The sequence below is a fragment of the Macrotis lagotis genome, chromosome 1 (genome assembly GCF_037893015.1).
Source record: "Macrotis lagotis isolate mMagLag1 chromosome 1, bilby.v1.9.chrom.fasta, whole genome shotgun sequence".
Taxonomy (NCBI): Eukaryota; Metazoa; Chordata; class Mammalia; order Peramelemorphia; family Peramelidae; genus Macrotis; species Macrotis lagotis.
The window spans coordinates 580,742,488-580,961,823 of record NC_133658.1 but is presented as its reverse complement, the minus strand read 5'-3'; the positions used below and the strand labels follow the sequence as shown (position 1 = coordinate 580,961,823).

The following is a 219,336-nucleotide window of genomic DNA, read 5'->3' as shown; positions in this document are numbered from 1 at the left end:
ATTCATAATCCACTCAGGTGAAAATTGCTTTGCAATGAAATTTATCAAATTGAAACATTTGAAAAGTAAGAATGTGTGATGTTTTATTGGGGAAAAAAACGAAACATTTCTATAGTTAGTAGACTTGAAAACTGAAATTTGATGACAAATAGATCTATTTTTAAAGATCATGTTTTCCCCTCCAAACAGGATTGTTTTTGAACAATTTGGAGGTGCAATTTCTGTTCCAATTTATTTGACTTATTGTAAAAATGAAGATCTTTGCTTGACCCAATATTATGCCATGAACAAATGGATTGCTAAGCCTTTACAATACAATGGAAGCTTGCTTCATGCATAGTCATGAACATGTATTCTTTGAACTGATTTATTCATTAAGTGGCTTAATGGGTTTCACAGCTTCTGGCATTATTGTTTTCATATGGTTAACTTAGCCATTTGGATTTTATAATACCATTTTCTGTATTGTGATACTAAGGGAAGTTGTGTTTTGCTTTATTTTTAATTGAATTATTAGTCTGATAATTTATATTTGCAAATTATGCATTTTAAATGTGGACACTGGCTGTTTGAAAAAATAAAAAATACAGAATACAGTTTTATGAATAATTTCCTAGCAGTATTTTTCATGATGTAACCAATTAAAAACGTTTTTTAAAAACACAGAATTTATGATAAATGTGCAAAAGTTATGGCTAATAACATTTATGAAGCAAAAAGGTAACTGTATAGAATGCAATCTTTTTTTCCCCTGAATTGGGACTTAGCAGGATTTTTGACAATAGCTATGTATTGAATGTTAACTAAATGATGAAATTTCACTTAACTAGACAACTGCAATGTAAAAATTGAATAATAGTATCACTGATTGTTTTTTAATTAAAATATATACACGCTTAATAATATTGCATACTGCATTATCGATCTGCCATTGCTAAAATATATGCCTTATTTTCTTTCCAATAATGAGGATAGATTTATTACTCCATTGAATATCACTTAGTTTTCTGTCTTTTCATCAGACATTTTTGCACTTTGGTTGCCTAGCTAGAACTAGACTAAGTGAATTAACCCATAAAGGGATCAAGCCTATTCCCCTGTAGTCCTTCTTTTTTGTTTTATGCAGTTGCATAGAAGAATATAATAGTGTTTCCTAGAATCCAGTTGGTTTTTTTTGGGGGGGGAGGGTTAAGATGACAGAAAATCTAGAAAAGAATTCACTTCTGAAAAGAATCTACTGAAATGTTTATTCAAATAAAAGTTAGGTGACATAAGATAAAATTGAAATTACTTAAAACGATCAGTTATTGTTGAAATTTCTATGTTAATCTTCCACTCAAAGCAAGGAAAAATTGAAATTGCACACCATTTTAATAGTCCTGACTATTTTCATGAGAAATCTGTTAGGTGTTAACATCATTTGACAGATATAGAGAGATTACCCCCCCCCCCCACACATCTAGTGCCACAAAACTTGTTATTAACACAGCAAGTGCTTCAGTGGAACCTTAGGCTTCTTTCTGCATTCTGTGATAGGAATTGGTCCCCCCCACTATCATTAATATTTATACAAATTTAGTGATGAATTTAATATTTTTCTAAACTGAATTGGGGCCAACATCCTGTTAGACTTAATGCTGCCACAGTGCAAGAGGTTGTATTTTTCGTTGAATTAAATTCTTGACTGTATTGCATTATCGATCTGCAATTGCTAAAATATATGCCTTATTTTCCTTCCAAAGTGAGAATAGATTTATACTCCATTGAGTATCACTCAGTTTTCTCCCGTTTCATCAGAAACCCAAAGTGCCAGAGGTTTTATTTTTCCATTGAATTAAATTCTTGTTTGACTATACACTTGTTCTTTGAGGTCCTGGACTTATGGTTCTTGATAAATTTTAATTAGCACAGACTATTAAACCTAATAATTAGATAAATTAGTAATTAAAACCAGAAAGATTTATTTAGACCTATGTTCAGCAAGTTTCTTCATTTTTAGAGCTATGGAAGCTAAGGCTCAGATAAGTAAAGTGATTTTAACCCAGGATCCCACAGCTAGTTACTAATTATTGAGGACTTAAGATTTTATTAGACCTAAATAGTTGCGTAAATCAAACATACATTTAACTGATAAAAGTACCAGAAAAATCTGTTAGCTGTTATGGAATTACAAATGATAAAGTTTAATCATCTTTCATGGTCTGATTTATAAAATAACATTCTGAGCTAGATTAATAATTGCTTAGACTACTCTAAAACTCTAAAGGTTTTGAATAGAAACTGAAAATGAAAAAGATGCTGTGTTTTCTTTGAATAAAGCACCTGAGTGTGTGCAATGACTGCTGCCTAGGTGTGGCTGAGGGCCTAAAACCACTGGATGTTGCTTTTCATTCTGTCTGCTGCTGGTTCAGATTCAGTCCTATTCACACTAACTATTGTCCTATAGTTTTTCAGAAGATTCACCATTTTTACGACTGTTTAACAGTATAATCTCACAGATTTTTCCATGCCCTCACCATTCCCCTAGCTCACGATATTTGTGACAAGGATGGCAGAAAGTAGAATTCCTATATTAACAAAGGTAAGTGAATCCCAACCCTTCTTCATTCCTTTAGTCTTTGAAATTGATATAGCAAGTGAATTTACAAAGTTTTTCATTTCTTCGTTTGCTTTTTAGGCAACTCTTCATTTTCTTTTTTTAAAAATCCGAACTTAAATATAGCAAAAAAGAACCTTTCCACTTATACACCATGAAGGCAAGAGGATTTTAACTAAAACCACTAATCTCTACTTAATAGCACTTAATTTTTTAAGTATACAGTTATACACATTGCTTTCAAAACTGTCTTGCTGTGCTTTTTGAACTGTACATATTTTTAAAAATATTTTTTCTTGGAAATATATTTATAAAGGATAATCTTTCAAATTGTGAATGAACTTCATTTTTTTTTTAACCAATCTTTTTTTGCAAGGCTTTTACAATTTTTCTCCCTTTCTCTGTTCCCTCCCCTGCATCCAACAGAAAGCAATCTGATAGACTTTTAAATTTGTAACTATATTCTGTACATTATAAAGACAAAAGATGTTAAAATTCTTAAGGTCCAGCAAGCATTATTAGCCATGGTTTTTCCTTCTCTTTCTATTTATTTATTTATTGATTGATTGATTTGTTTATTTTTGCAAGGCAATGGGGTTAAGTGGCTTGCCCAAGGCCACACAGCTAGGCAGTTATTAAGTGTCTGAGACCAGATCTGAACTCAGATACTCCTGACTACAGGACCGGTGCTCCATCCACTGCGCCACCTAGCCACCCCTTTCATTTTTTAAAATGAATTTGAGTTCTAAATTCTCTGCTTTCCTCCTCCTTTCCTACCCCTTGAAATAGAAAACAGCATGATTTTGATTATGAAGTTATATAAAAGATTTCCATCTTAGCCCTATTATGCAAGAAAACACCTATCAACAAATCCATATTCTTTAGTGGATGTTCAGTGCCTGTTCTGAGTATTCTGGAGCACTTCTAATATAGGAAGTACCTCTGTCACCCTCTCTTTACCATAGAATTTTTTGTTGTGGTGGAGTGAAGAGAGTGTTAATACTGGTGTCAGAAGAGATTTGGGTTCAAATCCTATATTTGTTAGCCACATGACTATAGTCAAATAGATTTACCTCTGTGCCTACATTTCTCATTTTTAAAATAATTATTAGGGGGACTACCTCATAGTGTTGCTTTAGGGTTCCAGTGAGATAATGTAGGATAGAGTCCTTTATAGACCTATAGAAAATGGGTGCTTTATAAATAGCTGTTTTGGCGATGACTTCATCATAGACTTTTTTTTTTTTTGCAAGGCAATGGGGTTAAGTGGCTTGCCCAAGACCACACAACTAGGTATTAAGTGTCTGAGGCTGGATTTGAACTCAGGTATTCCTGACTTCAGGGCCAGTGCTCTATCTACTGCGCCACCTAGCCTCCCCCATCATAGACTTTTAATTACAACCTTATGACCTGCATACTTGGGTGCTCTTCTAATCATGTCCCAGTTCTGAAATATTTCTTTAAAAGGTTTTGCTCACTGGTTGTAGAACCTATAAGGGAATTTCCTTTTATATGCTTAGAGTGGTTTCCAAGGCAGAGAAATAAAAATATTCTATCATATGGCTTATCATATGAATGTTTGGGGAGTGGGAGGAACTTGTTTCAGCAAAGCTTTTTCTTCTCTCCTTTGTTTTCTAGTGATCCTTGGCCACCTGATTTCTTGAGATACCATCAAGCAACAAGCATTTATTTACCAGCTAAATTTGCTAAGTAGTGGGATAAGGTACTAGGATATAAAAAGAAAAATAAATGAAAGAAGCTCTCTTAATCTTTTAACTGTGCTACCTGTGCATGAAAAAAAAAACATTTCTCCCATATAATTGTTGGCAGAGTCAAGATTCAAAAGTTTTCTCACTCTGTATTAGATACTCTTTACATCATGCTTCTTCCTGAATCCTCTAAACACTGCTTTTTTACCTCTGCTCTTTTTTTTCCTTCGCCTTCCTGGATGACCCTTCTCTCCCATATGCAATAATCAAAACCCTGTTCAGTTCAAATAGTCTTCCATGAAATCTCTTACAACCCCATAACAGTCATTTCTTTCTTCTTTGAATTTATAGCATTTGAATTTGATTAATTTTAATTTAATTTCATATACCACTAAGGAGAATTTTTCATATTCTTCTATTTCTTGTTAACCTGTTACATTATTTCTGTCTTGTCTTGACCCATAGTTTCTACCTCTGCTATAGTATCTTCCATGTAGTATGTGCACCATCAATGTTTGTTGATTTGTTTGATTCCTATTAGGTGACTGGCATGGTGGCAGTCAGGATGCAGTCTGATAAGGAAGGCCAAATTAAATTGTCAAGGAAGGAACAAGTTAGATGCCAGGGTCATGTAACCAGGCTGGAATCCAAAACAAAGAGATCAGGATCTAGGGGAAAGCACACAGTGAACAGGTCAAACAGGGATAGTAATGAGAACAAAAGCAACAGAATTCTGTCCTGTGAGACAAAAAAGGTAGATGAAGGTTCTAGGCAGACTAAGAACTTCGCTCCACCTGTTTCTGTCTTCTCTCTGCTTGCCAAGCTAACACCATCACTCTTGTACTCCCCACAGCCATCTCTCTGTCACCCCCTATATTGCCTTGGCTTGCTTCAAAAGTGCTGATTTCAGGTAAAGTAAGAAGGAAATGAGAACAGTGGCAAACTGCCTACAGAATAAGTTTAAACAGCACTTTAAAGTATGCAAAACACTTTACAAGTATTTTAAATGATCATTATTACAAGTCCCCTAATATGTGCTATTATTATTGCATTTTACAGATAAGGAAACTGAGACAGAAGTGAGTTGCCCAGGATCCGTGGCCATATCCGCGGCAGATCTTTTTGACTTCAGTATCAGCCCTCTGTCCACTGTCCCACCCCAACAAGACCTGGACTATTAAACATGAATTATAGTCTCAGTATTATCATCTACCTATTCTTTGACCTGGGCTAGTCATTTAATCTCTCAGTTTTTATTTCCTTCTGTGGTATCATCTGCTGCCTTTGTTACCCTTTGGCAATTAAATCCAGTAATATTTCTAAATGCTTAAGAAAGGTCAAATTTTAGATGGTAGTTCATCTGCTGCTGAAGCTTTCTTTCTACCAAATTCCTCTTTGATTTAATCTTATTCCTTGCTCCACATTTCAGTGACACTTTTTTCTGTAAGGTCATTGGTGACCTGAGCCAAACCAAATGGAAGATCCTTTTCTTAAGTGCCATATCCTTTTATGAAGTTTTTGACATTATTAGTACACTTTTTCTAGGAACTTATCCTTTTGATTTCAGGAACTGGTGAAGGGTTAGGAGTCACATCTCCTTCTCAGACACTTAATTAGACAAATTAGCTAACTTCTTTGTCCTTCAATTTCTTCATCTGTGTAATGGGGAAAAATATAACCCCTATATTACTGATTGAACATGAACCTAAATGAGAAAACACATATCAGTTTGCAGCCTTTCAAGAACAGTATGAATGTGAGCTTTATTGGTTTTTTCCCCTCAACATTCCAACTTTATGTGATTTCTCCAAGACTTAGTCTTCAAGAGTTCAGCTCTAATTGTTCCACACATCCCTGTCAGAAAAACTATTGATTATTCAAAAAAAAAAATTTTAATACCCTGACTCTATTCCCTAGGGGAAAGAAAAATAAAACATTAATAATAAACAGTCAAGAAAAGCAAATCCCATATTGACCATATCTAAAAATTGTATAATAGTCTGTCACCTCTCTTTCCAGGGGTGATAATAATAACTTAAATTGTATTTGGGGTAGCTGGATGGTTTAGTGAAACTCTTCCTGAGTTCAAATTTGACTTCAGATACATATTAGCTGAGTGATCCTGGGTAAGTCATTTCACCCTGCTTGCCTCAGTTTCCTCATCTATAAAATGAGCTATAGAAGGAAATGGCAAAGCACTCCAATTTCTGCCAAGAAAACTCCATGTTAGGGTCACAGGCAGAGATGGATGAAAACTTACTAGGTGCCACTGTCCTAAGTACTTTACAATTATCTGATATGATTTCTCACAGTAATCCTAGGAGAGAGGTGCTATTATTATCCAGTTTATAGCTGAGAAAACTGAGGCTGACAGGTTGTGACTTGCTCAGGGTCATGCAACTAGTTAGTGTTAAGGCAGTAGTCTTATTACCCCCCCCCCCACACACAGAAAATGCTATGCAAAGATGACTTTGCACAGCCCTTAGATCTAATTCACTTAGAAGTTATATCATCACCTTCCTGATGTCATTGGTCCTCTTACTGAAGAAAGGACAAAGAACAACCTGCGAGTACTAATAGCCCCACTAGGGATGATGGAAAATGGTTTTCTTTAGATAACCTCAACATAAAAGGAAAGAGGATTCAAACACATTCAGATATGTCTCGGGGGAAGAAGAATTTATATAAATTCCAGAGAAAGCTGATTATTTATTTGGAAAATGATTTGCTGAGGTAAGGGTTAAGGAAGTGGGGTGAAGAATAGATCTGTTTTTCTCAGGCAGATCTATCAATTGTGCTTTACACAAAATATAGTGGGAAGATGTAAAGACAGCTAATGATGACAAGTTTATCTGAAACTTCCTCCAATAGATAACAGAAAAGGTATCACACACAGGTCCAGTTGGGCAAAGCAGTTCCTTTCTTCCTTGATCCAAAATGAAGTATGTTTTTTCCTTCCCTTCCTGTTTTCCTTGTTTCCCTTGGTCATTTTTTGGGCCCTGATTGGTTCAGAGTGAATTTTGCATTGTTTTAGATGTTTTGATCAGAAAGCCTGAGGGTCTTTCCCTCCTACATTGATATTTTAAAATATTTTTGACTAGGTAAAAGAAGCCATTCTTTGTTTCATTTACCAGGGTTATTTCCTGTCCTGATCTATATTCTAAACAAATGACTCCATCGGAGAAAGTGAGACTACTAACATAGCATAGCATCCCCTCATTCCAATCCAATTCATGTGCATGTCATGGCATCACCTCTTTCCCAGAACAAAGGACAAAAACACCAACCCCTCCTTCCCTAATCTCACCCCACCACACACACACACACACTTCCCCCGTACTCTGTTTCAGGGACTCCTTACTATTCCTTGAATAGATACCCTACTCCCTAATTCTGTGTATTTTCTCTATTCCCTAGTCCTGGAATGCTTTCCTTCCTCATCTTCCTTCTGACTTCCTTCTAGTCCTAGATAATATTCCCTATTCTTCTTAATTATTATGCCTTCATTCATTATCTCTATTTTATTGTTTTATGTAGCTTGTTTGTACAAAGAAATTTTCATATGGTTTTCCCCATTAGATTGTGAGCTCCATGAGGGCAGGGTCTCTCATTTTCCTTTCTTTGTATTCCTAAATTAAGCCCAGAGGGTTGCTTAACAAATGTTTATTGTCCAATTGATTTTTGTCATTTGGGGAATGCATAACTAGTGCTCTTTCCACTGTACCTTGAAAATCTGATGGAATTGATGAATCTAAAGCTGGAGGTTTCTTTTTCATTTTTCTCCCTAGTTTGTGGGACTTATTTAGGAAATAGAGTGGGGGTTTGCCCACTAGAAAAGTGAAAGCTTCTGGGATGTATGGTTTGCCAACATGCTTGCTTTACTATGTCTTATCATTTTTAGAGATAGGACCCTAGTCCATACAATTCCTTCCATCATTTCAAAGAAAAAGAAACTAAGACCTAGAGAAAGAAGATGCATGAATTAGCCAGGCTCATATAGAAAGGGGTAAAGCCAGAGCCAAAAAGCATGCTTTTTAATTCTCAGTCCAATTTCACTAATGTCTTCCACATCTTCCCTTTCCAAACACAAACACATTCATTTTCTTGTTTTCACTTCTTAAAAAGGTTTGAAAGTAGGGTTAACTTTTTAAGAATCTTATTCCAGTCTTTGGGGGGTGGGGGAAGCCATGTTTATTTTCATCTGCTCTCCCAATTGCAAAGGAATGAAAGTTAGACTTAGCTATCTATAAGCCCTTCTCCATCCAAGTTTCTTTGGTTAGTTCTTATGAAATAGAGGGAGTATATTAGAGCTACAAATCATGTTATAGAGAAAGGAATAGCATCAGGGGAAAGGAATTAACTTGTTCAAGGTCACACAAGTGAGGCTAGTGATGAAAGTTGGACCTTGAGGTCCGCATTCAATGCTTTCATTTTATTTATCTTGATGGTGGCAATCCAATCCAGTCTTACCTCTTCTCACATGATCCCCAAATTTCAGGGAAAGGTAATCTTCAGTTCTGTATCAATAACTTTATAGATCTATAGAGTTGGAAGGGGTTTTTTTTGTTTTGAATTATAAAGATTTTATTTTGAGTTTTATAAATTTTTCCCCTAATCTTACTCCCCCCCCCCACAGAAGGCAATTTGCCAGCCTTTACATTGTTTCCATGTTGTACATTGATCCAAATTTAATGTGATGAGAGAGAAATCATATCCTTAAGGAAGAAATATAAAGTATAAGAGATAACAAGATCAGACAATAAGGTATCAGTTTTTTTCCTAAATTAAAGATAATATAGTCCTTGGGTGTTTGCTCAAACTCCACGGTTCTTTCTCTGGATACAGATGGTATTCTCTATTGCAGACAGCCCCAAATTGTCCCTGATTGTTGCACTGATGGAATGAGCAAGTACATCAAGGTTGATCATCGCCCCCATGTTGCTGTTAGGGTGTACAATGCTTTTCTGGTTCTGCTCATCTCGCTAAGCATCAGTTCATGCAAATCCCTCCAGGCTTCCCTGAATTCCCATCCCTCCTGGTTTCTAATAGAACAATAGTGTTCCATGACATACATATACCACAGTTTGCTAAACCATTACCCAATTGAAGGACATTTACTTGATTTCCAATTCTTTGCCACCACAAACAGGGCTGCTATGAATATTTTTGTACAAGTGATGTTTTTACCCTTTTTCATCATCTCTTCAGGGTATAGACCCAGTAGTGGTATTGCTGGATCAAAGGGTATGCACATTTTTGTTGCCTTTTGGGCACAGTTCCAAATTTCTCTCCAGAAAGGTTGGGTGAGTTCACAGTTCCATCATCATTGTATTAGTGTCCCAGATTTCCCACAACCCTTGGAAGGGGCTTTAGAGATTGTCTAGTCTAGTGCCTTTATTATAAAGTTCTTATTGTGAATTTAATCATTAGCAAATACAAATACTCCAATATATAGTAGATAAAGTGTTGAAACCATAGTAGAGGTATTGTAACTTCTAGAACAGGTAATTTTTATGTGCATATTAAATTTAATATGGTAGTAGAAAAAGTGCCCTGATTGGGTCTTCTTCACTCCTTTATTCTCAATAGTTTTTTTATTCCAAAATCATTTTTCTTTGTATCTTTTCATTTAGCTCCCCTCCCCCAAGATAAGCCCTCCCTTATAATAAATAGGTATAGTTAATTTTGGTGAACAATCAGTGCTTTTTTAAAAAATAGCTCTGAAGTCTTGCAAAAATGTTTCCCTTTACTAATTATTGTGGCCATACTTGTATATCTATTCTTGTTTTGCTCATTTTACTTTTCATCAGTTCATACAAGTCTTTCCAAGGTTCTCTGAATTCTTTATATTCATCATTTCTTGTGACTTGAGTGCATTCCATTACATTCATTTGCTACAGTTTGTTCACCTGTTCCCCACTTGGACACCAACTTTGTTTCCAATTTTTGGCTACATTTGAAAAAATGTCTCCATAAGTAATTTTATACATAGAATTTTCCACTCTCCAAGTAAGCTCTGTAGGTCAAGGCTAGCTCCCTTATTTTTCATAAATGAGGCAAATGTTATAGTCTTACTCAAGGTAATAACTACTCCCCTTCCTGAATTCTGGCCATAATTGTGACCCGGCACTGATTTAATAGAATTAACTCCAAGGCTTTCCTCAGTATTATCTTTATTCACTCAAAACAAAACAAAACAAAACTCAGCAGGTTTTAATTTCCCCCAGAATCAAGTGTTTTGTAATTATACAACTATATAACTAACAGAGTTTAGAAATTCAAATTTATTTAAAAAGCTGACAAAGTCCAATTTAAACAACCTTGTGAGTTGTTAAATCTGCCCTTTGTAATAATCATAGTAGTAGTAGCAATTGTTGTGGTAACTAGCATGACTATAGTACTTTAAGGTTTGCAAAGACCTTTACCAATACTATCTCATTTGATCCTCAGAAAAGTACGGACTGTCATCCCCATTTTACAGCCAAAGAAATTTAGGCGGAGATTAGGTGATTTATCCAGATCACACAGTTAACAAACTTTCCTTGACTCCAGATCAGCACTCTTTTCTAACTGCCTTTTGGATCAACATTCCTTTTATTATGCCTTAATAACTTTACAGTATGAAAAAGTTTTTAGAAGAAAAGGACTGGGGGCTTCTGAGAAAATGACAGGAGAGGATGTTATATCTGATGTCTAATGGTGACAGGAAGGCAAGTCCAAGATGAGAGTCTCTCAGGTATAAAAGTAATGTAATGATAAAATGAAATATGTTAAATCTGATTGTATAGGTACAACCTATATCAACTTATTCACTGCCATGGGGGGGGGGGGAGGGAAGGGAGGGTGGTAGAAAAATGTGGAACTCAAAAGCTTTCAAAAAGGTGAATATTGAAAACTATCTTTGCATGTAATTGGAAAAAATAAAGCCAACATAAGAAGAAGAAAAGAGGAATTCTGAGGTGTGAATGGTATATTAGGGTATCAAAAGGAGATTTCCAAAGTAGGAAGATAGAGAGATGGTAATTGAGATGTCAGAGAAATAAGTGTATGGGTTTGGAATATGTTGGAATTGGAAGGATGGAGGTATATGTTAAATGTGGCTCCAAAGAAGTAAGTCTATACAGTGTCAGTACAGGCATACCTCAAAGATACTTTTTATTTCGTTATCTCTGAATATGAATCTTTCCATGTTCCTCTATTTTGTTCATCTTCATGATTTTTCACAGTACAATGACATTCCATTACATTCTTTTAAGAGTTTGTTTAGTTATTTCCCAGTTGATGGGCAACTGTTTTGTTTCTAGGTTTTGCTACTACAAAAAGTGCTACTGCTATAGTTAATGACTGACTAGCATTTATATAGCAAAGAACAAAACACTTTATCGATATTCATTTGATTCTTACAACACCTTTGGGAGATAGGTGCTTATTTGTCCCATTTTTCAGATGAGCAAACAGACAAGGAGATTTGCCCAGGTTCATGAAGCCAGTAAGTAGCTGAAGCCCAATTTGGACTCGTCTTTCTGATACCAGGTCCAATGACTCTCCATTGTGCCTCCTTACCTAAGGGCAGAGGGGAGAAGGTCTACTAGCAATTATTGGAGAGAGCTATTTAAGCAGACCTGACCTGAAAACCAGTGGTGGTGTTCAGTCATTTTACAGTCAAGTCTAACTCTTTGTAACCCCATTTGGGGGTTTCTTGGTAAAGATACTGGAGTGGTTTGCCATTTCCTTATCCAGCTCATTTTACAGATGAGGAACCTGAGCCAAACAGGCTTAAGTGACTTGCAGGGTCACACAGCCAGTAATTGTCTGAGATCAAAGTTCAACTCAGTTCCTGCTGACTCCAGGTCCACTACTCTATCTGCTATACCACCTAGCTGCTATAAAAACCAATACAATCATCAAAAAAAAGATTAATTTGGGCTGGCAATTATTGCCATTAAAATTTTCCCCAGGATTCCTTTCCTGTGCTCCTTTTGAGCCTTTAAGATGCATTTATGTTTTCAGAAGTCTGGTTTAGAGGTCACATTCTAATCTAGAAGAGGCCTTGGAAATCATTTAGCTTTTTATATTTTTAAGATGAAAGTTTATGCATAACATTTTTAGGGAATACTCAGAATGAGATATAATGCTGTCTTGTTGTAAGTTAGTGCTGTGCATGGGGGCCACACTGAAGTAGAATATCTTCCAGAAGAAATATCAAAAAATATTCCTGTTTCACACCTGGACACAACTTGGTCCTTCCATCCCTTGGTTTTCTTGAAGACCATTATCCCTCCACTTCACCGACAGCCATCTCTTCCCTATAGTTAAACCTGTTCAACTACATTTCTCTCTTATGCTGATCCTCTTGCTACTCATTGTGTCTTGCTGAACTCTCCAACTATGGGTTATTTCCATCCTCTGTCTCTATATTGTTCATAAGCTGCTAAATGGTGCAGAAAAACCATTATCTAAAACATACTAATTTGTTATCTAACTTCAATGAATGGGCAGCAAAGTGGTATAGGGTATAGTCCTGGAGTCAGGAAGACCCATCTTCATGAGTTTTAATCAAGTCACCTAATCATGTTTGCTTTGGTTTCTTCATCTGACAAATGAGCTGGGAGAAGGAAATAGCAAACCACTCCATTATCTTTGCCAAGAAAACCCCAAACAGGGTCACAAATGACATGACTGAAAGAACTGAAAAACAGGTTCTCTGCTGTTCTTCCCTAGTTAACTCTCTCTCATATTCTTAATGGTCTGAGTTTTTTGATAGTTCTCTCAGACACTTTGTTGCTGTGTAACACTGGGCAAGTCATTCCTGTTTGCCTCAGGTTCAACTGTAAAGTAGGAAGCACAGAAGAACCTGCTTTCTAGGAATATTGTCAGTTCCTCCTGACTCCAGGTCCAGTACTCTATCTGCTATACTAACTAACTGATATAAAAACCAATACAACCACCAAAAAAGATAAATTTGGGCTAGAAATTATTGCCAAAAATAAGATAATATTGTAAAACTGCTTAATATAACTAATTCAGAACTATATTAAGCACAATTCTATATGTAGAATCTATCAGCTTGGTCACTGCCATGGAGAAGGGGGAGGGAAATGTAAGGCTGGTAGAAAAATGTGAAACTCAAAAACTTATAGGATAGATGTTGAAAACTATCTTTGCATGAAATTTTAGGGGAAAATGCTTAGCATGGTGCCTTACACATAATGAGCACTTATTTACCTTCCCTCTTCCTTCTTGATGCTCTTGTCTCTGGCTTCTCTGCAGTCTCCTTTGTAGACTCATCATTCATGCCTTTGTGTTCATTCCCAAGACTATTCTGGATTCTCTTTTTTTCTCTCTATACCTTCTCATAATTTATCACCTCTAATTAGGCAGCTCCCAGATGTATTTATTCAACCCAAGCATCAGTGAGCTCCAGTTCTGTACTATCAGATGTCTATTGAATATTTCCAGTGGGATATTTGATAAATACATAACTTTATAAAATCCAAAACAGCCTGTGCTTTCTTACAGACCTACCTGAGGGAAGCATGAACTTTCTAATCACTCATCTTCTCAATCTCATGGTTATCTTTAAATCCTTACCTTACCCCACTCCTCATGTTCAATCCATGGATAAATCTTATTATTTAACATCTCTCATATAAACTCTGTCCTTTTTTACACAGCCAGCATTCTAACTCAGACCTTTATCCCCTCTCTTGTATAATAATACAGTAATATAATAATAAAATAATGCCATATTCTCCTAATTGGTTTTCCTGCCTTGAGTCTCTTTCCTCAATCCAATCAATCAGTCAATCAGTATTTATTAAATGTCTCTATGGGTCAGTCACACATACTAAAAATGGTCAAGGATACAAAAAAGGTGCAAAAGTTTGGCTTTATGTTGCTAATTAATCCTTCACCCAGTTGCCAAAGTGATTATATTTCCTACAGTCTTGGCAATGAAACCTAGCTGCCCCTAAACCTCCAATGACTCCACTAGTGTCAAATATACACTCCACTATTTTACATTTCAAACCCTTTGCCCTCTGGACCTGATATATCTTTATAATTGAAAACACATTCTTCCCCTTCATCAACATTATAGTGAAAGCCAAATTATACTTGCTTCTTCCTTATATGTGACACTCTTTCTCCTTTGACCATGCTTTTGTATATCTCCCTTTCTCACCTTTATCTCTTAAAATCTTTTAATGTGCTTTCCTTCAAACTCAGTTTAAGCACTCCTTCTATGAACCTTTGCAGATCTCTCAACTACTAGTATACTTTGAAACCCCCAATTGTATGAGTTTTCTACTTGGCCTTTTACTTACATTTTGTTTACCTTGATAAAAGTAACCCCTTGTCCCTTGAGGATAAGAGACAGATTTGTCTATAACAACTAGAATTTATATGAAACTTTTTAAGTTTTACAAAGCACTTTCTTTATAGGTATAACAACCTTGAGAAGTAGGTGCAATTATCCTCATTTTACAGATGAGGAAATTAAGACAAGCAGGTTAAGTGACTTGCACAGGATCACATACTAAATATGAATGGATTTTTATTTTTCTGACTCCAAACTCCAGCATACTCCGCATTGCACCACCTACCAGCCTAAAGAGATGTCTGCCAATCACAGTTTTTGGCAAATAGATATCCAAGAAAATACTTACTGATTGATTCCTAGAATAAACTAACATAGAAAGCTGTTAATATAATGTATTGTATACATATTGAGACTAAGTGTATTCATGGACAAGTGAGTCATAAGGACCTAGAAATCAGTCATTGTGATGAATTAGAATAAAAATAAGGAAGCCTTGGTCTTTGTGACAATAATACCCCTAATTAGCTGTATCATTGCACTTCTCTATCTCAGTTTCCTCCTATAAGAAATTGAATAAGATAATTTCTAAGACCCCTTAGAGTTCTCAAGGTCTGTGATTTTCAAACCCCATGTCCATCTATAATAGGCTGGTGGGAAAGCTTTTGCCTTCTCCTTCAACCTATATGGAAAAGAGTGGTGCTAGGGAGATTCCCTTTCTAGATCTCTATTGATGGGTTATTTTGTAACCCTATAGTCTTAATTAGGAATGTTTTAAAGCAGTTGTTCAATTTTCCACTCAAGTATTTACACCTTGGAAAACAGTCAAAAGAAACCCCAGAAACTAGAGACTTGACTTTTTGTTGTGATGAAGGGTAATGGTAATAATAAAGTGTGTCAATGTATATATTTCTTCCCCCACCCCACCCCCCTTCTGAAAGCCGGTTGTTAAATCATTTAGCCCTGGTCTTAGCCATACAAGATCATTCTTTTCCTCTGATAATGGGAAACTGTTCTGGCTAGGGTCTAGTGAAAGGGTAGCAAGTGTATATGACTTGACCATGGGCTAAACATTGGCCTGAGGCAGAAGATCACAAGTGTTATTTGGCAAGAGAGGCTAAAATTCTAGTCCTGCCCTGGGAATGGCTTTGAAGTCCTGTCAGAGCTAGCTATCCATCAGGTGCTGGCAGATGTCAAGTGGAAGACAGTCTCGTGCTCCCAGAGGGCAGCCTCCCAGTGTCAACAGTCAGCTAGGATCCTGAGGGAGAAACCTGTCTAACAGGAGCTGGGTTTGCATGACAGCTGTGGACAACACCCTTTCCACACAGCCCTCATGGGGCTCCCAATCCTGGCATTCCCTCCTGACTGCAGGATGGTTGTAGCCAGGGATGTTGTTTCAGGGAGTCTTCTGAATTAGTGAAACCAGAGGATCCCAGATTTAGAGGTTGAAGGGAACCTTTATGGCCATTGGATCTAACTCCTGCATTTCACAGAGAAGTCACTGGGAACCAGGGTGTCGAGCATCTTCAAGGTCAGCTTTTCAACCCTGGTCCTTGTCTCCAAATCCAGAGTGCTCTTTTCTATGGGGTGGGCAGAAACCTTTTGAGACTTCCTTGGTTGCTACTTTACTTGGGGGTCTCAAGTACATTTTTTTTTGTGGAAAATGGAAAGAAATTGTACTCCTTTATATCTCCAATGAATAAAAGTAACAGTTTTTCTGAGTGGTCCATTGTACCATATGTGAAATCCCTCAGAAAAGGCATGACTATTATGTATTAGAAAGAACTCTGGATTTAGCAGAGAAACCCTGAGTATAGTCCCAGTTCTGCCACTTTCTACATGTGCAACTTGGAGCAAGTCATATAATTTCTCTGAACCAGAATTTCTGAAAATGAGATGGAATAAATTAGATGGTCTTTAAGACCTCATTTAACTCTAAATCTTATGATCATAAATTCTCTTCACCAAAATAAAAACCTCCCAGCCTTTAGTCTACTCATGTGGATGCCTTTGTGTGTGTGTGTGTGTGTGTGTGTGTGTGTGTGTGTGTGTGTGTGTGTGTTTTAAGACCAAATACAGAAATCTCCTTTCTATGAAGGAAAGTTTGAAGGAAACAAATAACAGAAAACAAACTCATCAGGAAGTAACTCATCCCAAAGATGTTTATGAAATCTCAATTATAGGCAGTCATAATTTAGGTTGGGGGCCTCTGCACCCTTAAAATCTAAAAAACTCCCCTTCCCCAACTATTTTTCAGTTTGCTATTTCCCATAGTGGGGACAGGGTTGAGGGAAGGTAGAAAATCTGTTTTCTACCAAGGACAATTGAAGAGTTGAATAGTTTTCCTGAATAGAGTCTTTTAATGGAATATGCCCACAATTACTTAGTTTAAAAAAATTGTGAAAAAAAAGTTTCAATTTTGAAATTTTATTCCTTTATTGAATTAATAGTGAATTAAGAGTGAAAATATTGTTTGGAAAATAAGATCTTCTATGACCTTGATTTTGAACTTACTGTTTTTTAATACACGATTTTCTAAAATAGTTTCACCACTTTTCAACCTTGAATCATATTATTCTTTAAATTTAGGCAGGCCCTACTTGCTAGTTTGCAAATGGTGGCAGTTTTCTGCAGCTGGCCTCAACATACACAGATGTGTCCCTGGGGTAGAAGATTTTTATAAACTCCAGAGAAAACTGATTATTTATTTGGAAAATGATTTGCTGAGGTAAGGGTTAGGGAATGGGGTGGAGAACAGATCTCTTTTACTACTCTTGCTTTTCTCGGGCAACTAGATATGAAATGTACTTTACGCAAAACAGTGAGAAGAAGGGAATGTCAGCTAGTGATGACAAGTTTGTTTCAAATGCCACCTCCTTTAATAGGTAACAGTAAAGCAGATTTTTGATTGGTTAGAAGAATTTTATTGTTATTCAGAGTTTTCCAAACATTGAATAGATTGTCCCGGATCACTGTTGGTCTTCAAGCAGAAAATAGTTGACCTGTTGCCAAGTATACATTCCTGTTCAGGTGTAGATGGTATGGGTTGAATTTCAGAACTTCTAAATCTTTGATTCAGAATTCACAGTTAATTGCTAATTTAGTAATACTGACTTGGTGGGAAGGTACAGTAGAAGGAATCTTGAGTTGAAAGTCAAGGACTTGGTTGATCTAATCCCAACCTATTGCTTGCTACTTATCTGTGGAACATTAATGTAAAATGGGAAAGATGAACTCAGTAGCCACCAAAGCACCTTTCATCTCCAAAAATCTATGATTCTTTGATTTACGATATGTAAAAACACTTTTCCTGTTACTTTGTCATTACCAGTAGGTGATAACCATTTTTTTTTTAGTCTCCAAGATTGGCTAGAATCAAGCTATAACCCATTGGATTATTTTTTGGATTATTTAAATTGATTTCTTCTAAAGAGTTATTTTTTTTTTTAAAAATCACTCCTTTTGCAGAAAAGAATTTTGGGCAGGAAGTTTGGGCTTCACTTTCCTTTCACAAAAAGGAATCTGTTCCCAAGAGATATAAGGAAATTATTCAGATTTATAAATAAAGCAATTCCCTGATTGATTAATGATCAAAGAACATGAACAGAGAAGTTACAATGTAGTAAGACATGCAAACAAACTAGCAAATACTAGCAAATATTCTCAATCATTAATAATTCTAGAAATATAAATTAATTTTGAGGTCTCTCCTTGTATTCATCCAAATGACAACGTTGATAAAAGAGAAAACTGATAAATGTTGGAGGGAGTTCAGAAAACACATTATCTAGTAGTCTGGCTGTTATAGAAAGCACTTTGAAACTGCACAAAAAGCTGTTAAACTGGGCATACCCTTTGACTCAGTGATAGTACCACTAGCTCTATCCTTAGTGAGATTAAAGAAAGGAAAAGAACTCATGTATTTAGAATTATTTATAGCAGCTCTTTTTGTAGTGGGAGTTCCCCATCAACTGGAAAAATGGTTGAACAAGTTATGGTATAGGAATGATGGAGAACTACTGTACTACAGGAAATGATGAGGGAGGTGGTTTCAGAGGAACCTAGGAAAGAATAAAGTGAGCAGAACAAGGTGTGCATTTTATGCAATGACAATATTATGTCAAGCAACTGAAGGATTTAAGAACTTTAATCAATGCAGTGATCACTCACGATTCCAGAGCTTTGATGATGAAACCTGCAACCATAATTCCCAACTTAGAGGTAATGAATTGAGGGTGCAAGCATATACTTTTTGGACTTGGCCAGTGAATGAATTTTTTTTTTTACTTGATTATGCATAGTAGTTACAAGGGTTTTTTTTTTTTTTCTCTTCTAGTGGAGGAAATAGAGAAATAGGTTCTTAGTTGAAAAAGTTTTTTAAAATTTAAGGGGCAGTTAGGTATTACAGTGGATAGTGCACTGGCCCTGGAGTCAGGAGTACCTGAGTGCAAATGTGGCCTCAGACACTCAATAATTACCTAGCTGTGTGACCTTGGGCAAGCCACTTAACCCCATTGCCTTGCTAAAAACCTAAAAAAAATTTTTTTAAAGCAATTACCTAAATTGTATTCTCTACCCAAAGTGTCTAGGAGTGGAACAGAAAGATTGCCTCCATGTTTTAATTTTGCCCTTACACTGAAAACCAGTGTTTTTCAATTTACTTATTTATTATTGAGATTTATAGATATGTTAATTTTTCATTATGTTCTTATGATTAGGAACCTTAGAAACATTAAGACCTGAAATTTATATAACATTTTAAATGTGATTTTTAAAATTTGCTTAAATTGACAAAAATCAATTTTTTCTCCTCAGCCCACCCCTTTTCCAGTGAAGGCAGGTGCATAGGGAATGATTCATCAGAAAAATAGTTTTAAGGTCTTAGTGGATTGCAAACTCCTTCTGAGTCAATATGAAAATATGGCCAACCCCCCCCCAAAAAATCTTCATGTGACTTAGGTTGTCATTGAGAAACATATTATTCAGGTCAAGGAAGGTGGTAATACTTGTGCTTAGGCATAGACAGACCATATCAAGTACTATCTTCAAGCCTGGGTACCACATTTTAAGGGAGGGCATTGCTAAGCTAAGGGAAGACCACTGGGGTCATGGCATATTAAGGAGGATGCTCTTTCTGCTCTCCTATCTGAATAGAGAACAGAAGTTAGGTGATATAGTGGATTGAACTGGAGTCAGAAAGACTGAGTTGGAATCTGCCCTTGAACAATTACTAGCTATGTGACCCTGAGCAAGTCACTTCCCCTCTCTGGGCCTCAGTTCTTCATTTGAAAAATTGGGAATAATAGCAACCATTTCCCAGGGTCTTTGTGAGAATAAAAGGAGATATTTGTAAAGCACTTGTGCTGTGTGTATGCTAGCTTTTATTTACAAGACACAAATTGAGACCATCAGTGTCAGAATTCCTACCAATTAGAGTGAATTAGAGCTAATTCCCAGTGTAAGGAGGTAGAATGGACTGCAAGGAGCAGGTTCCTCCTCATTAGACAGATGTCTTAAAGCAAAGGCTGTGTATTGTGGAATGGAATCCTGTTCTTGAGAAGATTGACTTTGGTGGCTGCTGAGTTCCTTAGATATCTGAGCCTGTGATTAAGCCTCACCTCCTGCCTCATGCAGGTATCCTTCTAAAGTATACCTGCCAGAGGACTGCTTAGTCTGTATGGGAGAGGCAGTATGGACTAGAGGTAAGAGCATTGAAATTGTAGCTAGAGGATCAAATCCCAGCTTTTTTTAAACTTACCATCTACATGATCTTGGACAAGTCACTTTAACAATACTTATGTGACAGCTCTCCCCCTCCCCTCTTTAACCCTCTGGGACTCGATTTCTTCATATATCAATTGAGAAACTTGGAAGTTCCTTCTATCTTTAAATCTTTCATCCTCGGTATTCTCTTAAGGAAAAATTGAGAAGAATACTTGTACTCAGGGTAGTTTTGGGAAAAGCTCTCAGCAAAACATAAAGTCCTAACAGAGTCACTGCTCTTGTTTGGTGTGTTGGACTCTAGTCAGGAGTCCTGATCTTGAGTCCTCCCGCAGACTTGTGACCTTGGAGAAGTCACTTAACCTTTCCCAGCCTCAGTTTCCTCCTCTGTAGAACGGGGACAATGGCACCTGTCTCCCTGGATGATCCCATGTAAACCCTAAATATATGTGTGTATGTATGTATTTATGTATGTATGCATGTATCTATCTATAAATGGCAGCGCACTCCTACAGCGCCCCGGGTGGGGCGAGCTGGAGGCGGGCAGGGCCACGTGGCCGGGGCTGGGCAAGCCCAGGAGTGGAGACCCGGACAGGTGAGGGCACCAGTGGGTCGGGGTGCGCCGGGCGGGGGCCTCCGAGGGGCGACAGCGCCCTCGCTGCTCCCCCACTCTGGGAAAGTCACAGCGGAGCTTTAGGGAGGGGGCGCGCATCCTGTTTGCTAGCGGCTCCGCGCCCTTCCTCGCCCCCCGCACACCCCCCGTGGCTCTCATGGGGGAGGGCAGACCCCGGCAGGTGGGGGAGCTGCGGGCTGTGGGGAGGGGATGTGGGGAGGGGGCTGAGGGGAGGGGATGTGGGAAGGGGTTGTGGGGAGGGCTGAGGGGAGGGGTTGTGGGGAGGGCTGAGGGGAGGGGGCTGAGGGGAGGGGATGTGGGGAGGGTCTGAGGGGGGGGCTGTGGGGAGTGAGGGGATGGCCGAGGGCTCCTGTGCAGTGAGTCCTGGAGTTTCAGGCAGCAGTGGGAAGGAGCATATGGCTTGGAGAAAGGCTCCTCCGGGGGCAGGGTTAGACCAGGGAGGCGTCCTTCCCGGGGCCGCCCCCTGCCCAGGGCCGCCCCCTGCCCAGGGCTCCCCTCCCCAGGGCTCCCCTCCCCAGGGCTCCCCTGCCCAGGGCCGCCCCCTGCCCAGGCGCGCTCTATCAGGGCCGCCCCCTGCCCAGGGCCGCCCCCTGCCCAGGGCTCCCCTCCCCAGGGCTCCCCTGCCCAGGGCCGCCCCCTGCCCAGGCGCGCTCTCTCTGGGCCAGCCTCTGGGCTCGGCCCGGCTCCCGGAGGTGCGGGCTCCCTGGCAGGGTTCTTATCGCGCAGACCCTCGGGCCCTCACGCAGGCGCTCCGGGTCCCCAGGTCCCTGCCCAGGCTGCGGCTTGTGCACCCCTAAGACGCGGCCCCCGCGCCCGCTGCCTTTGCAGGGCTCTGCGCCCCCTTTCGCGGCTGGGGAGCGGAGGGCGCCCCGAGCTCCGGGAAGGCTTCCTGGGGCGCTGGGGCCCGGCGCAGCCTCCTCGCTGAGCCACCCGGCACGGCTCTTGTGGACGCGGCTGAGGCGCCCTGTCCAGTGCTCGTGGAGTCATCAGAGGACACACGAGACCGAGCAGAGTTCGGGAGCCGGACTATCTATCCTTATATTTATTGGGCGCAGTGCCGAGCACTGTGCTAGGGAGTGGGCATAAAACACAAAAAACAAGACAATCCTCACTTGCTAGTGAGATTACATTCTATTGGGAAAGAGAACACCTGCAGACATACCTGGACGCACATCTGCGCGCCCGTGTGCGTGTGTGTGTATTTCATAAAGGGGGAGGAAGGGTGGTCAGAGAGGGATTCAGGGAGAAGGTGAAATGATCATAGGACTATAGATTTGTACCTGGAAGAGACCTGAGAAGTGATCTAATCCAACCCTCTTATTTTGCAGAGGAGGAAACTGAGTCCTAGAGGGGTTAAATGATTTGCCCAAGATGAAGCAATAAGGAACAGAACTGGGATTTAAACCCAGGTGTTTGGACTCCACATCTAATACTCTCTTTATTGCACCACTTTACCTCCTGAGCTGGATTTAAAAGAAAAGGTATTTGGGAAAGGGTTAAGAATCTGGGGAGGGGAGAAGGCATTAAGCTTGAGCAAGGGTATAATGGGATAAATCAACACAGTGTGTATGAGATATGGGGGCAGAGACAATGAGGACACTAGCCTGACCCGGGACATTTACTCTTCAGATTGGCCTCATTGCCCACCACTGGACATTTTGACTTCCAGACACTTATTCAGTAGAGGATGCCGCAGGCTGCTCATGTTCAGGAGCTCTTCCACGAGGAAGCCCATCAGGTACAGAGGGAACTTGAGGGGAAATGGAGGAAATGACATCCGAGGATTTAGCCCTTCGCTGGTTTTGTGGTCTAGTAGGTCACCATGCAAAGGTGCAAAAAGGGAAATATTTGTAGTCCACTAAACTATTCACATACAGATAATCCATTTGTATTTATAATCAATTTTTGGTTCTAAACCGACTTAAATTTTTTGAGGGTTTTTTTTTGCTTTTATATGACCTTCATTTCTCAGTATTTTTCTATCTTCCATCCAAAAAATCATTCATGATAACAAATAATTTAAAAAAAAGGGAAAAACAGAGTAGGTTTCAATCAGGTTTGACAGTATATGTAGTGTTTCACATCCATGGTCCCCTTACCTCTGTGAAGAAGAGAGGGAATGTGCATTCTCATGTTTTTTTTCCCTTTGTTTCTTTGGTTGGTTGGTTGGTTTTTTTGAGGCTTGATTCCATTATTATTGAGCAGCTAGTGGATGTAGTGGATAGAGCACCGGACCTGGAGTCAGGAAGACCTGGAGTCAGGAAGACCTGAGTGCAAATTTGACCTCAGATATTTACTAACTGTTCAATCCTGGGCAAGTCACTTAACCCCATGGCTACCAAAAGAGCTCATCTGTTCTCTCTCTGGATATAAATTAGCCACTTTCTTCATCCTTTTGGAAATGTCCTGAATTATTGCTTTGATCAGAGCAGACTACTGAGCATATTATAATTATAATTACACTATTACTCTTACTATGTACAATGTTCTCTTGGTTCTTTGCATTAATTTGTATAAGTCTTTCCAGGTTTTCCTGAAATCAACCTACTTGTCATTTCTTACAGCACAATAGAATTCTATCTCAGTCATATACCACAGCTTGCTCAATCATTCCCTGATTTATGGGTATTCCTTTAAGAGCTGCTAGAAATGTTTTTGTACATATATGTCCTATTCCTTTTCCTTTGGTCCCTTTGAGATATAGACCTAGTAGTAGAATGTTGGATCAAATCTAATACACTACCTAAATTGTTCTCCATATTGGTTGGATCATTCAAAACTCTACCAACAGTTGGGGTGGCTAGGTGGCACAGTGGATAGAGCACCAGCCCTGGAGTCAGGAGTGCCTGAGTTCAAATCCAACCCCAGACTCTTAATAATTACCTAGCTGTGTGGCCTTGGACAAGCCACTTAACCCCATTGCCTTGCAAAAAACCCCAAAAACAAAAAAAACCCTCTACCAACAGAACATGCCCCATTTTTCCATATCCCTTCTAGTATTCACCATTGTTCTTTTCTATCTTATTAGCTAATATGATAGATAGGTAGTGGCACCTTAGAGTTGTTTTCATTTTTTCATTTTTCTAATCAGTAATGATTTAGAGCATTTGTCATACAGCTATGGATAGCTCTGATTTCTTCTGAAAATTTTCTAGTCATGTCTGTTAACCATTTATCTATTGGAAAATGGATCATATTCATCATTTTTTATGTAGCAAGTAATATTTCCTTGGTCAGCTCTTCTCCAAAACTTCTGGGCCTCAGTTCATTAACTCTTCTTTAATTTTCTGATATCAAAAATAAGGAATATACCTTCAAATTCCAAATACTTTTATTGAAGATTTGGAAAAGGCATATATATATATATATATATATATGTATATATATATATATAAATAGATACATACATACATACACACATATATTTACATACATACCTATATATTTTACACCTACATATCACACACACATATATGTACACATACATGCACATATATGTGTGTATGTATACACACTGACAGACAACGTCTCTTTGGAGAATCTGGTGTTCTCCAAAGATAGGACCTGCCTGGTGTTGAGAGGCAAACAGTGAGGAAGTTAGAATTCTTTCAGGGACATGATTGAATATTTGAATCCTAAGCTCCCATGCCAGTTTGGGTAAGTATGTGATACAACATGATGAGTATGAGCATATGATAAATATGATTGTATGTGTACAATCTATATCAGATTGTTTACTGCCATGGGGTCATGAGAGGGAAGGGAGGGTGGTAGAAAAATGTGGAACTCAAACACTTACAAAAGGATGAATGTTGATTTGCATGTAATTGGAAATTTTTTTTTTTAAAAAGTATGTGATAAGCATTGAGCATGGGCATAAACCCCATTCTTAGGACAGCTGCCTTCCCTCAACCAATGTGTGCTCAGGGAATGGAATCTCATTTAGATGTCAGCTTAAGTTAAGATAGTAAATCTGTTTCCACATAAGAACGAAAAAAATCATATGATTCTTCAAAGGCTGATAGATTTCTGGATTATACACTGACTTGTATTATCATCTTCATCTCTCCTTTGTTCCCTCTCCATTCAACATCTGGTGCAAAGTTGGCAATCAGAAAATTGCTAACTGAATTGACTAGTAGTACCTCTATCCCATTGATACAGGAACAGACTATTGATACATTGGAAATAAATTAAATTTCCTAATTATAATCACAGTCAGAGAATTTTAGAGCATATAAGGAAACTCAAAGATGATTCAGTTAAAAAGCCCTGTTTTTCAGATAAGGAAACAAAGGATCCGAGAGGTAGGGTGGGCTTAAGCCCAGTCACACAGATGGTCAGAAATAGAGGTGGGACTATGTTTGTGTTTATAGTTACATCTTAGAATTTCTGAGGACTTGTGTCAAAATGTCACTGGGGAGGTGGGGGTGGCTAGGTGGTGCAGTGGATAGAGCACTGGCCCTGGAGTCAGGAGTACCTGAGTTCAAATCCGGCCTCAGACACTTAATTACCTAGCTGTGTGGTCTTGGGCAAGCCACTTAACCCCATTTTTCTTGCAAAAAAAAAAAATCCTAAAAAAAAAAGTCACTGGATTTCAGCTTAATCCAATCTAGACCTGAAAAAAGAATCCCTTTTATAATGACCCCCAACAAATGGTCATCCAGACTCCATTTGAATGCTTTCATTTAATGAATAAATTCATGAAAATATACTAGTTAAGCACTTAATTTATGCATTGGGGTTACACACTGAAAACCTAGACAGTTCTTACCCTTCAGGTGCTTATATCCTAATTGAGCCAGCCTCTGGGGAGAAGTAAGGATAGATGGGTGGGAGTGTTGAATATGATGTGGTAAGATAGCTGGCAAACACAGCCCTTTGCTTAACAGGAGCCTACTACTGCTCAGCTCCTCATTGTGAAAGAGAGTGGCAAAACTTTCTTTTGCCGTGGACCAGTGTTGTGCCAGTCATTCAAGTCTTGCCATGTCAATGTCCTTGTGCCAACCTGGCTGTCTCAGCCACCAAGATTAGTCCTTCTCCCCCATTCACTAAGAGGGAGTCTCCTATTTCTTAATGGTTGCACTTATGGACATCTCTGCTAATAGAAAGTTTGTCCTTACATCAAATCCAAATCTGTGTCTTTACCAACATTTCTCCTGGTTCTGCCTTTTAGAAACAAGAATCATTCTCTACTATCTCCTCTTTCACTCCATTCTCAGATGGTGAGGTGGCCCTTATGCTTTTTAAAGTCTACATAAGTCCTTGATCCCATTTACTCCTGTCTTACCTAACAAAGTATCTACTATCACCTCTACCATCCTTTAATCTTTAATCTCCCCTTAGCTACTAACTCTTTACTGACTGCCCACAGACACACAAACATGTCTTCCCATCCTTAAAAAAATCCTCATTTGATCTTATACCCTTTTTAGCTAATTTTTGAAGTCACATACATGTGGTATCTTTTCCTTTCTCACTTTTTAAAACTAACTTCTAACCACTATTAAGTCTAACTTCCAACCACATTATTCAACTCAAACCACTCTCTCTAAAGTTACCAATGCTCCCCCATTTTGATTTGGTTGTGTTTTCAGTTAACAAGCATTATTTTCTCTCCCTTACACCCCACTTCAATTTAAAAGAGAAAAATTCATAATGAATATTAGTCAAGGACAACTAATTCTCATATAACTCATGCACAAAAAGTTTTTGTTTCACTCATTTGTTTCTGTCAGGAGATAGATACTATGCTGCCAACATTGTATATCATCAAACCTCTAGAATCATAATCATTAATTAGAGTACTGAAGTGTGTCAAAGCTGTTTGTCTTTATAACGTTATTTTATAGATATTCTGATTCTGATTGTATCACTCTGCATCATCCCATGCTAATCTTCCCAAATTTCTCTGAACTCTCTTCAGTGATCTCTTAATTGCCAAATCTAATATACTCTTCTCTGTTCTCATCCTTTTTGACTTTTTCCAACATTTGATACTCTTGATCACCTTATTGATTACTCTCTCCTTTCTAGGTCTCCTTGATATTCTTCTTAGTGTTTTTGTTTTTATCTACAAGATGATTTCCTTAGTCTTCTCTACTGTCTATATTATATCCATCTTAAACTCACTGAGACTCTACCCTTGGTTCTTTATCTTTATACTATTTCACTTGGTGATCCCATTAGCTCCCAGAGGTCCAATTATCTTCTCTATGCAAGTAATTCTCAGATGTATAATCCTCCCTTGATCCCTCTCCTGAGATCTATACCTGTATCACCAACTGCCTATTGGACATTTCAAACTACACATAAATATCTCAAATTCAATAGATCTAAAACAGAACTCATTATCTTTCCCCTTTTTTGAAGTTTCCTTTGACTTTTGGGGAATCAATATACTGGCAAAGTATAGTGTTACACTAGAACAAATTGGAGATCCTTTTTTTTTTCTTAGCAAAAAAAAGACCACCCAGTCTGTGTGTCTTCCTCAGTTCTTTACTCTCTCTCTCTCTCTCTCTCTCTCTCTCTCTCTCTCTCTCTCTCTCTCTCTCTTTCTCTCTCTGTGCTTAGCACACAGTAGCTCATAGTAGCTTATTTTCTTCTCTTACTCTTCTCTTCACTTACCCCACAAATCCAGTCAGTTGTTCAACTTTATCATCTATTCATCTATTCCTTAACAGCATGTCTCACATCTATTACCTTCTCTCTATCCCCATAGACATTACCCTTGATCAGGTCCATAATCATCTCTTATCTGGACAATTGCAATTGCCTTCTCATTGGTCTGTAAGCAAAACCTCTCATCACTCCAATTCCTCCTTCATATAGCTGCCAAAGTGTCTAAACCCTAGATCTGACCAAAGAAGACAATTAGTAGAAGGGATAAAAGGGCACTCTCAAGGTTCCACTGAAGAATTCTGAGAATCAATTGTGTGACATGGGAGACACTAAGAAAGGATCACCTAGCCTGGCATGTCTGTCAGATCATCAAAGAAGACACTGTGTTCTATGAGTAAAGCAGAATTGCAATTGCTCAAAAGAAATGTGAGATGTGCAAGTTTAGAGCCATCTCCACTCCAAATATTCATGTAGACAATAAATTTGTGCCTTACCTATGGTAGAGTCTTTCTAAGCTCATACTGGTTTGAGCAATTACAGTAAATTTTTTCAGGGTTTTCTAAGAAGAAATATAATGATAATATATGTAAAGTTCTACACTGGGTTAAAAATAGATTTTACAAACACATGATACAAATATCAACAACTAATCAAACAAAATATAATGTCCTTCTTTGGCAATGACATTTTTCGTACTCTGACCTCACACTACCTTCCCAGCTTTCTTACACACTGCTCCCCTCCACGTACTTTATGACTCAGCCACATTTGGTACTCCTTCCACACAGCACTTTTATCTCCCACCTGTGAGCCTTTGCCTTTGTCCACCTGGATTGCCTTCCCTCCTCGCTGCCACCTCTTAGAATCCCTGGCCTCATTCAGGAGTCAGTTCCAAAGTCACCTTCTACAAAAGACTTTTCTTGGTTATGTTCCAGCTCTTTACTTCAACTGTCAACATTCACCTCCAAGATTACATTCTGTCTACTCTGAATATATCTACTATGTACCTGATGACTTACATGATGTCTGTCCCAATAGAATGTGAACTCCTTGAGGCTGGAGACTGTTTTTGCCTCTCTTTGTATCCTTAGCACTTACTAATACATAGCAGTAAGTGCTTCATAAATGCTTGTTAGTTGAAACAGAACAAATTGAACTAATATATATATATATATGTATATATATATATATATATGTATATGTATATATTGATGACTCTTCAAGTGCAATGAGGTCAAATATTCCATCTTAATTATATCTTATTTTTGAGAACAACAGTGGTTTCATACTAAGTGTTTTTATCTGTCAACCAGTTCTATGTGGCATGGTTTCCAGTCCCCTCACCACTATGATTTTCCTTTGAGTTTGCTTCAACTTATCAATATTTTTTTCTAAAATGCAGTTCCCAGAATATAACAGAAGACTCTAAACTTCTGATTATTGAAGAGTAGAGGTACCCTCACTTCTCAACTCATGGACATCATGCCTCCAGTGTGTTCCAGTACAGTATTGTACTTTGCCATCCACGGAATACTGTTGAGTCATTTCAAGCTTACAATTCACCAAAATCTTCAGATCTTTCTGATGGAACTAATTTCTAGTCAACCCTCTCTTATCTTTTACTTGTAAAATTATTTTTTTAACCCAGTGTAGAACTTTTTAGATAACCCAGATCAGTCTTCTAAATCTAACAGTATTTGTTTTATTGCTGTTGTTGTAGTGGTGGTTCAATAGTTTTCAGTCATGTCTAACTCTTCATGACCCCATTTGAAATATTCTTGGCAAAGATACAGTAGTGGCTTGCCATTTCCTTCTCCAACTCATTTTACAGATGAGGAAACTGAGGCAAACAGGATTAAGTGTCTTGCTCATGGTCACTCTGCTTGTAAATGTCTGAGGTCAAATTTGAACTCAGGAAGATGAGTATTCCTAACTCCAGGACCAGCACTCTACTTGCTGCACCAGGTAGCTACCCATGACATTTATCCTTTCTAAATGCTCATACACCAATCTTATAATAATATGTTGTTGCAATTTGTCAGGAACAATATTTGAGTTTATTGGTTCATACCTTGTAGACTTCTCTCACTCCCTTTTCTATTTTGAAAGTTGGGAAAATATTTATTTTTCTCTGGTCCTGTGGTACATTTTCCATTTTCTATTGTCATTCAAGGACTGTTGGCAACAGATTGGCAATTACATTTGCCAGGTTTTACAAGAGTTTGGCCAGGCCTAGTGATTCAGAACTCACTTATTTGTCATTTCAGGTTCTTCCTATGCATTTTTGCTTGTTTTTTTTTTTTAATAGATCATTCTCCATTTTTGAGACAACAAAAGCAGCAAGGATCTGTCATCCATTACTATTGTCCCATTCACCTAGAACAGTGATCTTTTCTCTTACCACAAACATAGCTCAAAATGTCCTTTTTTTTGGTAGTCCTTAGAGTACAACAGTACAACACCAGCCTTGACTCACATTCTGACATTATTTTATGGACAATGTCACACTTTTGTATTTGTCTTGTGACTTGCCCTTGCTTCCATCTTATTTTTATACTTGTCGTTTTTCTGAGTTGGTCATTGAGTTCTTTGTGCATTGATAATGCTCTCTTTAGACAACTACCCATGCTCTTCTTAAATCAGACTATTCATCTTTGTGCCTTCAGAATTTCTTTCTTATGAACTTCTTATATTTCCCAAGTTTGTTTACTCTGAGAATTTTAGGCCATGGAATCCTACTTCACCTTTCTCTGAATCTTTTAAAATATACTCTTCTAAAATTGTCCTTGCCTTTTCTGCAACAAATTCTAAGGGTGCATGGTCACTTCCCCATAATATTCTAATCATTTATCCTTTCAGCAACTATTCTCACCTTCACTATCAGATTCATGTCTATGATAACAGTTCCAACTTGTGACTTTCTCTGCCTTTTGAAAAAATAAAATGATCATAAATTCAAGTCAGGAATGTATCAGTTATTCTGCTTTTGGCAATGAGGTCTCCAGATGTTCAGATAATTGAAAGAATTTATTGTTACTATATCATCCCACTATGCCATATTTATGATCTGTTTTCTGAAATTCTTGTTGATATCCTCTTTCTGTCCTCTCTGCTCTGCAGTTGGATTGTAAATAATGCCAACTTCTGTTTCACCTTCTATGAGCCTCACCCACATAGCTCTCTAGCAGGTTTTTTCCAGCATAGATCTTTTCAGCATTCAGTGCTACTCCACAGTTCTTTTTGTCTTTTTTTGTTCTTCTTGAAGATCTTCCATGGTCTTATTGCAGAGATGAATTTCATCCCACTGAGTTTCATTCATTAAATTGAATTTTCCTCCTTGCTTTAGGCAAAGAGTGAATTATCTAAATTTTATGTATTTATTTATAGATACTGGAGGTCATGAGTTTTATTGCTGGCTTTCTTAGCTAGCCTTCTAGACTTTACAGAATATTCTTTCCCTCTTTTGCTATTCTTTATATGTTGTACCTGCTACTGTTAATGGTATCTAGACATGTCATTTCTGGAGAATTTTCTCCCTTCCCCTCTATGTTCAGTTTAAAACTCCTTTGGTAACATTCACAAGATTCTGGACAAACATATTTTTACCAGTCCCTATTCTGAGTGTTATTTTCCTGGTCAGCAAATCATTGTTTCTATATTTTAGCTCAGAAGTTCATATCCCATTCTCGAATACTATCTTCTTAGTTAGTTGTTCACTTCTCCCAAATGCCATTTCTCTTTGGATCAAGGCTAAGAATGCACTGTCTCTTAGAACAGAAGATAAAAGAATATTTCTCTTCTCTCAAGGTTGTGTACACACACACACACACACACACACACACACACACACACACACACAGACGAACTTCAATGTGAAAACAAATACTATTGATCAACCTACTGATTAATCTATCTTCCTAAGTTCAAATCTGGCCTCAAACACTTACTAGCTAGGTGACCCTGGGCAAATCACTTAACCCGGCTTGTCTTTGTTTCTTTGTTTATAAAATTATTGAGAGTAGGAAATGGCAAACCACTCTAGTATCTTTGCCAAAAAAAGCTCCAAACTCTAACCCTAACCCTACACCAAGGTTGTGAAGGGTTTTTAGAGATAAACAGAGGAGTTTATATAAAATCCATGAGGCAATAGGGAGCCACTGGAGATTACTGAGCAAGGGAGTAACATGGTTAGACCCAAACTTTAGGAAAAATCACTCCATCAGCTGACAAGAAAAGGATCTGAAATGGCAGGGAAGAAATCCTGATCTATCTCAAGAGTTTGTCAGGTAGAAGAAACTCACACACAGGAGAAAGGGGAGAAGGGCCACTGAACATTTGCAACAAGAAACAAATATAAAGCTCTTTCCAAAGTTAAAAGATTTGGACATTCTGAAGAGGAAACTGTTATTCATCCTCCAAGCAATAATAGATAATATGGATCTACTGATGCTCAGGTGTTATCTGCTATGTCAAGATCATCCAAGAAAGGTCAGGAGAAGCAAAGACAAGAAGTGGTTGGTGACTTTCTACTGAGAGTACTGAGATAATATTTTTTTCACATAATAATAATGTTTCCTTTCTTAGATAAATAAAATATCTATCAAGAGCTCATTATATACTGTGCTAAGCTCTGGAAATGCAAATACAAGCAATAAGAAAAAGTCTTTCCATGTGCATTTCTAATGGGGGAAGACAACTGAATGGTAGCTGAAAAAATGGGAGAGAAGTAGAAAAGACACCTATACTGAATCATGGTAGAGGAGTATGGAGAATGGGGATAGAATCAGATGAGGTATAAAAAGTGAGCATGACTGGCTTGGACACTTCTTCAAATGGAGGTTTCAGGGGAAGAAGTCACCATCAGAGGAGGGGAATGTAGGGTCAGAGAGATCTTTCAGTATGAGATGGCTTCAGAAGTAGAGGCAGCTTCAGGGTGAGAAGGCATACATCCAGAATATTGCCTCCCAAGATTAGTCAGGATGCTAGAAGGCATTGCTGAAGATTAAAGTCACGGGCAAGAAACTGAACACCTTGAGAGGTACAGCTGCCATTGTGGTCCTTGTTGCCTTTCTAAAGTTGGGATCCAGAAGAAGGAAAAGGATTTTGGAGATAGATTTCTGGTTAAGAAGATGGTGTATGCAGTGTATGCAAAATGTATTTGGAGTTCTGGATGACAATTCTTGACCAGGGTTGAATTACTCCTATAAAGGCTGGTCTCTTGCTGAATGAATCAAAAGGACTTTGAATTGAAAGGGAAGAAGGAAGAAAGCTACTTCTAATGTATCCATTATATCCTATCGACAGTACACTATGGGGGAGAAGAATAGCAAAAGAGACACCCAGCAGGTACTACTACAACTTGTCCTATGGTATTGAAGAGGACCAACCAAATAAGTGATTGGTAGAATGAGTTACACAATTATGTTTAGTACAGTGAAGGATATACTGAAGATGTTCCCTACTATATTGACACATAATATTTTTTGTATTGACCTTTAAGTCCCCCCAAAACTCCTACCAAGACAAGTCTTTCACTTATATTTATATAGTTGATATCTTAAAAACTAAATAAAGGATTTCATAGTTAACTAGATTTCATTTGATTGTGTCTGGGTTCATTGTTCCAGCCTTTCAAGATCTTTTTGAATCCTAATTCTGTCATCCGATGTAATAGTTATTCATTCCACTTTCGTGCCACTTATGATAAGCATGCTTTCTATGCCTTGATCCAAGTCATAATATTGAAAGAAGAGAGAGGGGTCAAACATATTACTCCCATTAGATAAGGGTTACCAGTTTGGCACAAATCCACCAGGACACTTGATACCACAGACTGGAGTAGGAATAGAAATTGGCTCAAGAGAAGCATCTGGATAACCAGCTGCTCCCAGAATTAGTCTTCAAAGATAGAAGAGCCTAAAAAAACAGAAAGTCCTTTCTCCACCCTCCCCCAAGCTGACATATGCAGGACCCTGTAAAGTATGTGCCCAATATGTCCACAGTTTGGGTTAAGGATAGAAGGAGACTAGCGCTGGATAGGACTTGAAAAACAGGTCTTAGTAGTTCCTCTAAACACCCAACCATTCATTTCAGATCAACTTAAATGATGAAAAGTCTTGGAATAAATGATCAGCAAAAAAAAGTTTCTGTTTCTATATACAACAGACATATAAAAATATATATTTTGCCTGTATATATCTAATCCAAATCTAATCAATATATATATTTTATAATATATTAGTTGATCCATCTCTAATATTTATATATATGTACATATAAACATATTTTGGTTCATTCATTCTAAGAATTCATATATATGTTCATATGCATACATTCAAACATATTTTTATACATTTATGGGTATATACATACTTATACATATATAGCTGTGTTTTAGTCATCGAGTCATTGGGGACAGTACTTTGTTCAAGGTCCACATTTAGGAGAGTATGCAAAAAAGTGGAGTTATAGAAGATACTAGTACAAATATAACAAAAGCTTAGTGCCTACTGTATGCAGAGTAGTGTTCCAAGTGCAGAGGAAGTATAAATTTAGATAAAGAATGGAACCTACCATTAAAAGCTTATAATCTAATTGATAGTGGAAGGAGAACAAAGATAGCAAAATGTCATGGAAACCAAAGGAGAAAAGACAGTTTTAGAAAGGAGGGGGTGTTAAAGAATGTCAAAAGCTATGGAGAATTCAAAAAGAGGGAGGTTTAAGAAAAAAATGTAGATGAATTTGTAAATTAGGAAGCGATCAATGAATAATCTTTGTGACTTCAGTTTCAGGATAGAGATGGTGTAAGCCAGCTTCCCAGGAATTAAGGAGTAAGTGGCAACTGAAAAAATGGAGTTATAAGATGTTGATCATTCAAAAAGCTGGAAAGTAAGAGGAAGGATAGAAATAGAACAAGAGCTTAAAAAGGACAGTTGAATCAAGAGAAGATATTTCTTTTTTTTTTTGCAAGGCAGTGCCCAAGGCCACACAGCTAGGTAATTATTAAGTATCTGAGGCTGGATTTGAACTCAGGGCTGGTGCTCTATCCACTGCACCACCTAGCAGCCCATAAGATATTTCTAATGTAAGGAGAAATTGTATTTATAGGCAGAAGAGAAGGAACAGGTGGAGAGTAAAAGACTGAAGATGCTAAGGAGAGAGGGCATAAGTAAAGGAGCAGAGAAGATAATGCAGAAAGGAAAAAAGTCACAATATGGAGAACAAAGATAAAAGCATTAGTTATGTAAAGATGGGTAGACACATTCCCCCTCTGAGACTGGAGGGAAGGAAAACATGGTAAATATAGAGATAAATTTTTTTGGTTGAAGATTAAACATGGGAATTCATGATATATAGTGTTCATCTTTTCAGTAAAATATTTTGCAAGATCAATTCAATTACTAATAATAGCTAACATTTACATACCATTTTAATGTTTGCAAAGTACTTTTTAGATACCTCATTTTTTTATCCTCTCAACAACTCTTACCCTCCTTTCATAGATGAAGAAATAGACTGACAGATTGAATGGCTTGCCTAGGGTCCCACAGTAGTAAGTGTCTGAGGCTGGATTTGACCTCAGGTCTTCCTAACTTTAGGCAATTGCACACCCAGCTGCCTCCCTTAGACATTAGCTCCCTGAAGTCTGGATTCTGCAATCTGCTGATGATGGGAAAAGAAGTGGTATTGAGGGTTTGAGAAAAATGAAAATTTGGAATATTGGTTCTAAGGAGTACCCTAGAGGATCAGCAATAACAACAATAATGATATTATGAGTTAATTGACTTCTGAGCTATAGGAGAAGCCCAGTTGGAACTAGGTAGCAATGGAGTGAGTCAGAAAAGCAAGGGCATGACCATTCAGTATAGATTGTAGACTGAAAGGTTCTCTGGATTTTAGGATTAAGACAGAGAAGCCTTCTAGAAGAAAGTAATGAACAGGAGTTAGCAGACAAAAGGTTTGTTTGAGAACAGAGAACAGAGAAGAAAAGATGAAGGAATCAAAGGATCAGAGCTGTATCATATATAACAAGCCCTTGGGAGATTGGGCATCTGGCTTTTATATCTCTAATACTTAGGTTGGTGTCTGATGCATAGTAAGTAGGTGCTTCACAAATGTTTTTTCACCTAGAGGTCATCAACTTCCTCATTTTACATATGCAAGAAATGAAGTTAAAAGACTTGTCTCAGGTCACAAAGGCAATAAAGGGGATTTAAACCCAGAACCAGAGCTCTTCCCATTCTACCACCCTGTAGTCTGAAGTATACTGCTAGTGGTTTGGGGGTTAGCTCTAAAATCTTCCCTACCCTGCTCTAATGTGTGTTAAGTCATTATAATAGTTTGTTTATTCAGGGGAAGTAGGGGTAGACATGACCTGGGAGTCCACTAAAGCAAAGGCTATGGTGAACACATGAATACTTTGTGCTTTTCCTGGATTATTCCTCTGTGGAGAGGAGTAAATCTAGAACTTTTGGCAGATGAAATTTTCAATGCAACACCTAAATGTTGGATGAGTGGGGTCCTGGTGCAGTAGCTAGGGCCTTAGAGTTAAGAAGATCTAGATTCAAATTCTATTTAAGAATCCTTGCTAACTAGGCAAATCACTTCCCTATTCTGGACCTTAGTTTCCTCATATACAAATGAAGGGATTACACTTAATGATCTTCAGGGCCCATTCCAATGCCCCATGCTTCAGTTTCCTCAACTATAAAATGGGCTGCAGATTAGTTTTGATTGACTCTAAGATCTCCAGCTCCAATTTTGTGATCCTTTGTTCCCAGATACTTGGCAAATATAATCATACTCAAGTCTCAATCATACTTAAGTCTCAAATACTTAAGCAATGAGATGGATGTACCATTTATTAAGCACTTATAACATTCTAAGAGGTAAATACAAGCCAGTAAAATAGTTTTGATCCCAAAGCATTTCTATTCTAATGGGGAAGACACCAGATAAAGGAGTGTTGAAAGGGGCAAGCATCTAGAATAGGGAGGTGACATAATGTGAGGATGGTCTGGAAAAGGTATGAAGGTCTGATTCTGGACGAGACAACAGACCAAAGCAAAAACTTGACCATTCAAGCAGGACCTAAGGATAGTACCTAAGCTCTCTCAAGAGTAGAGGCACCATAGTGTGGAGATTGCTGAGCAGGGATGGGGTGGGGCTTGATTCCATCCTTCCCTATTTATTTTCTTTTCCATATGCTTTTTCTGCCTCCCCTCTTCTTCCTTTTGTATCCTTGACATTCTATGACCCAGATCACAAGAATGTTCTCTAAGGTTTATGCAAAAGAAAAAAGAGTGTTCTACAAAAATACAACCCCCAAAGAGTTGCAAGTCATTGAGAATACCACCTGCCTATGGTGTTTGTGCCCAAACTTCATGAACTTTTATCTAGCCAAAGTTCCCGGGGAGTCTGGCCCAGCTCTGATTAGGCTGTTTAGCTGGTTCTGGCTCTTCCAAAAAATCGAGACACGATGAGTTTTGACAAATGCTGAAAAAGGAAGTTGGAAAAGTGAGGTAAGGTGGGTGGTGGAAGGGCCATGAATGCCAGACTGAGAAAGTTAGAGGTTTGGCCCCATTCAACATCTTAAACAGGCATGTGAAGGACAGGGACATAAAGAAAGTAATCATATGAGAAGATTCATCAGACAGTGACATTCAGAGAGAACAGGAATCAGAAGAGACTGGAAATAGGAACTATGGATGCTATTAGAATTTAAATTCCCAGGACTTCAAAAGAATGAAATGCCTACAGTTTTTGAATTAGAATGACCTACTGGATTCTTTTCCAGTTGGACTCATCAGACCTGGTCAATTTTCACATTTGTAAAATAGAATAGGGAGTTGGAGGAGATAGCCTTCAGATTCTCCTCCAGTTTCTATGATCCTATATTCCCAGGATCCTAAAGGAAAAAAAAGGAGCCCAGCAATTTCTTCTCCTTCCCCCCAGGATACAAAGAAGCCAATTAGAAAGTGCTGCAGCCAGCAGCCAAATGAAGCTCAAGGCACTGAGACTGGAAAATAATATAGCCTACTAGAGAGCTGGATATAACCAGCCTCACTGGGATTTCACAGCTGGATATTTGCCGTCCCAGTAGCTTTGTGGGTGGGTGGCCTTTTGCCTTTGATCAGCACAGCTGATACCAGGCATTTCCTGGAGCCTGATGGGGGCCCTCATGGTTTGGGCACATCTCTCAGCCACCCATTCCAACTGTGCCATCTGTTAACATGGCAGGGATGGATTACAGGGTCAAGAGGAATGCAAGCATGGTTGAGGATGGTCCCAAGGATTTTTACTTTATGGAAAGAGCATTTAAGATGGAAAAACACTGAAAATGACATTGATGTACTTATATGTCAACTAGCCTCTCAACTGGGGTTTGAGGTTGTTTAGCAGCAAAGGTCAGAAGAAGATTAAGCAAGCAAAATAGCCCTAGTGTTTGGAAGAGCTTGGGCATTGCCCTTTTGTTTCTATATTCCTGTTTGTAAAGGCTATCTGGGGGGATCCTTCTGGGATGTGAATGGGGATGTGGTCCATGGAAAAAAGCACTGGTTCTAAAGTCAGAGGACCTAGGTTCCAATCCTGCCTCTGATGCTCCTTGTATAACCTTGGGCAATTCTTGTAACTTCCCTGGGTCTCAGGTTCCTCATGTGTAGAATGAAGAGGTAGGGGAAACTAGAAGACTTTAGAGGTCCCTTTCATCTCTCAATCTGGGATCCTATGATCACATGCTGCTGTTGTGTGTGTGTGTGTGTGTGTGTGTGTGTGTGTGTGTGTGTGTTCCCTAAGATGCATTTACTCTTATACTACTCCATAGACCAGCCATAGGAGGACAGCTGAATGATAACACAGACCTTGCTCCAGCTAGGACTTTGCATCTGATTATTTCAGATAAGCTGATTATCCAGTCCTTGGAGGGGTGAATGTGCCACTGGTATTACTGGGACAGGATTCCCTTGTCTGTGAAATGCCCAGGTTAAAGCAGTAGATAAAGAATCATCTTCTTGATCATCATTCAGTGTTGCTGTTAATGTATCCAGTATTCTTCTGGTTCTGCTCATTTCTTTCAGCATCAGTTCTTGCAAGTCTTTCTATGCTTTCCTGGATTCAGTCATGCATGATTTTTTTTTGGTTGTTCTTCCTTGAGGAAGTTTCTATTTTTATATTTAAATTTTATTTTATTTTTCCAATGCAAAGTTAGTTTTCATCATTCATCCATTTACAAATTTATGAATCCACATTTTTCCAACACCCTCCTACCTTTCTTCTCCCCATAGCATCAAACAATCTGGTGAAAGTTGTATATGTACAATCGTGTTTAACATATTTTCATTTTAATCATGTAAAAGAGGAATTAGAACTGAGAGGGAAAAAATCATAAGAAAGAAAGAAAAACCATAAGAGAAATTTTAAAAAGTGAACATAGTATGCTTTGTTCTGCATTCTGACTCCAAAGTTTTTCTCTGGATATGGATAACATTGTCCATAGCCAGTCTAATACAGTTGTCCTAGCTCCCTGACCTGCTGAAAGGAGCTGCATTCATCAAGGTTGATCATCTCACAGTGTTGTTGATGTGTACATTTTTCTCTTGGTTCTACTCCCTTCACTCAGCATCAATTCATGCAAGTCTTTCCATACTTCTCTGAATTCTGTCTGCTCATGATGTCTTACAGAGCAATGGTTCTCCATAGCATTCATATACCATAACTTGTTCAATCATTTCCCCAATTGATGGGCATTCCCTCAAATTCCAATTCTTTTCCTACCACAGAAAGAACTGCACTGAATATTCTTGTAGTATGGGTTTTCATCCTTTTTGTGATCTCTTTGGGATGCAATTTTATTGCTCTTTGGGCATACTTCTAAAATGTTCTCCAGAATGGTTGGATCAGTTATCAACTCCACCAACAATTCATAGGTGTTCCAGTTTTCCCACATCCCCTCTGACATTGATCTCTTTTAGTTATATTGGCCTATCTGATAGGTGCAAGATGTTTTAATTTGTTATTTTATGTGGACTCAAATGTGGATTCATAAATTTGTAAATGGATGAATGATGAAAACTAACTTTGCATTGGGAAAATAAAATAAATTAGAGTTGTTTTAATTTGCATTTCTTTAATCAGTAATAATTTCATGCTGTTTATCTTGTTTGTATGAAGTTGTTTTTCTGTGGTCTCCCCGCATTAGACTGCAAATTCCCTGAGGAGAGAGAGATTTACGTTTTGCCTCTCTGTATCCTGGCACATGGCAGGCAGTAAGGACTTCACTTTCTTCTTTCTGACTTTATCCATGGGAACTTGTGAGCCATTAGCCTCACTGACAAGTGGTAGGGATACTGCTTTTGAGTTAACACTGTGAACTCATCCTATGTGGGGCCATTCTCTCCCAGTGCTTATCGAAGACTCTCCATGTCTTATTCTTATTCTGTGGGATTTCTTTTTTTGTCTTTTCTAGAACTCTTTAATGACTAAGTCAGGAGTGGGTGGGGGCATGGTGTTGACCAAGCCCCACAACCCATTTCTGCTTCTTTTTCTCAACCAGTAATCATCATTCTGTCCATTCCTTAGTTTTGATTATACTACAAGCCCAGGACACCTTCTTTTCCAAATATCTACTTGTCTAGATAGTGACTTTTATGTTTCTTCTCTCATCCACTAACATTGGCAACATGTTACTTATGTAGACTAGTTTCCATTGCCCAGCAGGAAGACTGATGAGGTTACCATTAGATCAGTGCCCTACCTTACTTTGTGTTGGGTTGACCCTGGCTCATAGAACTTGCAGAATAATCCAAAAGATGGATGCTACCCCAAAAGCCAGACTTTGGAAGAAGTCAGTCATTATTGACTTTCTTAGCTGAGGGCAAGGGTTGTTTGATGAAGGTGTTGGTTATTGGATGGGGAAAAAGAACCTCTCTTTTTTTCCTCCCCATCCTGATCCCTAGTTACCAAACTATAGAAATCTGAGTCATTGACCACTCTGTCAGTTCCACCTGCTTCTTCTGAGCTCTGGTCTATCATCCAGTCTCCAGAATTAGAATCCTTAAGCAGGATTTTCAGAATTGTCCTTACTCAACAAACATTTAGTAAGTGTCTACAATGGAGCAGCTATAGTGGATAGAGGGCTAGGCCTGGAGTCAGAATGACCTGAGTTCAAATTTGGCTTCAGACACTCACTAGTTGTGTGACTTACTAGCCAAGTGATTGGGTGACATTTATTCCTGTGTTTCTAAGTTTCCTCACCTATAAAATGAACTGGAGAAGGAAATGACAAACCACTTTAGTATTTTTGCCTAGAAAGTACCAAATGGGAAGACGAAGAGTTGAACATGAAGTAAAATGACTGAACTACAACAGTAACATGTTCCCGGCACTACATTAAGAACTGTGAATATAAATGCAAAAAAGAAAGACCGTCCCTGCTCTCAAGGGTCTTACAATCTAAGGAGAAGACTATATATAAGAGAAAACTGAAAAGGAGGTGAGTGTGAGTATAGGGAAAGTTGGTGGTCTAGAGGAGTTCAGCTAGGTGGGACATGAAGAGATGATTAGTTTGGGTTCCTCCCTTAAGTGGAAGTTCTGGAGGTGCTCTCTGCCCTCCAATCAGAGGATCCCTAAGGGCAGAAGTGTGAATTCCAGGGCTGATGTGATCCTACTGAGGGAAGTGCTTGTATAAAGAGGAGCCCATGTTCAGGCTGGTGCTGTCCTTCCTCATGACTGGCAGCTTCTCCACTCTGCCCTGAGCAAAAAAAACCACATTTATTTAGTGGGAATATTTTATAAATTAAGAAAACAAATTTTCTAGTCAGTGATGGAAAATGCACAGGAAGCAAGAACCTTTCTCCTCTAGCAGCCTAAACATGATCAGTGGATAGAACACTGTACCTGGAGTCAGTAAGAACCAAGACTTCAGACCCTTCTATCTGTGTGAACCTGGGAAAGTCACTTCACCTCAGTTTCCTTGTAAAATAGGATAATAATAACACCTGCCTTGCACATAGGCTCACAGAGTTGCTGTGAGAATCAAATGAGTTATTTGTAAAGTGCTTTGCAGAGTGCCTAATAAATAGCATAAGAAACTCTTGTTTCCTTCCTCTTCACTTTTTTGCTTATCCTCCTTTGCCCTTTCCATCCCCATGAAGATATCACTGTATCTACTTTAAGTCTCTCAGTTAGACTTAACTTCATGTTGTATGTAACCCATGGCCATGTTGAACAGTAAACACGGTTTTCAGTTTAAGCAGCAGAGTTGAGATATCTGGGTTCCCCAGGTTGACCTGTTGGATCTCAATTTAGTAGTGAAAGGAACAACTTTGGAATTCTCTTTCCAAGTCTTATTAATAATTAATTTATTAACTTTGAGAAAGCCAGTCGAATGCTTCTGTTTGCATACTCTTAAGTATAAGAAGTTTTCCTGTGTGTACTTTGGCTGGAAGGGAGGGGCCTTCCTCTGCTTTGGACACCCCTGACCTCAGTCCAAGCTATTTGTTCTCACCAGTTTCTTCCTTGTCAGCCAGAGAGCCAGGGTAGGAATTTCCCAGTGCTGAGAGAGGAATTCCAGATGGTGGCGGGCTGCACCGCTGTCAGAGTGGCAAGAGAGGTTATGGAAGATTTGATCCACCTTTTGGCTGCTGGCGGCAGAAATTTAAAATTCGTTACACATTTCTTTCATGCCTGCCATGTACAGAGGACTACACTGGGTGTTGAAGTGTAGAGATAATCCCTGAATGGTTTGTCTGCCCAACTTTCTTTGTGTGAGGAGTAGAGGTATTAACTAGGAATTTCCAACAAAGATATCTATGAATCTATGAAGGCAGAAAAAGAAGATAGGTCAGGCATGGTGAGAGGGAGATATGATGGCTAGACAACCAGTATTGTATTTGCTTTGAGGAAGATGGTCTCCTTCAGGGGTTTGATTAGATCTCTAAGAGGAGCTAAAGAGGGACTATCTATTTACAAGCATTTTTTTTTTTTTGCAAGGCAATGGGGTTAAGTGGCTTGCCCAAGGCCACACAGCTAAGTAATTATTAAGTGTCTGAGACTGGATTTGAACTCAAGTACTCCTGACTCCAGGGTTGGTGCTCTATCCACCGTGCCCCATATTTAAAAGCATTTTTAAAAGCTAGGTACTATACTAAACTAAGGACCTCAAAGACCATATTCTGATAGGGAAAATAACATGTATCGTAGAAGATACATACAGAACATAACCTTAGAGGGGAGTCACACATTATGAAAAGGATTGCTGTAACATCCTCCCTCTTCCCCCTTCCCCCTAAGTTAGACTAATTTTTCCTTGAAAGGTAATTGAACCATTCTTGAGACTTACTGACTTGCAGCTTTCATGGCTCTGGCTGTTGGCATCAGGGCTTCTTCCCCTGGTTGCCTGAGAATGCTTGGTCAGGGGACCATGATGGGCAACCCAGAAGTAGAGGCATTTCACACTGCTGAATCAGCTTGGGATGTCCTCAACGCATGTCTTTGTTGAGTTTTTCCTTTTATTAACTGTTGAGTGACCCAGGAGTGTCTAGCTTCATTTCAATATCAAATATAAACTATCAAGAGTCTGGTGTAAGTCCAGAACAATTGCTATCTGTAGTAGAGAACATACTCACCCCAATGAGACAATGAATTCCTTGCAGTATCAAAATATAAGTATAAATTCCAAGAATTGTTTGCTCATCTTGCAATGTCCTTTTGCAGAGCATAGGCACATCATGGAAAATAGTTTCTATAATGAATACAGAGAGATTCAAAATCAGAAGGTATCAATCAAACAATGAACAAACATTTATAAATATTACTTACTGTGTTTCAAGCACCATACCAAGTGCTGAGGATTAAAAAAAATGAGAACAACTCACACAGTCTCTGCCCTCTGGGAACTTAGATTCTCATGGGAGAGACATCATATATAAGTGGAATATGCAAAATAAAGATTGGAAACTAGCCTTTGAGAGGAAGGCATTTTCACTGTAGGAAACAGCATATTAGCTCTTGGCCCTGGAAAAGTCACTTCATTTCCTTAAGTCTCAGTTTCTTTAGATGTAAAGAGATGGGGTTGGACTAGATCACGGATTCTTAACCTGTTTTGTCTCATGAAACTTTTTGGCAGTCTGGTGTATGGACTCAAGAATTTTTAAATGCAAAAAAGAAATGGATTATTAATAACAACAATTCTGTAGTGCTTTAGCACTATTTTTCTTGGCAAAGATAAAGGAATGGCTTGCTGTTTTTTACAGATGAAGAAATGGAGGCAAACAAGGTAAAATGACTTTCCCAGGGTCACAGAGCTCCTAGGTGTCTGAGACCAGATTTTGAACTCAGGAAGGTATCTTCTTAGTTCCAAGTCCAATACTCTGTTCTCTATACTACCTAGTTGTATATAAAGCTTTAAGGTTTTAAAATCTCTCTACAAATATGATCTTATTTTATTTTCACAATAACCCTGGGATATAGGTGCTATTATTATCTTCATTTTTACAGATTAGGAAACTGAGGCAGACAGAATTTCAAAGAAAACCAATTATATAACTATATTGAAATTTAGCTCTCATTCACTCTCTCATTCTCTCTCTCTCTCTCTCTCTCTCTCTCTCTCTCTCTCTCTCTCTCCCCCCCCCTCTCTCTCCCTCACTCTCTTCCCTTCCCTCTCTCTCCCCCCCCCCCTTTCCTATCTCTTCTCTGTCTCTCAAAAACCAAGTTCACAAACTCTGAGTTAAGGATCCCTGAACCAGGTCTTGAACCCTAAATTCAGAACTCTAACCATTATATCATACTGGCAGCTAGATGGGGCAGTGGGTTGAATATAGACCCTGAATGAAGTCAGCAGGACCTGAGTTCAAATCCAACTCTGAACTCTGGTCAGAAAATCATTTCTCTTCTTTAAGCCTCAGTTTCCTCTTCTGTAATGCGAGAAGGAAGGTTGACCGAGATGGTCTCCAAATCTCACTTCCAGCTCTAAAATAAATGATTATACAAGGTTTTCCAAAAATCTTGCCATAGTATTCATCTTTCATAACTTCAGAAATAGAAATTCTACAAACTTATAAAAAGCAACATTTGAAAGGTTGATCAATTAAGATTTTAAAATATTGAGATATTTCTTATTAAAATTCAGCAGAAGCACTGTTTTATTCTACATATCATTCTAGTTGATTTTTTAACTTTGTAAAAATTTTCAACAGCTGTGACTCAGTGACTGAAAAGACTGAATTTATAACCCTTGTATTAAGATATACAAAGAATGAAGTTTTGATGCATACATTAATTTTTTAATGTGATCCACAAAAAAAATCTAGTAGAGATAGATCAGGTGACTGAGGGGCAAAAGGATCCAAGCCATCTGAGAAAGTGTCATCCAGAAATTGTTGTACATGTAATGCATAATAACTGGTCTTGTTAATATCAAATTTAAAATGTATTATTCAAAATTAAAAAAACTCAGGCAGGTAGTAAATGTAAAATATGCAAATAATTAAACTTTCAGTTTTTTAAAGTTTGTGGCATTTATACTTTTGAAGTTATTGAAACTTTAAAACTGCTAGAACTTTTGGACAAAATGAGATGAAAATGACAGTCTATAAAAGGTTAAGATTCTTTAATTTGGAAAAATGACTGCTTAAACACACGCATATACATACAAAAGCTATGTGTGTTTGTGTTTATATATATATATATATATGTTATATGTATGTGACTTTATTAGTGTCAGTTAAAACTAACCTGAAGTTTGAAAGAGCTAGATTTAGTATAAATAAAAGAATTAGTTGTAGAGGATTAAAAGAACCCTATAGTGTGATTCTGTTGTAGAACAACTGGATACAGTTTTCTATATTGCTTATAAAATAGTACTGGCAATGAAAGGAGATAATGTTGATCTGATTAGGTAGGAAATGAGAAGGCCAAACTATCTCATTTCAAGTTATTTTTTCCCTTCCTAAATGATCTTTTACAATCCTAAACTCCAGAACATAATTACCCTAAGATCATTTTCAATAGTTCTAAAATTACATAGGGTAGAATAACAGCTGGCCAATACAAAGGCTTTACTAATATTCAGGAGCTAGTAGGAGAACCAGATATGGTTCCAATATATTGGATGGAACCCCTTTTTGGAGGAACTGAAAAGATATGAACACAAATTATAAAATATAAGCTAGTCTGGTCAGGTAGTGTCAGAGTTGTTCTGGAGTCAGCATGAATTGGCTCCTGAAAACTAGTAGTTAAATTTTTCTTTTTCAATTTTTTTTTTTTTTTGGATTGGGAGGCAATGGGGGTTAAGTGACAGAATCACACAACTAGATTAAACCCAGGTCCTCCTTACCCCAGACTGTGCCACTTAGCTGCCCCCAGATTAAATTTTAAAGTGTGCCCTGTGCACATTTTTTTTTTGGTAGGACTGTTTGTTAAACATCAGCATACCCCTGGGGAAAGTACTGACAACAATTAGGTACCAAGTCCATCAAAGTACATAAATTTGCAGTTTTGAATAGTCACTGCTCAAAATCTTTTATTCAATTCTTTTGTTGCTTTCCACAATTCAAGTTTCTTCTTTCTTCAAGCCATCCTACACAACACAAGGTTGAACGCTGCCACCCCTCTACTCATTATTGGCTCTCTTTTGACCTCTATGATCAAATACAAACTCATCTGTCGTAATGAAACCCCTCCCATCCTGACTCCAGCTCAGTTTTCTGGGTGATTAGACAGTAGTACCACCCCCTCCACCCCCTACACTCTGTAATCTTGCCACATTGGACTCCTTAGGATTCCTCACATGCGGTCTTCTATCTTTATGCCTTTGCACAAGTCGTCCCGTGACTGGACTACTCTCCATCCTCAATGCTACCTCTTAGAATCCCAAGTTCCCCTCAAAGCTCAACTCAGACTTTACCTTCTCTAACCCTTCTCTGATCTACCCAGTTACTAGTGTCTTTATTTTCTATGTATATATTTAGTATATATACTTTTATTTCTCCTGAAATTGGGTATTGTTTCATTTTTGTCTATGTGGTCCCTGACCCTTAGTATAGTGCCTGGTACTCATGCTATATATTTTACCAGCCCCAGACCATGCTGCCCATCTCATCCAGTCATCTTTCAGGAAACTTAACACCAAGAGTGGGCATCTTCACAATTGCCCTACCTGTGCAATAACCTGTACAATCCCTGAGACTCTTTAGACTGAAATTCCCTTTCCTGGATTCCATTCTCTTCCCATATTAGAATTAATATTATTAGAGTTGTCATCTTAGGGCAAGATAGGCTTATTTTTGTTTTTTGTATTCTCAGCATCTTAGCCCATGGTAGGCATTTAAATGCTTTTCTTCATTCTTTCCTAGATAGCTTGTCCTTGCTCAGTCATTTTCAGTTGTGTCTGACCCTTTGTGACCCCATTTAGGGTTTTCTTGGCAAAGATAGTAGAATGATTTGCCATTTTCTTCTTCATTTTATTTTACAGATGAGGAAACTGAGTCAAAAACAGCTAATTAAGTATCTGAGGCTAGATTTGAACTCCAGAAGATGATTCTTCCTTACTTCAGGCTCAGCACTCATGTAGATAGATAGCAGGCACTTCATAAATACTTTTTTTTTTTTTTTGGTGGGAGGATGAGGGAATTGGGGTTGTGTGACTTGCCCAGAGTCACACAGATAGTAAGTGTCTAAGGTCAGATTTGAATTCAGGTTCTCCTGACTCCAGAGCTGCTGTTCTATCCACCATATAGATTAATTCTCCTTGTCTCCTTCCTCTTCTTCTTTCTCTTTCTCTCCTTCCTCCTCGTTTCTTTTCTTCTCAGTTGTTTCCTGCTGTTTTAATGAATTGATATATATATATATATATATATATATATATATATATATATATATATATATATATATATATATATATATATATATATACATTTGTTTTGCTCTTCAGGATTCCTTGGCCCAGCCCCAGCCCTGGTGGAGGATCCAACTGTTTGTTTGGGAGCCGGTGCTTTTTGGGACATGGGATGGTGTATTCACATCCTGTATGATCAACATCTTTGGTGTTGTCCTTTTCCTCAGAACTGGCTGGCTGGTGGTAAGTCCTGGGTGAGGTCAGGGGGTCTCTCTGGGCCTGGTTGCCCCCAGCCCCAAGCCTGGATTCTGCCTGGGACTAGTTCTCTATGTTTTGGTGTTGGGGCAGCAGAAAGGCAATGACGTGGACCTGGAACCTGTTCTCAGGGAGCTCTCCATTCAAGACAGTTCTTCCTGGTACAGAGAGATTAGAGAGAAACAGGCACTCTATCAATAAATACTGAGTTTGGAACAAGCACATGAAACCAGCTCTGCTGGAATTAACTACTTCTTGGATTTGAATAAATTCATTGCTCTTCCCTTTGCATTAGGCAGGTCAAACACAAGACCTGCCAGAAGCATTTAGGTTCCGGTGCATTCTAAACTAGATTAAAATGCAATTGGGAAATATTTAGCAAAATAAAATAAAATACAGTAGAACATAGATAATGCTAAAATGTAGTTTTCTGATATGCAGACTGCTTTTTTGATTGGTTGTGTACCACTCTTTGTGGTTCCCCTTTGGCAGAGATAATGGAGTGTTTTATGATTTCCTTCTCCAGCTCATTTTACAGATGAGGAAACTGAGGCAACCTGGATTAAATGATCTTTTAATAGATGAGGCAAATTAAGTGACTTATTCAGAGTCACACAGTTAGTAATGTCTGTGGTTGGATTTGAACTCAGTTCTTCCTGACTCTAAGTTCGGTGCTCTATCCATTGTACCACCTAGTTGGCCCTAGGGATCCTTATATATGAGTTTGACACCTTTACTTTAGCTATACCATAAATCTGTGTGGTGTTGGGTAATGGAAAGAGATTTAAAAATAAAGGGTCCGAGTTTATATCCTGTCTGCCACTGAGTAGCTTGGTGTATTTTGAGCAACAACTGAGCCTCAGTTGCCTCATCTGAAACAGGAGCATAATAATAATAATAATAATAATAATAATAATAATAATAATAATAATGATGATGATGATGATAATGATAATGATAATGATAATAATGATAATAACTGACTCACTCCAGAGAGTTGTGAAAGTCAAATGAGAGGATTTCCACAAAGTGTTTTATAAACTGTAGAGCATAGAACACTAGTGATCTGCATTGTTGTCCACATTAATGGAAGGAAACAGAGGCAGAAGCTGCAGAGGAATAGTTCGGATAGGGAAAAGGTTGAGACCATTGTCCTGCTAACCTTGAACTTGGGCAAGAAGCCCAGCAGGAAGTCGTTTGAATTGAATGTATATATAAGCTAGAGCAAATCCATATTGTGTGTGGGAGTGTGGTCAGTGGTGAGGAGGGGGAACCCCCAGGAGGTGATTTGTCAGTTTACAGACAGGGTCAAGGGTATCCAGTTAATAACCTCTGAGGGACCCTGGTATCTGGATTAAACTTTCTTCTTTTCTGCCTCTTTCCCAGCTCATTCTTTCTTTTTTTTACCTTCTCTTCTCTCTACTTCCAGTCCAGGTCTTTGACTGATGGATAGGGAGCCCTGAGGGCAAAACTGACTGGACTGGAGCCAAGGGAGAGAACAAAGGGACCTCTTTTTGTATTAAATGAGAGGATGGGGTTGTGTGGGATTGTGGGTGTTGTCTGAGGAAACCTAGGAACTGAAGCTCAAGATTTCCTGTCCTTTCCTCTCTCTGCCTCCCACCTCCTTCCCACCTCCCTACCTCCACCCCACCAAAGTTCCTTCTCTGCTGGCATTTCACTTCTCAACAGACAAGTCAGTTGGTTAGTCTGGGAGAACATAAGATCATAGTGGGAGCAGGAGGAAACCATGGCTGGGGTTTGGGGGGATTTTGGGGGAGGGAATGGTCATCCAGTTAGGACACATTATGTGCTGTGCTTGGACTGAGTCCTGGACTGAGTCACGAAGACTGGAATTCTGATCTTGCCTCAGATTCTTATTCCCCATGCATTGATGGAGGACAAATCACCCAGCATCTGGTTGTATTTCGTGATTTTCAATGAGGGGACTGGACACTCAATGACTTTTAAAGTTACCTTCAGCTCTAAACCTATGATCCATTTTTCCTTCTTTTTTAAAATGTTATTTTATTTTTTCCAATTACATGTAAAGATAGTTTTCAGTTCATCGTTTTGTAAGCTTTTGAGTTCCATATTTTTCCTACTTCCCTTTCCTTCATGCTCCCCATAGCAGTGAATAATTTGATATAGATTGTATATGTACCATTATATTTAATATATTAGTGAATTCCATTTTTACAGATGAAGCTAAATAAAAGAAACTACAGAGGTTAAGAAGCTTACCTGAGGTCACAGAGATGGCAAGCATTATTATCCCCATCTTACAGAAGAGAAAAACTGAGATACAAAGAGATTCCTCGGTAGATGTAGGGTCACCAAAACATGTGAAACCATTTTCCTGATGTCTGATCCTCTTTCCACTCTGTGACTTTGAGCTACAAACGAGGAGCCTGCAAATGAGGAGCATCAAAGCCCCTGCTAGCTAAAATGGTTCTCAGGAATCATTTCATCCACTCACCTCTGGAGAGATGATTCCCAAGGTCCTGTAGATAGAAAGTCATGGAGGCAGAATTCCAAGCCAGATCTTCTGACTCCCAGCCCAGTGCTCTCTCCTTTGCCAGTTAGCAATCTGGGACAGTTTATTGGGTGTGATAGATACTATTTGAGGTGAGGTGGGGTAGGATTTGAGAGGAGATTTATTACATTGTTGAGCTACCTATGAGCACACTGGGGGGGTCTAAGAAGTGTCCTGCACTGTCTGTTCCATTGAGTAGGAAAGGTGGTTGGTGACTGGTAGACTGGCACCCACAGAGATAGGAAGAGCTAGCTCTAGCTTTGCCATTCCTAACTCCTATCTTGTTGCTCCATTGTAGGGGAACACCGGGGTGCTCATGGGCATGATCTTAGTTTCCTTCGTCATCCTTGTTGCCCTGGTAACTGTCCTGTCTGGCATCGGTGTGGCAGAGCGGTGCAGCATTGGGAATGGGGGTGTCTACTCTATGATCTCTTCTGTCCTTGGTGGGAAGCTCGGAGGCACTTTTGGTCTGCTATACGTGTTTGGTCAGGTGAGCACCTGTTGCCCTCATTTTCTTGGGCTCATCAGGGACAATGGTTCCTTTTTATAACCAGGGTTCTGAGGATAATGCTTCCAGGGCCTTGGGGACACATATACAACATAGCCCTGGCTATATAGTAGATTTCTAGTACATGCTGTTTTGTTTTGACTTGACTTGGGCCAGGGGAGGTGGGGGTGGGAGGGTCACTTGCAAAGTGCATTGTACAATGGAAAAAGAATTGACCTTCAAGTCAGAGGACCTACCTTTGAATTTCTGCTAGATCACTGGCACTTCAGTGAACTTCAAGTTATTTCACTTTTTTTGGACACATTTTTCTTTTTTAAAATTCAATTTAATTTAATTTTCATTATAGAATTCTCTCTCACCCTTTTCTTGAGAAGACAATAAAAACAAAATTGCTGCAAACATGAATAGTCAAGCAAAAAAAAATTCCCACATTAGCCATATGCAAAAAGGAAAGAAAGAAAGTGAAGGAAATACATTTCAGTCTATAGTCTGAGCCCATCATTTCTCTGTCTGGAGATGGATTGTGTTCCATTGTGTTCCATTTCATCCTGAATCCCTTTGGAACTGTCATCATGTTCATAGAGTTTCTAAGTGTTTCAAAATTGTTTGTCTTTATAATACTGTTATCATTGTACATATTGTTCTCCTGGTTCTGCTCATTTCACTTTCTATTGGTTCATACAAATCTTTTCATGTTCTCTGAAACCATTCCTATCATCATTTCTTACAGCACAATTTTATTCCATCACCTTCATTTATCACTATGTGTTCAGCCATTTTGCAATTGATGGGCATTTTTGTTTCCAATTCTTTGCCTCCACAAAAAAAAATCTGCTTTAAATATTTTTGTACAAATGAATTTGGACTCCTTTCTTCACTTTTAAAATAAGGAGTTTGTATTAGATCACTTCTTAGGTCCCATTCAAATGACTTTCCATTTTATATATTTATATCTAATATATATGTCTACATATATACACAGAACACACACACACACACACACACACACACACACACACACACACACAACTGTGGGTGGTGATCTAGTGTAATGAATAGCCTCAGGGTCAGGAAGACCTGATGTCAAATGCTGCCTTTAGCACATTCTATCTGTGTGACCCTGGGCAAATCAAACTCTCAGTGTCCCCGGCAACTCTAAGATAATAAGTTTCTGAGAAGGTGCTGACCTATACTGGTAGAGGAAGTGGGGGAGGAGGACTAGACAGGGTAGGAGGGGGGAGATTTCCCTCCTTTGAGAAAGCCACAGGTCTGGCAAAAAAAAAATCCCCCAAAACTATAGATCATAACTATATAATATTGGCCCATGCACCTTTATTTCCAAACAACATCATTAAATCCAATCCCCAACCAAAATTGAAATATGTATATATAACCTTATTTAGCTTATTGTCCATTTATGGCATTGATTATCTTCTTTGGTTCTGCCAGCAATCAGCAACAACTGGCAATGTCATCTAGCCTGGCAACTAATTTTTTTTTAAAAAGGTTTATTGACATTTGTTTTTACATCATCTCTCCAGATCTACCTTCTCATCTTCCCTTAGTCACCCAGTATGAAGTCAACAAGTCAGGTCAATTATTATAATCCCATTATATTCTGGGGGCAGCTAGTACTGTCCTGAAATCTGGAGGACCTGAATTAAAATCTGGCCTCAGAAACTTTGTGACCTTGGGCAAGTCACTTAACCTCAACTGCCTCACATCCAGGGCCCTCTCCAGTTGTCCTGATCTGTATCTGGCCATTGGACCAGATGACTCTGAAGGAGAATGTGAGGCTGATGATTTAGCACAGCACCCCCCCCCCCATTCAAATTCAGTTCATGTTCAAGTAATGGCATCACCTCTCTGAGGTCATGGTCTTCTTGTTTTTTTATTGATATTTTATTTTTCCAATTACACATTATGGAAGTTTTTCAACATTCATCCGCTTGCATATTTATGTTACACATTTTTCTACCACCTTCCTTCCTTCAGCAGCAAACTGTCTGGTAAAAATTGTATGTGGACATTTGTGTTTAACCTGTTTACATATTAGTTATTTTGTATAAGAGGAATTAGGACCAAGAGAAAAGAAAGAAAACCATGGGATAGAAAGGAAAAACATGAGAGAAATTTTAAAAAAAGTAAACATAGTATTCATTCAGATTCTGTGAGTTGTTTTTTTCCCCCTCTGGATGTGGATGGCATTATCCATAACAGGTCTCCCATGGTTGTTCTAGTTCTCTGAACTGCTGAGAGGAGCTGCATCCATCATAGTTGATCATATCAGATTGTTGTTGTTGTTAATGTGTACAATATTCTTTTAGCTTCCTTTACTCCACATCAGTATGCACAATTGTTTCCTTGCTTCTCTGGAGTCTAACCATTCAAGGTTTTTTAATGGAACAATAGTATTCTATAACATTCAAATACCATAACTTGTCTAACCATTCTTCAGCTGATGGGCATCCCCTCAATTTCCAATTTTTTGCCACTATGTGAGATTTTCCCCATTTTTTTATGATTTCTTCTGGATATAGACCTAGTATTGGTATTGCTGGATCAAAGGGTATAAGCACTTTTATTGCTTTCCAGAATAGTTGCATTAGTTCACAACTCCAGCAACAATGCATTAGTGTCCTAATGTCTCCAACATCGATCATTTTTCCTTTTTGTCATCTTATCCAATCTGATAGGTGTGAGGGGGTAACTCATAGTTGTTTTAATTTGCATTTCTCTAATCAGTAATGATTTGGAGCATTTTTATACAATTATACATACATACATATATATATATATATCTTTAAATACTTTGAAAATTGCCTTTGACTGTTTATCAATTGGGGGATGATTTGTAATCCTTATAAGTTGAGTCAATTCTCTATATATTTTAGAAATGAGACATTTATCAGAATCCCTAGCTGTGAAAATGGTTTCCTAGATTTCTGTTTTCCTTGGCTGGATTGGTTTTATTAGTGCAAAACCTTTTTGCAGTTTATAATGTACTCTATTTCTAAATTCTCCCCTTCCCATAGATTCAACAGATAGAGAATTTCTTGATTCCTTAATTGATCTATCACCCTTAATGTCTAAATCCTGTATCCATTTTTACCTTATCTTGGTATAGGGAGTAAGATGTAGGTCTATGCCTAGTTTCTGCCATTCTGTTTTCCAGTTTTCCCAGCAGTTTTCATGGAATAGTGAGTTCTTATCCCAGAAGCTAAAGTCTTTGGATTTGTCAAACAATAGAATACTCTAATCATGTACTGGCCCATTACTCTATTTTTTAAATAGTACCAAGCAGTTTTGCTGGCTTTATAAAATATAAAGTAAATAAGTATAGATAGACAGCTAGGTCACCTTCCTCTACATTTTTTTTTCATCAGTTATCTTGATATCATGGTCTTCTTAAAGAACAAAAGATAAACATCATCACTGTGTACTAGACACTGTGCTAAACCTTCAGAATACAAAGAAAGGCATGAGACATTCCCTGCTCTCTGGGAGTTCAGTCTAATAGGAAAGATAATAAGTAAATACTTATTTACAAACATGTTATATTCATGACAAATTGGAGCTAATTCTAGAGGGAAGTTCCTAGCATTAAGGGATTGTAGAGTAAGTGAGAATAAAGTATCGGAAACCTGGAAAGATAAGGAGGTACAAGTCATGAAGAGCATTGAATTTCAATTGGAGAACTTTCTATTTGATCTAAGAGGTAATAATGACCACTGAGTTTATTGAGGAGGTGAATGACAATGACAGACGTGTGACTTAAGAAGACCAATTTGATAGCTGAGGGGAGGATGACTTGGAGTGGGGAAGATAATAAGGCAAATGAGCAAGAAAATTCTAGAAGTAATCCTGGTGAGATGTGAGGAAAGCCTTCATCAAGGTATGGGCTGTGTGAGTGGAGAGCAAATCAAGTTAGCAAAACTAAATAATACAACAAACCTATTTGATTATGTATATGCAACTTTTTTTTTTTTTTAGGTTTTTGCAAGGCAAACAGGGTTAAGTGGCTTGCCCAAGGCCACACAGCTAGATAATTGTTAAGTGTCTGAGGCTGGATTTGAACTCAGGTACTCCTGACTCCAAGGCCAGTGCTCTATCCACTGTGCCACCTAGCCACCCCACACTGAGCCACCTAGCCATCCCGTGTATATGCAACTTTACTCATCCATAGTCTCCCATCCCTCCAAGGAACAATGGGTAGTGTGTTTTTTTTTCTGTTTGTTTCTTATTAGTCATTGCAGTTATGGAGCATTTATAACATCACCATCATTGTGTATATTATTTTCCTTATTTGTTTTCTTTAATCAGTATAAGACTAGTTAATTCTTCCTGTACTTCTCTGAATTCATATATTTGACATTTTTTTATGGTGCAATAATATCCTACCACATTAATTCGGTTGCCCATTCCCCAATATTGATCGATGGGCATCTACACTGTAGCCATTTTTCTCCTAACATGTCATTTTCTTTTTTTTAACTTTATTTTCTTCTGAAATTAAGATCTGGAACAAACATTTCCATAAAATATATACTAAAAATAAGATGATTCCATATGAAACTGCAAATCTATTATGTATAACTGGCTATTCTTTTAAAATATATAATAAAATTATTATGTAACTTTTTCCTTGCCCCAAGACGACTGCCTTTAGATACAAATATATATATATATATATATATATATATATATATATATATATATATAGTATGTATGCATTTACATGTATTAAAAAAACCATTCGTTACAACTTGAAGAAAGCATTGATTGGCCCTCTGATATACACTGATGTCCCAGAAGGAGAGCATCCTCAGCCTGAAGACAGGCTCTCAGCTGTCAAGTGAGTGAGAAGTGGGAGTCCTATCTAGCTGAAACACAAAGACATTACCTGACCACCAAAGAGCCCTAGTAGGGCCATAAAGGAGGAACCAGCACCTGGAAACATTCTTTAATTGAAAACTACTTTCTATGACAATGTGTAGGGAGATAAGACTGAGAAAGCAATTTAAAGACCAGAGCAAAAGGGCAAACTGAACTGCCTTCTAAGGCAGTTTTTTACTCTACTTAATTCTACTTACTCACTTACTCTACTTTTTTTTATTCATTTATTTAAAGGAAAAGATTTCGGTGTAAACACATCTAATCCTCTTTGCATTGGGAGAGAACTTTAAAGGGGGTAATTTTGTGTGTGTGTGTGTGTGTGTGTGTATGTGTGTGATATGTGTATGTGTGTATATTTTGTGTGTGGGGGGGTATGTGAGAAATACAGACAGAGAGAGAAAAAGAGAGGAAGAAGGAAAGAGAGACAAGGAGAGAAAGAGAGAATTGCTACTGTTTTTTTTTTCAAATTGTTTTTTCCCAGAGAAAGAGCTTTTGGGTTTAGCATGTTTGAGATGGCAGTAATCATGGGGACTGCTTTATTGCCAGACTGGGGATTTGTAGAGTGATTTTATATTTCACAGCTGTTCCAAAACTAAACAGGCTGTGAGATGGGCATAAAAAGTCATCATTTTTCCATTCTCTTCCCAAAGGAGGAAACAATCCAACCCTTCAAAATAAGTATTATTGGCAGGAGCCCAAGGATGGTTTCATTCCTTAGTGGAACATCCCAGTTCAACAGAGCCTTCTCTAGAGTATAGCAAGTCCCAAGGGCAAAGAGAGGAAACTACACAGCAAAAATACCCCTATGGGAAGAAAAAATTCCCAAACAACCAAAAAATTGAGAGATTGGTGGTGCATGTTGAAGTGGTTATGCTTCCACATGCATCATAAGAATAAAGTTAAAAGAACATTTTCTTTTTAAAATTTAAATTTTCAGTTAATAAGCATTTTCCTCTCCCTCCTGAACCTCAAAATTAAAAAGGGAAAAGAGAAATGTTCTAGCAAAAAAAAATTACAATATTGATCGTATTAAAAAATACTATGTCACATTCACCTCATGTCTCATTCTTCATCTTAAGACCATAATCTCTCTGTCAGGAAATAGGCAGCATATTTCATCAAGGTCCTTTGGAATAAGAATCAATTTTATTTTCTTGGGGTATATTTTACCTCCTCCAAGAATGAGCAGTACCAATAAATGCATTAATAATAACTAGCCTTAATAGAACACTTTCATGTTTGCAAAGCACTTTACATAAATTAACACTTTTCATCTTTATAGCAACCCTGAGAGGTATTATCTCCATTTCCTGTTATTATTATTATCCCCATTTTACAAAAGAGGAAACTGAAGCACAGAAAGGTTAAGTAACTTCCCCCGAGTCACACACTCAGTGAGTATCTGAGGCAGGATTCAAACTGGCATCTTCCAGACTCTCAAATCAGTTGCTTGCATCCACTAAAGCCACCCAATGCCAATTAGCTTCTCTTAGATCTTTGCCTCTTTGGGTTTTGACAAAAGTGGAGGCTTTATTTTTCTAGTTATAATAGTTGTCCTTTGATTTGAAGAAGACCACACCAACCAAGTTAATAATGACATGTCTTGCCAATTATGTTTATTGTAGTGAGGGGAGTGTGGTGCAAAGACATTCTTCCCACTTGCCTTTTCCAGAACCAATGCATCCCCATGGTCTGATGATAGGAAGCAGGACTTCTGGTCCTGGTCTAGATGCTACAGTAGTCCTTGGACTTTGAGAAAGAATTCTCCTATAACTATATATTTGAAGGTCTTTCTTTAATTTTCTTCAAGTCCCTTGAAATAAAAATTGCAGTCAACATTAGGTACTTACTTTAAAATGCCAAGGTAAAGGTTTTTTGTTTGTTTGTTTATTTATGATATAGTACCTGCACTCAAGGACCTTACATTCTGAGGGGGAGGGGAAAGATTTGATTATGACACATTTGTTCTTCATTTCTTGTTCTTTCATTTCACTTGTGTTCCACTCTGGATGTCCCCATTTGGGTTTTTTTTTTTTTACAGAGATACTAAAGTGATTTGCCATTTCCTTCTCCAGCTCCTTTTACAAGTGAGGAGACTGAGTCAAACAGGTTTAAGTGATATGTACCAGATCATACACCTAGTAATGTCTGAGGCCAAAATTGAACTCAGGAAAATGAGTCTTCCTGACACCGTAATCAACACACTGCACCAATCAGCTCCCCATGACAACATTTATCCTTTTTAAATACTCAATCTTTTAATAATATATTTTTTCAGTTTATCAGGAACAAAAGTCAAACTTACTGGTTCATACCTTATGGCTCATACCTTATATGTTATTTCACTTAGATGCTATAATCAATGGGGAAACAGACTGACAAGTTGAATGATTTCCCTAGGTTCGCATGGCTATTAAGTCTGAGATAGGATTTGTTTTCTGAAATTAAATTTTATTTTTTTAATTAGCAAGCAATTATTTTCTCTCCTTCCCTCTTCCTCTTCCTTTCCCTTTCTCTCTCAAAAAACAGTGCTGTATTTTTTTGTAATGGCAAAGAATTGGAAATTGAGGGGATACCTATTGATTGGGGAATGGCTAAACAAGTTGTGGTATATGAACATAATGGAAAATTATTGTTCTATAAGAAATGAGCAGGCAGAGCCAAGATGGCGACAGGAATGGATTGTGTCTTAGGCGCTCTCTGATAAAACTTATAAGCTAAGGACTCTAACTAAATTTTCAAGAGACCGAACCCACAGAAGGTCCCAGTGAGGCAGTATTCCTAATCAAGGTAACCTGGAAAAGAGCAGAAAGGCTCTGCTCCCGGGGTTGGAGGGGCTGCCTGCCAGAGGGGTGGCCCCCCCAGAGCGACAGAACTTCAGCCTCCCGGAGGCAGCCCCAGGGCGCTGGGAGCCCCAGCTCACAGCAGTGGGGGAGTCTCCTGAGCTACACCCTGGGGAGCACCGGCCACAAAGTGGGGGAACAGCGGGGGACCTCTGCCAGAACGAGCACGTGGAGCCCAGCCCTCGGGGCACACAGCAAACAACATGGTCTTTTGGAAGCCCTGAGGAGGGGAGTGAAGAGAGAGAGAGAGAGAGAGAGAGAGAGAGAGAGAGAGAGAGACTGCAGAGCTCTGTCCTCTGCCCCTGGAACAGGACTCTGGTGCTCTGACACCATTCAGATCCTGATCGCAGTCTAGGCCCCCCCACAGAACAGCAGGGCCCCCCCCATTTCTGCCCCGTAGCAGAGGGGGGCGCATATGGTCATTCTCAGACCAGGAGGAAGGACAGGGCCTCTTACACTGAGATCCTTGTGGGAGTGTCCCAAATGCTCAGGAAGCACCCCAAAACCAGGCCCAGGCTGGGAAAATGAGCAAGCAGAGAAATAAGAGGAACACCATCGAGAAATATTTTGCAAATGAGCCCAAGAAGGATCAAAATACTCAGTCTGAACATGAGGAAACACAAGCTCCTGCATCTAAAGGCTCCAAGAAAAACAGAAATTGGGCTCAGGCTATGACAGAGCTCAAAAAAGACTTTGAAAATCAAATGAGTCAGTTAGAAAAAAAACTGGGAAAAGAAATGAGAGAGATGCAGGAAAAACATGAAAATGAAGTCAGCAGCTGAGTCAAGGAAATCCAAAAAAAAAAATGCTGAAGAAAATAGCATGCTAAAAACCAGCTTAGGTCAAATGGATAAAACAGTTCAAAAAGTTATTGAGGAGAAGAATGTTTTAAAAAGCAAAATTGGCCAGATGGAAAAAGAGGTAAGAAAACTCTGAGGTGAACAAATCCTTCAGACAAAGAATAGAATTCAGGGAAATTGATGAATTTACCAGAAATCAGGAATCAATACTTCAAAACCAAAACAATGAAGAATTAGAAGAAAATGTGAAATATGTCATTGAAAAAACAACTGATATGGAAAACAGACTTAGAAAAGATAATTTAAAAATTATTGGAATACCTGAAAGTCATGATCAGGAAAAGAGCCTTGACATCATTTTCAAAGAATTACTACAGGAAAATTGCCCTGATATTCTAGAAGCAGAGGGCAAAATAGAAATGGAGAGAATCCACTGATCTCCCCGAGAAAGAGATCCCAAAAAACCAACCCCCAGGAATATAGCCAAGTTCCAGAACTCCCAAGTCAAAGAGAAAATATTACAAGCATCCAGAAGGACACAGTTCAAATATCATGGAGCTGCAGTCAGGATCACACAGGACTTAGCAGCAACTACATTGGAAGCTCGTAGGGCTTGGAATACAATATACCAGAAGGCAAAAGAGCTTAGAATGCAGCCAAGAATGAACTACCCAGCAAGGCTGAATGTCCTCTTCCAGGGGAAAAAGATGGATTTTCAATGAACCAGGGGAATTTCAAAGGTTCCTGTTGGAATGGCCAGAGCTGAACAGAAGGTTTGATCTTCAGATACAGGACTCAGGTGAAGCATAGAGACTGGAGGAGAGGGGGGAAATATGAGGGACTTAATGAGGATGAACTGCATGTATTCCTGCATAGAAAAATGACACTGATAATACTCATATGAAACTTCTCAGTTAACAGAGCAGGTAGAGGGAGCTTTTATAGTTGAAGCACAGGAGAAAGCTGAATTTGAAGATAAAATGTGATGTGAAAATGGAGTCAATAGAAAAAAAAGGGAAATGGAATGGGAGAAAGAAAAAGGAGAGGGGGAATAGGCCAAGATATTTCATATAATAAGATTTTTCTTCATTACAATGAGCTATTGCAATGATATGGAAGGGGGGAGGCAAGGGAGAATGAGGGAACCTTTACTCTCATCAGAGATGGCTAGGAGAGGAAACAGCAAATATACTCAATGGGGTATAGACAACTCGAGTAAGAAGGAGGGGGGAGCAGGGGGAAGGGGGTGATGTGAGTGATGGAGGAGAGGATGGACCATGGGGGGGAGAGTGGTCAGATATAACACATTTTCCTTTTTACTTCTAGCAAGGGGCTGGGATTGGAAGGCCTGTCTGAGACCATAGGGCCAGTTGGATTCTGGGCCTTAGGGCTGGTATGGGGGCTCAGGGCCTCTTGGCCCCAGGACCAGGGATCTGTCTGCTGCGCCACTCAGCGACCCTACAGCAGAGTCAGAGTGAAAGGAGAGAGAAAATATAGTACATGATAGTAGAGAAATAAGAAAGGAGAAAGTTGCAATCAGCAATGGCAATGGTGGAAAAATATGGAAGTAACTTTTGTGATGGACTTACCATAAAGAATGTGATCCACTGGTGACAGAGTTGTTGGTGTTGGAACAAAGACTGAAGCACATTTTTTATTATTATTATTTGGGGGGGGGGGTGCAGGGCAAATGGGGCTGGGTGGCCTGCCTGGAGCTGCATAGCAGGGTGATCTTTGGGTGTCTGAGGTTGGATTGGGTCCCTCGTGCTCCTGGCTCAAGGGCCAGTGCTCTGTCTGCCACCCAACCACCCCTACTATTATTACTATTTTATTTTATTTTGGGTCTTTTTTTTTCCTTTTTTTGGTTTTTGCAGGGCATTGGGATTGGGGTGGCTTGCATGTCACACAGCTGGGTGATTGTTGGGTGTATGGGGCTGGATATGGGCTTGGGTGCTCCTGGATCCAGGGCTGGGGCTCCGTACATTGTGCCACCTGGTCATACCTACAATTATTACTATTATTTTTTTATTTTAATTTTTTCTCTCCCTTTTACTTTATCGCTGAAGCAAGTCTATATTTTGTGGGGGGAGGGGGTATTCTGTTTCCTCTTAAACAAGAATATTTTTTTAATGTATAAAAAATTATTTGTACAAAAAGAGAATAAATAAATATATTTAAAAAAAGAAATGAGCAGAGAAACGTGGACTTATGTGAACGGATGCTGAGTGAAGTGAGCATTACCATTAACTATCTCCATGGTACAATGATCAAAGACAATTCTAAAGGACTTGTGATGGAAGATACCATCCACAAACAGAGAAAGAACTATGGTGTCTGAATGCATACCAAACATACCATTTTTAATTTTTAAAATTTGTTTTAGGTTTTGGGTTTTTCTCTCATAGTTTTCCCCCCTTTTGCTCTGATTCTTCTTTCACAACATGACTAACATGGAAATATATTTAATATTGTTGTACATGTATAATCTTTATCAGATTACTTGCTGTCAAGGGAAGGAGGAGGAAAGGAAGGAAGGGAGAAAAATGTGGAACTCAAAATCTCACCAAAAAATGAATATTGAAAACTATCTTTGGATGTAGTTGGAAAAAAAATTGGGGGAAAATAAAATACATTCTTTTATTTTTATTTTTGCAAGGTAATGGGGTTAAGTGACTTGCCCAAGGTCACACAGCTAAGCAAGTATTAAGTGTCTGAGGTCAAATTTGAATTCAGGTTTTCCTGACTCCAGGGCTGGTGCTCTATCTACTGAGCCATCTATGTGCCCCAGTAAAATTCTTAAAAAGGAAAAAAAAATCCAATGCACCTGGAAAAACAAAATAAAAAGTCTTGCAAATATTTATAACTGGGCAAAGCAAATTTTCATTTTAATTATGTACAAAAATGTGTATTATATTCTGCATATTTGCTATATCACCTTACTGATGGGCGTAGTTAGCATACTTATCAGATCTTTTGGAATCATAATTGATCATGTCACAGATCAGCATTCTTGATTCTTTCTTTTTTAAAATTTTATTTATTTAAGGCAGTGAGGTTAAGTGAATTACCCAAAGTCATCCAGCTAGGCAATTAAGTATCTGAGGCTAGATTTGAATTCAGGTTCTCCTGACTCTAGGTCCCCCTGAGCTCTATCCACTATTCTTGATTCTTTCAAAACTATTTTTTATAATGTTGTTATTATAATATCATTTCTTTATTCGGTTCTGCTCACTTCACACTGAAGTTTTCCTCAGTTTTTCTGATACCATCCCCTTCATCATTTCTAAAGGTACAATAGTATTAATATTTATTACATTTAATAAATTTATTTTATATATGTATATTTAGATATATACACACATTTTTATATACATTATTTGTCATGCATTTGTTAAGACATTTCTTAATTGATAGGCATCCCCTTGGTTTTCTCTTCATTGCTCACAAAAAGAGACGACATAAATAGTTTTATATAAATGTATCCTTTCCCTCTTTCTTTGTTCTGAGATGAGATTTGAACCCTGGTCTTCCTTACTCCAAGTTCACTCCTTTCTCCACTATACCAACCAGCAACTTTTTTTCTTTCTTTTCTTTTCTTTTTTTTTTTTTAGGTCTTTTGCAAGGCAATGGGGTTAAGTGACTTGCCCAAGGCCACACAGCTAGGTAATCATTAAATGTCTGAGGCTGGACAGCAACTTTCTTGAGAATAGAAATAGACTTTTCTGAACTTGGTACCCTTGGTACCCTTACCTCCCCCACCCCCCAGAAGGTTCCTAATAAATGTTTGTTGAATTGAGTCAAAGATGGCTTTCTCTTCTCGACCTGCCTACTAACTCCTCTTCCTCTTCAGTGTGTTGCAGGGGCCATGTACATTGCTGGCTTTGCTGAATCCATCTCTGATTTGCTGGGCCTCCGAACTATCTGGGCAGTGAGAGGCATTTCCCTTGCAGTACTTTTGGGTTTGCTGGGCATTAACCTTGCTGGTGTTAAGTGGATAGTCCGCCTTCAGCTGCTGCTCCTCTTCTTGTTGGCTGTCTCCACTCTAGATTTTGTAGTTGGCTCTTTCACACACCTGGATCCAGGTAAGCTTCTCCCAGTTTTTGCTGAGACATGCTTGGCAGGGACCCTAATCTTCACCTTTTTGGAGTCAAGTGACGTCAATTGGCATTATTGAGGCCAAGTTGGCTCTGATGTTTACTGTTGCTCCATAGATTCAGGTGAGTAATGAAGGGCAGTCAGGAGGCTCTTGAGTACTTCATATGTAAGAATTTAGTCTCTGCAAGGTGAGCAGTGGTATTTTGGATATGATCTCATGGTCTGAACATCCAGTCCAGACTCTGCATCAGCATGATTTGAGACTGGGATTAGCACACTTTTCTACTCAATCACTGTGTGTGTGTGTGTGTGTGTGTGTGTGTGTGTGTTTAAAACAATCATCTATTAACATAGCTAAATTTAAATCTTAAAGAATAAAGTAGGAAGCTCTCAAAAGCATTACTTAAATAAAAGAAATACCCAGGCATAATTTCATACCCTTAACACTATGACTGGCTAGGACTGATGACTTTTTAATTTAGCATTGATTTTCTTTCTAGATCTCTTTTCACCTTGAATCTTTATTTGTTGTTGCTCACTTGTTTTTCCATCACATCTGACTCTTCTTGACCCCTTTGGGAGTTTTCTTGGCAAAGGTACTGAAGTGGTTTGGCCATTTTCTTCCTTAGCTCATTTTACAGGTGAGAAAACGGAGGCAAACAGAGTTAAGTGACTTGCCCAGGGACACACAGCTAACTAGTGTCTGAGGCTGGATTTGAACTCAGGTCTTCCTAACTGTTCACTTCACCACCTAACTGCTCTTGAATGTACTTCATGTTATAAACTTTTTTTTGAGGTGGGGAGGGACTATTTTTAGCTCTTATGCTTCAGGCCCTAAGACTAGCTTGGGATTAAAAAATTCTTGTCTTCCTTCTTTTCTGATGGGCAGAGTAACCTTTAGGGTGGAAAAGATTAGGGTGTTTACCCTGGTCTCATACTTTAGGAATCCAGTGAAGTGGACTTGACTACTTGATAGTAACACTGCCTTTAATCTACATGTTGTATTTCTCTGAACTTTTCTCATTCCCCTCATAAAACTATTCTTAGTGTTTCTTTTCATCAGACTTCATACATATTCAAATGTGGATTTATTCAGAGGTCTACACTTTCCCTTGGGAAAATGGGATGGGGGGCTGCTAGTTTAACTTTTCTAAATCCCATTCTCTTCTTTTTTTTTTTAGTTTTTTTTTTTTTTAATAAGGCAACTGGGGTTAAGTGGCTTTCCCAAGGCCACACAGCTAGGTAATTATTAAGTGTCTGAGATCACCTGACTCCAAGGCCGGTGCTTTATCCACTATGCCACCTAGCCACCCTAATCCCATTCTCTTCTAATAATAATTATATTAACTAATGTTTATATAGTACTTTTAGTGTTATTATCTCATTTGATTTGATCCTAAAAACACCTGTTAAGGGCATAATTATTACTTCCATTTTTACAGATTAGGAAACTGATACCAAGACAGTATCTTACAGTTAATAAGTAGCTGAGGAAGGATTTGAACTCAAAGTTCTTTCTGATTCCAAAGACAACACATTATCCATCATGCCTCTTATCTTTCTCAAACTATTTTATACTGCTATTAGAAAGAAACTGTCAGGAAAAGAGGGAAAGATAATATCAAATCTCATCTCCCTATTTTTAGATTTTTTTTTTTTTTTGCCTCTCTATCCCCATGGCTGCCAAAAGAAATCCCCACCATCAGGATATTTCTAGGTTGCTTTACTCCAAGTTGCCAAAATAATCTTTCTAAGATCTGACCATGTCATCATTCAATAACCTTCAATGGATCCCTGTCCTATCCAGGATAAAATGAAATCTACACAGTCCAGCATCTAAGGCCATTTACAGTCTTCTCTTATCTAATTTTTTAGTTTCATTCCTTATTTTTAAATAATAATTTTTCTCAATTTTATGTAAAGACATTTTTAATATTCATTAAAAAAATTTTTGAGGTCTGAATTTTTTCCCCTCCCTCCCTCACCTCCCCAAGTCTCATTTTATATCGTTCCCCTTGTCAGCTTCAGTACTATGTTGAAACTGAACTACTACCAATTTCTTGAACTGAATATGTGATTTCCCACCTCCATGTATTTGCACAAGCCACTTCCCCATAACTTATGTGACTGGAATATACTCCTTCCTCCTCCTCCTCCCTTTTCAGAATCCTTATCTTACTTCAAGGTTCAGTTGAGACATTGTCTTTTCTGTTCTGGATAACTTTCTTACATTCCCTTAGCTGAAAATGTTCTCTTATTTTCTAAAGTTCATTTGATGATTCTTTCCTTTGTCCCTCCCTAATCTGTATTATTTTTAACTCTGTATAAATAAATCTGCCTCCCCACTCTCCTAAAAGAATGTAAACTCCCAGAACCTGTCACAGTGATTTGCATAGAGTAAATGATTAATAAATATTTATTGAATTGTCAAATTGTTGAATTTAAAGGAAAGTGAATATCATATTGTTTAAGCTAACATAACTGACTGGCATGGAATAAACAGCCAAATGAGTCAATAATTGTCAAATGCTTAGCACTTTGCCTGCTCCCTTCATAGTAAGCATTTTATAAATGTTAGCTATCATCATTATAACTATAAGTTCCCCATCCCTGTAAACATTTAAGAATCACAAGCAATTCTCTAGAATCTGTTCTGTAGTGGGGACACTGTCAGATATTCCTAGATCTATTTTCCTGGATTATTTCAAGTAAACTCCCTTATCTCCATATTTATTTCTATCTTTATCCTCCCAATAATCATGTATCCAATTCTGCAGCATTTGAATTATTCTATCTTGGAGCCTGCATGGACCTACATTTACATCCCTACTTGCCTAGGATGGGACAGTCCTTCATTTCTCTGACCCTCAGTTTTCCTATCTATGAAATGAGAGGGCTGCAGCAGTGATCTCCAAAGTTCCTTTTAGCTCTAGATCATGGAAGGAATGCCATGGCTCTTGTTTGCTGGCTCTAGGTCTCTTTATCCTTAGTGTTATTTAGAAGCTTCTGGAAAACAGATAGAGCTTATTTATAATTATGAATATTAATTTTAGAGGGGACCTTCTAATTCAACCTCCTACCCAATATAATATGGGAAAAATAGAAAGAGTTCATCCATTCAATCCAAGGAGTATTTATTAAGTGCCTCCTATATACCTCCACGTTTTGCGAGGCTCTGAAATGGATTGGTTTTTAATACCTTATGGACCCATTGTCACCTTTGAGCCTTCACCTGACCCTTTGAGTTAGGGCTTCTCACTATCACTGCTGCCATTTTGCAGAGAAGGAAGTTGGGGCTGTGGGAGGGAAAGTTACTTGCCCATGGTCATTCACTAGAAGTGCCAAATACCCATCCTGACTTCCTCACACCAGTGACTCTTGGGATGGGCATTAGAAAAGTTGCTAGAGGAGCCCAGGTATGTTAACTTCTTTCTTTTGAACTGAACCCCTACTCAACCCTTCACCTGGGCTTCATTCAAAAGACATTAAACAGAAGGAAAATACTCCCTAGCTAAAATGTGAACAGACATTCATCAGACTAGAACTTGACCAGCATATGGATATCTGGGACTGAGGCTTCAAGCTAATCATGGACTGGAAGACTTGGAAGAAATCACAGAGAAATCACAAATACTGATCCCAAACTCCTATGGCAGCAATATGAACATTATACTAGTGTTGTTCTATCAAGCCAAGTCAATCCAGCAAGCTTTTATCAAGCTCCTACTATGTGCTAGATAGTGTACTAAGAATTGGGAATATGAAGAAAGGCAAAACTGAAGAAGTGAAGAAGAGGGCAGTGGAGAGGCATATGGTGGGTACTGCAACATGTAACCAAGGAGAATCTTCAAAGAAGAAGAATGGGAAGTAAAGGCTGTCATCAAGGAAGTGTAGAATAAGAAGAAAATATGACTAGTTACCTGGCATGACATTCAATAAGATTTCTAGCAAGTTGGATAAGTCCAAGACCATGGATGAGTTGTACTTCATGAGCAGAGATGGATGGGCTGTCACCATATACACTGTTCGTGAGAACTCTTAAATCAATGAGATCATGGAGCCATTTCAGCATTGTTGACTGGGAGGTGGCACAGCATTGTGCATAGACTTCCTCCTATTAGGAAGACCTGAGTTCAGATCCCACCTCTGACAAATATTGGCTGTTTGACCCTGGACAAGATACAGCTTCTCAATGCTCCAGTAATACAGTTGTTGACCTGCACTGGCAAAAGGAGCTTCCTCACCCCAAGTTCTCCACGCCAATGAAATCATTGTTATTTCAGTCATGTCTGATGTTTGTGACCCCGTTAGGGGTTTTCTTGGAACAGACACTGGAGTGCTTTGCCAATTCCTTCTCCAAGTTATTTTACACATGAGAAAACTGAGGCAAATAGGTTTTATGATACAAAATGATATGCCTAGGATCCCACTGCTAGTAAGTGTCTGAGGCCAGATTTAAACTTAGGAAGATGAGTCTTCCTGACTTGAGACCAGATGCTCAGTCCACTGCAACACATAGTTGCCCTCATGAAATACCAAACTAAATAGAAATTTGGTGAAGGTACATAGCAAACCTCTCCAGCTTAGTGTATACTCTTAAGGATGCAGCACACTCTGGGTCTGCATCAATGCCCCCCCAACTCACAGTTATTTGCAAGTGTGAGCTTTATGTTGGTGCTAATGGTTAGAAAAGTCTATATATCGGTCAAAATTCTTAAAATATATTTCAAGGGATTTACTTTTACTAGGTTTTTGTCCCTTGCACTAGAATCCTCCTGTTGTTTTAGATTTTGTTTTTCCATTTGTTCTTTTCATTCAGTAGTTTGAGTGTATTTCCCACCTAGGGAATGAGAGAGATATACAAAAATGAATAAAACTGAGTCATTAGCTAGGACCTGGAAATCTTTAAACAGTCATTTCAGTCCTATTGGATTCTTTGAGACCCCTTTTGGGGTTTTCTTGTCAGATACTGGAGTGGTTTGCCATCTCCTTCAATTCATTTTACAGATTAGCAAACTGAGACAAACAGGGTTAAATGAGTTTCCCAAGGTCACACAACTAGTAAAGGTCTGAGACCACTTTTGAACTCAGACCTGACACTTTATCCCCTCTTGTCTTCCTGCCTGAGAATTTGTTATAAGGCTGTTAAAAATTAAAAAATAATTCATTTTAAGCATTAAACTCTCTCCAGATTCTCTTCTGATCATTTCTAATATACACATGTGTGCCCCTTTCTTAGTACACCCTCTATGCTGGGTGGGTTCTTACATATATATATATATATATATATATATATATATATATATATATATACATACATATACACATATATATGTATATATATGCAATATTACATATATATATATATATATATATATATATATATATATATGCAATATTATATACTAGCATTGGAATAGTACAGAGAAGGTCAGTATTGTCCCAGCCCAAGGATGGCACCCAAATCTGGGAAGTGTTTCATATTTCTTTGGTTGTGGTCTGGAAGGATTGCTGAGGAATGTGTAAAATAAAGAATTCAGTCTAAAAAATAAAACCCTCAAACAAACTAAAGTGATTGGATTTATGCATTTTTTAAAACATAGCCTCAAATTCTTCAGTTCTTCAAAAATGCTCCATGGTTTTCATAACTTCACAATGAGATTTAATGCTAATCACTCTCATTTCTTTTACATTTCACTCTCCTTACACCAGCCCTGTGAGACAATTATTGCAAACATTATTAACCTTATTTTGCAGATTAGAGAACAAAGACCCAGAGAGCATAAAATGCTTTGCACCTGTATTTAGGTCTATAGGTATCGAGAAATGAGCAGAACTCAGGTTTCCTGTTCTTGGGTCAAGTATTCCTTTTGCTACACTGCTTTGCTGTAAGACCCTCTAGGAGGGATGATGTTCCTCCATAGGGGCATTCTCTGTTTTTAGGAAAACACAGTGTAAAACAATTTTGATCAAGAGTTCTTTACATGAGGGCTAACTTCAAGAAGGGAAACTCGATTGTGCAGTGGCTAGAATATCAAGTCGGGAGTCAGGAGTTTGAATCTGGCCTCAGACACTCATTAGCTATGTGACCCTGGGCAAGTCACCTAACCCTGTTTACCTCAGGTTCCTCATCAGTAAAATGAACTGGAGAAGGAAATGGTGAACCATTCCAGTATTTTTGCCAAATAAACCCCCAAATGGGGGAAGATTGCATAAGACTTTAGGGACTCTAATGAACTTGAATGGGAAAATTTTTAAAAGTTCCATTTTTGTTTTCACTGATTTTTAATTTTATGCATTTCAAAGTGTTTTCTCAGAAAGGGTGCTTAGGTTTCACCAGACTGTCACTGAGTTTGGACACAAAAAAGATTTTTATAGATCATGGTCTTATAGCAGAAAAGGACTTTAGATTAGTCTGAACACCTCTTCCTCCTAATGAAAAGACTGAGATTGAGAGAGGTTTAAAAACTGACCAAGGTCACAAAAGTAGGAGATAGAAGGTAGATTTGAATCCAGGCCCCCCCCCCGATTTCTAGTAGAAGCTCTTTCTATTCTTCATATAGTCTGTAATCGTATGTGTGTGTGTATTTATATTACAAGATGATCCTGCTCTTTAAAAAAAACCAGAACTTCTTTTAAGTTGAAAGTTCTTTATGAACTCAACATAGGCCTTTGCTTCCAAAAGATACTTCAAAAGCCCATTGGTTGTACAACATGAGGGATACCTATTTCAAAAGGCCCCAGATGACTCACTTGGAGACCTTGAAGAAGGTACATCATTATGTGAGAGATAGCAAAGCCAAACTTGGTTAACACTTGGCTGCAAGCGTAGAGCCTGCCCCATCAGCCCTGGGAACCAAGGACGGAGGCCAGCCTGTCTCTTACTGCTTTGTTAAGTCTCAGCTGCCACAATCCCCTCTTCCCTACCTGGATCCCATCTGCTTCCCCTCTGGTCCACCTGCCCAGACTTGATTTCCCTTCTTTAACAATCTTCTCTATCACCAGTTTTAAAGAAAATCATAGACTATAGCTTCTTTGCAGTAGAGATCCTTCCAATCTGAAACCCAATTTTTTAAAAAAATCTTAACTTTGTTTAGACATTCCTGGTAGTTTCCCCATTGCAAGGTTGTTTGTTTGTTTTTTTTTGAGGGGGCAGTTAATTTCTTTGTTTAGACTGACCCTCTTCAAAAGGTCCCTGCAGTGCTGGGGTTGGCCTCTGTGTGGAGTCTCAGCTCTGACTTTTTGAACCAGTTTTTATGACATGCAGGGAGTCTTAGCAGAGCTTGCTTAATTCTTTAAAGGAAGAGTATCCATTGGAAGGGACTGGCCTTACCCATAGATAGAATAGGTGGAGGGGCTCTATTTTTTGTGGGTAGGCTCAGTAAGGTGTATCCTACCCACATGGAGGACAAAATAGAAAATTTCTTCACTAAGTGTATGATATATTATTATTGTCTAAGATTCTTTCTTTTTCCTTTTTCTTTTCTCTTTTTTTCTCTCTCTCTTTTGCTTTGTCTTCCTTTTTCTCTCTTTTTTTTAAATGCACTTATTCCTGGGAGCCTAAAACTTTGAAGTGGTAATATCCTAATAACAAGCCCTTTATCAGATCCCCCCCCCCCCCTTAGAAACTGGAGGAGCCAGGGATGTTAACCTTTGAAGGACATCTAGATCAACTATATTATTTTACAAATAAGAAAACTAAGGCCCATTCATGGAAAGTGCCTTGTGCCTTTGCAGGTGGTAGAGTCAAGATTTGATTCTCCATCCAAATCCAGTGCCCTTTTCATTGTACGTCATGGCCTCCCTTAGCTGTTCTTGGAACAAGGGCCCAGCAAGCCTGGAACACAGGAGTTACGTAAACAAGCCATCTGACACTTGGATTCAACCATAAAATAAGGCCAGGGCTTGCTCATAGTGGGCGTGCTCTGAAGTTGAATGTGCTGTCAGATGGCTCAGCTGGAGAGAAGACTCTTGATGCCTCATAAAACAGCAGACTTACCAACAGGTCTGTGGTTAGTGGTAATTTTGGATTTTCTGACTCGTCCCTTTTTCTAAGCACGACTATCTCGGTTTTAGAAATTATCTATTGCATATGTTGCTGTGTAAAAAGAGTGTTGTAGGAAAAGGAAGGCTGGGACAGGAAAACTGAGTTACAGGGAAGGGAATAATGATTTATTAAGCTCTTTCTATGAATTGGACATTGTTCTAATTGCTTCACAAATATCATCTTATTTGATTCTCACAGCAAGTCTGGGAGATAGATATTGTTGTTATTCCCATTTACAAAGAAACTGAGGAAAATCAGAGGTTAAGGGACTTTCTCAGGGCCATATGTAATAAGCATCTAAAAAAAACAAATTAAAAATAAGTAAAAATATAAGTAACTGAAGTTAATCTTCAATTCAGATCTTCTGAACTCCAGGCTTGATTCTCTATCCAATGTATCACCTAAGTATCTCTTCCTTTGTCACTAACTACCTGGGAACCAAGGCCTGCAGTTACTGCTTTGCTAAGTCCCAGAGGCCACAATCCCCTCTTCCCTACCTGGGGTTCCTTCCCCTAGATGCACTTCAGTTTCCTTATCTATAATATTAGAGGACTGGACAAAATGATTTCTAAGGTTTCTTCCAAATTTAAAACCCCCCTGAGTCTTTAAGCATTCTGAAAATATTGGACAACTAAGGTGGGGGTGTGGGAAAGTGATGGAGATGGCCCACATTTTTTGATTTTTGTAGTTTGCAAAGCATTCTCTCCTATTCACTTAGTGAGGAAGGTAATATTATCAGATGAAGTCATTGAGACCCTGAAAAAATAAGGGAGAAGGAAGAAGCCAGGATGAATTAGATTATTTATGTGGTGACTGGAAGGATGGTGGTGTCCTTGACATCAACAAAAGACTAGAGGAGGGGTAAACTCAGAATGGAAAATTTTAAGGTCTTTTTTGGACAGGTTGAATTTGAGTTATCAAGAGGACATCTAAGTGGAAGAAGATACCCAGCAGGCAACTTGGTGATGTGAGATCATAGCATAGGAGAGACATAAGGGCTAGATATGTGCATCTGGGAATTATTTGTGTAGAGATGTTAATAGAATGCATGCAAGTGAATGAGATCATGAAGAAAAAGCATAGGGAAGAGAAAAGGGGTAAGAACATAGCCTTTATGAGCATCCATTGCTGAATGGGAAGAGGAGGGTGAGAGAGGGAGAGGGTTGTCAGGGGTGCAGTATTTTCTTGGGGGAAGCTATACTTTCATGAGTAAAAGAAGATGAGAAAACTTGGGAAGAAGAGATCTAAGATAAGGGAAGTTTTGTTAACAATAGAATGAGAGGGGTGGCTAGGCACTGGCCTTGGAGTCAGGAGTACCTGGCTAAAGCACCGGCCTTGGAGTCAGGAGTACCAGGGTTCAAATCCGGTCTCAGACACTTAATAATTACCTAGCTGTGTGGCCTTGGGCAAGCCACTTAACCCCGTTTGCCTTGCAAAAACCTCAAAAAAAAAAAAAAAAGAAACAATAGAATGAGAGTTTCAGAGGCCACCAAGGAAGGGCAGGACAGTCCAGGATACCAGGAAATCTAAAGTGTAAGGGACAGAGATGGATGGGGATGAGAGAGCAGAGTGGCAGGAAGCTATAGGAATTAGTAAAGGATGAAGCATAATTTTGTTAATCATTGGTCAGAATAGTTAAAGGGGGATTCTAACTCAACAATCCTGTGATATCCTCTATAATGCTGGAAAATGGTTGAGTTGAGCATCTTGACTTAGGGAATACCTGGTGATTAGTCTCCCAGCATCTGACTGAACTCACATTACCATGAAATCTTTTGCCTTATACCAAAATGACAAGGGAGGCTAAAAGCACAGTCACAAGATGCCCCTTGTGTGGATGAGGTATGTGGCCTGGTTCAGGGAACAAGGGACCTAGAGTCTTCATACTTGACTGATTTATGGAGAACTGAGTCAATTACTTTTCTCTTCACACATAGTAGGTGCTTCATAAAGGTTGATTGATTGATTGGGGTTGGGGGGTAGATAATGTCTGGCAGTTGGTTTTGCTCCCAAATTCAGTCCTTGATATGAAAGATGTAACAGAAAGATGTAAATTGTTGGCTCCAGGGTAGTAGGTTCCAAATGAAAACATATTTGTGAAACTCTGCCCCCTTAAATTCTACCCTTATGGAGGTGGCAGGGGGATAACATCTCTCTTTTTTTTTCTAGGTTTTTGTAAGGCAAACGGGGTTAAGTGGCTTGCCCAAGGCCACACAGCTAGGTAATTATTAAGTGTCTGAGACTGGATTTGAACCCAGGTACTCCTGACTCCAGGGCTGGTGCTTTATCCACTACACCACCTAGCCACCCCAGATAAAATCTCTTTAAAGACACATAGACATCACCAGGCCTTAGCAGCTAGAACAGAATGAAGATTGGGAGAAGAATTCTAGAAACCTTGTATCCAATTAAGTATTTTCCTCTCTCATATAGACTATGACAGGGGTGAGCCTTGAGAATCATATCCAATAATGTTCAGAACCCTTCATAATCTGTCCCTTCCCCAACTTCCAAGTCTTTCCTCCCTGTCTACCTCAACATATTCTTCCATTCAGTGATACTGGTCTCCTGATTATTCCTCAACAAGACCCTCCATCTCCCAACTCTGGGAATTTTCGCTAGCTGTCTCCCCATGCATAAAATGCTCACCTTCTCCTCCAGACTTCCTTCAAAGTCTAACTGAAATTTTACATTCTTCAGGAAGCCTTTCCTGAACCCTCTTAATTCTAATGACCTCTCTCTGTTGATCATGTCTCATTTATCTTGTGTATGCTTTCTTAGTTCATACTTGTTGGCATATTTCTCCATTAGATTGTTAACTCTCTGAAAACTGTCTTCTGTTTCTCTTTGTGTCTTCAATATTTAGCAAAGATGTTGTGCCTAGGTGCTTATAGAAGATTAATAAATGTCTATTGGCTGATTGTTGAATAAGTGATTTTAGAGCACTAAAACCATGGCTAAGACTTGGAAATAGGAACTCAGACAAACTAGAATCAGAATTCAGAATAAGGGTCACAGGCCAGAAGACGTCATCAAAGCAGATCGGAATTATCACATGATCAATTGCCTCTTAGAATTGCTAGCTTCCTTCAAGGTTCAAGTAAAGGACCACCTCTCATTTAGGTCTCTTCTAGTTAATGATTTTTCTCTTCCCAGCCTTAAACATTTTATTATTTAAATCACCTATAGGTTATGGCATCATCTCCATGATGTCATGGTCCTCTTTAAGAAGGAAGGACAAGCAACAACAATCTTATTATATTTACTTATCTACAATGTATTTTTCTATTGAATATAAGCTCTTTGAGAGCAGGGGCTGTTGCACACATTACTTTTGTTTGTATATTCTCAAGACCAAGGACAGTTAGGAGGTACAGGAGATATAGCACAGGGCCTGAAATCAGGAAGACTCATCTTCCTGAGTTCAAAGCTGGCCTCTGACTTTTATTAGTTGCGTAACCCTGGGCAAGTCATTTCGTCCTCTTGCCTTTGTTTCCTCATCTATAAAATTAGCTGGAGAAGGAAATGAAAAACCTCTCCAGCATCTTTGCCAAGAAAAACTCCAAATGGTGTCATGAAGAGTCAGGCATGACTGGACACAACTGATCAACAATAAAAAATTCTCAGCACCTGGCAGATAGATAATAGATATTCATTCTCTTTGAATGAATAAATGAATTGAAGAGGCCCTCGGGCTTTCTTGTCTCTGTTGTAGAAAGATTTGACCAGTGACCTGGGAACTAGGGAAAGAGGTCAGTCTGGAAGGGAAGGAGGAGTCAGCAGGTGCTTTCATTAATGAAGGGTTGTGGCCTGGCAGATGGGCCCTACTATAGATGAACATTTTAGCCATTTTATTACCCAGTGCTTTGGAAGGTTGTTATTAATCAGTACATTAAATAGAATGACTTGGGATGGGTGGGGAGGAGGGGGTGCTATAGGTACCATTGGTCTTCCTGTGATTTGTCACTATGAAGGCTGAAAAATGAGAAAAGGCACATTAAAAGAGTTCTTTTTTGGCCTCTCCTTGTTTTCTTTTCAACATCTCTCAAATATACAGCCTTCTTGTCTCTGACACTATCCCTTCTCTGGTACAGCACCTTACTCCCAGATTATCACAGTAGTCTGCCTGCCTCAAATTTCCTCCCACTGAATCACTCAAGTCATTTTCCTAAAGCTCAGGTCTGATCATATCCCCACTTTTCAATCACTCCAGTGGCTCCCTCTTGCCTCCAGATCAAATATAAAATGCTCTTTTTTTGGCATTTGAAGTCCTTCATAACTGAGCCCTCATCTATCTTTGGTCTTCTTCATTTTATTCCTCTTCTTCCCTCCCCCTCCCCATTCTTTAATCCAGTGACACTAACCTCCTGGCTATTTCTCAAACAAAACATTCTGTTTCTAAGTACCAGACCTTTTCTCTGGCTGTCCATTCTCCATTCCAAAGTTCCAACAGACATCCCATCTTTTACTGGAAGCCTTCTTAATTCTAGTACCTTTTCTCTTTTAATTCTTTCCTATCTATCCTTTATAGAACTTGTTTTGTTTAGATATGTTTGTATGTTGACTCCTCCACATTTATTGATTGCTTATTGATGGATGGTGATAATAGTTGTTTGAATTGATGCTAGAATTGGATTCAGGAGGACACTTTTTTTTGCCTCAGACACTTACTGTATGACCCTGGGCAATGTCCTAGCCTCAGTTTCCTCATTGTAAAAATGGCGACAATAATGGAACTTTCTGTAGTACTGTTGTGAGAATAAAATGAGATAAATAATTTTGAGGCACCTTGCAAACCTTAAAGCACTATGTAAATATTAGCTGTTATTATTATGTAACTTTTAAGGTGCTCACTGACTGGAAGGGACCTCGGATACTAGATAGTTTAACCCTCTCATTTTACAGAAAAGGAAACTGAGATCTAGAGCAGTTAATGTGCCCAGGATCAGCTAGTTACTAAGTGAATAAGTCCTCATATACCATATCCAGCATACTTTTGATTGAACCATGATACTTTCCTATAATTTCTCATTTGATCCTAATAATGATTAATTGAGGTAGTTTATTATTATTATTATTATTATTATTATTATTATTAGTCTCATTTTACAGATGAGGAAATCAAGGCTCAGAAAGATTGAGTGATTTATTCAAGATCACATAGCTAAGATTTAACCTGGATCCAGTCCTCCATTCCCTAGACCACAATACTATGCCTAATCTACCACTCTTCCTTTCCCATTTTTCCAAATTACTTGGGATGATTTGGGAGACCCAAGAATATGTGCATTGGACATCCTGACCCCTGGTCATTAAGGACATTGGGAGCATCCTCTGATCAGAAGGCTTTTGAGGCAGAGTGGGATCTGATGGAATTACAGAATTACAGTTTTCTTCACTGGTGTCAGGTCACAATGTTGTAAGTGGGCTCCCGGATCGACTGTCTACATTCATATCTTGTTGTGGAACCCCCAGTAGGCTGTCCTGATTCTCTTGATCTATCTCTGGTCTCCAGAGGGACAGACACTCCCTAGGCCTCCTTTCAGAGAGGCGCCACAGCCTTCCTGTTTGGGCAACAGCTTTCAGGTATTTTCTCCACCCAACTGACAGCTGGCAAGCATCTCCTATCCCCAGGATGGCCTGGGTGGAGGACTGGATGCTTGGGTGGGAGTGGAGCTGGGTGTGGGTTCATTCAGATCTTATTGGAAGGAAGGAAGGGTTATATTTGGGAATTATAATTGTGACTTTGGGAATTTACATTCTCTTGGGTTTTTTTTTTGCTTCCTCTTTTTTTTTTGGTGGGGGGGGGCTTAAGAATTCTTTGGCCAATGGTCTGGCAAAATCAGGAGTGATCATGAGACTTGACCCACTGACTCTGGAGCCAAAGGACCTGTGTTCAAATTCTGCCTCTGATACAACTACTTACAATTACTTAATCCCTCTGGGTTGGTTAGATGGACTCCTAAGATGATATATAAGTCCCTTCTGGCTCTAGATTTTGATTCTTTTATCCCCCATGGGTCACTTTTTTAAATTTGCAGAGATGACTAGATTGCACCTTTCATTTCTATTAGTTGTCATCCCCCCCCCCCCCCACTTTCCAGCCCACATCACAAATCACAAATGTATACTATTGATGTAGTAGAAAACCTCTTGGATTAGGAATCAGGACCTGGGTTCAAATCCCAGCATGTGTGTTGGACTTGCTCATCCATGTTTTGCTTATCTTATTCCTGGACTCTTTCCAGCTCCTTCTCTTTCTCTTTACCTATCAGCTTGCCACTTGGATATTTCCTTGATATTTTCCTTCCCATCCCCTTTTAGGCTATCTTCTCCCATTATAATATAAACTTCTTGAAAATAGGAACTATCTTCCTTATATTTGTATTCTAGGGCTTGACACAGTATCTATATAGTATACTTTTTTTTTGCAAGGCAATGGGATTAAGTGACTTGCCCAAGGTCACACAGCTAGGTAATTATTAAGTGTCTGAAGCTGTATTTGAACTCAGGTCTTCCTGACTCCAGGGTTGCTGCTCTATTTGCTGTACCACCTAGGTGCTCCCATAGTATACTTTTAATAAATATTATTTCTATCTATTATTTATCATGTTTGTCTATCTATATCCATATCTATTTATGTATCAACTATCTACCACATCTATTATCTCTCTGCATTTATCTAATATGTTTCTCAATGTCTTCTATCATCTATTTTTTCTATCAATCATCTATAATTTCCATCTATCTATATCCATATCTACTTATTTATCATGTATCTATCCTGTATCTCTCAATCATGTATTTTCTATCATCCATTCATCCATCCATCCATCTATCCATCCATCTAGCTATCTATCATCTATCTATCTATCTATCTAGCTATCTATCTATCTATCTATCTATCTATCATCTATCTATCTATCTATCTATCTATCATCTATCTATCTATGATCTATATATCTCTATTTGTTATTGTCTGTCTCTGTTTATGTATCAAGGAAAATACTGCCTATGTGACATAATTCACTTTTCCCCTATGGTGGGTGTGCGTTCATTCAGATCTTATTGGAAGGAAGGAAGGGTTATATTTGGGAAGTAATTGTGACTTTGGGAATTTACATTCTCTTGGGTTGTTTTTTTTTTGGTGGGGGGGCATTAAAAATTCTATAGGAATTTAGATTAGATGATTTGTTAGTTCTAAGTCTTATAGAAAAGGTTCTTCAGTTACAAAGAGAAAGATTGTGTCTGGGTCAATATTCTAGGATCACCACTGCTGGAAAAATAACTAAGGGTACACCTTCTACCACAAGGGATTGTCAATAGCACTTTTGAATGCTAAAGGGAGCACATTTATATAAATTCAGTCTCTGGTAATGATGGATAATTCCAAATTCTTTAGTATCAGCTTTGGAAAGGAGCACTCTTCCTCTTAAATTCCCCAGGACCTGATGAGCCAGGGGAAATGCATGTGAAAACAACCTACAGTCAGAATTCAGCTATTATTAAAAAAAGTCATTTTCAGAAAACTGTGGGGTTTTCTTGAGTTTCATAATTGTCCCCAGGCATATCTCAGTAAAAGTTTAACAACTGTTTCCCTAGAGAAAATATGTAGCTCTGACACACTTTTAACATTTAATCTACATTACTAATATCTTCTTTATAACTTTAAGTGTAGACATTCAAAAAACAATAAATCAAACCCTGATTTGTAGCTTTTGTTAATTCTCTCTCTCTCTCTCTCTCTCTCTCTCTCTCTCTCTCTCTCTCTCTCTCTCTTTGCAAGGCAATGGGGTTAAGTGACTTGCCCAAAGTCACACAGTCAGGTAATTATTGTCTGAGACTGGATTTGAACTCAGATCCTCCTAACTCCAGGGTTCGTGCTTTATCTACTGTGCCACCTAGCTGCCCCAGCTTTTGTTAATTTTCAAGGTATAAATGCTTTTACTGAAAATTTAACAATTGGTTCTGAGAACTGCTATGAGCTGGCTCCAGCATGTCCCTGGTTGAGAAGGAGACATTGGGGAATCCAGGTGGAGGTTGATGATGCTGGGTGGAAATCTTTCAGCTTGGACTTCGGTCTGATTCTGGTATAGTGAGGCAAATCATTTAGGGATGCATGTCTGTTTGAGGAAATGGATACTTGAATATTTAATAGAAGTGGCAGAACCTTCTGGCCATTAGGTATCTTCCTCTATTACTAAGGACACTGGGTGAAGCAAATTCAGCATTACCTGAATATTTATAAAAAAGTAGATGACCATTCTTCCTCAGGTTTTTCCAATTAGAGCACAGAGACTTTTGATGATCTCACTTTTGACCAATGGCCAATGCATTCAATAGTCTGGTGAAGAAATCTATTCACTGGGTACCTGCCAATGGTCTGGAATAGGAACCAGGCTACCTATGTGTGTTTAAATAAGTGATAACATTGTAAAGGGCTCTTGCATAGATATTAGAATGGGAAATTAGGGGGAAGTAGAGGGTCTGCTGAAGTCTGTACTTAATATTTGCTCATGTTTTTCTAGGATTGACGGAATGATGACTTTCCCCCTCCTTGGGTTTGTGCTGTTCTTTGAGCCCTGGTGTTAGCAGTATTCTGGGGCTTGACAGTTTAGGGGGAAAAAATGTCTTACCCTGAGCATAGAAAAATACTAATGGCTTCTCTTAATACCTTCTGTTTTGCCCAGGCTAGCCTCACTATATGACTGCTCCCGAAGGGGGAGTTCCCTTTGTGATGTAAAAATGCAAAGATAAAAATTGTTTTTGTGTTAAAGGAATACAAGATAGCAAAACTAGCATCTGCACCTCACTTAGCCCAGTGCATTTTGCACAGGGGACATCGACTGGATCTAGGATTTAATTGGCATAGGGAATTCCTATCTTAGGAAACTCCCTCTACCAGTGCAGGTGGATGTTTTCTTTGCAGCTTAGAGACTTAGAGAAGAGGTGTCAGATGTGCTGCTTACTGGCCCATAACACTATCAAGTGCAATCTGAACCTGATTAAAATGTAATTGGGAAATATTTAGAAACATAAATACAATAAAACATAAATAATATTAACATGTAATTTTCTCTTGGGGTAGCTAGATGAAATGGTGTTAGAGCACCGGCCCTGGAGTCAAGAAGTACTGAGTTCACACTTACCAAGGCAAGTCACCTAACCCTGATTATCTAAAAAAAAAAAGTTCATCTTTTCAGGCACTGGCAGCTGGCAGGGATCCTTATATATGGTTTGGTGAGCCCCATTTCTATCTGAGTTTGATGAAAGTAGTCTAGAACCCTGAGAGGTTAAGCTTCTTGCCCAGGATCACAGAGCTAGTTTGTGTCAAAGTCAACACTTGAGCCTGTGTCTTCTTGGCTTTGTATTTATCACTCTTGTCCCCACACTAAACTGCCTTGAAGCAGAGGGTCTTGTTTAAGTTTTTGTTGTTATTCAATTGTGTCCCTCTCTTCATGACCACATTTGAGACTTTCTCAGTAAAGAAACTGGAGTGGTTTGTTTTCCAGTTCTTTTTACAGATGAGGAAGCTGAGTGAAGGAATCAAAGTTAAAGGATTTGCCTAAGGTCACATAGCCAGCAAGGACAATTCAAGGGAAGTGATCCAAGAGGGATCTGCACTTGACCATGTGCTGTTTAATGTTTTTATTAATGGTTGAATAAAAACATAGATGGTTTGCTTATCAAATCTGCAGATGACTCAGATCTAGGAGGGACAGTTGAAAGATAAGAAGTGCTGCCACAAATATTTTAGTATATTTGGGCAAGGCAAGTCTGGCATCTCATTCTACTTTTGGACTGCTCCAATTTATAGGGAGTTTTTCCATAAATCAAACCTCAGTCCACCTCTCTTTCATCCATTGCTTTTAGATTTATCCTTTGCACCTAGGTGGAACAAGTCTAATTAATATCTTTCTTTCCCATGGCAGTCCTTGAAATATTTGAAGAAGTCATGCCCTCCCCAAATCTCTTCTCCAACTTGAAAATCCATGGTTCTTTGAGCTGATTCTCATTTGGCACAGTCTAAAGTAATTTCAGAGTTCTGGTTGACTTCTCCTAGTTTACTCTAGTTTGCCAATGTCCTTCCTAAAGGCTGGTATTCAGAAATGAACATAACACTATTCCACTCCCCTATTCCAGGGAGATTGCCAAGAAATGATCATTTCCCTCATTCTATTTCCCATGACCTGTGGTGCAGCTTTAGGTGGCAATAGCTTTTATGTGTATTATATTGTTGACTTCTATTTTGGTGGTGGTCCACTAAAAACCCTGAATCTTTTTCATAAGAGGTATTATCTCATCACACCTACGTTGTCCTATAATTGGAAAATTGGCATTTTGAGTGTAGAATTTTACATTTAACCCCAGTAACCCCATTTAATTAGATCCAGTCAATTGTTCCATGGTTCATTATTTTTTTGGAAACTCATTCTGCCATTAGCTAGAAGAGAAAATGTGATACAGTTGGAAAGAGCTCTTGCTTTGGAGTAAAAGGACCTTGGGCCATCATTTGAGCTTTTGGGGCCTTAGTTTCCTCATCAGTACAGTTTAGATTAGATCCCTGAGATCCTTTTCAATTCTAAGTTTATAATCCTAAAAAAATCCAAAACATACTATTGTTTATTAATATTAGTTATTAAAAGAAACATGGGGAAAATTTGTATGAGATGTATGAGATGATACAGAGTGAAATAAACAGAACCAAGAAGCAGTATGGTATGAAAGATAGAGAGTTGGTCTTAAAATCAAGAAGACATTTGTTCTGATTCTGCCTGTCACACATTCTACTAATCCTGGGGAAATTCCTTATTTTCTCAATACCCCCAGAAAGCTTCCCAAGGTCAGGAATAACAGAATGCATACCTTTCCTTATTGGCAGAGGAAGTTTCCTCAGCAGGAGTATGTTACACCAAAGAAATCAGTTCTGGTCCAAAACCAAAAAGAAAAAGGAGTGAAGACAAGAGAAGAGAGGGGAAAGAGCAGAGATAAAGAGAGGAGAGAAGAAATAAAAAGAGGAGAGAAGAGGAGGTAAGAGAGGGAGAAAAGAGAAAATGAAATGAAAAGAGGGAGAAGAGGAAAGGAAAAGAGGGAGAAGAGATGAGTAGAGAAGAAAAAAAGTAAATCAGCAGAACTATCACTGAAGCCAAGGGAGTCAATTAAAAATTCAGGAGAGAAGAGAAGGACAAGGATAGATCAATAAGGAACCTTTGGGTAGGAAAAACCAAGGAGACAACAAAAAAGATGGCGCAGGAGTGTTTCAAGAGGAAGAAGTAGCAGGAGAATTTTGAAGCTCTGAGGAGAGAAAACGTTCAACATGTCAACAGTGTCAACAACTAAATAAGTCAAAGATAATAATAATGTTTGTCCTTCATTCAGGTGATGCAATGACATTACACATGAATTGGATTGGGGGGGGGGCTGTGTAAAGTCACCAGCCTCACTTTCTCCTCCAGAGTCATCTGGGTCCAGTGGCCAGATATAGATCAGGACAACTGGAGATGACCTTGAATTTGAGGCAGTCAGGGTTAGATGACTTGTCCAAGGTCATACTGCTAGTGTTTGAGGCTGGATTTGAACTCCTATCCTCCTGATTCCAATGTAGTGTTCTATCCACTGTGCCACCTAGCATGAATTGGGGGAGCAAGGAAGGCCCCCAGATTCAACCATCAGAAGGAATCTCTAAAACTGAAGTTTTCAATAGAGGTGGAAGCAGAAACCTGAGTTGTAAGGGAGGTAGTGGGAAGTGAGGAAATGGCAGTGTTGGGTGTAGATTATTTTTTTCCATAAAAAAGGTTAAATAGCAACAGTGTACCTAAAGTACAATTTTAAGCATTTCTTTTAATTAACTGAAAAAATTTTATACTTTCTGTACTTAATGTTAAAAGTAGATAAACTGAATATTTTTTATTTCTCTAGGCAGAACAACTCTAAATTGAGAGTTGGGATGGAGGTTTCTTTGCATGTGATCTTAAATGCTTGTCTGCTTTCCCCCTCCCCCAAGTGGTTCTGTGGCCTTTTGAAAGTAAACCAGTTCTCCTAATCTAGAAGATCAGCCTTTAGGCTTCAGTGTGTTCTGGGGCTTGATTCTGATTAAGGAGGGTCCTGAGATCTCCTGGCTCTGAGGTCTCACTTTTCTTTTTTGAGCTGTTGTTATTCTGCATTCTCCTCTGGTGGTCTGGAGAAGATGACCAGACTGCCTAAAGCACCCCTAAAGCACTGTAGAAAAACTACAGTAAGGGTCTTTGCCTGGGCTGGGAGCTCCTCCTTCCAGCTCCCTTTCCACAGAGGAAGCTTGGACGAGATGCTGTTCTTTGGCTGGTGGAGTTAGGAATGCTTGAAGCATGAAGTCACCGAGGCTGGGGAGGGTCCTTTTACGCTTGGATGCTTCTCAGCTGGGACATTTTGTGGTGTTGTCAGATCTCAAGATAAATAACAAGTGGAGACCGATGACACGAGGAGAAGAAGCAGAGATCAAACTGGAAGGGACTGTATAGAAGCCATGTAATTCAACCCTTTCATGTGATGGAAAAAGAATTGAGGATCAGGGAGGATCATAGATTTAAAGCAGGAAGGGGTCTTAAAGATCATCTTTAGGTACAATCCCTTACATTTATAGATAGGGAAGCTAAGGCACAGAGAAGGCATGTGTTGCGCCCGGGATCATAGTTAGTGTGAGGCAGTCAGGATTCACATCCAAGTTCTCTGGGTTCCAATCCCAGCAAGGTGAAATAGCTTTCCCAAAGATAAAACAACTAGGCAGAATCAGAATAAGGACCAAGACTCCCCATTCCCAGTCTACTTTTCTTCTCACTATAGGTTCATAAATTGAGGGCTTGAAGGGACCTTAGGGTCACTTTAGTCTGACCTCTTCATTTTATAGATGAAGAAACTGAGACCCAGGGAAATGGTGAAAGATCTTTGTCTTCTCATCAGTTAAGCCCTAAATTCCTGGTCCATTTTCCAGCCTCCAAACCTCCCCTAATTCACCCTTTATTCTCTATTTAGCTGGAAGTAGTGGGAGAGGATGAGAGCTGGGGGGAGTTAGATTCTCTGGAAGCTCTTAGAACTGAATCAGATTGAAAATCATCTAAGCCTTCAGTAAGAGTGGCCTCCTCCCACTTCTCCACATTTAGCCCCAATCCTGATAAATTGGCTTCTCTCTCAGGGGTGGAGGCATTTTAAACTATTTTCAGTTAAGTAGTGGAAAGAGCAAAAAGAAATCCTCCTGTACACTTCTGAAACTTTCTGACCCAGAGTTAAACCTCTCCACCCCTCTTGGTCATAAGCAAGCCCAGGGTCCTTCCCGCACGGGCCTCCAGACTGAGCACGGCCAGGTTTGAACCCTGCTTATGAAACAGTGAGGCAGCCTCTCTCATTCATCGGTGCTTACTTGTGCATTTCTGGACTTTAACAGTGAGTTGGTCGGTGGCCAGACATAATGAGGCTGTTGGAGAAACTGAAAAGCATGTGTAGCCTTCTCATCATTTCCAGCCTCATTGTAGGAGAGTGAACACCTAACACTAGCTGGTCTCTATCCTGGGCTATCCCAGGGATACTGCAGCCAGACCATTAACCTAGGGCAATGTCTTTCTTCTCCTTGGTCTTTGCTCAGCGTCTCTCCCCCCCCCCCCTCCCCATTCAAGTCAACATCCTGGTGGAGGTAGAGTTAAGCAATAGCTCACCTAAAAAAGTTCTAGGAATTTTAATGAGCTGCAAGTTCAATATAAGTCAGAAGGGTGACTAATATTAGGAATGCCCCCCAAAATAATGCATTCTTGGGGTTGCATTATAAGAGGTATAATTTCCAAGAGGGGTGTCATCCAGTTGTAATCAGCCTTGGTCAGACACTGTCTGGAGTACTGTGTTTAGTTCAAGGTGCCACATTTTTAAAAATAAAATTTATTGCTATATTTTGTTTTTATATCATCTTTATTGCCCAATACATTCTTTCCTTCTCCCTCCCATAGAGCCACCTTTTATAACAAGGAATATTTTCTTTATTTTAGGTTTTTGCAAGGCAAGAGTTAAGTGACCTGGTCAGGGTCACAGAGCTAGGTAATTATTAAGTTTCTGAGGTTGGATTTGATTTCAGGTCCTCCCCATTTCAGGGCTGGTGCCAGTTCTCTATCCACTGCTCTACTTAGCTGCTCCAAACAGGAATCTTTTTTAAATTTTTATTTAAGGCAAGTTAAGAGTGACTTGGCCAAGGTCACACAGCTAGGTAATTATTAACTGTCTGAGGTAAAATTTGAACTCAGGTCCTCCTGGTTCTAGGGCTGGTACTCTATCCCCTGCACCACCTGGCAGCCCCCAACAAGGAATATTTTTTTTTAGGTTTTTGCAAGGCAAATGGGGTTAAGTGGCTTGCCCAAGGCCACACAGCTAGGTCATTATTAAGTGTCTGAGGTAGGATTTGAACTCAGGTACTCCTGACTCCAAGGCTGGTGTTTTATTCACTATGCCACCTAGCTGCCCCAAGGAATATTTTTAAAAGGAAATCAAAGCTAATCAATACATTAATAAAGTCCAACAGTGTATGCTGGGTTCTATACTCCTTTTCCCCCACTTTGACGAAGAAGAAGCAGAAAGAGAAGACATTGATAAAGTCTTCAGAACAGGCAACTAGACTGATGATGGGATCACATATCCACAATAGTAATATTAGAAGATATATTGCACTCCAAGCGAAGCAAACTGATATGTGTGTGTATATGATTCATATGCATACATACACATGCATATACAATGAATCCAAGATCCAAGGGATCTTTAGGGTAGAGAAGACAAGATTTAGGTAAGGAGGGAGAGAGGTATAACATGATAGTTTAATTCAATTACTTGAGAAAGGGAAGAAGATTAGAATTGTTCTTGCTTCCAGGAGGCAGAACTAAGAGTAATGGGTGGAAATTTCAAAGGGTCAGATTTTGATTTAATGTAAGGAAAAACTTTCTTGAAATTATTTCTTGAAATTGTTTCATCATGAAACAACTTTTTTTTTATTTAAGTAGCTAGCCTTTTGTTTATTTTAACATATTTTTTAAAAAACTTTGAGTTCCAAATTCTCTCCTTTCTTCTGACTCCTCCTTTACCCACCGAGAAAGCAAACAATATATCAATTTTACATGTAAAGTCATGCAAAATCTATTTTCATATTACTCCTAACATGGGAACAAGTTGACCAGCAAAAGCTGGATGACCACTAAAGTGTATTATAGAAGGCATTCTTTTGAGGGTATGGGTTGGAATAAATAGCTACTGAGGTCCTTTCCAACTCAAAATTTTGTGATTTTTAAAAAAATTTGATCTCTTCTCTGTATCTCTTGATGTGAGAACTGGGTAGGATTTGGAATGTGGAGGAAGATTGAGAGAAAAAGAGAGGAAATTCCCAGTCCTTGACAAACTCCCAGTCTGATGGGAGACTCAATCTTTACTCTTACCAACCTCCAAGGCTGATGGAGAAAATTTGACTTCTGTACTTGGAAACTGTTATAATTATATATATTACCTGTTTTCCCATTGTCCCTCAGCTTCATGTATTTGTTGTTGTTTTATGTTTTTGTGGAGCCTGGTTGTTTAGTAAGTGAGGTCCATAAGGAATTTGTTGTATAGATCCAGCTACCAATCAAAGCACATTTCCATTTGGGTGTATTGTTTTCTCAAACCTGGCTGAGTCTCTCTGTCCACTCAATTCTTACTAATTTCATCTTAGACCTGTGAACAAGACAAATCTTTCAAAAACTGGCCCCTCAAAGCCTGCTGATTCCCCTGGAAGTCCTAGGCCAGCACACAGAAGTTACTGATCTATCCAAAATGGTGCCCAAGCCCCATGGATCCAATGGATGTCAAGATTCATCCTGTGAAATTCAATCAGTCTTGGCACTCACACCTCATTACTACCCTCTGCCTTGGCAGCTAAATGACACAGTGGCTGGAACACTGGCCTTGGAGTCAGGAGGATGGGAGTTCATTTTTTAATTAAAGATTTTATTTGAGTTTTACAATTTTTACCCCAATTTTACTTCCCTCCCCCCCACCCCCCACCCACCATGGAAAGCAATCTGTCTGTCTTTACTTTGTTTCCATGTTGTACATTGATCCAAATTGAGTGTGATGAGAGAGAAATCATATCCTTAAGGAAGTATAAGAGATAACAAGATCAGACAATAAGATATCTGGTTTTTTTTTTTTTCTAAATTAAAGGGAATAGTCCTTGAACTCTGTTCAAAGTCCACGGCTCTTTATCTGGATACAGATTGTATTCTCCACCACAGACAGCCCCAAATTGTCCCTGATTGTTGCACTGATGAAATAAGCGTGTCCATCAAGGTTGATCATCGCCCCCATGTTGCTGTTAGGGTGTACAGTGATTCTGCAGGTTCTGCTCATCTCACTCAGCATCAGTTCATGCAAATCCCTCCAGGCTTCCTTGAGTTCCCATCCCAAGGATGGGAGTTCTCTAGGCACCCCTTGCTTTATTATGCATCATTTCATATAAGCCTAACCATATTTCTGTGAATTCTTCATATTCTCTGTGTCTTACAGTGGAATAATATTCCATTACATTTATGTACCAACATTGGCAAAGTTATTCCTCACTAGATAGGAACCTACTTTGTTTTCAATATTTAAAGTACAGCTATGAATATTTGGTTTAATATGGGACCTTTCTTTCTGTCTTTGAATACTTTGGAATATAAGCCCAGTAGTAGACTAGAGATCCTACTGAGAAATCTAAGGGAATAGATATTTTAGTTACTTTAAAAACATAATTGCAAATTATTTCTCAGTTTAAAACTCTGCTACTAAATTATTAGTGCATCTATCTTCCTGAAGCCCTTCTAACATTGGCTACTTCATTTTTTTATCATCATTGCCAATATACTTGGTATAAGGAGAAATCAATAATTAATCAGTGGACATTGTTTATAAGGCACCTACTATCATCCAGGCAAGAAGTTAAGTGATGTGGAAACAAAAAAAAAAGGGCAAAAGATAGTCCCTGCTTTCATATAAGATAAATAGGTAATAGAGGGAAGGCACTACAATTAAGAGGATTGTGGAAGGCTTCCAGTAAGACTTAAAAGGAAGCCAGGGAAGTCAGTAATCAAAGGAGAAAGAGCATCCCAGGCATGAGGGACAACTAGAGGAAATTCCCAGAGATGAGAGATGGCGTGAAACTTCAATGAAAGTTCTCTTATTATGATTTGGGACAGTCTTTCATATGATTGTTAAGAGTTTGCAATTCTCTTATGAACTGTTCATTCATATCCTCTTTATGCAATCTTAGTCTTAAGAGACTACAGAGGTCTCCTCTGTGGAAGAGGTGGCTTTATCATTCCATTAGCCAGCTGCTTGTAAGATGGGAAGTCCTTTGACGATCTGCTTGGGTATCTTCTTCTCCCAGGGTTGGCTCACCCCCGCCCTTTGCCCCTTCCCCTTTCCTCCTGAATGGGATAGATTGTCCAAATCTCAAAGGTCTCACAGTTCTGGCTGAAGTGGAAGGGCTGTGTTGCGGAGAGAGGAAGTTGCATTGTTTAATGATTATAGCCCTAGGCTCTGTGGCTTCACTTCTTGGGGTCAACAAAGGCTCTTTTTTATTTCTATGGAGATAATTTAAGACAACCTTACCCAAATGTAGTGCTTCTTACAGACTTTGGGACCCTGGACAAATCTCTTAACCTCTTTGGGTCTCAGACTCTTGATCTGTAAAATGAGAGGGCTAAGGTCACTTCTAACTCTTAAATCTGTACTGGTATATTTTGAGCACTAAAGTTAATCAGTTTAAATCTGGGTTGCATAAAATGAGACCTCTTTTAGTGTATACCCAGGACTAGACTTCTTAATAATCAAAAAAATTTCTGAAAAATGAATTGTGTTTGTATGTGCGTGTGTGTGTGTTGCTTAGCATGGGGAAATGATAGTTTATTTATTTATTTTTGCTAAGTTATTACAAAGTAGTGGAAATAACTTGGTATGGAAAGCCTGCATTCTGTGGTTCTGGGCAGCTTGATTATAGAACTCAAGTCACACCCATTTGACCAAAATCTCACTGGTTTTAGATGTCACTGAACAACACTTTTAAACACTTCACTTCTCTCCTCCCAATACCCAATACAGATAACATACTTTCTACAAAGACCTAAGATCAGAAAATTATCAAATTAATTAAATAGTGCTATTGTTTGAAGAAGACATGACATCAGGGAGGTGATGTCATGACATTCATATGAATTGGAATTGAGTGAGGGGGTTGATGTGCTAAGTTACCAATCAAACTTTTTCCTCCAGAACCATCTGGGTCCGATGATCAGATATAAATCAGGACAACTGGAGAGAGCCCTGAAAGGGAGGCAATCAGGATTAAAGGACTTGCCCTAGGTCACACAGCTAGTATGTGTCCCAGGCAGATTTGAACTCATGTTCTCCTGTCTCCAGGGCTGGTGTTCTATCCACTGCCCCACTTATCAGCACTATATCAAAAGCAGCTATGGGTCACTGGATCTGTTGAATAAAGCCAAAATTATTTTACCACGGGTTAGAGCTTTTGAAACAACTAAGATCCAAGAGTGGAATCAAAAAGTTCAGTTTTTTGGAGATATCCTTGTGAATTTAGCTGACGAAATGTTGAAGGAAGAGCTAAAAAAAAAAAAAGATCAAATCATGCAGATTTATTTCCAGAAATAGATTTGTGGTAGAAATTCAACATAAGATCATTGCCACCAGAAATCAGAGAAAGCTTCACCTTAAGGAGCCAAGCACTTAAAACAACAAATTACATTTCTAAATTTAAGTGCAGAGCAGTTGGTGATCTGGTAGAAGTGGTTTCCTCTCTGGAGTTCCTTATACTTAGAGAATTGCAAATCTGGATAAAGACAAAATAATGGTAATCTTCATTAGAGGTAGGGAGGGAGTCCTGAACCTAGAGACAGGGGGACCTGAGTTCAAATATGATCTCAGACACTTACCAGCTGTGTGACCTTGGGCAAGTCATTAACTGCCATCTGCCTCAGTTTCTTCAACTGTTAAACAATGGGTTGCGAGGTTCAAATGAAATAATTGCAGAGTGCTTGGCCTAGCACAAAATAGGCTGTTTGCTAGTTATTATCCTTATTACTCTGATGCTTCTTTGTAGTCCACAGGGAATCTTGGGCTCTCTAGACATGAGCCACTTACGCCTATAAATCTATTGCCAGCCTAGTTATCTTACAGAGGCTTATTACTAGAAGACTGACCATTTTGTTCCACAGCTTCCGAGGAGATCATCTATTAAGCTGTGGAAAATTTATGATCTACATTGAAGAAGGGGCATATTTCATATATATATATATTTATATATAAACACACAAGTGAATTTATAGATTCAGGGATGAATGAATTATAAGATTTATTAATTCACAAATAATTATAGATATTTTATCTATCAAATAATTATTAATTTATTGATAATATCATAGATTTAGAGTGGAAAGGAACCTTATAGACTGAGTCTTATATCCTCATTTTACAGATGAGCAAACTGAGGTTAGGAGAGGGTAAGTAAGTTGCTCAAAGTCACAAAGTAATGACTATGAGGTAGGATTTGAATCCAGGCCTTCCTTCCTGACTCTAGGTCCATTGCATTATCTTTGTCTTCATGAATTCTTAGTAGCAGTAGAGGTCTTACAGACCAATCTATAGCTATTTTAGTTTTCTCATAGCTCTTCCTGGACTGTGGCTTAGAGGGATGAGGATAACTGTTTATGAATGCCAGGGTAATGTGGGTTATGAATCCTTTCTGTGGAAGTTTGGAGTGGGGCAGGGGAAGCAGAGGACCAGTCAGGTGGGTTAATCCTGCTCATTTATTGTATATGCAACTGATAAACTGCCACCTGGGCAGACTGGCCCCTGATCTTCTGTTTGGCTGAATTGCCGGCCTGGAGAATTGTCAGTCACTGTGCATGGTCAAGTCGCCTTTCTCTGCAACCTGATGGATGACAGGGGTATAATGAAGCACTGACCTCATGGAGCTGAAGCCCTCTAGGTGTAGCTAATTTTAGGGCTAGCAAAGAGGTTAAATTGGGAACATGGGGGCATAGGAGTGGCATGGAAAAAAAAAAAGAAAAGAAAAGAAAAAAAGGCTCTTCGGCCGGATGGGAATCGGCATTGTATGTTGACTTTAAGTAGGCAGAAACCTTCCAAAAGGAGTGAGTTAGTGTCTGGGAGGAACAAGCAGCAAGGGTGGGGACTTCCTGTGAAAACAGCCACTTATCCTGGGGAGCCCGTTCCTTCCTACTCGATGATAAGAAAGCCAGATTTTCCTTTCTCAATCTCATGTGAGCTTCAAACACCAATAGCCCCCCGGGGCGGGGGGGACTTTTCAGCAGGGCTGTTGTGATATGTCGAGGGACAGAGACACAGAGAGACAGAGACACAGCCACAGCCACAGAGTCAGAGAGAGAGAGAGAGAGAGAGAGAGAGAGAGAGAGAGAGAGAGAGAGAGAGAGAGAAAGTGTGAGTGTGTGCCTGTGTCTGTGTGACTATGTGAGTGATTTCTTATAAGGGTTTCCAACCCATTTGACAAACTCTATGGTGCAGATTGCATACCACAGGCAGGAGACAAGACTTGTTCCTAAGAAAGGTGGCAGTTTGTGACCTTCTCAGATTGGGGAGAGTCAAGATGCCCTTTTCTAGAGGAGAGGAAGAGAGTTAACCAATTGATCCTCTCTTGTTTTTGTTCATCTTGCTCTTCCTCCATCCTCTCTCTCTCTCTCTCTCTCTCTCTCTCTCTCTCTCTCTCTCTCTCTCTCTCTCTTAGATTTTTCAAGGCAATGGGGTTAAGTGGCTTGCCCAAAGCCACATGGCTAGGTAATTATTAAGTGTCTGAGGTCGGATTTGAACCCAGGTACTCCTGACTCACTGTGCCACCTAGCTGCCCCTCCATCCTCTCTTATTCTATCTCTTCCTTTTCTCCCCCTCTCCATCTTCCCCCTCATCCTCCCCTTTTTCTTCCTCTCTTCTTCCATTTCTCTCCCTTTTACTTCCTGCTCCCACTCTTCTTCCATTTCCCTCCCCTCGTTACTTTGTCTCCTCCACATCTATCTCTCATATCCTCTTGTCTTTCCCTTCTTCCATTTCATTCTCTTCCTGTTTCATCTCTTTCTCTCTTGTTCTCCATCTTCCTCTCCTTTATTCCATTTCATCCCCCCATACTAACACATCCCCTTACTCCCTCTCTCCCCCACTCCATCTTCCTCTTCTTCCCATTATCTAACCTCTATCTCTTCCTTCCTCTATTTTCTCCTTCCTACTAGAGAGCAACATGAAACTCTTCTAATGTTATGGAACTGGAAGAACAGTGGGAAGGGATGTCTAAAATGGAAGCAGGTCAAAACTACATACAAGACAAAGGTCTCTCATTAATGGTATGTTTCACTGGGAATTTTTGTTGTAAGAGCTTTTGTTAGAGCATGCTTCTTGTTCATTAGAAGTGATTCCTCCTCTTTAATAAGATCAATAATTCTATCTTATAAAGAATCATCTAGCTAGAAGGAACTCCACAACCCCTACTCTCCGGTCTCCCCTCACTAGTGACCTCCTGCTGCCCCATCCCCCATCCCTTTGCATCACAGCTAAACTGTCCTTGACATTTAAGCATTTCTTCTGTTTCCAGGGAGGTTTAGAGGAAGAAGCTTTGGATGTAGAATTAGAGGACCCAGATTCACATCTTGGCCCTGCCATTGATTATCTTTGTGACCTTGGTCAGATTATTTTACTTCCTTAGCCCTCAATTTCCTCAATCAGTAAAATGAAGTTCATTGGGCATTATGGAATAGAGGATAGAGTTCTAGATTTGGAGTCAGAAAGATCGAATTCAAACTCTACTGTAAATTTTTCCTACTAGGTATGTGGCCCTGGGCAACTCACTTAACTTCTCTGTACCTCAGTTTCCTCATCAGTAAAATGAGAGGGCTGGACTCAATCATTTCTAAGGTCCCTCCTAGCTCTAAATATATGATTTTATGATCTTTTCTTCCTTTGGAGAGGGGACAAGGGACCATTCTTCCTATGTCATATTTTCTGATTCTCTTTCACATTTCCAACCCTTCTTTTCTCAATAGACATGACTTTTTTTTTAAACCTCTTCTTATGCTAGACAAAGGTACTCATATGAATGGTGGAGCAATCATTAGTGCTATATCCTTCAGGATAAGTATTTCTTTCTTCTTTTGTCTCTCTTCCACTCCTCTTTTATCCCCTCCTCAAGTCTCCATATCCAGAACCATCTCCAGTTGTCCTTATTCATATTTAGTCACTGGAACAGTTGACTCTGGAGGAGAAAATGAACTGGTGCATATCATAGTGTCACCTCCCTGAAGTGATGAGCCTCTTCAAGAATGAAGGACACACATTATAATTCCCCACTGCACAATGGGATTCCATGGAATATTTGGTTCCTATTTAAATTTTCTATTCATCCTAACTTTTAGACAAGTAGTTTTATCATTCTGAACCTGTTTTTTCACTTGAAGAAATGGCTTAAAAATATTACCCACAAAATGCCCTACTTATCTCTTTTCTTCTTCTTTCTCCATCTCCCTTCTTTCTCCCCTCATCTTCCATTTTTCTTCCTCTATCTTTGCTTTCTCTCTCTCCTGCCCTCTTCCTTTCTCTTCTACCCTCTTCCTCTTTTCTTTTCCTTTCCTTTTTCCATTTTCTCTATCTCTTCTTCTCATCTCCTTTCTCTTTTTCTTTCTTCCTTCCCTACATTTGGCTATCTGCAAAAAAGCCATAGATCATTTATTAAAACAATTATTTATTAAGTACCTCTTACAGTTTGGACATTGTAGTTAGTGATGGGGCTATAAAAACAAGAGTAGGACAACTTCTATCCTAAAGGAGCTGGTATCCTACTGAGGCATTGCAACAAGGATGCACAAGTAAATAAATACAGAGTATACCCAAAGTAATTTTAAAGGAGAGAAGGCTTTCACAATTGGGAGAATTAGGGAAGGTGCTCAATGAGTAGAGAGAGCTTGTCCTGGAGTCAGAAAGACCTGACTTCTAATGTGCCTTCAGATAATTACTAGCTGTGTGACCCTGGGCAAGGCACTTAACTTCAGTTTACCTTAACTTGTTCAGCTGGATCTTCATGACCCCATTTAGGGTTTTCTTGGCAAAGATACTGGTTGGCCATGTTCTTCTCCAGCTCATTTTTACAGATGAGGAAACTGAGGTAAACAGGGTGAAATGATTTATCAGGTCACATAGCTAGTGTCTGAAGCTGAATTTGAGCTCAGTTTTTTTTTCTCTATTCATTGTATCACTTAGCTGCCTTCCTTTATTCAACTGCAAAATAAGAATAATTACAACATCTACCTCCCTGGGGTTATTAGAAGATCAAATGAAATATGTGCCTGGCACACAGTGAGTACTTAAGAAATGCTTTCTCCTTCCTTCCTTCCTTCCTTCCTTCCTTCCTTCCTTCCTTCTTGCAACAGGTTGCTTTGAAGGAAATTAGGAATTCTAAGAGAGTAGTAATGTGGTAGGGTGGCAGGAGAGCCTTGTAGGCGTGGAAGTCAGTTTTTCCAAAGTCACAGAGATAGGGAATGGCATGCATAAGGAAGAGATAGCAAGCTATTTGACTGGGATCTGGAATAACTAAAGAAACACAATATACAACAAACCTGGAAAGGTAGATGGGAGCCAGACTGTGAAGAGCCAAATTGTAGTTGAGCAGAGGAGTGACGTGGTCAAACTTGTGCTTTAGGCACATCAGTTTTGTAGTTGTGTAGGTGATAGAGAGAGACCAGAAGCTGGGAGCCCAATTAAGAGATTTGTAGTCATCCAGAGAAGTGACAGGGCCTGAACTAGAGAGAGTGACCATGCAAGTAGAGAGAAAGCATGGATGTGAAGAATGTTGGGAGAGTGAATTTGAAAGGATTGATCAGTGGATACAGTGGTCAGTCAAAGAATAACCCCAAGGCTTTGAACTTGGATGAATGACAAGCACTGTTATACCCTCACCCGAAAGAGGGAAGTCAGAAAGAGGAAAGGGTTTGGGTGAAAAGAGAGTAAGTCCTGTTTTTGACTTGGTGAATATGAAATGTCAAATATCCAATAGGTACTTGGTGACATGGAACTAAACAGATTATTCCAACTGAATTCTAGTTGTCTTGAATTTTCTTTTAGCATTTGCTGAGCCTACATTGAACAAACGGCATTATTATGGGAATGGGGTGGAAATAAACCATATATCATGAATAATCCACAAAGTGAGAGTTGACTTTTCTTCTTGCTCCTCAGACTGGAGTTGCCATTTTTGTGAGATAGGGGAAGCATAGCAGGTATCTATTTCTGTGATTTAAACCCTTTAGATATTATAACCCAACCCTGATTGCCCTGTACCATGTTGTATCCCAGACTCTCATAGCTTGCCTTCAGGAATCATTTAGCCTGATTTTCCCTTTCTTTTCTGCAACCAGTATATTCCTTACTAGTATCATTATGTATGGAGACTATGCTTGGGGCATATCTCAAGACTTTTTTTGGTATCAGTCTAGAAGAACTTTCCTTGTTTCTTGATCCACAATACTATTGGTAAATGTCAAACAATCAGACTTTCTGGAGAAAAGAACACACTTTTAAATTTAATTTGCATTATTAATACTTTCTTAAGTCCAGACAAGCAACAAAACCATAAGTCAAATCCTAATTTGGAGCCATTGCCTATTGGAGCTGACACTACCAAAAGTAGACTGCTTTGATTCTACTTTTTCTGTCTCCTTTTCTGCTTCCTCCATCCCATATTTATAATCTTGAAAAATTGTCCTTTCAAAAAGTGGTGAGGATATGATTTCTCTCCCATGACATTCAACTAAGATCAGTCTATACCATGGAAACATTGTAAAGAATAATAAATTGCCTTCTGTCGGGGGGCATGAAGATGGGGGAAAATTGTAAAACTCAAAATAAATATAAAATAAAATAAAAAAAGGTGGTGAGGGCTTGCTTCTGTGTAGGAGAAGCTTGCATAGGACCCCAGAATCAAGTTGGAAGGGGTTTTAGCTTGTTTTACAGTTGATCAAGTTCATTCTTCCAAGCCCACTCAGATAGGTAAAAAAAAGAGGAAGAACTAGAGTTCTGGTCTTTTTTCTCTTTCCACTGAACTTTGCTAATAACAATCAGGTCCCTAGAGGAGAAAAATGCTCCTCTTTCCACAATATTGAAACCATTTTTTCGAGAGAGAATTTGAAGATCTGAGTTTAAAATGAGGTAGTTTCTACTTCATGAAGATTCATAGGTCTTGATGAGCTTACGAACTAAATGGCCAGGAGGGCAGGGAAAAAGGGGCTGGCAGAGATCAAGAGCTTGTAGAGAAATCAGAACAGCATGGGATGGTGGAAAGAATACTAGGTTAGGAATCAAGAGTCCTACTTCTAAAATTATTGTGTCACCTTGAGCAAATGATTTAGCTTCTCTAGTTTTCAGTTTTCTCCTGTAAAATGATATAATCATACTTGTTTTATTTATCTAATTTATCTCTGTTGAGAGGATAGATCCCTGCAATTTGTAACTTATAAGTCCTTTTTAAATGTCCATTGTTATCATTACCAAGAGCCCTGGGTTGTTAAGCCTATCTCTTTCCCAGATGACAGCATGATTTTGGATGGACATCTATCCAAATTGGTGTAGACAGAACAGATCCACAATGAATTGGGATCAGAGTTAAATTAGAACTTGGAGAGTTTACTAGATTGCTTCTGGGAAATTTCATAGTTCCCTTTTATGACTCCAAACTTCAGGACACATTCTTTTAAGACCAGAATTCAATCTGTGTTGTCTTATAGCTAGCTACAAGGCATGGAATGTAACATTCTGAGAAAAAGGCAATAGCTAAGAGCATGGTGGGTGTGGGCTAGCTGTAACATCTTACCAAAAAGGAAAAATAAGAGTAAAAAGTACCAAAAAGGAACTGTATGATAGGAGAAGATGAGTTAGTCATATGGTCAGGGGGAAATATGCTAAGTAAATAGCCTACATCTTCCACTGAAACCCTTTCAAGATCAAGAGGAATAGAAGGCCTTCAGAGTCTTGGGGCAAATAGGGGAGGACTTGGACCTGAGTCTCCCAAGGTGGGCAGCCATGCCTGGGTGGAAATTTACATCACTCGAGGGAATTTTCAAATCAATGAGACCTATCCATATGTGTATTAGAGTAGAAGGAACCTTGAACTCCATCTATAGAGTTAGATTTGTATCCTGGCTCTGACACCAACATTGTGGTTCTGGGAAGTCATTTAGCTCTTATTTATAAAATAGAAATAAATATTTATTCATCTCATAGGGTGAATGTGGAAAAAAAGCATTTTCTAGGTCTTGCCATTTAGCCATTTCAATCTTCTTTCCATTTTAGCCATTTTTGAAAAATATCACTTTAGCAGTTGAGGTTATCAAACATGACTAATATGTATATTTACAGTGGCTTAAGATTTTGTAAATTGTTTTTCACAATGTCTTTGTGAGATAAGTCACTGTTATTGTTCAGTCATATTTAGTTATGTTCCACTCTATGTGATCCTTTTTGAATTTTTCTTGGCAAAGATTTTGGAGTGATTTGCCATTTCCTCCTACAGCTTATTTTACAGATGAGGAAACTGAGGTAAACAGGGTTAAGTGACTTGCCCAGGCTCACACAGCTAATAAATGTCTGAGACTGGATTTGATATCAGTTCTTGATTCTAAGCTTGGCATTCCATCCACTGTTCTATCTCATTGCCCTTTGTAAATCTTAAAATGCCAAAAAATGTGATCAATTTTTTTGATTATTAGTTCAAAATATATGAACTGAATGAGGTCCATGAGCTAGTGAACAAATTGGGGAGAGAGGGGTCAGAAAGAAAGAGGATTGTTTTAGAACAAATGATTGAGATTCATTTTACATTATTATTATTTTTAGGTTTTTTGCAAGGCAATGGGGTTAAGTGGCTTGCCCAAGGCCACAAAGCTAGGTAATTATTAAGTGTTTGAGGTCGGATTTGAACTCAGGTACTCCTGACTCCAGGGCCAGTGCTCTATCCACTGTGCCACCTAGCTGCCCCTATATTGTTTCTTAATCAAAATGAAAATTCATATTTGATTAGGTATTTTTAAAATTCAATTTTATTTTATTTTCAGATTGGAATTCTCTCCCTCTTCCCCCATGTCAAACCAAGAAAAACAAAAGTCTGTCAGAAACAGGTATTGTCAAGCAAAACAAAATTCCTACATTGATCATGTCTCCCCCCAAAATCTCTTTATCTGTACTTTAAGTTCATCATCTCTCAATCAGGAGGAGGTGGGCTGTATATTTCATCATGAGGTTTCTGAAATTTTGGCAGGTCATTGTGTTTATCAGAGTTCCTATGTCATTCAAAATTGTCTTTTTAATACTGCTGTCCTATAAATTGTACTTTCAGTTCTGCTCATTTTACTCTTATCAGTTTATACAAGTCTTTCCAGGTTTCTCTGAAACCATCTCCTTTATCATTTATTATGGTTATAGTAGTAGTCCATCACATTCATATACCATAATTTGTTCAACCATTTCCTAGTTGATGGGCATCCTCTCAATTTCCAGCTGCCACCATAAAAGGAGCTGATATACGTATTTTTGTACAAAGGAGTCTCTTTACTTTTTTGATCTCACTGGGAGAGTAGGCATATTACTGGCTCAATAGACATGTCAGATTAATAGTTTTTTGAACATAGGTCCAAATTGTTTTCTAAAAGGGTTGGACCACTTCATAACCCCACCAACAATGCACTAGTGTACCTATTTTCTACAGTCCCTCAACATTTGTTGTTTTTCTTTTTTGTCATATTAACCAATCTGATGGATATGAGTTGGTACCTTGGAGATGTTTTAATGTTCATTTTTCTAATTACGAGTAATTTAGAATATTTTAAAAATACAGTCACTGATAGTTTAGGGTAGCTAAGTGAATAGAATACTGAATCTGAAATCAAGTCTTCCTGAGTCCAAATCTGACTCAGACACTTTTATCCATGTGACCCTGGGCAAGTCACAACTCTGTTTGTCTCAGTTTCTTCATCTGTAAATTGGTGCCATTAATATTTTCCTTCTTCCTAGGGTTGTGAGAATCTAGTGGGAAATTAGATGTAAATCACTTTGCAAACATTAAAGTACCATATAAATGTGAGCTGATTATTATCAATTTGAGCATCATAAGGTTAAATCCAAGCAAAACACTCAGAAACTGCCTGAAGGTCAACCAAAGCAGGAGGTCTTGGCCAGCATCTGCTAGCATTGTGGTGTCAGTGTTTAATACCATGGAGCATGGTAAGCATTTGGTTAAATTTGCTAGAGCATGTTGATAACCTCCTGGAATGCCAGGTATCCATCATGGTACATTAGAAAGAACATTGAATGTAGGAGTCACAAGATCTCATTTTGAATCTTAGCTGTCCCTTTTTTAAAAATTGAATTTATTTTTGTTCATTTTGAAAGTTCCAAATTCCAAAGTCCCATCCTTCACTAGTGAGGGGCACTATTTAAATCACACATACACACACACACACACACATACACACGCATGTAAAACCATACTGTGCCTACTTCTATTTATCAGTTCTTTCTCTGGAAATGAATAGCATCTTCCTTCATAGGTCCTTTGTAGTTTGAGTATTTGTAATACGCAGAATAATTTAGTCATTCATAGTTGTTCAAATAATACTGCTGTTAAACAATGTTCTTTCTGCTCATTTCTCTCTTCATTATTTCATACAAGTCTTTTCTTCTTTTTCTAAAATCAACCTGATTGAGGTAACTAGGAAGTGCAGTGGACAGAGCACTGGTTCTGGAGTCAGTAAGACCTGAGTTCAAATGTGACCTCATATACTTAATATTGGTGTGACCGTGAGCGAGTCATTAATTGCAAAATTACCCAAGACCCCCCCCCCCACATTATCCTGCTCATCATTTCTTATAGTGCACTAGTATGCCATGAGTTACTCTTGTGGATGGGACCTTGGGTAAATTGCTTGACCAGGCTGCGCCTCAGTTTCCTCATGTGTAAAATGAGGCAGTTGGATGAGTTGATGTCAAATCCTCCTTTAGTCTCTGGTCTATAATGCTACAATAGAATCTGCTGTTGGTTTGGGAGCCTATGATTCTTCCCTGCGTGGCTCTGACCCTCTCTTATCATCGCCACCTCCTCCTCCTTCATCCCCTGCTTCCATCCTCTTCTCTTCCACTTTTTCTTATGGTTCCCCTGGATAGTATAGAGTGTTAGAGCTGGGAGGGAGCTTCTCTCTCTAATCCAACCAACCCCCTAGCTCCCACTTTACAGAGATGGGAAGTGACTTGGTCAAGGTCACACAGCTGCTGCTTTGGCAGAACATTGTGCCCCCCCCCCCCAACTCGGGGACTTCCAACTCTCTCCTAAGTCCTTTACAGGAATCCCTTGTCTCTTGACAATGCCCTTTCACTTTCTTACATGGCCTCTTAATGTGAAGTCCATTCCTTTTCAAACGTGTGTTTGTGTGTGTGTGTGTGTGTGTGTGTGTGTGTGTCTGTGGCTTCCCAGAATTACTTTGCTCCCAGCCTCTCCTTTCCTCTTCCTTCCATAGTCACCCTTCCTGTGATCTCTCAAGCCCCACCCTTTTGGGGTCCAGGCAGCCTTGTCTCCTCCTCTCCCTGCCTCCCTTCCTCCCCTCTTTCTATTCCTGGAGGGGCCAGCCTCTCCCATTGTCCGTCCTTCAGTTCCCGGGAAAGGGCAGGCTCTCTAACTTAAGAAGGGAGGAGGGTGTCCCCGAAGGGGGACGTGTTGGAAGTGTGTGAAGGGAGTGGGGGGCAGGAAGGTTGAGGAAGAGACAGCTGTGGCTCAGTCACACCAACTCCTCCCCAGCTCTGGGGGGCTGGGCTGAAAGAACAGGGCTGTATTGAGCAAACCTACATTACTCCACAAAGGCAATTGCACGTCTACTTTGTATAGGCTTTGAGGGGCTTTCCAGCCCAGAAGTCTTCCAGGGGAAGAGTCCCTGCTGCCAAGCCTGGAGCTTCCTTGCCTGACCTTCCTTTGTTGTTGATTCTCTGGATGTTGCTGGGGATTAGTTTTGAAGGGCCTTTGTAGAGATGGTTTTATTCTTCTGCAAGATGGTCTTGGCTTTGGTTGGAGCACAGACCCTGTTGCATTTGGCTAAAGTCAAGGGAGGGTGGGGTTCGGCTTTCCAGCCCTTAAAAATGACCCCGTGTAACCACAGTGTACTGGCAGCATCTCCAAGGCACAGACAGCTGGGAGTTCATGAAGTCCTGGGGGGGAGGAACCCCAAAGACAGTCAGGCTTCAACGTTTTCTCTCATTCTCTGCCTGGCTTTATAATTCCTCATTCTTATCTCTCTTGGTCTTTTTTGTATATCGAATATTTCTGAACCTCAAAATCCTAAAGCTCCAATAGTACAAAAGGGGTTTATTTGTTTTGGATTTTTGGATTTTTTTGTTGCAAAAACATATGACCAACTTAAATAGAAATTCTGTTGATTCTGGAAATGATTTTAATTTTATAGGACCACAGGTTTAGGGCAGGAAGGGACTAGCTAACTCCATTTTTACAGTTATTAAAATGGAGGCTCAGAGAATGAAGATTGAATTTCCCAAGATCACACAGTAAGGATCTGAAGTACGATTTGAATCTGTTTCCTCTCTCCTAGGGGAAGACCCCAGGAGACAGGAAATTCCATTTGTTACAGTCAGTCAGCCAAGCAAGTGAGGTCTCCTGGTTTTTGTCAATGAAATCCAATATGGCAAACATGTATTGAACATTTTGAAAGCACTGACTAGCTGTGTGACCTAGGGCAGGTCACTTAACCCTAGGACCATCACCAGTCATCCTGATTCATATCTGCCCACTGGACCCAGATGGCTCTGGTTACATAGCACAGCACCCTCCACTCAGATCCGATTCATGTGCTTGTCATGTCATCACCTCCCTGATGCCATGATCTTCTTCAAGAAGGAGGAACAATCATCATTGAGCATCTACTATAATTACAACAGATCAGATAGAATGCGAAGCCCAAAGTCAGGAAAACTGATCTTCCCAAATTCAAATCTGGTGTCAGACACTTACAGGCTGTATGACCATAGGTAAATCACCCTGCTTGCTTCAGTTTCCTCCTCTGTAAAATGATCTGGAGAGGGAAATGGAAGACCATTGTGGCATCTTTGCCAAGAAAAGTCAGACAATTGTCTGAGACAATTGAAGTAATCATAACATCTAGCATTAAATTTTGCAAAGTACTTCACCTTTATTATCCGATTTGATTCTCAAAAACAATCTTATGAAGTAGGTGCTATTATTAGTCTCATTTTAGGAGACTGAGGGAAGTTCACTTGCCCACAGTCACATAGCTAGTATCTGAAGGAGGATTTAAATACTATTCTTCCTGATTCTAAGACCAATCCATTATATGATCTAGTTACCTATAGCTCATCTATAGAGCACTGTTCTATGAAGTGTGAGATCAAGCTTAAATAAGACCTAGGATCCTCCTTCCTAGGAGTTTACAATCCAGTATGGTTAAAAATGATAGCAAATAGCTATTAATCGACAGACGTCACAAAATGAGGACCAAAATGTCATCTGAGTCAGAAACGAAGGCATTGGACCTGACAGTCTGTTTCCTTCCATCTCTAATGTTCTGTGGTAGATTATTTACTGAATTCTGACTAGGATGGCTAGTAAAGTACAGTAGGGTTCTTAGAGAAGGAAAACAGAAATGTTTTAGAATGATTCCCAGTCCTGTTGAGTCACAGGAGACAAAATAACCAAGCCAAAAAAAAAAACAAACTCTTGTGACTTTCTTGATGGAGTTGTGAAGATGGCAAAGAGCTTTATCCATCAAAACAAAACAAAAACAATTTTGTGAAATAGGATGTGAAACCTGATGCTCTTAATTTTATAGGTAGACAAAGTTGGATCTCTGAGAAGTGAAGAGATTTGCCCTAGAGCAAAACAGAAGGGGGCTCAAGGTCAGACTGCCTCTGGTTTTCAAGTTCAAGGGCTCTTTCCACTGTGTTACCCAGCCTCTAATAGGTGTGTCATGTCCACGGGTTGCTCAACTGACTCTGGCAAATATGATCCTCCCTGACCAACAGTGGCAAAAGGGCCTCCTATCCTTGACCTCCCAATAACTCTGAAAGGTACCCAATGAAGATATTAGCACCATACCACAAAAAAGGTGAAGATACGGAAGTTCAAAAAGGTGACTTGTCCCTAGTCACCGGTGGACTTCAAGCCAACCACTGAATCACTGGAATAATGGGAAAATTTAAATGGTCTCTTCCCCCAGAGCTCAGAGAGCCAGAGTTCACTTAGCAACCAGAAAGTAAATACTTGTTGACTGGATATCAAGGTCAGTAACCTGCACCGGGTCCAGTTCTGCCTGCTGCCTGTTTTTGTACAGGCTCTCAAGAGCTAAGATTAAAATAAGAGTTTTATTGTACTTGAAAAATGTGTGTGTGTGGGGAAGCCCAACAATATTCTTACATCTTTCAGCTTATATAAAAACAGACTTGGGGGTGGAATTAGCCCTGGAGTCATAGGTTGTCAGATCCTTGACTGGCTGATTCTTTCTCAGAGGAAACTGGGAGGAAAGAAGGGAAGAAGGAACTCAGCCAGTGGCCTGCTCTGTGGGAAAGAATTCCAAAGATATCTGTGTTCTACAGAGAGCAACCTGCCCCAGCTGATTTGAGGGAACTTAAGCCACTGGTAGTGCCATGACCCTCGGTCCACTTGTTTAGGAGGAGAAAGACTTAAGAGTCAGGATGGATATAACCATCTTTTCACATTAGCAGCTAAGAAGTGAAGTAGGTAGAACAGGCCTAGAGTCAGGAAGACCTGAGTTCAAATTCAGTCACTTCCTAGCTGTGAGACCCTGGGCAAGTCACTTCATCTTGTCTCAGTTTCCTCATCTGTAAAATGAGCGGGAGAAGGAAATGGCCAACTTCTTCAGTCTTGTTGCCAAGAAAACCCCAAATGGGATCATTGGTAACATCTGAAGAAAAACTTCATGTTGTTTGCAGGCTGCCTCTGGGGGTTATATGTCCCGCCATCCCTGCCCCCAGTTCTCACCTCTCTTTGAGGTCTTCAGCAAGAGTTGCACTGTTGGCAATGGTATGGAAGGAATTCTTGGCCAGGTATGGTTTGAATCATATGACCTCTGAGGCGCCTTCCAACTTCTGAGGTCCTGCAGTTCTCATTGTGTGACTCATGAGCTGAACTCATGAACACCCAAGATGGGAAAGGGTGGGGAAAGAGACCATTTAAATTTTCCCATTATTCCAGTGATTCAGTGGTTGGCTTGAAGTATTTTTTGTTCAGTCACAGAGGCACAGTGTCCTCCATACAGACAGTACTTAAGTTTGGAACTCCTTAGCCAGTTTCTTTTGTTTGTTTTGGTGAGGCAATGGGGTTAAGTGACTTGTTCAAGGTCATTCAGCTAGTAAGTGTCAAGTGTCTGAGGCCGGATTTGAACTAAGATCCTCCTGACTCCAGGGCCCTTGTATCTTGCACCCTCTAGCTGCCCACTTTTTTCCCTTCTTAAAGAAGACCATGGGGGGTGGCTAGGTGGTGCAGTAGATAGAGCACCGGCCCTGGAGTCAGGAGTACCTGAGTTCAAATCTGGCCTCAGACACTTAATAATTACCTAGCTGTGTGGCCTTGGGCAAGCCACTTAACCCCATTTGCCTTGAAAAATCCCCCCCCCCCCAAAAAAGACCGTGACATCAGGGGATGATACCATGACAAGCACAAGAATTGGATTTTAATGAGGTAGTGCTGTGGAGGCACCTGCCTCACTTTCTCCTCCAGAGCCATCTGGTCCAGTAACCAGATATGGATCAAGATGACTGGAGATGGCCCTGGAAGCACTGAGAGATCTTGACCTTTTAAAGCTAAGGTTTTTTCACACATCTCAGTTATCTGCAGCAATACCCATTCATTGATCAAGGCTATTTAAGCAATAAGACAAAGAAAGGCTTCTTTTATCTAGTCCAAAAAGAAAAAAAAAGAACCAGTCTGAAAGAGGAAGACTTTCAGAGTGAGTACAAAGGACATTGTCAAGGAAGGTCAAGGGAGCATGACAATCAGTTCTAGAAGAGCCATGATGAAACCTGCTATTCGGAGAAATGATGGACTCAGTGTGCATGGTGAAGCATGTTTTCTTCCATTTCTTTTTGCCTTTTTTTCTTGAAACATGGCTAATGTGGAAATTTGTTTTACATGTCTATGCATATTTGTAATGAGTTTTATTTTTCTTGCGGTGGGGGAGGCAAGGAATGGGAAAGAGACAATTTGGAACTGAAAATAAAAAGTCACAACAATCTTTGTGTTGCTCATCAGACTGATGGCTAGGCTTCTCCTGGGTTAGGGGTCCAAGTCCATTCTCCAGCTTCCCTTTCCCTGTCTTCCTCATCCCTCACCAGTTTTGTCATCATTATTCAGAATGGAAAGAGTCTTGGGTCAGGAAACCTGAGTTCAAATCCAAGTTCTGACACTTACTAGCTTGTGGGGTTGTTATGAAAAAGCATTTTGTAAATCCTAAAGCATTCTATAAATGTAAATTTGGGTGGGAGCTGAGATCAGGGGGTGAGTCAGTCTGGCTTGGTTGAGCTCATGTCCAGGGTGGTAATAAAAGCTGGCTAGAGTGGTTTTTCTCCTCTGTAATATTGGTCAGCGAGGTCAGCCATCGGAGAAATTAGAATCAACTTGTTTATGTGTGGGGCTGGGTTCCACCCTCCCCCACAAATTTTATTGAGGGAAAGATGATCTCTGCAGGAAAAAAAAGTCAATTAACTTGTTAGCACTGTGTTTGAGATTTAACTGCACCTAGGAAAAAAGTTAAAGCCAAAGAGTGATATCCACAGTGATTCCAAATCCCATTCTGTGCTTGGGGAAGGTTAGACCTCTCCCTTACTCCATTGCCTTTTGTTAATTTTTCCTTTGAAACAAAAATTACTGAGAAGTCACAAATACAGGAAGGGAAAGAGAAAGAAGGGAATAAGCATATATATGTATATGTATATATGAAAGAAGGGGAAGAAGGAAATATATATTATATATATGAAAGACGTGAATAAACACATACACATATATATGAAAGGCAATAAGCATAAATATATTTGAAAGAAGGGAATAAGCATATATCTATATATGAAAGGGAATAAACAAATATCTAGGTAATATCTATGTGAAAAAAGGCAATAAGCATATCTATATATAAATATATGAAGGAAAAGAATAAACACATAAATGAAAGGGAATAAAGATATATGAGAAAGGCAATAATCATATATATGAAAGAAGGGAATAAGCATATATCTATATATGAAAGGGAATAAACACATATGTAGGTAACATATATGTGAAAAAAGGCAATAAGCATATCTATATATAAATATATGAAAGAAAAGAATAAACACATAAATGAAAGGGAATAAACATATATGAGAAAGGCAATAAGCATATATATATATGAAAGAAGGGAATAAGCATATATCTCTATATATGAAAGGGAATAAACATACATATATGAAAGAAGGTAGTAAAAAAATATATATCTATATAAATGAAAGGGCATACATGCATATATGTGAAAAGCAATAAGCATAAAAATGTTTATTCCCTTCTTTCATATGTAATGTGGAAAGGGAATAAGCGTATATAGGAACGAATGGAATTATCATATACACATGAAAGGGAATGAGCATATATATGAACGAATGGAATTAGCATATACACATGAAAGGGAATGAGCGTATATAGGAACGAATGGAATTAGCATATACACATGAAAGGGAACGAGCACACACGCCAGGGCCTTTGTGACTTGCGCCCCGTGGGGCCTCCCCGCGGCCTCCCCGCGGCCCCGCCGGCCCAGGCCCCCCTCGCCGCCCGCTGCGGCGCCCCCTGGCTGCAGGCCGGCCGGGGGCGGCGGGGGCGGCGCCGCTTGGCCCCCTCGGACCCGGCCCGGCCCGGCTCTGCTCCCCGCGGCCCCGCCCCGGGCCCTGCGGTGGGGGGGAAGAGAAAGGCAGGAAGGGGCGGCGGGGCCCGGCCCGGGGCTGCCCGTTCCGAGGCCTCTCGGGCTGCTCCTCGGTGCCAGGCCGGGGCGAGGCTGCCGCCCTCGCTGGGCAGCGCGGGGCGGGGCGGAGCTCCGGAGCCCACGGCCCCTCGGAGCGGGACCGGAGCCGGGGAGGCCTCGGACCCGCGGGGCCGGGGAGCCGCGGCCCGGGGAGTGGGCGCCGTGAAGGCGGCCTGCCGGGCACGTCCGGGGGCCGCTCCCTAGAGCACCGGGGGGCGGGAGGGGGCAGGGCTGCCCGAGGCTCCGGGGGAGCAGCCCCATGTGCCCGGGCGTCCGGCTGCAGAATAAGAATCTCGAAGGCAGAACCAGAACCGGGAGCCCAAGCCACAAAATCATGCATTTACCCCAGAAAGCCCTAACTATGCGACAGGAGCTTCTGTCTGGCAAAAGCCAGGCTTGCCCCCACACATCCTCAGCCTTCTTTCCCGTCAGTTTAAAAATCCCCAAATCAGAGAAGGTGGAAGAGAAGCAGATCATCAAGAGCTAAGATAAGAGAGCCAGTAAAAGATAAAAGAGGTCATTTGGAGGGATGGGACTAAAAACTGCCCAATGGATGCTTTTAGGTTTAGGAAGGGGAAGCAAGGCAAATGGGAAGGAAATCTTTTATCAGACTTTTCACATAAGGATTTGGCATCCTATACACATGTATGTTTTAAATATCCCACACACACTCAACCAAAAAAAATTCCCCAACAGATATAAATTTGCATTAACTTAAAAGAATCTGCAAACTCTTAAAGCCTTACAAGAGTGCCTCTAGTCATTCCTAACAAGGGAAATAGTCATCAAAGCAGCCCTGAGGTGAATTGGCAAAATGAGTAAGGATGGCTGCAGTCAGTGTTGGGGAATTTGTGGGAAGTTAGGGGACGAGTACACCGTTGATGGAGCTATAAGTCAATACAGCCATTTTGAAAAAAGGAACTTAAAGCACCCATACCCTTTGTTTGCCTCAGAAATTCTATTTCTAGCCATTTGTCCCAAGGAGATCATTGACCCTTATACACCAAATACACCAAAGTCCTCATAAACACAAAAACTTTGATAGCAGAACTTTTTGTAATAGCTTAGAACTGGAAACAAAGTAGATACCTGCTGTTTGGGGAATGGCTAAATAAATTGTGGTACTTGTTTTCTTCTAATATTATAGTCAGTTTTATTAGGTAAGTTACTCTTGGTTGTAAACTTAGATCTTTTGTCTTCTATTTTATATTCTAAACTCTCTTTATAGTGGTGGCAACTACATCTTGTGTGATCCTGACTGTTGCTCCTTGGTATTTCAGTTCTTTTTGATTGCTTGCAATATTTTTTCTTTGAACTAGAAGCTGTGGATCTTAGTTATAATATTCTTGGGAGTTTCATTTTGGGTTGTTTTTTTTCCCCAGAAGATAACTGCTATAGTCTTTCTATTTCTCCATATTTTTTTTCTAATTTTTTTCAACCTTGTTACTTTGATTTGACATTCTTGTCTCATTAAGTCATTGATTTCTGTTTGGTCCATTCTAATTTTGGAGTTTATTGCTTGGGCAAGGTTTTTTACCTCTTGTGCCAAGTTATTAATTTCCTTTCCAATTATTTTTGTGTGTGTCTTTTCCATTTTTTCCCTCTAGAGTTTTCACTTGGTTTTTAAAATCATGTTTTAGCTCTTGAAAAGATACTTACATTGTCTCTTCTAGGAATTCAGATTGGATTTGTGTCCAAACTATGTTTTACTTTGAGGCTATTTATTGAAGGTGTTTTGGAGCCATTCTCCTATTATGAATTTGTGTCTTCTGCCTCTCCTGGGGCTTCTATAATAGTTCTTTATGGTGGGATTTTTTTTTTTTTTGTTTGAACATTCTGCCAGTCCACTTTTTGGCTTTGAACTTTGTATTAGGGATGGACTCTAGATACTTCTGGAGGAATGTCAAAGTAAAGTTTTTTTTTTCCCTTTGGGTTCTCCTTTCTTGGGATAGTGAATATTTTGCTATTAGAGGGATCTTAGAAATAACTTAGACTGGGGACCTGTAAGCTTTCAGTGCTCCCAAAGCAATGTGATCTGGGGCAAATTCTTATTGCTCTGATATGAGTTTGAGACTGGGCTATAATACTCCAATAAATTTGTCCCTGGTTGCCTGTTCCAGGAAACTACTGCTAGAATCCAGTACTATCAGCTAGCTCAGATGCCCTGAATGTTCTGAAAGGTTTCCCTTTAGTCTTGCATTCCCACCCTGGTTATTACACTGAAGGCTTCAGACTAGTCTAGAGGCTGGAGCTAGGAAGGAGCTCACAGTTCACTTCTGAGCTTGTTCTTGTTCAGTACACAGCCTAGGTCTCACTCCTGCTCCTCATCCCTGAACATCACCCCTGGGTACAGGTCCCCATCCCACTGTACTCTGGATCTGTGAGTAGTGAGTGACAAGGTACCACCTGGCACTTGTTCATACACTCTACACAGTTTTCAGTGCCTTGATATAGTTGTTATTCCTCTTCCTGCCCTTAGGCACAGCCTCGTACCTCTTTCATTCCCTTGGCACTAGAAGATTACATAAAGTATACTCCTGGCCAAGAGCAATGTTCACAGTGATGCTCACATTCATCTCAGATATCCACAAACTTCTCTGTCTCCCTATGCCAACCTGAACTGGAAAATGATTACTGTGATTTTTTCCCCCTTGGATTTCCTCCCAGGACTTGGTTTAGTATATTTTCTAATTGGTTAGGTTGAGGGAGCTAGGCTTCTTCTTGAATCTGCTACTCCAAATGTGACTTTGATGAATATAAGAGAGACACAGAAAGGTTTAGAGAAATTGATGCAGAGTAAAGTAAGTGGAACTAAGAAAATCTTATAGTCAATTCCTATAGTTCATTAAAATGTAAAGAATGCAAAGAACAACAACAGCAACAACAGCAACAACACACAAACACACACACAAGAAAGTGAACACTGCAGCATTACAAATAGAAAATATGATTCCAAAGAGGAAGAATGAATATATTCCTCCCTCACTCATTTGCAGAGGACAGAAAAGTCCAGGAATATGGAACAATGTAGATATTTTCAGACTTTTGATGTACTGATTGATATTGATGATTTTTCTTCTCTTTAAAGTTTTATGATATATAGGATGTTTCTCTAGGAGAGGAGAAAGAGATACTAAGAGAAATTTAATATGAAACTAAAAGATATCAGTAAAAATTTATTTAAAGATTCTTCAGTATCAAATAACCAAAAAACCCATTTGTCTAGTTCATTCTGATAAGATCAGATTTGGATTAATTTATAATTAACAACATTTAAGGATTAATTAGGACAGCTAGGTGGTAAAGTGGATAGAGTGCCAGACCTGGAGTCAGGAAGACCCGAGTTCAAATTCAACCCTTAGACACTAGCTAAGGGACCCTGGGTATGTCACTTTACCCTGTTTGTCTCAGTTTCCTCATCTGTAAGTTGAACTGGAGAAGGAAATGGCAAACCACTTTAGTATCTCTGCAGAGAAAAACCCTAAATAGGGTCATGAAGACTTGGACATGACTAAATAAAAACAAGGATTAATGAGAGAATTCCCAAGTGTCCACTGAAGGAGAACCTAAAAATAGAAGATAGAACAGGTGGTAGCTCTCTTCCCAGAGGCCCAACAATTTGTTCCCAAGATTGAACTCCAATTCTAAATTGTGGATATTTAAATATGTGCTGCTAGAACTGTAATTATTAGGGTTGTTGGCTCCAGACTTGCTCTTCATTGGATCTTTAACAAAAGATTTAAAGTCAGTTAAGGTGCTGTGAAAGAGTTCTCTACTGTTATTTTTCTTGTTTTTTTTCTTTGAAAACTTGCTATGTAGGTACCTGAGTTAAATTTAATTATATTAATTATAACTGAAGAGAATGAAAGAATATTCAGAAGAGGACATAGGCAATCATGGTAGTGTTACTACTAGTAATATATTTAATATATACTTAAAAAATAACCTGTAATGATAGACACATGGCTTCATTTATGATCCTCCTTTTCTGTTTTTTTGTATGTTTGTTAGTCAAATTCATAATAATGTTTTAAAAAGTATAATTTTAATAATTCAGTAGTTCAGCTATTTTATTGTTGTTCAGTCATATTTTAGTTGTATGATTCTTCATAAACACTGTAGTATCTCTTCCAAGAAAACCCTGAATGGGGCCTTTTCAATCATGTCTAACTCTTCATGACCCTTTTTGTGATTTTCTTGGCAAATTCACTGGAGTGATTTGCCATTTCCTTCTCCAGTTCATTTTATAGATGAGGAAACTGAGGCCAACAGGGGTAAGTGATTTGCCCAAGGACATGCAACCAGTAAATATCTGAGGTCAGATTTGAACATTAGATCTTCCTGACTCTAGACCTGGTACTCTACCCACTGTGTCATCTAGCTGCCCTCATATTCTTTCTTTATTTATTTATTTATCTATTTATTTATTTATTCATTTATTTATTCATCTATTTATTTATTCAGCTGTTTATTTATTTATTCATTCATTTATTTTAGGTTTTTGCAAGGCAATGGGGTTAAGTGGTGCCCTCATATATTTTAATAGAATTCTATTTATTTTAAGAGTAAATGTTTACTCATCTAAATATTCAGTGATCCATGCTTACGTTATAATCATTCCCATGTAGAACATGGCACTGTGACTTAAACACCAGTATTACTTGGTGATGGCTCATTCTAAATGCAGGAAAATGAATAAATGACCTCAATCAAATGGGTTAACATTTGTAAAGCTCTTTACAAACCTTAAAGTATCATTTATACCTAGGTGGCTGAAAAAGGTAAAAATGCTAGCACTTGGTGTCAGGAAGACATGAATTCAAATCTTATTAACTGCTTAATTAACTACATGATCCTAGGCAAGTCACTTGATCTTTGTCTTCCTCAGTTTCCCTATCTGTAGGGTGGAGATAATAATAATAACTACATTGAAGGGTTGTTATGAAATTAAAAATGAGATAATATTTATAATGCCTTTCATAAACCATAAAGAGCTATGGAAATACCAGCTATTATTAATTATTATTATTCGATTGAATTTCTATCACTAAAGTTCATAGGATCATAGGGTAATAGGTTTAGACAGCTCTTAAAAACCATAAAGCCCAACCCCATCATTTGACAAATGAAGAAACTAAAGCCTAGAAAGGTCAAACAACAAAAGAGGTTTTCACTGGAACCATCTGACTCATTTTCTCTTGCCCTTTCCCTGTTGCAGATCATGGCTTTGTGGGATATACCCCAGAACTGCTACAAAACAACACTCTGCCAGACTACAGCCCTGGGGAGTCCTTCTTCACTGTATTTGGGGTTTTCTTTCCCGCAGCCACAGGTATGGTCATGTGAAGAGAACTGCCTGGGTTACAAGACCTTTCTCCCTCTCAATGCTGCAAACTCTCCCAGATTTCACTGGTGTGGGACCTCTCCTCCTACCGCCGTTCACACCATAGTGGACAATCAGTCTTCATGAAGTCACAGGGACTAAAAATGAGATCATCTGGTGACCAAGTCTCAAGTGATGGAATTCTAGAGATGTACTTCTCCACGGAGAATGGGGAGAAGAGATTGATGAGGTGGAGGCCTTGTGAATTTAAATAAGAAAGAATGCCATAAATAATTGAATTTCCTTTGTAGGCCTATATGTTTTATTTTATGCTTGGAAAAACATATTTCTGAGAAGGGGTCCTTAAGTATTACCAGACTACCACTGGCATCCTAGACATATAAAGTTTCTGGATGGTTGGGCCTCAGGTGACTGACAGAGTCCTTTCCTTGGTTCATACTCAAAGCTTCTCTAGCTTGGTAAATCTATTAGTGAATAGATCTAGATGGCACAGTGGAAAGAGGACAGGATTTTGAATCAGGAAGATCTGAGTTCAGAGTCACTTCTAGCACTTACTAGTTGTATGACCCTGCACAAGTCACCTTTCAGCATCAATTTGTAAATTGAGGGAAATTATAGGTAAAAATAAGATAGTATTTGTAAAGCATTTTATAAAACATTAAATGCTATGTAAATGATAATAATAATAATATTTTATATACCATATTGAATATTATATGGTATAATAAAAGTTTTATAAATTATAATAATTATTAGTTGGGTTTGAATCTAACCTCAGACACTTAGTAGCCATATGACCTAGATAAGTCACTTAACCTTTAATGGATCTCAGTTTCCTCATTTGAAAAATGAGATTGGATTTTGTGTCTTCTGAGGTCCATCTCTAAATCTATTATTCTATGATCTCATGATAGAACTCATCAGAGTTTATAAGCTCCTTGGGGGGTAGGGACTGTATTTTTTGGTATCTCAGAGATTAGAATAATGCCAGACACAGTTAATAAATTGATTGATTTATTATGTTCCATAAATGCAGCCTCTGAGAACCAGGCTCAACTTTTTCCCACCATGATAAGGGACTAGCCAAGGATTTTATGGAAGATCTGTAAGGTATTTTACAGAAATTTGTATTCTCACTTCTGCTTTCGGAAGGGAAGTATGGAAAGGGTTGTAAATTTGAATGGAGATGTTGAGTTCCAAGATTCAGCATAATCTTTTATCATATTATACCTTTAGAATTTATTTACATTTATATGGACGTTAGTATGTCAACATGATTTTTGTGGGTGTGGGAACTGCCCCCCCCAACATATTTTAACCAGTCTATAATTTAGAGATTTTTAGAACAACTAAAGTTTCAGAGAGGTAAGAGGACTTAGCTATGAGTGCCCAAGTAGTAAGTGGTAGGGCAACATGTGAACCACCTATAATATTCACCCTCCATTCACTAGGCCATACCACCTTATGTGTTATAATGTACATGATTACATTCATGTATGAAGGTAACTTGGTAAAGTAGGAAGATTTAAATTTGAATCCTGCCTTATACATTTGCTAGCCGTGTAACCCTAGACAAATCACTTAACATCTCTGTACCTCTGTTCCTTATCTGAAAAATGGAGATAATGGCTCCCACCTGTTATATGGATCAAATGAAATTATATATCAACTGTTTTATAAATCATAATTTTATTAAACACCTACTTTATTTATATTGATTAGTGATTATGCTAATGGTAATAGTAATTATGCTAATTACTTATTCATTGATGATATGAGGGACTGCAAATCCCTAAATGGTCTTCTGATCTCAGAATAAGTTAATTAAACTGTAATTTTTGTACGGCTATTTAGTCTCTGATATAATAGAAAGAAATATTTTTTTGTAATGTAGAATGGGAATCTGGGGACCTGGGGTCTAATCTAGATTCTTCAATATATTCGTTGTATGACCTTGGGCAGGTCACTTAAATTCCCTAGAATTCAATTTCCTCATTTATAAGTAGGAGAAGGAGGGAAAAGTAGAGCAAATGATCTCTCCAGTCCTTTCTAGATCTATCATTCTGTTCTCCTTGGGTGAAGTAACATTTCTACCTTGGGGCCAGACTGACCCGTCCCAAAACCACAATACACGCTCTAATTCAGAAACCCCATATCCTGTGACTCTATAGCTTGCCAATTCTCACAGGGTTCATGGAAATGTTTGTTTGATTTGGGTCAAAGAGAACCCTGGGGGGACAATGATTGACATTCTTAACATAGTCTTATTTCCCCTCTTGGACTTACTTCTCCTTCACCCTATAATGACTCAGTGGAGAGCCCCACTCCTAAGTCTTTCTAGGCACAAAAGAGAGTTTCCCTCCATGGAAAGTCATGCCCACTGGATAATAAAGCAACAAGGGATGCTGGCAATATCAAGGAAAAGAATAGCAGCACATGAAAAGATAATAGCTTCCCTCAATTTTTTTCCCTCACCTCTCCCTCTAAGAAGACCTTTTAAAAACTTTAAAAGAAAAACTTTTCTTTAAAATAAACCTTTAGAGGTGGCTAAGTGGTGCAGTGGATAGAGCACTGGCCCTGGAGTCAGGAGTACTTGGGTTCAAACCCAACCTCAGACACTTAATAATTATCTAACTGTGTGGCCTTGGGCAAGCCACTTAACCCCATTGCTTGGCAAAAAAACCTAAAAACTGAAAAATAAAAAATAAAATAAACCTTTAAAATTTTTCTTTTAACTAGGGATTCTTAACCTGGTGTCCAATAGTTTTCACACAGAGTTGGACAAGAAAAAAAAAATCTTTATTTCAGTACAAATGGTTTTACCATCTTATGAATTTTCTTTTATACATTTGAAAGCATGATTCTTAGAAGGGATCATAGGCTTCACTAACTGCCAAAGGAGCCCAAGATACACCAAAAAAGGTTTGGAACCCCTGCTGTAGGCATTCCCCAGCTACTAGTTCTTCCTCCCTCCCAGTATAGTTTTTATTTTGTGTATATATATATATATATATATATATATATATATATATATATGTATGTATATATACACACATATATATGCATATATATACACACACATGTTATCTTCTCTTATAGAATGTAAGCTTCTTTTTGGGAAACTATTTTTTCTAAATACATGTAAAGACAATTTTTAATATTTAACATTCATTTTTTTATCAAATTTTGAATGATGAATTTTCTTCCTACTTTTCTCTCTTCTACCTCTCTAAGACAGGAAGCAATTTGATATATAGATGATATATGTGTAATCATGTAAAACATATTTTCATATTAGTCATGCTGTAAAAAGAACTATAACAAAAGGAAAACATATAAAGAAAAAATAAAGTGAAAATAGTGTGTTTCAGACTCCATCACATCTTTCTCTGGATGTGGATAATATTTTCCATCATGTATTGCTGAGAATAGAGACATGAACCTTCCATTCCATTTCACAAATGAGGAAACAGGCCCTGGAAAGTTAAGTTAATTGCCCAAAGTGACATGTTACTATTGTTGACTCATTTTTCAGTCATTCCAACTTTTTGTGACCCCATTTGAGATTTTCTTGGTGAAGATACTGGAGTAACTTGCCATTTCTTTCTCTAACTCATTTTACAGATGAGGAAATTGAGTCAGATGGGTGACTTGCCCAGGGTCACATAGCTGATGTCTGAGGCCAGATTTGAAATCAGGAAGATGGAGGCTTCCTGACTTCAGGCTCAGCACTCTGTCTGCTTCACCACCCTAGCTGGTGAGGTTACACAGATTCTAAATTTTAGAAGGAGGGTTTTTAGAAGGAGCCTAAGTTCTCAGACTCTAAAACCAGGGTTCTTTCCACTGTACCACACTGCCTCTCATCTGTTTTCATCTCTGGAGGAAAGGGTGGAAGCTAGGGATCAAGTGGAGAGAGAGTCAATAATGTTTGCACATTTTGGGAGTAGGACATCTATTTTTGAAACTTCTCCAGTGGAACTATGGAAAACACCTATCTGGGAAGCAAACTACAGTGTCTTCCTTAAGCAACCTGTTGACCCCAGATGACCGTGGGACCCAGTTTTCATAAAGTACATTTCACTTTTGACTACCCAAGAGCTAATGAACCAGAGTTTGGATCATTTACCATTTAAAGTCCTTCTACCTCTTACTTCTCATAAGGGGGCTGTTTTATCTCATTAACCATCTAACTGACAATTTAGGGACAAATAAGGCAGAAAAAAATTGAACTAGTCATTTTTGCTTCATGAAAATAGTGTTAGGAAAAGGGTTAATTGGAGTATTGGCTAAAATTCTTGACTCAAAAAAGATTTTCAAGATATTTGTGAATTTATATTAACCAACTAGTGTCTGCTCTTAGATAATTGAAAGTTAGTTGTACTCAGTTGTTCTATGTCTAAATATTTTTATTCTTGTTAATAACTTTGAATCACAGAAGGTTGGAGGTGTCAACAAGGTGTAAATCAGTTCATGGGAAATGGGATTTCCACCAAATAGAGTCATCCAGGATATCCTTTTAAAGGTATTTGCTTGCACTGATAACAACTAATGGGACATCAGTGTGATAGAGTGGAAAGAAGACTGGATTTGAGGGTCAAACGACTTAGATTCGAATCCTAGTTCTTCTAATGACTGGCTATCTGTATGTGGTCTGTGGAGAATAGGTTAATAGAATTATGAATTTTGAACTGAAACGGATGCTAGAAGTCATCTTGTCTAACCTTCTCATCTCATGGAAGAGGAAACTGAAGCCTAAGAAAGCTATGACTTGCCCAAACTCACACAGGTAGTAAATACCAGAGGGAAAATTTGAACTTAGGTCCTCCTCTTCCAGAGGTGTAGTGGTGTAAGTTTTAACAACCAACTCTCCCTGCCAAAAAAGTCTAATCTGCATTTTTCTCTATTACTTTCTTAAGCCTAGACAATCAACAAAACAACAAATCAAGTCCTAATTTGTAACTGTTGCCAGTTTCTGAGGTTTAAATGCTCAAAATTTAACCATGGGCTCTATTGAGCTAGTTTGAACTGACTCCAGTACACCCCCTGCTCTTTCTTCATTGACATGATGCTTCCTATTCCACTGGTGTAGGCCTATTAGTCTGAATTTGTCTCGAGGGAAGAAGGAGGAATCTGGGAGTCAGACAGATAAAAGGCAAGATTGTATTAAAATTATGCAACCTTGAATAAACCATCACCTCTTCTCATTATCCTCATCTGTAAAACAGTGGGGTTGGATTTTTGTTGCTTGGTCATTTCAGTCATGTTGGACTCTTTTCTTGGTAGATATACTGGAATGGTTTGCCATTTCCTTCTTAGATCATTTTGTAAATGAGGAAGCTGAGACATATAGGGTTAAATAACTTTCCCAGAGTCACACAGCTCGTGTCTGAGGCAGGATTTGAATTCAGATCTTTCTGACTCCTAACTCTATATCATCTAGCTGGAATAAGTAACAGCAAGGTTTCTTCAGCTCTCAATATGTTATTATTTATGATCCTAAGACAGAAATAGACTATTACTAAGAGTAAAAAGATGTACAGAGAATGTACTACAAGAGAATCAAAAGTGATGTTTTCAAGTCTTGTCAATTCTCTTTCTATGGCATCTCTCATCTACTTCCTCCTTTCTACTCACAGGCCACCCTCTGATTTAGATTCCTATCACTTATCCCCTATACTATAGCAACAGTTTCCTAATTTATCTCCTACTGTTAAGTTTCTCTCCTCTCCAATCCATCTTCCGTAGTTCTACCAAATGGATGATATTCATAAAATAGGGTTACTCCCCTGTTCCAAGATCTCCAGTGGCTCCCTGTGTCCAGGATAACAAATGAATTTCTCTGACATATATAGTCCTTCACAATTGACTCCAACCTATTTTTCCAAACTTAATTCACATCTTGCAGATTACAGAAGGTTTAGAAAAAAGTGAGAGGAGAAGAGTTGAAGGTATTAAATTTAAACAGCTTTTTCAAGAAGTTTAGATAAGAAAGGGACTAGATGAGATGATAGAATCAGGTGAGGATTTTTTTTAAGAGTGAGGGAGACAAGGACCTGCTTGAAGACATTGTGGGGGGGAAAAGAAAATAGTTAGGGGGAAAGTGAAGAATAGAATGTGGAGGATGATAGTATACAATCTGGAAATACTGGGGGGGCATGGGATTAAGTATACCTTATAGAGAGGTTGGCCTTGAGAAAGAGAAGTGCAACCTCTCCATCAGAAAACTGCAGAAAGGAGATAAGGGATGATGCCTGATGAATGTAAGATGAGGAGGAAGGAAGAAAAAGGAGTTCTTTCAGCAAATTTGTTGTTCAGTCATTCAGGTGTTTTCTATTCTTCATGACCCCATGGACCATAGCATACCAAAGCTGTCCATAGTTTTTCCTGGCATAGTTTGCAATTTTCTTCTCCAATGGATTAAGGCAAACAGGGGTTAAATGACTTGTCCATGGTCATATAGCTAGTAAGTGTCTGAGGCTAGATCTGAATTCAGGTCTTCCCAGTGCTCTATCCACTGAACCACTTAGCTGCCTCCTAGGCAAACAGGGTAACATGTATATGTGCAGGTATGTCTGTATCGGTGTATAGACAGAGATGATCTGTATTGTGGGTATTCCCCCAATAAGACAGGGAATAACCATGGCTTGATCATTGATCAATGGTAGGCTTTGGAGTTAAAACACCTGTGTTTGGATTCTGCCTCTGATTCTACTTATGTGACCATGGCAAGTCAGTCACTCAACTTTCCAAGACCTGTTTCCTTGTCTGTAAAATTGGGTCGGATTAGATTTTTCTTACCAAGAGTAAAATGAATTTTCAAAATAGAGAGAAGAAAAGCCTAATGTGCAAACTGAATAATATTTTATTTATTAGTATAAAAATTTATGCTTTTTCACATATTAAAATTAGTCATTAAGTTAATAGGAATTAAGAAGAAAAATTTAATGCCTACTATTTGTCTGCCTTGAGAGCAGATAGATGGCTCAATGGACAGAAGGTTGAACTTGGAGTCAGGAAAACCTGACTTCAAATTTGGCATCAGACATTCTCTAGCTATGTGACCCTGGGCAAGTTACTTAACCCTGTTTGCCTTAGTTTCCTCATCTGTCTAATGATCTGGAAAAGGAAATAGCAAACCATTCCAGTATCTTTGCCAAGAAAACCTCATGGACAACTTTGGGGTGCTCTGGTCCACAAGGTCACAAAAAGTTGGATGTCACTTAACTGCTCTCAGCCTCAATTTTCTCATCATAAAATGGAGCTAATAGTATCTCCTTCACAAATTTATCAGGATCATATGTATAGTGTTTTGCAAACATTAAAGTGTCAAATATCATCATTGTCATCATCATCTGACCTCTGAGGGGCCCTTATCTATGATACTGGGATCTTAATTTAAAGGAACTCATTTACTTTAACTTTCTCTTTTTATAGGTAAGAAAACTGAAGACCTAAGAAGGGAAGTCAGAGGGATGTAAGACCAGGAGAAGGAGAGAAGAAGGGACTTTGGGTGAACTGGTCTCCATTTTTTCAATGAAGTATAAGGAGGAGAGGGTGGAGGTAGGGGGCACCGTGGAAGTCTTAAGGAGAGAGAAGGTTTGCGGCAGCTGCTGGGAGAGTTGAATAACAAATCAAGGAGTAGGATTACTTTGCTGCAGGTAGGGCCCAGTTGAGATTAAATACCATAAATTTGTAGTGGACCCAATCTGCACAGTTTTGAAACCTATTCACTTTTATTCAGCAGTATGTAAGAAAAAAAAAGGTGGTGGGAGTAAACCAGGATTGAGAGTTGGCAAGGTTTGATCAGCAAAGGTCTAAGTAAAGTGACTTTCCCTAGGTCATACAGCTAGTTGTCAACTGCTCCGGGACTTCGATGTAGGCTTAGGCTCTTTGGGGGAGGGTACTTGCTCTTTATGTTGACTGCTTTTCTGAAATTTCCTTCTTTTTTTTAACCTCTGCCCAAAATGTTTACTCATTGGGTGAGATGTACCCCTTAGGGTCATATCCCTCTTGGGACAAACATTCTCTTAGGCCACCCCAGTTGATAAAAAGCAGTAGTGATTGGCAGTTTCTGTGGTGATAGATCTGCAAAGGATTAGACTTCCTTGGATTTTCCTTTAATATGTTTCACTTCTGGAGCTGATGCAGCCCCTGGCAATGAACAAGGGAGACGACTTTTGGATAACAAACATTTTTGTCCCTCCATCATTCTTTTTCCCTCCTTCTCCCTCCTACTTCTGAGCTGAGATATATTATTTCAGCCTTTTGCATCCCTAGGGCTGTAGGCAGTTTGCTAGAAAGACCAGCTAAAGAATTGGATTTTAATGGCTCTTCTGACCTAACACCACGTCCCTTTCTGCCTCTCTCTCCATCCCACCACACCCTGGACATTCAGCAAGTGTTTATTTTATTTTTGTTTTTATTGGGGGGTGTGTGTATCTGTATTTTAAGCCATGTTATCTGATACTCTTGTCTCTCCATTTTAGTGAATCTCTTCCTCTTTAGGAGCAGGGCTGATGAATTTGAAAATAGTCACAAGTTAAAACTAAGAGACCTGACTAATCCACATCTTGGATTCTTTTAGGTCTCAGGACCCTTTTATACTCTTAACAATTGTTGAGAACCTCAAAGAGTTTTTGTTTATATCTATACCATATTTGAAATGAAAAAGGATAAAATTTTGAAGTATTCATTAATTCATTAAAATAACTGTAAGAAATCCATTACAAGTTAACATAAATTAAATATTCTTATGAAAATAAATACTTTTTCAGATATGACTTTAAAATTAGTGAAGTGGCATTATTTTACAGATTTTTTTGAAAATCTCTTTAAAGTCCAGTTTAATAGAAGACAGCTGTATCTTTAGATGTTTCTGCATTTAATTTGTTGCAGAATATGTTTTTTGAAAATCTGGTTTTACACAGATGTATATAATATTAATGTGAAAATTAGTTTTGACTTGGACATCTCCTGAAAGGAACTTAGAGATCTCCGGAGGTCCTTAGACCACATGCTGAGAACTTCCACTTTAGAAAAAAAGAATAGGAAAGAAAGAAGCACAAAGTAATAGTAATTTAATTGACTTATAGTCCTGGCTACTACTAACAAGATTGGTGGATAGAACTCACTTTTTTCCTACTCCAACTTGAGCTTAAATTCACAGGTTGAATTCTCAGAAGTGACTGGGCTACTCCTTAATGACTGTAGCATCTGAGTCCCCATTCATGCTTCCTGTTAACAATCAACTTGCAGATTTATATAATCTTTTAGTAAAGGCATTTATTAAGATGTCATAATAAGAATATTTGGTACAAAATAATCCTTTCCAAAAGACTGGGGCACGCTCTTCCATCCATAAACACAGAATCCATGGGACAAATTGGTTCAAATTTACAACAGTGTTGTGCACATGGAATATATACATATATCCCCATACATGACCTGGAAATACTCTCTTTTTGTAAAGTCCTGATGAAGTTCCCCTTTCAGCAGGGTCTTTGTGGGGCAGACAGCTCAGTTGAGCTCCTAGGGTCTGCTCCTTTCTTGACTCTATTTCTATGAGTCAACCCCCTTGAAATCCTTTTCTCTCAGGTGGCTGTTTCATTTTATCTGCATCTGTTCTTGAGTGTTTGTCTCTACAGGGTGCAAGTCTCCTATTTTTCCAGTAATTCTGGTGACAGAGTTGGAGAAGAGAGAATGTCCCCTTCCCTCCCCATAAGATTATCCTGCACAAAGCACTCCAGGGCTTTTGATCATCAGTCATTAAATGGTTTGCTGTTTTTATATGTCATCCAGGGGACATGACATTCTATCACTGTATCACATGCTCTTTCCTGTGAGACATTAATTGCCTTCATCCATGGCTAAGGTCCTTTAATCCTCTCAAGTTGGACTTAGTCACATATTCTTGTGGGATAGCACTTCCATAATACCTTGTGATTTTAGCTTGGATCTTCTGGAACTATATCAAGTAAGGGTGTGTGTGTGTGAATTGCCTCCCTTACATGTGTCAAAATCACTTCAGTTCTCTGGTAAAGTATAAAATGAAGGTATTGATATATTATTCAAGATTTTTTTAGCTTATTGTGGCATAATAAGAGGAAAGATCAGGATGACCTGAAGTCAGAACAGATTTTTAAATCCTACCTTTGATATATGCTAGTTGTGTGATCTTGAGAAAGTCACAACCCCTCTGAGGCAGTTTCCATATTTGTAAAACAAGGCTAATACTATTAGCATTACCCATTTCATAAGACTGTTCTAAGGAAAGCTTTTATGAAGTAATGACATAAATTTTTAATGATATAAGTAAAAATGTGATTTGCAGTCATATTTAGTATCATTTGGTGGTTATAGTTGGTTCTGTGGAACACTTAAAGCTTGATAAGGCATTGAAGATGCCAAGGTCATCCACTGCATCCCAGTCCATCCATAGTCAGTCATCTTGACTTTTGTCCTGCCTCTGGACTTTGATGACTCATGAAGAGAGAGTGAGGTTAAGACTGTGTAACTCTGCCTCTCATAAATCCAAATCACATGATGTCCTTGTTCTTTGAAAAATGATGGATGAATTACATTTGAAAGTAAATGTGCCTTTATTAATTTTTTTTAAAGTCACAACACGATTTTTAAACTTTAAGTTGGAGGAAAACTAGTGGGATAAAAATTTCTAAGACTTAGTTTTTCAAGGGAAAAGTCCCACTAGAATAGTCAGAATAAAAGAATGATAATGTCCTCCTCTGTCTGTAATGGGCTGTGCCTCAAGAGGGGTCCATGGTACAGATTGGATCCTCATTGGTTAGGAAATGAAAAGAAGGTGAGTGCAACAAATTAAATGCAGAAGGTGAGTGAAGGAATAGGGTGAACAGGACATCATTAAGAATGGGACAAATGAGACATGGAAAAAGGGAGGGTCAGGTAATAGTTTAGTATTAGAAAGTGGGAATTGTTTGATTCTTTGCACTTGTTTCTCCAGCACCTAGCTCAGTGCTATGCACTTTATTGTTGAGTTGTTTCAGTAGCATCTGACTCTCTGTGACCTCATTTTGAGTTTTCTTGGCAAAAGACATGGAGTAGTTTTCCATTCCCTTCTCCAGCTCATTTGACATATGAGAAAACTGAGGAAAACAGGGTGAAGTAACTTGCCCAGAGTCACAAAGCTAGTGAGTGTCTGAGGTCAGATTTGAACTTAGGAAGATGAGTTTTCCTGACTCCAGGCTTTCTGACTCTACCTATTGTACCAAATAAAGACATTTCAATATACTGCACACAGTAGATGTGTGTTTCTGATGCTGGCTCCTTTTGAAATTCCTTCAGTGGACAAACTATTCATGTTGCCTCCTTTGCTGATGATGGCCATTACCAAACTGCATTAGACAAAATAAACTCCCCACTTAACAGACATCTGGTAGATAATGGAAGTGACAGAAAAATCAAGCAAAAAGCTGCACATTCTGTTAGAACTTTAATGTGCTGTATGAGAAAATTCAAAGAATGCAAAGAAGCAAGGGAAGACATATGAACTGATGCCAAGGGAAGTAAGCAGGAGAAGACTATACACAGTGACTACAATGATATAAGAAGTAGAAATAACAACAACAAAGTAAAAATGAATACTATATAAATCAGGTTTTGCCCTGAAGAAGACAAAAGAAAATAGACCTCCAGACGTTGAAAAAGTAGATGATATAGGTGGAGAATATTGTACATACTATAAAATTTAGTTGATGTTAGTGTTCCCCTTCCCTCCATTTCCTTATTTTTGATTTTTGGATACAAAGGATGGCTCTCTGGGGAGCAGGGAATAAATTTGGAATTGAAGGTGATATAGAAACAAAAGAAATCAATACATTTTTTAAAGCTATACATTTCTCCTAATATTCCCCTCTAAGCTAAAAAGGAGGAAATTTGAGATATTTATAATAATTGTATTATATATGTAGCATCTAATAGACTGGGATATGGTTCTTGCAAGCTAAAAATTCTATATGAAGAATAGGAATGAGGATGGGGAATATAGCTTTGTGTATGATAAGTGACAAAAAATGATAATACTGTAACAATCTTGCTGTGCCGGAGAACTATTACAAATACTTCTGTGGGTTTATGAAGGTATTCAACTTTGTTGTATTTTCTTTCACATTTCTGAAAACAGAGGCTCTGAAAGAAAAGCATGCCATTTTGTGAAACCAGACTGTGAGTTAGAAGCCCATTACTGTAATAAAAAGGAAACACTTAAGTAATTTTGTGCAATTTAACTTTTATATTAGCTTTGGGTTTTAATGGAAAGGGAACTAGGGAAGAACAGCAGGGAGAGGAGAAGGCCTCTTATGGTTGAGAAAAAAAGAGAATTCGTGTAGAAATGTATTGTATACAGAGTCATGACCTTTTTCTATCTTTGTTTTAACTATGGAAAGGAAAGGAAGTAGAAGCAAAGAAGGAAGGCACTTTCTCCCTTGTGGAAAGGAAGACTCAGGGAAGAATGAGTAAGGGGTGTTCTGAGAGCCAATTAAATCATTCTAAGGTGGTAACTTGGAGCCTACTCTCTTACAAGCACTAAGTAGTAATTAAAAAATCCTAAAAGGTTGGAACTAGCTGCTTTCAGGGATTTTTGAAACCAAAGATGATTGGAACCCTCAAAACACCATTCAGTTATATTATCTGGAATCCTTTGAGTGACAAAAAATAAATATTACACTGACTACCATGGCCCTGCTGCTCATATGTAGGGCAAGGCCATCCTCTGCCAGAGTTCTCTGCCACCATTAAAGGGTGTCCTATCCTAGGCGTTTTGCAAATGGTAAATAGTGTTCTACCAAATGTAGTGGGGCTCCCCAGCACCCCAGTTCTATTTAGCCACCAATAGATTAGTTTTTACTTCAAAAGATACCATTACAAATATGCAAATGTAATCCCCAAACTTGTGGGAGGCATAATCCTCAGTCTCTAGGGAGCATTAGAGGATTAGCTTCATGCTCGCACAGTCTCAGTTCCAATTCCAAAACCCATCTTGGGCTTGAGTCCCAGGCACCCTGGCTTCTCCAGCCTCCCTATTGGGTTGGTTAGCTGGCTGCAGAATCCTGCCTGGAATCTTGACCCACAAGGTCATCATGGCTCAAATTTCCAGGGGCATGGGGCTCACCATTGTCACTCAAAACTGAGGAGGACAAATGAAATAGAACAGAACAAACATCCAAGCTCATTTCTCCAAATTGGGGTAACAGCGAGGGATAGCAGGAGAGGAATTTCTTCCCTCTCCCATCAGTTCAGTTCATGGCACCTATGCTATGGGTGAACTGGCATATTCGCCCTCTTCTGCAAGAAAGAACATGTGGCAGACAGAGACGGACCAGTTCAATCTCACCAATTTTAGACAAAAACTGTTCATCTAAGTTCAGATCTAGCTTCAAAGGAAGCTAGACTCACCTATGTAGGAGGGGATGCAGAAGCTTCTATGCTAGAAGATCTAGGCTTACCCAGAGAAGTAACATGAATTATTTACTCAGCCTCATCACAGGACCAAAATGACTTAGCTTAATTGTCAGTAATTAAGTAATTGAACTTTAGTTTGGACTGTATGAAATTGTATTTAGATGTTAATTTTCTTTTAATCTTTGAACTAGCTATATAAGTATTAGTAACTCAACCAATACCTGGATATTAATTTCTTTTAATCTTTGATTAAGCTATATAAGTATTTATAATTCAGTCAACACATATTTATTAAGCACCTATTTTTGGCCAGGCACTGTGATGGGCACAGGAGATACAATTACATAGAATGAAATAATTCCTGCTCATAGCAGCTTAAATTCTAATGAGAATGATAGGTATATGTGAGTGTTTATATATGACATATAGACACAGTTACTTACATATATGTGCACATGTTCATATATACACATATTCATACACAGGATAAACTGTAAAATAAATAAATACAAATATACACAAAAGAGTGAAATACAAAATGGTTTGAGAGAAGGGGCGCTAGAAATTAAGGAGATATCAGGAAAGGCTTCATGAGAGTACATTCCAGACATGTGGGGCAGGCAGAAAAGAAGCCCAGAGACAGAAGATGGAGCAGCAAAGATAAGAATTATTTAGTATTTACTATCTAAATATAAATAATATTTTTTACCACTTTAGGAGAATGATTCAGAAGACCTAGACTGAAATTCTGGCACTGTCATTTTTGCCACCCAGTCGGTGACATTGGGCAAGCCACACAACTTTTTGGGGACTCAATTTCTTCATCAGTAAAATGGGAGACTTGGACTAGGCAACCTTCTAGCACCAATGATCTAATTCAATTGTTTATTACGCTTTTCATGTATTCTTTCTTTTGGAAGGCCTGGTCATTCAGAGTGCAATCTCTGCTGATATAGGCATTATTTCATTTTATTTGTATTTGTATGTTAGCATCTGGCAGAAGCTTGGCATGCCATGTTATTGTTCAGTTGTTTTCAGTCATGTCCAACTCTTCGTGATGCCATTTGTGGATTTCTTGGCATAGATACCAGGAGTGGTTGCCATTTCTTTCTCTAGCTCATTTTACAGATAAGAAAACTGAGGCAAACAAGGTTAAATGACTTATCCAGGGTAACATAGCTAAAATGGACCTGAGGTCAGATTTGAACTCATGAAAATGAGCCTTCCTGACCCCAGGCCCAGCACTCTATTCATGATGCTATCAGAGGGGCTTAATAAATATTTGTTGATTGATTGATTATACTATATTTTCAAATCAAGTCACCCTTGTCTTCATGGGTGAGCTCCAAAATAAAAGCTAGCACAAAATAAAAAGAACAAAGTCTCAGAAAAAAAAATAAACAACCTTATGAACCTAAACCCATAAAGTGACGGGAGATATTTGTAACAGGTTAGAAACCATGTTTACCTGATAAAGATGATATAACCAGAATAATAAGATAGAACTGGAAGTGTTTAATGAATTAGTTGTTGTTCATTGTTTTTTCAGTCATGTCTGTCTCTTCATAACCCTATTTGAGATTTTCTTAACAGAAATACTGGGGTGATTTGATATTTCCTTCTCCAGCTCATTTTACAGATAAGGGAATGGAAGCAAACAGGGTTATGTGACTTGCCCAAGATCACTCAGCCAGAAGGCATCCAAGGTTGAATTTGGACTCATTTCTTCCGGACTCTAGAAAATGAATTAGACAGGGTTCTAATTTAGACCAATTTTCTTATCTGTAAAGTGAGGGAATTGAAATAGATAGTCTCCAACCTCTTCCTAGGCAAAATCTAGCATTAGACTGAGATGAGGAAGGAAGGTTTTTGGATAAGATAAATATCTGTTTCTTGGAACAGGGAGTTGTAGAAAGCACAAGTGAAGGAAATGAACTAGACTTGGTCCCAATAATGAGCAGGAAGAGGGATAGGAAATCCTTGTGGGCAGGGTACCATGAAATAATGATCTCAGCATGGTTATGTTCACCTGTCTGAGAGAAGGAGGGAGCCCCCCAAGAGTAATTAGACTGGACTCAAGTTTTAGAAAGGGAAATTAGAACAAGTCTGAACACTAGTCAGGGAAAAAAATGGAAGGAAATGGTTATTTTAAAACAAAACAAAATTAAAAAGGGAATTAGGAAACCTGGAGGCAGTTTTTTTTAATGGTTTATTGAAAGCTCAATAAAAATATGGTCTGCTGGCTGTGTTGTTACTACAGGTAGCCTGATAGGATTGAGGGCAGAGGTGGAGGTCAGCTTCCATGCAGCAGTAGTTTAATTAGTGTCCATTTGGCAGATTCTGCATCCACAGGTTTTCTCCCATTAGTCCTCTGGCTATCAAGAAAAATACAAGAGAGATTTGTTGCTCTTTAGTCATTTTTAGCTTCTTTGGGATCTCATTTTTGGGAGTTTTCTTGGCAAAGATACTGGAGTTATTTACCATTTCCTTCTCCAGCTCATTTGAAAGATAAGGAAACTGAGGCAAACAGGGTGAAGTGACTTGCCCAGAATCACCCATCTATAAGTGTCTGAGACCAGATTAGAATTCAGAAGAATGAGTCTTTCTGATTCCAAGTCTAATGCTCTACCCACTGTACCCCGTAGTTGTTCTACAACACAAATACTTTAGTGTTTTGTCCCAGCTAACTATAACTAGGCCTTTACTCATCTTCCCTCAAAAATTAAACACATTGGAAATGGATCTATATGTACATAGATACTTAGAGCATCTCCTTTTGTGGTACACAAAAATTAGAAACTAATGGGATATCTTCTTAAGGAAGAATGGTTAAACTAATTGTGTTATATTAGTGTGAATGGAGTATTGTGAAATGGAAAAATAGACAGTTTCAGAGGAAACTGGAAGGCCTCAATGAACAGATGCAGAAGGAAGTGAGAAGAACCAGAGAGTTTATACAATGATAACAGTCTTATAGAGAAAAACAACTTCAAAAAACTTTAGAACTCTGATCCATTGAGTGATAAAACACGTAGCCAAAAGAATGAAAATGAAACATGCCACTCACCTTTGACAGAGAGGTGATTTACTTAAAATGGAGAGAGAGAGAGAGATATTTTTGGACATGACTAATGTGGGAAAGTGTTTTGCCAGACTTGCAATTATGCATTGAGGACTTTTTTCCCATCCAAGTTTTTTTTTTTTTTCCTTTGCTTTAATGAGAGTGGGAAGGTAAGTAGTGGGAGGGACAGAATAATTTTAGAAAATGCTTGTTAATTGAAAAAAATAGAAATACAGTGCTGGAGGCCCTCTGATGACTGGATTGTTTCTTTGCTGTTACTATCATTTCTTGTACTATTTCTTGGTTTCTCTGTAAAGGAGATCAAAGTCATTATGAGGTTTGAGAGAGAAAGTCATTACCAGCTGTCAGGGGTCAGGAAAGACTTTGTAAAGAAGGTAGTGTTTAAGATGACCTAGAAAGACTGGGGAGGAATTCGATGGAGGGAGAGTGGGCATAAGGAACTGCAGGAATGGAAGAAGAGCCTGTCCAGGGGATGATGAATGGTCCAGTTTGTCCAGAGCATAGAGGGTGTGGGAAGGAACAGGATGAGATAAGATAGGAAAGGTAGAATGATAGTAGATGGGTTAGGGTTTTGAACTTCTCTCTCTGTAGTCTCTTAGATCTCTGTGCTGTGACTCCTTAACTCAGATCTTTTTGACTGCTAGTCTAGCAGTGTTCTAGTCACTATTTACTCAGAACTTCCTTTTTAATCTTCAAGTCCTATCTCTAGGTCATCTGTTGATCACTATTTTTGAGCCTTTTTTAATGACATGCCCTTCACTCCTTTAATCCTAATTTATTTATTTTAGTTTCTGGGTTCTCTTGTAATTGTCATTCAATTCTATCTGACTCTTCATGGTTCCATGAAGTATACTGTCCTTGAGATTTTCTTGGTCAAGGTACTAGAGTGGTTTGCCATTTCCTTCTCCAGGGGATAAAGGTAAGCAGAGGTTAAATTACTTGCCCAAGGTCACACAGCTAGTAAGTGTCTGAGGTCAAATTTGAACTGAGATCTTCCTGACTCTAGGCCTAACTCTCTGTCCATAGAGCTACTTAACTGCTTTCTGAGTTCTCTAGCAGCTTTAAAACCAGCCAACAAACAAAACTTCATCTCTCCCTGCCTATCTCTGATCCAGATAACTGGATTATCAAATCTTCTAGTTCATATTTCCATGACTAAATTGTCAGATAATCATGGAATTGTAGTTGCTAGAGTTTTCCACTCAGATAAATTATAAAATGTAAAGAAAATGGATTATAATGTAACTCACAACTGAGCCTGAGGAATCAGAAGTCTGAGGACAAAGTCCCAGATGTTTTAGCCAAACAGTACAGAGTTGAGGGTCCAGAATTCATTCCACCAGAAGTTGAGATTTGAGACCATCTAACTGTAATGGTAAATTTGGGCATGAACTTGGTGGGACCAATGCCATGGAGAAACTGTCATATGACTCTTACTACTAATACCAATAATAATATTAATAATGTAGTCCACAATAAATTGGGGAAAAGGGATACTTCTCTACCCAGACACTTGAAAATGAAAAGAAAAAGGCAATTTCATGAATATTTGTCAGAAATTGCAAGGGCCACTGTAGTAGGAGAAACAATATTTAAAATAATGATTAGAAATCTAAATGAGAATACCAGGAGAGCCTAAAGAGTGTGATGGGTGAGATGAAAATTAGAAATTAGTTGAGCTGAAATTGAAATGAAAAAACTCTTTGAGGGACACTCCAGAATAAGCACTGATGTTATTTTTTAAAATTTTTTAAAATTTTAATGTAATTTTTATTTTCAGTGGTAAAATCTTTTCTCCCCTCCCTCCCCTCCCACACCCATTGAGAAGGTAAGAAATAAAGAACTTATTATACAAATGAAATCATGCAAATATATTTGCTTATTAGCCATGTTGCAGAACAAAAGCAAGAAAATATTTTTAAATGAAAAAGAAAAAATGAAAAATAATTTTATGAATGTTATTTAGGTCCTTATAAAATCACTGAATCCCAGAGTTGGGAGGTGTTTAAGAGACCATCCAGTCTAACCCATATCTGAACAGGGATTCCTTATTCATGTACTCCAACAACATATAACATGGTAGTTGTCTTGGGTTTAGAGTCAGTATGAATTGTGTTTGAATCCTTCATCAGACACTTAATGAAGTGTGTCCCTGGAGGTCACTTAACCTTTTACAAACTGCCTATTATATTGTTGATTTTTTTCCCTTGAATATTTAAAATTGGATGTTCTGTAGGTAGTTCAAGTTCAACATGTCCAAAACAGAATCTTTTAAATTCAATTTTTTATTTTCTAATATTCACTTTTAAAATTGTGAGTTCCAAATTCTTTCCCTCCCTCTAACCCCTCCTCCACTCATTGAAAAAGCAAGCAATATGATACCCATTATATTTGTAAAGTCATGCAAAACATATTTCCATATTAGTCATGTTGCAAAAAAACACTAAGAAAAATAAAGTAAAAAAATATGTTTCAATCTTTACTCAGAGTTCATCAGTTCTCTCCCTGGAGGTGGATAGCACTTTTCATCATGAGTTGTTTGGGACTGTATTGATCAGAGTAGTTAAGTATTTCTTAGTTGATCATCATTACAATATTTCTGTTTCTATGTATAATGTTCTCCTGGTTCTGCTCACTTCACTCCGTTTTTGTTATTCAGTCATTTTTCAGTCATGTCCAATGCTTGTTGCCACCATTTGGGATTTTTCTTGGCAAAAATGCTGGCATGGTTTGCCATTTTCTTCCCCAGCTCATTTAAAGATGAGGAAACAGTCAAATGACTTGATTTTATTGATTTTTTTTTATGTTTACATTGCTGAAATTTTCCATTTAGCCCATAACCCCTCCCAGAGTCATCCTTAATATATCCCCTCCCAGCATTATCCTTAATAACAAAGAATAAAGAAGAGAGTAAAAAAAATAGTTTGGCAAAATTAACCCACATTCAATAAGTCTTATATTATTGACAGTTTTCCTTACTTAAATTTCTTCATATCTACAAAGAAGAGACTCTTTTGAGTCAAATTTGATTATTATTATTATTTCACAATATTTGATTTCAATTGAATTATTGAGCAGCAAATATTTATATAGCCCTTAATATGTACTAGAACCCATGCTAAATGTTTACTGTTCATCCTTATGATCTTCATTTGAAAATAAAATTGAGAATACATTTGATCTTCACAACAACTCTGGGAGGCAGATACTATTACTATCCCCATTTTGTAGATGAGGAAACTGAGTCAAAGAGGTAAAGTGATTTTTTTCCCAGGATCTCAGAGCTAGTGTCTGAAGCCAGATTTGAACTTGGGTCTTCCTGACTCCAGGCCCAGTTTTCTACCCACTGTGCCACTTAGCCTATTAGTCGGGATTTATTGGCAACTAGATGGTATAGTAGATAGTATGTCAGACTTGGAAGTTAGGAAGATTCATCTTTGTGGGTTCAAATCTGTCTTTAGACAAGTGTCCTGGATAAATCACTTAACCCTGTTTGCCTCAGTTTCCTCATCTATAAAATGAGCTGGAGAAGGAAATGGCAAACTGCTCTAGTATCTTTACCAAGAAAACCCCAAATAGGGTCCCATAGTCAGAGAAAACCAAAAATGACTGAACAGCAACATCATGAGCTGTGTATGTACTGTACCAGGGACTAGATTACAAAGGTGACAACTGTTCCTGCCCTCAAGGAGCTTACATTCTAAAGAGGGAAAATGTGTAAAGAATTAGGTATGGGACTGCTAGGTGGCAAAGTGGATAGAGCACCAGCCCTGGAGTCAGGAGTACCTGAGTTCAAATCTGGCCTCAGACACTTAATAATTACCCAGCTGTGTGACCTTGGGCAAACCACTTAATCCCATCTGCCTTGCAAAAAACAAAAACAAAAACAAAAACCTAAAAAAAAGAATTAAGTACAATTCAGATTAAGAGAGAGTAAATAAAAGTAATGTGAAAGGGGCTACTAAGTGATGCAGAGTATAGAGCACCAGCCTTGGAGTCAGGAGGGACCCAAGTTCAAATCCAGACTCAGACACTTGATGCTTTCTAGTTGTGTGACCTTGGACAAGTCACTTCATCCTGTTTGCTTCAGGTTCCTTTTCTGTAAAATGAGCTGGAGAAGGAAAGGGCAGACCATTCCAGTATCTTTGCCAAGAAAACCCATTTTGGGATCATGAAGAGTGGGTCACAACTGAAAATTACTAAAAGTTAGCAAAATTATTACCACAGTTTTTGTGTATTTCACGACATTCAGTGATGGGAAACTTTTTTTTTTCCTCCTGAAGTAACACATAACACTTTTGGACAGCTAAAATTATTAGGCACTTTTTCTTGATCAAGACTCAAATGATTTCTCATCTATAGCAGTCATGGCTCTTATTTCTGCTCTTGGGGTCCAAGCATAATAGGTCTGTCTTAAAATTTTTTCTCCTTTATTTCAGAAAAAAATTTATAGACAGTTTCTCATATGAAGGTCTCATATCAAAAATATATAAAGAATTTTTTGTCAAATCTATAAGAATACAAGACTTCCCCATTTGATAAACGGTCAAAGGAAATGAACAGGCAGTTTTCCAATGGGAAAAAAAGCAATTTATAGTCATATACAAATTATTATTTAGTAGAGAAATGAAAATTAAAATAACCTTGAGATCTCATTTTATACCTTTCAGATTGGCTAAAATAATTGAAGGAAAAAGTGACAAACATTGTAGGGGAATATGGAAAAATTGGGACACTAATTCATTGTTATTGAATTATGAATTGATCCAACTTTTTGGAGAGCAATCTGGAATTATATCCAAAGAATTATTAGGCTGCCTATACTAAGTCTATTTCCAAAGATGATTAGGGGAAAAGGAATGTTCTATATGTTCTAAAATGTTTATAGCAGTTCTCTTTATGTTGGTAAAGAATTGAAAATTGGAGAAATACTTATCAATTAGGGAATGGCTGAACAAGTTGTGATATAGGATAGTGAAGGAATACTACTGTACTATAAGAAATGATGAACTCAATGATCTTAGAAAAAACATGGAAAGACTTACACAAAATAAAGGAAGAGTGAAATGAGCAGAACCAAGAGAATACTGTATACAGTAACAGCAATATTGTTTTTAAGAGTAACTTTGAATGTCATTTTGACAATTAGAAATACCCAAATTAAATTTTAGGGACAAATGAAGGAAACCACTAGCTGCATCCAGAGAAAGAACTGATAAGTAGAAGTTTGTCTAGATTAATTTTGGTGGTTCTTGTCCTTTATTATCAAAGAAGACCAAAATGACATTAGTTAATGTCTTTTGATTTGTACATAAATTGAATTTAATTGAGGCAGAGTTGCATGAAGTTGTTGACCTCATTCTTTCTTCCAAAGTCATCATGTTCCAGTAGCAAGACAGAGTCAAAACAACCAGTGATGAGTTTAGATGCAGTGGATGACCTTGGTGTCTTCAATGTCTAAGCTTTTTTTTTTTTTTTTTAGGTTTTTTTGTAAGGCAAACAGGGTTAAGCGGCTTGCCCAAGGCCACACAGCTAGGTAATTATTAAGTGTCTGAGACCGGATTTGAACCCAGGTACTCCTGACTCCAGAGCCAGTGCTTTATCTGCTAGGCCACCTAGCCGCCCCATCTAACTAAGTTCTAAGAGCTCCCAAACACCTGGTTCAGTTGCCTTCAGGCCATTGGAACAAAGTGTTCTCATCCCTCATTCCATCAGTGGAAGACTTCATATGCTTGGGGGTAGACACTTCCCCCCCCCCACACCCCCAAACTCACCGATGAGTTTGGGACTCCCTTGGTTATCTTCAACATGGTTTAGTCCATCTGCTGAAAGGATTTAAGGGGGTGGGGGGTGGTAGGGGAGTGACTGTTGTGCATGTTACAGCTTCTTGAAACTACTTAAGAGTTAGGTTGCTCAGGTGGACATCAAAGGTGGAAAGCAAGGCTCTGAACACCCTACACTCCTGAATAATTTTACATATAAATAGAGACCTTTTTGTCTAACAGTAGCCATCTCTAAGGCAGGGTGAAGGGAGGGTAGAAAATGACTATGTATAGAAATCTGATCAATATAAATTTTAAAATGTGATAAAATAGAAGAAGTCCATAAGCATCACCTCTTTCCTGCTCAAGATGGTTTTCAGTTAGCAAATTCATCAGTATAGGAACACAACAAGCATCTGCCTATCCATCCATCTCATTTGAACTCCATCATGATTGTAGTCTGATTCCACTTTTGTTGGGGATTTCTACAGCCAGGAATTCTGCCTTGAATTCCAGTGGAGATCTCTTCTCTTCATATGTGTAATGGACCTGGTCTGGAATAAAAATTCGAGGCTAACTCTGACATGCTAATTTAGAGTTCTTAACTCAGCACCTGGTAATAACTGCTTATTGACTTAGTTTGACTGAATTTCTGTTTTCACTTCATTTTAAAGATGGGAAATAATATTATAGCAGACTCTTACAAGGGACAAGATAATTGCATTTGAAAATACTGAAGGGGTGGCAGTTATGAATGGAAAAATCTGCTTTTGCTGAGACACCACCCTATTCATCACAATTGTTCCTGTATCTTACTGAGCCAGTGAATCAGCCTTGCCATCGAGATAGGGGGAGGAGGAACGGTTTCTATTGTGTGTTGGTAGACAGTTAAGCTTGGGACCAAACATACCCATAGGGTGACTGGGTGGAGTCTCAGTAACACCATATCAGAAATACAGCCTGGACTGTATCTGAATGGTCTTATCATCCACAGAGACAGCCCTTACTGGAAAAAATAAAGTCCTTTTACAAGTGGAAACTTTCCTATTTCCATTATTCACATTGTCATGTTGGCTAGTAATCTTGGATTATTGTTGACTTCTTCTCCTTAGCCTCCCACGTATAGAATTTGATTCTTTTTTTGTTCTGTGTTCTACCAGACTAGCCTAGTTTACTACTTGCCTGATCCATCCAAAACTACCAAGTAATCTTCCTAAAATAATTTTCTCATCATGGCATTTCCCCAGTATGAAAATCTTCAGTGCATACTGTATGAGTAATTTGTAGGCTGATGACTCTAGCAGAATAAAAGCTATTTGTGAGTAGAAATTGTTTCATTCTTTATATTTTTATTCCTGTCCAGCTCCTAGCACAGTGGCTGATCACAGACACTTAAGATATATTTGACTGATTGATTAATTCTCCCACTCCCCCATTGCCAATGCAAAATTTCTCTTCTGGCATTTAAGTCACATGCTCGTCCGACTCTGTCTCCTACTTCTCTCATACACAATTCCTGCACTCCCAACAATCTAGAAGAATCAGTGTCCTAACTGTACCCTAATTGATTATATCAATGATTACTGTTGAGCCTTCAAGCTTTATTCCCCTGTCTATAATTCCCTTTCCTCTTTCTGGTTTGAAGAGTAGTAGAAAGAGTACTGGAATTGGAGTGAGAGGGGAAAAGAAGTATAAGGAAATAAAAGTAAGCACCTGCTATGGTCCAGGAAGTACACAAAGTACTTTACCAATATTTCCTTTTCAAATCTAGTTTCTAACCCATGTAGTAATGATATCTAAGACTATTGCACTTTAACTTTGCAAAACACTCTACATATCTCATCTCCTTTGATTCTCACAATTGGAAGGTAGGGGTCATTGTTATTCTTCCTGTTTTACAGATGAGGAAACTGAGTCTGGAAGAGGTTAAATGACTCCACTAGTGTTGAAAAGCTAGTGTCTGAGGCAAGTTGTGAATTCTGGTCTTTCTGACTCCCAAGTATTCTATCTATTATACTTCACAAGTACTGTGTTTTTTACATATTGATAATTTGTAGCAACCCTATGTCGAGGAAGCCTATCAGTGCCATTTTTTTCAACAACATATGCTCAGGTGTCTCTGTGCCACATTTTGGTAATTCTCAAATATTTTAAACTTTTTCATTATTATTATCTGTTACGGTGATCTATGATCAGTGATCTTTGATGTTACTATTGTAATTGTTTTGGGTTGTCACTAATCATACCCATGTAACACAGTGAACTTAATTGATAAATATTGTGTGTGTGTTTTATTTGCTAGCTTCCCTATTCCCTTAGAAACAACAATATTGAAATTAGACTACAATGTAATAACCCCTAAGTATTCAAGTGCAAGGAAGAATTAATTGATGTGGCAAACTTCATTGTTATCTTTTTTTTCAGAAATTGCTACAGCCACCCCCAACCTTCAGTAAACCTTCAGCTTTCATTGTTCAGCAACTGCCAGCAAAAAGATTAGGCTCCTTGAAGTCTCAGAGGAAGATTAATGTTTTTTAGTAATTATTTATAAATAAGTTATGTACATTTTTGACATAATGCTATCATACATTAATAGACTAGTATAATATAAACATACCTTTCACATGCACTAGGAAATAAAAAATTCATGACTTGCTTTATTGTGATATATTCTCTTTATTGCAATGGACTAAAACTGAACTTACATGTCTGTACCACTTACCTCTTAGGACTGTTCTAAGGAGAGAATACTCTGTAAACCATAAAATATGGGAACCAGATTCCTGCTTCTGCTTCAAGGTTCAATTCTCAAATGCTGCCTTTTCCAGGAAACCATCTCTGACCATCACAACCTACAATCTTTCCTTCCTCTTAGGTCTTATTGCATTTACTCTTAGAGTATTCCTTTGATCTTTCATTTTCTTCTTTTTTGCAGTTACTTAGCTTTTCTTGATCCTAACTTATACCTTCTCACCTAAGACATAATCTCCCTGAGGGCAAACATTCTTCCCAGACAAAACCTTATTAGCAATAGAGTATAACAGAAAAAGGCCTGGGAGTCTGAAGAGTTGTGCTCAAATTTTGGCTCCCCTATTTATTCCCTATATGACCTTGAGCAAATTGTTTTATCTCTCTAAGACTCCATTTCCTCATCTGTAAATTGGGAGAAATAATGTCTGTTCTTCCTCCTTCACAGAGACGTTATAAAGATAAAACTCTAAAAGAATATCAGCTGTCAGCTGCTGTTGGTTTAGTGTTTTTTGTCAATAGTGATAGGTGAAACCTGAGAATTTGCCCTTAAATATGATCAGAGAATCAGAAAATTTTAGAGTGAAAAAATAGCACTGGCATTGTCTAGTCTAATTCATGTCCTTCAAAGAGATTGGATGGCATGGATTGCCTATCATTCATTTTTTGTTCCATAAGTGGAAACCCAGTGCCCCTCAAGGGAGTCAGATTTACTTTTGGACAGCTCTGCCCTAGAGAATTTGGGAGACCTCTTTTTCAAGTTAGACCCATTACTCCTGGTTCTTGCCACTAAATCCAAACAAAACAAGTTTCATGCTTTTGCCTTTTCCATACTTGTAGATAGTTAACTTGTTCATCCTAAGTGTTCTCTTCTCTAGTGAATGGATCCTCATTTTTTTTTTTTTTGTCCTTCATTTTCGAAGAAGACAGCAACTTCAGGGAGATGATGTCATGACAAGGATGTGAATTGGATTGCTGTGCTAAGTCTCCAGGCTCACTTTCTCCTCCAGAGCCATCTGGGTCTGTGGCCAACTATGGAACAGGATGATTGGAAAATGAATGGCCCTGCTTGTGAGGCAATCAGGTTAAGTGACTTGCTCAAGATCACACAGCTAGTAAGAATCAAATGTCTAAGGCTGGATTTGAGCAACTGACCTCCTGACTCCAAGGCCCACTGTGTCACCTAGCTGCCCCAATGGATCCTCATAAGGCATAACTCATAACCCTTCACCATTTAGATTGCCACTTTCTCTAGTCTGGCTTCTGACCTCTTTATTCAATTGATAATGCTCTCTCCTAAATTAGCAATGTATCTGTCAAGGGTGGGATTACCTTAGGATTTTGTACTTCTCTTCTTCCATTATACTATGATCTTTTTAGCTCCTATGGATTCAAATATATGATTCTCAGCTCTACTTGTCTTGCCTTAACCTCCAGATATGTGTCTCCAATTGCTTATTAGATACCTCAAACTATGTATCCTATAGACATCTTAAACTGGAGACCTCTAAAACTGAACTCATTATCTTTCTCTTCAAACCCTCTTTCTATCTTTTTACTGTTGACCTCTCAGCCAGGTTGGCAACTTAGGTGTCATGCTTAACTCCTTCTCATGCATTATAGCTATTCTGGGCCAAGATTTGGAGTTGGAGAACATATAGTATAGGAGCTCTTACTTGTTTTTATGCCTATACTGCCTACCTCATAGGGTAGACTCCTTTGTCCATCTGGTGAATCCTATGGAGTCCTTATTAGAATAACAGAAATAGTAGCCAAGTTTTTTAAAAACTGGAGTTTTAATGGGCCTCAGTTTAAGAATTCCTTCTTTAATCCCTCCTTCCCATTTTAGGGCAGCTAAGTGGTACATGAATAGAGTACTAAGTCTGAAATCAGAAAAATTCATTTTTGTGAGTTCAAATCCAGCCTCAACTGTGTGACCCTGGCAAGTCACTTAATCCTATTTGCCTCAGGTTCTTCATTTGTAAAATGAACTGGAGAAGGATGGCTAACCACTTCAGTATCTTTATCAAGAAAACTCCAAATGGGGTCATGAAGAACTGGACATGACTGAACACAACAGCAATTATCTTGACTTTTGGTTGACTCCTGATATTGCAAACATTTGAAACCTGTATCAACCATCTCAATAAGGACAGAAAGGGCATTGGATGAATCAGAGGCCTTGTGTTAGGTCTGGCATCTTGTCTCTGATAGGCATCCTTCCAGCTTGGTGGAGGGAGGGGGAACTCGGTGTGGAATGTCAAGACCTTTGTGTTGGTTGTCAGATCCCACCACCATCTCACATTATGTTTGTCCCAAGATAAGATGTTTTTGTTGCCGTCCAGAGCTTTTCTCTCCTGACGATTGCCTACTCTGAACAAAGATCCCTTTTGTAGTTTTACTGATGCCTCACAGGTTGCTAGGGGAGATTCAGAAAGAGCCTGATTATAGCAATGCAGATGGTAGGGATGGTGATGGGATGGCATCCACAGAGCACTGGATTTGGGGTCAAAAGGTGGTGGAATGGGACTGGGCAGCAAAAGGGGAAAGATGTTTGTTAAATGCATGGTGATGCTCCTCTCCTTTTTTTCGGTGTCTTTCAGGAGTCATGGCTGGTTTCAACATGGGGGGTGACCTTAGAGAGCCCGAATCCAACATCCCGCTTGGCTCATTGGCAGCAGTTGGCATATCGTAAGTTCCCAACTCAGCAGGCAAAGGAAGAGAGAATCTGAGAGAAAGGCAGAGGGAGAGAGAAGAAAGGTTTTCTTTTCTGTGTAGAAGCCCTCCCCTGACTGGGGCTGGTCTACTTCATATTCCAATTTACCCTTTAATAACCAGCCAACTGGAAATAATCAAGTCTGGCTTTTCTTCAAATGATCATCCATTAATACCCTCTGCACTGGCAGGCTCAGGAAGGAGCTTCATTAATGCAGAAAGGAACAGTTTTTCCTTTCCTCTCTGCCCCCCACCCCATATTCCTATTATGACCATAAGAGATTTATTAACCCTGGAGTTTCCAAGGTCTTTGAAAGTTTTAAATTCTATCTTTTTTTGAGATGGGGGCTCAAATTGGAACCTGAGTATCAGGAGATTTCAGATTGAGGTTTTAACTCAAATTATACAAGACCTCTGATCCTAGACTCTATAGAACTTAGTTTTTCTATTTCTATATAAGGACGTGATTTTTTTTTGTCATAAATATAAAAAAAAATTTTTTCTACTTGTATGATGGGAAGAATTTTCCCTGGCCCTACACCCATCTTAAAGAGTTGTGAGGATAAAATGAGTTAACAAAGCTGACTGTTTTGAAAGTAAAAAGGATTATATAAATGTATTATACCAATGCTAATTATGATGCAGCATAATTAGCATTATTATGCATTTATGTATAATTATTCAATTATATATAATTTATAAATGACAATTATAATTATTATATAGTTTACTTATTAGAATACTATAGTATTCCTATAGTCCTGATCTTTTTGTTGTTGTTGTTCAGTTTTATTTTTAATTATGTCTAACTCTTTGTGACCTTCATTTAGGGTTTTCTTGTCAAAGATACTAGAGTGAGATTTGATGTTTCCTTCTCCAGGATGTGGAAACTGATGCAAAGTGGATTAAGTGACTTGTCCAGGGTAATAGAGTTATTGAGTATCAGAGGCCAGATTTGAATTCAGGAAAAAAGAATCTTCCTGACTTCAGGCCTAGTACTCTATCCCCTGCCCTATCAGGCTGCCGATTTTAGCCCATCCTAATAATATGGTCTCTATTGACCAGGTCCATTGCAATAAGCTATTTATTGAAAATTGATTATTATTATTAGTTTTAAGAAATTAATAATTTCAAATTAATATTATTAAAAACATACATACACAAAATGTTTTTAATGAAACAAATTTAGAAGATGTATAGTCATACTAGAGTCAGATAGTTCAAAAGCATGGAAGCACAAAAGGTGAGGGGGACCACATTTTAAAATAAGTCACATTTACCTGAAGATTAGATTGGATTTAATCTGGAGGAGATTAAATGTGAAAATATATGTGAAAAGACATGGAATCATGAAACACTATATAAATGTGAGTTGTTATTATTCTATTCTGTTTGCTGTAAAAATGTGTATTAAATAACTTCTATTTCTCCTGCATAGTGTGTATGTTGGGGCAATAACCTCCTGATCTAGCAGGGTTGTTATTTATTGTGTCCCAGCATAATTTATAAGTGAGCTCTGTGTTGTTATGAATACTCTTCAGACTCATTGTCCTGACTTGCCCAGATCCCTGAAGTGTCCTCTCCGTGAGTAGTGTTGTCTATGCTTCTACTACTGGGAGACATCAGCAGGGGCTCAAATCCTTGAATTCTCTGTCTGGTGGCCAGCATCATAGGAACTTGCCAAACCCTTTACTTTTTACAATTTTATTTTGTATTTACTCATCTGTGTACATGAGAATGTAATCTCCTTGAGGGAAAGGATTTTGTTTTGTTTTGTTTCTGCCATTGCCTACAACAGTTCTTAGCATCCAGGAGGAATTTAATAAATGCTTGTTGAATGAATGGATTCCTTTGGCTTGCTTTTGGGAGGCCATTCAGCCTGAGGTCTTTCAGTTACTCCCCATCATAGCCCTATTCTCTCTTGTTCTCTTTTCTATTTCCATCTTTCTTCTCTATTTATTTTGTAGTATTAGTCTACTGAAATGTAATTAACTGGCAAATAATTTTTCAGAAATTAGTTTTTGTACAAAATATTGCATTTGTAGAAGCAGAATAGTATGGTAGATAGAATGTAGGAAGATCTGGTTAAAATATTTCCTATATACATCATGCGACCTTGGGCAAATTCACTTAACCCTAATTACCCAGTCAAAAGTTACTACCAGTAACACTTAGGAGCAGTATGACCTGGGCAATTCTGTTAACCTTTCTTTGCCTCAGGTGGAATAGAGCTTTCTCTCTCTCTCTCTCTCTCTCTCTCTCTCTCTCTCTCTCTCTCTCTCTCTCTTTTAATTCCTCTTTTAGAAGAAAAACTTAAGATTATTAAATGTTTTATTTCTGTATTGCCTCAATTAATGTTTCAGTCCCTACTTTTCTCATATTCGTTGCATCATGAGAGACACATTTTTACAGTACACAACAATGTCCTAAACAGTTTTTCTTTGCAGGTGGTTTCTTTATATCATCTTTGTCTTTCTGCTGGGTGCCATCTGTACCAGAGAGTCCCTTCGATATGATTTCATGATAGCAGAAAAGGTAAGTCTTACTGCAAGAATGATTTTGCCAGAACTGTTCCTCTCTAGTATTAAAATATATACCATTTAAGAGGAGGGTGATATGAAAAAGGCAGCTTTCCATCTTCCAGTTCTAAATCTTATGCTCCTGGTCTTTGTGGAAGAAAGTGGACTTTTGGTATCATGAAGGAAAGCCCAAGTCTTTCATTTCAAGGAGCTACTAGATTCTTCATGGTCTTGTTGGTTCAATGAAATGTTATGAAATACGTAAAGAGCTTTGTTACTAAACATAACAATTATTTTAAAATTCAATTCACTAAATTTTAATTTAATGCCTACTGTCTTAGAAATTGGAGCTAGATATGACACAAGTCATATTCTCCAGGAAGTTACAGTCTAGAGGGGGGGGGGGTGGAAAGCACATAGATAATAATGAAATCAAAAGAGATAAGTACAAAGTAGAGAGGTTCAGGGAAAATGTTATAAGAAATTTGAGAAGGGAGAATTAAGGAAGGCTTTGTGGAGTAGGTGGCATCTGGATTGCGTCTTGGATAAAAGAAGGAGTTTCAACAGATAGAAATGGGTGGGGGGAATTTCTTATAGACTTGGAAGTGATGAAGTGACCATTGGTAATCTTCAGCTCTCCATCAATAATGATCACAGAAAGAAGGAAATATCTTAGAAATTGTATTCTACAGGGAACTGAAACTCTTTACTCTAACCAATGGTTCCAATCTCTATCATGAGAAAACCTTTCTCTAGAGCTCTGCATAAGAAGCTAAACTGACTGCTGTGATTTTCCTGTCCTCTTGTTACCCGTACCCACTCTGAGGAAGAGGCCAGTGAGCAGAGAAAGGAGGGGAGTGAACAAGAAGAGGAAGGACCATAGAGATAGGGTGATGGCAAAGACCCCAACTAGGGTGGAGGCTATAGGCTATGGTATGAGCCCTCATCTGATTTCCCCAGGACATTGTGCTCTTACGGAAAGTCTCTGTGGTGCCCAGTATTTTTCTTGGCTGGGCAAGAATCTCTTTATTTTCAGATTTAGTGCACTATGCACTGAGAGGAAGGGTAACAAGATTAGTGAATTCTGTACATTCCTCAGTGGCATGTTTTAACAAACAGGTTTTCAGCAAGTTGAAACTCAAGACTTAAAGATATCTTGGTATTTCTCAGGGAGCTCCCTCCTTGAATTCCTAGAGGAAGAGAGGGCCTGAGATGTCCTTTTAATTTCAAAGAAACCCGATGGGGTAAAAGAGTCTCTAATTTCTGACCTTTATTAGGTTTAAGATATTATCTTTTCGCTTCTGTTGGATGAATTGCAAGAAAATTCTTTCTCTGGTCTTCATGAGATAGAATACAAGTAAAACTTTCTCCACTCCCTCTTCCCAATTCCCCCTTTTCCCAGTTCCCTCCCCAATCGTTATTGTTTGGACATTTCAGTTGTGTCTGACTCTTTTGACTCCATTTGGGGTTTTCTTGGTAAAGATACTGGAATGGTGTCCTTTTTTCCAGCTCATTTTATCATATGAAGAAACTGAGACAAATAGGATTAAAGTGACTTGCTCAGGGTCATACATCTAGTAAGTGTCTGAGGCTGGATTTGAACTCAGGAAGAAGAGTCTTTCTAATTCTAGGTCTGGTACTCTATCCACTGTACCACCTAGCTATCCTAGGTTCCCCCAAGTTCCTGTTTCCTTTCCTTCCCCATCCATTTAGGAAAATATGATCAAGGAAAATTTATAGTTGTACAGTTGTTAAGGAAAGATTGTTCATAACAGAAAAGGATTCTCTCCAGTCTGTCCCTAAGCACAACTGCAGAGAAGCCAATTGTCCTCAGGGATCCCCAATTTCCTTTTCATTTCCTTTCCCTGAACTGAATTGGACTGAAGTCCAATTGGACTAAAATTGGACTGAAGTCCTTCCCTGCTTTAAATGTGTGATCCTATGGCCTAAAGTGATAGGGAACTCATTATTGCTCAAGGCAGCCCAATTCATTTTTAGATAGTTCTTACTATTAAGAAATTCTTTGTTGCAAATGAAATCAATCTCCCTAGAATTTCTACAATGGTTCTAATTTTCTCCTCTGAAGTCAAAGAAATTAAGACTATTTCCTCTTGTTTGAAGCCTCTCCAATTTCTTAAATTGCTCCCTATAAGACAATTTTTTTCATCCTTTTTGTCTTCCTCCTATGGGCACCTTTAATCTGTCAACATTCTTAAAATGTGGTCTCCAGAATGGAACACAATTCTCAAGAAGTAGTCTGATGAGATAGGTGATTTGCACTATATCATTTTTGTAAGGCTGACCTTGTTTCTTTTATAGTAGAATTCACTAGGAAGTGTCTATTAACTTTTAAAAGGCTATTATATAAATGGAAGAGCCTCAGTGGTCCACCACAGACAGGAAGAGGGCAGAACCAAATAAGCAGGGATAGAACAAAAAGAAAAAAAATCTATCAAACAATGGAAGGACCTCAGAATCTCTGTGGGTGGAAATTCCATGCTCAAATCTTAAAGATGTTGCAGGAGGACTAAACTAAAGATCCCTTGATCAGGAGAAGGAAACTGAGATGGAATCTCTCTCTCTCTCTCTCTCTCTCTCTCTCTCTCTCTCTCTCTCTCTCTCTCTCTCTATCTCTGTGTCACACACACACACACACACACACACACACACACACACACACACACACACAAACACACACAGACACACCCCTACAAGAATAGCTCATTTAGGATAAATGTGGAGATAAAGTTTCTCGATAGGACAAATGACTGCTTCCTGACACAGGTAGATGTAGAGCCCACAAAGAACGGAAATATACAGTTTTGGGTTCTGAGTAGTGAGCAGGAACTGGTACAGGAAATATCTGTGGGTGAACTATGACAAACCTGCCCTAGGCAACTACCCCAAAGCAGAGTCCTCGGCAGCCAGTTTTCGGTAATTTCCACTGCCACCACCCAGGAGAATTCCAGAAGAGAGGAAGAATCTCTTTCCTTCAAAGATTGTGACCTTGGGACCATGGTCTTTCCTTTTGAATTTTCCTTGATGCCCATCTTACATAATAGTACACAGGAGAAAGCACAGTGGAACTGGAGTCAGACAATGTGGGTTCTAAACCCAGCTCTGCTAATCTAGAACCTTCATGATTTGGTCAAATCACTTAACTTCTCTGGACCTCAACTTCCTCATTTTTAAAATGAAAAAGTTGGATTAGATGACTTCTAGGTCCCTATGGCTTCTAGTGTCTGGCAACTGGTAGATGATTGTTATTGTATCCAATTGTATCCAATTCCTCAGGATGCCATGGTCCACAGCATGCCAATGCAGTCCATGGATTTTTCTTGGTAAAGATACTTTAAGGTTATTTCCTTCTTCAGTAGGTGAGATTAAATGACTTGCCCAGGGAAACACAACTAGTCAGTGTCTGAGGCCCGATTTGTACTCAAGTCTTCCTGATTCCAGTAGATGCTTAGTGAAATGCTTATTGAATGATAATAACAATAGCTAGCAGTTATATAATGCTTACTAGATGCTAGACCCTAGGCTAAGATTTTTACAATTATTATTTCATTTGATTCTCACAATAAGCCTGGGAGGAAGGTGCCATTAAGACAGAGATTAAGTGACTTGCTCAGGGCACACAGATGGTAAGCATCTAAGGTTAGATTTGAACTCAGGTCTTCCTGACTCCCAATCCAGCACTATATCTACTACCCCATCTAACTGACTGATTGATAAGGAGAGAGAGGATAAGGAGAGAAGGGGTTCAGCTGAAGTATTTCCCTTGATTTTCCTGGACACTGAAGAAGCAAGCCCATATTGATTCAATTCAACTAAGTCCTCTAGTGTCCTCTGAAATTACCTCCAATTTATATCATTGGGCAGGGACTTTATTTTGACCTTTCCTTGTACCCCTAGCTCTTCACATCAGTCCTGAAACAATGCCTAATAAATGACTGGTGACTTATGGACAAACCTACCATGAGCAAGGCATTATGCTAGATACTGCACACAAAGATGAAAAATGAAAGAGTCCTTGTCATCATGGTGCTTAAAGACTGGGATATGTAAATAAATAATTCTAAACAAGATAGAATAGGATAAATGAATAGAATAGAACACATAATGAATCAGGAGAGATTCAGAGAAGGAAAAATCACTTTTGGTTGGGGGGGGTCAAGGAATCAGGGAAGACTTTTTAGAAGAGAGAGGACATGAACTGAACCTCAAAGGAAGGCAAAGATGAGATAGAAATCCATTGTAGACATAAGCAACATGTTCAAATATATCAAAGTTAAAGCAATGAGGAAGAGTCTGAAAAATGCCTAGTAGTTTTAACGTTTGGCTGAAACATAAATATATGAAAGAATAATAATGAGACATAGACCTGAAAATCTAGAATGGAAGAGGAGCTTGAATACCACAGTAAGGAACTGGTGTTTGATTCTTTAGGAAGCTGGGAGCTACTGAAAATTCCCAAACAGGGGAGTAACATAAGATGATTTTTTTAATACTGTGTGTAGATTAGAGGAGGTAAGATAGATAGATAGATAGATAGATAGATAGATAGATAGATAGATAGATAGATAGAGAGAGAGAGAGACAAACCAGTAAGGAGGTTATTTCCATAGTTCAGGAGATAACTAGGGTAGAGGTCAACAAGTGAAAGAACTGGAGTAGATGTGAAAGAGGTTGTAGAGGTAAGAACAATAGGAAAGAAGAATCAAAGGCAAAAGGCAGTATTCCCAAGAAAAAGAGTGAAGTAAAGAGCTGGGTCAGAGTTTGGAAGGAAGATGGTAAGTTTGGTTGTAAATATTTGTCTTGATAACAGAAGGCCCCCAGGCCCAGAGAGGGACATGAAATGAGACATTCTGATCACAGATCAGTATTTATGATCTGAGAAAAGGTTTTTGGGGAGAGAAGTTTCTGCAAGGGAGCAGAGAGGGAGAGAGTTCTCAGCTGCTCAAGGAGGAGTGGAAAAGAGATGAGATAATATAGTTTTGAGAGGCTTTTCAGGGGAGGCCGTGGGTGTTGAGGGAAAAGACATCTGTAGACACAATAAGCCAGGCAACGTGATGTTTAGAATGTCCCAAGCAAGGTCTCCAGACTGCAGCTTCTGCTCAAGGTTGCTCTTGAGCTGATTAAGGCTGTTTCTGTGGTTTCTGGCAGCAAGGATCTTCAAATTTGGCTAGTGTTCACTTGCAAAGGATCCTCAAGCAGCTCTGAGCCTCAGAAATCCTTTTAATTGGCTGCTTTTTGGTGTAACACCATTGTCCTGCTTGCCTGTAAAAAAGGGAAGCTCCAACATATCTAATAAGTTATATTCATTACAGAGCCCATGTCCATGGTTTCCATGTCTCATCCAGCTACTAAACCTTGAAAGCAGCTGCTGAGTTATTTTTCATCTTTGTATCACTAGCATTTAACTTAAGAAATGCTGTTTGACATCTGAGTTTGAGGTGTGACAAGATATTCAGGAGGAGATTACCAGTAAGCATGGAAAATTTATAGAGAGAAGAAAAGAAGGCTTAGGTTAGAGGAAGAAAGGACAAATGTGGCTAGGAGAAAAGGAGAAAACTCTCTCCTCCCCTTCCCTCTTCAAAAAAGAAGCAGTGCTACTGAAGTTGTAAAAGGAGAGACTCTTGAGATGAATGGCCAATAGAGAGGTCAAGGTGAGGGAAGATTAAGATTGGAAAATGGTTATTGAATTCAGCTATTAAGAGGTAATTGGTGATGTTGAGAGAGCTGCTTCAATAGGAGAAAGCTTCTTACCAAGGGTAATGGAGTAAGGAGTGAAGAAAGAGAAAGTGGGGGTGGGTGGGCATAAGCTATTCTTCATGAAAATTTGATGAGAAAGAGATATGAGCTAAAGGAAGAAAAAAGCCTGGGCTTCTTTGTGGAAAGAGAGCAAGAAAACAAAATGATGGTGCAGGGATGATTGTCCTAATAAAGTCCCAGAAACAGGAGGAGAGGGGATCAAGGACACAAGTGGAAGAAGGAGCTTTTGTAAAGAGGAATGCCATTTTGTCCTCAGAGATCCAAAGGAAGGAAGAATGGGTGAAGACAAAATTTCTTGAGCCATGGAGGAAGGAAAATGGCAGAGCTCCTATTGGAAGACTCCCCCCCTCTTAAAGATTATATATTGAGAAGGAATGGGGGATGGGGTACAGTTGGGAACTTGAAGAAGGAGAAAACAGTTTGGAACATCTATTGGGAGAATGATAGAAAACCAGGAGATGAATTAAAGGATTTCTAGAAACTGAAGTTTAATTTAAATTGCAACAACTTATATTGAACCTCATCAGTAAGATTTGTAATAGAAGATCAGCAAAGACTGAGAATGGGGACTACCTGGGGCAGCTAGGTAGTGAAGTAGATAGAGCATTGATCCTGGAGTCAGGAAGATCTTGAGTTCAAATCTGAACTAAGACTATTTATGTGACCCTAGCAAAGTCACTTAACCCCTCAAAAATTGTGTGTGTGTGTGTGTGTGTGTGTGTGTGAGAGAGAGAGAGAGAGAGAGAGAGAGAGAGAGAGAGAGAGGGAATGGGGGCCACCCACAGAAGTGAGAACAGTAGAGGGGCAAGGACAGAGGGGTAAGATGCTGATGAAATGACCAGTCATTTGGCTAATATGTGAAGAAAAGGAATGAGATTAAAAGAGATGGTATTGAATGATGGTAGCAAGTCAAGGGTATGGAAGTTGCAGACTGCTTCATCTAGGATATGAAGGAAGAATCAGCCAGTATCAGATTGTCCAAGACTGTAGTGTCTTCAGGTGAAAGCTAGGTTTCAGTTGGCATCATCAAGAGATGGAAACTATGGGAGCTCGAGGATTAAAGAGAGTAGGTTTACTGTAGAATGGACACAGCAGCAGCTAGCTCCAAGTTCGGACCAGACTGCCTCTCAGACCCTTATTTGAGATTCTGAGCATTGATAGCAGTCCCCCCATTGTTCTATTCACATAAGCCTCCCTGAGCTGGTGGCCCTCTTTCCTAAATCCACTGTGCCTGGAAAAATTCCACACAGTGAGTGGTCCCTACATGTAATCCTTTTCTTACTCACTGATCAATATTCTTTTCTGGCTACCCTGGAAATCCCTCCCATTTGCATCAAATTATTTAGCTTTTTGATCCCCAGTTTCTATAAGAAACTTCCTTTTGTTGAATAAGCTTTAAGATCTCTGGTCCTCTGCCCTGCTCACTTGGACCCCTAAAGTTCAATGCCTTTTATTCATCAACCCTGCACCCCACCTACCCCCACCCCTACTATGTAATTTGCACATCCTGTTCTCAGCACCTTCTTCCTGACTCCTAGATTGGCTGACCCAGAATTGTTTGCTCTTGAAAATATTAGCATTTTTTAAAAATAGGTTTTATTGATGCCTTTAAAGAAATATTGTAGTCATTTCCTGATGTGATACCCTCCCACTTTGCTACCTCTCCCATTGAACCTTCCCTTGTAAGAAAGAAAAACAATCAAACAAAACTTTCTGATAAAGGGACTGTGGCCTTCTTGAGAGGAGGGAATTGTGTTTCATCATCTGTCAAAACTCACATTTATATTACAGTTGTTTCTGTTTTTCAGACAAAGATATATTTTTGTTTATTTGTTCAGTCATGTCTGACTCTTCATGACTCCATTTAGGGTTATTTTTTGGCAAAGATACTGGAGTGGTTTGCTATTTCCTTCTACAGCTCATTTTACCAATGAGGAAATTGAGGCAAACAGAGTGAAGTGACTTGCCCAGGGTCACACAATTAGTAAGTGCCTGAGGCCAGATTTGAACTCAGGAAGATGAGTCTTCCTGACTTTGGGTCTGATACTCTGTCCACTGTGCCACCTAGCTACTGAGAGATAAGGTGCATACATTTTGGGGAACAAGGGAAGATTCTCTACAGAACCACTATCCAATTTTCTGTATTGCTTTTTAGTTTACAAAATACTTTCCTCGTAAACAACCAGATGAAGTAGATTTAATACTATCACCCCCATGGTAGTTACCTGAGTACCTCATGCTGCAAATAGGCAGAGACTCTGCCTTTGGTCTCCTGTGTCCAAGCTCAGTGCTCTTTCCAATATATCATGTGAAAAGTAATTTTAAAAAGCTAATTAGGCCCATCATTCAGTTGTACCAAAGCCAAAAGCAAGCCATCCCAAGGTTCTATTCATTTATAAACAATAGGACCTAACAAAAATACAGGCTCTAATTAAGAAAGGAAAATGAAATAGGATAATTTTTAAAAATAGCTCACAGGAAGGCTAGAAACAATAAAAACATCATTTTGGAAACTTGGAAAGAATTTATACCATGTGACAAAAGGCAAGGGCACTACAGGTGGAGAGAGGTGATGCTAACTAGCAAAGTAGAGAATCCTGTACAGGCCAAAAGATGCCTTTACGGCAAGAAGGAAGCTTGCCCCAGTGATGGGAAAACAGAACACCTTAGCAAAGGTATAAAGTCAACATTCAGAATGCTGTCAGGAATGCTAGGAACATTTTATAAGTGACTCCAAAGCCAAAAAAAAAAAAAAAGAACTAGAGAACCAGTGAGAATCCTGAGCAAATGTTTAGCAAATATAATCTCAGGGAGGCAGAAGAACTAGCAAAGAGACTCAGCTTCAGTTCTTTCTGGAGAAGATGTCCTAGAATTGTCAACACATCCCCTTACTAATGGGAGGACAAAAGTCACACAGGAGGAGCAGGCATGAATGGGTTGCAATTTGCATCATTGGAGAGAACATCCATTGATGAACAAATTTATTTGGGAAATTCATCAGTAGAATGTAAGTTCCTTTGGCATAAGGACTAGCCTAGTTCCTAGCCTGGCATTTGGCTAGTAGGCCATACCTATAGGTGTAGGAGTTGGGGTGGTCCTATCCAGAGGACCTAGAGGGCTGCCAGGTCAAGGAACCAGGGTAACCATTATAGAATGGTGATTGGGGTGGGACATGATTCTTTGTAGAATTCTGGAGTTGACTGGGTGGATTTATTCTGTAATGTAGTTCATTCATTCTCTCCCTCTATTTGGTCTTCTCTTATCCCCTTCTCTTCCAGGTATCTTTAGTAGGCTTCCTTTTCCTCTTGGGGTTATACATCTCATCACTGGCCTCCTGTATGGGGGGTCTGTATGGAGCCCCACGAATCCTGCAGTGCATTGCTCAAGAGAAAGTGGTTCCAGCATTGACATTTCTGGGGCATGGGGTAAGTCATGTGTTGGGGCAAAAATGTGACAGAGATGCTGCTTGCATTGTCCTCTCCAGAGAGGCAACAATTTTAACAGGTGTCTTCAGTAATAGCTGCAGGACTACAGATTGGGAGTTGGAAAGAGTCCGGGGACTCCACTAATTCATTCTCATTTTATAGAAAAGGAAACTGGGACCCAGAGAAGTTACTTATGTTACCTAAAGTCATACTCAGGTTATCTAAGCAAAACTTAGAATCAAATTCATGTTCTCCCAAATCCAAGACTCTTTCCTGTATATTTCATTACCTTGTGAATAAATAGATCCCTGCACCCCCAGCATACCTTTTGGGAAGTTATTTGGAAAAATGACATTTTATATTTTTCACTCAGTTCAATTCCCCAGCTAATTTATAAGGGATTGACGGAAATCCACAGAAGAAATCCTTCCAAGAGCTTATATGGGAATTAGAGAATTTAACTCTCACTCTCCAACCCAATTATCATTGCAGCAAAGAAAAGAATTCTTTTCTTTTCTCAGTACTAGATTGGTCCTGATGGGTCAACGCTTTTCTTTAAAATCCTGGCCAGCTCTATCCCTTTTGTTTTTGTTTTTTGTTTGTTTTTTTAGGTTTTTTTTTTTTGCAAGGCAAATGGGGTTAAGTGGCTTTCCCAAGGCCACACAGCTAGGCAATTATTAAGTGTCTGAGACCGGATTTGAACCCAGGTACTCCTGACTCCAGGGCTGGTGCTTTATCCACTGTGCGCCTAGCCACCCCTAGCTCTATCCCTTTTACAGGCAGTGGACTAAGAATGCAAAGGGAATTGGAGATAGAAGTTCTGATTTTGAATCTTAATCCTACTACTACTTAGCTTCTTAAATGTGATTTATTCACTCTCTCCTTCTTTGGTCTTTTCTCCACCCCCTTCTCTTCCAGGTATCTTTACTGGGCTTCATTTTCCTCTTGGGGTTATACATCTCAACATTGGCTCCTGTGACTAAGCAAATCACTTGACATCTCTGGGTCCCAACTTTTTCATCTGTAAAATGGGGACAACAATATTTGCACTCAGCTCATGGAATTTTTTTGGGAAATCAAGCATCCCCAGTAAAACACTTCCCTTTTCTGAAACTGTAAAATGGATGTGGGGTAGTCTCATGATCTCTAAGGTCTCCTCCAGCTCTAAACTTGTAATCCTATTGAATTCTTGTCCACATCTCATGAATCTTCCATAGAGGGTGTTCCTCTATATGCTAGAAGCCTGCCTCTACCATTGTGCAATTGCTAAGGAACCCCTTGGTTTATCTGCCATCCCTTAATCTAACTATAGCGGCATCCCATCTTACCCCATTTCCTACTTTCTCTATAAAAGACATCATTGGTAATAACCTGTTAGCCTCCTGATACCCACCATACACCTGTTCATTTGGTTCACCAGGAATTTTACTTCTTTAGAGAAAGTGGTATTCATGTGTCATGGAGCAGATTGTGATCACTGAAAGCAATGAATGATTTCTCAAAAAGCAATTCAGCTCATCTTCTTTTATTTATTCAATTCTAGACCTGGGTTATTATTCATCTGCCAGGACTGTCCGAGACATACATAAATATATCACACACATACATACAGATGCTTCTATAGTATATCTACACATAGCCATACATATAATGCACATGTGTGGATGCATATTATATATATTATGTTATATACATTTAAATGTATATATATGTTCCTGTGTATATAGAGAGGTATGCTGATAAATGTGTAACATCAGTCTAAGGGGAAAATGTATGCAGGACACGCTTTTAAGTTTAATAAATAATACTGGTATTCTCTTCATCATTTTTAAAAGGTCTAGATAACCCTCCAAACAATAAACCAAGCTGCAATTTGTAGTATTTTCCAATTTCTGAGGTGCAAATGCTCAAAATAAAAATTTAACCAATCACTTTCATGAGCCAGTATGAGCTGACCCCAGCACACCCTTGTTTAGGTGTATATACCAGTGGAAAAACTCAATTTACTAACTCTCTTGCTGCATGCTATAGTTTAAATAAGAATAAAAATGTTATTCATTTAGTTCTTTTTGTATTGATTATTAGTTCAATGTCTTTTGAGGAGCCACAGATCTCATTTTGGAGATTAGGAGTATTCTGTGACTTCATAAAATCAATGTGATATTATATGTGAAAAATAGCATTTGGAGGATCTCAACATCAATGGGGAATAACTGTTCTGCTTGAACTCTGTGCAGGACATCCCCCTAACAATAACTAACACCTTCATTTGTCTAAATCAACAGGTTCAAAACTGAACACTCATTTTTAATATCAATATCCTCTCCATTACCAGATGTTATTGTTTTTATCTCTGCAATTTCTCAGTAGTTTCATCAAGAAAAATAGAAAAACTCAGAAGAGGGAAAGATAATGAGTTCAGTTTGGATGTATTGAGTTGGGTATATGATCAATATAGATGTTAATCACTGGTAGTGTTATCTCCATTACATATATGAAGAAATTGATCTAGGAGAAAACTAAGTGATGTATCTATGGCCACAGAGGAAATTAGTGAAGGAGACAATTAGTCAATCAGCAAGAATTTATTTCTATGTCTCAGGCACTATTCTAGGAATACTTTAGAAAAGATGAAATGAATCATTTCCCTCAAAGCACTTATTCTTTTTTTTAAACATTCATTTAAAAAAAATGAGTTCTAGATTTTCCCTCTCCCTCCCTTTCCTCTTCTTCTCCCTCTCCTAAAATGTAAGAATTTTAAATAGATTATATATATATTTAATCATGTAAAACATATTTCCATATTAGTCATGTTGTGAAAGAAGAAACAGACTAAGACCAAAAGGAAAAGTATGAAAGAAGATAAAGTGAAAACAGTATACTTTGGTCTACATTAGACTCCATCAGAAGAACTTACATTCTAATGGCATAAACAACACCTGGGGCAACTAGGTGTTGCAGTGGCTAGAGCCCTGGTCTTGAAGTAAAGAAGATTCTTCTTCTTCTGAGTTCAAATCTGGCTTCAGACACTTTCTATTTCTTTGACCCTGGGTAAGTCACTTAACCCTGTTTACCTCGGTTTCCTCATCTGTAAAATGGACTAGAGAAGGAAATGGCAAACCACTTCATTATCTCTGCCAAGAAAATTCTAAATGGGAAGGCGGAGCCAAGATGGTGACAAGAAGGGATCCAGTCTTAGGAGCTCTCTGATAAAACTCATCACCTAAGGACTCTAACTAAACTTTCGAGAGACAGAACCCACAAAGGGACCCAGTGAGGCAGTTCTCCTACTCAAGGTAACCTGGAAAAGAGAAGAAAGGCTCTGCTCCCCGGGGTCAGAGGGGTGGCCCGCCAGAACTTCAGCCTCCCGGAGGCAGCCCCAGGGTGCTGGGAGTCTCAACTCACAGCAGCGGGGGAGTCTCCTGAGCTGCACCCCTAGGAGCACCGGGCACAAAGTGGGGGAACAGCAGGGGACCTCTGCCAGAGCAAGCATGTGGAGCTCAGCCCTCAGGGCACACAGGGAGCAGCTTGGTCTTTCTGCAGCCCAGACCTGAAAACAGAAGCAGGCGGACCCAGTAAGCAGGAGCCCACAGGGCATGAGCCCATTGAGCTGAGGGAGGGGAGTGAAGAGAAACTGCAAGCTCCATCCTCTGCCCCTGGAATAGGACTCTGGGGCTCTGACTACATTCATATCCTGATCACAGTCTAGGCCCCCCCATAGAACAGCAGGGCCCCCCCCCCACCTCAGCTCCATGGCAGAAGGTCATGCTTATGGTCATTCACAGACCAGGAGGGAGGGCAGAGCCTCATACACTGAGACCCTTGTGGGAGTGTCCCAAAAGCTCAGGAAGCACCCCCAAACCAGGCCCAGGCTGGGAAAATGAGCAAGCAGAGAAACAAAAGGAAGACTATTGAGAAATATTTTGCAATGAGCCCAAGAAGGATCAAAATACTCAGTCTGAAGATAAGGAAGCACAAGCTCCTGTATCTAAATACTCCAAGAAAAACAGAAATTGGGCTCAGGCTATGACAGAGCTCAAAAAAGACTTTGAAAATCAAATGAGGGAGTTGGAAGAAAAACTGGGAAAAGAAAGGAGAGAGATGCAAGAAAAACATGGAAATCCAAAAAAATGCTGAAGAAAATAGCATGCTAAAAAACAGCTTAGGTCAAATGGACAAAACAGTTCAAAAAGTTATTGAGGAGAAGAATACCTTAAAAAAGCAAAATTGGCCAGATGTAAAAAGAGATAAGAAAACCCTCTGAGGAGAACAAATCCTTCGGACAAAGAATAGAATTCAGGGAGATTGATGAATTTACCAGAAATCAGGAATCAATACTTCAAAACCAAAAAAATGAAAAATTAGAAGAAAATGTGAAATATCTCATTGAAAAAACAACTGATATGGAAAACAGACTTAGGAAAGATAATTTGAAAATTATTGGAATACCTGAAAGTCATGATCAGGAAAAGAGCCTTGACATCATTTTCAAAGAATTACTACAGGAAAATTGCCCTGATATTCTAGAAGCAGAGGGCAAAATAGAAATGGAGAGAATCCACCGATCCCCCAGAGAAAGAGATCCCAAAAAACCAACCCCCAGGAATATTATAGCCAAGTTCCAGAACTCCCAAGTCAAAGAGAAAATATTACAAGCATCCAGAAGGACACAGTTCAAATATCGTGGAGCTGCAGTCAGGATCACACAGGACTTAGCAGCAACTACATTGGAAGCTCATAGGGCTTGGAATACAATATACTGGAAGGCAAAAGAGCTTAGAATGCAGCCAAGAATGAATTACTCAGCAAGGTTGAATGTCCTCTTCCAAGGAAAAAGATGGACTTTCAATGAACCAGGGGAATTTCAAAGGTTCCTTTTGGAATGGCCAGAGCTGAACAGAAGGTTTGATCTTCAGATACAGGACTCAGGTGAAGCATAGAGACTGAAGGAGAGGGGGAAAATATGAAGGACTTAATGATGATGAACTGCATGTATTCCTGCATAGAAAAATGACACTGATAATACTCATATGAACCTTCTCAGTTAATAGAGCAGGTAGAGAGAGCTTTTATAGTTGAAGCACAGGAGAAAGCTGAATTTGAAGATAAAATATGATGTAAAAATGGAGTCAATAGAAAAAAAGGGAAATGGAATGGAAGAAAGAAAAAGGAGAGGGGGAATAGGCCAAGATATTTCACATAAGATTTTTTTTTTTATTACAATGAGCTATTGCAATGATATGGAAGGGGGGAGGCAAGGGGGAAAGAGGGAACCTTTGCTCTCATCAGAGATGGCTAGGCGAGGAAACAACATATATACTCAATAGACATCTGGAGTAAGAAGGAGGAGGGAGCAGGGGGAAGGGGTGGGGATGTGAATAAAGGAGGAGAGGATGGACCATGGCGGGGGGGAGAGTGGTCAGATATAACACATTTTCTTTCTTACTTCTTGCAAGGGGCTGGGATTGGAAGGCCTGCCCAGGACCATAGGGCCAGGTGGATTCTGGGCCTAAGGGGTAGTATGGGGGCTCAGGGCTTCTTGGCCCCAGGACCAGGGATCTGTCTGCTGAGCCAGTCAACGACCCTACAGCAGAGTCAGAGTGAAAGGAGAGAGAAAATATAGTACACGGTAGTGGAGAAATAAGAAAGGAGGGAGTTGCGATCAGCAATGGCAATGGGGGAAAAATATGGAAGTAACTTTTATGATGGACTTATCATAAAGAATGTGATCCACCCATGACAGAGTTGTTGGTGTTGGAACAAAGACTGAAGCACATTTTTTGTTATTATTATTTGGGGGAGGGTGCAGGGCAAGTGGGGTTGGGTGGCCTGCCTGGGGCCACATAGCAGGGTGATCTTTGGGTGTCTGGGGCCGGATTTGGACCCAGGTGCTCCTGGCTCAAGGGCCAATGCTCTGTCTACCACCCAGCCACCCCTACTATTATTACTATTTTATTTTATTTTGGGTCTTTTTTTTCTTCTTTTTGGTTTTTGCAGGGCAGTGGGGTTGGGGTGGCTTGCATGTCACACAGCTGGGTGATTGTTGGGTCTATGGGGCTGGATGTGGGCTCAGGTGCTTGTGGCTCCAGGGCTGGTGCTTCGTCCATTGCGCCACCCCGCCATACCCACAATTATTAATATTATTTTTTTAATGTTAATTTTTTCCTCTCCCCTTTACTTTTTTCACCCAAGCAAGTCTATCTATATTCATGGGGGAGGAGGGGTATTTGGTTTACTTGTAAACAAGAATGTTTTATTAATGTAAAAAAAAATTTGTACAAAATGAGAATAAAAAATAAATTAAAAAAAAAAGAAAATTCCAAATGGATCACCAAGAGCTGGACATGACTGAAACACAACAATAACAAGCAACATGTACACTTATAGGTAGGTATGGGTATACCTACAAACATAGATTTAAGGTAGCCTTGGAAAAGATAATAGTAGTTTTGGGGACCAGGAAAGTCTTCCTGCAGAAAGTGCCCATTGAACTAAGTCTGGAAGGAAGCCAGGGATTCTAAGAGGCAAAAGTGAGTTGGAGTGCATTACAGAAAGACAAGCAGATAGATCCTTGAAAATCTGGAAAAATTAAAAAAAATTATTTTCTGGAATAAGCTGAAGTTTGTTCAACTTCTCGAGCAGTTGTAGCTATTGGATTCTTTGTGCTAGAGTTGAGAAATGGAGTATCAAGGGTGAGAAAGAAACAAGAGGTCAGAATGGAAGGATTGTAGAGTAGGTGGAGGGAAGTAATATGTAAGAAGACTGGGAAACAGAGTGGATCCAAGTTGTGAAAAGCTTTAAATGTCAAGCAGAGAAGTTTATTGCTTATCCGTCAAATTACTGGAGTTTGCTGAAGCAGGGATGATATGGTTAGACCTTCATTTTTGGAAGATCACTTTGGCAGCTGAATAGAGGATGGATTGGAGCAGGGAGAAAGTTAAAGGGAAGAGGGGATTATTAGGAAGCTCTTTCAGTGGTCAATATAAGAGGTGCTGGGGGTCTAAACTAGAGAAGTGACTGTGTGAGTAGAGAAGTAAAATGTATGTGATAGATACTGTGAAAACTGAATGGATAAAACTTGGCCCCTGACTGTTTAATTGGGGTAAGAAATGAGTAGAGGATGATGACAAAATGGTGAACCTGGATTGTTGGAAGGATGTTGCTTCTGTCATGGTAATAGAAAAAAACAGTGGGGGGGGGAAAGGAAGGAGAGATAATGAATTCTGTTATGGGTGTGTTGATGCTGAGATATTTTTGGGAAGTCTAGTTGAAATGTCCAAAAGGCAGCTGATGATAAGGGACTAGAGAAAGACTTGGACTGAATTAATCAATCAGAAAGTATTTATCAAACACTTACAGTGTGCTAGGCATTCTGATAGGCACTAGGGATACAAAGTGCAAAGAATCAAATAATCTTTCCTGGAAATATGTAGATCTGGAAATCGTCTGCAAAGAAATGATAATTGAACCCATGGGAGCTGATGTGCACACTAAGTAATAGAGCATAGAAAGGAAATGTGTGACATGCATTAATGAGATCACATATCCTCGAAAATCTTGCAATATTTTAAAAATTATTTTCTGGGATAAGCTGAAGTTTATCTAATTTTCCAAGCTGTTTGAGGCTAATGGATTCTTGTGTTAGAGTTGGTTGCTAAAGGTAGCCATTCAGTATTAATTTCTACATGATTCAGCATAAATCCTTTTTTAAAAATAGAGGATTGTGAAATTATATTAAAGCAAAACTTAAGGACCACCACCACTATACCAAGCACATATATTCTAGATTCCAAAGGGACTTACCAATGATGTGTAGTCATATGAATTCAGCATAAGTCTTAATGGGTCTTGAGAGGAGGAATTTTAAGCAAATTAATAAAGCAATTGAAAACAAAAAAATGTTCTAATGAAGGGAAAAGCAGTCTCAAGATTTTGCTCATGCCAACAGCATTATGCTGCTGCATAACAGATTGCTTTCTTTGGTATTATGTAGATGGAGAGTCAAGAAGAAATAGGAGCAGAGGAATTGATGAGATGCTATTTTTATTTCTTCCTAGGCATTTACTTCCTATGCCATCATATATAGAAAGATTTTAGAAAAAGATAAACTAATACTTCTCCATAGATTAGCTGAAGGCAGAGATAAGTTGGGCTCTGTTACTAAGAAAAACAATATGAGCAAATATTGATGAAATGATGCCCCATATTCTTGAAACATCAATGTCATATATACGCTCTGACAAGGATTTTTTTTTGACATGAAACTTCAAGATTCAAATGAGTTAATAAAGCTTGGGAGCAAGACCTAAATTATTTTAAACAGAGCTAATAGAACTCACTGGGGTAGACCAAACAAGAGATAGAGTGCTATGAGATATAAAATGGATAATTTTGATTGTATTAAATTAAAAAGGTTTTGCACAAACACAACCAATGTAACCAATATTAGGAGGAAAGCAGAAAACTTGTAAAAAAATTTATAGCAGTGTTTCTTTCTTTTTTTAAAAAAAAATTGAATATTTTATTTATTTGTTTTTCCATCTACATGCAACAGTAGTTTTTAATCAATCATTTTTTGTAGGATTTTGAGTTTTACAATTTTTTCTCCCTCCTCTCCCCCTCCTCCACCAGAAAGCAATCTGATATAAGCTCTATATTTATAGCCATCCTAAACATAGATCAATACTGAATATGTTGTGAGAGAAGAATCAGATCCAAATGGAAAAAAGAAAACATTAGAGAGAAAAAAATTTCATAATAACATAAGACAACTTTTAAAGATTGAAGATAATAAACTTTGATCTTCATTCAAAGTTCACAGTTCCTTCTCTGTGGTATGAATGTTATTTTTCTTTTTTTAAATTTATTTTTTATTCTCATTTTGTACAAATGTTTTTTTACATTAATAAAATATACTTGTTTACAAGTAAACAAAATACCCCTCCCCCATGAATATAGATAGACTTGCTTGGGCGAAAAAGTAAATTAGGAGAAAAAAAATTAAAATTAAAAAAATAGTAATAATTGTAGGTATGGCCAGGTGGCGCAATGGACGAAGCACCAGCCTTGGAGCCACGAGCACCCAAGTCCATATCCAGCCTTGTAAACCCAACAATCACCCAGCCATGTGACATGCAAGCTCCCCCATCCCCACTGCCCTGCAAAAACCAAAAAGAAGAAAAAAAAAGACCCAAAATAAAATAAAATAGTAATACTATTAGGGGTGGCTGGGTGGCAGACAGAGCATTGGCCCTTGAGCCAGGAGCACCTGGGTCCAAATCCGGCCCCAGACACCCAAAGATCACCCTGCTATGTGGCCCCAGGCAGGCCACCCAGCCCCACTTGCCCTGCACCCTCCCCCAAATAATAATAACAAAAAATGTGCTTCAGTCTTTGTTCCAACACCAACAACTCTGTCATGGGTGGATCGCATTCTTTATGATAAGTCCATCACAAAAGTTACTTCCATATTTTTCCAACGTTGCCATTGCTGATCACAACTCCCTCCTTTCTTATTTCTCCACTACCATGTACTATATTTTCTCTCTCCTTTCACTCTGACTCTGCTGTAGGGTCGCTGAGTGGCGCAGCAGACAGATCCCTGGTCCTGGGGCCAAAAAGCCCTGATCCCCCATACCACCCCTTAGGCCCAGAATCCACCTGGCCCTATGGTCCTGGGCAGGCCTTCCAATCCCAGCCCCTTGCAAGAAGTAAAAAAGAAAATGTGTTATATCTGAACACTGTCCCCCCATGGTCCATCCTCTCCTCCTTTATTCACATCCCCACGACTTCCCCCTGCTCCCCCCTCCTTCTTACTCCAGTTGTCTATACCCCATTGAGTATATTTGCTATTTCCTCTCCTAGCCATCTCTGATGAGAGCAAATGTTCCCTCATTCCCCCTTGCCTCCCCCCTTCCATATCATTGCAATAGCTCATTGTAATAAAAAAAATCTTATTATGTGAAATATCTTGGACTATTCCCCCTCTCCTTTTTCTTTCTCCCTTTCCACTTCCCTTTTTTCCCTATTGACTCCATTTTTACACCATATTTTATCTTTGAATTCAGCTTTCTTCTGTGCTTCAACTATAAAAGCTCCCTCTACCTGCTCTATTAACTGAGATGGTTCATATGAATATTATCAGTATCATTTTTCTATACATGCAGTTCATCCTCATTAAGTCCCTCATATTTCCCCCCCTCTCCTCCAGTCTCTATGCTTCACCTGAGTCCTGTATCTGAAGATCAAACCTTCTGTTCAGCTCTGGCCATTCCAAAAGGAACCTTTGAAATTCCCCTGGTTCATTGAAAGTCCATCTTTTTTCCCTGGAAGAGGACATTCAGCCTTGCTGGGTAGTTCATTCTTGGCTACTTCTAAGCTCTTTTGCCTTCTGGTATATTATATTCCAAGCCCTACGAGCTTCCAATGTAGTTGCTGCTAAGTCCTGTGTGATCCTGACTGCAGCTCCACGATATTTGAACTGTGTCCTTCTGGCTGCTTGTAATATTTTCTCCTTTGACTTGGGAATTCTGGAACTTGGCTATAATATTCCTGGGGGTTGGTTTTTTGGGATCTCTTTCTCAGGGGGATGGGTGGATTCTCTCCATTTCTATTTTGCCCTCTGCTTCTAGAACATCAGGGCAATTTTCCTGTAGTAATTCTTTGAAAATGATGTCAAGGCTCTTTTCCTGATCATGACTTTCAGGTATTCCAATAATTTTCAAATTATCTTTCCTAAGTCTGTTTTCCATATCAGTTGTTTTTTCAATGAGATATTTCACATTTTCTTCTAATTTTTCATTTTTTTGGTTTTGAAGTACTGATTCCTGATTTCTGGTAAATTCATCAATCTCCCTGAATTCTATTCTTTGTTTGAAGGATTTGTTCTCCTCAGAGGGTTTTCTTATCTCTTTTTACATCTGGCCAATTTTGCTTTTTAAGGCATTCTTCTCCTCAATAACTTTTTTAACTGTTTTATCCATTTTACCTAAGCTGGTTTTTAGCATGCTATTCTCTTCAGCATTTTTTGGATTTCCTTGACTAAGCTGCTGACTTCATTTTCATGTTTTTTCCTGCATCTCTCTCCTTTCTTTTCCCAGTTTTTCTTCCAAATCCCTCATTTGATTTTCAAAGTCTTTTTTTTGAGCTCTGTCATAGCCTGAGCCCAATTTCTGTTTTTTCTTGGAGTCTTTAGATGCGGGAGCTTGTGCTTCCTCATCTTCAGACTGAATGTTTTGATCCTTCTTGGGCTCATTTGCAAAATATTTCTCAATGGTCTTCCTCTTGTTTCTTTGCTTGTTCATTTTCCCAGCCTAAGCCTGTTTTTTGGGGTGCTTCCTGAGCTTTTGTGACACTCCTACAAGGGTCTCAGTGTGTGAGGCTCTGTCCTCCCTCCTGGTCTGTGAATGACCATAAGTGCCCTCTGACACGGGGCCGAGGTTGGGGGGGCCTGCTGTTCTATGGGGGCCTAGACTGTGGTCAGGATCTGAATGTGGTCAGAGCCCCAGAGTCCTGTTCCAGGAGCAGAGGACAGAGCTCGGCAGTCTCTCTCTTTTCACTCCCCTCCCTCAGCTCAATGGGCTCATGCCCTGGGGGCTCCTTACCAGCTCTGCCTGCTTCTGTTTCAGGGTCTTGGCTGTCAAAAGACCAGGCTGCTCGCTGTGTGCCCTGAGGGCTGGGCTCCACGTACTCGCTCTGGCAGAGGTCCCCCACTGTTCCCCCACTTTGTGCCCGGTGCTCCCCAGGGTGCAGCTCAGGAGACTCCTGCAGCTCCCAGTGCCCTGGGGCAGCCTCGGGAGGCTGAAGTTCTTTGGCTCTGGCGGGCCACCCCTCTGGCAGGCTGCCTCTCTGACCCCGGGGAGCAGAGCCTTTCTGCTTTTTTTCCAGGTTACCTTGAGTAGGAGAACTGCCTCACTGGGTCCCTCTGTGGGTTCTGTCTCTGGAAAGTTTAGTTAGAGTCCTTAGCTGATGAGATTTTATCAGAGCTCTTAAGACTGGATTCCTTCGTGTAGCCAGCTTGGCTTGCCCGAATGGTATTTTTCAACACAAGTCTTTTAAGATTGTATTTGATTATTGTACTGCTGAAATGAACAAGTCTGTCATGGTTGATCATCACCTCATGTTGTTACTATGTACAATGTTCTTCTGGTTCTGCTCATTTCACTCAACATCAATTCATGCAAGTCTTTCCAGGCTTTTCTGAAATCTGAAATCCCTCATGATTTCTAACAGAACAATAGTGTTCCATCACATTCATATACCACAAATTGTTTAGCCATTGGTGGCATCCCCTCAATTTCCAATTCTTTGCCACTACAAAAAAAACTGCTATGAATATTTTTGGACATATGGGATTTTCACCCTTTTTTCATGATCTCTTTTGGATACAGACCCAGTAGTGGTATTTTAAGCAAGTATTTCAGATAAAGGCCTCATTTCTTAAATATATTAGTCAATTTATAAGAATACAAGTTATTTCCTAATTGATAGTCAAAGGCTATGAACAGTTTTCAGACAAAGAAATCAAAGATATCTGTAGTTATATTAAAGAATTCTTTAAGTCATTGTTGATTAGAGAAATGCAAATTGCAACTTGAGGTGCCACCTGATACATAATTAGTTGACTAATATAACAGAAAAGGAAAATGATAACTGTTGGAGGGGATGTGAGAAAACTGGGAAGCACTGTTGGTGTGGTTGTGAACTAATCCAACCATTCTAGAGACCAATTTGGAATTATACCCAAAGGTCTATAAAACTCTGCAAAACCTTTTATCCAGTAATACCTTTATTAAATTCCAAATAGATTTTTTTTAAAAGTAAGAGGAACTATTTGTACAAGAGTATTTATAGCAGCTTTTTTGAGTTGTCTAAGAATCAGAAACTGAGAAAATATACATCAATTGGGGAATGCCCGAGCAAGTTGTAGTATATGGTTATACTATTGTGCTATAAGAAATGATAGAAAATCCTGAAGAGTTTACATAATCTTATATAGAATAATTAAGCAGAACCAGGAGAACAGTGTACACAATATTGAGAACACTATAAGAAGATCAACTGTGAGTGACTTAGCTATTCTCAGCAATGCAGTGATCTAAGGCAATTACAAAGGACTCACAATGAAAAATGCTGTCCACTTACAGAGAAAGAACTGGTGGAGTCTGACTATAGACTGAAATATACAATTATTCTTCCTTCCATTCTTTTAGGTTTCTTCCATAAAATGACGTATATGGAAATATGTTTTACAGGATTTCTCATTTATAACCTATCATATTGTTTACCAAAGTGAGGGAGAGAATTTGGAATTCAAAATTAAAAAAAGAATGATAAAAATTATTTTGTAATTGTGGGAAAATATTATTTTTAAAAATGGCACACTTTATAGGTTCAGATTTTACCTGAAATCCTTTTATAATGATTTTTCACTGTGTTTATAGCTCTTAGGTTTGTTTTTTTAAAAGACTAGTTGAATAGACATTAATCCTCCATCTTAGTTAACCATTATATGTATGAGGAGCATAGATGTTTGTCCATGAAGCCATCACCAAAGCACTACTACTCATCTGTTGGCTTATTCTCTTTAAAGACAGGAATCTTTTGGATGCTATCTTTGCATTTTCTAACCTATAAGGGCACAATAAAGATCACAGCTGCCTCATTAGCAGCAATTTCATAGAAGGTCCATAAAATATTAGCATGGTAAGGAATCTTAGAGATCATACGATCCAGCTTCATCACTTTACAAATGGGGAAACTGACTCAAACAAATATAAATATGCATTCATACTTAAGTAAATACAGGTTCATTAGTTCACATTTACTGTTGTTCCTCTCTCTAACCAGGGAGGTGACATGGCACTGTCCAGGTTAGAAGTTCTGAATGGGTCCAACTTGCATGCAAGTCAAGACATCAGTCTCATGATGTCATTGATCCTCTTTGAGAAGGAAGGACTAACATAATAACAAATGGGTCACATCTGTAATCAGTGGTTGGCTCTAGTTCTTGTGTTCCTCAGTATTCCATATGTAATAAGGGAAGAATAATCATTTTTCTTTTTTATCTCCTAGATTTTAGTGTTAAGAGACCAAGAAAGATGTGAGATTTGGAGAAAATGAAAATATGTAGAAATGTGTTTCTTTTTTGCATTAATTCAATTTTCCAAAGGCTTATCAAGAGCTTACTATGCATATGACATTGTTCTAGGTGATGACAGATAAAGACAACAAAATTTAATAATCCCTGCCCTCACGAAATTTATATTCCACTGGGGATTACAATATACACAGAGAAGTAAATACAAAATGTCTACTTGGCAAAATGAAAAGCATACTAACCCTGAAGTCAGAGGACCTGAGCTTGTGTTCCTCCTCTGATGTTAAGTTACTACCCATATGGCCATGGGTGTATGACGAAACCTCCCTAGACCTTGGTTTTCTCATCTGTAAATGAAGTGGTTATACTATATGACCTCTGAGTTTCTTCTCAGCTCTGGACCTATAATTATATAATAACAAAAAGACCTATGACTTTATTGGCATAGGAAATTTCTGGGTCGGTAAATTCTCTCTATTAACATAGGTCAACATTATCTCTACAAGTTATAGTCAAAGTTCTCAAGAGCACTGAGATGTTGTGACTTATTGAGGGTCAACATAGTTCATATATGTCAGAGGCAGGATTTCAATTCAGGTCTTACTGGTTCCTAGGATAGTTCTCTATCCACTATAAGATTATAAAACAAAGTAATTTCAAGAGAAAGAGAACATTAACAACAAGGGGAATTAAGATAAGGGGCCCCTGTAGGAGGTGGCATCTGAATTTTGTTCCTGGTCTTCTTGTTGCAGAGAGGATGCAATAAGACACCCGTGGCTGCTATTTGCTTAACCAGCCTGGTGACCATGGCATTCATTTTTGTGGGTCAAGTGAATGTCCTGGCTCCGATCGTCACCATCAACTTCATGCTAACTTATATTGCCATAGACTATTCTTACTTCTCCTTGAGTCATTGCAACATCATCCAGAACCTTGAGATGGGAAGGAGGGAAAGTGCCAAGGGTCCCTGCTGCTCTGAGCACCTGGTCCTGGACAAAGGGCCCAGCTATGGCTCGGAAGGCACCTTGCAAGCCAGTCCCGAAGGCACCTTGATGGAGTTCACCAAAGATATGGATCAGCTTTTCCACCTCACCAGGTTGAGCCAGAATGGTCCTGGGAAAGAAGAGAGAGAGGGAATCAAGATGAGGAGGAAGGAGAAATACCAAAAAACAAGCAAGCACACTCTCCAAGAGAGCTTCCTCCTGGACCTCCCCTCCTCTACTTCTCCATCTTCTCCCAAGTGCTCAAGGCTGGAGGCTGTGTCCTCCTCCAAGGGGCAGGAGCAGCACCTCACCCAGCAGAAGGAAGGGAGGGTGCCCTGGTCCAGGACTGAGGGAGATCGTGGACACCAGTTGATATGTGGAAGACAACAGCCTCTTGGACCTGAGAGACAAGGTAAGAGTTTTAGAGAGGGATCTGGAGCAGTTTGCTATTCCTCCTCAACTGTTATGCTTTCTTCAGGCTCATCTGAGGCAGGTTTAATAATACTCTTGCGTCATGATATATGGCACTAATGTCTTCCTGGAACTTAAAAAAAAACAAAACACCAAACAAACCTCCAGAGGACATTTAATCTAGTCCACTCATTTTTGAGTTGGGGAGTAGTCCTGGAAGTGATTTGCCTAAAGTCTCATAGTGATAAGATTAAGTATCAGAGCATGAATTTTTAATTCATCTTGAGCCTCTTCTTAAGCATCATAGAGTTATAAACCCATCTGGGGTTCAAGGTTGCTTAAACTTCACCCTCTCCTCTTGATTGTTTTTCTCCAACTTTTGATTTTTTTTACTCTTTATCTGCCAACTTGAAATTTCCTCATGAAAAGGCCACCTGCCTTTCCAGGTTCTTCTGATGTTTTTCTCTGCTTCTTTGGAGTCTCATGACAAAATAAAAAAATTAAAATTTTATGTGCATATATACACACACATATAAAGATACAGACATGAATGGAAATGAATATAATTATGAACATATATAAACACACTTATTTACATGGATATTGTAGCACATTTTTGCATACATATGTATCATGTATATATTATACACGCATCCATGTATGCACATGTATGTGTGTTTATGCGTGTGTGTGTGTGTGTGTGTGTGTGTGTGTAGCCAACTGACTTGCAAGAACAACATTTCCTTAATAGCAATTTCCTCAACAGTTAGGCTAGTAATGTTAATTACTAATCTTTCCCCTCCATCAGGTAACTTTAAATTAACAAGCAGTTAGTATATATTTGGTTTCTTTATCAACCACTGCCAGTCTCCTGTGCGTTTATAGCTTGCGGCTTCTGATCCAGACTGCTTGCTATGAAAGACATCAAACCAAAATACATATTTTAAAAGGTATTTCAATGTAACATAACAAAGTTTAAAATAGACATAAAAGTGTTTTTTTTCTGTGAAAATGAACAAGCCTAGAGGGAAAAAAAACCACCCCAACTTCCTGGGCTTTCCACATCTCTGAGCAAGTTAATTTGATCAGAATTATCCCAGGAGCCCAAGGCCTCACCTGGATGCCCTTTCACAATCAGGGAGGAGGGGGAGGAATCTGCTATAGTGGACATATACCCTTTGACCTCGATCATGGTTAGTTAGCAAGTGAAATAACTCTTTAAAGCTTTGGTTTGAATAAACCCATAATTTAAAAAGTGTCTGTTTTATCACTTTTAAATTCTGGAATCATCCCTTCATGCTAAGGTAGGTAGTAGATTTTGTATATAGTTTTACTCTTCATTATTCAGGAATCAGTTGTACATTTTTATGAATTAAATAAGCGTCTTTTCCTTCCTTCCTTCCTTCCTTCCTTCCTTCCTTCCTTCCTTCCTTCCTTCCTTCCTTCCTTCCTTCCTTCCTTCCTTCCTTCCTTCCTTCCTTCCTTCCTTCCTTCCTTCCTTCCTATTATTTATCAGTCTCCTTTTCAGGGGAAGATATGAGGCAAGAAAAGGAAGGGGAACTCTATACTGGTTGAGGAAGGTGCTAAGTCTTTTCTAAAAATATTTTCTTCATCAACTATCTCAGAACTATTCATAGAAGTTATTTAATAAATATTTACTAATAGAAAACAGATTTTGATAAACACAAGATCCTGAATTTCCAGAGGAAGGACTCCTTTTTGGATAAGAACTTTTGGAGAAACTGGAAAGCAGCTTGACAGAAGTTAGTTTTATACCAGCAGCTTATACCCATATATCACAATAAGCTGAAAATGGATATCCAACCCAAATGTAAAAGTTCACATCATAGAAAAAAATAGAAGAGAAACAAAAATTGGCTATCTTTTACAACTAGTACTATGGGACAATATATTAACCAAACAAGGGATAAAAGATAGTTTAAAAGATAAAACATGCAGTTTTGACAACACAAAGTAAGTTTTTGCATGAATAAAATCAGTGAAAAAATATAAATGATAGAGTGGGGAAATATTTGCACCAGATAACATTGATAAAAGTCTGCTACCCAAATATATAGATGGATTTGGCACAATTAATATCATGAACTATTCTGTAATAGCTAAATGACCAAAGTATATGAATAAGGTTTTCAAAAGAGGATTGATAAACTCTAAATGGCCACAGGAAAACATGTTCCAAATCACTCCAACTTAGAGAAATTAAAATTATGCTGAAATTTTACATCATTCCTTGCATAATTTCCAACACAAAAAGACATTGGAAATAAGTGATGGTGGAGCTATGTAAATAAACATAGATACTTTGGTGCATTGTTAGTGGAACTATGAAGTAAGTGTCCAGTCATTCCATATTTCAATTTGAATTATATAAGTACCAAGAAGTATATCCTGAGTGACCTTGTAATCCTATTATTAATCATATACCAAAGAAACACAAAAAGAGAAAGAGTGATTATGTACTAGAAGCAGCATTCTTTTTGCTAGCAAAGAACTATAATTAAAAAAATGAATACCCTTTGATTGGGGAATAACAATTGAAATTATGGTATGTGAATGTAATTAAATATTGTGAGAAATTATGAATATGAGGGATTCAGAAAAACATGAGATTTGAATGAACTGAAGTAAAGCTAAATAAATGGAACCAGAAATCAAAATGTTTAACTAGGACAGCAAAAATGAAGGTCACTTAAAGAAAGTTGGACTCTGAGTAATGGAAAAAACCAGTGAAGGTCCCAGAGAAGAGGTAATGAACCATACCACCTTCTTCCCCTAGGAGAGGTGGAATAGTTGAAGCATTGTCAGGTAATGTTAGTATATTGGATGATTTTGCTGAATTGTTTTTCTTTGTTACAATGCATACTTCAAATTGGAAGGAAAGGATGGGAAATGACTGCAATGTAAAGATAAAAGGCATTAACAAAATATAATTTAAATTGAAAAATATTTCAGAAATTGAACTCATACCAGACCATGAAAATCCTGTTCAAAAAACTTCTATCGTGTCCTTAGAAGACAAGATCATAAGATCATAAGTTTAGTGATAGACATAGCCAGAGGACCAGAGAGATCAAGTGACTTTCTCATGGTTACATAGGCAGGAGGGCACCAACAGTAGATTTTGAACTCAAATTCTCTGACTCTAGAGCCAGAAGTTTTTCCACTAAACATATGGGGATCCTGAAAGTCTTCCCTTCCAAAATTGATTTTTTTTTGAGGAGTTCTCATTTCTTACCTAGCCTTAATCAATGAATGAGTATTGTTTCAGATAAATTGAGCAAGACCTTATCTTAAAAAGACAGAGGTCTCCCACTGCATCCTGAGTCATCTCTAGTCATCCTGATTTAGTTATATCTTGCCACTTTCTCCAGATAACTCTGGGAGAGAGGAGGCTGATGACTTTGCACAGCCTTGCCTCCATTAAACCCAATTCATTTGCATGTCATGGTATCACTCCCTGATGCCATTGGTCCTCTTTGTCAATAAAGGACAAACAACATGAGGATCAGGTATATGTTCCCATAAAAAGGTCAATGCAGGCAGTATAACTTAGTAGATAGAGTCCTGGCCTTCAGGTTCAAATTCTGACTCTGGTGTACAATAATTGTGACCATCAGGAAACAAACAAAAAACTAGGGCTTGGAGCCAAAAGTCTTGGTTTCTAGTCTTAGTCCCACCACTAACTAAAATACTTTGGACAAGGTTAAGATCTCTCCGTGTCAAGGTTTTTTCCTTTTAAGGTGTGTGTGTATGTGTATGTGTGTGTGTGTGTGTGTGTGTGTGTGTGTGTGTGTGTGTATGTGTGTGTGTGTGTGTGTGTGTGTATTTGTAAGATAACAAATAACAGCGTACTTTGAAAAGCTATCACTATGACACAGAAGTCTGTAATATGTTAACTGAGTTATTGAGATTGAGGACTAAGGAATGAAACATCACTTAAATAGGGTTTGTAGGTTTCCATTAACCAGGCTACCCCTGCCTTGAAGATTGCTGAGAATAGAACATTCTAGAACAAGAAATGGGAGAATAAATGTGGGGAGCAGCTGGAGAGTAGTCACAGGACTGCTGTGAACTTTCTACTTGTTCTGAACATTTCCAAATTATTGTAATGATTCTCATATTACAAGGATTGTAGTATTGGTTTACTATTATTATTATTATTTTTTCCAATTACATGTTATGAAAGTTTTTAACATTCATCCACTTGCATATTTATAAGTTATATATCCTTCTACCACTCTCCCTTCCCAACCCCTCCCCTCAGTGACAAAAAGTTTAGTAAAAGTAAAAAAAAATTGTATTTAGCATGTTTACATATTAGTCATTTTGTATATGAGGAATTAGGACTAAGGGAAAAGAAACCATAGGATAAGGACAAAAACAACAGAAGTTTTTTTTTTAAGTGAATATAGTATCCATTAAGATTTTGTGGTGTTTTTTTTTTTTATTTACTTGTTTTTGGCCTTCTTCTGGATGAGGATGACATTGTCCATCACAGGTCTTCCAGGATTGTCCTAGATCTCTGAGCTGCTGAGAAGAACTGCATCAGTTATAGTTGGTTGACTCACAATGGGTTGTTGTTAATGTGTACAATGTTCTCTTGGTTCTGCTCGTTTCCCTCAGCATCAGTTTGTGTAAATCTTTTTATGCTTCTCTAAATTCTTACCATTCATGGTTTCTTATAGAACAATAGTGCTCCATGACATTCATATACCACAATTTGTTCAACCATTCCCCAAATGATGGGCATCCCCTCAATTTCCAATTCTTTGCCACTACAAAAAAAGCTGCTATAAATTATTTTTGAATGTGTGGGACTTTTCCCATTTTTAAAATTTCTTTTGGATATAGGCCCAGTAATGGTATTGCTAGGTTAAAGGGTTTGATCTGTACTATTACTCTTTGGGCATGGTTCCATATTGCTCTCCAGTATGGTTGAATCAGTTCACAACCCCACAACAGTGCATTCATGTCCTAATCACAACCTCTCCAACATTGATCATTTTCCCTTTTAGTCATCTTAGTCAATCTGATAGGAGTAAGGTGGTACCTCATAATTGTTTTAATTTGCATTTCTTTAATCAATAATGATCTGGAGCATTTTTTGTATGATTATATGATTATATATATATGTATATATAGCTTTAATTTCTTCATTTGAAATTTAATTTCAATTAATTTCATATGATTACATATAGCTTTAAATTTGATTAAATTCTCTCTATATTTTAGAAATGAGAACTTTATCAGAATCCTTAACTATGAAAATTGTTTCCCAGCTTGTTTTCTTCTAATCTTGACTGCATTGATTTTATTAGTGCAAAAACTTTTTAATATAATCAAATATAGTCAAATAATTTTAATATAGTCAAATATAGTCAAAATCATTCATTTTATATTTTATAATGTACTCTATTTCTTGTTTGTTTTTTAATATATTCAAAATCATTTTATAATGTACTCTATTTCTTGTTTGGTTTTAGATTTCTCCCCTTTCCCTAAATCTGACAGAATATTTCTCGATCTGTTAAATGGTCTATTGTACTTCCCTTTTTGTCTAAATCCTATACCCATTTTGACCTTATTTTGGTATAGGGTGTGAGATATGGATCTATGGTTTAGTTTTTTCTATATTATTTCCCAGTTTCTCAGCAGTATTTGACAAATAGTGTGTTCTTATCCCAGAAGCTGATGTTTTTGGGTTTTTCAAGCATAGATTATGATAGTCATATACTGCATATACATATTGTGATTCAAGAGGGATTTCAGAGGCCATCTAGATTTGTGTCCTTCCTCTTATAGAAAACTTAGACCCAGATAAGTTAATGTTGAATAAATGCATGAATAAGAACTGGTCTATGCATTTCTCATTTTTTCTCTCATCACTAGTGAATACAGTCCTGACCTTCAGGTTCAAGTTCTAACTCTTGCTCACAATAGTTCTGTGGTCATCAGCAAGTCACTTTGTCTCTTGGTAGTCTCTAAGATTACAGAAGAGCTGTTGATCTATATTGGGGGAGGGAATTTCCACACTGGGAGCCCCCTACACAGATGAACTCACAGATCTTTTCACCAAAAAAGTAATATAGCTAATAAGTTAGACAGCCTGTCTTTTGAAGTATTTTTTTTTCATCAAATTATACTATCTTATGCATTTGTCAGTGGCAAGAAAATAATTTTTATATTCCATTCATGGAAAGGGACATTTCTTAGCTCAGTGAGGGAAAAGGGGACTTATACCTCAGCATTCCCTAAGCACCATAATTAAGAATGGTATTGCTTTTGGAAAGAAGTATTGGAAAATTTTAGAGAAATATGGAAAGAATTACATGATCTGATGCTGAGTGAAGGAAGCAGAACCAAGAGAACACTGTATACATTAACAGCAACATTGTGAGTTGATCAACTATGATGGATGCAGCCCCTCTCAACAGTTCAGAGATCTAGGACAACCTTGGGAGACAAATTATTGCCAATGCCAACCTCATCTGGGGGGGGACACACACAGAATCTGAATGTATACTATTTTCACTTTATTAGAACTTCTCTTATGTTTTTTTCTTCCTCTCCCTTGGTTCTCTTACTTTTCCCTCAGACCTGATTCCTCTTACACAAAACGACTAAGATGTAAATATGTTGAACACAAATATAAATATACAACTTTTACAAGACTCTTGGTCACCAAGGGAAAGGGGAAAGTAAATATGATGGATAAATGGTAGAAGTAGATAAATATATGGTAGATAAATATGTAACTTATAAATATGCAAATAGAAGAATGTTAAAAAAACAACCATAGCATGTAATTGGAAAAATAAAATAAAATATCAGTTAAAAAAAGCAGTGTTGGAAAGTTTTTAGCACAGAGAATTAGCTACCATGGAATTATTGAGTGTTTTTTGATTGAAAGTTCTGAAGTATCCTTATTTAATTCCTATCCTAAGTCTTAGAAGACAGCTAAGAAGGACTGGAAAAGGGAGAGAAATGATGCAATTTTGTCTGGTGAGAAGAGAGATGGGGTTTGTAGCTTGTATTGAACCTGGGAGAAGGGTGGAGAAGCTTGCTTGTAAAAATAGATGATGGCTTGGTAACATAACACAATTGAATTCAGGGTTGGGTTTGTCCTCTCTCCAGATTCTTTCCCAAAGCTCAATACCCAGGAACAGGATGTCGAGAGGAGACCGATTTCCTTCTACATTCAATTGTGCAACCCGTGGGTCTCCCTGTTTGGGGTGAGTAACAGTACCTTGACCTTGGTTGGCTCTGGGGTCCAGATCAGGATGTAAGGATGGGTGGAGTTCCATGAGATCCAGGCCTGGATGAAAGGCAGGGGAGCTCCCCCTCATAATTCATCTATTTATTAGATTCCAGGAATGCAATTTGTCAGATTGTCATATTATAATTTAGATGATCCTCAGCAGGGCTATACTTCAATTTTAATGAAATGTCATTTTAATTGAGATTTAACTTTTTTTAAATGAATATTTGTTCCCAGAAGCATGAAGAATTCTCCTAAATGCACAAGTTACCCAGATTTAATTTGTATGGGTGGATGTGGTGTAAGTTGTAAAACCAACTTAGTCAGCACTTCTTGGAGTGGAGGTAATAATTAGTTGAAAAAAACCCCCAGTATGTAATATTTAGAGAGTCTGCTTTAGAGTTGGAGAACTGGGTTCAAGTGCTGTCACTGCTACAAAAGCCATAGTTGTAAGTATGTCACTTTAGCCAATCATTCCCAGGGAACTCTTTAAGACTGAGTTCTAGCTGATCTGTTATTTGAGAGAATTTCCAAACTGAGAGTTCCTTACATTGATAAGACCAAATCTCAAAAAATAGCTACTTTTAATGTCCTGCAAGGCATCTTGTATTGGGTCAGACCTGATTCAGAGTTGGAACTGGAATAAGACAGAGAAGGTTCAGTAAAAGGGAGTATGCTCAATAGCAGATGGAAGGAAAGTCCTACAAAGATCCAACTTTGATTCTGCTAGTTGCATCTTCATGTGTCATGATGGCACATGGGTAGGATGGATTGATGTCCATGGGAAATTCTAATTCCTTGTGTATTTGGAGAACCAAGGAGCTACATGAATGCTTAAGATGCAGTTTGGCATTCAAAGCCTTTATAACCTGACCCCCTCTACCTCTCCTCTCTTCTTAACCCTCACTCACTTCCATTCTATAATACTGGTCTTTCCTTGGTTGAGACACTCCATTTTCAGACACCAACCATGTTCACTGACTGTGTTTCATCCCTGAATTCTCTCCTTCCTCATTTTCATCTCCTGGCTTCTCTCAGGTCCCAGCTAAAATTTCACCTTATATAAGAAACTTCCTCAGTCTCCCAAGATTCTATGATCAATCCCATGATTTTCCCATGATTAATCTTTGTTGATTATTTCCAGTTTATACTTTTTTTTGTAAATACAGTTTTTTTGTACATAATTATTTGCTTGTTGATGCCCCTATTAGATTGTGAGCTCCTTGAGGGCAGGGACTCTTGCTTTTCATTGCATTCTTGTGATGTAGGAAATCATAGGATTATCTGTTCACTACCATGTTGTTTACCAACAGGCCATTGGGTCTCTCACCATCATGTTTGTGATCCAATGGATCTATGCCTTGGTTGACATAGGGGTTGCTGTTATCCTCTATTTCTACATAGGCCAAGTCAGCCCTGGACTTCACCCTGGTAAGTGTAGGCACCTTCTGCCTCTCCTTCTCTTCCATCAGGGTTTCTTACTATAAATCAGAGGTTCTAACCCTAACCTTGATTTTTAAAAACATTTTGTTAAGTTTTTAATATATTTGGTTTCCTTTGTAATCCTTTGTGCTTTATTTTATGTATTTAAAAACATTCTGTTGCAGGGTTCACAGGCTTTCCCAGACACAGAAAAGGTTAAGTACCTTGCTTTAATTTAGAAGTCCTTCATTAGAAAGGCTTTGTGAATGATCAGTAGATCCCATAGCTCATTAATTCCTTTAGTTGGAACATGGAAGTCAAAGAGGTCAACAGGCTAGATGTGGGCAATAGCAGGTTGGAAGTCCCTAGGATTCCATAGCAAACCAATAGGGTCAGCACTCGGCAGATAGGTACACTACAAGAGGAGAAGTTTCCAGAAACCAGACAAAAATCCATAAAATCTTCAAGAATAATAGGAACATTATAAGAAAAAAAAGCAAGGAGGCTGATTAAAAAGCAGCCTTGCCCACAGGAAATAAGAACCCCAGGGAGGAATCTGGGCAAGGTATGGACAGCCACAAGAAAGGAGCCTAATTTGGAACAGTGCTTTGTCTCCCTGCATTCTGGAGTTTTCACAGGTTTCCTGTGGAGGCAGGAACCAGCCCCAGGCTTGGCTACCCTGGGGTTTGCCAAGTAGACATAAATGTTAGTTCTGCTATGGGAGGAATGGGGAATGAAGAGTTGGTGAGAGGGTGTGAAGAGCAGATTGGTTCCTGCAAGAGGCCAACAGTTCAGATCTCACCTGTGTTTTTGAATGATTAAGTCACTTGATTTTGTGTCAAAAAAAAAGTTCTTAAATTCAAGTGGCCTTGTGGGAGGTCATTTGTCATGTGATTTAGCATCTTTCCCTCTAGAAACAAAAAAGATCCCAATTTACAGGTACCAGTTGAATTTGGATAGACTGTTGCTTTTTTGGACTCCCTGCATTTTTTTTTTTGTTTTCTGATCTTTAGCATATTTTTATTATTTTTTGCTTTTAAGCACTCTGACTGGCAACTCACTTGATTAATTTGCCACAAACTCCTTAAAAGAGTTAGAGTGTGCTAACTTATTGTGTACCCCTATGAAAACCCCAACAGGTATAAAGACAGGTATCTGAACAACCTCCTACTCTTAGAAAGCCCTTGAGTATAGCATATAATAAATAGCTTCGCTATTTACTTGTAGCTTCCTTAACTGGAGACATTCTTAAAAACTAGTAAGAAGCGGGGTAAGTTCTCTCCCTCATCACAAGAAGGGTAAATCCTCTCATCAATTAACTGGACTTGTCCTGGCTTGAGTTCATTATAATATACTGTGATGAGCTCACCTTTACACCCAGCTGCATCTTAAAATTCTCACCCACCACTACTGAAGATAGTTATAAACCATATATTGTTTCAGATATTCTTGACCCAGAGAAGAAGCAGGACTTTCTCCTGTATCTGGGAGACTGGTAAGCTGTGGACATAAGGAGAGGATGGAGCCAGTATATAGCTAACACATTCCAGAATTGATTGAGGACTCCTCTGAAGACTGTTTTACTAACCTATAGTCTTGAGGTCAGGAGAGGGTCTCTGGGAATAGGGATATTGGAACAAAAATGCAATGTACACTCTATTTTTGTAATAATAGGACTGGCTTTAGATTGAATTGATCCCTATTCATCCAGGACCTTTGAGACCAGCAGGGAGGGCACAGTTTTTGACCATGGGATCAATGATATCTTACCCCAAAGCTAACTGGTCCATTAAAGGAATCTACTACCTTGCCCTCATTTGGCACCATACCTAAGAAAACATTCAACAGAAAAAAAAGACATTAAGAAGGCCCTTTTCAACAAAGCAATGCTTCTAAAATTCAAATTGAAATTAATGGGGCAAAGTGCTAGATCTTTTGGAGCATAATTATGGTGATACATTATAATTATTTTTAATCAAGCAGTAATGACATTAGTTAAATAATAAAATAAAACCTCATTGACTCAGAGGGTTTGTGGGGGAAGCTAATGAGAAATGGTGAGTTGTCTGATTATAGGGTACCTTTTAATTGACCTATACTTTTAATTATGAACAATAATTCAGTGTCACCAAAGGCATTTTACCTAGAAGTCCTTAGAGAACCCTCCTTAGCATATAGAGTGGTTTATAATTAGCATAACAATTATTAGTATGTCAGTGTTACTTCTAATGTTCCAAGAAGCAGTTTTTTTTTTTTTCTCAAGTACTTTAAATCTCCTGGTCCATCTCACGTTTTCCTCCAACATTATTTCTGTCTCTTGGTATTAACTTTGAGAAACTTATTTTTACAAAGGGAGTTCAAAGGTAAACTTTAAGATGATCTTGAATAATAATTAATAAAAGTTTATTGTATCTTAGATTTATTCAGCAGGTTTGTATACAACAGGTTTAACATGCAAATGAAGGCCTCTATAGTTATGTATGTTATTACTTAATTCTGAGATGCATTAATTTCCATTTTAAGCAATACTACTTGATAGGCACCAGAAATGCAATCATATTTTAGAAGATTCAACATTAATTAAATAGTTAAGATATGCTAGTCAGCATTCAGATATCAGACATTAGCTGATAAATATAATGTCAAGACTATCCAAATAATTAATTTTAGTGTTAGCTACACTTTAGATTTCAACTCTAACATGGAGATGAATGAATGAAAGTGTTTATATTCAAGCACTGCACAAAGCCCCAAGAAGCAAATATAAAAGAAATATCCTTGCTTGTGATTGCCAGGAAATAGAATTGTAGTCTGGAGAGCCAGAGGATGATGATTTGATCCATAGGGAAGTAGATTAATATCCCCTTTCTAAAAACAATAGCAGTATTGATTTTATTGCTGTGCCCATAGTAAAAGGTGATAATGTATATACAAATTTTGTAACCCTAAAATATTGTTTTGTAAGGGATTGATGAAAATTATCATTTGCAATTTCTCAACCTTCCTACTTCTTTTTCTACCACAATTTTTCATTTTCATTAACATTTAAAGACTTAGCACACACACACATACATACATACATACATACACCATTTTTATTTTCAAAAGCAGATCTCTGATAAATTTTCCTTGCTTTTTGAATCATCACCTTACTGAGTTAAGGCTTACAGGAAATTTTTCAAAAATTAATCAAATCCTGTAATTCACTTTTGGCACATAATAGGTTCTAAATAAATGTCAGTTGACTGACTTGTAATAGAGATTAAAATGATGTGGGTGGATTAAAATGAGTTGGGTGGTTTGCAGGCCCAGGAGGAACTTTTGTCATGACTATGCTTGCATCTGTCTATCTGCTGACTTCATAGGAGCTGCTGCCAATTTTAGCCTTTTCAGATGGTTGAAGTCCCTTCTGATACCTTCATTCAGGTTGGTGTAAAATTTTATTATTTTTTCCATAGATAGATAACATTCCTGGGATATGGGATGCAGTGAAAATGTATCCAACCTAGTCTAGGTTGGATGTGAATCAGGATAAGTGGTTTGACCATTGAGAACCTATTGAGGGATCCAGGATTTTTCTCTCTCTATTTCTTCTACTCTTCCTTCTTCCAGTTTTTTTGGTTTTATTTTTGCCTTGGAATACTCAATATACTGCAGAATAACTGAAAGTTTCCAATCCTGGAATAGTGACAGAGTACCAATGTCTCTCTCCTCCGTGGTCGCCATTCTGAGATTCATAGAATATCATAATTGAAGAAAACCTTGTAGTCTAGCCCCATCGTCATCATCATCATCATCATTTTTTTTTTGAGACTTGATATCTCTTTCTTACCCAGTATGGAAGTGCAGTGATGATTCAGAGGACTGGTCCCAGTACTGATTGGAATGAATTCTTTTAACCTGCTCTTTTTTTCCCTGACCTGAATCAATTTCCCCCTCCTTAACCAGCCTGATAACCTCCCCTTCCTCTCCCCCCGCCCTGCTCCTGGGTGCTCACTGTATTGGTGCTAGACTTAATGTGGACATAGCCTCCTAAGGTGTAGCCTCCAGGAGCAGGGATCAGAAATCCTTCATTTTATAGAGGAGGAAATCATATCCTAAAGAGAAGAGGAGGCTAGCCTGAAGTCACATGGTTCTTATCAATCATCAAGAAAAATGCTTTTATTAAACCTTTGTGTGAGTGTATATATATATATATATATATATATATATATATATATATATAGTGTATAGTAGGAGTTTAACAAACATTTATTGAACTCAGTCTAGTTGTAAGAGAGTGACTCAGATAAAGACTCTGCCCTCTGAAATGAGAATATATTAATATGGACACACTTAGGTAGCCAATCAATCAATCAATAAGTATTCACTAAGTATTTACTATGGACAGGAACTGTACTAAATTCTGGAGATATCAGGCAAAAACAAAAATGCATTCTTCCCTCAAGGAGTTTACAGTGTGATGCAAGGGTTTGTAACCTAGAGTTTGTGATCTTAAAAAAAATTGATACTTGTAATAAAATATAACTGGTTTTCTTTGTAATTGTTCGTTTTTTTTCACTTGGGTTTGATGCTTTGTGACTCCATTTGGGGGGTTTTCTTGGCAGAGATCTTAGAGTGGTTTGCCATTTTCCTTCTCCAGCTCATTTTACCGGATGAAGAAACAGAGGCAAACAAGGTTAAGTGACTTGTCCAGGATCACACATCTAGTAAGCATCTGAAGACAAATTTGAACTCAGGTCTTTCTGACTCCAGATCCTGCGCTCTATTGTGCCACTTAACTGCCCTTTTCTTTGTAATATTATGTATTTTATTCATTTAAAAATATGCTAAGTAAGAGTTCAGACATTTCAACACATTGCCAGTGATGTCTGTGACAAAGAAGAGGTTAAGATCCACTGATCTAATGGGACAGGAAACATAGATATCACAAAGAAAACAGGAAACCAAAATATATATTGAGAGGTGCTTGTATCCTTAGGTCTGCCAAATTACTGCTTGAAGGCAGTTAGGTGGCTCAGTAGATAGAAAGTCTATAGAGAGCTGGCCAGGAGTTGGGAAGCCTGAATTCAAATTTGGCCTTAGACAATTACTAGATATGTGATCCTGGGCAAGTCACTCATCCCTGTTTGCCTGTTTCCTCATTTGTAAAAGTGAACTGGAGAAGAAAATAGCACACCACTCTAGTATCTTTGCCAAGAAAACCCCATGAACTATAAACATGGGATCACAAAGAGTAGGACTTGACTGATTGATTGAACAGTGACCATAACAGATTGTCAAAGGTGTCAAAAGGCTGGTGGACAGGCAGTAAATACAAGTTTGAAGTGACAATCCTTCATTAACTATTGCCAAACTAGATTAGACAAGAAGACGCCAACATTTTTCTGATTCGTTTGGGAAGACTCATGGGGAGGTAAACATTGTATAGTATTCTATATTCTTTATCTTCCTTACTACCTGGAACTACAGTTCCCTTTTCATAAAATTAGAGCTCCAACTAATGATCCCTACTCCCTTATCTTGTCACCAGTGGGAAGTCAAGATTTCAGGTTTAGGCATATCCAAGCAGAAACTAACTGGGTGTTTTGCAGGTTGGATCAAACTTGGATTGCCTGGACCAATAGCTTAGAAGCTAGAATATTAAAAGGAAATAAAGAGAGACTGTGGTCAGTGTGAAGAGAGGGATAGAACTAGATATGGGGAGAAAAGAGGGGCAGATGTATAACAACAAATCACTATTTTGCCTGTTTGAAAGTTGAGAATTTAGGGTTTCTACCCATCCAAAACAGTGTAAGGATCTGCAGAACATGAAATACCAATAAAAATGACTTCTCTCCACCCTCTTCCACATCTTAACTGGTTCTGAAGGAGATAACATTGGATGGATTAGAAGTGCATCATGGGTAGATGATATCTATAAGTTCCAAAACCAGAAATGAAGGCGGCTTAGGGAGGGGTGGGGAAATATCTTACTTATCTGATTTCCTTGGATCTTTTTTGTCACTTGTAGTTTTAAAACTCAGGTTTTATTTCTTTCAGTTTCATCCTAGGTTTCATATCTAGCATCTCCCTCAAAATAAACCAGAGAGGGGCAGCTAGGTGGTGCAGTGGTTAAAGCACAGGCCCTGGAGTCAGGAGTACCTGGGTTCAAATCCAGTCTCAGACACTTAATAATTACCTAGCTGTGTGGCCTCGGGCAAGTCGTTTAACCCCATTTGCCTTGCAAAAACCTAAAAAATAAAATGACCCAGAGAAGTATCATTTGATGTGATGAGGTTTCTTTTAGAAATGACTACCACTACCTGTGGTTGAAATAGGACTCAGCATCAGGACTGAGGACCTTACTATCCAGCTATATTCTGAAATGGCAATTCTAGCCATGTCCATACTAATATGCTAGCTTTTCAGCAACTACCCTATAATTCTTTTTTGGGGGGATGATGGAAGTAATAAAATAAGTCTGCCTATAGCTTTGATGACCCTGTATCTGTGTTCTCTAGTTCAACCCAATGCACTGGTGGCTTTCTGACTTCCTCCAAATAAAGCAGCACTAATTACTCCATTCCAAAGTGATAAACCCTCCCTCAAAAGACTTCAGGAGGTGGGATTGGATAGAAGCTATTTGTCTCTAGGAATTTTGTAGTTTTCTTCAGAAATTGGTAGCGAGGATCACAACCCCCAATTTGGAAACCTATTAAAGGCAGGCCAACCTATCTTGTGTTCTTAAGAGCTATGCAGGTGAGATTTCTTAACTAACTTTTATACTAGTAAAGTTTGCGTGTGTGTGTGTGTGTGTGTGTGTGTGTGTGTGTGTGTGTGTGACTTCTCTATATTGGCTGGTATGACCTTTATTATCGGATAATAAATTTCCTTTGGCAGCTCCAACATTTGTAAGAAAGAGGTTTATGGGGGCAGCTAGGTGGCACAATGGATAGAGCAACAGCCCTGGAGTCAGGAGGACCTCAGTTCAAAACTAGCCTCAGACACTTAATAATTACCTAAACCTTGGGCAAGTCACTTAACCCCATTGCCTTAAATAAATAAATAAAAAGAAAGAGGTTTATTCTTCCTCAAAATATCCTAAATCTGCAGTTTAGATAGATTCTCAATAGGTGACAATGGTGCTTTATACACATGGAACTACAAGAGGAATTTATTTTTCTGAGTCATTTGATATTTTCTTTTCAAGTGCCTCAAATCTAAACCTACAAATTTTCTATATGGTTTTTTCAGACATAAAGCTATTCATTGGAATAATATGCCTCAACAGCATTAAGCAATGAAGTGGAGAATTCTTATAGAACATGCTTTTGAAGGAAACAAGCATTTATTTTTTGAAGTGCCTTTTAAATTCAGGTAGATGGTTCACTGAATAGAGTGCTGAGCCTGGAGTCAGGAAGACATGAGTTCAAATCCAGCCTCAGATACTAATTGTGTAGTCCTTGGCAAGTCACTTATCCTCTATTTGCTATAATCCACTGGTGAAGGAAATGGAAAGACCACTTTGGTATCTTTGCTAAGAAAACTCCAAGGTCAGTAATGGCATGCTATGGTCTGCTTTGGATCACAAAGAGTCAGACATGACTGAACAACTGAACAACAATAATATGTCTAATTTGATCCTCACAACAATTCTGGGGATGCTATTATTCTTCTCATTTTGCAGTTGAGGAAACTGAGGCAAACAAAGTGACTTACCAAGGTCAATCACATAGCTAGTGAGGGTCTGAGGTTGTATTTGAACTTGGGTCTTCTTGTCTCCAAATCCAGCACCCAGTACCAGCCACAGATGCCTAAGGTACAATCTAATATCTTTCCAACTAATTCTTTACTTTATCAGTTTATCCTAAACCTAATCTATAGATAAATCTGTAGATTCTGATTAAATGATCCTCCATGAGATATTGGAAATTCTGAGTATTTATAGTCAAAGGATTTGGAGGCATTTTGGTACCAAAATCCCCTTTACCTTTCATTCATCTCCTGTTTCTTTCTTGATTTATTCAACAAACAATGATTGAACATCTGCTGTGTTTAAGATGTCAAATCATAATACCTTTCATTTGTCCAATTTACAAAGCTTTTATTTCACCTTTACTTTGATCCTCATAAGGCAACCTCATTTGATTCTCAATCTTATAGGGCAGACAGACAGGGTAGGGGGTCAATCTTTTCCCCATTTTACAGATGAACAAATGTGGGCCCTCAGAATGTGGGCTTCGATGACAAGGTACCACAACCATAGGAGACTTAGCTGGGACTTGAATCCTGCCCTCTGACTCTTGGTCCACTATCCATTCCCTCTACTGGGCCATCCTGTCTCCCCCAGGGTTCTACAGAGAGTTCCTGGGACTTGCCCACTAATCAAAGGGCAAGCACAAATTTTTCTGGCCCATATGTCCTGTTCTTCCGTTCTCACATGTGTCAAAGGACAGAGACAGAAAGGATGATGTAAAGACCTCTGTCTGGGTTCTCTCTAATCAAAAGGATACAGTTTTCCCTCTTTTTTCTCTTAAGCAAAAGGCACATAGCTCTCCCCCTGTTCTTTCCTGCCAGGAGCTGCCAGATGGGTGGAACCTGATTTTTCCATATAATCGCACCCCTTTTAATATTGTGCTAGGGACACCTGGAGATGCCAGGCAGCTTTAGATACAGTTTCCAGATATGAGTTTAGAAACAGCCCAAATTTGTGAGCCTACCAGAACTTTTAAAACAAGGTTTTGTGACAGCTAGCAATTTTTTAAATAGCCAGTATAGAAGCTGCTGTCTCCCTTGGAGGTTTTGGCAAGCTTCCCAGTATAGAAGCATCACCTGCATCTATCAGTGACTGATCTAGACACTCTAATGTTTCTTTGATATTCTTCCTGACTGATTGTGTGCTTCTGTGGTTCTCTCATGAAGGAAACTGCAATCCCCTCAGGAACAGATTATTTTGACACCATCCCTGGCCAGGGTTGACATGGAGATGACTCAGCTCACCAAGGAGAATGCAGACTTTGCCTCTCGGGACCGGTATCACCATTTCTCCCTTGTGAGTAGGGAAGAACTGATCCATCAGTTCTAGAAGCAGCCAGGAATGGAAACCTTTATTTCCAGGAAGCTATCCAATGGGACTAGTGTCCTAAAACCATGGTGGGATTGGCCCCATTCAATGTGAAAATATACCTCAGCTTCCCCATTGATAAGAACATGGACAACTGAGGGAATAAAAGAAGAAATCTGGATTCTGGAGACCATCCAAGAGGATCCAGTAGGAATAATTGATCCTGGTTCTACGGAGATGGTATACTTAGAGATTATAACAAATCTTGTCGGGGTTTTTTGTTTGTTTGTTTGTTTGTAAGCGAATGTATTTCAAATTAAAAAACTTAAAGACCAGGAATTATTTTATGGTTTCTACAATCTTGAAAACATTTGTGTCTCTGGTCTCCAGTGTCTTGGCAGATGTTTTGTGGAGTGAATGAGGTGGGGGAGGCAAGATTCAGTTAAATTCTGCTAGGAACTTGGGAGTGTACTTGACCTACTGAAGCTAGATGAGTGTTCTAGCTTTAGGGATGAAAATGGAGGGATGAAGGAAGGAAGGAGGGATGGGCTATGGTCCTGGATTCTACAGCCAACATAGCACCTGACGTGGTTTAATTACTTATGTTGACATTTCAGAAGTAATGTTGTATTGCTTCCTATATAACTTCTATATTAGCATATAATAATAATAATAATAATAATAATAAATTTTTGCTTTTACCTAGCACCTTATAGTTTACAAAGAATTTTCACTGTATTATTTTATCATTTCTGCTCCTCAACAACATTTTGATATAGTGCATGGAATAGAAAGAGTGTTGACTTTGCCAGGAGTCAAAAGACCCGGGTTCAATTCTTACCTGATGCATACTACCTATGTAACATAGAATAAGTCACTCAACTTCCATTGGCTTCAGTTTCATCAACTATAAAATGAGAGGGTTGACTCGATAGCCTCTGAGATCCCTTCCAACTCTAGATCTGTGATTCTCTGAGGAATGTATATATGGGTCATCTCTTAAAACTTTCCTATAGCAAATATAGTTTTTCTTTTTTAATATTTTATTTGTTTTCCAACTATATACAATAGCAGTTTTTTGTAAGATTTTGAATTTTACAATTTCCCCCATTCCCTCCCCATCCCCCATAGAAGGCAGCCTGATAATCTTTACATTATTTCCATGCTATACATTGATCAAAATTGAATGTGTTGAGAGAGAAATCATATCCTTGAGGAGAAAATAAAATATTAGAGATAGCAAAATTAGGAAGTACACAAGACACTTTTTAAAAAAAAAACTGAAGGTCTTTGTTTAAACTCTACAATTCTTTCTCTGCATTTGTCCCTGATTATTGCATTGATGGAATGAGCAAGTCCAGTAAGGTTGATCATTACTCCCATGTTGCTGTTAGGGTGTACAGTGTTCTTCTGGTTCTGCTCATTTCACTCTGCATCAGTTCATGCAAGTCTTTCCAGCCTTCTCTGAATTCCCTAATTTTCTAATAGAACAATAGTGTTCCTTTACATACATATACCACAATTTGTTCAACCATTCCCAAATTGATGGACATTCACTTAATTTCCAATTCTTTGCCACCACAAACAGGGCTGCTATGAATATTTTTTGTACAAGTGATGTTTTTACCCTTTTTTCATGATCTCTTCAGAGTATAGGTCCAGTGGTGAGTGGTATTGCTGGATCAAAGGGTATGCACATTTTTGTTGCCCTTTAGGCATAGTTCCAGACTGCTCTCCAGAAAGGTTGGATGAGTTCACAGCTCCATTAACAAGGTATTAGTGTCTCAGATTTCCCACATCCCTTCCAACATTGATCATTGTCCTTTCTGGTCATATTGGCCAGTCTGAGAATGTGAGATGATACCTCAGAGATGCTTTAAATTTGCATTTCTCTAATCAGTAATGAGTTAGAGCAGTTTTTCACATGACTATGAATAGCTTTGATCTCCTCATCTGTAAATTGCCTTGCATATCCTTTGACAATTGGAGAATGGCTTTGTTTTTTTAATATAAATTTGACTCAGTTCTCTCTAGCAAATACAATTTTCTGTTTCCTGGATGGTGGTTATCAGGGGTTGGGGAAAGTCCTTGGGTTCTCACTGAACTCATGTACCTATAGACAGAGATGACAGGCTGACTTACCTGACTGATTGAGAGTCTTCCAGATCTAACAATCTATGATCCAGTGATCTATGGTAAGTTAGAATTTTGTTAAATTCTGCAGAAGGGAAATATTGAGAATCTACAGATATTTGGAGGCCACCTGGATCTAGAGCCATCAGACTCTTGGACTCAGAAAATCATCAACAGAAATGCCAAGTATCTAGCATACATACATAGACACAGGCACACATATACATGTATGATATACATTTCAGATTATATAGATATATCTTATATATGATAGAGGTTTGATAGATATATATGATAGAAATATTATAGATATATATCATGTATATGATAGCAATGATAGATATATAATATAAAGATGTATATCTTCTTGAAATGTATACCTTATATGAGTATATTGATATTTATGTATACATTCATGTAGTTATTACAGTCTAGATACTTGCTAGTATTGCTGTTAATTCTCTGAATCTAGGAGCCTACGTGGTCCAAGTAGACTACAGAAATCTTTCTACCATCCATTTCAGTAAAGTTCGTGTGTGAGTGTTTCATTCATATATATATATATATATGTTTATATATGCATATATTTATTTATATATATGAGAGAGAGAGAAAAGGAGGAAAGCAATAAAGAAAGAAAAGAAATTCATTGATTTAACTCTTTCCCTTTTCCATCCATAACTTGACAGTTGTCCCATTGATTTCTCCTTCTTTGTTAAATTGAGGGTAGGATAACATTGTAGATAAGACGGAAGAGCTTGGAAAATGCTCTAAAGGAAAGGGAGCTGGTCACTGTAACTCAATATTTATTGAGCCAGTACTAAATACAGAGGACTACACTTACTACTAATTGGAAGAAACAAATGAAATTTAAAAAGTTAAAAGAATCCTTTCCCTTAGGACCCTATAATCAACCTAAGAAGAACCTGGAGTCAGGAAGCCCTGGATTCAAATTCTGCCTCTAATAAACTAGTTGTGTGATCTTAGGCAAATTATTTAATCTCTCAGTGTTCTAGATAAGTCCAAGACTGTAAGTTCCAGATAAATTGCTGTTTTTCTTAGTAGGATCATGAGATCTTTGAGGTCATCTAGTACAACTCCATCCTTTTTTGGATGTGAAAATTAAGATCCAGAAGAACATGACTTGCCCAGTAGTATACATAATGAGTTACAGAGCTGGGATTGGAATCCAGTTCCGCTACCTGTGTTCTTTCCACTATACCACACAGGAAGGGAGGTTATAATGATGAAATTGCAGTATCAAACTCCCCCTAATCCCCCCCAAAAAAACTCCAACCAACTCTACTTACTAACATACCCACATAATTACTCAAAAATAGATAACAATGCAATAAATATGAACAAATACAAAATTACATGGCACAAATTGAGCTTTTAAATCTCCAGAGGACTCACAGCAAAAGAGTGAACAGAGTGAAGTAAACAAATCTAGTCTTCCTGAAAATATTCAATTTAAAATTAAGATTTTGGTGGGGACGATTTGTTGATTTTATCAATATGGATTTATTGATATCTATCATATGATAGATCTCCTCCTCCTTCCTCTTCTCCTTCTTCCTCTCCTTTCTTCTTTTTCTCTTCCTCTGTTATCTCTTTTTCTCTCTTTTTTAAAATTTATTTTTATTAAAGATATTATCTGAGTTTTACAATTTTCCCCCCAATCTTGCTTCCCTCCCCCCAACCCCCCGCGGAAAGCATTCTGTCAGTCTTTACTTTGTTTCCATGCTGTACCTTGATCCAAATTGGGTGTGATGAGAGAGAAATCATATCCTTAAAGAAGAGAAGTCTAAGAGGTAACAAGATCAGACAATAAGATATCGTTTTTTTCCTAAATTAAAGGGAATAGTCCTTGCACTTTGTTCAAACTCCACAGCTCCTTATCTGGATACAGATGGCACTCTCCTTTGCAGACAGCCCAAAATTGTTCCCAATTGTTGCACTGATGGAATGAGCAAGTCCTTCAAGGTTGAACATCACTCCCATGTTGCTGTTAGGGTGTACAGTGTTTTTCTGGTTCTGCTCATCTCACTCAGCATCAGTTCATTCAAATCCCTCCAGGTTTCCCTGAAATCTCATCCCTCCTGGTTTCTAATAGAACAATAGTGTTCCATGACATACATATACCACAGTTTGCTAAACCATTCCCCAATTGAAGGACATTTACTGGATTTCCAATTCTTTGCCACCACAAACAGGGCTGCTATAAATATTTTTGTACAAGTAATGTTTTTACCCTTTTTCCTCATCTCTTCAGGGTATAGACCCAGTAGTGGTATTGCTGGGTCAAAGGGTATGCACATTTTTTTTGCCCTTTGGGCAAAGTTCCAAATAGCTCTCCAGAGGGTTGGATGAGTTCACAGCTCCACCAACAGTGTAATAGTGTCCCAGATTTCCCACATCCCTTCCATCAATGATCATTATCCTTCCTGGTCATACTGGCCAATCTGAGAGGTGTGAGGTGGTACCTCAGAAAAGTTTAATTTGCATTTCTCTAATAATTAATGATTTAGAGCATTTTTTCATATGGCTATGGATTACTTTGATCTCCTCTGTAAATTGCCTTTGCATATCCTTTGACCATTTGTCAATTGGGGAATGGCTTTTTGTTTTAAAAATATGATTCAGTTCTCTGTATATTTTAGAAATGAGTCCTTTGTCAGAATCATTAGTTGTAAAGATTATTTCCCAATCTACTACATTTCTTTTGATCTTGGTTACCTTGGTTTTATCTGTGCAAAAGCTTTTTAATTTAATGTAATTGAAATCATCTAATTGGTTTTTGGTGATGTTCTCCAACTCTTCCTTAGTCATAAACTGTTCCCCTTTCCATAGATCTGACAGGTACACTAGTCTTTGATCTTCTAATTTGCTTATAGTATTGTTTTTTATGTCTGTGTCCTGTAACCATTTGGATCTTATCTTGGTAAAGGGTGTGAAGTGTTGGTCTAATCTAAGTTTCTTCTATACTAACTTCCAAGTATCCCAGCAGTTTTTATCAAAGAGGGAGTTTTTATCCCAATGGCCAGACTCTTTGGTTTTATCAAACAGCAGCTTACTATAATCATCTCCTGCTTTTACACCTAGTCTATTCCACTGGTCCACCACTCTATTTCTTAGCCAATACCAAACAGTTTTGATGACTGATGCTTTATAATATAATTTTAGATCAGGTAGGGCTAAGCCACCTTCATTTGCATTTTTTCATTAAGCTCCTGGCAATTCTTGACTTTTTATTTCTACATATGAATTTACTTACAATTTTTTCTAACTCATTAAAGTAATTTTTTTGGAATTTTGATTGGTAGGGCACTAAACAGATAGTTTAGTTTTGGTAGAATTGTCATTTTTATTATATTAGCTCTCCCTATCCATGAGCTGTTGATATTTGCCCAGTTATTTAAATCTAATTTAATTTGTGTGAGAAGTGTTTTATAATTATTTTCAAAAAAAGATTCTGAGTCTGTCTTGGCACCTAGACTCCCAAATATTTTATATTGTCTGAGGTTACTTTGAATGGGATTTCTCTTTCTAGCTCTTTCTGCTGTTTCTTGCTAAACATATATAGAAAAGTTGAGAATTTATGAGGGTTTATTTTATAACCTGCAACTTTGATAAAATTGCTAATTGTTTCCAGTAGTTTTTTAGATGATTTCTTGGGATTCTCTAGGTAGACCATCATGTCATCTGCAAAGAGTGAGAGTTTTGTCTTTTCCTTCCCAATTCTATTTCCTTCAATTTCTTTTTCTTCTCTAATTGCTGATGCCAACATTTCTAATACAATATTGAATAGTATTGGTGATAATGGGCACCCTTGTTTCACCCCTGATCTTATTGGGAATGCCTCTAGCCTCTCCCCATTGAATATAATGGTTGTTGATGGTTTCAGATAGATACTGCTAATTATTTTTAGGAACAGTCCATTTATTCCTACACTCTCTAGTTTTTTTTTTAATTTTTATTAAAGATATTATTTGAGTTTTAAAATTTTCCCCCAATCTTGCTTTCCTCCCCCCACCCCCACCCCACAGATAGCACTCCATCAGTCTTTACTTTGTTTCCATGTTGCACCTTGATCCAAATTGGGTGTGATGAGAGAGAAATCATATCCCTAAAGAGAACAGAATTCTCAGAGGCAACGAGATCAAACAATAAGACATCTGGGTTTTTTTCCCCGAATTAAAGGGAATAGTCCTTGTACTTTGTTCAAACTCCACAGCTCCTTATCTGGATACAGATGGTACTCTCCTTTGCAGACAGCCCAAAATTGTTCCCAATTGTTGCACTGATGGAATGAGCAAGTCCTTCAAGGTTGCACATCACTCCCATGTTGCTGTTAGGGTGTACAGTGTTTTTCTGGTTCTGCTCATCTCACTCAGCATCAGTTCATGCAAATCCCTCCAGGTTTCCCTGAAATCCCGTCCCTCCTGGTTTCTAATAGAACAATAGTGTTTCATGACATACATATACCACAGTTTGCTAAACCATTCCCCAATCGAAGGACATTTACTGGATTTCCAATTCTTTGCCACCACAAACAGGGCTGCTATAAATATTTTTGTACAAGTAATGTTTTTACCCTTTTTCCTCATCTCTTCAGGGTATAGACCCAGTAGTGGTATTGCTGGGTCAAAGGGTATGCACATTTTTGTTGCCCTTTGGGCAAAGTTCCAAATAGCTCTCCAGAAGGGTTGGATAAGTTCACAGCTCCACCAACAGTGTACTAGTGTCCCAGATTTCCCACATCCCTTCCAACAATGATCATTATCCTTCCTGGTCATACTGGCCAATCTGAGAGGTGTGAGGTGGTACCTCAGCGAAGCTTTAATTTGCATTTCTCTAATAATTAATGATTTAGAGCATTTTTTTCATATGGCTATGGATTGCTTTGATCTCCTCATCTGTAAATTGCCTTTGCATATCCTTTGACCATTTGTCAATTGGGGAATGGCTTTTTGTTTTAAAAATATGACTCAGTTCTCTGAATATTTTAGAAATGAGTCCTTTGTCAGAATCATTAGTTGTAAAGATTGTTTCCCAATTTACTACTTTTCTTTTGATCTTGATTACATTGGTTTTATCTGTGCAAAAGCTTTTTAATTTAATGTAATTGAAATCATCTAATTGGTTTTTAGTGATGTTCTCCAACTCTTCCTTAGTCATAAACTGTTCCCCTTTCCATAGATCTGACAGGTACACTAGTCTTTGATCTTCTAATTTGCTTATAGTATTGTTTTTTATGTCTATGTCCTGTAACCATTTGGATCTTATCTTGGGAAAGGGTGTGAGGTGTTGGTTTAATCTAAGTTTCTTCCATACTAACTTCCAAGTATCCCAGCAGTTTTTATCAAAGAGGGAGTTTTTATCCCAATGGCCAGACTCTTTGGTTTTATCAAACAGCAGCTTACTATAATCATCTCCTGCTTTTACACCTAGTCTATTCCACTGGTCCACCACTCTATTTCTTAGCCAATACCAAACAGTTTTGATGACTGATGCTTTATAATATAATTTTAGATCAGGTAGGGCTAAGCCACCTTCATTTGCATTTTTTTCATTAAGCTCCTGGCAATTCTTGACTTTTTATTTCTACATATGAATTTACTTACAATTTTTTCTAACTCATTAAAGTAATTTTTTTGGAATTTTGATTGGTAGGGCACTAAACAGATAGTTTAGTTTTGGTAGAATTGTCATTTTTATTGTATTAGCTCTCCCTATCCATGAGCTGTTGATATTTGCCCAGTTATTTAAATCTGATCCAATTTGTGTGAAAAGTGTTTTATAATTGTTTTCAAAAAGATTCTGAGTCTGTCTTGGCAAATAAACTCCCAGGTATTTTACACTGTCTGAGGTTACTTTGAATGGGATTTCTCTTTCTAGCTCTTCCTGCTGTTTCTTGCTAAACATATATAGGAAAGTTGAGGATTTATGGGGGTTTATTTTATAACCTGCAACTTTGCTAAAATTGCTAATTGTTTCCAGTAGTTTTTTAGATGATTTCTTGGGATTCTCTAGGTAGACCATCATGTCATCTGCGAATAGTGAGAGTTTTGTCTCTTCCTTCCCAATTCTAATTCCTTTAATTTCTTTTTCTTCTCTAATTGCTGCTGCTAACATTTCTAATACAATATTGAATAGTATTGGTGATAATGGGCACCCTTGTTTCACCCCTGATCTTATTGGGAATGCCTCTAGCCTCTCCCCATTGAGTATAATGCTTGTTGATGGTTTCAGATAGATACTGCTAATTATTTTAAGGAACAGTCCATTTATTCCTATACTCTCTAGTGTTTTTAATAGGAATGGATGCTGTATTTTGTGAAAAGTTTTTTCAGCATCTATTGATATGATCATATGGTTTCTGACAGGTTTGTTATTGATATAATTGAGTATACTAACAGTTTTCCTAATATTGAACGAACCCTGTATTCCTGGAATAAATCCTACTTGATCATAATGTATTATCCTAGTGATGACTTGTTGTAGTCATTTTGCTAAGATATTATTTAGGATTTTTGCATCTATATTCATCAGGGAAATAGGTCTATAATTTTCTTTCTCTGTTTTAACTCTTCCTGGTTTAGGTAACAGAACCATATTGGTTTCATAGAAAGAGTTAGGCAGAGTTCCATCTTTCCCTATTTTTCCAAAGAGTTTATATAGGATTGGAACCAATTGTTCCTTAAATGTTTGGTAGAATTCACTTGTGAATTCATCAGGCCCTGGAGATTTTTTTTTTAGGGAGTTCAATAATGTCTTGTTGAATTTCTTTTTCTGAGATAGGGTTGTTCAGGTATTTAATCTCTTCTTCATTTAACCTGGGCAATTTATATTTTTGTAAATATTAATCCATTTCACTTAGATTATCAAATTTATTGGCATAGAGTTGGGCAAAATAATTTCAAATTATTACTTTAATTTCCTCCTCATTGGTGGTGAGTTCACCTTTTTCATTTATGATACTAGCAATTTGGTTTTCTTCTTTCTTTTTTTAATCAAATTGACCAGAGGTTTATCAATTTTATTGATTTTTTTTATAATACCAACTTTTGGTTTTATTTATTAATTCAATAGTTTTTTTTGCTTTCGATTATATTAATTTCTCCTTTAATTTTTAAAATTTCTAATTTAGTATTTAATTGGGGATTTTTGATTTGTTCATTCTCTAATTTTTTTAGTTGCATGTTTAGTTCATTGATTTCCTCTTTCTCCAGTTTATTCATGTAAGCATTTAGAGCTATAATATATCCCCTGAGAGTTGCTTTGAATGAATCCCATAGGTTTTGGTATGTTGTTTCATTATTATCATTATCTAGGATAAAATGGTTAATTCTTCCTATAATTTGTTTTTTTGGTTCACTCATTTTTTAAAATGAGATTATTCAGTTTCCAATTTGTTCTGGGTCTATATCTCCTTGGCCCAGTATTGCATATGACTTTTATTGCATTGTGATCTGAGAAAGATGTATTCACTATTTCTGCCTTTCTGCAGTTGAGCATTAGGTTTTTATGTCCTAGTACATGGTCAATTTTTGTATAAGTTCCATGTACTGCAGAGAAAAAGGTATATTCCTTTCTATCCCCATTCAGTTTCCTCCATAAGTCTACCATATCTAATTTCTCTAACAATCTATTTACCTCCTTAACTTCTTTCTTGTTTATTTTATGATTCGATTTATCTAGATCTGATAGTGGGAGGTTGAGGTCTCCCACTAGTAGAACTTTGCTGTCTATGGCTTCCTGTAGTTCTTTCAGCTTGTCCTCTAAGAATTTGGGTGCTGTCCCACTAAGTGCATATATATTCAATATTGAAATGACTTTATTGTCTATGGTACCCTTTAGGAGGATAAAGTTTCCTTCCATATCTCTTTTAACACTATCTATTTTTTGCTGCTGCTTTGTCTGAGATAAGGATCGCTACCCCTGCTTTTTTTTACTACCCCTGCTTTTTTTACTTCAGCTGAAGCAAAATATATTTTGCTCCAACCTTTTACCTTTAATCTATATGTAGCTCTCTGCTTCAGATGAGTTTCTTGTAAGCAGCATATTGTAGGATTCTGGTTTTTAATCCACCCTGCTATTCGCTTACATTTTAAGGGAGAGTTCATCCCATTCACATTCAAGGTTATGATTACTAATTCTTTATTGCCCTCCTTGCTATCTTCCCTCCATGCTATCTTCCCTCCATTTGTATTTTTCGCCCTTTCTCCCCCCTTTATCCATATTCCCCAGTATTTTGTTTCTGAATACCACCCCTTTAGTGTGTTTGCCCTTCTATATCACACCCTCCCCTTTGTTTCCCCTTTCCCTTTTTCCCTTTTCCCTTCCCTTCTTTTTGTTATTTCCCCTTTCCCCCCCACTCCCCTTCCCTTACTCTGTCCCCCCTCCCCTTTTTCCCTTTTAATACTTGAAAGGTTAGATGTTTTATAAGTTAACTGAGTATGTGTAGGTTGACTTTAAACCAAGTCTGATGAGAAGATGATTCAGGTGTTTCTACTCTGCTCCCTTCTTCCCCTCTATTACCATAGGTTCTTTTGTACCTCTTAGTGTAATGAGATTTACCCCATTCACTCCCCTCCCTCCTCCAGTCTCTTTCCTGTCCCCCTTTTTAAGGAGGTAGTGCTTTTTAGATCATTCTATCTAAGTCATTGAAAATTCTGAGTGTCATTCCATTCTAATCCAGTATATTCTATTGAATAGAGTCAAAATTCCTGAGAGGTATTAGAGTCTTTCTCCCAAGTGGGGTTAAAGCCAGTTACATCCCATTAGATAGTAGTTTCATGGATAGGTCATGAATGTCCATCATTTCTGGCTAGGTGTATTCTCTCTGTTAGAGTTACAATTCTCAAGATTTATGAGAATCATTTTTCCCCCCATGCTAGGATTTAGCAAATTTCAACTTACTGGATTGCATTTTTTTTCCTTTTACCAGCACTATTTTTTTTTTACCTTTTCATGTGTCTCTTGAACCTCCTGTTTGATGTCCAAATTTTCTGTTTAGCTCTGGTCTTTTCATCAGAAATTTTTGGAATTCTTCCATTTTGTTAAATGTCCATCTCTTTCCCTGGAAGAGAAGGCTCAGCTTTGTGGGAAAGTAGATTCTTGGCTGCATTCCAAGCTCCCTTGATCTTCGAAATATCTCGTTCCAGGCCCTTTGATCCCTTAATGTTGATGCAGCCAGGTCCTTCGTGATCCTTACTGTGGCTCCTTGATATTTAAATTGTTTCTTTCTGGCTGCTTGCAGGATTTTCTCTTTTATCTGATAGTTCTGGAGTTTGGCCACAACATTCCTTAGTGTTTTCTTTTTAGGATCTTTTTCTGGTGGGGATCAATGTACTGTTTCAATAACTACTTTGCCCTCTGATTCCATGATATCAGGGCAGTTTTCCATCATTAGATCCTGTAATATTAAGTCCAGGCTTTTTTTTTTCTCTTCAATGTTTTCAGGAAGTCCTATAATTTTCAGGTTGCCCCTCCTCAATCTATTCTCAAGGTCAGTGGTTTTGTTGATGAGGTATTTTACATTTGCTTCTATTTTTTCTATTTTTTGATTTTGTTTAACTGACTCTTGCTGTCTCATGGAGTCATTAATTTCTGTAGACTCCATTCTTTTTTTGGCGGGAGGAATTTTCTTCATTAACTTTTTGCAACTCCTTTTCCAATTGGTCAATTCTACTTTTGAAAGAGCTTTCCATTCGACCAATTGATGTTTTGAGAGAACTAATTTCTTCTTGCATTTGTCCATTTGAAGATCTGAGAGATTTATTCTCATTTTGTATTTGTCCAATTGAGAATCCGAGAGATTTATCCTCATTTTGTATTTGTCCAATTGTACTTTCTAAGGTTTTGTTTTCTTGTTGCAAGGTATTAATTATCTCTCCCAAATTTTCCAGTTGATTTTTAAACTCCTTCCTCATTTCTTCAAGGAAGTCTTTCTGTGCTGAAGACCAGATTGTACTCTCCTCATAGGTTCCAGGTCTCTCTGAGTTAGGGTCTTTCCCTTCCAAGAATTTTTCTATGGATCCACCTTTCCGCTGACCCTTCTTCATTTTGCTAAGACCTGAGTTGGGGAGGGGCTGGTTCCCGGGGCTTGGGATCGCTAAAGGCTTTACTCACTGCATGCAGTTTCTCTGGCTGGCCAGTAGGAGGTACTGGTTGCTCTTTCTGTTGTGTCTGTGACCTTGGCTGAGGCCTTCTCCCTTTCCTTGAAGGGAGGAATTGAAGCTATTGAATTCTTTTGCCTTCAATCTGTGTTGGGCTTTACCCTGGCCTGAGGTCATTCCTCAGCTGGGCTGGTTCTTTTGTTCACACACCTGGGCCTACCCGAATTCCGGCCAAAGCTGCTACAGGAGACAAATCCTGAGGTAGATGTTCTTTCTCCTGGCTTTTCTTTCCGGGTTTTGTGGGCAGATTTCTTTTAAAAGGTTTGTTTCATGTGATAGATGGGGAAGAGATCAGGAGACTTTAGAACTGTGCCTGTCTTCTCTCTGCCATCATGGCTGGAAGTCTTTTTCCTTTCTCTTTCACTCATTATTACCAATTCCCAATGAGCCTCCACCTTCTCCCAAAATAATCCTTTTTACTTGGGGGGCAACCTATTCTATAATTGCATTAGTAGAGGGGGAACCACTCTCCAGCATAATGTGGTGGAAAGGCCATGGACAGAGGACTGGGTTTAACTCCTTGCTCTATCCCTCATTAGTTGTGTATGTTGGATAAGTCAGTCTTACTTGCTCATAATCTTACACAAGCACAAGTAAACAAAACAAATCAATGCATTTAAAGTCACATCTTAAAGGATCTGAAAGACAGAGATTGATGAAGAGTAGATGGGAGAATAATCAAGGCACAGAGGCAGAAACCACAACAGGTGAATTCTGGTAATGCCTTTCCTTTTAGCTTTCCTTTCCCTGGACTTTCTTTTCTTAGGTGTGTGTGTCTCTGTGTGTGTTTATACTTCCTAGAAGAGAGACATAGGGCAATTTTCTCCTCCCCCCTTTCCTCCTACCTCCCCACTCCCCCTTTAAGTGTCCTTTGTAAAGGGTATTAGGAAAACAAAGCTCTTTAGCAAATCATCCCTTGTCTGCTGGGGTAGAGCTGCAAACCATCACCTATCATCAAGTGTGTGGCATTGCCCAGGTAAAGAGAGCCACCATTTGGATTATATACATTGGCCCTCACCTTCCCTGCAAAGTGCTTTATGGATACATTGGAACCCTCTAACTACCCTGTGATTTCAGTGCTAAGGAGATTAGGTACTGAACTTGTGGTTGTATCAGAACAGGGATCTTCCAAGGGCAAGGACTGTCTCATAATGCAGATCAGTGACAAGATCAGTAGTTAATTTAAGTCTAAAAAAGCTGCCTATAGCACATGATTAAGATCATGAAGCCAGTTTGTGTCAAAGGCAGGACTTGAACCACTTTCCTTGATTTTGAGGCCATATCATAGTTACCTTTAGAGGTAATATTGGACAAGTAGGAGATATAGTGGAGAGAATGCCAGACCTGGAATCATGAAGACCTGAGTTCAAATTTGGCCTCATCACTTACTAGTTGGGCAAGTCACTTACTCCCATTTGCCTCAGTTTCCTTATCTATAAAATGAGCTAGAAAAGGAAATGACTAATCACTCCAGTATCTTTGACAAGAAAGCCTCAAATGGAGTCCCAGAAAGTCAGATATGACTGAAATGACTCAACAACAAGAAAATAGGTAATGTTTCTTTTTTAAAAAATCAGAGACCTGAGACTGGGAGGTTAAGAGTGCAGTAAACTCATCCAGACAATGTCTAAGGTATTTCTGACTATAGATCTGGCATAACCAGGTTGTGACCTCAACTATCTATTTATTTACCTCATGAAATTTGTTTGGCCTTTGGCCTTAAAATGTTTTCTCCTGTCAGAAATCATCTTAACTTTTCCTTTAAAACCCTTTAATTTAAATATATTAATGAATAAAATAAATAATTAAATTTCTTTAAAAACCAAATAATTTACTCCACTCTCTAGTTACTTTAGAAGAACAATATTCCCTCGAGGTTCAATTCTGCCTGCAGGTGGCAAGGACAGGGAATCAGACATGAATTTCCTCAAAGGGCAATAGAACTTACAGGAAACCCACCATAACCTGTAGTTTTTTATAGGGAAATGGAAAGAGCAAAAATTGGTGCCCCTGGATACTCTGCTAATTGTCTTAATATTGTGGGGACTCCTGTACCTCCCACAATGTGTATACTTTCTGGAGGGGACCCCTTCATAAAAAAGCCAAGAGGAAAAATTTGCCCTTTCCTACCCCCCAAAAGCATAAAGAAACAAAAATTCATCAAAAGATGTAGGCCAGGGGTGACTAGGTGGTGCAGTGGATAGAGCACCGGCCCTGGAGTTAGGGTGCCTGAGTTCAAATCTGACCTCAGACACTTAATAATTACCTAGCTGTGTGGTCTTGGGCAAGCCACTTAGCCCCACTGCCTTGCAAAAAAACAACAACCCTAAAATAAAATAAAAAAAGATGTAGGCATAAGATCTGGACTCTTATGTGCAAACTTTTTTTTTAAGACTTCAGATGTTTAATGAAAAATTTAAATTCATAAAAAAATATATAAGAGGGGCAGCTAGGTGGCGTAGTGGATAAAGCACCAGCCCTGGAGTCAGGAGTACCTGAGTTCAAATACGGTCTCAGACACTTAATAATTACCTAGCTGTGTGGCCTTGGGCAAGCCACTTAGCCCCGTTTGCCTTACCAAAACCTAAAAAAAAAAAAAAAAAGATTAGTTAAAGAAGTCAATTTAAGAGACTTCCAGATTACTATAACCAGATTGATCTTTTGACGATTTGCCACAGTAAATAACTATTAAATTAGGCCTATCAAACTTATATAGAACATACATTTTGGGGGCAGAGCCAAGATGGCAACAAGAATGGATCCCCTCTTAGCTGCTCTCTCATAAAACTCATAAGCTAAGGACTCTAAATTTTCTAGAGACAGAACCCAGAGAGGGACCCAGTAAGGCAGTTCTCCTACTCAAGGTAACCTGGAAAAGAGCAGAGAGGCTCTGCTCCCTGGGGTTAGAGGGGTGGCTGCCAGAGGGGCGGCCCACTAGAGTGAAAGAATGAGCAGTGTGGCCAGCATAGCCCAGATCCAGGAACAGAAGCAGGCAGAGCTGGTAAGCAGGAGACCCCAGGGCATGAGCCCATTTTGCCGAGGGAGGGGAGTGAAGAGAGAGACTGCAGAGCTCTGTCCTCTGCTCCTGGAACAGGACTATGGGGCTCTGAACCCATTCAGATCCTGATCGCAGTCTAGGTGCCCCCAAAGAACAGCCCCATGGCAGAGGGGGGTGCATATGGTCATTCACAGACCAGGAAGGAGGACAGAGCCTCACACACTGGGACCCTTGTGGGAGTGTCCCAAATGCTCAGGAAGCACCCCAAAACCAGGCTCAGGCTGGGAAAATGAGCAAGCAGAGAAACAAAAAGAAGACTATTGAGAAATATTTTGCAAATGAGCCCAAGAAGGATCAAAATACTCAGTCTGAAGATGAGGAAGCACAAGCTCCGGCATCTAAAGACTCCAAGAAAAACAGAAATTGGGCTCAGGCTATTACAGAGCTCAAAAAAGACTTTGAAAATCAAATGGAGTTAGAAGAAAAACTGCGAAAAGAAATGAGAGAGAAGCAGGAAAAACAGGAAAATGAAGTCAGCAGCCTAGTCAAGGAAATCCAAAAAAATGCTGATGAAAATAGCGCGCTAAAAACCAGCTTAGGTCAAATGGATAAAACAGTTAAAAAAGTTATTGAGGAGAAGAATGCTTTAAAAAGCAAAACTGGCCAGATGGAAAAAGAGATAAGAAAACTCCCTGAGGAGAACAAATTCTTCAGACAAAGAATAGAATTCAGGGAGACTGATGAATTTACCAGAAATCAGGAATCAATACTTCAAAACCAAAAAAATGAAAAATTAGAAGAAAATGTGAAATATGTCATTGAAAAAACAACTGATATGGAAAACAGACTTAGGAAAGATAATTTAAAAATTATTGGAACACCTGAAAGTCATGATCAGGAAAAGAGCTTTGACATCATTTTCAAAGAATTACTACAGGAAAATTGCCCTGATATTCCAGAAGCAGAGGGCAAAATAGAAATGGAGAGAATCCACTGATCCCCCTGAGAAAGAGATCCCAAAAAACCAACCCCTAGGAAATATAGCCAAATTCCAGAACTCCCAAGTCAAAGAGAAAATATTACAAGCATCTAGAAGGACACAGTTCAAATATCGTGGAGTTGCAGTCAGGATCACACAGGACTTAGCAGCAACTACATTGGAAGCTCATAGGGCTTGGAATGCAGACGAGAATCAACTACCCAGCAAGGCTGAATGTCCTCTTCCAGGGAAAAAGATGGACTTTCAATGAACCAGGGGAATTTCAAAGGTTCCTTTTGGAATGGCCAGAGCTGAACAGAAGGTTTGATCTTCAAATAATGGACTCAGGTGAAGCATAGATATTGGAGGAGAAGGGGAAAATAAGAGGGACTTAATGAGGATGAATCACATGTATTCCTGCATAGAAAAATGACACTGATAATACTCATATGAACCTTCTCAGTTAATAGAGCAGGTAGAGGGAGCTTTTATAGTTGTAGCACAGGAGAAAGCTGAATTTGAAGATAAAATATGGTGTAAAAATGGAGTCAACAGAAAAAGGGAAATGTAATGGGAGAAAGAAAAAGGAAAGGGGGAATAGGCCAAGATATTTCTTATAATAAGATTTTTCTTTATTAAAATGAGCTATTGCAATGATATGGAAGGGGGGAAGGTGAGGGGGAATGAAGGAACCTTTGTTCTCATCAGAGGTAGCATATATACACAATGGGGTATAGACATCTAGAGTAAGAAGGGGGAAGCAGGGGGAAGGAGGTGATGTGTGTGATGGAGGAGAGGATGGACCATGGAGGGAGAGTAGTCAGATATAACACATTTTCCTTTTTACTTCTAGCAAGGGTCTGGGATTGGATGGCCTGTCTGAGACCATAGGTCCAGGTGGATTCTGGGCCTAAGGTGTGGTATGGGGGCTCAGGGCTTCTTGGCCCCAGGACCAGGGATCTGTCTGCTGCACCACTCAGCGACCCTACAGCAGAGTCAGAGTGAAAGGAGAGAGAAAATATAGTACATGGTAGTGGAGAAATAAGAAAGGAGGGAGTTGCAATCAGCAATGGCAATGATGGAAAAATATGGAAGTAACTTTTGTGATTGACTTACCATAAAGAATGTGATCCATCCATGACAGAGTTGTTGGTGTTGGAACAAAGACTCAAGCACATTTTTTGTTATTATTTTTTGGGGGGGTGCAGGGCAAATGGGGCTGGGTGGCCTGCCTGGAGCTGCATAGCAGGGTGATCTTTGGGTGTCTGAGGCTGGATTTGGACCCGGGTGCTCCTGGCTCAAGGGCCAATGCTCTGTCTGCCACCCAGCCACCCCTGATATTATTACTATTTTATTTTATTTTATTTTGGGTCTTTTTTTCTTTTTCTTTTGGTTTTGGCAGGGCAGTGGGGTTGGGGTGGCTTGCATGTCACACGGCTGGGTGATTGTTGGGTTTACAGGGCCAGATGTGGGCTCGGGTGCTCGTAGCTACAGGGCTGATGCTCCATCCATTGCGCCACCTGGCCATGCCTATAATTATTACTATTTTTTTTTTAATTTTAATTTTAATTTTTTTCTCTCCCCTTTATTGCTCAAGCAAGTCTATATTTATGGGAGGAGGGGGTATTTCATTTACTCTTAAACAAGAATATTTTATTAATGTAAAAAAACATTTGTACAAAATGAGAATAAATATTAAAAAAAATAACATACCTTTCTAAGCAACCTTCATAGAATTGTAGGTCAAAAGAGTGTAGATTTAGAACTGATAAGAACCTTGGAGGTCATTGAGTCCTGTTCTTTAATTTTGCAGAAGAGGAAATGGAGGTCCAGAGAGGATAAGTGATTTGTCCAGGGTCACACAGCCAGTAAATATCTGAGACAAACTTTAAACCAATGTCTTTGTAACTCTGAGTCCAGTGCTCTATCTTCTACATCACTGTTTTCTGAAATGGGAGGCAAAGCAGATGACAAATAGATTTCCTTTTTTTTTTTAAAAGAAAATGCTTTGACTAACAGCAGATTGAGGGAAAAGTTCTTAAATTTGTATGAATAGTGATATATTTTTTAAGAAAACTCATCTTGTCTGTGTTGTCACATCTCATATGATTTTATTACTTTCTATTTGTTGAATGTGTGGTAGTCTTTTTTCCCAACTAGACTGCAAGTTTCTTGAGGGCAAGTATTTATGTCATATACTTAAAAGGAACTTATTCTTCCACTCTTGCTTGATTGCTCTAGGTTACTACTATGAAAAAATTCCAGGTACCTCTCCATGTTAATAAAAATACCACAAATGTGACATGTATTATTTGAACAAATGACTAACCAAGGAGCAGTTGGACTATAGCCTTCAGGAGGGCTATGAGAATTCAGCCCATCTGCAGTCTTGAGAATCAGTTTAGCCATTGGCAATAGCCTATGAGATGACTGAGATTGAATACCCACTGACTGTGTTTCCAGAAATGCCAAATTGGAGTCCAGAATACCCATGCAGGAATTCTCAGCTAAAGACCATCAAGAGGTAGACCATCAACTCAGTTGAATGGACACCCACCTTATGATGCTACATGAATTTTGTCTTTACAGTGACACATGGTTTATTTTCTTATTCTACAATAGCCCATTTCTGTCATGCAGATAGTTGTTCAACAATACATGAAAAATCTCTATCTTTTTTTGGTTCATATTAAATATTTATGAGATTTAACAATGAACCCATATGGCAAGCAGTGTGGGATGGTATTGCTAGAAAGTCAGGAAGGTTCAAATTCAAATTATTGGTGTGTGGCTTTAGTCAAGTCACTTTACTTTAGGTCTTCATTTCCTCATATTTATAAAATGAAGACACTGAACTTGATGATCTTGTGGGTCCCTTCCAGCTCTAAATTTATGATTCAGCTTTTTATATCAGAAATCAAAATAAGAGTTAGTGAACCAGAACATGATCATAAAATTAATTCTTTGAATCATAGAATTATCAGGTGTTAGAACTGAAAAGGGCATCAACAACCATCTCACTTTGGAGATGAAGAAAGTGATGCCATGTGACTTTAAAAATTCTTCCTTTTGTTCCTATTTACAATGCTTGGCAAATAAAATGTATTCAATAAAAACTGGTCTATAATGTAATAGATTTAGAGCTAGAGAGTATGTTGGAGGTGATTTAGTCCAACTCCCTCATTTTAGCAGATGAAGAAACCAAGGCCCAGGGAGGAGGGTGAAGTGACTTGCCCAAGGTTAAATTGGTGAGTGGATTATGGTTTTCCATTTTTAGAAACTCATGCATAGCAAGAGGAAACGCATCCTTTGGGATGACACCATCAAAACAGCATGCGTTTGTTTTGGCTTTGGGAGAAGGAAGTACATGGAAGGGAGCTCTTTTCTGGTATCCACTTCATATTGAATGGTTAAGATTTCTTATGAACTAACAAACAGCATACTGGTGAAAGTGCAGAACACCAAGGATTTGTGCCCTGTTCTCAGCATCACCAGATTGCTTCTCTGTATCCCTCTACCCTCAGATTCTGTTTTTTCAGCATCAGATATCCTCTGAAATGAGAAAGCAAGTTAGGTACTGGTCTAGAACAAGTAGCCAGGGGATGCTTAAAACCTTTTTGTAAATAACTCTACTTTTTATTCAAGAAAATCCATTTTCTATCTATGTAGGCTTTTAAAAATTTTTTTAATTTAAATTGCTTGTGTTAGTGCAGAGGCTCAAATTCTCTGGTGGAGAATTTTTATCAAATTATGCATCTGGTGGTGATGCATAAGCATCTTGTCTTACTCTGTTGCAGATTAATGCTATTTAGACCAAGGTCCTTGAATACTTTGGACCAAGAACTGCAAAGGGTACTCCACCAGCTCCTGTGCCACCCAATCCCACCTGCTACTTTTTGTCACAACAATAATATATTCCCTGGGAACTATACCATCTGTATGATGGGAGCAGGAGAGGACTGGTCAAGTTTGATAAATTTATAGGCAGAGGCCTTAGTTCTGCCTTTGAAGATGATGGAAAACATTTCTTCCTTAGCCCCATGTTGAGATGATAGATAATATCTCCTTAATGGGGTTTGAGGGAAAGGACTATTTGGGTAGTTATTTGCTCATGTATACCTTCTTGTTGAGGATGTTTGAGTAAAGGCCATAATTGCTTTAATAATAGCTCTAAGCTATCCTCTTGGACTTGAGTCTAAATGAGGGAGCCAACAGGGATATCAAAACTCCAGAAAGATCTGAGTGAGCATAGGGACCAAAGAGTGGACTAGGAATCCTTTTATTCAAATTGTCTTTCATCAGGGGACCACTAGGTCCCAGAGATGTCAGCAGCAAAGCAATGAAGATTATAAAACTGAGTCTCCTGGGGACATCTGTGGACAATACTAGATCCTGGACTCAGCTTTCTGGAGAGAAGAGGAGTAAATATATGCCCTTGTGTATAGAAGAACAGTCTGGACTTGAGGTATGATGCAAAGGAACAAACCTGGACTTCATCATCTATTGCTACTGTGAGTCATGCAGATGGAACATGTCTGATGGGAAGGAGCTGACTTTCTATCACCATATGTGAAATGTTTCATTTTTGGAACAACTCTAAACCTTAGAGTAGTATAATAAGAATTTTTGTTGTTGTTCAGTCATTTTTCAGTCATGTCCCACTCTTTGTCACTCCATTTGAGGTTTTCTTGGCAAAGATACTGGAGTGATTTGTCATTTCCTTTTCCAGTTCATTTTACCGATGAGTAAACTGAGACAAATAGGGTTAAGTGACTTGCCCAAGGTCATGCAACTAGTGTCTGAGGCCAGACTTGAACTCAGGAAGATGAGTTTCCTGACTCCAGACCCAGAAATCTATCCAGATTGGAGAATTATAAAGAACAGAGAATTAGTAAAGAATGTAGAATTATAAAGGTTCATGGAGCAAGAGAGAGAATACTCAACAGAAGATGAGAAGTTGACTTTCTAGTAACCACAAGAGTGGCACTGATAAGTATTAGGGCACCTCCCTAAGAGAGAAAGAGGTATAAGGGATGAGGAAAATAGGAAGAGGAACAAGGGCAGTAAAGAAATGAGGACAAAGCTCTCTCTGATAGAGGGACAAAGCATACACCAAGAAAGACAGAGAATGAAAGAAGGGAAGATCCTCTACCTATAACCCTCTGTACATGTATGTGAGCATACATGTTAGTATCATATACATGTATGTACATATGTTCATACAGACATGCAGAAAAAGATGCAGAGATGAAAAGAATGATGAAAGAAAAGTCACTTAGAAAAGAGTCAAAAGTGACATAAAGAACGACAGAAATAGTGAGATGAAGACATATACAGAGACATGGAGAGCCACTGGGGAAAGAGCTGGGAGAGTCCCCAGACCTAGTGATGTGTTCTTGTCACATCCTGTTCTGGGTCTTAGTAAGTTATCAGAACCTTCTGTTATTTCCCTTTGAAATTCAGATGAGGTTTTCTGAGATTTAAAACAGACCTTTCCTCTCAGGGAAATTGGTTTTCTGCTTTTATTTTAAAATTTCCAATGTTTATTTTTGAAAGAAAAGTTTATTTCTCTCTCTCTCTCTCTCTCTCTCTCTCTCTCTCTCTCTTTCTCTCTCTCTCTCTGTGTGTGTGTGTGTGTGTGTGTGTGTGTGTGTGTGTGTGTGTATAAAGAATGATTTGGGTTTTAGAAATTTGCTTTTGAAGCTTAGAGCTATCAGGATAATGTACAAACTATGCCTGAAAGCCCCTATATCATGTAAAAACTATCTTAATTGTCATATTCTTGTTCTTTGAGAGATGAGGGCTGTCTCATTTCAGAATATTTGAAAATTAAATCTTGAAATCAGTATTTAGGATCTTTTATTTCAAATCAAATCCAATTAATTTTTTTTCTAAGTGAGGCGATGAGTAGAAATGACAGCCACAAAAAAGCTGTTAAGAGAATTTCAACCCAAGATTTTAATTTTGAGTGAATTTTGTATCCCTTGTATATTTTTAAATTTTCCATTTAGATTTTTAAAAATTTAAAAACTGTGGTGGTGGTAAATGCTTGTAGTCCCTGTTTCTGGGGAGGCTGAGGGTCACATGAGTTTGTGGGTTCTGAGCTCAAACAGAATGACCAATTCTGAGCCAGGATCAATTTGAGCCCATGGGAACAGAGGGTCATCAGACCACCTAAAGGGGGGAAAACTAGCCTATATATGGAACATTTTAAAGGCTTCAGTGGCACTGAGCCACTGTACTTTGAGCTGGATGAGAAATTTAAATGTAAATGTATCAAAATTTAAATGTAAATAAAATAGAAGGCATCAAAATATCACTAAGCAGCAAAATTTAAATTTAAATCCAAATTCAAAGTATCAAAATATCACTAATGTCTTATTATTTCAATTCTGTAACCATATTCTTATCATGTTAGAATTGTCTCAAAACCTCCCTTGGGCAATAGTCTTCAATATGTCAAGTATTTGGGGCATCATTCTACCAGATCTTTTATCCAAGAGGAGAATTGATCAGCTGGTCTTTTTTATTTCTTACCATTGAGTAGCAAATGCTCCTGCTACCATTACAGGAGAACTGAAAATACATCTATGCACAAACATATATCTAGAGACAAATTTATTGAAAGACATTTAGAGTGATAAATGACTGAGCCATGGATAGTGAGGCTAAGAACGTGACTACTAGTCCTCTGAGAGAATCCCTGTGGGAGAGATATTCTTTTCTAGTGTGCAGTGTTAGTTACTAAGTTCTATATAAACATTAAATCAAGGGGTTCTGAATTTTTTTTGTGTCATGGTCCTCTTTGGCAACCACCTTATACTCCTCCTCTCTCAGAGAGGTGAAATCCATGGAACCCTTCCCAGAATAATGTTCTTAAAGGCATAAAAATGGCATATATATGATTATAAATAAAATCATTTATATTAGCTTTCCAAGTTAAAAACTCCTACCCTGAATATTGTCTTAGTCTCAGCAAAGCACAATAAGTAGACCTGATTCACAGGAAAATAGCTATAAGGTGATTGTTTAATTTATTGTTTAATTTAATTTATTGTTTCCCCTTAAACATAAAATAAGTCCCATCTCTGATATATAACATTGTTTCCTCAGTTTTTTCTCCATCTAACCTTCAACATTTTTAATTCCTGAGGTTATAAGGTGTTGTCTTAGATCTCAGAAAATTGTTTTAGCATTGAAGTTATTTCCTCCTTTCTTTTTTCTTTTTCTTTTTTTTTTCCCTTTTGGAGGTGATGGGTGACTTGCCCAGGATCACCCAGATAGTAAGTATCTGACACTGGATTTTAACTCAGCTGACTCTAGGATTGGCACTTTATTCACTGTGCCAGCTAGCTGCTTTTTTTCTGGATAACTTTTCTGCTTAAGTTATGAGACTACTAATGCTTGCATGACCCACCTCACAGGGTTGCTATAAGGAAAACATTTTCTAAATCTTGAAATACTATAAAAATAAGATCAATTATTGTATGGTAGTATTGAAATCCCATCTTTATTTTCTATTAGCTGGAAGATTAGACCTCTTAGATGTCTCACCTTAGTATTACAGACAATTTAATTTTTTTTATTAGAAACTATATCTTTATTAGAAGTTAAACCATTAAAATGATCTAAAAGGAAAAGATATCAATAATTTTCTTTTTAGGTTTTTGCAAGGCAAATGGGGTTAAGTGGCTTTCCCAAGGCCACACAGCTAGGTAATTATTAAGTATCTGAGACTGGATTTGAACCCAGGTACTTCTGACTCCAGGGCCAGTGCTTTATCCACTGCACCACCTAGCTGTCCCCAGATATCAATAATTTTTTAAAAATCAATTCAGTACATTTATTAGGGAAGCAATGTGGTGACCCAGAGAGACTGGTGGTGGGCTTGAGAGGGAGGAGTGGCCTTCCTTCTTGGCTAAGCTCCTGTACATTTTGCCTAATGGTCCAGCATGCTAAGAATTTGCCTGACCTTCTATGGAGAGGGTGTTCCACTCTGGGAAGTCTTGGCAAAATAGACTTAATTAGTCAGGCTCCTGTCCAACCTAGTGTTTACTGTGTGTAATAGATTTTTATCAGAAGAATGTTTTTGGAATGGTCTTCAGAGATGGGCAGACAAGAGGCAAGGAAGGTCATCCCAGGATCTACTCTAACCAATGCCAATTGTTACACAGGATTGCTATATGTGACCAGTAGGCCCATAGCCAAGCTGTGAGCAACCCTTCCTCCCTGGAGGGGATCCTAGTTCAAGCCCTTGGCTGTTCCAGAGTGTTTGTAGTGTTTGAACTCTCACCTTGGCCCTCCAGGAAAACCAATGATGAGCTTCATTGGTAGGCATCAAGGAGGAGGAAATAAGAGTTTTGATCTAAGTCTAGGAGAAAGCAGATCGACTGAGCCTGAAATCATGCTTACCTTAGGTTTCTATTAAAGACTCTTTGTTTACTCCTGATAGAGCAGAAAAAAGAGAGACTTGGCTTATGACTTTCAGTTCTTTTGATAAATCCAAACCTACTTAGGATGTCCTGAATTCCCCTTTATCAGAGGTCTCCTAAAATGATTATATAATTGAAATGTTATGTATAGGATTCTTAATCAATTTATTGAATGCTTACCATGTGCCAGGAATGGGAGATGCAAAGACAAAATTCAACAGTCCTCACCCTCAAGGAAATTACATTTTAAGAGGAGAGGCATCATGTGTTACTATTTAAGAGGAGAGATATCATTGTTTGATTGTTGTTATGCAGTAGAATCCCAACTCTCTATGGCCTCATTTGGGATTTTCTTGGCAAAGATAGTGGAGCAGTTTGCCATTTCTTTCTCCAGCTCATTTTACAGAGGAGGAAACTGAGGCAAACAGGGTTCAGAGATTTTCCCAAGGTCACACTGCTAGTCAATGTCTGAAGTCAGATTTGAACTCAGGGAGATGAGTCCTCCTGATTCCAGGCCCAGCCCTCTATCCAATTTGACATCTATTTCATCTATCTGCACACACACACACACACACACACACACACACACACACACAAACACACACAAACACACATATACTGTGAAAAATATATATACAAAATTAATAAACACAAGGTATTTTTAGGGGCAAGACATTAGCAACTGGGATAGGAATCAAGGAAGGCTTTACCTAGAAAATTGTGCTTGTGTTGAATTTTGAAGGAAACCAGAAGTTTTAAAAAAGTAAGTCAATTGATAAGGTGTGGCTTGGATGCCATGGCCTTCTATACCCCTTACAAATCTATAGTAATAACAATAATAACAATAATAATAATAATAATAATAATAATAGTTGACTTTATTCACTTTATAAACATTATCTATTTGATCCCTAAAACAACTCTGACAGGTAGGTGCTATTATTGCCCTCATTTTACAGATGAGGAAACCAAAGCAAACTGGATTAAATGACTTGTCCAGGATCACATAGCTAAGAAATATTTGAGAACAGATTTGAAGCCAGGTCCCCCTAGACTTCAGGCCTAGCATTCTATCATTTGTATTCCCTAGATGCTCTATAATCCTGCAGGCCTTTAGTAATCTTTAATTTTTACTTCAATAGTCTTTTTTTTTTTAAAGTTTAGCTAGTTTAACTTATTTAATTTAGTAACCTTTAATTTTTTTCACAAATTATTTTAATTAAAGGTTAAAAAATAAAAAATGCATTTTCCTTTCTGAAGCTAAAGATAAAGTATGACAAATGAACCATCACAAGAATCTTCCTGCCCTCTGGGGATTTCTTTTCCTTTATAGGTATGTCTGGTGAAGATTTGTCTCCAAACTTCTGGAGAGGATCAGGGGCATCTGTACCATTCAGAAGATTATCTGAGGGTCTGAGGGAATCCTATTGTTTGGATTGGACCTGGTCATTCCAAGATAACTGGGGAATGTTGGTGGACGTGCTCCACACCTCCTTCAGAAATGCTCCCCTCCTTAGTTGACTCCACCCAGTTCTAATCATCATACATCCCCTTGGCATGGGGTCCATATTTTGCACCAGTTTCATTTTTACTGGGTTTGGCTATGTCTTCCCAAGTTTTTGTTTCTTGTTTTCCTATTACAATGGTTTTCTGAAGGTGCCCATCTGTGACAGGAAATCCTTTTTTTTGTGGTCTGACATTAGGAAATCATTACTGAGGGTTCCTCAAATCATGCCATTAAAACATTATTGATATCCTCAAAAGGGATTCAAACAACAACAACAGCAATAACTAGCTTTTATTAAGTACCTACTATGTGGTAATCCCTCTGAAAATATTATCTCCTTTGATTCTTAAAACCACCCTGGGAAGTAGGTATTATTATGACCTCCATTTGACCGCTGAGGAAACTGAAGCAAACAGTGGCTTGCTTACCTGTCCAGGTCACACAGATAATAAGTGTCTGAGACCAGATTTGAAGTCAGGTCTTTTTGCTGCTTTAAATACCTCATAGAATCAGAACAAATTACTTTTATATATTCAGTGCCTTAACATACAAATTTGTGTTTAATAAATCCTTCTTGTCTGTTTCATTTAGCTATTTAAACTTTACAAAACACTTTCTTCAGGTAATGCAGGTATTATTACCATCATGAGGAACCAGCTCTCAGAGAAGTTAAGTGGCCACAAAACTAATAAGAGTTGGAGTCAGAACTTAAACTCAAATTTCTTGACCATTTTCTAGTGGGTAGTCAGAAAGTGTAGTGGATAGAATGCTGAACCTGGAATCAGGGAGACCAAATCCATCTTCAGACACTTCCCTAAGTGATCCAGGGCAAGTTAATTAACCTCTGTTTGCCTTAGTTTCCTCATTTGTAAAAAGTATAACAATAGCACCTACCTCACAAGGTTGTTGTGAGAGTCAAATGAGATGTTATTTGTAAGGTATTTTGTAAGCTTTAAATGCTGAATATCATTATTAATTAATGTATAGATTATTATTAATAAATATTAGGTATTATTATTTACAAGTCCAATGCTTTTATAATTACATTGACTTTAAGGTATGGCCCTAATCATTTGCGCTGTTACTAGAGGGCAAAGATTATTCATTCATTCAATAATATTCAAATACCAACTCTATTACAAGTACTGTGAGAGTTCAATAATAAATAAGCCATAGTGGCTGTTCTCAAGGAGCTAGGCATCTAGGAGAGGGGCTAAGACATACACACAAGCATGATATAGAATAAAATAAGGCAAGCACTTGAAAGTTATGGGATAAAGATACTGTGAAAGCTCATAAAAGAGAAGTATCATGTCCCAAAGGAATGGGTCATAGAATGCTTCATGAAGAAAGGAGAATTTGACCTTGACCTGAAAAGATGTATAGGATTTTAGCAAGCCAAAAGGATAGTGCTGATAGTTTGATGATAGGTCATTAACTCCCAAGAGGTATGGACTTATGAAATTTGACAAGTTCAGTTTATCCCAAATACTGTGATTTTATGGATTTTTATGGTAGCAATAACATTTACACTGCCTTTTTTGGGGGGGAGATTAAATCTGAAGATCCTTTTACACATTGAGTTCTTTTGTATCTCACAGTAACGCTGGGAAGGGTAAATGAATAAAGAATGTAGAGTCCTAAATCTGAAGTTCTGCATCCAAATACCAGCTTTTCTAGGTAATATCCAGGTGACTTCTGTTTCCTCTTCTCTATCTCTAAGCTCCTTTCCTCCTCTACATCTATGATCCTATGTTTATTTCTCCAATTTCATAGATGACTTAGTCAAGGTCACATAATAACTAGCTGAACTAGAACCCAGAACTCTTTCCACCAGCTAAAACAATGGGCAGAGGAGAATACATAATCAACTGAATTAAGCTGGCAGAAATAGCTTGGATGGTTTATTTACTTTGCTGATATAAGAACATTTCATCCTTTCTCTTTCTTCCCTCCCCTCCATTTTTTTTTCCTTTCTGATTTCCAGTTGGGTGGTGAAAAATTCCATACGGATTTCCAGCTCGGTGGTCACTGCCTGGAATTTTATCTTCTACCACTTTTGCTTATCTGCATACACTGCTCTCTACAGATTTAGTCTCAGGGTGAGACAAGATGAACTGCTACTTCCTAGGATTCCCAAAGCACAGGAGCATCAATAAGGCATTTTAAAAATATACTTTATTTAAATGCCTATATTTTTAGTGCCAGAAAATTTTGCTCTCCATTGCACACATTTATTTTGGAGCAAGTCATGTTGGGATCACACAAGGCTACAATTTTCAAACCTTGCTAATGATACAAAAGTGACTCGTCCTGGCTATGCCATACTGAGGAGTTAGGGATGGCAGACTTTGAAGCAGGGACAGGATCCATTTTTATCTAAGCTTTTCTCTAATCTTGAATTATGGAACCTCAAGCCTGGAATGGAGAATAAGAGGTCATTCCATTTATCCCTTGAGTATGTAGGTAGCTCTTAATCTTAGCCTTCTGACATGAATGAGAGTCTTGTCTTTTTATAGCTCCAAGAAATCTCCTAGTGTGGATATCTATTTCCTCATTACTATTCTTCCCTGTCCAGAAATTCTCCTTTTAGAGTATATTTGGGCAAGCAATGCTTATGAAGTCCATCCCCACCCAGACCCAGAGATATAAAGTAAAGGAATGGGAATAGAATTCAACTCTCCTGATTTCTCCTTCAATGCACTTTGGAAAAAAGTTTCATTGGGGGCAGCTAGGTGGTGCAGTGGATAGAGCATCAGTCCTGGAGTCAGGAGGACCTGAGTTCAAATGCAGCCTTAGACACTTAATACTTACCTAGCTGTGTGACCTTGGGCAAGTCACTTAACCCCATTGCCTAAAATTAAAAAGAATTTTTAAAAAGTTTCATTAATGATCTTTTTTTCTTTAATCATATCTCTTCCTAGATACTCCCCTTATCTTTAATCAGACCCTTCCTTTTAACAAATAAGTACACTCAAACAAAACAAATCAATACATTCCCCACATCTGAAAACGCAAGATTTATTCTGCATCCGTATTTACCACTTCTCTGTCAACAGATTGGAGGCACATTTCATTATCAGTCCTCTGAAGTCAAGCTTGGTTACCGAATTGGTCAGTGTTCTGAATTTTCTCATTGTTGTTCTCTTTTACTTTACTGTGATAAGTCTCATAAATTGTTCTCTTGGTTCTCTTTACTTTGCTCTACATTTGGTCATATGAGTTTTTCCAAGTTTCTTTGAATTCATATTTATCATTTCTTATGGTTCAATAATATTCCATTCATATACTGCAATTTGTTTTTACCATGCCTTAGTTCTTTGCTATCAGAAAAAGTGTTATTACAAATATTTTTGTATATACAAGATTTTCTCTTCTATATTTGACCCTTTTAGAGTACACACTTTTTGTAGTATCATCCCTCTAGGACCCTTCCCACTATATGACACATTTCTCTTTGGATGCTGTTTGAGCATAGTTTTTCTTATTATTTTCTCAGCAGAGATAAATTGACTTCTTTCCTGACTCATAAATCTTTATAGATTCTTTATCTCCCCACACCCAACCCTTAGGATTAACTATATACAGAGCCACCAAACCCCTAGGATTAACTATACACAGGGTTGTTATCCTTTGTATCCACTGTCCTTTACCTCATCTAGCAGAAAGAGGATTGGAGAAACATAAGCCTTTTTAATACTTAATGGAGAGAGGGGGCAGATGGCAATCACAGGCAGTTTTAGATAATAATTTCTTGTAACTTGGGGATTAGAGACATTTTCTTCTAGAGGGATTTGCTTGTATATCCAAAAACCAGCAACTGGTGAGCATACTGTACTGCCCCTGAAAGCAACAGAACACCTCCCAGTAGAAACATTTTTTTTTTATTATTTTTCTATTTCAAAGGAGAGAGAAACAGTGGCCAGAATCCTTGGAGGCAGTACATAGGGACTTGGTATCTTGGGACTCAACTTAGCCAGTCTTTGAAAAGTCATGTTTTGCTTATGAATGAAGAGAAGTAGATGAGGGAAAGGAACCTCTAGAGAAATGTCTGTTTTACTTCTAGCTGACCTGCAATGATGGTGATGTCAGATGTGGCCACACTAAAGACAGTAATTTGCAAACATAGTAGTCATTGCTGAAGGAATATTTCTTGAATGAAAGAAAAACATGATCATATGTATTGTTTGGAACATCACTTTCTTACCTAATGATTTTATGTCAGGCCACTGGGAAGTATGGGGTCAGTTTTTTTTTTTTAAATCTCTTAGTTTTCTCTTTCCCATTCCTCTTTCCCTCTCCCTTCTCTCAGTATTTTTTACTCTTTTTTTTCTTGTCTCCTTCTCTTCCCTCCTCACCCCTCTCCTTGTTTCTTTCTCTGTTTCTTAAGATTTTTTTTTTGGTTGGTTTAAGCAGAACCGAAAGTTGCAGCCTTAGTAAGGTTGTAAATTGATCAAAAGCTTTCCTGTACCCCCATCCTGTTTATTCACGCATGCTAAGGCCACTCTGCCAATGGTGGGTCATAGAATTTCTAAAGACAGAAAGAACGCCACAGAGAAAGAGACAGATAGATGGTGGAGTTGTGAATTGGTCCAATGGTTCTGGAAAATAATTTAGAATTATGCAAGAATAATGACTAAACTGTTCCTACCCTTTGACCTAATGATCTCGGCTATTAAGCATATACTCCAAGGAGGTCAAAGACAGAAAGAAAAAGAGCCTATATATACCAAAATATTTATAGCTGTATGTTTTTTGGGAGTGAAGAATAAGAAACAAAGTTGGTATTGATTAAGGAAGGGTGAAAGAAATTGTGGCATATGACTATAACAGAATATTATTGTATGGTAAGAAATGATGAATATGAAGAATTGAGAGAAACTTGGAAAAACTTTTAGAAACTGTTGCTGAGTAAAATAAATAGAACCAGGAGAACAATACCATAATAACAATAACCAAATTAAGAAAGCAAAACAAAAAGGAACACCAAAAAGCAGCTGTAAACTGATGAACAGTAATGACTAATCTTGGTGCTAGAGACCAAATGATGAGTCATATCTCTTTTTGATTAGTCAAGAGGTAAAGGGCTAACTATGTAGAATATGGCATACCATTGGCAGCTGGGGTCTCTTTGTCCTTCCTTTGTTACAGGGAAGGACTAATGGGGGCAGAAATGACTTTGGTACCAAAAGAGAAGGCATCAAAAAAATCTGAGTTAAAGTAATAGAAATAGATATTTATAGGAAAAACAGGGAAGACATGGAAAAGTCAGGAAGACAGAATTTTCTCTTTGCAGTGCTGTCCATTCTGAACCTTTACTGTTCTAAGCACCTTGAAGTTGAGTGGCTGTTTACTCTTTCAGCCATGTTTGACTTTTTATGACCCCAGGAAGCATTACCATCCATGAAATTTTCTTGGCAAAGATCCTGAAGTGTTTTGCTATCTCCTTCTCCAATGAGAGTGAGAGAGACATCTTATTCTTTTTTTATATCTCCCCTGGGCCCCATACTATATATTTTTGCATATAACTAGCATGTGATCAATATTTTTTGATCAATGAACGGGCAAAATAAGATTCAGAATCATTATTTCTCCTAAATGAATGTCAGTTTCTGTTTTGGCCCAGATTATGTGAATGACTTATTAATTTTAAATCATTTAAGCTTGAATGGTGTGAAAGATTCATCACCAAGAGTTTGGTTGTAAGGTGATAATTTTTTCCTGTGTTGACTCATGAAAGGACATTGTAATTTACAGAGAAGTCATTCCATATACTAGCACCTGGCCAGATGAAAACTTGAGAAGGAGAGAACAATCCCTAGCTCCTACATCAGTGAGGGCTTGTCTTTAACTCTCTAATTTCCTTTCATCTCTTCATTTTTTTCCCCTGATGGCAGCCTATAAGGACTATGCACAGCACTCAGGAAAATACTAGGTTCTAGTCTCAATTACTACCAGAACTTGAGCTTTCTATCTCCTGAAATTTGTATTGGCACATATATATGTGCCACTGTTTTCTGCAGTAGTGGAATGTAAGCTCCTTGAGGGTAAGGATTGTTTAGGTACATATGTCCTTAGTGCCTATCACAACACTTTGTATATTGTAGGTACCTAAAAAAAAAATTAGAGATCGCTGAACTAAAAATCTAGGCCCCCCCAATTCCCTTTCCTCAAAGATTTTGAGACCTAGCAACCCAATTAGCACTAAATCTCCGCCTTTCTTTCCTTTCTTCATCCAGACATTCCTCTAGTTTACTCCTGTTTCCCTTTTCCTATCTTCTTTCCAATTTTTACATGCTTTCCTATTTTCTTCCCATCCTGGCTTTTGGTTTGTCCTCCCCCAATCTTGTTTAGAACGTTCTATTCTTTTTCCGAGCATTGCATATTAGGAAATACCTCAGATAAATTGAAAAGGAAAGGCAATCAGAATGATGAAGGACCCTTGAGATCATGGACTTAAGGATCAGTTGAAAGAATTTTTAAGGAAAAAAGAAAAAAATGGAGGTTGAAGTGGGGGAAAGCAATGCATGACAACTATTTTTAAGGATTTAAAAAAAGCAGTTGGGGAAAGATTAGATTTGTCCTGCTTGTCCTTAGGGGGCCAGAACAAGGAGCAATGGGTGGAAGTTTTAGAGAAAGGAAATACTAACAATGAGAGCTATTCAAAAGTGGACTGAACTCCCTCAGAAGCTGGTGTTTTCCTTTACCAGGGTTCTCCAAGTAAAAGCTTTTGAGGACTTTTGTCTAACTGCTACTTTGTAGAAGGGATTTTTGTCCTGCTTAGGTTGAAACTCTCAGCTCTTTTCCAACTCAAAGATGCTATGAATTCCCCTGGTTTCGCGGAATACCTTAGCTAAAAGGAATCTTATTCCTCCAACTGCCTCCTTTATCAGAGGGAAAATACTTTAACCTAAAGTGGTGAGGGATTCATCCAACATCCTATATGCTCCCTCCAGTATTTCTGCCGACCTGACACCCTGCTCCTCAGTACTGGTAGATCAGTCAGTGTTCTTCCCACAATCACCCAAGCGGTGGAAGTGGAGAGGAAACCAGGGATGGGCAAGAGCCTGGAAAGACCCCGCCTCAGACTCCAAGCCATTTAATCTCTCTGGTACCCAATTTCCTCATGCCTAGAGCCAGGGACTGGCTGAGGCTGGTTGGCTAGATGTTCTCTGAGATTCCTTCCAGGTCTAAATAAATGAAGAGGTTCTCTCCCATCAAAGCCTCACTCTACGAAGACCTTAGGCACAGAGGCTGGCCCTAAAGCCACAGAATTCCTTGGAGTTCAGTCCCCAGCTCCTCTCCCAGCCTGGCAGGCTGCAGGACCCTAGAGAAGTGATGGCAACTCCCAGGGCTTCTCTTGAGGCCGCCTCAGAGTTGCCGAGGAGTTACCAGGGAGCTTTTCCACATGTAGGGGTTCCCTAGAGCAAAGGAATCACCAGTCCTGGGTCATTTCTGTTCCTGCAGTCACACAAAGCCCCCCTGCCTCCGTTCCGGGCTCACTCGTTTGCTCCTGGAGCAAGATCTGAAT

The 219,336-nt window shown here is 38.5% G+C and overlaps 1 protein-coding gene and 1 non-coding gene across 11 annotated transcripts; both read left to right on the top strand.

The window, feature by feature from the left end:
- Window positions 1–15,237: 15,237 nt before the first annotated feature.
- SLC12A8 (solute carrier family 12 member 8) lies at window positions 15,238–186,274 on the top strand. Of its 10 annotated transcripts, none has more exons than XM_074214703.1 (16): window positions 15,238–16,154; window positions 22,307–22,459; window positions 22,608–22,716; window positions 47,530–47,676; window positions 50,520–50,711; window positions 63,119–63,350; window positions 98,566–98,628; window positions 112,748–112,861; window positions 140,503–140,590; window positions 143,062–143,149; window positions 152,187–152,333; window positions 167,184–167,826; window positions 174,981–175,078; window positions 176,418–176,535; window positions 179,892–179,952; window positions 185,431–186,269. In XM_074214703.1, exons 3-16 carry the CDS (start codon window positions 22,666–22,668, stop codon window positions 185,591–185,593), a joined length of 2,205 nt encoding a protein of 734 aa, XP_074070804.1. In that variant the 5' UTR covers window positions 15,238–16,154; window positions 22,307–22,459; window positions 22,608–22,665; the 3' UTR covers window positions 185,594–186,269. The 10 variants fall into 10 exon arrangements, with proteins under 10 accessions (XP_074070804.1, XP_074070808.1, XP_074070803.1 ...); XM_074214707.1 differs by lacking the exon at window positions 15,238–16,154 and adding an exon at window positions 17,243–17,351; XM_074214702.1 differs by lacking the exon at window positions 15,238–16,154 and adding an exon at window positions 20,898–20,939.
- Window positions 68,749–68,851, top strand: LOC141510569 (U6 spliceosomal RNA). Its single transcript, XR_012475032.1, has one exon. It is a non-coding gene; the product is annotated as a U6 spliceosomal RNA (small nuclear RNA).
- Window positions 186,275–219,336: the final 33,062 nt, after the last annotated feature.

What these genes read in the sequence shown, in the direction of transcription:
- SLC12A8 (XM_074214703.1), top strand. Translation starts at nt 22,666, where the DNA reads ATGCCGCAGGCTGCTCATGTTCAGGAGCTCTTCCACGAGGAAGCCCAT. An exon ending in TTGGCAGCAGTTGGCATATC is followed by an intron (nt 140,591 to 143,061) that starts GTAAGTTCCCAA and finishes TTTTCTTTGCAG; the next exon opens with GTGGTTTCTTTATATCATCT. An exon ending in CGTGGGTCTCCCTGTTTGGG is followed by an intron (nt 175,079 to 176,417) that starts GTGAGTAACAGT and finishes GTTTACCAACAG; the next exon opens with GCCATTGGGTCTCTCACCAT.